Source organism: Bos javanicus, chromosome 19, assembly GCF_032452875.1.
Source record: "Bos javanicus breed banteng chromosome 19, ARS-OSU_banteng_1.0, whole genome shotgun sequence".
NCBI lineage: Eukaryota > Metazoa > Chordata > Mammalia > Artiodactyla > Bovidae > Bos > Bos javanicus.
The window spans coordinates 63,299,576-63,558,511 of NC_083886.1; the positions used below are offsets into that span (position 1 = coordinate 63,299,576).

The window sequence follows — 258,936 nt, forward strand, 5'->3', positions numbered from 1 at the left end:
GATCCCATGTGCCACAACTCAGAGCCGGTGCCACCAATTAAACAAGTATTTGTTGAAAAGGCTCAACAACATGAGTTTCTACAGTAGGGTTGTAAGTCAATTTTTCTCTTTAAAACAAAATTCCTTAATTGCTGTTACAATGTTTGTGAAACAATAGCAAACAATTTTAGAAGCAAAATAAACATCAGTTGTGCATTTAGCCAAAGTGGAACTAAGCAAGCAAGTGTATAAATGGAAGGAAGGTCTTGGGAGACCATTTCTTGGCGTTATGGCTGAAGTCTCCACTGGCTAAAGATAGATGCACCGACTTCAGGTTTCCAAGGGATACTTTTCAGACTATCACCGCCTTCTTGAGCTGAGTGTATATGCTTCCTATGGAACCCAAGATTGTGGTTTCAAAGATAACCTAGTTCCAGCAAGCTTTCCAATGCCAGTGAGGTCTTTCCTCACTGGCAAATGCTTACCTAACCTGAGGACTGGTGGTCCTGTGGTTAAGACTCCGGGCTTCCACCGTAGAGGCCAGGAGTGCAGGAACTAAGTCTGGTGAGGAGCTAAGATCCTGCATGCTTTGCCGCAAGGCCACACCGCGCCCCCTCCCCAAAACAACACAGAATAAAGCCTGAAGGTTGGTGTTGACCCGAAGTATTCATTGAAAATGTTAACCCCAAAACCAGAGAAGTGGCAATTTTCACTCTACTACTAAAGAGAGTTTTTCAAGTAAAAATATCTTCATCCCAAATATATCTTCACCCAGAATAGCATATTTAAATCCACAATGTTCAATAAGAGAAAGTTAAATTAGTAGCCAGGTTCTCCAGACAAATAGAAGCAATAGGAGAAAGAGAGAGAGAGAGGAATTTATTTGAAGAAATTGGCTCACACAGTTGTGGGTCCTGGCAAGTCCCAACCTGTAGGACATGCCAGCAGGCTAGCAACCAGGGAAAAGTTGGTGTTGGAGCCTTGACTCTGAAGACAGTCTGGAAGCTGAACTCCTTTCTCAGGAACCTCAGTGTTTCCTCTTAAGGCCTTCTACTGGCTGGGTAGGGCCACCCACACAATCAAGGATAATCTGACTTAAAGTTTGATCACATCTAAACAATACCTTCTCAAGGACATTCGGACTAGTATTTGAACAAAAACTGGGTACCAGGGCTTAGCCAAGTTGAATTGTAAAATTAATTGTCGTAGTTCAGTTTAGTTGAATGGCTCTGTCGTGTCCAACTCTTTGCGACCCCATGGACTACTGCATGCCAGGCCTCCCTGTGCATCACCAACTCCCAGAGCTTGCTCAAACTCATGTCCATCGAGTCAGTGATGGACTATCCAACCATCTCATCCTCTGTCATCTCCTTTTCCTCCTGCTCTCAAACTTTCCCAACATCAGGGTCTTTTCCAATGAGTCAGTTCTTTGCATCAGGTGGCCAAAGTATTGGAGTTTCATCTTTAGCATCAGTCCTTCCAATGAATATTCAGGACTGATTTCCTTTCAGTTCAGTTACTCAGTCATGTCCGACTCTTTGCGACCCCATGGACCGCAGCACGCCGGGCCTCCCTGTCCATCACCAACTCCCAGAGTTTACCCAAACTCATGTCCATTGAGTCAGTGATGCCATCCAACCATCTCATCCTCATCTCCTTCTGCCCTCAATCTTTCCCAGCATCAGGGTCTTTTCAAATGAGTCAGCACTTCGCATCAGGTGGCCTAAGTATTGGAGTTTCAGCTTCAACATCAATCCTTCCAATGAACACTCAGGACTGATCTCTTTAGGATGGACTGGTTGGATCTCCTTGCAGTCCAAGGGACTCTCAGGAGTCTTCTCCAACACCACAGTTCAAAAGCATCAGTTCTTCGGCGTTCAGCTTTCTTCACAGTTCAACTCTCATATCCATACATGACCACTGGAAAAACCATAGCTTTGACTAGACGGACCTTTGTTGGCAAAGTAATGTCTCTGCTTTTTAATATACTGTCTCAGTTGGTCATAGCTTTTCTTCCAAGGACCAAGCGTCTTTTAATTTCATCGCTACAATCACCATCTGCAGTGATTTTGGAGCCCCCCAAAATAAAGTCAGCCACTGTTTCCACTGTTTCCCCATCTATTTGCCATGAAGCGATGGGACCAGATGCCATGATTGCAGTTTTCTGAATGTTGAGCTTTAAGGCAAATTTTTGACTCTCCTGTTTCACTGTCATCAAGAGGCTTTTTCGTTCCTCTTCACTTTCTGCCATAAGGGTGGTGTCATCTGCATATCTGAGGTTATTGATATTTCTCCCAGCAATCTTGATTCCAGCTTCTTCCAGCCCAGCATTTCTCATGATATACTCTGCATATAAGTTAAATAAGCAGGGTGACAATATACAGCCTTGACGTACTCCTTTTCCTATTTGGAACCAGTCTGTTGTTCCATGTCCAGTTCTAACTATTGCTTCCTGACCTGCATACAGATTTCTCAAGAGGCAGGTCAGCGGTCTGGTATTCCCATCTCTTTCAGAATTTTCCACAGTTGATTGTGATCCACACAGTCAAAGGCTTTGGCATAGTCAATAAAGCAGAAATGGATGTTTTTCTGGAACTCTCTTGCTTTTTCGATGATCCAGCGGATGTTGGCAATTTGATCTCTGGTTCCTCTGCCTTTTCTAAAACCAGATTGAACATCTGGAAGTTCATGGTTCACATACTGCTGAAGCCTGGCTTGGAGAATTTTGAGTATTCCTTTACTAGCGTGTGAGATGAGTGCAATTGTGCAGTAGTTTGAGCATTCTTTGGCATTGCCTTTCTTTGGGATTGGAATGAAAACTGACCTTTTCCAGTCCTGTGGCCACTGCTGAGTTTTCCAAATTTGCTGGCATATTGAGTGCAGCACTTCCACAGCATCATCTCTTAGGATTTGAAATAGCTTCACTGGAATTCCATCACCTCCCCTAGCATTGTTCATAGTGATGCTTCCTAAGGCCCACTTGACTTCACATTCCAGGATGTCTGGCTCTAGGTGAGTGATCACACCATCGTGATTATCGTGATCATGAAGATCTTTTTTGTACAGTTCTTCTGTGTATTCTTGCCACCTCTTCTTAATATCTTTTGCTTCTGTTAGGTCCATACCATTTCTGTCCTTTGTCGAGCCCATCTTTGCATGAAATGTTCCCTTGGTATCTCTAATTTTCTTGAAGAGATCTCTAGTCTTCCCCATTCTGTTGTTTTCCTCTATTTCTTTTCATTGATTGCTGAGGAAGACTTTCTTATCTCTCCTTGCTATTCTTTGGAACTCTGCATTCAAATGGGTATATCTTTCCTTTTCTCCTTTGCTTTTGGCTTCTCTTCCTTTCACAGCTATTTGTAAGGCCTTCTCAGACAGCCATTTTGCTTTTTTGCATTTCTTTTTCTTGGGGATGGTCTTGATCCCTGTCTCCTGTACAATGTCACAAACCTCCGTCCATAGTTCATCAGGCATTCTATCAGATCTAGTCCCTTAAATCTATTTCTCACTTCCACTGTATAATCATAAGGGATTTGATTTGGGTCATACCTGAATGGTCTAGTGGTTTTCCCTACTTTCTTCAATTTAAGTCTGAATTTGGCAATAAGGAGTTCATGGTCTGAGCCACAGTCAGCTTCTGGTCTTGTTTTTGCTGTCTGTATAGAGCTTCTCTGTCTTTGGCTGCAAAGAATATAATCAATCTGATTTCAGTGTTGACCCTCTGGTGATGTCCATGTGTAGGGTCTTCTCTTGTGTTGTTGGAAGAGGGTGTTTGCTATGACCAGTGCATTCTCTTGGCAAATCTCTGTTAGCCTTTGCCCTGCTTCATTCTGTACTCTATGGCCAAATCTGCCTGTTACTCCAGGTGTTTCTTGACTTCCTACTTTTGCATTCCAGTCCCCTATAATGAAAAGGACATTTTTGGGTGTTAGTTCTAGGAAGTCTTGTAGGTCTTCATAGAACCATTCAACTTCAGCTTCTTCAGCATTACTGGTTGGGGCACAGACTTGGATTACTGTGATATTGAATGGCTTGCCTTGGAAACGAACAGAGATCATTCTGTTGTTTTGGGGGTTGCATCAAGTACTGCCCGAAAAATCCAGCATATTCCACCTATTTATTCCTTTTCCTTCTCTCAGCTGGTGGCAACCACTGACCATTTTACTGTCTCCATAATTTTGTCTTTTCCAAAACGTCACACCGTTGCGATCTAAAGGTATGTAGGCTTTTCAGACTGGCTTCTTTCGCTTCCTGCTGTGCCTTCCATAGCTTTCATGACTTGGTGGCTCATCTCGTTTTAGGACAAATAATGTTTCATTGTCCAGATATACCACAGTGTACTTATCCATTCATATGTTAAAGGGCATCTTAGTTACTTTCAGGTTTTATTATGAACAAAACACCATAGGCATACATATGCAGGTTTGTTTTTTGTTTTTTTTTTTTTGGCTGTGCCATGGCTTGTGGGATCTTACTTTCCTGACCAGAAATAAACCTGGGCCCACAGCAGTGAAAGCACCAAGCCTAACCACTGGACTGGCAGGGAATTCCCTGGCATGCACAGGATTTCACGTGGATTCGTTTTCAGCCCATTTGGATGAATACCAAGGAGTACACTGGCTGGTTCGTATGGTTAAGAGTGTGTACACTTTTGTAAGAAACCCCCAAACTGTCTTCCAAAGTGGCTGCACCAATTTTGCGTTCCCGTCAACGGTAGATGACAGCTCCCGTTGCTCCACACCCTCGCCAGCATCTGGAGTTGTCAGTGTTTCGGATTTTCGGCCTCCGGCCGGGCAGGTAGTGATATGTCATGCTTCTTTTCACTTGCAGTTCCCTAAGAGCCTATGAGATTCAGCATCTCTTGGCATGTTTATCTGTGTATCCTTGATGAGGTGACCGTTAAGATCTTTTGTCCATTTTTTAATTGGATTGTTTTGTTTTCCTGTTGGTAAGAGTTCTTTGTAAATTTTGAATAAAGTTCATATAATTTTTACATGTCACATTCACTTCTTTCAACAATTTTAAAATGTAAAATCATCTGTAGCTTGTAAGCTGTACAAGAACACATCAGGGACCAGAGTCAACCCATAGGTCATAGTTTGTCTGAGATGTTTGGGTTTTCCTCTAAGAACCACTCGGGAATCAGCCCACGGTCACATGCAGCGAACAGATGTGGTCTAGTGCATGCTTATCACTCTGCCTCTACTGAAGTGAGGGCAGGAGCAAGGTGTATGAGGGAGCTTGGAGCAAAGACGCTTGTTAGAGTTTGTTGCAGTGATCTAGGTGAGCGGTGGGGCTGGCTGAAACTAATTAAGTTTTGATGCAGCTGAGTAGAGCGGGGCTGTAAAATCCACTGTGCATGGTAACTGCAGCCATGAAATTGAAAGATGTTTGCTCCTTGGAAGAAAAGCTATGACAAAACTGCTGCTGCTGCTGCTGAGTCCCTTCAGTCGTGTCCGACTCCGTGCGACCCCACAGATGGCAGCCCACCAGGCCCCGCCGTCCCTGGGATTCTCCAGGCAAGAACGCTGGAGTGGGTTGCCATTTCCTCCTCCAGTGCATGAAAGTGAAAAGTGAAAGTGAAGGTGCGCAGTCGTGTCTGACTCTCAGCGACCCCATGGACTGCAGCCAAACCTAGACAGCATATTAAAAAGCAGGGACATCAGTTTGCTGACAAAGGTCTGTCTAATCAAAGCTAAGGCTTCTCCAGTAGTTATGTACAGATGTGAGAGTTGGACCATAAAGAAGGCTGAGCACCAAGGAATTGATGCTTTCAAATTGTGGTGCTGGAGAAGACTCTCAAGAGTCCCTTGGACTGCAAAGAGAATCAACCAGTCCATCCCAAAGGAGATTAGTCCTGAATATCCATTGGAAGGACTGATGCTGAAGCTGAAACTCCAATACTTTGGCCACCTGATGCAAAGAACTGACTCCTTGGAAAAGACCCTGATGCTGGGAAAGATTGAGGGCAGGCAGAGAAGGGGACAACAGAGGATGAGATGGTTGGATGGCATCACCGACTCGATGAATGTGAGTTTGAGCAAACTCTGGGAGACGGTGAAAGACGGGGGAGCTTGACGTACTACAGTCCATGGGTCGCAAAGAGCTGGGCATGACTTAGTGACTGAACAACAACAAAGAGCTGAGTATTTTCCAGAAACATTTAAGAAATAGGAGAGACAGAACCTCAGGCCTGACATGGAGAATCAGAGGAGGGGATACTCAGAGATGATCCCGAGATGTCTGCCTCAGCCAGCGAATCAATGCTGCTGCCCCTCCCTGAGTCAGAGGACTCGGGAGGAGCAGTGCAGTGGGGCGGGATGAGGGGCCGTGACTCATCCACGAAGGGCTGTCAGCTGTCTGCTGGTTGAAAGCTCAAGAGACAGCTAAAGGCTTTGAAATCATCAACTTATTAATTATAAAGCCATGGGCGGGAATGAAATCCCTCCTGGCTGTGGGCGTTGAGAGAGAAGCAAAGGGGAAGCAGGAAGGTGGCGTGAGGAAGACCGAGAATAAGAGGAGAAGAGAAGGGGACCAGGAGGGATGTAAGGGAGCAGGCAGAAAGCTGGGAGAGGGTGGAGGCCGCAGGAGCCGCGGGGAGCACGTGTCCAGAGATGGAAACAGAGGCTGCCGAGAAGTGGCGCGAGAAACGGAGAGTCGGGGCAGCTCACAGCACAGGCGGGGTCCTGGGAACCACATCGGCACTTCCGACCCAACGCCAAGAGGGGAGGGGCGCTCACAGCGCCTCCACATGGACTCTTTGCATGACCAGCCAGCAATAGATTGCTGTTGTTGTCAGTTGCCAAGTTAGGTGTGACTCTTTGTGACCCCATGGACTGCAGCACGCCAGGACTCCCTGTCCATCACCAACTCCCGGAGTTTACCCAAACTCATGTCCATTGAATCAGTGATGCCATCCAACCATCCCATTCTGTCCCACCCCCTTCTCCTCTGCCTTCAATCTTTGCCAGCGTCAGGGTCTTGTCCGATGAGTTGGCTCTTCGCATCACGTGGCCAAAGTGTTGGAGCTTCAGCTTCAGCATCCAGTGAATATTCAGGACTGATTTCCTTTAGAATGGACTGATTTGATCTCCTTGCAGTCCATGAAACTAGAGATTAGAAATGAAACAATCATGAGGTTATTGTGCTGATTAAAGTCGTGTGAAACTTGTCTCCCTCAAAAGCACAGGGAAAAGACACAGAATACGAAGGCTGCATTGTTTCTCTTAACTGCTTTTCTACACGTGTTCCGTGAAGCGAATCCCAGCCACTCCCACACTAGAGTTTTGGGTGTTGCCCCAAGTGGCACATTCTCGCTCAAACCTGGTTCTCAGCTCTTCCCAGAAGTTCTGTAAGTTACCCGATATATGTTCAATACATTCCTTTTGTACTCATGTCATCAAGGAATTGTTCCTTTGCTTACTAATAGAACTCTGACTGTTAGAAGTCCCTGATCTTGTCCTGGAAAATAACAATATTAAGATCTCCAGGCTCCTATTGGATAAGTGAAGAAATGATTTATTCATTAACATGCCATCTTCATGTCAACCAAAAAAGGAAGCTGGGACTTCCCTGGTAGTGCAGTGGTTAAGACTTCCAGTGCTGGGCTGCAGTTTCAATCCCTCATCAGGAAACTAAGATCCAGAATTTAAAATACATAAAAATAAAAAGTGATAAATAAATTTAAAAATAAAAAGCGTAATAAGAAAATTTTAATAAAATAATTATTAAAAATAAAATTAATGAATAAACAAATAAATTTTTAAGATAAAAATTTTTTTTAAATGAAGCCTGATCTCTCAATGGGAGGAGCCCCCCAAAATCCTGGACCATCTTTAATCTGCGCCATCAAGAAATAGGGAGCTGGTGAAGGGTTTCTTTTTTCTTTTTGGGACTCTGTGATTTCTTAAAAACATTTTTAATGTGGAAAAATACAGAAAAAGGCATTAGAAATCGTCCACCACCTAGAAACGATGCCATGACATCGTGAAGAATTCCCTTTCGATACCTTTGAAGCTCCACCTTCCCAGACTCTTCATATATTTCCTCACTTTTCCTCAGAAGGACTTTAAATAGGAAAGAGACATTATTAGATTTGCATGTCGAAACATTACTTCGTCCTCAGCGCGGGGAACAATCTGGCAGGCAGAGAAACCGGGCAGCTATTGCTGTAACGGCGGCAACAGCCCGCGAAGGCCCCGCTGCAGAAGGCAGTGGCGTTAGTGTTCCAGGAGCCTCTCCACACTTAGGTTTTTGGACAGTTCAGAGCTTCCAGGTGGCTCAGTGGTAAAGAATCCACCTACAATGCAGGAGAAGCAGGTTCAATCCCTGGGAAGATCCCCTGGAGGAGGAAATGGCAACGCACCGCACTTTTTACCTGGAGAATCCCACGGACAGAGGAGCCTGGTGGGCTACAGTCCGTGGGGTCACAAAGAGTCAGACACGACCTAGCAACTAAACGAGAATGGACAATTTGACTTTTAACAATCCTACATAAAATGCTTTGCAGATGCAACTAGCGCAAGCCCAGTCCAGAAGCAGGCTGGAGAAAGAGCCCCTTGAAAATGTATTTCTCACTCACACGACAAGTCTACCCCAGAAGGCCTGCAATTCCGTTCCGTCTTATCTTCACATCAGATCTCAGTTTTTAAATGTGGCCTCTGTCCAGAACATCATGGCAGAGGGAAGAAACTATCTCTTCAAGCTTCCGTGGAGGAGGGACCCAGAGCGGTTCCTCGTGCGTTTCGCTGGTCCAAGCACATCTTGGGTCAGGGAAGTTGGAAAGGGAGCCAAGCAGACTCAGGCCGGCCTGCATGCCCCTGCGATCTGGTCATGTCACCCCAGATCTCAGCCCTTCCGCTTCCTGCCCACACATCCTCAGGCCACGCGGAAGCCTTGCTGCCGTTCAAACAAGCCCACGTCAGGGCTGGCCGTCCACTGACCCCTCGCCCGTGCAGGTCACCTGACTGTCTTATTCCAGGTGCAGCCTTCCTCCTCCTTCTGTGCGAGCCCCGTCACAGTCCTACTCACTCCGTATTCTCGCTGTGTGACGTGCGCATTTTGCTGGTTTGTTTGATCTCTCTGGGGGTCTCTTTCTTATTGTTTGTCTCTGTCTCTCTCCCCCCACCCCCCACATACACACACACATACAGAGAGACAGAGATCAAAGCTTCACAAAGGCAAGGCTTTTGCTTTGATCCCTGCTGTGCCTCCCATACTTGGAGCAGCATCTGGTACATAAAAGTGCCCAAAATATCTTTGAACGAGTCCATAATGGATGGACGAATACTCGAAAGGGAATTAGCACAGGAGAAAGACATAAAGTGTTCACTAAATTATAACTATATACCTCTCACTACGCAGCAGTGTCTGTGGCTAAATAAATACTCCTTAATTCATTTGATTTGCCTTCATGTGAAAACTCCAGAATGTAAAAGTGAACCTCCAGATACAGTGTATTTACCAGCCTTCCAGAGGACAGGTAGTTTTCAGTTTAGTCACTCGGGCGTGTGGACTCTTATCGACCCCATGGACTGCAGCACGCCAGGCCTCCCTGTCCATCACCAACTCCCGGAGTTTACTCAAATCCATGTCCATCGAGTTGATGATGCCATCCAACCATCTCATCCTCTGTCGCCCTCTTCTCCTGCCCTCAATCTTTCCCAGCATCTGGGTCTTTTCCAATGAGTGGGCTCTTTGCATCAGGTGGTCACAGTATTGGAGTTTCAGCTTCAGCATCAGTCCTTCAATGACTAGTCAGGACTGATCTCCTTTAGGATGGACTAGTTGTATCTCCTTGTAGTTCAAGGGACTCTCAAGACTCTTCTCCAACACCACACTTCAAGCATCAGTTCTTCTGCGCTCAGCTTTCTTTATAGTCCAGCTCTCACATCCATACATGACTACTGGATAAACCATAGTTTTGACTAGATGGACCTTTGTTGACAAAGTCATGTCTCTGCTGTTTAATATGCTGTCTAGGTTGGTCACAGCTTTTCTTCCAAGGAGCAAGCGTCTTTTAATTTCATGGCTGCAATCACCATTTGCAGTGGTTTTTGAGCCCAGGTAGTCTTAGTCACCTATCTTTTTTTTTTTTAAACAGAACAATTTTGGGGGCTACACTGCACAGCTGGCTTGTGGGATCTTGCCCGGGATCAAACCTGTGCCCCCTGCAGTGGGAACACAGAGTCCTAAGCTCTGGACTGCCAGGGAAGTCCCCCAGATTTCTAACTCAAGCTTAATTCTGGAGCAAGGGCCACCCTGTATACTCACTTTCCTCGGTGAGCATACTTTATTCTTTGAATGTGAAGAGGGAAGGCGAGTACTTATTTAAAAGAAGAAGAAAAAGAGAAAAAGGAAGAGGAGAAAAGAGGGGAAGGGGAAAGGGGGGAGGAAGAGAGAGGAAGACAAAGAGGAAAAATCTCCTTGAAATCAGGAGCCCATGTCTCCCGACAGCATAACCCGTGATCTCCTTGCCGTCCCAGGGACTCAAAGCCCAGTGACTTTCACAGGACAGTTCCCTGGAAAGCTTTCAAGACTCCACAGTCACACAGACGTTTCTAAACCTCATGGGGTCTTCTCTGCCTGGTCCCAACATCAGCTGTGAAATGGATTGCAGAGGTGGCTGCTTGCTGAGAGGGTCTGTTCTGCCACGTTGACCCATCCACGGTTCGCTGAAGCACAGGACACATCGGACTTGATCACTGAGCCTCAGGAATGTTTCTTGAGAATCAGTGGAACCAACGTAATTTTTGTATCTGAAGTTCTTCAGACTTTGCAAACATAGGAAGATTTCCTCCCTTATTCCCCACAACCTCTCATCTCCAAGAGCTGTGGATGCAAAGTGAAGTCTCTGCTTCTGTGGTTCAGGCATTACCACCATTTTACGAACACGGAGAGGGGACTAGGGCACTTAGAAGGTCCTATTTCCAGAGTAAAAGATCAAAGAGGTCAAAGGAACAAGTGGTCGCTGAACGAGAAATATTTTTAGGAGGCTTAACTCACAAAAGTAACAGATGTCTTCTCCTTCCTACTCTGCCCTCCCTCTCCACAAAGCAGACCCACTGCTGTCTTAATATGACGTCATCCAAGGATAATGTAGTCACGATGAGGTCTACGATGATATCCTTGTACAGACAACCGAAGCTGGTCTGAGAGGTCAACGGGCACCCAACTTTTTGTGGAATGGAAGTCAGGCATGGTCCCCCACGCTCCTTCTCTGCTGAGCTTTCCTTTGACTCCAGACAAATAGTACCACATGCAGAAGCAACAGCTCTTCTCCATGACGATTTGGTGGGTGAAATAATCTGATTGGCAGAGAGGCAGCCCACCATCTACCCTAGAATTGAGCAAGCAAATCATAAAAGTTCAGGCTGTTCTTTGAGGCTTTGGAGAAACAGATTCACCCATGATGTCTTCGTGTATTCCAGGAATTTCTTACAAACTAGGCCACTAATTTATTAGTGCTTTGCTGAGTCACGATGGAGAACACTGTCCTTTTATTTTATTGAAGTATAGTCCATGGGGTCAGAAAGAGTCAGACACGACTGGGCGACTAACAGCTTCACTGTCATGGCTGATTTACAATGTGGTTTGGTTTCTGCTTACATCAGGGTGACTCGGTTACACTGCATGCATATTCCCTTCCACATTCTCTTCCGTTACGGCTGTCACGGGACACTGAGCGCGCTTCCTGTTTCATACGCCAGGACCTTGCTGCTCACCCGCCTCACACTGAACAGCTTGCATCCGCTCCTGCTGAACTCCAGTCTGTCCCTCCCGCTTCCGCTCACCCTCCTGGCACCACGAGTCTTCTGTGTCAGAGGACGCTGTTCTGATGATCAGCCTTTTCTTGCTGGGTTGCATGCTCAGTCCCTCAGTCGTGTTCAACTGTTTTGCGACCCTATGAATGCCCATCAGGCTCCTCTGTCCATGGAATTTCCCAGGCAAGAATACTGGAGTGGGTTCCCATTTCCTCCTCCAGGGGATCTTCCTGACCCAGGGATCAGACCAGTGTCTCCTGTGTCTCCGGCATTACAGGCAGATTCTTTACTGCTGAGCCACAGGGGAAGCAATGAGTTTTCCAAACTGATCCAAACTGAATATCCGTAATCTGATAAAGGACGACCATGAAAAACCCATAGCAGGCACATATTAAATGCTCAATAAATACCAACCATTGCTGTTTGCACGTGTAAATTTTCAGTTGTATCCAATCAAAACTGTTAGCGTCCTTCCTTAGGTCGTCATCTGGTGACTGACAACTCATCTTTCAAAATTCAACTCAAGAAACTCATTGAAGGCGTTGCTCCCCTGACAGCCTGTGTCTCCCCACTGGAGCGTGTGACCATCACCACACTGCCAGGACCCATGTTCTTGTCCGTCCCTAGCTCCCTCTACTCAATGAGAGACTCCTTAAAAGTAGAGCTTTTCTCCCACTTTGTACCTTGGCACCCACTTCTGATCTTGGGTCACATACAGACTGAAAGTGAGGGGATGGAAAAAGATTCTCCATGCAAATGGAAGTCAACAAAAATAAATCCAATTCGGCTTTTATAACTTTTAGAAGACATTTTAAATGTTTTGCTTATTTAAACAAATAGGAAAACTCAGGGGTTTTGACTTTTTAATTAATTTTTACTGAGTTTAGTTGGTTTACAATGATGGGTTAGTTTCTGCTGTACCGCAAAGTGAATCAGCTATCTGTATACATATATCTCCTCTTTTTTGGATTTCCTTCCCATTTAGGTCACCACAGAGCACTGAGTAGGGTTCCCTGTGCTATAGAGTAGGTTTTCATTAGTTACCTATTTTATACATAGTAATGAATATATGGGGGCCTCCCCCTTGGCAGAGCGGTGAAGAACCTGCCTGCCAGTGCAGGAGACGCAGAAGACCTGGGTTCATTCCCTGAGTCGGGAAGATCCCCTGGAGAAGGAAATGGAACCCACTCCAGTGGTCTTGCCTGGAGAGTCCTCGTGGACAGAGGAGGCTGGCTGGCTGCAGTCCATGGGGTCACAAAGAGTCAGCCACGACTGAGGGACTGGGCACAGTGAGCGTATGTCCGTTCCAATCTCCCAGTTCAGCCCAGCCCTTGTTCGTCCTGGGGTTTTGATTTGGAAAGCTGGTGCTCTTTGGTTTTCATCTGAGGAGCTGTTGGAGAGGACTCGAGGGGGATCTTCCGGAGAGGAAGCGCCGGACACCCTGCCGGGATGACTCTTTGTCACACGACCAGAGGTGCCCGTCTGCCAGCCTCCAGCCTTCTCACTATGCCTGACACCAGGCAGCTGCAGGGACCGGGCAGCCCCTTGGGCACCGCTGTCCGAGGCAGGCAGCCCTTGACCCTCCTGTGCACAGGCGCGCGCGCACACACGCACACACACACACGGCCAACACAGGATATAACTTTCTGTCAGCATCCTCTTCATTCATTAGCAAGCACACCTCATCTTTTTAAAAACAGTCACCAAAATGACAGCTGACTCCCTGCCTTTCCAAAAACTTAGCCCCAGGAAACAGCAGTTGATCCGACTTAATGCTCTACATTTGGCCGTTTTACAGGCTTGCCATTTTTCAGCTGAACTGAAGGTCCTGAATGATAGATAGCTATGTCTCATATAAAAAGAATACTATATGATCCATGTAACAGATTCTATTTTAATACTGTTTATTATGAAATCAATGATACATTATTACATTGCAGGAATGAGAAGCCAACCATGTACTGAACTGACTTAGACATATTAATAGATTCCTTCATGTATTAATATGAAAAAAAGAATACTGTAAAAATGTAGGGCTTCCCAGGTGGCTCAGTGGTAAAGAATCTGCCTGCTAATGCAGGAATCACAGGACACGCAGGTTTGATCCCTGGGTCAGGAAGATCCCCTGGAGGAGTAAATGGCAATCCACTCCAGTATTCTTGCCAGGATAATCCCATGGACAGAGGAGCCTGGTGGGCTACCGTCCATGGGGTCGCAAAGAGTCAGATGTAACTTAGCATCTAAACAACAGAATACCAATTAAATTTGGAAAATATCTTTGTTAAAGACAGGAAACTGACACAGATGATGAGTTCGTGGAAAACTTAACTTTATAAAATTAATAATTTTTTTATTTTTAAATGACTGATCCTATAAGTAGGTCATTCAGCAAATATTTCATGAGCCCCTACTATGTGCTCAAGCATCATTCCAGATACTGGGAGAAGACCATGCTCTCATGGACCTTACCTTCTGGATGGACGAGGTAGACAGCAGATAGGTAAACAGATAAACAGAGAAGATAATTTCAGGTTGCGATAACTGCTTTGAAGGAAATACACAGGCTAACATAAGAATCCCTGCTGGTAGAAGGCACCGGGCTATGTGTCTGTAGGAAATTACAGACCTGAGTCAAGAAGACCTTAAGATTTATACTATGTTCATGGATTGGGAGAACAGGAGAGGGGACGAACAGCCCACCATATGACAGTCCTTGCATGAAAGGGCACAGAGTCAGTGACGCCCGCTCTTCAGTCCAGTTCAGTTCAGTCACTCAGTCGTGTCCTACTCTTTGCGACCCCATGAATCGCAGCACGCCAGGCCTCCCTGTCCATCACCAACTCCCAGAGTCCACCCAAACTCATGTGCATCGAGTTGGTGATGCCATCCAGACATCTCATCCTCTGTTGTCCCCTTCTCCTCCTGACCTCAATCCCTCCCAGCATCAAGGTCTTTTCCAATGAGTCAGCTCTTTGCATGAGGTGGTCAAAGTATTGAAGTTTCAGCCTCAGCATCAGTCCTTCCAATGAACAAGTTGTTGGTGTGCACCAAATCTCTTTTTAAAAAGCACCTCTCCCACCTCTGCTGGGTGTTGCTGAAGCAGGATTCTTTCAAGAGCTCAGGAGAAAGTGATCCTGTCAGGAATGCCGCTGGGAGGGCATGTGGATTTGCCCTGAACGTCAGAAGCAGGCAGGGCATTCCAGAGAGCGAGGTCAGACCGCGGTCAATTGTAGATAGAGACTGACTTAAAGCACCAAGTGTGGGGAGAGATCCTGGGGAGAGAGCAAAAAAGAGAAGAACTGACAGCCTAGGAAACTGCCACTGTCCATACTTTAAGATACATTTTGTTGACTCAATGTCTTCAATAACCTCCGCAGCCAAACTTCCACAGGAAATTAAAGTCCCACCAAAGGATGCTTCCAACCTCAGAGGAATCGTGAAACACTAAATCACGCCCACTCCAGGTATGCAGCCATAAAAACTCACAGTTGTGTTTTTGGAGAACACACCAGCTTTTTATTCCCTGCATGTATTTGCAAGCAATAAGGAAAATAGGTGATCTTTGGGTAATTAATAGGCACCAAAATAAACCTGAGCACTTAGTTTCAGCTGATGAGCGTCGGGCAGTTCGAGTTTCCATTTATAACGGAGGCTCTCACTCATCAGCAATGTGTGACTTAGAGCTGCCACAGCCGGCTAAACACACAAGCCAGCTTCCCTTCCGATAGTGTAACTAAAATTAAAGGAACAGTCCAGACATCAAACCAGGACGTTGCATTCCAATTCTCCGGGACCTGGCCTGTTTTCCATCACAGGTTACCTGGTCTCATGGCTTCAGCTACTTCCTCTCCGCTGTTGATCCGGTTCTCCCTTGCTCTCTCCCTCCCTCCCCCAACCCTGTCTCTCTCTTTCTGTCTTTCTCTCTCAATCCCATAAATCTACTCCGTGCCCGGGACACGGGTATCAGTTGCCGCTGAGACGTTCCCTCTTTGATGTCACCCGCATCTTTGGTTCAAAGGAACCAGAGGCTCTGGTTCCCAGTGCAATGTCTCCTCCTGTATCAGCTGCGATTGGTACCACATTTCGTCCTAACACAGAAACCTGCAGAGCAGAGAGCCTAGGCTGAGCCAAAGCTGGGATCGCACAGCCAGGCTCATCTGAAGATCCTGTCCCAGCACATCTACAGGACCAGCGGTGCATCAGGAGAAGTTAGCTAGAGAATAAAAGACCAGAATGAAATGAACAGGCTAGAGATGGCAGCCCAGAATCTGCTCAGATACTGATCCCTCGACATGGCCCCGTGGATTCACCTCTGAGCTTGTGTATTGAAGCTGAACGAATTTCTATTATGACACAAAGCTTTGTAGCCCAGAGCATGGCCCAGAATAGACGTGAAGACCTTGAGAAGAAGAGACGTGAGAATACAGGAGATTGCATTCCCAAGGAAAGATGAACTGAAAAGGGGCCTTTTACAGAAACATCAAATGGAATACCAAGAATATCTGCAAGGCAAGAACAAACACACAGCTGAAATTTTCACAAATCAGAAGCATCTGAGATTGACAGAGACAGAAAGGAAGCGAGCCGCTCAGATGCACCAGCAGAGCTAGAATGGCCGTGGTCTCTGGTTGTGGAAAATCAGCTCAAGAGGAATTAGCCTGAGGCTGCCAGGGGAGCTAGGAACAGCCCCCCTAGAGCCCCCAGCCCCCTGCCCGCCCTTCAGGAGCAGGTTCACAAGCAGATTCATGGGGCTGCTCTGTCCTGTTCTCCCAACACCAGAACAATTCTGTGCCGAACGTCCCTGCAGACCAGCTGGGTAAAAGGATGTGATCAGTGAGGCCAGCCTCTTCCTGCTAACAGGACCTTACAGCAGCAGCTTATCTAAGTGCTGAGCATTTGGCGGGTGGAGGACTGTGTTTTATCAGGAGATCTTGGCCACACATTTCTGCAGCCGGCAGATCTGATCAGTGAGGGGAATGGAAACCCGTGGAAACTGCCACTTGATGAGTTACCAGCATCCACGTGGTCGTGCCAAAGCAGCCTGGGGGCCCAGACCGTTGTGACACCGAGAAGTAGAAGAATTATTCCCAGTTTGGGGTCAGGAGGATCTCTCATTCTGGGGTGGATCCAGACACATCCACTCAAACTGCAGTCTCATCCAGCGCTGGTCGCCAGAGGTTACTGACGTTTGCATGATGCGAGCTAAGTCACTCCAGTCGAGTCCGACTCTTTGTGACCCCACGGACCCCTCTGTAGCCTCTACTCCTCCACTGTAGCCCGCCAGGCTCCTCTGTCCATGGGGTTCTCCAGGCAAGAATACTGGAGTGGATAGCCATGCCCTCCTCCAGGGGATCTTCCCAAACCAGGGATTGGACCCAGGTCTCCCACATTGCAGGCTTATTCTTTGCCATCTGAGCCACTGGGAAGCCCTCTCCAATGGGTACATCAGACACTTCAATGGGATGCAATGTCTCAGCTTTAGATTGAGGAACTGTGCAATAGGAAGTACAATAGGAACCAGAGATCAAATTGCCTACATCTTTTGGATCATAAAAAGCAAGAGAATTCCAGGAAAATATCCACTTCTGTTCCATTGACTACACTAAAGCCTTTGACTGTGTGGATCACAACAAACTGTGGAAACTTCTTAAAGAGATGGGAATACCAGACCACCTTACCTACCTCCTGCAAAACCTGTATGCAGGTCAAGAAGCAACAGAACTGGACACTGAACAACCAACTGATTCAAAATTGGAAAGGAGTACGTCAAGGCTATATTGTCTCCATGCTTATTTAACTTATATGCAGAATATATCATGAGAAATGCTGGGCTAGAGGAAGCACAAGCTGGAATCAAAATTGCCGGGAGAAATACCAATAATCTCAGATGTGCAGATGATACCACCCTTAGGGCAGAAAGTGAAGAACCAAAGAGCCTCTTCATGACAGTGAAAGAGGAGAGTGAAAAAGTTGGCCTAAAACTCAGCAGGCAAAAAATGAAAATCATGGCATTCATGGCAAATAGATGGGGAAACAGTGGAAACAGTGAGACACTTTATTTTGGGGGGCTCCAAAATCACTGCAGATGGTGACTGCAGCCATGAAATTCAAAGACTCTTGCTTCTTGGAAGAAAAGCTATGACCAACCTAGACAGCATGTTGAAAAGCAGAGACATTACTTTGCCAACAAAGGTCCATCTAGTCAAAGCTACAGTTTTTCCAGTAGTCTTGGACCATAAAGAAGGCTTAGTGCTGAAGAATTGATGCTTTTGAACTGTGGTGTTGGAGAAGACTCTTCAGAGTCCCTTGGACTACAAGGAGATCCAACCAGTCAATCCTAAAAGAAATCAGTCCTGAATATTCATTGGAAGGACTGATGCTGAAGCTGAAACTCCAATACTTTGGCCACCTGATGTGAAGAACTGCTCACTAAAAAAGACCCTGATGCTGGGAAAGATTGAAGGCGAGAGGAGAAGGGGACGACAGAGGATGAGATGGTTGGATGGCATCACCGACTCAATGGACATGAGTTTGAGCAAGCTCTGGGAGATGGTGAAGGACAGGGAAGCCTGGCTTGCTGCAGTCTGTGAGGTCATGAAGAGTCGGACATGACTGAGCCACTGAACAACAACAACAACAACAATAGGAAATAATCATTTCATCCAGCTCTTCTTCAGCCTGAGCGCACACAACACTGAGGACTGACCCCAGTTCCAGGAAAGGATCACCAGCTTCACAAAGTCAGTGTCAGTTTCATAACCGACAAAACCAGTTACAAGGCTGTGTGTACACCAGACGGGGCGTCTGAGGAAGAGGCTGCGTGGGGAGGGGCTTTTGTAGGACTTGCGTGTGTGCCGAGTTATTCTAAGGCGGGGAGGGCAGCGGTAACTGGAATCAGGCAGAGTTGGAGGTGATCCTAAAGTGGGGTGGTCTAACCATCGGGTGTCCCAGGGATCTTTGTCCGGGGGCGGGAGGAACAGAGCGAGCCTGGGGAGCAAAGCTGGTGATAAGGAGGCATGGGTCAGTCCTGGGCCATCGTGCGGCTGTGCTGTGACCGCGAGTCTATGACTGTCAGGAACACCAGAGCCGTCTTATCAGGGCTGACTTTTATTTTCTCAAGCCCCACAAGAAGTTAGTGGGTGTTCTGTGGGGGAGAAAAAGGAGATCTGAATAAGCCTGTGACACACTGTTAAACAAACACAATACTGAGCTTCCAGGAGCTTTTTACACACTCAAGTCTCCCAAGACACCCCCCATCGGGGGTCAGCGCAGCCGCCTGATTCTGTTCAACCAGAAGCCGAAGCCGCCAGGGCTTCTCCCCTCCCCGCGCTCATCTCCACTCTGACCGCTCTTTCTCTCTACTCTGTGCCCACCGCTCTCCGCTCCCACCACCCGGCCTCCTCGCGTTTCACGAGCACTTCTGTTCCTTCTTCCCAGAGTGCTTTTCCCCGTGTGGCTGCAGAAAACCATCCCCTCCCCTCCTTCAGGCCTTCTGCAAATGGAACCTTCCTCCCCCAACTCTTCCAGATGCCCTGGTCATTGCTTAATTTTTCTCCTGAGCACTCATTACATCTAAGTTACTCCCCACTTTATTTTTTTCTTTATGGTCTTTCTGCCTATGCGGGCATGCGCTTTATTATTATTTTTTAATTTAATTTTTATTTTATATTGGAGTATACTTGATTTACAATGTTGTATTCGCTTCAGGTGTGCAGTAAAGTGATTCAGTTCTACAAGTACATGCATCTACTCTTTTCCATATTCTTTTCCCATATAGCTTATTACAGAATATTGAGTAGAGTTTCTTGTGCTATACAGTAGATCTTTGAAAGAGAAAGTCACTCAGTCGTGTCCAACTCTTTGTGACGCCATGGACTATACAGTCCGTGGAATTCTCCAGGCCAGAATACTGGAGTGGGTAGCCTTTCCCTTCTCCAGGGGATCTTCCCAACCCAGGGATCGAACCCAGGTCTCCCGCATTGCAGGCAGATTCTGTACCGACTGAGCTCTCAGGGAGGCCCACAGTAGGTCTTTGCCGATCATCTGGTTTTCATGTAGCAGTGTGTATCTGTTAATCTCAAACTCCTGTTTTATCCCTCCCCACTCCCTTTCTCCTTTGGTAACCATAGGTTTGTTTTCTATGTCTGTGAGTCAGCTTCTGCTTTGTGAATACGATCACTGTATCATTTTTAAGATTCCACATGTAAGTGATGTCCCACGATAGCTGTCTTTCTCTGCCTGACTTGCTCCACTTGGTATGATAACCTCTAGGTCCATCCATGTGCTGCAAATGGCATCATTCCATCCTTTTTTTGGCTGAGTAGTATTCCACTGTGTATATGTACCACATCTTTATCAATTCATCTGTTGATGGACATTTAGGTTGCTTCCATGTCTTGGAGAAGGAAATGGCAACCCACTCCAGTACTCTTGCCTGGAGAATCCCATGGACAGAGAAGCCTGGTGGGCTACAGTCCATGGGGTTGCAAAGAGTCGGACACGAGTGAGTGGCTTCACTTACTTACTTGCCATGTCTTGGCTATTATAAATAGTTCTGCAATGAACATTGGGGTACATGTATCTTTTCAAAGTATAGTTTTCTCCAAATATATGCCCAGAAGTGAGATTGCTGGGTCATATCGTAGTCTTATTTTTAGTTTTTTAAGGAACTTCCATACCGTTTCCATAGTGGCTGTACCAATTTACATTCCCTTCAACAGTGTAGGAGGGTTCCTTTTCCCTACACCCTCTCCAGCATTTATTGTTTGTGGACTTTTTAATGACGGTCATTCTGACCAGTGTGAGGTAATACTTTGTTGTAGTTTCAATTAGCTTTTCTCTAATATTAATAGTTAGCAACGTGGAGTGTCTTTTCACATTCCTGTTGGCCAAATTTCTTGGAGAAATGTCTATTTAGGTCTTCGGTCAGGGGTTTTTAAACACTCTGAACCGTGGGGCGTCCCCAGGGCTGGACCTGAGGCAGGTGAGTCATAGGCAGGCACGTGATGCAAATTTGTCAGGTGAGTGACTACACAAACCCCTCCCAACAGAGGGAGTAGGCAGTGAAGCCCACGTTTTCAATGCATACCCCATGAAGAGGTTTGGGGAGAACACAGGGAGCACCTCGGGGACTCTTCTTCCAAAGCTTTAGAATCGAGTCTCCAGATCTCACTCAAATCAGTCTTTTCTTCAAAATCCAGCCATCGGCCTGGAATGGAATATTTCGGGCCACTAGATGGCACCATTCACCAGGCATTGTTGGACTCTGAAACCCTAGCGTCCTAAGACTTCTGAAATCACCTTCTTGGAGAGGATGAATTCCAAGGAACAGTGACCACTCCCTAGGCCATCTCTCTAGACCAGGCAGAAACCCAGAGGCCCACTGCATCCCTTATCAACTAGCCACCCCTACCACGGAGCACAGATTAACCCTTTGATGGGGGCAAAAAATGTTTATAGTGCAATCGACCCCGGGTACCCCCAGGAATTGGTTCCAGGGACCTTCCCCATATCAAAATTGAATCCATTAAGGACTTCACTGGTGGCCCAGTAGGTAAGACTCCGTGCTTCCCCTGCTGAGGGCACAGATTCCATCCCTGGTTGGAGAACTAAGATCCCACATTCTGTGCAAGGCAGGGGAAAAAAAATGAAATCTCTTACATAAAACAGCATGGTATTTGCACACAACCTCGGCACACCCCCCACATACTTTAAACCATCTTTGCATCACTTGTAACACCTAACACAATGTAGTGTTAGCGTTAGACATGCTCAGTCATGTCTGATTCTTTGCAACCCCGTGGACCTAGCCTACTAGGCTCCTCCGTCCATGGGATTTTCCAGGTGAGAATACTGGAGTGGGTTGCCATTTCCGTCTCCAGGGGATCTTCCTGACCCAGGGATCGAACCTGCATCTCCTGTACTGCAGGTGAATTCTTTACCGTCTGCACCCCAAGGGAAGCTCGATACGGTGTAAGTGCTATGTAAATATTTACTGGCATGGCAGATTCCAAGTTTGCCTTTTAGAACTGGAATTCACTTATTTATTTACAGATTTTCGATCAAAGTATGGTTGAATTCATGAATGCGGAATCCACAGATCGGAGGGCCAGCTGTCCTTCGAGTGGTAACCCAGCGAAGGCAAGCAAAGCTGTGGATGAATGTGGAATCCACGGATACGGAGGGCCAGCTGTGCATCTAGTAGTAACCCAGCGAAGGTAAGCAAAGCTGTGGATGGATGCAGAATCCACAGATAAGGAGGGCCAGCTGTCTGTCAAGTAGTAACCCAGAGAAGGCAGGCAAAACTGTGGGCCTTTTAGAAAACCAGCAGGACCCCCCGCCTCCCCTGGCCTTCCGGGCACAGGCCTGCCTTTCTCTCTCTACCCTGCCTCTCTAGAGAATGGCTGAGAGGCCTGGATGCCAACTCTGGTTCTGGCCTCAGGTCATGACCGTGTGAGAGGGGCGGTGAAACATAGCGAACAAGTCTGACCGAGTGAATGTCTCCAGCACAACCTGCCCCCGGACCCTGAGAGGTTGATCCAGCATTTCTCCACTGGGTTTACACAGCTGCACGATGCGGGTAAACCCCTGGACAGGAAGGATGTCATGAGCATTTTCTGAGATGCTTCGAGCCAAGTTTTCTATAAAGCTTTGTTTCCATTTGCAGGTACCACCTCTATCTGTATGCTACCACTTAAGTCTGGGTGACTGGCTGATCTGATGAACCCAAGTCTGTAATCCCGGCTGGTCTTCAGAGTGAACAGAAACTCCGTGACTGAACCTCCCTGCATTGTCTTGAATGATAGACCATTAGCTCAAGTCTTGTCTGCAAACACAGGCCTAGAAAGCTACTGACTTCATGAATGTCAGTCGATCAGCAACTATTTATGGAGAACCTGTGATGTGCTTTGGTGTTTTAGGAAGATTGTTCTGGAAGCCAAAGTATGGCAGATCAGGGAGGGAGGTGAAGACAAAGATAACCCTTCTTCAGTGACGTATCGTTCATTGTTTCTTTCCCTCGAGAGGAAATACACACATCGAGGAACATTAGACAGGTTGTTAGATTTTGCCCCTTGCTGTCCCTCTACATGACCAATAAAACCATCTGGGGAACAAAGGCTCATCCCAGGGTCCGCTCACTCGCTGCAGCCATGCTCTCATGCACAGATGGGGCCCACACTGAGTAACAGAAAAATCCAGTTTTGCCCTGACCGGGGACTTCCTGATGGCCAAGCCCACGGGACCATCTCCTTTCCCAGAAGTCACCCTATATTCCAGCGCGTCCTCCGCTACTGAGAACTGTGGGACTGACTTCCTGAGTTCCTTCCACACTGTGAGCCATCACCCTGCTCTTTCCTCGCCCCCAAGGCTTACCTGCTCTCAGGGCTCCTCCTCTCCTCTTTAACCACAGACTATCACATGCACTTACCCATCGTGGGTCTATTCTTTCCCAGCTCTCGTTCAGAGTGTTGAAACACATCAACCAGAAGAGAAAAGGGATATCGCTTCCCGTGACATGATTTTATAAAAATAGAATGGATTTTATAAAAAGCAGCAGCAGCCAGGAGTGGTATTTACTCACCTAGTAATCACTCTAATTATAGACAGTTGGGTGTCACAGGCAACCATATTGGGTGTCCGGAGGGTTGCATCAGACAGGATGTCTCGTTTCCAGCTTCCTCTGTTAATGCCCTGCACACGCCCTGGTCAGCATCTTTCAATTACAACCTGATTGTTACACAAATAGGAAGTCTTCCCATTTGCTGGATTGTGGCCTGCAGTTTTATCTTACCGAGGATGTCAGACCTTCAGACCCTGGCTTGGTCCTCCCAATCTCCTGCTGATGTATGTTTCCCTAGACAGAATGGATGTTTTGTCTGGGAAAAGATGGACCATAGGAGTTCTAATTGGAGAAAAAAGAGAAAAGGTCAGACTCCTGTTCCCATTTCAGTAAACTGTCTGTTCTCTCCCCACCTCTCCTCCAATATTCCTTGGCTTCTGTTACTTGGCCTTGAAAACTCTGTTCCAAGAATATGGAAGGATTAACATGCCATAAGCGAGGACTTCCCTGATGGTCGCATGGTTAAGACGTGACCTTTCAATGCAAAGGATACAGGTTCTATCCCTGGTCAGGGAGCTAAGACCCCACACACCTCACGGCCAAAAAACCAAAACATAAAACAGAAACAATACTGTAACAAATTCAGTAAAGACTTTAAAAATGGTCCACGTCAAAAAATAATTCTTTAAAAAAAAAAAAAAAGATGCCGTAAGTCAGTATCTAAATCAGGAGTCTCCACTCACATAGAACCTACACAAGAAGTGGAGCTTGAAAAAAAAACAAAACCAAAACCAGCCTGACAGTAAATGAATTCAGTACCTCTGAATTTATTTATAAGCTTTCCCTTGGCTTTTTATCCAAATGGGTTTCTGGGATTTTTTTTTTTAATTGGAGGGTGGAACCTCTCAAAGTGGCACCTTCTGTCTCTCACAGAAGTCACAAACTGGCTGTCCACAGACCATATCCAGCCAGCTGATGCATTTAGTTTGGCTCACATAGTGTTTTTTAAAAAGAAGAATTCATTGTCAGCATTTAAAATTTTAACATAAAAATATAGCCATGAAATTAAAAGACACTTACTCCTTGGAAGGAAAGTTATAACCAACCTAGATAGCATATTCAAAAGCAGAGACATTCCTTTGTCAACAAAGGTCCATCTAGTCAAGGCTATGGTTTTTCCTGTGCTCATGTATGGATGTGAGAGTTGGACTGTGAAGAAGGCTGAGTGCCGAAGAATTGATGCTTTTGAACTGTGGTGCTGGAGAAGACTCTTGAGAGTCCCTTGGACTGCAAGGAGATCCAACCAGTCCATTCTGAAGGAGATCAGCCCTGGGATTTCTTTGGAAGGAATGATGCTAAAGCTGAAACTCCAGTACTTTGGCCACCTCATGCGAAGAGTTGACTCATTGGAGAAGACTTTGATGCTGGGAGGGACTGGGGGCAAGAGGAGAAGGGGACGACAGAGGATGAGATGGCTGGATGGCATCACTGACCCAATGGACGTGAGTCTGAGTGAACTCCGGGAGTTGGTGATGGACAGGGAGGTCTGGTGTGCGGCGATTCATGGGGTCGCAAAGAGTCAGACACGACTGAGCAACTGATCTGATCTGATAGGTTTCTATAAAACAAATATTTCTATATACCTTGACATAAGATACAGATTTCTGTAGTATCTTGGGAAAAGTAAACCCAGATGAGGCCGCCCTGGGAGGCTATGCCCACGTGGTAACTGGTGGTGACCCGGTAGGAAACAGACAAGGCAGACCATCCGCAGGAAAACGTGGAGCCGGGAAGGTGAGCAGTTTTCTTCTGTGTCCGCATCTCTAGATCGTAACCTTGATTCTGACGAGCATCCAGTCAACCTCCCCAGCATGTCTGAAACTGAATGCATCTTCCTAAACACCCGCCAGACGTCTGGTTTCTGAAGGCAGCAGAGTGGGCCCCCTGACCATGGCGGTGGTTGGTGGTTTAGTCACTCACTCGTGTCCGACTCCTGCAACTCCATGGACTGTAGCCCATCAGGCTCCTCTGCCTGTGGGATTCTCCAGGCAAGAATACTGGAGTGGGTTGCCACGGAATTGGCTTTAAATCTTCCCTCTTCTTCCCAACTACCCCCACCTCTCCATCAGCCATTGGGCCCTGAGGCTTAGGCTCTCAAAAGTCCCCTGGACAATGAGACAGCACCGAAAATGTGGCTGCTGTGAATTGAGAGATGCAGGAAGTGAGAAGGACACACAGGATTTTTTTAAAATATTGCTAGTTTATTTTTAATATTTATTAATTTATATATTTGTATTTTTCTAAGAATTTTGGACAAATTCTTAGAAAAGTACAACTTTACAAAACTGGACCAGGAAGAAATAGAAAATCTTAACAGACCCATCACAAGCACAGAAATTGAAACTGTAATCAGAAATCTTCCAGCAAACAAAAGCCCAGGTCCAGACGGCTTCACAGCAGAATTCTACCAAAAATTTAGATAAGAGCTAACACCTATACTTCTCAAACTCTTCCAGAAAATTGCAGAGGAAGGTAAACTTCCAAACTCATTCTATGAGGCCACCATCACCCTAATACCAAAACCTGACAAAGATCCCACAAAAAAAGAAAACTACAGGCCAATATCACTGATGAACATAGATGCAAAAATCCTCAACAAAATTCTAGCAATCAGAATCCAACAACACATTAAAAAGATCATACACCATGACCAAGTGGGCTTTATCCCAGGGATGCAAGGATTCTTCAATATCCACAAATCAATCAATGTAATACACCACATTAACAAATTGAAAAATAAAAACCATATGATTATCTCAATAGATGCAAAGAAAGCCTTTGACAAAATTCAACATCCATTTATGATAAAAACTCTCCAGAAAGCAGGAATAGAAGGAACATACCTCAACATAATAAAAGCTATATATGACAAACCCACAGCAAACATCCTCAATGGTGAAAAATTGAAAGCATTTCCCCTAAAGTTAGGAACAAGACAAGGGTGCCCACTTTTGCCACTACTATTCAACATAGTTTTGGAAGTTTTGGCCACAGCAATCAGAGCAGAAAAAGAAATAAAAGGAATACAAATTGGAAGAGAAGAAGTAAAACTCTCACTGTTTGCAGATGACATGATCCTCTACATAGAAAACCCTAAAGACTCCACCAGAAAATTACTAGAACTAATCAATGAATATAGTAAAGTTGCACGATATAAAATCAACACACAGAAATCCCTTGCATTCCTATACACTAATAATGAGAAAATAGAAAGAGAAATTAAGGAAACAATTCCATTCACCATTGCAATGAAAAGAATAAAATACTTAGGAATATATCTACCTAAAGAAACTAAAGACCTATATATAGAAAACTATAAAACACTGGTGAAAGAAATCAAAAAGGACACTAATAGATGGAGAAATATACCATGTTCATGGATTGGAAGAATCAATATAGTGAAAATGAGTATACTACCCAAAGCAATTTATAGATTCAATGCAATCCCTATCAAGCTACCAACAGTATTCTTCACAAAGCTAGAAAAAATAATTTCACAATTTGTATGGAAATACAAAAAACCTCAAATAGCCAAAGCAATCTTGAGAAAGAAGAATGGAACTGGAGGAATCAACCTGCATGACTTCAGGCTCTACTACAAAGCCACAGTCAGCAAGACAGTATGGTACTGGCACAAAGACAGAAATATCGATCGATGGAACAAAATAGAAAGCCCAGAGATAAATCCACGCACCTATGGACACCTTATCTTTGACAAAGGAGGCAAGAATATACAATGGATTAAAGACAATCTCTTTAACAAGTGGTGCTGGGAAAACTGGTCAACCACTTGTAAAAGAATGAAACTAGAACACTTTCTAACACCATACACAAAAATAAACTGAAAATGGATTAAAGATCTAAACACAAGACCAGAAACTATAAAACTCCTAGAGGAGAACATAGGCAAAACACTCTCTGACATACATCACAGCAGGATCCTCTATGACCCACCTCCCAGAATATTGGAAATAAAAGCAAAAATAAACAAATGGGACCTAATTAAACTTAAAAGCTTCCGCACAACAAAGGAAACTATAAGCAAGGTGAAAAGACAGCCTTCAGAATGAGAGAAAATAATAGCAAATGAAGCAACTGACAAACAACTAATCTCAAAAATATACAAGCAACTCCTACACCTCAATTCCAGAAAAATAAATGACCCAATCAAAAAATGGGCCAAAGAACTAAACAGACATTTCTCCAAAGAAGACATACAGATGGCTAACAAACACATGAAAAGATGCTCAACATCACTCATTATCAGAGAAATGCAAATCAAAACCACTATGAGGTACCACTTCACGCCAGTCAGAATGGCTGTGATCCAAAAGTCTACAAGCAATAAATGCTGGAGAGGGTGTGGAGAAAAGGGAACCCTCTTACACTATTGGTGGGAATGCAAACTAGTACAGCCACTATGGAGAACAGTGTGGAGATTCCTTAAAAAACTGGAAGTAGAACTGCTTTATGACCCAGCAATCCCACTGCTGGGCATACACACTGAGGAAACCAGAAGGGAAAGAGACACATGTACCCCAATGTTCATCACAGCACTGTTTATAATAGCCAGGACATGGAAGCAACCTAGATGTCCATCAGCAGATGAATGGATAAGAAAGCGGTGGTACATATACACAATGGACTATTACTCAGCCATTAAAAAGAATACATTTGAATCAGTTCTAATGAGGTTGATGAAACTGGAGCCTATTATACAGAGTGAAGTAAGCCAGAAAGAAAAACACCAATACAGTATACTAATGCATATACGTGGAATTTAGAAAGATGGTAACAATAACCCTGTATACGAGACAGCAAAAGAGACACAGATGTATAGAACAGTCTTTTGGACTCTGAGGGAGAGGGAGAGGGTGGGATGATTTGGGAGAATGGCATTGAAATATGTATAATAGCATATATGAAACGAGTCGCCAGTCCAGGTTCGATGCACGATACTGGATGCTCGGGGCTGGTGCACTGGAACAACCCAGAGGGATGGTATGGGGAGGGAGGAGGGAGGAGGGTTCAGGATGGGGAACACGTGTATACCTGTGGTGTATTCTTGTTGATATATGGCAAAACCAAGATCAAATAAAGTAAAAAAATAAAATAAAAATTAAAAAATCTGTTGAGACTTGAAAAAAAAATTTATATATTTGGCTGCGCTGGATCTTAGTTGGGATCTAGTTCCCGGACCAGGGAACAAACCTGGGCACCCTGCCCTGGGATCTCAGAGTCTTAGCCGCCAGACCACCTGGGAGGTCCCATAAACATGGGGTTTTAAATATTTGTGCTAAAAAACAATGACAATCTAAACTGACTGATCAATAATTTAACTGACTGATCAATAATTTTACATGGGTTACCTACTAAAATGATCTTTTTGACATACTGGGTTAAGTTTAATAACATTTAAAGGGTTAAATGTTATTAAAACTAACTTGCCCATTTTTCTTTAACCTTTTTAACAGGTGGGGTTTCAAAAAATTTAAATGCCATATGTCTCGAAAATTTTCAATTACATTTGGGGTTCACACCTGTGGCTCTCATTTCTTTCTGTTGGATAGCACTGCTTCAAAATAGCCCTTAGTGTGATGTGATGAGGGGCTAATTATATCTACAATGGCAGTCACATTACAATACATAAATGTATGAAATCAACACGTTGTAAACCTTAAAACACGTTGTAAACCTTAAATTTACACAATGTTTTATGTCAAATATATTACAGGAAAAGACACCTCTTGGGTCTGTCCTAACCTTGCCACCATCCTAGAGCCCACTTTCTCACCTCTTTCACTCCTAAAATTTCACCTCAGTCTAGGCTTTTCCCTCTTTCTAATCTATTTTGCACACCCTGGCCCAGTTTATCTGCCTAAAACACTGCTTTTATCATGAAACACTCGTGCTCAAAAACTAACACCAGCTCCCATCTCTACTCCATCAAGTCCAAATTCTTGGTAATAATAAGACTTTAAAAACCTACTGGGCACATTATGTGATTCTCCAACAACCTCACACCTAGTATGCCATATTTTTTGTTTTCTAAATAGAACAAAAAGGGCTGCAGCATTTGCCTGAGCTGGGAGGTGAGCCGGAAATCAGTTCTGAGCTGAGAGGTTACAAGGATGATTCAGTTAAACCAGTAGCTGCCTCCCATACAACAATTTACACACCACCTCACATTCAACTAAAGAGCAATCAACATCTGGCCATCTATGAGCTGAGCTATTTTTACATCAGCTGAGAGAAAGAATAATAGCACTGAAAGAAGAAACTATTATATTTGCATTTCAGAAAAACAAAACCAAAAGTCAACCAGAAAAGCTTAAGAGAAGAAGCCCACTTTGTTCACTGTTTCAAAAACTATATGTAGCTTTGTCATATAATAGAAAAATTGAACTATGCCAGTTTGAATGCTGTGGCAGGACAACAATAAAATACCATTTCATCTCAAAACTGGAAAAGCCTGAATTAAAAATTGATCAGTAATCATATAAAGCTAAAAACCAGCAGACCTGCTGATTCATAAGTTGTGTTGGTAATTCAATGGCAACATGTATTTAGGTTGGGAAGAGAGACCCTTTGTCAGGACTCACCTTCAATTACCTGAGTTTTTACTGTGCTGTCTACAAAACTCCATCCCTTTCATTAAAAACACTAAGCTACACACATTTTCTTTCGGGATTTTTTTCAGCTACAGTTCAGACCGGTTTTGCCAAATAGTGTCTAGCAGAGTCGTTTGGTGTACGGGTCTTGAAATCAGGCAACTCCACATTTTACTATTTACTGTGTTATTTCAGACAGAACTGTATAGCAGTTCTCTGCTTCTGTTACAGCCTCTCTAAACTGGGCATAATCATACTTTCTTCACAAACTTTTATAAGAATTCAACGAGATAAAGCTCATTGTTAACACAGCTCTGGACCTGCGCTAAGAGTTGTAACGGCGGGAAAAGGGATGAGACAGCCCCTTATCTGTCCGGCCTCAGCACCCTTGCTAGAAACAGTTTCCAAGCAGCTCGAAGACTCCAGAAGAAGGTGGGGCCTTAGCGTCCAACGCGCGCCCCTAAACTGTCAGTTTAATAGCCGGGCGTCGGGTGGAGTGAGGCCGGCGCGCCGGTCCGTCTGCTTCGCCGCAACCGCGACGCAGACGCCGGACTGGACTCAGCCCGCAGGCCGAGCCCAGCTACCGGGTCTCTCCCTTCCCGCGCTCCGCCCCGCCGCCCCCGCAATGAAAACACCACCACGTGGCCTGAAGCCGTTGCGTCACTCTCCTCCACCCAATGGCAAGCTGTGCCTAGGAGCTGGGGGCGGGTCGCCAGCAGGGTGGGTCCGCCCACCGCCGTCGCCCGTTGGCTAATTGTGAGCCGCGCTGTGGCCTCTCCACCAATGGAGGCCGGCGGTGGGACCCCGCCCTCTCGGTGGCTGTGTCAGCTGGACCCGACGGAGGGCCGGGGCGGGACCAGGAGGGGCGGGACGACGCCGGCCGGGGCGGGGCCTGGCTGGCCCGGGCGGGGATGAGGTGCCCCTGCCGGGGCGGGGCGAAGGTGGGGCCTGACGGGGCGGAGGCGGGGCCTGGCGGGCCCGGGGCGGGGCCTGGGTGGGCCCGGGCTGGGGTAGGGTGGCTCGGGTGGGCGGGGAAGGGGCGGGGCCTGTCAGGCCCGGGCGGGAATGAGGCGGCCCGGCCGGGGCCTGGCGGGGCGGGGCCTGGAGGGCTGGGGCGGGGCCGGGGCGGGACCGGGGCGGGGCGGGGCGGGGCGGGGCCGGGCGGGAGACCGGCCCGCGGGGCCGGCGCCAGCGGGCTGCTGAGGTGGCTGTCGCCCGCTCGGAGCCGCGGCTTCCCGGGTCGAGCCCCCGATGGAGGCCGAAGGCGCGGACGGCGCCTCGGGCGGGGCGGAGGCAGCGCTCAGCTGCTTCTCCTTCAACCAGGACTGCACGTAAGCCGGGCCGCCTGCCCCGCCGGGAGCTGGGGGAGAAAGTCTCGATCGAGGGTGTCCAAGTCGGCGACTTGGACAGCGGGCGCCGGCCTGCGCCCCGGGGGCCTGGGCTTGACGGCCGGCGTGGCCCGGGCCGGTGCGGGTCCTCGGGCCGCCCCTCCTCCGGCGCGGGGCTGAGCTCCCCCGTTCCCCTGCCGGCAGGGAGCCAGGAGGGGCCGGCCGGGAGAAGGGGGGACAGAGCCCAGGGAGGGGGCGGAAGGAGGCTGGGAAAGGTGGGGAACCGGGGAGTGACCAAAGCGAGGGTCTGGGCAGGAGGGGCGGTGGTCAAGACAAAGGAGAGGGGAGCGGACGGGGAAGTTGCAAGTTGACCCTGGGCGAAATAGCTAGGGCCCAGGAAGATGGGAGTTCAGGAAAAACTTTCCCATTTGTCCTTGAGCATCTCAACGTGGCATCTGGGCAGGGCCAACGACCAGGAGGCAACCTATCCCCGAAGCCAGTCCAGCCTGGTCCCAGCCCAGCCCAGCCTGGGCGCCTGCCTGCGGGCCGGATTGTCAGGAACCTTCCCATTGCCCCCAGTGTGTCTTCAGGAAGCCCACTTGGCCAGACAGAACTCCTCCTGGGAGTCCAGGAACCCTGTCCCCGGCCCAAGCTGTCCTCCGGGGGAACGTGACCTTCACTCTGTTGCTTCTTGAGTGGATTTTGAATGTCTCACCTTGATGTTCGCATTCGGACTTTGGCCAGTGAGCCAGGGGTTGCTGGACTGTGTTTGAAACATCTGGAGGAGTCAGTCCCTTAGAAGCAGAAGGCTGCTCCCTTTCCTCCTTTCGTGGGATTGTTAGACATCCCGGGGACCATATGGAATAACCTCTTTGGAATGTGCCACACAGCATCAGGCAGCGATGACCGGTCCCAGTCCCCCATTTCCTGCTGTACCAGTTTCTGTTGGGCTCCTTCGTGGAATTGCCTTCAGGCAGGTGTGCTGGCCGTCTGTGCCTGGACTGTGCTAATACTGAACATTCAGCGGTATCATTAAGGCCGTCATGTGCCATAAGCAGCCCTGGCCTTCCATGCCCTTTGGCTTCTCTTTAAAAACACCCCATGACAAACAATATGCCTTTGTTCAAAAAAAACTGTATGTGTAATCATGTAAGCTGGTGGCCAGACAATTTGGTTCCATGAGTGACTTTCAAGCTTTCCTTGACCACAGCCCACAATAAGAAATACAGGTTACAACATTACCCAATATCTATCTATCTATCTATATGCATACACACGGATATATTTATAATATACATTGTTTTTTAGTCGCTCAGTGGTGTCCCCTGACCCTTTTTGACCCCATGGACCCACCAGGCTCCTCTGTCCATGGGATTGCCCAGGCAAGAATACTGGAGTGGGTTGCCATTTCCTTCTCCAATATTATATACATAATATCAGTGAAAAGCAATTCACAGCTATTTACCCTTCCTATGTGCGCTACCTTCTGGAATCTGTATTTCTTTTCTTTTTTTTTCTTTTAAGCCACTTATGACTCACTGAATTGTTTTCTCATGGTTTGAGACCAACAGTTTACAAAAATGATGGTCTAGATACCATTCTGATGTTTTGTAAGAAACATTTTGCAAGAGAGGGTGGCTGTTGAAATGCCTGGGTGTTTGCCTTCCCAATTGAACTCAGCTTCAGGAGGAGAGCAGGCTAAGGAGGAGAGTTCTTTCGCTTCTTAGCAGGAAGTGTTCTCAATTCTGCTTTGCAGCACTCTTTATTAGATGTTTTTAAGGGTGTTAATTTTTACTCTAGGTGAGTCCCAGCTTTCTATAGCAGTTGTAGAAGCATGTTATTTTCAAAACCATAGGGTGCTCGGGAAGTTAATTTCCGTAGTCTCTACGGTCAGTTCTGTTTTCTTGGATGAAGGCTCTGCTGGACAGCTCTATCTCACCTATAAATAAAACTTTTTGTCACAGTCAGTTGCTTTGAGCCTTAGAGGGTATGACACTGGATTTTAAAATAAGTCACACCCTTACCGAATACGTTTAGGAGTGTAAGCTGTAAGTATAGGCTGAATTTGGGATCCAGTATGTCAAGATAAGGGAGTAATGACAATTAAGCTTTACTAGTCGGCTTCACTCATACTTCATGCTTGGCCCTGTGCTAGACAATTTGGGTATATTTTTTCTCATTTCATTTGTGATATGTATTTGTCCCAAATCCCATTTTCATGAGAGGTGATGACAAAAATTTTTTTTTCCCTGAAAAGGTCTTATGAATAAAATAAACTTTTAGTCTGAATTCCTTGAGTTAGAGTTTTCTGTGGCCGTTGATTAAGCATTTAAAATACAGTAGTGGGATTTGCCTGGTGGCCCAGAGGCTAAGACTCAGTGCTTGCGATGCAGAGGGCTCAGTTCGATCCCTGGTCAGGGAATTAGATCCCGCATGCTGCAACTAAAGATCTGCCAAGCCACCAAGACCTGGCGCAGCGAAATAAATTGGAAAAAAAAAAAAAAAACGAAAGCACAATAGTGATCACAGTGTCATTTCCCATATTTAAAATTCTTCTGGAGCAGAGCATATGTTTGAAAATGATTTTAAGTTGCCAGATCTTTTGATTACTATTTTAAGACTCTTAATTACAACTTTTCCCCCCTTACTTGAAAACCTTAGAAATCTTGGTTTGCAACTAAATGCACATATGAAAGGAAGTGAAGTGTAGTCACTGAGTCACGTCAGACTCTTTGCGACCCCGTGGACTGCAGCCTGCCAGGCTCCTCTGTCCATGGAACTCTCCAGGCAAGAATACTGAGGTGGGTTGCCATTACCTAAAAAATCTTTGTAGGAAGAAGCTTTAAAAACAGCACTGGCTACAGAGTAGGTATGTTTTGAAGGTTTAGGATGCTGCTGGCCAGTGTTTCCAGTTGCTGTTTGTGGTCATTAGTGCAGTGGTTTTAGAAGCCAAGCTCCAGTTCTGAGCCCACTGCTGCCTGAGGCAAACCTCTGACCTCCAGGTTAGCCCCTCAGCAGAAGGAGCCACCTTGCTTACTAACAGTTGAATGTCATCCCAGGGAAGAACAAATGTTTGGGAAGGAAAAAAAAAAAAACTTCCCATGAAAATCATATGACCTTCTCTTTTTCAGGCTAGTGAAACAAGAGCCTTGGGCATCCAGACTTGTAGCAGTAAGCAGCTTATTTTAGTCTGTGCCTCCCTGTGAAGAGTGAAGCTCACCTTTTCATATAGTTATTTTAAATGAGAGAGTTGGACTCATTTTCAGGTCCAGGTAGGACTGGCTCAGCACTAAAGAATCCACCTTCAATGCGGGAGACCTGGGTTTGATCCCTGGGTCGGGAAGATCCCTTGGGAAAGGGCATGGCAACCCACTCCAGTATTCTTGCCTGGAGAATCCCATGGACAGAGGGGCCTGGCGGGCTACAGTCCATGGGGTCATAAGGAATCGGAGACAACTTAGCAACTAAGTAAGTAAGTGAAAGTCACTCAGTCGTGTCCAACTCTTTGCGACCCCATGGGCTAGTTCATGGAATTCTCCAGAACACTGGAGTGGGCAGCCTTTCCCTTTCCCAGGGGATCTTCGCAACCGAGGGATCAAACCCAGGTCTCCTGCATCGCAGGCAGACTCTTTACCAGCTGAGCCACAAGGGAAGCTTAGCAACTAAGCACACGCACATATGCACACACCACACATACCCACACACACACGCACACACACACACACACGCACAAGGCTGTATGTTTCCCTGTCCCCCTGGGACCCCAGAGGGACGGCTGTGTCTGTCCGCAGGCAGATCCGTTGGATCCCGCACCGTGGTCACTCCCGGGGCATCCGTGTCTTCACAGGTCCCTCGCCATCGGAACCAAGGCCGGTTACAAGCTGTTCTCCCTGAGCTCCGTGGAACAGCTGGACCACGTCCACGGAAGCAGTAAGTGTGTGTGTGGCTCTCGGAGCATCATGTCCTCCTGCGGGACTCCCAGCCGGGCTCCTGAGCGCTCTGTTCCCCTCCAACCCCGTGAGCTGTCACACCTACAGAGTCAGCATTTTTTCAGGTTTAAACATAAATCACTGCTTCCACTTGCTTAGGGGAAAAAACCACCATAAAGGACTAGTGAGATTTGACTACAGCTTAGGTAACATTTTTCTTTTTACATTAAGAAAGGCTTTGAAACTGTATTCTTGACACTTTTCTGTATACTTATATGCATGGTCATCAGCTTTTACAATTGTCAAAGCAGAAAATGACTGAAGGGTTTTGTTTTTTTTTTTTTTTGCCCTTTCATTGGCACTGTGGAATATTGGTCACATTCATTCAGTCCTGGAAGTCACTTCTTGGTTTTAATAAAGCAATACTGCCCCAATCACAGAGTCCGTATCAAAAACATTGAGGTACTTCCAGCAAATATTAAAAACAAGTCCAGCTTAGAAACATGTGACTCTCTCATTGTCTCAGGGAAAGTCACCATTTTTGCCAGCATCATAGTGATGAAATCCATCACTCTGGATTTCCTGGAAAGGAAGCGGCTTGGCACATGACGTCTTGGGCTCCTAGTTTATTCGTAAGATGTTATCATCATTATTATAACTTGTGGAGAAGACCATGCTCTGTATCTGCCCTGCGCTGTCCCCGTGGGGCTTGATGGAGCCCAGGAGAGGCCTGTGTTCAGAGTGTTCCCAGGAAGACACAGAGGCCCCCATGGCGCTCAGACGGCTTCCTGTTAGTGGTTTGCCTCACTCCTGGGTGCAGGACTGCGCTGGTCACAACACAGACGTCCAGGTTATTTTCAACAGGAAAGCGACTCAGAGAGAGTCGGGGCACAGAAGGACGGGGAGTGGGTGCGCAGCTCACTGTGCTCCTGCCCTCGTTGTTAAGGTACCTGTAGCTCTTAGCAACGGGGACCTGAAGAATTCTGGAAGCAAAGATTTCCAACAGGGCTGTCACTCCTTGGAAACGGCGAGGAGAAAGAGTAGACTGAGGGAATTCCCTGGTGACTCAGTGGTTAGGACACCCAGCTCACAATGCAGGAGCTGCGAGTTCAATCCCTGGTCGGGGAACTAAGATCCCACAGGCCCCACGGCCAAAAAATAAATAAATACGCCAAATGTACCTTTTTTTTTTTTAAAAAAGAGGGACTTCCCTGATGGTCCAGTGGTTAAGAATCCACCTTCTAATGCAGAGGATTCGGGTCAGGGAACTAAGACTCCCACAAGCCCGGGCTAAGCCCACGCACTACAACTAAGACCTCCTGCAGCCAAATAAAACCCAAACTTAAAATGGTTTTTAAGAAAGAGAGAATAGACGGAGGTCTAAACCTCCCAGATGGGGCTTCCCTGGTGGCAATGGTAAAGAATCCACCTGCCAGTGCTGGAGACACAGGTTCAATTCCTGGGTCGGGAAGATCCTCTGGAGACGGGAATGGAAACCCACTCCAGGATTCTTGCCTGGAGGATCCCACGGACAGAGGAGCCTGGCGAGCTACAGTCCATGGGGTCGCAAAGAGTCAGACAGGACTGAGGGACTAACCAGCAACAACAAACCTCCCAGATATGTTCTACAGAGCGAGCAGGGCCCCTGACGGGTAGGGAAGGGGTGGAGAGGAGGAGGCTCCAGAGCTGCAGCCTCAGGGGGGCTGGGAGAGCCTGCTTTGTGCTCAGATTACAAGTGGACAACACTTGCCTGTCAACCACCTAAAGGGCGTGGGGACTCGGGAAATGGTTAGAGCTTCCCTGTGGGTGCAAGAGAAGGAAGTCATTGCAAGAGGGTGCCAAGGGAGGCGAGCCCCGTGGAGGCCAGCAGTGGGCAGGAGGGTGCCCAGGGCAGGGCGCTGACCTCTGCGCCCCCCACCCCCACCCCGCCTCCCCCCACCCCCGTCAGGGCCTGACATCTGTGTCCCCTGCCCCCCCCCAAACAGGGGGCTGACGTCTGCGCCCCCCGCCCTCCCCCAGCACCCCCACCCACCCCACCCTGGGGCAGGGCCTGACGTCTGCACCGCCCCTTTATGGACAGCGGGCTATAGTCTGCTTCCCCGGCCCTCCCCCCAACCGCTGCCCGCCCCCCGCCCCCCATCCCCCGTCAGGGCCTGACGTCTGCGCCCCTCCCGCCCTCCCCTCGCCCCCTCCATGGACAGGGGGCTGAGGTCTGCGCCCCTCCCGCCGCCCCCCGCCCTCCCCTCGCCCCTTCCATGGACAGGGGGCTGACGTCTGCGCCCCCGGCCCTCCCCCAGCACCCCCACCCCGGGGCAGGGTCTGTAGTCTGCACCGCCCCGCCTTCCGCCCCCTCATGGACAGCGTGCTGTCGTCTGCTTCCCCGGCGCCCCCGCCGCACCCCCCCGCGTCAGGGCCTGACGTCTGCGCCCCTCCCGCCCTCCCCTCGCCCCCTCCATGGACAGGGGGCTGAGGTCTTCGCGCCCCGCCCCGCAGATGACACCCCCGACGTGTACATCGTGGAGCGCCTCTTCTCCAGCAGCCTGGTGGTGGTGGTGAGCCACACGAAGCCGCGCCAGATGAACGTGTACCACTTCAAGAAGGGCACGGAGATCTGCAACTACAGCTACTCCGGCAACATCCTGGCCATCAGGCTGAACCGGCAGGTGGGTGGGGGCCCCGCGGGCGGGGTGGGCGTCCCTCGGGGTCGCTGGAACCGAGGAGGGGCTTGAGCGCCTCTCATGACCGCAGGCACCTGCTCTGCCGGGTTTAAGCCCCAGCTCCGGGCTGAGTCCGCTCCACGTGCTCCTCCCGGTGGCGGGACCTCCCCAGCCCGCCCGCCTGCTGCACTTTCTTGAATGTTGTCCACGCGCTGAGTGAACGCTGTCCCCCCGGGGAACAAGCTGGGCTCAGAAACCATCTCGTGAGCCCCTGCAGGGGCCTTAAACCAGAGGGACACCTGTCCACTTTGGGGCCTAAATGAGGGCAGTCCTTGCAGGCTGGCGGCCATCCCTCTCAGAGTACGTTCTTTCAGAGAAAGTGTGGCCGTTCCTGGTTAGTTGCTGAAGCCTTGCGGTGACCAAGGCCTTTCCTGAGGGCCAGGAATCAAGTCCAAGGCAGGAGGACTCCTTGAAGATGTTTCTGGCGGTGTTTTCTTTGTTAGGGGCTTCCCTGGTGGCTCAGACGGTAGAGAATTTGTCTGCAATCCAGGAGACCTGGGTTCAGTCCCTGAGTCAGGAAGATCCCCTGGAGGAGGGGATGGCAACCCACTCCAGTGTTTTTGCCTGGAGAATCCAATGGACAAAGGGGCCTGGTGGGCTGTAGTCCGCAGGGTCGCAAAGAGTCGGACATGAGTGAACCACCAACACTTCCACTTTCTCTGTTGGACGAAGCCTTAGTGCTGTCTCAAATGTGCAATGCACGTTCTTTTACAAATTACAAGTTTTTGTTAAATAAGCATTTGGGGTATGTTTCCCTCGAATTATTAGATTTTAAATCCTCTAAGGGGACTTCCCTGGTGATCCAGTGATTAAGACTCTACACTTCCAACGCCAGGGGCACGGGTTCAATACCCAGCAGGAATTGATCTGACATGCTGCAGGAAACGCGCCCCCAAAAAATAAAAATAAATAAGTAAATCCCATGCGGGATGGGGACAACGCCTGTCCCCATTCTGCTCACTGTCGTAAGACCTGGCAAAAAAGACAGTGCTCAGGAGGAAAACGCTCAGTGAATGTCTGTCTCCCAGCTGCCTAACAGACAGATAAACAGACAAACCAGTTCTTCTGGACTAGGCAGACCTGTCTGTTAGCTGAATATCATGTCTGACTCTTTGCGACCCCATGGACTGCAGCCCACCGGGCTCCTCTCTCCGAGGAATTTTCCAGGCAAGAGTACCACGGTGGGTTGCCATTTCCTCCTCCAGATCGTCCCCACCCAGGGACTGAACCCACGTCTCCCGGGTTTCCTATATTGGCAGGTGGATTCTTTCCCACTGAGCCACCGGGGAAGCCCATTAAACACGAAAACAAATAAATCAGTGTTTTTTGTATGATGAGGCAGACCTGTCTATTCACTTACATGGTCCCAGGACACTGGAGGCCATTGCCCTCACCGAAGACATTGTTTTCCCCTTTGTACCTCAACTATTAAGTGCTTAATTTTTTTTTTTTTCTTTTAACAAATGAGACAAAGTGCTGTCTCAGGTTTGTGAGAAGGAAGTGATGGTTTCTTTGGACTGACTATCCCCTGAAGTCCAGGGTGGCAGAAAATGGCCTGAGAAATAGAAGATGGGGGTTTTAAGTGAGGAGTAACAGGAGATTAAAAAGATAAACCCGGGTTCCTGGCAAGGGAGAGAAAGGCAGTTTGAGGGTTTGTTTTTATTTTTTTTTACTTGAAGGCTTTTAAGCACAATTCTTGGCTCCGGTGCTGTCTCTGATATCTACTGGTTGCACATTAAATTTCTTCGCAGAGCATTTTATCTTGGCATATGCTGATAGCCAGGGTATAAATCTTAAGACTGTTCAGGCAAATGTCCTGTCAAGATCAGAACCCTCAAATGGTATCCACGATGCTTATTTGTATACGGTCTCACTTGCTCACTCTCCAATATTTTCATCAGCAAATGGGGCTGTTAAACTTTGCTGCCAGCCTCTCCTTAATAAAACACTCATTAACTTCAGAGCTCCCCTCCCCCACCTCCTAAAGAACACCCTGGCGCCTAGAACTTCGCGCTGTCGTGGCCAAGCCAACCGGACCTCGGGCCGAGCAGGGCTCTCTTCCTTTAATGTTTCTGCTCCTAAGAGATGATCTGAAACAGGTCTGGAAAGTCTTCAGGGTTTGCTTTTCTTAAAAATGTCCAGATTTGGCAGAAACAGACTCACAGACTTAGAGAACGAACTTATGGTTGCCAGGGGGAAGATTGGGGGGGAAGGATAGTTAGGGAGTTTGGAATGGACCTCTAGACACGGCTCTACTTAAAACGGATAACAAACGTGGTCGTACTCTCGAGCACAGAGGCTTCTGCTCAGTGTCACGTGGCAGCCTGGACGGGAGGGGAGTTTGGGGGGGAACGGACACATGTGTGTGTGGCTGAGTCCCTTTGCTGTCCCTAATGCTTTCACAACAGTCTGTTAAACGACTATAAGTGAGTGTTAGTCGCTCAGTCACGGCCAACTCTCTGTGACCCCATGGACTGTAGCCCTCCAGGCTCCTCTGTCCACGGGATTCTCCAGGCAAGAACACTGGAGTGGGTTGCCATTCCCTCCTCCAGGGCATCTTCCCGACCCAGGGACCAAACCTGGGTCCTCTGCATTGCAGGCAGATTCTTTATCACTGAGCCACCAGTGAAGCCCACTGGTTACAAAATTAAAAAAAAAAATTTTTTTTAAGATTTTTTTAAAAAGGAAAGCATAAATAAAATTCCTCTTTAATCTGTGTATAGAGAAGAGTTTTTGTAACAAGAGCCAAAATCAATAAAAGACTGATAAATTTGAGAACAACGTTCAGGTTTGGGACGTCACTTTTGGCTTAGGGGGTCAGCCTCAGCCTGTTCCCTGCCAGGCCGGGGTCCCGCCCCGCCCCCCGGAGGATGTGAAAAAAAGGGGCTGCTCGGCTGTTTCATTGTGTCCTCAGGCAGTGCAGCTCCTTTCTGAAAAAAACGGGGAAAGTCCAAGATTTGTACAGGGAGTTAAGAGGAAAGAAAACCCCCATTTTCCTCTAAATCTGGGTAAAAAGGAAGAAAATTGTGTAATTGTGATTTTTCATTTTTAGTGGCTCTTGATCCCCTAACACTAACAGAGGAAAGCGTATTCTGTGGAATAAAGACAATAAACCCGACATATCTGGGTTTGTAAACATCCACACTTCTTTGACCATCTGTTCTGAGGGACCCTCATTGTCCAGATGGGGAGTGACTGGATGGATGCTTCTGAGAGCAGGCTCTACAAATCATTTCCTAACTATTTAGGATAAAAGGAGCTTTTCTTGTAGAACCTAGGAGAGTAGATGAGAGCCAAGGGTGGCAGGGACTGAGCTGAGCTGGAGGCCAGCCCCGGGTTCCACAGAGACGGCGCGGTTAATCCGGGTTCCACAGAGACGGCGCGGTTAATGAGTGAAAGTCGAGCTGGAGGCCAGCCCCGGGTTCCACAGAGACGGCGTGGTTAATGAGTGAAAGTCGCTCAGCCCTGTCTGACGCTCTAAGTGATGTCCAAGTCTTTTTTTGACCCCATGGACTGTAGCCCTCCAGGCTCCTCTGTCCATGGGATTTCCCAGGCAAGAATACTGGAGAGGGTTGCCATGCCCTCCTCCAGGAGATTTTCCCAACCCAGGGACTGAACCCCAGTCTCCTGCACTGGCAGGTGGATTCTTTACCATCAGAACCACCAGGGAAGCCCACTGGTTAGTAATGGAGCACAGAACACTCTAGTCAAGCCATAGTAAGTGCGGGAAAATGGCAAAGCGCTGGGTAAGTCAGGGAATGTCCGTTTTACAGAGGAACACTAAAACATGCCATCAAGTCGGAGACCCTGTGAGAATCTGCTTTTTCACCTCTGGGCATCCAGCACTGTGGTCGCAGAGCCTCAGATAAAACTGAGAGAGGTGTTTCAGTGTTATTTTCCTGCTTGGTTCAAGTGGCAGTCTCCTGAGAAGTTCTGAGTGGGGAAAGAAGAAGAGAACATCAGGCTTTCTCAGAAGGAGAGCCGGCTGCTTCTCAGAGTAATTTTAGGTCCTTCCTTCCCAAGCGTTGTTCCCGGGATGAACGGTTTGGACCGGGAGTGGTGGTCCTCACTCCCAGGGTCCGTGTTAAAAACCCCTGGACCAGCGTCTCCAGGCTTTGCCCCTGGGACGCTCAGTGCTCATCAGGGCCTAAGAAGCAATGGTCTGGAGGAAGCCGAGGCTGCAGGAGTGGGGAGCAGGGGCTGCTGGAGGCAGGAGCCCCCAGGCTGAAAGCCCCTTCCCAGATGGGAAACAATCCGCCTGCAGTGCAGGAGACACGAGTTCGATCCCTGGGTTGGGAAGATCCCCTGGAGGAGGGCATGGCAACCCACTCCAGTATTCTGGCCTGGAGAATCCCATGGACAGAGGAGCCTGGCGGGCCACAGTCCATGGGGTCGCAAAGAGTCTGACATGACTTAGTGACTGAACATGCAAAGTACAAGAAAAAAAGAAAGAAATCTCAATTTCTAAATGAAATTTCCCCAAATCCTGCACTTTGCGCTTCTGTCCAACGGATGGTGATGGAAAAGTGGGCACCCGTCCGTAAGGTAATCTTCAAACTGATGGCCACAATTCCTGCGCATTTAGGCTCAGAATCAAGTTAGGACCCACAGGATGGAGGGGTGAGTTCAGAGGGCCAGGTGTTTCTCCATCCCTAGTAACCGATGGTCCGTGTGATTTCAGAGGCTGCTGGTCTGCCTGGAGGAGTCCATTTACATTCACAACATCAAGGACATGAAGCTTCTGAAAACCATCCTGGATATTCCCGCAAACCCGACAGGTGAGCCCCCGCCTGAGACAAGGGCCCTGTGTCTCATGCCCCGGGACTTCTTGCCAGCTGTGTTTCTACCTCAGTTGAAAAGCCCTTCGTGGAGATATTATGGGCAGGGCTCCTCAAGGCTCATCAGGACACCAGCCTCCGGACGGTCAGAGCTCCCCTGCAAGGACAAGACCGTGCCTCACCCAGGAACCCCCAGCAAACCCTGTGAGGCGGCAGAAATCACCAATATAAGATCAGAGGCCAGGAGTCTCCTTTGTCTGTTCCCAGCCTCTTGTTGATTTTCTGCACGAAAACCTGTGAGGTGGAAACTGGGGCTCTGGATCTGATGAATTTCATGGGTTCAGGAAGGAGATGGGACCGCGTGGCCAACAGGCTCAGGCACACAGACTGAGTGTCTTTGCTTTGGGGCACTCGGGCACAGGACATTTTGCGTCCTGCCACCACTTCCCGCCCAGCACGCTGAGGCTGTGAATTTCCTTCCTTCTGTTCATCCATGTGGTGCCCGCCCCTCCTGTGTCAGAGGCGGCCAGCCGCTTCCTCCAAAGGGTCTGCCCCATGGAGTCCAAGCTAATTTCCTGGCAGCACAGCAGTCTACGCCCTGAGCGGCTGAGCGTGGAAATCTCCATAAAAATCCACCAGCCGCCGAATGTGGGGACACTGTTGGCTTCACAGGCTTTCAGGGAATATTTGGGGAGCAGCCTGCACCCCACGGCGGTGTGGGTAACCGGGTAGGGTGGCTGCTCCCCAGTGAGAGCTCTTTCGAAGACGGACCACAGGTGGGGTCCGAGCACAGAGCACCTGTGAGTCCAGACATGCCTTCTCGCCTTTCTCTTTTTAAAAACTGGAAAGCATATCCCATTAATCAACCCAGAGGCAGCTGCACTTTATAAACAACTGTTAACTTGCTTGAAGTTTGACGTATAATACTCTAAATACTGGGGCTTCCCTCGTGGCTCAGCGGTCAAGAATCCTTCTGCCGTTGCAGGAGACGTAGGTTCGAGCCCTGAGTCTGGAAGATCCCCTGGAGAAGGGAATGGCAACCCACTCCAGTATTCTTGCCTGGGAAATCCCATGGACAGAGGAGCCTGGCGGGCTACAGTCCACGGGGTCTCAAAGAGTTGGACATGACTTAGCAACTAAACAACAACAGCTGTAAATACCAAGTGAAGAATGACTTAGAATCACAGGACCTCCTTCTCATTGCAGCTGATGATGCCAGTGGTTCTTGAATGAAAAGCAGGCATTTCTTCTCCAGCTGCAGAAGGCTCACAGCCAGACCATTCTGGTGGAATTATAGCTGACCGTGATCTATGAAAATGTGTGTCAAGCCTAAAGTCCCAAAACCACATAAAAACCCAAATATGCAGAGTTCCAAAGAATAGCAAGAAGAGATAAGAAAGGCTTCTTCAGCGATCACTGCAAAGAAATAGAGAAAAACAACAGAATGGGAAAGACTAGGGATCTCTTCAAGAAAATCAGAGATACCAAAGGAACATTTCATGCAAAGATGGGCTCGATAAAGGACAGAAATGGTATAGACCTAACAGAAGCAGAAGATATTAAGAAGAGATGGCAAGAATACACAGAAGAACTGTACAAAAAAAGATCTTCACGACCCAGATAATCACGATGGTGTGATCACTCACCTAGAGCCAGACATCCTAGAATGTGAAGTCAAGTGGGCCTTAGAAAGCATCACTACGAACAAAGCTAGTGGAGGTGATGGAATTCTAGTTGAGCTATTCCAAATCCTGAAAGATGATGCTGTGAAAGTGCTGCACTCAATATGCCAGCAAATTTGGAAAACTCAGCAGTGGCCACAGGACTGGAAAAGGTCAGTTTTCATTCCAATCCCAAAGAAAGGCAATGCCAAAGAATGCTCAAACTACGCACAATTGCACTCATCTCACATGCTAGTAAAGTAATGCTCAAAATTCTCCAAGCCAGGCTTCAGCAATATGTGAACTGTGAACTTCCTGATGTTCAAGCTGGTTTTAGAAAAGGCAGAGGAACCAGAGATCAAACTGACAACATCTGCTGGATCATGGAAAAAGCAAGAGAGTTCCAGAAAAGCATCTATTTCTGCTTTCTTGACTATGCCAAAGCCTTTGACTGTGTGGATCACAATCAACTGTGGAAAATTCTTCAAGAGATGGGAATACCAGACCACCTGATCTGCCTCTTGAGAAATTTGTATGCAGGTCAGGAAGCAACAGTTAGAACTGGACATGGAACAACAGACTGGTTCCAAATAGGAAAAGGAGTACGTCAAGGCTGTATATTGTCACCCTGTTTATTTAACTTATATGCAGAGTACATCATGAGAAACGCTGGACTGGAAGAAACACAAGTTGGAATCAAGATTGCCGGGAGAAATATCAATAACCTCAGATATGCAGATGACACCACTCTTATGGCAGATAGTGAAGAAGAACTCAAAAGCCTCTTGATGAAAGTGAAAGTGGAGAGTGAAAAAGTTGGCTTAAAGCTCAACATTCAGAAAACGAAGATCATGGCATCCGGTCCCATCACTTCATGGGAAATAGATGGGGAAACAGTGTCAGACTTTATTTTTCTGGGCTCCAAAATCACTGCAGATGGTGACTGCAGCCATGAAATTAAGAGACACTTACTCCTTGGAAGGAAAGTTATGACCAACCTAGATAGCATATTCAAAAGCAGAGACATTCCTTTGCCAACAAAGGTCCGTCTAGTCAAGGCTATGGTTTTTCCTGTGGTCATGTATGGATGTGAGAGTTGGACTGTGAAGAAAGCTGAGCGCTGAAGAATTGATGCTTTTGAACTGTGGTGTTGGAGAAGACTCTTGAGAGTCCCTTGGACAGCAAGGAGATCCAACCAGTCCATTCTGAAGGAGATCAGCCCTGGGATTTCTTTGGAAGGAATGATGCTAAAGCTGAAACTCCAGTACTTTAGCCACGTCATGCGAAGAATTGACTCATTGGAGAAGACCCTGATGCTGGGAGGGATTGGGGGCAAGAGGAGAAGGGGATGGCAGAGGATGAGATGGCTGGATGGCATCACTGACCCAATGGACGTGAGTCTGAGTGAACTCCGGGAGTTGGTGATGGACAGGGAGGCCTGGCGTGCTGCAATTCATGGGGTCGCAAAGAGTCAGACATGACTGAGCGACTGATCTGATTTGATCTGATATATATATATATATATTTTTTTTAAGTCAAAAGAAAATATACTCAAATATTGAGCACGGTGAGAAGCCTCTGGGTTGTAGAATTAGGTGTACTTTCTCTTCCTTTATAATTTCTAGGCTCTACAAATTTTTTATACTATCCCTTTTCTCTTATAAAATAATATCAAAGAAAAGGCACATTTCCCTTCCTACCAAAGTTTCCAGGGGGTGCCTGTGACAGAACAGGAATCCCTAAACCTGTAGCAACATCCAGTTTCTGAGACCTAGACCACACACAAACAAAGCGGCTCGCATTCAGCATTTCCAGGGACCTTCCTGAAGTCTGCGGGGGTCAGCGTGCAGGCTGCTGGGCTAAGTTCAGGTGGGCTGGCCGAGGGGCAGGCCAGAGGCAGGTGAGTCGGTTCGTGGTCACCGAGGGCTACCTGCCCTCGCCACCATCCTTGGCCCCTCCTTGTCAGAATCCAGTGTCTGCTCCCTCTCCACGAGGTGTTACAGAAAGTTCCGTGTTAGCTGAAGAAGTTCAAGCTTCCTTCCTTTCTGGGAAGCTTACATTTTTATATAAAACTCTGAAGTTCACCTCACACCTATCAGAATGGCTCTTATCAAAAGACGAGATAACAGGTGTTGGCGAGGGTGTGGAGAAAAGGGAGCCCTCTTGCACTGTTGGTGGGAGTGTAAATTCGTGCAGCCATTGTGGAGAAGAGCATGCAGAGTCCTCTAAAAACTAGAACTAGAGCTACCTTATGACTAAGTAATCCCACGTCTGTTTATTTATCCAAGGAAAATGGAAACACTAACTCAAAAGGTATCTGCAGGCATATGTTCACAGCAGCATTATTTACAACAGCCAAGACATGGGGACACCTCAGCGTCCATTGGTGGATGAACAGATAAAGAGGTGTGGGGCATAGATGTAGTGGAATCTGCTGCTGCTACTGCTGCTAAGTCACTTCAGTCATGTCCGACTCTGTGTGACCCAATATACGGCAACCCACCAGGCTCCCCCGTCCCTGGGATTCTCCAGGCAAGAGTACTGGAGTGGGGTGCCATTGCCTTCTCCATAATGGAATCTAACCAGCCATGAAAAAAACGAGGTCTTGCCAGTGCAATGACATGGATGGAGCTTGAGGGCATCATGCTAAGTGAATTCAGTCAGGCAGAAGACTAATACCGTAAGATCTCACCTATTTGCAGCCTTTTCAAACAAAACAAACAAGCTCATAGACAGACTCGTAGACACAGACTCACAGGTACAGGTTGGTGTACAGAGGCTCGGGAAAGGAGGATGTGAAATCGGTGAACAGGGTCAAAAGATACTAACTTCCAGTTAAAAAATAAATAAATCATGGGGGGTGATCCCTTCGATGTGGAAATGATAGTTAATAATCCTGCACTACATGTTTGAAAGTTACTGAGAGAGTAGACCATCAAAGTTCTCATCACAGAAAACAAATGTTTGTAACTGTGTGTGGTGAAGGATGTTAACTGGACTTACCATGGTGATGATTTTGTAATATAAATATCAGATCATCGTGTGGGACTCCTGAAACATGTAATGTTCTATGTCGATTACACCTCAGTTAAAAAGAGAAACAGACTCTGAAGGGTCTGTCCAAGTCTTTCTGCTCAGAGGCCTCTCAGCCATCCCTGCCAGAGATGGGCCTCGATATTTTTAGTGGAGGAAGTAGGTTAATGAAAACTGGGATTCTTGGAACAGTAAAGCTAGAAGAAAGGCTGGATACCCACAGCTCCCTGACTCGTTCATCTCAGAGGTCGGAATCAACCCTGGGAAGGGCAGAGAGAACCCAGCCCAAGTTACACGGTGGACAGTGCACCAGGTCTCGAGCCCACATCTGCGCCTCTCTCAGCCAGATGCTCCTAGAGCAGCTTCCCAAGAGCTTCACATGTGCCTTCAAATGCCACATCATTCACCCATTTAAAGCAAACAGTTCAGTAGCTTTCACATGCAGAGAGTCGTAACCATCGCTGCAGTCAGCATTAGAACGTTTTCATCAGTCCCCTCCAGAATCCATTAGCTCATGGCCGTCACCCGCTTGTGCCCTGTCCTAGGCGCCCCTGACCATCTTTCTGTCTCCGTAGACTTATCTATTTCTGGACAGTCCGTGTAAGTGGAATTCAGTGCAGTCATTCAGCATCTGGTCTTTGTGAACAGGCCTCTTGCACTCAGCACGGAATCTTCCAGGCTCATCCACGTCATGTGTAATCAGGGCTTCGTTTCTTGTCTCTGATACCATTTACCGTAAGAAGATACCAGGCTCAATCTGTGGGTTCATCAGTCGATGGACACTTGGACTGCTTCCGCATTTTGACTGTGATGAATCACGCTGCTGTGAACGCTCGTGTGTAAGTTTCTATGAGGCTGCACATTTTAATTTCTCTTGAGTGGAAGTTGGGGGTTATATAATCATCCTCTGTTAAGCTTCTGAGGCGTTGCCAGGCTGTTTTCCAGAGCCCCACTCCGTGCTGCGTTACACTCCCAGCAGCTGTCCGAGGGCTCCAATTGCCTGTCTTTTTGATTAGAGATGTCCTAGTGGGTGTCAAGTGGCGTCTCGTCGTGGTTTTGATTAACACTGCTTTTTTCTTTTTCACCCACGTGCTCAGAACCCTTCGGCAGCTACCGGCTGCATTTGTAAGATCGTAACTCTTTGCTCTGGTTCATTGCTGAGGCCCCCGTTCAACCATAGCGTCTTCCCTGCTAAGGGCCCCTCTGGGAGGGCATCCACCAGACAGGCCACCGATCTCACTGTCTGCCCTCCCCATTTTCTTGAGGCCAGAACACCTTCTGCCTGCTTAGGCTAGCTGTTATGGAAAGTGCATTTTGATTGCAAATTCCCCACATAACATGGAGCATTGGGGTTCTCAGAGCAAAACTGGGAAGGTGTGGGTGGTCTCTTCTAAGGCCGGGGGGCCCTGACCAGGCAGGTAGGCTGCAGGGGGCCTCGGGAGAGGGCGCGGGGCTCAGTCTGTCCCTCCCGCGGCCGTGGGGCAGGTGACGAGGACACAGCACTGGCCAAGTCCCCGACAAAGCCCGAGCCGGGCAGGACCTTGGTTCCCGTTCTCGACGTTTGCTTTCTTTTTTTAAAAACCTCTGCTCTTCTGCCCAGATTAGGGTCAGGTCCATTTTAGCCTAATCTAAAGTTTCTCTTATGCTTTTATAAGAAACCCACTTAACAGGCTCACTTGTAACAAAGAATCAGCCAGCTTTTTTATTTAAAAAGATGTGTCTCTTGTCTGATCTCCAGGTTCCTGTTCTGGTGATGCTTTTGGTTCTGGGGATTCTCTGAATTCACTTCTGTCACAAACACCTGTGTTCATCGAAACCAATGTTGTGAAAATCCTTTACTTAAATGCCCTTAGGGTCCTCCCCAACTTGCCCTGCTCCAATCCCCTTGTAAACAAAAATGGCTTAGGTTTGATTCAGTGGTTTGATTGTGTCTTCATGCTTCCAAATATCGCTGAAGCGTCTTAAATCCAAAAGGTCCCCTTTCTTCACTTTGTCCGATGACTGACACACAGTTCACCGCCCTCTAGGGAATTTCCCCTGGGTGGGGGCCATTCCCCTCAGCAAGGCAGGACCTTTGCGCAGAAATAATTTCTAAACAGGTCTACCCCTCCACCACCCAGCCTCCCCCCTTCAACCGAAGTGAATTAATCACCCGCAGAAGGCCAAGGCAACCTGCCCCTTTGCTGCGGTTATTGTTGGCGCTGAGTTGCTGAGTCGAGTCCGACTTTGTGACCCCATGGACTGCAGCCCACCGCCCACCAGGCTCCTCTGTCCATGGGATTCTCCAGGGAAGAACACTGGAGTAGTTGCCATCGCCTCCAGGGGCTCTTCCCCACCCGGGGATTGGACCCGGGTCTCCTGCTCTGCAGGCGGGCTCTTCCTACTGGGAAATCCCTTCCCAGTAGGAACCTTTATTTCAGTGGGGAGCTTACGGCCCAGAGGCTGAGTTGGAAGCGAGGCAGATGTCATGTCTGGGCCCTGGGGCACAGTTCAGAGAAGAGCAGGGAAAGCATTCTGCCTTCCGATCCCTCAGCTGCGCCTGGACATGGTGGCTGTCCGGTCAGCAGGTCTCCCCTGGGAGCTCAGTTCTCGGGGCCCTAAGAGTCACTGCGCGTCCGGGTGTGCGGGCCGGCGCCTCCCTCGCCAGCAGGTGGCGCTGCGGCCCTGCAGCGTGCGGACAGCGCCCCGCGGTCCCTGCTCTCCGCCCGGCCCCGGCGGGGCCCGGGGAACCAGCCGTTCGGGGGCTGCTCTCCCCGGCCCGACCCTCCGCCCGGCTCCAGCGGACCCAGCCGCTCAGGGGCTGCTCCCCGCCCGGCCCCCCGCCCGGTCCCGCGGACCCAGCGGCTCACTGGGCTTCCTCCTCCAGGTCTGTGCGCGCTCTCCATCAACCATTCCAATTCCTACGTGGCCTACCCCGGGAGCCTGACCACAGGCGAGATTGTGCTCTACGATGGACACTCCCTGGTAAGTCCGCGCGGCCGCGTGGTCAGCTCCGGGTGAGGGGCGGGCTCGCAGCCGGGAGGTGAGGGGCGGGCAGGGCCGCGGCCCTGGGTGTGCACGGGACCATCACGCGCTCTGCGCCCGTCGCCATGCGTCCACGTCGCCACGAGGCAGTCAAATGGAGTGACGCGTGTCCTGTGGGCCGCGGTGCGCTCTGCGACGCCTGCGCCTGTGCTGCCCCTGCCCACCGAGCTCCCCGGAGCCGGGCCCCAGAGGTGCATCAGCCCACGGCTGGTCACCGTCTCCCCAAGGGCAGGAGAAGGGACAGAAACGCAGCGGCCTTGAAGCCGAACCTAGACCCGGACAGCCCGGCAAAGGGGGGAGGGCGTCTCGGAAGGAAGGGGGAAGGGCGGGAGGTGGACGGCACCCCGGCGCCCCGCCATCGACCCCGCCGGCCCTGTCGCCAACAGAAGCCCGTGTGCACCATTGCTGCCCACGAGGGCACGCTGGCCGCCATCGCCTTCAACTCCTCGGGCTCCAGGCTGGCCAGCGCCTCAGAGAAGGTGAGTGCTGCCCGCGGCCGTGTCCTTGGGGGCCCCCCTCTGCCAGGGGTGCGGAGGGCCCCAGGCGCCAAGGAGCTGCTGGGGGGGACCGTGGCACCAGCGCTCGGAACTCACTTTAGAGGGAGGCCCTCGACCCCGAGTGTGCCGCCTCATCTATCATCTCCGCAGACCCAGGGCCTCCGCGTGTAGGGCGTGAGCAGTTCTGCCCAGAGCCTCGCGGTCTGACCAAGAACCGGCGTGCCCGTCCTCACAGACAGATCGGGGTTCTGGGAAGCCAGAGCAGACGGATGGAGCAGCCAGCGCCTTGGGCTTGGGTGGGGAGGACAGGGAGACGGAGGCTGTTCAAGTCACCTTCCAAGAGCAGCTTACACGGCACGTGGACAGCCCTCCGTGTTTTCTCTCCGGGGTCAGATGGTCCAGACCAATCCAGGGAGCTCCCCTCCAAAGGGGCAGGTCTGCAGGAAGAAACGCCCACCTGCTCTCTCCTCCAGGGCACTGTCATCCGGGTATTCTCCGTTCCCGACGGGCAGAAGCTCTATGAGTTCCGGAGAGGGATGAAAAGGTCTGTGTTCACCGTGTGTGTCTGCGCGTGCTCAGTCGCTTCAGTCGTGTCCGACTCTACGGCCCCAAGGACTGTAGGCCACCAGGCTCCTCTGTCCATGGGATTTTCCAGGCAACAATACTGGAGTGGGTTGCCATGCCCTTCTCCAAGGGATCTTCCCGACCCAGGGATTGAACCCGAGTCTCTTGTGTCTCCTGCATTGGCAGGCGGGTTCTTTACCACTAGTGCCACCAGGGAAGCCCTAAAACCCAGTGTACGTGCCTGAAGTTTAAAATATGCCTCATTGTTAAACAATGCTGACCATCACGTGAGCCTTCAGCGAGTCAACCCTTTTATAGTTGTCACACCAAGGACCACTGATGACAGATCACCATGACAAATAGAATAATCACGAGAAAGCTTAAAATATGTTAAGCGGGACCGAAACGTGACCCAGAGACACAGAGGGAGCACATGCTGTGGGGAAGACCGCCCCAGAGGACAAGCTCCACGCAGGGCCCCACGAGCCCCCAGTTCGTAAAAATCGCAGTCTGCAGCCACCACGAGGTGAAGCCCAACGCAACGAGGCCTGCCTGCGCCCGGACTCTCCGGGATACGTTTATGTGTCTCTTTTCTTATGAAGCTGATTCCAAGCAGGAGGCCGCTCGCCTCGCTCGTTCCCGGGCTCACCCTCCCCCTGTGGCTGTGTCTGCAGGTACGTGACCATCAGCTCCCTGGCTTTCAGCATGGACTCGCAGTTCCTCTGCGCCTCCAGCAACACAGAGACCGTGCACATCTTCAAGCTGGAGCATCTCGCCAACAGGTATGACCGGAAACCCCCTGGAGACTAGAGCAGGGCCCACCTGCAGGCCGAGGATCGGGCTCCTCCCCTCAGGCCAGCAGCGGTGTAAAACCAGAGATGAAGTGCACAATCAGCGGGATGTGCTTGCGTGCGTGCATGCTAAGCCGCTTCAGTCGTGTCCGACTCTGTGTGACCCCGTGGACTGTAGCCCGCCAGGCTCCTCTGTCCATGGGACTCTCCAGGCCAGAATACTGGAGTGGGTTATCATGCTCTCCTCCAGGGCATCTTCCCGACCCAGGGATCGAACCCACACTAGTGCTACCTGGGCTTGAATCATCCCCAAACCATCCCCTCCCCCTTAGTCCGTGGAAGAACTGTCTACCATGAATCCAGGCCCTGGTGCCCAAAAGGCTGGGGACCGATGAACGAGAGGAGTGGGGTCCTGGTCTGACCAGCGCCCCCTGACTTCTCTGCTAAGGCCGCGAGCCTGTGTTACTCGCTGTCTCCACCAACATGGTGAGTGTGTCAGCGGCAGACTCAGGGCGACCCCTGGGGCTCAGGGGCTGCCCTCCTGAGCCCGCAGCCGCGCTCCCGTAAGCAGGAGGCCGCAGGCAGGTGAGCTGCTGTGACTGGACTCCCGTGTGCTCGTCTGCAGAACCTGATGCAACAACGATCGTGTGTGCGTGTGAAGTCTCTGGCAGGTTCCTTGTAGTGTAGCGCTGGGCTCAGAGGGAAACCAACTCAGCACTCAGCAGAGCGCTCTCGGTGGGCTCTCGGTGTCAATACGGCCATGCTCAGGCCAGCCTTGTGCCAGAGCCTTGAGCGTGGACCTGCTTCGCCCCTGCTGAGCTTTTAAAACTGAAGATCTGTGGCCGTTCTACCACCCGGGCCAACTTCCCACCCCCAGCGTCTGCTGGCTTTCTGTCTCTGGGTCACATTTCGGTTGTCCTGAGCATATTTCAAACTTTGGCGTGATTATTCCGTTTTCATGGTGAGCTGTCATCGGTGATCTTTGGTGTGAGGATTGCAAAAGGATGTACGACTCGTTGAGGGCTCAGGTGATGGTCAGCATCTTTTAGCAATAAGGCATGCTTTAAATGAAGGCATGGACGCTGTTTTTAGACATCTTGCCAGTGTACACTAACCAGGCTGCAAGATAGCGTGAGCATCACCATTACACACATGGGAAAAACAAAACAGCTGTGTGACACGCTGTGTTGCTGGGACTGGATCTGAGCTGGCAGCATCCCCACGGTCTGCCTGAGTGCTTCCTCTCCAGCACCACGCGCCTTCCTGGGCCTCCAGGGCTCCAGGCTGACCCTGGGCGGGGAGAGCCTGTGCTGGGCTGCAGCCCGGGGCGTGCGCTTCGGTGTCACAGACTTCATGGCGAGGAGCAGCACACGCTCGCGGCCCACCGTGCAGCAGTCAGGGCATCTAAAACAGTGTCTGTGTTTCTCTGGCCGTGTTGGGCTCAGTGGCAGCACAGGGACTCCTCTCTAGTTGCCTCAGGCCTCCCTGCCTCGTCCACCGGGGCGCTGACTCCCGCTGCTCGTCTGTCTTTGCATCCGACCTGTCTTCCCACCACTCCCCCACCCCGACTCTGAGTCAGACCTGCCTCAGGGCCCAGCCTGGGACTCCCCCAAAGCCTCCTGCCCACTGCAACCCCAGAGACCCCATTATGAGAGAGCACCTGCTGTGCGCCCGCCCCGCGGTGTGGCTGCTTCAGTTCTCCGAGCAGGCAACCCGAAGGCCCCGCCTCCCGGGGAGGAGCACCCCGGCCGTGCTCCCGGCGGCCCCCTGGCTGGGCGCCCCTGCGGACGCGCTCACGTCTTCTCTCCGCACGTCTGTGTTGCGTCCGCCTCAGATGCGGAGCCTGGGTGCAGCCGGGGCCTCTGTAGACCCCGGCCCCTCAGCACAGAGCCCCAGGGACCGCAGGCCTGTCCGTGAAGCCAGGACGCTGGGAGGACATGGGCCTGGGAGCGCCGGGCGCCTCTGGACGAGACCCCACGGCCAGGGGATGTCCAGGTGGTGATGGCCAGAAGCAAATCCCAGGGCCCTGAGCTGGGGCCGCTTCCCCCCGTCTGTCCGTGTCCCCACTGTCCGTCCCGCGTCCTGCCCCTGTCCTGCGTCCCCCCTTCTGTCCCGCATACCCCCGTCCACCCCGCATCCCGCTCCCGTCTGTCTCGCGTCCACCCCGTCCACCCCGCCCCCCGTCCCGCGCCCCCCCCGCCGCCGCCCGTCCGCCCCTCATCCCGCCCCCGTCTGTCCCGCGTCCACCCCGTCCGCCCTGCTCCCGTCTGTCCCGCGTTCCCCCATTTGTCCCGCGTTCCCCGTCCGCCCTTCATCCCGCCCCCGACTGTCCCGCGTCCCCCCGTCTGTCCCCCGTCTCCCCATCCGTCCCGTGTCCCCCTGTCCGTCCTGCAGCCTCAGCGGGTTGCCCCGGGTATGCATCTGTCCTGCCCGGCACGGCGGCAGGTGTGCGTCCTGTCCACTGCCGGCTCACGGCAGAGCCGTCCCGTCCCGCACCCTCCTGTCTGGCAGAGACCCCGGGATGGGGCACAGGTGGCGGCTGCAGAGGGCGCAGCAGGCCCCGTGGACTCCCCCACCTGTGAGCATCCTGGTGCCCACTCAGGTGGCTCCGGACCGTAAGGCTACACCGCGCAGGCCTCTCGCCCCGGGGTTCGCTGCCCACACAGTCTGGCCTCGAGGTCTGACTCTGAGATCGGCCTGTTCTTTTCTGGGTGAGCCCAGAACAGGCCTGGGCTTGTTACAGCGGCCAGGGACCGACTCCGTCTCCCTCTCCCCAGCGCCCTCCCAGCAGCCTAAAAATCAGAGCCATGATCAGTTCCCACCTCCTGAATGGAGAGAGGCCGCAGCACCCGGAGCCGCTCAGCTGCCATGCGAGGGCTCCTCCCCGGAACACACGAGCCCTTGGGGCACGGCTGGCAGGGCACGTCCCCAGCCACCGTGGGCAGGATGTCACAGCAGGGCACGGCCCCTTCCTGTGCGGAGGCCTGGGGGGGGGGGGGGGTGGCTCGGTCTCACCCTCGCTCACCTTGCTCCCCAGCCGACCCGAGGAGCCCTCAACCTGGACCGGCTACATGGGGAAGATGTTCCTGGCTGCATCCAGCTACCTCCCCACCCAGGTGTCCGACATGATGAACCAGGACAGGGCCTTCGCCACGGGGCGTCTGGGCTTCTCCGGCCACAGGAACATCTGCACCCTCGCCACGTATGTCCAGCCCCCCACCCCACCCCCTGCCCCCGCCAGGCAGAAACCCTCACTGATTTATTTCCCAAAGTGTGGGATGCCCCAAACATGCAAATGTATTTAAGGGAAAGCCTAGAGAAGGGAGCCAGGAAGGGCAAGTAAAGGCAGACCCGTGCCCCTCCACTCCACCCCACCACCTTGCCATCCAGCACCCCTCCCCCACCATCAGCCAGTCTCCGTCTGCTTGGTCTCTTCTCCTCGGGGGCAGCTGCAAGCTGGCACGGAAGTTTTAACCTCCTCATTCCAGTGATACTGTCTCGAAGAAGTTTCCCATTTTTATGGATTTATAAAGTTCCAAAGTCCAGGTGCAAACTCCTCTGGGGTGGACAGACGTCTCATCTAAGACCTTTAAGCGCGCCTGTTAAAGCTGAACGTTGGAAAGATTTTTGTAAAACTAGCCCGTCCATAACCTCAGATATGCAGATGACACCACTCTTATGGCAGAAAGTGAAGAACTAAAAAGCCTCTTGATGAAAGTGAAGGAGGAGAGTGAAAAAGTTGGCTTAAAGCTCAACATTCAGAAACTAAGATCATGGCATCTGGTCCCATCACTTCATGGGAAATAGATGGGGAAACAGTGGCTGAGTTTATTTTTTGGGGCTCCAAAATCACTACAGATGGTGATTGCAGCCATGAAATTAAGATGCTTACTCCTTGGAAGGAAAGTTATGACCAACCTAGATAGCATATTCAAAAGCAGAGTCATTCCTTTGCCAACAAAGGTCCATCTAGTCAAGGCTATGGTTTTTCCAGTGGTCATGTATGGATGTGAGAGTTGGACTGTGAAGAAAGCTGAGCGCTGAAGAATTGATGCTTTTGAACTGTGGTGTTGGAGAAGACTCTTGAGAGTCCCTTGAACTCCAAGGAGATCCAACCAGTCCATCCTAAAGGAGATCAGTCCTGGGTGTTCATTGGAAGGACTGATGCTAAAGCTGAAACTCAAATACTTTGGCCACCTCATGCGAAGAGTTGACTCATTGGAAAAGACCCTGATGCTGGGAGGGATTGGGGTCAGGAGGAGAAGGGGACGACAGAGGATGAGATGGCTGGATGGCATCACCAACTCAATGGACATGGGTTTGGGTAAACTCCGGGAGTTGGTGATGGACAGGGAATCCTGGCGTGCTGCGATTCATGGGGTGACAAAGAGTCGGACAGGACTGAGCGACTGAATTGAACTGAACTGAGCCCGTAAAGCTGGGGACCAGTTTCCCACCGTTTCCTTCGCTGTTAAAGATAGAGGCAGCATTCCACTCGGCCTGCTGTGCAGGGTTCAGGAGCGACCTTTTGTCTCATCCACACAGTTACATTCAAAGACAAGGAGCCATCGTCAAGGGAGATCAGTAGGACACACCGCAAGGAGATCCCCAGAAACCCAGGCTCCCGGCCACCGGGCCTCGGGCGTGTGGAGGGCGGGACCCGGCGCTGGGGAGGCGTAGGCGTGGGGCGGCGGGGGGGGGGGGAGGGGGCGAGGGGGGGCGGCGGGGGGGAGGGGGCGGGGGGGCGGCGGGGGGGAGGGGGCAGGAGGGGGCCGCGGAGGGCGGGGCTTGGCCCCTGGAAACGGGTCTGAGCCCACACACGCACGTGGGCACCGCAGCACGTGTCTTCTCGGCCCTCAGGATCCAGAAGCTGCCGCGGCTCCTGGTCGTCTCGTCCAGTGGGCACCTTTACGTCTACAACCTGGACCCTCAGGACGGAGGAGACTGTGTCCTAATCAAGACGCACAGGTGAAGAGGCCAGTTGTCAGAAAGCCGGGCTTTCAGGACTCGCTGTTGCGTCCCCTGAGCCCAGAGCAGAGGGGGCACGGGGTGCGCGAGGTGCGGGGGTGTGGTGCAGGGGGAGCCGCCGGGGTGTGGGGTGGCGGGGGCGGGGGGGCGCCAGGGTGCGGGGGTGGGGTGCAGGGCCCCTGGGTGCGGGGGTGGCGCTGGGGTGTGAGGTGCAGGTGTGTGCGGTGCGAGAGGATGCAAGGGTGCGGGTGCAGAGGGGGCGCCGGGGTGCTGGGGGGCGCTGGGGGCGGGGCCCCGGGGTGCGGGGAGCCCGGGGTGCGGGGGCAGGGTGCGGTGGGGGCCCGGAGTGCGGGGGCGGGGGCCCCCGCTGTGTGTCGGGCTCCCGTTGGCTCAGCAGCAGGCATGCCGGGCTATCCCTGCCGGCCCCTCCTTCCCCGGGGTCCCTGGGACGTGTTTGCCAAACTGAACGGAGACCTCTCCTGCCGTCTGCGGGCAGGACGCCCCTGGCCTGGGCCCCCTGGAGAGCCGGCCTGCGCATCCCCGCCTGGACCGCACAGGTGGGCGCAGGTTCCGGAACCAGGGATGGGACGTTCAGGACTGACCCGGCCGTCGGAGGGCGTGCTGGTCCGGGGAACCGACGCGGGGCTGCGCCTGAACCCGGGGCCAGGCCCGGCCTCCCCGGCTCTTCCTCGGGAGGTGTCCTGGGCGGGAGGTGATCACTCGTCTCTCCCTGCCCCCTCCATCGCTGCCGGTAGCTTGCTTGGCTCAGGAACCAGCGAAGAGAATAAAGAAAATGACCTCAGACCGCCCTTACCTCAGTCTTACGCCGCGACGGTAGCCAGGCCAAGCGCGTCCGCAGCCTCCACCGTGCCGGGTGAGCGGGCCCGGGGGGCCTGGGTGGTCACCGAGCCGGGTGAGCGGGCCCGGGGGGCCTGGGTGGTCACCGTGCCGGGTGGGCCCGCGGGTTACTGGGTGGTCACCGTGCCGGGTGGGTGGGCCCGCGACCTAGGCCTGAGATCAGCGCCCCCAGCGTTTCTCACACCGCACTGCCGTTCTGCAGGTTACTCCGAGGACGGCGGGGCGCTCCGCGGGGAGGTCATTCCCGAACACGAGTTTGCAACGGGACCGGTTTGTCTGGACGACGAGAACGAGTTCCCTCCTGTGAGCACCGGAGGCCCCTAGAGCTCGGTCCCTGTGCCTGGAAGGGCCCTCCCCTCCGCCCGGGCGGAGCCTCTTTCCCGTTGTCTGCTCCGCACCACCTAATCCTGCCCGGACACCCGGGAGGCCAGCGGGGTTTAGCGTGCGGTGGGCCTCCGCCCAGACTAGCCCACCCGCGTGTTAGGACGGCGCGTTCTCTCCCAGGCGGTCTCGCGGCCTCCCCCCGTTCAGAGACCGGGGCCTCAGTTCCGCTTCTTTAGCTGTGTTTTCACAGCTCACGGGGGAGGAACCTGCCCGTAAACTCCTTTTCCCGAGGTGCCTCATGTCCTAGCAGAACGTTGGCGCCCTCGAGCTACAGGTGATGCTCTGACAGGACGGGGCCCTCGGGCCCTCTTCTCTGACAGACAGACCCTGCAGAGCCACTTGTCAGCGGGGACCTCCCCCACCCCCGGCCCCTCTAGCCCAGCCCCCCACCCAGCCCCTGCTTCAGCCCTGCCGGCAGAGGCGGCCCCAGGCTGGGCTGGGCGCTGGGCAGGGCTCCTTCTCACGTCTTGGGGAGAGGAGAAGCTTGTCCCCCTGGCTCTGAGCCTTCAAGCTTCTGTTCCGGGCAGCAGAGAGCCCCTCTAGTGAGCTTTAGTTAGAGAGCAGCCGGGACGGTCAGCTTGGAATCATCTCGAGATGGAAGCAGTGTTTAGGCCGAAACGTGGGGGGCTCCCTGACCGTTCCTCCTGGAGGCAGAGAGAGGCAGCCGCTGGGGCACAGGTCTTGGGGACCAGTGTTTTCTCTCGGTGCTGATTTCATGCCAGGTGGATTCCATTTGCAAGAGGATGGAGGGGGAGTCTGGCTTCTCTCTTGCATAGATCTGTAGGACAGTCTAAGCAGAGGAAAGAAAGGGAGGGGGCCTCCCTGGTGGGCCAGTGGTTAAGACTCCACACTTCTCACACGGGTGCAGGTGTGATCTCTGTTCGAGGAATTAAGATCTCATATGCCACATGTTACGGCCAAAAAATACAAAACAAAAAGCTGCCACGGGCCCTTCGTGCAGGGGCTGAAAGGCCACATTCGTCATTTCCCAAAAGGCTCCACGGGGTGCTGCGTGAGACGGACATTTCTGGCTTTTTATAGCTCGTTGCACACAGTGCCAGCAAGTGAAGTTGGCATTTCAGGGGTAGAAAGCAGTCGTCGTTAAAAGTGTGCGCTTAAAAACATTTGTTGGCTCAATGCTTCCCAGTAGGGCAGTTGTTTTGCTTTGGGGGTTCTCTTGCCCCTCCTCACTACAGAGGGAGCTTTTCTGTCCCCCAAAACTTGGCATCTGGGTCCTGAAGTTGCATCCTTGGAACCCAGAGCAGGTCAGACGCAGTGGTTTATGGGACCTTCCTACACGTCATCAGATCCCACTTCAGCAGTTAGAGAAGTCTGGGGCTGCTGTAAAAGATGATTGGATTATGAGACTCTCAGCTGTAACCAGAGCAGACCTGGAAACCTCTTATATTTACAGAACTGTGTTACCTTGGATATTGGCATTCAGAGGTGATCTCTTGCCAAAGAAAACCTGTATCAAATTAAAGGTACCCCATGTTATTTGGTGTACCTGTTATTTGATACATCATTCTGAGTAAAAAACAAAAAAACTGGAGATGCTTAAGAATTAGCGACAGAATGGGATGCCTGTCTGCTTAGGCAATGCCAAGGGAGCCTGGGAGGAGCCAGTCGTCCCGTCTCCCGCATCAGCACCAGATGAGTGGAAGCTGCTTTAAATTGCATTGGGGCTTCTTATTTATATACGAGTGGGAGTGTCCGTCACCGAAAGAGGTTCCCTGGAATGCTCGTCAGGCCCTAGTGATTTTGAAGCAGCCCCCAAAATTGTGCAGAGACGGTGGGAGGACTCGTGGGGGCCATCGGACCCCAGGCCTGCCCTGAGGCTGCAGGAACAGCGATGGGTAATGAGCGGGCTTCTCCATCTCAGCCACGAGGGTCAGAGGCCTGGTACGTTCTCATGAGAGGGACTGTCTCATTCACGCCCTCCCTGGCTGCGATCATCTATCCGGAGAGTCTAGACACTTCTCTCTGTGCCTGTCCTGAAGTGCCAGGCCCGTTACAAACACTGGCCCAGAAGTCTCATCTCTACCCACATTCCCAAAGGTGCTCTGGGATCCTGATGCATCCTGGGGTCTTAGCAGCTCACAGACAGGAGTGGGGGTTTGCCTGGATAATCCCGAGGGGTCCCTGTGTAGTCACTGCTGATCTTCCTCTTCAAACACACTGACACTCGCCTGGGTAGCATCCCGCTTCCCTCCTTGGGATTTACTTTGCTCTGAGCACAGTGAGAGAAAAGAGGACTGATCGTTTCCGGTCCCTTGGAAAGATGCTGTTTTCGGAAAAGATGCTGTATTCGTGAAGGGAGCAGCTTTGGGTCAGTAACAGGTCGACCTTGGCAAGTCTGCATATTTTCTGATGTTCGTCTTACTCTTGGGAGGAGGAGTGAAGGAATTGGGACCAAAGGTGTTTACTGACTTTTTTACAGTGACTTAGCAGTCTGTGTTTACAAGTAAGATGAGCCTTTAAAGAAAATACACATATACATATCAATATGCATATATATTTTGGGCTTCCCTGGTGGCTCAGATGGTAAAAAAAAAAAAAAAATCGGCTTGCAGTGCAGACCTGGGTTGGAAAGATCCCCTGGGGGAGGAAATGGCAACCCACTCCAGTGTTCTTGTTTGGAGAATCCCATGGACAGAGGGGCCTGGTGGGCTGCAGTCTATGGGGTCGCAAAGAGAGACAACCGAACACGCAGACACTTGCACACACACACACATATACATATATATTACAAATAGTATTTTCTGCACCCAAAGAAGACAGGTGACCCCCGTGGCCACACTCGAGGGCCGGTCTGTGGACTGATGGATGGGGAACCTCCCCTGGCCCCGCGTGGACACTGACCCGCAGGCACGCCGCCCACCTGTCAGCACCCCCCAGAAAGGGTAAGGCCGCTCTGTTTTGATTTCGGCAGATCACTTCGTGCCGTGGAGATCAGCAGGACAAAGCCACGCCGTCCTGACGGGCAGCAGGACCGCCCCGGTCAGGAGGTTCTGGAGCAAACGAGGAAGGTGGACGAAAGGCAGGCGGTTGAGTGAGCAGCGGGGGCGGGGGACAGAAGCCCCGGGATGTGGATCTCAGCCTGCGGGCGCAGGGGCGACAGGCGCCGGGCCGGCCTGCACCCATGTCCTGCCCTCGAAAGGGTGTCCCAGCTGCAGCGTCCACCGGAACGAACCATACCCATCGACAACCCGAACTTTAATGAACAAGGGCATCCTTTTGAACATGTATGCTGTGTATAAAATGTACCTATAGGAACACCTCTCGGAACTGTATTCCTTGTATGTGACTCAGAGAGGCTGTTGTAGCCAGGCAAAAGGTGTTTGCAGTGACCAGAATAAATCATTTATGACCTTTCAGTCCCATGGCAATGCACTTTTGAGGCTTTAAAATTGTACTTCTTTGTGGTTTGAGGAAGCAGGAAGAATTCCTAAAATCCACAAAGGACAGACATTTGCCTGTGGAAGGGATGGAGGGAGGTGGGGAGGCTTCTGTGGCGCTTCCGCTCGGAGACAAGCGGGCCTGCGTCACGTCTGCGTCCACCTTGCCCCGGCGTCCCTGGGGGAGCCTCCCGGCCAAGCGTCTCCGGTCTGCACCCCGCCTCCTGGCCGCACTCAGCACGGTCACAAGCTCCCAGGTGGTCTGCGGGCGCAGGAAAGGCGGGCGGGGCTGCTGGAGACGCCGGAGGGACGGGCCTCCGTTCAAAGGACCGGCAAAACTGGGTACATTTAAAAAAAGAAAAAGGAACTAAAGCGTATTGTGCGCTGCTCGGGGTCACGTCCTGTTCCAGGCAGGCACCTTCACGTCTCGCCTGGTCCTCCTTCAGCGTCCGCCTGCGAGTCCAGTTACATAACCGCCCAAGTTCAGAGGCTGGTCTGACTCCTGACTCGCTGTCTTTGCTCACAGCGCGGGCGCGGCGCGCTCTCAAACGGGGACGCAGAGCGGTGACTGCAAAACAGCTCTGAGCCCTGTCTTCAAAGCACACGGGGCCGCGGCGGGGGCAGGCGCCCGCGGCGTCCTGGTACAGTGCGTCCCTCACGCGGCCCGGCAGCGGCAGGCGGGGCGGCGGGGGTCGCAGCAGGGGCGCACGGAAGGATCCTGGCTGTAATCCGCCCGCGAGACGCGGTCGCGGGCGATGTCGGCGAGGACGCCCGCGAGAGCCGCCGCGACCCTGGGCAGCACCGCCCGGTACTCCGCGCCGCCCCGGTCCAGTGGCGCGGCCTCCGCGAGGTCAGCTTCCAGGTCGAAGATGAGGGGGCGCTCGTGGTGCCGCTCGGGGCCGACGCTCCCGTCGCAGGCTCGGGCTCCGCCTGGGGAGGGGACGGCAGAGACCCCGTCAAGCCAGCGTCGGCCCGAGGTGTGCAGAGCACCCCGATGAATTCTGAGTGCTAACTGGAGTGAGCCCAGAACCGGCGTGCAGCGGAGAGACCGGTTCACCCACACAACAAGTCTGAAGGGCTCAGCAAGGAGGGGATGTGGAGCTCACACAGTGAATGCTACTAAGCTAGACAGGCCTGATAAACACTTCGTGTTCTCCACTGAAGTCCTTAAACGTTCATGCTAGGAGCGAAGACTATGTCCCAGGATGGAGACATTTCCCTAAGATTAAGGACAAAATTCAACAGAGCCCAGTTCTAACCAAGTATAAAAGCCAGCCTCCTCAAGTTTAAGGAGATTAGGTGGTAATTAACAGCCCGTGAGGGGGCTACCCTGGTGGCTCAGGGTAAAGAATCCCCTTTCCAATGCAGAAGACTCGGGTTTGATCCCTGGATGGGGAAGATTGTCTGGAGAAGGTAATGGCAGCCCAGTATTCTTGCTTGGAGAATCCCATGGACAGGAAATCCTGGTGGGCTAAGTCCACAGGGTCACAGAAGAGACTCACACATAACAATGAATATAAACAACAGCCTAGTTCACCGAAAAATCTAAAATCACGTCCTCAGCACAGGACACATATGTCTTTCTCCAGTCTAATGAAGCAGGTGTCAATTCATCTCAGCCCAAAGCAGGTTTAAGTCATTCGGATGCAGAGTTTCAAGGATGGGAAGTGAGAGAAGAAGGAATCAGAGCTCCCTCAGGCTGTGTCCTCTTTCATCCTGTTCACAGTTTTCACCCCATCGGTTGACATCTCCCTTCTCCCTTTGCTAACTCTCTCGGGAGCTGGGTGACTGTAGAGAAGAGCAGACCTCCCCTGGGGGTCATAATTCCTTTCTGACTGTGATCATTTCCAACAGTCTTATTATGTCGTATGATCTCGGCACTGTGGTGCCAAGGGCTTTCTGGCTGGGTTGCGACTTCTGAAATTAACTCAGCCTGGAGAAACCATACCTCTTCGATAGAGTAATGTAAGGGCTGTAATCTAGAGCTTCCCATCTGAAAGCATAACAAATATCTGAGTGGTTTGCATTTTAGGTCTCGGAGAGTACAACATTCCTGTGGCAGCTTTAATATTCCTCAAGTGATGAACTCAAAAGAACTGGTTTTGCTTTTATGACACATTTTCTTTGGGGTCACTTATTCATGCTCAAGGCAAATAATGTTTGTTCTTTATTATATAATTCTTTGGAAAGCTCTAACTCAAATAACTGAATCAAACTGGAATCCATATCAGATCCCAGATTCGAAAGGGCGTTTTTTTTTGCATGGGGTGGGGAGAGGTCTTGTTTTTCATTCATTACAAAAAGGTGTTAGAGTTCCTACCAGATCCAAGATTCTGTGCGAGGCACATCAAGAGGACAAAGATTAAAGAGCTTACAGAGTTGAGCTTGTGTTTAGACGCTCAGTCGTGTCCGACTCCTTGCGACCCCATGGACTGTAACCCACAAGGCTCACAGCAAGAATACTGGAGTGGATTGCCATTTCCTCCACCAGGGATGTTCCTGATCCAGGATCAAACCCATGATTCTTCGGTCTCCAGCATTGGCAGGCAGGCTCTTTACCACTAGCACCACTGGCCAGCTGAGTTTAGAGGGCTTAAAACTACTAGGAGAAATAAAAGATGTACTTAAATAACTGGCATATATGGTAAAATGTGGTAAATATCAGAGTTCTCCATATCCTACCAGCTGGGAAGATGAAAAGGCATTCTGACATCCAGGTGGCCTTAAAAGCTGAGAGGGATTTTAATCTGGAGGCCAAGGAGGGTCATTGCTCTTGGGGAACCAAGACCAGACAAGCACAGGACAGGCTTCCCTGGTGGTCCAGGGGATAAGAATCCGCCTGCCAATGCAGGGGACACAGGTCTGGTCCCTGGTCCGTGAGGCAAACAAGACCGTGTCCACAGTTACTGAAGCCCCTGTGCCCTAGAGCCCGCGCTCCGGAACAAGAGAAGCCGTCACGGTGAGAAGCCCGACACCGCGACGAACAGCAGCCCCTGCTTGCCGCAACTGCGAACGACCTCGTACGCAGAGAGGACCCAGCATGGCCACAGACAAACAAAACTGTTTTAAAAAGAAACGAAAATACAGGACGTCCCTGGTGGCCCAGGGGTTAAGACTCTTTGCTTCCACTAAAAGAGGCGTGGGTTTGATCCCCCGTTGGGGAACTAAGATCCCCATGCTCTGCAGCCAGAAAAAAAAAAAAAAATTCAGGGACCCAGGATGGAGGGAATTTGAATTCAGTTGGAAGCAAGAAGCCACTGGAAGGTTTAAGAACCATCCCTGATCTGATACCAGGTTTCTAAAATACGTTAACATTTAAGACACCCACAGGGTGAGCCAAGAAGTAGGAAACCTCAGTTTGCTAAACAGACCTTCTACAAACAACTACTTTCTGAAACAGTCTCTTGTCAGGCAAATTACACTTTAAAGTCTCTCCAAGCCTCCACTGAACATTCAGTCACACGGGCCCCACAAGTAGAACCACGGGGTGAAGCGATTTTTCGCGGGAGAAAGAGCAGCGTGGACGCGCTGGGCCAGCTCCGAGCTGGCCGGGGAGCTTGGGGAAGAGTGGAAAGACCTTGCTTGCGTATTTGTGTGTGTGGCGGGGCCCCTGGGACCGGATCTGGGGCGATGCCGTCAGAGATGCCGAGCGCGTCCCCGAAGGAGGGCCGCACCCTCGCTGTGAGGCCTGGGCGGGGTCCGCGGGGCGCCCCCCACTCACCGGTGACGTAGAAGGCTTTGTACTGCTCCAGGCGGACAGTCTGAAGCGCTCCGTCCTCTCCGGCAGCCCCGCTGTTGGGGTGGAACAGCACCTGGGGAGGGGGACAGGGCTTCCTGGTGAAGCGCCCGACACCCTCCCTGGACAGCAGGAGCGTGCTTGTCGTGGCCCCTGCTCCCCATCACCACCGAGCCCACCCCGCCCCAAACACGGCAGACACAGGCCTCCGGTCCACGGCCTACTCCTGGGAGCCTAAGCGGGCGGCGCTTCTCCGGGTCAGTTCATCCGAGTGGGTCACAGGTCTGGCTGGATCCCAAGCCCAGAACTAGCCAGGTCATCTGCAGGGTCTGGTGCAAAATGCGGATGAGAGAAACCTTGTCCCCAAATCAAGAATCTCAATGGTCAGCACAAGGGATTATGTTCATTACCCTGTGATAAACCATGATGGAGAAGAATATGAAAGTAATGTACACATATGTATAACTGGGTCGCTTTGCTATGCAGGAGAAATTAACACAGTGTTGTAACCAACTCTACTTCAGTATTTTTTTATGATTTCATTTTTATTTATTTGGTTGCCCCAGCTCTTAGCTGGGGCACGTGGGATCTAGTTCCCTGACCAGGGATCAAACCCGGGCCCCCCTGCACTGGGAGCAGAGTCTTAGCCACTCTTCCACCAGGGGAGTCCCCTAAAATAAAATTTTAAAAATAACTGTTTTATTTTACTTACTACCCCCGGCTCCCAGATTACAGTTTTCAAGGTGGCCAGGGCATGCCAGGGGCATGGGTTCAATACCTGGGGCGGGGTTGTGGGGTGGGGGGCTAAATTCCACAGGCCACAGGGTATGGTTCCCCCTACCCTGCCAAAGAAAAAAGAATCGCCCTCCAGAATGGAGAGACCCAGAATGGAGTTCAGGGTTCCCAAAGGCAAGGTCTGGTAGGAAATAAATGACCAGCATCCTTGGAAAGCTGGGGGCTTTGGGCTGGAAGTGTGAGACCGCCCTGCTATGAATCATGACCGATATATATCGCTGGAAAGGCGCTTATGTGATTCAAAGTTTCCATGGAGCTAAAAAAAAAATGAGAAACATCTGTTGGAGCGGTAAACAGCTGTCCCCCCGTTTCCCGGCCCTGAGCGGCTGCCAGCGAGGGTGGCTCCCCCCCAACACCTGCCGCTTCCGAGCTCTCGTGACAGTGCCCGCGATCCCGGCGGCGTGATGACAACAGGCCCCGTCCAAACAGGAAGAGGGTCATAACTCAGAACCCTCACCCTTTCCAGCCCAAGGAAGCCAAGCCTCTCACCGCAGGAGGCTGTGTTGTTTCCTTCTGGAGAGGACAGGAAGTGGGGGGTGGGTGTTTGGAAAGTGGAGCTTTCTATTGTCAGCGGAGCTGCAACGTTACTCAGACACCCAGGAGATGGGAGCCCTGGTCGGTGGGTTAGAATCCTTGACACCCTGTGACTCTCAATAACAGAAGCCCCGCAAGGGCGGACTGCCAAGGGCAGGATGTTTACTCGCGTTGCCAGGCGCCGCTTCCGAAATCCAGGAGGAAGCGGAATGGCTCACCCTCAGGCCCGTGGATGGGTTTGGAGAACTCTGTACGCGCCCTGCTCTCCCCTCTGAGCCGACCACGGCGTTCTTGTTTACATCAACAGAGGAAGGAGGCTGGCGAATTTACACACGAATCACAGCTGGAGACATTTCCTCCCCAGGGGACACGCAGTCCAAATTTCAAAGATAACTTTATCTTCTGCAAACACATGCATCTTCTTGGTGGCTTTTCTTACCTGTTGGGTTTATTCTATCCGATCACCGTTTTTCAAGTGGGAGGCATCGCCTTACTTTAAGCCCTGGGGGCCGGTGCCTAGGTGACATCCCCAGAAAGCCGGGAGGGCTCCCAGCCCTTCGGGTGCGGGTGCGCAGACCCCCATCTCCAAAAGTGGTCAGCCTTGTGCCAGCCGCTCTGGACAGCACCTCTGACCACTAGGGGCCTCTCTTCTCCTTAAGAGAGGTGATCAGCGGTCCAGAGGCTAAGGACTTAACTGCTTCTCCGACGTGTGGTCTCCAGGGATGGTTGGGCACTGTGTGACCACACAGCCCCAGGTTGGTCAGGGCAGAGCAGGTGCAGAGCCGCTACGGAAGCCTTCCATTGGCTGACAGTTCTCGGGCTTGGACATGTCAGCCTGGGGCAGGGATAAGATGTGACCAGCTGTGATGCTGCAACCTCCAGCTTCCAGCCAGGAGCCAGGCGAGCCCTGAGTGGGACCTGTGCGCCCCCCTGCCCGCCCCACCTCCCTGCTCCCCAACTCCCCGCTCCCCTTCCCTGCTGTGGCTGCCCTCGGTGCCTGGACACAGACCCCCCCAACCCCCGGACTGCAGGGTGCGCAGGAACGCACAGCATAGAGTCAGCAGCCATGGTTTTGAACATCACAGACAAGACGGCCCTGGCTGTCCGCGAGGTGGGCGGTGAGACCGCTCCGCCGGAAAACCCACAGCCCAGCATCTGCTCTCATCGCAGGGCCCAAGGGGCGGGGCCAGGGTGCACACAGCCCCACGTTGCTTCAGCTCACTAACTTGCCGTTGCCATTACCCGTTTGCAAAACAGAAGCACCCAACGGCTGAGGCGTTTCGCACAGTTTTGAGATGACAATCTAGGGGTTCCTTCGAGCTTCTTGAAACTGGAATGGTTTTCTAAACCAACCCATACCAGAACCTTGTAAGCCCAGAATATAGCTGAGGGTGAACACAATTGTGTTTATTAAAACATACATGTGTATACTGTGGGAGTGAATGAATATATTCTGCATGTTAAGGAATGTTCCAAACAGGTGGAAACGTTTAAATCTAACCTTTAAGGCTGTCATGTGCCACTGGATGTCCCAGAATGTCTGACGCAGTGCCTTGCACGTGATACTCAGTAAGTGATTACTGAATACGGAAAAATACACACGCGCATGTGTGTGTGTAAACACACATGTATATGTATGCACGTCTTTATAATCACTCCTATGTTTCCCTCCTGGTCTTCCATCAGCAACTTCGAGAGGATTTACAATCGTTTCTCTGGGGGCCGACTAGGAAAGACCAAGGTGGGGCTCATGGTGAGAACCCTCCTGCCACCCCAGGAAATAAAAGAGACTCAGGCTCGATCCCCTGGAGGAGGGCATGGCAGCCCACTCTACTGTTCTTGTCTGGAGAATCCCATGGACAGAGAAACCTGGCAGGCTACAGTCCACGGGAGAGCAAAGAGTCAGACACGACTGAAGTGACTTAGCACACACTCGGAAAAGCCCAAGGCCAAATCCAGGGAAGCAGCAAGCTATGCTGACCTCTCAGGTGTCTTTACTAACAGTGCAGGAGTCTAGTCCTTGGTGGGGCCGGGCCCACGGGAGACACACCCTAAAAGTTCCCACAGAGCTCCTGGTGAGCGGTAAGGCGTGGCTGTTTCCCTCGGGTCACGGGGTGCCGTCAGCCCCACTCCAGCTGGGTCCCCACCCATCACACGTCCCCACAAAACCCCAAACGGAGCTGTGGCTTTTATCGGGCCGTCCTGCCAGGTCCCTGGGGCCCAGGTCAGTCACCACGCAGCCCTGAAGAGGGGCCCCCGTGAGTTTGCGGAAAGAGGCAGCCTGAGAAAGCAGGTCTCCGCCGGCTGCAGACGGAAGTTCCGCGCCCAGGAGCCGGCTCCCACGGGCGCTGGGACCGTGTTGAGGAGCCAGCGTCAAAGTTTCCTGGTGACCTCAGTCACCCTCCTGGACACTCAGGAGCATCTCTCCGCTGATGCAGTGGACAACCCCCCAGGGCCACGTACCGCCAGCTCCCAGCCCAGGGGCAGAAGCCACCTTCCAGCGTAGCTGTCCTGGGTAGGGGCAGGGAGCAGGGTTGGGCCTGGCAGGGTCTGCAGCTCGGGAAGTGGGGGGCGGTGGCGAATATCAGACTGGCTGGGAGGAGCTGTTCTGCCCCAGGGGCCAGCCTGGGCCTCCAGGGAGGAGCCCAGGGCCCACTCTGACCAGTGCACCGGAGAGGGGCGGGGCACCTTCAGGAACTGCCCCAGGACACTCGACTCACTTCCCTGTGACTCTGGGGAGGCCAGAAATAGACGCTTTGATGTGCAGGTCCTAACTGGGAAGCCAGGCCCGGATCCCACCCGCCTCTTTCCCTCCTCCCACTTCCTCTTCCTTTTGGCAAAAGTAAAACAGAGAGAGAGACAGCCACCAAATGCTTCCGGGAACATCAGAGAGGGGCCTGGGGGCTGAAGGGCTGTGTGCGCTGAGCACTCCAGGAGCCGGGAGAGGTCAGGGGCCCCGACCCCCAGGACATCATCTATGCATCCGCTCACTCATTCATCCATCCAGTCATTCACTCAATTCTCATTTATTGCACGCTGGCTGGGTGCCAGACCCTGTGTTAAGGGCACTGAGAATTCCCTGATGAGATTCCTGCCCTCAGGGAGCTTTCGTTCTGGCGGGGTCAGTGGAGGGGGGAGGCAGGGAGCCCAGGATGCACAACGCAGACGCTGCTCACACATCCCATCCAGCTAAAACCTGTGCCTTCTGCCTACGTCATGTCAGAAAATTAAATGATGGTGAGAAAAAAAATCATTTGTTACAGGGAATATGTACCCACGGACACCTGCCCTAGGCCAAACTGCTACCTAGAAATCTGGGTGATGAGCTGGACTGACTCAGGAAGCAGAGCAGGGAGTGGGAAGAGGTTCCTGTCAAAGGAGTCCCCCTCCCTGGGGTCTGACACGCTGGACCTCCAGCGGCCACTGGCGGGCATCTTCTGAGGACAGGTCTGTCTGCACAGAAGCAGGCAGACCCCGCTGGGGGCGGCAGGCCAGCCTCCCGACGAGCCCGAGAGGACACGCACCTCCTCTACTTACCCTGTGTCCTGTCTGCGCCCAGCCGAACAGCACCTGCGAGACGTCCAGACCGTCAAAGCGTCGGCCTTGGGGCAGGGGGGCCCCTGCCAGGGCCAGCACGGTGGGGAAGATGTCCAGCACGCTGCGGGAAGACCAGGCAGAGTCAGCCCCAGTGTCCCCAGGCCCTCTGCCTGGTCATCCTGGGGCCAGACCCACCTGGACGGCCCCCAGTACGGGCCATCCTCTGCCCAGGGTTCAGTCCCTGGGTCAGGAAGATCCCCTGGAGGAGGAAGTGGCAACCCGCTCCAGTCTTCTTGCCTGGAGAGTCCCATGGACAGAGGAGCCTGGCGGCTACAGTCCATGGGGTCGTAAAGAGCCGGACACGACCGAGCGACTAAACAGCAAGTGCAGAGCAGGGAACTCTACTCCATACTCTTTAACTGCCCAGACGGGAAAAGCCTCTAAAGAGGGGCTCCATGTGACAGAGGACGAGGTGGCTGGATGGCATCACCGACTCAATGGGCATGAGTCTGAGTAAACTCCAGGAGTTGGTGATGGACAGGGAGGCCCAGTGTGCTGCAGTCCACGGGGTCGCAAAGAGTCGGACACGACTGAGCGGCGGAACTGAACTGAACTGAACTGATGTGCATGTATACCAGTCACTTTGCTGTACGGCAGAAACTGACACAACATTAGACTGCAATAAAAATTCATTTTTAAAAATAAATAAAAAGAGAACTAAGAGGCTCTACCTGTCACCACCGAGGCCACCACCGCCCGCCGAGCGGGAGCAGTGTGTGACCAGCATCTGCAGGGGACTATTCCCTTCATTTCCCTCCCGGGGTCTCCATGTTGCAGATAGCTCGCTTGTGTTTAGAACACGGTCATGGGTGACACATCCCATCCCCTTTCATTAAGCCCTTTTATTCCTTTTACAAACTAGTCCATGTTTGGGGGCCGGGGGGAGGTGCTCATTCGTGTAGGACTCTTTTCGACCCCATGGACTGTAGCCCGCCAGGCTCCTCTGTCCGTGGGATTTCGCAGGCAAGAATACTGGAGCAGGTCACCATTTCTTCCTCCAGAAGATCTTCCCGACTCAGGAATTGAACCCACGTCTCTTGCATCTCCTGCATCAGCAGGCGGCTTCTTTATCGCGTGGGCCACCTGGGAAGCCCTGGTCTGTGCTGAGGGCAGGAGAAAAGGTAACGCCCAGCGACGTGAAGGAGCACCACGCCCACAGCCCCTCCACCCGAAGGCGGCCACGACGGCGGGTGTGCCTAGTCTGAGTTTCTCTGAAGTCACATGCTACCATTTGCCTCCATACCGAGGCACATCTCCCTCCTGCATTCTGGTCAGAAAAAAAAAAGTTCCAGCAGGAGCAGTGCTGTGAATCTGAGGGCCAGGCCCACCAAGAGTCAGTGGGACTCGATGGAGACCCAAGGGCCTGGCCACATGAGGCTGGACGTCCCTGGGAGAGGATGGGCTCCTGCTTCCCCAGCCCAGGGTCTTGCGGGGAGCCTCACCCCCCAGGAAGGGGTCTCAGAAGGGACCTGGCAGGCCATCCTCCCAGCAAACATCCTCCCCTCCTCTGGCCCAGGGCTCCGCCCACAGCAGACCCTCCCCCTTGACTGGGAAGAGTCTCTGCTCTCCCTTTGGCTTCCAGAGTCCACGGGGCCAACGGCTTATCTCCCGAGATGCTCCTTCCAGGAGCTGGCACCCCACACACGTGCAGAGGCAGGAAGGGCAGCAAGCCCTCGTGGAGTACGGAGCAGTCCAGAAGCCAGTCCAGAGTAGGGGGTGGGGAGGGGGTGAGGGAGGGGATAGGGGAGGCTGCTTCCTAGAAGTGAGGACGTGACCTCGGGGCAGGTGTGATCTGCAGGCAGGCAGTGAGAAGTGGGGGGCTCTGGTGGGTCGGTTGGGGTGCACAGGCCTGACTCTGGGTCTAGAGCGAGGGAGGGGCCGGCAGAACCCCTCTGAACTGTGGAGAAGCGGGAACCAGCCCAGGGCATGGGGAGCATGCTCTTCAGCCTCTCTTAGTTGCCATCCGTCCCGCGTGGGGTTCACTCGCATTACCCCCAGGGGAATCTAGGTGCCCCCATTCCTGGCCCAGGTCCCGTGGGGGAGGCTGGAGAGGCTGCAGCTCCCCTAGCACCCCCAGGTCCCCCTGGGAGACCAGCAGCTCCATCAGCACCTTCCAGGGAGCAGAGCATGACCAGAGCGCCAGGAAAACCCAACACCAAAGCGCGCACGTCGATGACCAAGCAGAACGCAGCCCGGAGTGAGGTCGTCAGGACCACCCATTCCCCCGGAGCCCGCTGCCAGACACAGCAACAGGGACGGGGTCTTGAAAGGGGAGGCGTGGCTGGGCCTTGCGGGGGAGCGTGGAGCCTAGCCCATGGGACCCCCTGAAGGGCACTGCCTGCTGTGGATCCTTCTGGACCCACTGCCTGGAGACAGCTGTGGCCCCTGCACACAACAGCCTGCCTTTCCGATCTGGGGAAAGAGCCGCACCCCCCTCACCCGAGGGACTATCCACTCTCCTGGCAAAACAGACCCTTAGCTGTTTTTCACATGAGGTTATTTCACGTCCTTCCTGCCCCAATCGTCGCTGTGGACTTGGCCCAGGAGTCCCCACGAGAGTGGTCCTTGGTTCCGGACAGAGGAGACGTGGCTCCCAGCTCAGGTGCGAGCAGACCCACCCCTTTCTGCACACAACCCAGGGCATTGCACGAGAGCTCGGACTCAACCGGCATGAGCCTGTCCTCCCAGGGGCTCATGGAGCTGCCTCGGGACGTCCCGGTCGTCACAGCTGGGGCTGGGGCAGCCGTTGGCATCTAGAGACATCCTCAAACGCCTGGGACACCCTCCACCATAGAGAACAGTCCGGCCCCAAATGTCAACAGCACCAAGGTCGAGATACCCTGCTTCAGGGCTTTAGGGTCAGACCACAGGGCCCTTTCGGCGTGTGCTGCCAAGCCCTGCACTCCCGAAGGGACATCGGCTCTAAAACAGCAGGAGCTTTCAGTCTGCTGCTGCTGCTGCTGCTAAGTCGCATCAGTCGTGTCTGACTCTGTGCGATGCCACAGACTGCAGCCCACCAGGTCCTCTGTCCCTGGGATTCTCCAGGCAAAAATACTGGAGTGGGTTGCCATTTCCTTCTCCATTGGTCTGATGAGCCTGTTCCAACATCCGGTCCCTGGAGCCATGCCTGATCCATACTGGACACAACAATCCATCTTCATTGAAGAATTTTATGCTTTGGTTTTGGGTGCGGGGGATCCTAGCTCCCCGACCAGGGATTGAACCTGCGCCGCCTGCATTGGAAGGCAAAGGCTTAACCACTGGACCGCCAGGGAGGTCCCCAAGACAGGCTTCCTTGGGACACTCACCAGCGAGCCCCTGAGTCAGCTGTCACCTCTGAAGCCTGAACTAATGAGCACAGGGATGCCGCTCCATCGCGGCACGGTGACCGACGGTAGGCACAGACGCCATTCTCAACCGACAACAGCCTGCTTGGCTCCTGGTGACGTCACCCGCGGGGTGGCTGAGTTTCCTGTGCACGTCCAGCCCAGCCCGTGAAGCCCTGGCCTGACTGCAGCGAGTCAGGCCCAGGAAAAGCAGCCCGCCTGGCCCGCTTCCCGGCCGGCCTGACGTCACAAACTCCAGCCCGAGTTGCTTGTCACACCTGCTGGGCAACACCCTCCCCAATGGTACTGGGCTGACCACAGGCTCCTGGGGGCCCAGGGACAGGGCCTGGCCACCCGCTGCTCTGGCATCACGGCTGGTTACCCTTCCGACCCCTGGCTTCAAGCCCTGCCCCCCACCCCGCCCCCCGCCCCGCCCCGAAGGACACCAGTGAGATGTGCGCTCCTCCTCTGGGCTGCATTTTCTAGTCCAGAACCCAACTGGTTGACGGCGAAGGACCTCTGGAACTAGAAAATTAGTCTTTAACCAGAACAAAGCCTCTGAGCACGTAAGCAAGCACCTGGCACCCCTGCCCATGGGGCACACCATGAGGAGGACGCCCCCCTAGTTAGGAGTCAGGGCCGCGTGGCGTTGCGTTCAGGACGCTCACCACGGCCGAGCTCTGTGCCAGGACATGGCCTCTGGGTCAGCCTCGATAAGGAGATCGGCGTGATCTGACATGTGATCACGCTGACAGTTGTCCTACGAAGAAAGGGGCACTTCTTTTTGGAGCTTCTTAGGCAGAGGCAGGAAGAAGGTCCTGAGCCAAGGATTCAGCCTTTCCTCCCCAGCCAGGGGGACCCTCCTTCCCTCTCTCTCCCCTCCAGGGCACGTGAATGCCTAGACCCCTTTCTCAGGGCTATCCATCTGAGTGGATCCATCCCTCAGACACCTGCCCTACCCCCAAGGGGGAATCATCCCGGTTCAGTGATCTGTTCTCCCCCGTTCCCTACCACCAGCTGGCATGAGTACATGCTAAGTCATTTCAGTCACGTCCGACTATTTGCGACCCCATGGACCTTAGCCCGCCAGGCTCCTCTGTCCATGGGATTCTCTAGGCAAGAAGCCTGGAGTGGGTTGCCATTTCCTTCTCCAGAGGATCTTCCTGACCCAGGGATCGAACCCAGGTCTCCCGCGTTGCACGCAGATTCCCTCCCATCTGAGCCACCAGGGGAGCTTAGCCCAAGGAAAGTGGTGATGACGCTGCTGCAGACGCCACTGCCGCCAGTGCTGACGGCCATGCAGCCTGCCCGGCGCCCTCTTCCCAGAGACGGTCTCCCCAGAGGAGGGCCTGAAGAGCCCTCTGTGCTTTAAGGAGCTCACAGGCTGGCCTGCACGCAGCTCTGCGCAGCTGCAGTCTGAGTCTGGGAAGGCCCTGTGGACGCCTGACCAGGGTCGGCGAGGGGGAGGTCTCCAGCCACCCAAGCACACGCCTTCTTGCATCTCAAGGAACTGGGGGGGGGGGGGCGGTCATACCTCAGCAGAGCTGCACTGGTGACGTTGACGGGGACCCTGCCGGGCCAGTAAGCCAGGGCCGGGACGCGGTGCCCTCCTTCCCAGGTGGTCTGCTTGGCGGGACTTCCCCCTGCGAGACACGGAGGCAGTCGGTTCTCTGGGAAGAGCAGTCCTTCCTGACGGGGATGCTCTGAGAGCTCCCAATAGTTCCAGCAAAGGCCCGACTTCCCTTGGTAATCAGCCATTTTTATTCACCTAGTTAATCTCTTTCAATATGTGTGTATGTTCAGTCGCTTAGTTGTGTCTGACTCTTGCAACCCCATGAACTGTAGCCCGCCAAGCTACTTGGTGCACGGGATTCTCCAGGCGAGAACACCGGAGTGGGTGGCCATTTCCTTCTCCAGGGGACCTTCCCGACCCAGGGATCAAACCCACGTCTCCTGCGTTGGCAGGCAGATCCTTTACTCGCTGAGCCACCTGGGAAGTCCAATCTCCTTCAATACGTGCTTTTATTTTACTGGATAAAGGTGTAAATCGCTGCCTCTGTCCCTCGTTATGGAATCACGTCACCTAATTCCCTCATTCCACGTATGACCATCAGCTTGCCTGGCTTCTTTACTGCCTGGCTTCCTGAGCACCTGCACAGCACGACCCGGCAAACATCCCGTGCGCCTGAGACACAGTAAAGTCAAAGAAAGTGAAGTCACTCGGTCGTGTCCGACTCTTTTCGACCCCGTGGACTGTAGCCCACCAGGCTTCTCCGTCCATGCGATTCTCCAGGCAAGAGTACTGGAGTGGGTTACCATTTCCTTCTCCAGGGGATCTGCCCAACCCAGGGATTGAACCCAGGTCTCCCGCTTTGGAGGCAGACACTTTAACTTCTGAGCCACCAGGGAACACAGGTGAGACACAGTAGAAGCTCAACAAATACCTGTCAAACAAACGCGTGAAGGAATGTGTCTTCCTACAGGTCCTGTTGTTGCTACTAAGTCGCTTCAGTCATGTCCGACTCTGTGTGACCCCATAGACGGCAGCCCACCAGGTTCCCCCGTCCCTGGGATTCTCCAGGCAAGAACACTGGAGTGGGTTGCCATTTCCTTCTCCAACAGGTCATGTTGAGGATGGGAAATAAAATTATTTGACTAAAGGCAGAAACTCCCCCCAGCTATTTGATCTGTCTGATGCCAACAACTGACCTGGCATAGATTTTGTTGTATTTTTCCTTTGCCTCACTTTTCTCCCCCCTTTTGTCTGCCTTTATTTTTGAATGAATGAGCTGTTCCAATGTTGTGGAGACAGCATTCATAATAGCTCTGACCTCTTACCTCTTTCGGGGAGGTAAGAACAATCTATGTGTAATCTACGAATTTCCACGGGGTAATTAAAGGAATTCTTTTCGTAACTACCGAGTCAAAAGTGACCAGCAGTGTAACGGTGACCAGCGGGCTGGAAGGGATGAGGTTATGCCTTATGGAAACATCCTGAATACACGTCGCGTTGAATTAGCCATGACCATCCCCACCACTCCCACACACGCCCCGACTTCAGCCCAGCTGAGCCAGGAATTCCACACGGTTAGCGTGTCAGAGGCCTTCCAAGGCGAAGGCTGTGTGTGCCTCACACAGGCCGCGGTCATGCGACAGCCTTATGTTTGGCTGCCGTGAACAGGGGTGGGGGGAGAAGCCCAGGCTGCCCGCGCTCTGCAGCGGCCACCCCGCAGCGAAGGCAACCTTTGAAGTCCCGGGCCAGCTCCCAACACCGGAAGTGCCCAGCATTCTTGGAATTTTCTCATAACCAGCTCTGGAGTCCCCCCAAGTGTTGAAGTAAGAAACAAAACACGCACCAACTCACGTCCGTGTGGACGGTTCCTGTGTAGGGGTGTGGGGCTCTCAGAACCAAGTGGGCTGGGTGGGAAACTCTGTGGCCTGGCCTGGGGTGTCTCAAGCATCTGGCCGCCATCCAGAGTCCTGCTGTCCAGAGGGGCCCAGAGCCCCCTGCCATTATTCACGCACATGCAGCAGAGAATCCGGCACTGCTGGGGCATAAATCACACTCCCACGTGGCTGTGGAATGCATGACTTATGCCTCTGCTCTGGGCCAAGAGAGGGTGGGAGCATCGCACGCGCGCAAGCCCTGCACACATTCGCCCCCCCACCCATGAGGGGCGTTTCTAGGGACGCTTGGGAAATAGGTGGGTGAGAATATGGAGTCCATTTATTTGCAAGTCCATGGAACACAGTATCCCGATGAACTTGCTTAGCCTCTGAGGCCAGATGCTAAGGAAAAGTGAAGGCTTCAATTCCAAGAAACCAGTCAATGGTTCTGCAGGTCAACCAGAAGGCCCAAGATGGGGATTTGCACTCTGATGGGACTGTGGGCACCAGAGTCAGCACCAGAGTTGCATCTCTGCCTCCAAGGTATTTCCAGAAGGGTACCCAGGCCCCTGGGCCTCCCAGGTAGAACTAGTGGTAAAGAACACGTCTGCCAATGCAAGAGATGCAAGAGACATGGTTTCGGCCCCTGGGTCGGGAAGATCCCTGGGAGGAGGGCACGGCAACCCTCTCCAGTGTTCTTGCCTGGAGAATCCCATGGACAGAGGAGCCTGGCTACAGTCCATGGGGCAGCAAAGAGTCAGACACGACAGCACACACCACACACACACACACACACACACACACTGGCCTGTAATTAGTGAATCTGCTAATGGGCCCTCGATACTAGGGGTTCTGCTCATGTGTCATAATCTTCTGTATTCTTCTTTTTCAGATGATTAACTTCCCTCCTTCTTTTTCAGAGAAAAATATGTCGATGTGTTTGCCTTATTTCAGCAGAGAGTTGAAAGCTGGAGAGGTGAAGAGGGATTTGGCCAGTTCTAAAACGTGTACATGTCAACAGAGCGGACAGCCACCTGCAAAGATTAGGAGTCAGTACAAGAGAGGAGAAGGCTGGCTGGGAGGAGCCTCTTGGTGTGGACACTTGCCGGGGGGTGGCGGGCAAACCCCCATCTATGTTTTGAAGACTAGCCCGCTGATACCTGTCTGTGCCCCAGCTTCTGGCTTTACCAGAAAGACACACTGATATATTCCAGCCATGCCCACAAGCCTCGTCCTTGAAAGGAACTTATCTCAAGAGTCCAGAGCACAGGCAAGCAATTATAAATATACATGTGTACACACCCCATCTTCTTGCTCCGGATTCCAGTGTCCAGTGTCTGGTCAGCACTGCTGGCAGTGGGCCGACTTTGAAAGGTCCGACTAGCATTGTCGGTGGGTCCCCGGGGCTGATGCCTGGTAGCCAAGCCTCTGATGATCAGAAACACCTGCCAGTGTGTGCTGTGCTTTATCTGCACCAGCAAACACGGAAATCCACAGTAGCCGGCCCTGGTCCCCTGATACTCTTCAGCAACTCCTGCTCCTGCTAATGGGCCCTCATCCTGCGCTTAACACACTCATAGTGGTGCTAGTGGTAAAGAAGTCACTGCCAAGGCAGGAGACGCAAGAGACGCGGGTTCAGTCCCTCGGTTGGGAAGGTCCCCTGGAGGAGGGCCTGGCAACCCACTCCAGTGTTCTTGCCTGGAGAATCCCATGGACAGAGGAGCCTGGCGGGCTACAGTCCATGGGGTCGCAGACTTGCAGATGACGGAAGCGACTTGGGACATATACACTAGGAACAGTAATTCCTCCACTTAACTGAGCCTCCCCGAAGCACAGAGTTGAGGACTTCCCTGAACGGTCTCCCTTAACCCTCAGGGCAACTTTCTGAGCTGAGCACTGTGACTCTTCATTGTTCAGAGGCAGAAGTCGAAGCTCAGAGAGGTTAAATAATTTGCCCAAGGTCACACAGCAAGGAAACAGTCAAGTCGGGATTTGAGTCCAAGGCTGACTACACGGCCGGCACCCTCCGTCATTAAGAGCTCCTAGGACCTTCTAGGACTGTGGTTCCCATCCCTGTATGCAGACTCGAGTCACTAGGGGAGCTTTGGAGAAATACTCATGCAAAGGTCCATTTCCCAGAAATTGTGAGTTAATTGACCTGAGCTGGGGTCCAGACACCAGGAAAGCCCTGTAAAGCTCTCCTGGTGAGTTCACGTAGAGCGCGTCAGTTCCAGGGCAGTAAGAAAGGGGACACGATGCGTCTCGAAACTACCCAGCGTGTGTCTAATGACAGGTTTCATCTGGCCTTTGTGCCTTTGCGCCCCAGAGAACAAATGCGACCTTCTCCCCTCTCCGTTACAGTGAGTAAGAGCAACAGTTGAGTCCAGCCCATAAAGTAAAATGTGCAGTTTCTAATTTCAAAAGCTCTTCGTTCGTGGACAGCAACCTTCACACTTGGACCAGTCGCACTGGCAGAGCCAAAGCATCCATTGAATTTGGCTTTCTGCTGAGAAACCACGTCTGACAGCCATGAGAATGCATTTCGAGGCGCTTGTGGTTGGTTATGACTCTAATTAAGGCAGAACCTCTTACTTAAAGCAATAAATATTTAGCCTCAGCAACCAAAATATAAACAGAAGCATGATTCATGAGTGTGCTTACTTCTTCCTCCCTGGCTGTGCAAGGAGAGGCCGTTCTGAGATGCGTGGAGGAAGCCCCACCACGGTCTATGTTCAGACACACGGGCGCTTCCCAGAAAGGGTCCCTCCCAAACGCCACGGCCCCCTGAGTCAGAAGGGCGGGGCTGCTCACAGAGGCTGGCAAGCCTCTCAGCACATGGAGCTGCCAAAGGACCCCTGGAGATGCTGGTTTTGTAAGTCTCGGGTGGGGCTGTCATTCCAGGTCACTCTGACAGCAGTCTCTGGGACCAGAGGCTCAGAAAAAGCAGTAAGGTAAACAGGAGAAGGCCTTCTCGTCGTGAGACCTCAGGCAGCACGCGGGATCTGAGTTCTCCCACCAGGGATTGAACCCACGGCCCCTGCATCGCAAGTGCCAGGGACGTCCAGGCGGAAATCTTAACGTCCCTCTGTCTCCTCCTCCTCAGTTTTGAAGGGGGAAAGTGACTGTACTGGTCTCATGGGACGCTGGAAAGTTGACGTCAGACAATGTATATAAAGTTCTGAGCAAGGCCCTCGGGCACGGTGCCTGCCACAGGAGTGCCCAACAAATGCGGTCCCGAAAAAACCCAAACAAAACAAAGGCACAAAAAAATCCCCTACAGACAGGAATGGGCAGACGCCGCGCCTGGCAGCCCGTGCGCTGAACGCAGGCCTCTGACACTGTGCTTTGGCTCGAAGCAGACTTTGTTTTTAAACTGAATCTGAATGTCATTAGACAAGAGCCCTCTGTCCCACTGACCGAATCCCTAGTCCTGTCCACAACAGACAAAAACAAGCATGTGTTCATTTGAACTACCTGCTTGGCCCCTCAAGCCATTATACGAGTGTCTCGGGGCAGAAGAACGTGCCTGTTCTGAGGAGTCCACATTCTATAACCTTCTAAAGAAGCAGCCTTCGTTTCTAAATATAAATATGTGCCTTTGCCAAGGATGCCCAGAGCTCACACTCTAGTTTTCTAGAAACACATGGAAGCCAGGCCTCTAGTGAGGCCAAGGACTCCAGCTGGCCTGGGTGGCCGTGAGCGGGGTGGGGGTGCTCCGAGCCTGGTGGCCGGTGGCCGGAAAAGGGACATCACTTGACTCCCACTGGTCCCATCGAGGACCCTGCCCCCAGCAGGCCGGCTGCCAGCATTGTCCCCACCCCGCACTCCTCTGACCCCTGTCCGCCCCCCTACACCACCTCTGACCCCTGTCCGCCCCCCCGCACCCTCTCTGACCCCTGTCCGCCCCCCCTGCAACCCCTCTGTCCCCTGACTGCCCCCAACAACCTGTCTGACCCCTGTCGGCCCCCTCTAATCCCGTCTGCCCCGCTCTGACCCCATCCGCCCCCCCCGACCCCTGTCCAACCCCCTGCACCCCCTCTGACCCCTGTCTGCTCCCCCCACCCGTCTGCCCCCCCAACCCCTGTCCGCTCCCCCTCGCACCCCCACCCGGACAGACAGCTGGGCCGCAGAGCCGGCTTCCCAGTGGGAAAGGTTACGTAACTGCCGGGTAGCATCACCTTACACCAAGGTCTCCCAGAAGGCAAGGATGCCAAACTCAGCAGCATGTTTCCTCATCACCAGGGGAGGAAGGAACAGCTCTGCTCTTCACATAAAGCAGGGAAGATTCTCCAGACAGAGGAGCCGTCCGTTAGGGGACAAACAAGGTGCTTGTTCTGTCCCGAAGAGGAAATAGGTCTGGAGCGGGGAAGGGCCGCTGCTCCGACGCAGGGAGGGTGTGGGGGGACTCAGTGGCCGCCCGCAGCCCGGGCCCCTCCGCCTGGGGGAAGGCCAGGCCGCCCAGCGGTGCCCCTGCCCCCGGCCCAGGCTCTCACCCCCGCAGGGTGCCGGCCAAGCCCCGCGGAGCGTCCTCGCCCAGCACGGGACGAAACGCCGCTCCAGGAGACGCTGCCTCATCCCATCAGCTGAGCGCCGCCCGGGCCAGGAGAGGAAGGGAGGATGGGGAGGGGGCACCAGCGCGTGGCCGGCCGCCCCGGGCTGGCGGCGGGGGAACAGGGCGGTGCTCCGGGTACTGTCTGTCCCGCTCCGTTGTGAAAACATGGACTGTCTTCTCGGTTTCATCGACTCTCGGGCGAGGCCTGCTCCCAGCAGGACACACAGGCCCCCACTGACCAGGCACCTGCCTGAAGATCTGCCCAGCGGGACCCCGGCCACACCCCCTCCTCTGGGCCCTGCCTGGCCCCCCGGAGCCCCCCGCAGTGTCCCGGGCAGAGGGGAGGGAGAGAGCTGCCGCCAGGGTGGCGGGGAGCCGATGTGGAGGTCGAGGTCGGGGCAGAGCTCAGCCCACGGCCAGGGGCGCCGGCGTGACTCCCCAAGAAAAGCAGAGGCTCCCAGCCCCACCGCACACTCAAGCGCCGGGCAATGTACATATCCATACACACCACGTCTTCCCCATCCATTCACGGACGGGTGGACACTCCCTGGCGGCTCAGTGGTCAAGAACTCGCCAGCCAATGCAGGAGACGCGGGTTTGATTCCTGCGTGGGGAAGATCCCCTGCAGGAACACATGGCAATGCACTCCAGTGCTCTTGCCTGGAGAATCCCATGGACAGAGGGGCCTGGTGGGCTACAGCCCGTGGGGTCTCGAGGAGGCCACACGACTGAAGTGACTTAGCTCTCACGGTTGGTTCCAATGACGACTCGGAGTCCGTTCCCCACTGCACTGCACTCAAGTGTCTCTTCTCTTTGCATTTGTAAGTTCCTCCTCTCTCTTCCCTACAACGTATTTGCAAGCCTGGTTCACTAGTTTAAAGCTGCCTCCTAAGAGACAAGATGAGACAGGTCCTCAGATAGGAGGTCAGAGGTCACCTTCTTAGGGAACAGAAAGCTCCCCAGAGAGGGGCCCCCTCCTGAACAGTTGTGTCCCCTCAATCTTGGCCTCCATGCCTTCAGAATTTTCACCCTGGAGAGTAAAAGTGATCCCAGGCCCCTCTAACTGAGTACTGAGGACGGAACCTGGCCTGAGGGCAGGCGCAGAGAAGAGGAACTGCCACTCCCGGCTGGCACTGTATTTCCCTAGGTGATGGCTACAGATTAAAGAATCTGCCTGCAGCGTAGGAGGCCTGGGTTCAAACCCCGGGTCAGGAAGACCTGCTGGAGAAGGAAACAGCAACCCACTCCAGTATTCTTGCCTGGAGAATCCCATGGACAGAGGAGCCTGGCGGGCTGCAGTCCATGGGGTCGCAGAGTCGGACACGATGGAGCGACTAACCCACACACCATGGCTGCAGCTATCGGACCCATTTCCACCAGTCTGGGTGTGGCATCTCTTCCTGGTCCAGCTGTCCAGGAACCGGGACTCAATTACAGCACTCTTGAGCAGGCAGGGCCAACGTGACTCATGCATGAAGTCACCTGGTCACTGAACAGGTCTGGAGGAGGCAGCACCCAGTCCTCCTGACTCCCATCACACATGTCCAGACAGGAGGCATGGTCAGGGTTCAGCAGCCACTCACCTGTAAAGTTCTCAAGGGATCTGAGCCAGGGACGCCAGATTAAAGCCCTTCCTTCTCACCACTGGCCATGGGACACAGGGGTGTTCCAGCTTCTAGGTAGCTATAAACTTCCTGCCAGACTAATGTGAAAGGGGGTTTGTGTCCTCTGACCTGGAGACAGCTGGGGGCCACAGGTCAGGCCAGCCAGCCAATAGGATGACAGGGTGAACCCAGCCCCAGAGGATAATCTTGCCAAGCCCACCTCTGAACCCCTTGGACACAGGTGCTTTCTAAAATTTTATAGTTTTTAATTTTATAAAGTATATTCATTATAAATAATATATTAATATTAATAAATATTATATTTGGTATTATAAAATAATACCAATTCATTGGCCAAATGAAGGTAGGGAAAACTACACTTAAACCCTTCCTTGGCCTTCCCAGGTGGCTCGGTGGTAAAGAATCTGCCTGCCAATGCAGGAGACATGGGTTCGATCCCTGGTCCGGGAAGATCCCACAGGCCTTGGAGCAACGGAGCCCGTGCGCCCCAACTACCCAGCCTGTGCTCTGGAGCCCTCGTGACTTGGAGCCCAGGCTCTGCAACAAGAGAAGCCAGTTGTGAGACGGTCACGCACTGCAGCTAGAGAAAGCCTGCTCAGCAGCGGAGACCCAGCACAGACAAAAATAAGCAAACACATAAAACGATTTTTTAGAAACCCCTCCTCCACCACCCAGAGGTGACCACTGGCTCACTTTTGTTGCCCTGTCAAGGCTTTTCTGAGACCACGTATACTTAGTATGATACAATAAGATCATACTTGACATGTGGTTCTGTGACCTGCATTATTCACTAGAAACTGTTTTGTGTAACTGTTTCCAGGTGAGTCATAGGCACCATTGTCAGAGGTTCTGCATGTTTCCTTAGAGGCATGCACCACAATTTCTTGGAGCGCTCCTGTCTTGCTGGACACTTGGGTTACGTGTTTGTTTGTTGTTTTTAATCTACAGCAAAGAGCGTTCTTTTACACACATTGTTGCGCACTTGGCTAACTATTTCTTGAAAACAAATTCTTTAAGGAGGAATTAAAGCACCAGCAGTCATGCACGTTGTTTAAGCCTTTCATCCGTACTGTCGAACTATCCCCCGCAGGACTGCCTTTCAGAGGGTGAGGTCCTTTCAGAGGGTGAGGTCCCTCTGGGGAGACCATCCCGGAGCAGATGGGTGCTGAGCTGAGAGTGAAGGATGATAAATAAAGAGAAGCAATGAGTATCAGGATCCCCAACTTGGTAGCAGGCCTGGCTCTGTCCTCCCCGATTGTGTGACTCCAGGCAAGTTTCTTAGCCTCTCTGAGCCTCTTTCTTCAGCTGTAAATGGAGTTATTACTACCTGCCTCTCATGAAGGTTTAGAGACGATACATACGGAAGCCTGGCATAATTGTGCACTAACCATTTCTTGGTGAAGTAATGGTTGGATGGATGAAGGGATTACTAGAAACAAGGAAAGAAAAGAAAGCAAAAAAAAAAAGAAAGAAAGCAAGGATAAAGAGCAAGGTCGCCAGGACGAAGGCAAAGGCAGGCGTGTTTGCTGGACGGTCCTCAGCCTGGCCTCTGGGGGCAGGGCTGACACCCTGGAGGAAAGGAAGGGATGACCGAACGCACACCAACTGTCTCCACCCCAACTGTTTCTTTTCTGGGAGCTGGTGGCTGTGAGTAATCTATTCCTGTGTCACAAAGATGCCCCAAGGCTGGGAGAGAAATCGGTCCTCCCAGAGGCTGTGTCTCCCGTCCCCACCCCCAGCGGAGACCATACCTCGACGAGCCTGCCACGATCCGGTGAAGGGCCCCACACTCCCGGCCAGCTCACACTTCTGAGCCCACGGGCCATTGTCCCCTAGAAACCAAGAAAGGCAACACCGAGTCAATGGGCTGCAGGACACTGCCCACTGTGGCCCCACACCCCTGTCCTGGCACCGACTGGAGAAAAGGACTTGTGAAAACAAGTGTGACCGCCACCCTTGGGGGGCCACCCTTTGGGGGGAGGGTGTCTGCCTTCCACGGCCCGCAGAGATGTGGGCTGTCCCAGCCCGAGCTCGCCCCACGCTGGAGCTCTGGCCTCTGGCTATGGACTCAGCAGCCCCCTAACCAGCGTCTTCAACTCAGCAACTGTTTGCTGTTTCTGTTTTGGCCACACAGCCTGTGGGGTCTTAGTTCCCTGACCAGGGATCGAACCTGTGCCCCTACATTGGGAGTGTGCAGTCCTGACCACTGGGCCACCAGGGAAGTCCCCAGAAACTCCCTCCTGAGCACCTGTGATGACCCAGTGCCTCCCACACGTCACCTCCTGACCCTCCAACCTGCGGTGGAAGAGGCTTGACTGGTAGCTCGACCCTGCCACGGAGGACAGAGGGGCTCAGAGGGGCTAAGGGAACTTTCCCAACACAGAGGTTCAAACAACCCTCGCGCCAGACAGGGACCCCTGACCCACTGTTCCTGAGTGGGTCCTTGAAACAGCCCACCGTGCAGCTCTGATCAGCCAGGAGATGTGAGCTGTGCCCGGTGGTAACTTCTGGGCTGGGGAGGGCGGTGAAGCGGGGTTCCAAGGACTGCCCGGGGGGACACAGGCTCATGACGTCAAAGTCACTCGTTAACAATTAGGAGCAGTACCCAGGTGACGCTGACCAGCACCCAAGGGGCCACAGGGGAGCCGAGCTCTCCGTGCAAGCCTGTCCGTGGGTGTGGCCTCGGGGACCCACACACACAGGCCCGTGAACACCAGCGGGGCCCCACGCTCAGGGCAAGCCCTCTGCCGCGGCGCAGAGGGTCACTCGCTGAGACGCTGCTCCTCTGGGGGTGTGCACAGGGTTACCCATTAGACCCGAGGGAGGCTGGCTGTGGTTTTCTATTCACCTGTAAACCAGAGGAACGTGTTGTTTTTCCCCACGAGGTCAACTGTGTCCTTGATCCGGCCCACGAGGTGGTCCATCTCCCGCAGGCCCGCGCTGTACGGCCTTCGACCCCTGGGTCCTGCTGATGGCGGCGTCCCGGCCAGGGGAACATGCATGTGGGCCAGGCCCACGTACAGCAGGAAGGGTCTCCCGCTGGTGCTGAAACGAGAGAGCCGGACCATGAGCCCCCAGAAGGGCCCCGGGGCCCAGCGGAGACCCTGGAACCCCCGCGGCCCAGGAAGCGCACATCTGTCTACAGCCTACAAAGACAACGTGCAAGTGACCGGGTTAGCGGGTTAAAGTCTGCGAGTCACTGTCAGCATCCTAACCGCCCTTTAACACTTATTGCAAAACTGACTCACCCTCGTGAGAACGCCCAAGTTCCCTTTTTCAGGTCAAGTGTCAGGGGCTTAGGGCGACTGAGAGACAGACCTGAGGTTCGTAGGCGACCGCATCCGGGTTCAGACTCAGACCCGGCCGGGAGCTCAGACCCGGCTGGGAGCTCAGACCCGGCCCGGAGCTGCTCATGAGAACGCCCAACACACACATGCTTTCAGGCTTTATCTGCTCTGTCAGGGCATCCGGGCCACCGTGTCCATTCCTAGCCTCGGGGCTTTCTCGGGGGTGAACGGATGAGTCAAGGTGACCACAGGGAATTCCAAGGACACAGCCAGGAACATCCAGACCACGGTCCTGCTGGAGGCCTGGTGTCTGGCCGCCCCTCTGCTGATCCTGCAGGATTCTCGGGGTCTCTGCTTCCTGCCCACCCTCACGTGCATTCCTGGGGGGGGCAGGGTCAAGGGCAGCAGCAGGGACCCTCGGGGAGCCCCTCCCACAGCCCATGCCTGTGGAGGGATGGGCTTTCAGAGGATACGGCGAGGGGCGGGGAGGCCTCAGGCAGCTTGTCAGAGGGACAGAGGCCTGGGTGTTCTGTCACTGGTTGGACCATAAAGGAGGCTGAGCACCGAAGAATTGATGCTTTTGAACTGTGGTGTTGGAGAAGACTCCTGAGAGTCCCTTGGACTGCAAGGAGATCCAACCAGTCCGTTCTGAAGGAGATCAGTCCTGGGTATTCGTTGGAAGGACTGATGCTAAAGCTGAAACTCCAATATTTTGGCCATCTGATGCAAAGAACTGACTCACTGGAAAAGACCCTGACGCTGGGAAAGATTGAAGGTGGGAAGAGAAGGGGATGACAGAGGATGAGACAGTTGGATGGCATCACCGACGCGATGGACATGAGTTTCAGTAAACTCTGAGAGTTGGTGATGGACAGGGAGGCCTGGCGTGCCGCGGTTCATGGCATCGCGAAGACTCGGACACGACTGAACAACTGAACTGAACTGAACCTGGCACTTAACTTTCAAACGGGCCTGAGCTTTCCCGGCTCACCTCGGGTCATACCCCCCACCACGTCACGTTCTCTGAGTCCCATCAGGCGCAGCTCTGCCTCAAACCTGGAGACCCCCGCATCCCGACTCCTGGGGCCCCCAGTTGGGACTGGGTGGACTCAGCTCTCTCAAGAACAGACATGCTGGATGTGGACCTCCTCTCCCCACTTTAATCAACGGTTTCTTTCTCACGCTATGTATAAAACAGATGACTTCCCAGGTGGCCCTAGAGGTAAAGAACCCACCTGTCAATGCAGGAGACATAAGAGAAATGGGTTCGATCCCTGGGTTGGGAAGATCCCCTGGAGAAAGAAATAGCAACCTACTCCAGTATTCTTGCCTGGATAATTCCATGGACAGAGGAGCCTGGCAAGCTATAGTTCATGGGGTCGCAAAGAGTCGGACACAATTGAGTGATTAACAAGAGATAAATACTTTAAAAAAAAAAAAAAAGACAACTAACAAGAACCTGCTGTATAGCCCAGGGAACTCTACTTGACATTCTGCGGTGACCTACACGGGAAGGAAATCCCAAAAGGAGAGGATATATGTGTAGGTATAGCCGATTCACTTTGCTGTACAGAAGAAACGGATACAATATTGTAAAGCAATTATGCTCTGAAAAAAATAAATTAAAAAAAAATCAGCAACTTCCTTGCTACATTTCTATAGTTTCGCTGTCCAATGCCATAGCCACACCATGTGTGGCTATTTCGACTCATGAAAATGAAATAAAAGAACGCAGTGTCTCACATGCAAGGGATGAGCCTTGCAGACATTACGCTGTGTGAAATGAGCCACCGCCCAAGGACAAGCATGGCCAGGTTCCACTCACAGGAGGCACCCGGAGCGGTCAGCTTCAGACAGACAGGAAGCAGGATGGTGGCTGTCGGGGGCTGCGGGGAAGGGAAGACGGGGGGCTGGTGTGTAATGGGGACAGGGTTTCAGTTTGGGAAGACGAAAAGTTTCTAGAGGTGTACGGATGACCCTGGGCCGTTCACTTAACCTCGGTCGTCAGCTCAGTGGGGAGTGCCAAGCCTCCCCGGCACAGCTGTGACTATTCACTGCCCAGAGTAAGCACTGAATAAACGGGAGCCTTTAAGATCCCCCAGAGAAGGAAATGGCAGCCCACTCCAGTACTCTTGCCTGGAGAATCCCATGGACAGAGGAGCCTGGCGGGCTACAGTCCGTGGGGTCCCAAAGAGTTAGACGTGACATAGCTTCTGAACAACAAAGAATATCACTTCCATGTGGAATCTAAAGTATGACCCACAGGAGCTTATCTAAGAAACAGAGACGGGTCCACAGAGAACAGACATCAGACGTGCTGTGGCCAAGGCTGGTGGGGCTGGGGTGGAGGAGGGGGCCTGGGCTTTGGGGATTAGCAGATACAAATCATCATAACAAGAAGGTGCTACCGATTAGCTCTGACTGTAAGTTCCATATGATGATAGGGACCTGTAGTCCACATCATGTGATAAACTAGAATGGAAAAGAGTATAAAAAGGGATGTATAACGGGGTCACTTTGCTACACAGTAAAAATTAACACAACACTGTACATTAACGATGCTTTCATTTAAAAACAACAAGAAGAAAGAATCAGCCTTCAGCATTCCTGCTAGGTCAGGAATCTAAATTCAAGTAAAGACCCAAGGAAAAACGTTCAAAGTCCTGGGGTGAGGCCCTTGCTGAGCGCGGGCAGCAAGCCACAGTCCAGTGACCGCCCCCCCCCCAGTGGTTTTGACAAACAAGTCCAGGTGGGTTGGGGTCACAGAGGAGAAAGGAACGCAGATGGGGCCTCGTGTGTGCTGACTCTTCAGAAGCCACAGGCGACCTGGCAGGTCGAGTCCTACAGAGACCAGGTGCCTGAGGATTATCCTCCAAGTTAAAAGCCAACAGGATTCATGTGACTTCTCACTCAATAGTGAATTCATAAACTCACAAATGCTTCGCCTCTTTCCTGCCACAAAGAGTTTGTTTGCTGATGTGCTTGTGTTTCAACTGGTCAGTTAACTGGTTTGAACAGCACCGCGCCCTCTTCAGGGCATCCGTCAGCCCTCAGCCAGCGCCACTTCCCCGAACCCCCCCAGGAGCACCGAGGCCCCCCTGCAAGTGCAGCGGGGGACGAGCCCCACCAGCCATGGACTGGCCGCCCGCCCCAGGGCACCGTGAAACCAACCCAGCGCCCGGGTGGGAGAAGGGGCTTTTCCCTCTTCATACCAACTGTCTGAAAAATACAAAAACAAGCAGACCCGGGAAACAATGTTTCTCAGAAAGGCCTGAAAAACTCGGAAGACGCATCTCTAAAGCCTAAGGTGCTGCTCTCAAAATCTGGGTCCCAAGCAGCTGGTGTGATCAAGCGAAACAGACCCATTGAATACCGGCCCCCAAAGATATCCAGGGTCTAAGTCCTAGAACCTCTGTTACTTTGTACAACCAAGGGCACTTTGTAGATGCAATGAAGCTAAGGGCCTTGAGATCAGAGGCTTTTCTTGGACTGTCTTAGTAGACCCTAAGTGTGAAAGTGTTAGTCACTTCAGTCATGTCTGACTGTTTGCAACTCTATGGACTGTGGCCCGCCAGGCTCCTCTGTCCATGGGGATTCTCCAGGCAAGAGTACTGGAGTGGGCAGCCTTTCTCTTCTCCAGGGGATCTTGTCGAAGCGGAGATCAAACCCAGGTCTCTTCATTGCAGGCAGATTTTTTACTGTCTAAGCCACCAGAGAAGCCCAGTAGACCCTAAACATAATCACAAATGTCCTCCTAAGATGGAGGCAGCGGGGGGGTCCTTGACCACAGAAGAGGAGAGGGGAAGAAGACCATAGAAACAGAGACCAGAAGGAAGGGGCCAGGAATTCCCTGCTGGCCACACTTCCACTGCCCAGGGTCTGGGTTCCATCCCTAGTGGGGGAACTAAGATCCTCCAAGCCCCCTGGTGTGGCCAAAAAAAACAGACAGAACGATGCAACCAGAGCCAAGAAATGTCAACAGCTGCCAGAAGCTGGGAGACACGAGAAATGATTCTCGGGACTTCCTAGGTGGTCCAGGGGCTAACACTCCACCCTCCCAATGCAGGGGGCCCAGGTTCAATCCCTGGTCAGGGAGCTAGATCCCACGTTCTGCAGCTAAGCCCGGCACAGCCGAAAAAAATAAATGAATATTTTTTAATAAAAGAAAAAGAAACGATTTTCCCTGGAGACTTAAGAAGGAAACAGTCCTGCCGACACCTGGACTTGAGCCCCCATAAGACGCATTTCAGACGTCTGGTCTCCAGATCTATAGGAGAATAAACTGCTGTTGTTTCAGCCAATAAGTGGGGGGCAAGTTTGTGACAGCAGCGAACGTGCCCTGCCAACTAATGAGCCCAACAAACGCTCTGAATGCATAGAAGGCAGTAAATGGGCCCTGGCCTTGAGGGGTGACGCGCCACAGCGAGGACACGTGACACTGACGAGGGCGTGATCTGAGCGGGACCCTGGGAAGGGACCCGCACCTACGGCCCTGGTAACCCAGGCCTGGTCAGGTAACCCAGGAGACCCCAGGACAGGCTGTTTTCCAGCTTTATTTGTTGTTGTTCAGTCGCTCAGTTGTGTCCAACTCTTTGTGACCCCATGGACTGCAGCACGCCAGGCTTCCCCTGTCCTTCACCAACTCTTGGAGATTGCTCAAACTCATGTCCACTGAGTCAGTGATGCCATCCAACCGTCTCATCCTCTGTTGCCCTCTTCTCCTCCTGCCCTCAGTCTTTCTGACTGTCAGGGTCTTTTCCAAGGAGCATCTCTTCCAGGAGACACACGTGCATCTCTGTTGGGCAATGGGACTCTGCCACGGCTCTGAGCCCCCCTGGGCACAGGAGACACGGGGGTGGATGCAGGGCTCCTCACCTCGCCTGCTGGATGAACTGGGTAGCCTTCTCGGCGTACTTCTGTGCAAGGGCGCTCAAGTTCACGGGCTGCTCCACGATGTTGAGGTTTTCGTACAGAGGAAGGGCCAGGTCAGAGTAGCAGTCCCGCTCAAGGTTCCTGTGTGGAAACCACAGATGGTGGAACACTCATTCCCACGACCCGGGTAGTCATGGAGTTGGACAAAACGCCCTGATGCGGCGATGCCCATAAACACAAAACACCGAGCAGCCTGGCCCAGATGGTTTTTCCAGCCTCCCACTTCCTCAGAGTGTAAAACCGATATAATACCTCTGTCCACTCCCTTCAAGCAGAAGTGTGCACTTCTTGGGCAAGCCTGGTCGCTGTATGAGGCTCCCAACGACTTTTTGAGCTAGGATGTTATTATTCCTGTTTTGCTGGGAGAGAAACTGAGGTCTAAACAACCTGAGACACTCAAGCAGAGTCCCAAAGCCAATCAGCAGCCTCGGCTTTCCCATGGGCCCCGCCCTCCCAACTCAGAGAGGCCCAGGTGGACTCTCCAGCTCCCCGTCATGGCTCCACCGTGACCTGGGCCACCACGTTAGCGCCATTCCCTGGACAATCAGGAGAAACACGTGCCTCGGTCCATGGTCACACAGACCACAGATCAGCGCGCAGGGAGCTTAGAATGTAACAGTGTCTCAATAAATGGCCATTATTACACTAACTACTGCATTATTAATAAGCCACCTGAGACTCACTTGCCCCAAGCGGCTCAGACACCTGCAAACCTCGCAAATAACCGCAGAGCACGCTCTGAACAAGCAGAGCACCCGGCTTTATCACCTGGTTACGGTATATCGCCTTTTTCTGATAGGAAACGTATTGCATGCTCATTACAGAGTATTGGAAAAATATGAGAGAGGAAAAAAAAATGAAAACTTCTTAATGGCACAACCGGAGTGAATGAACCGTGGTTGCCATTCTGGCGTATTTCCTTTGGGGCTATTAGAGGTGTAAATACAGACGTAGTTCAGATCCGTGTTGATGATTTGTTTCCTGCTTTTTTCACTTACTATTCTATTGTGAGCACTTCCCCATTTCACTGAATACGTTCTGAAAGCATCCTGTTGAGTGCCTGCGTGGCATTCCAACGCTGGGACACCGGCTTGTTGCTGGCGGGGGTGGGGCGCGCCAGGAGCCCTGCGGAATTTTCCTCCGTCTCCCTCCTCATGTCCCCTGGTGGGACAGGTGCGTGGTCCAGGACAGGAGGAGGGAGGCCATCCTGTGAGACCTGGTAGCACCCCCTCCCCTCACTGAGCTCAACAGTCAGAGGAAACTGGAAAAACCCAACTAAAAAAGTGCTGACCCCTCGTCTCCACAGAAAGCGCTCTTGCCCGCCACGCACATAATGCATTTAAAATTTGCACTAAAGGTACGCGACCTTTCTTTGCTGCGGTTACCGGTCCTCCTTGGCCTCTCTCATCTCCTCCAGGTGGACCACACCCCCGGGTCCGGATGGACCACTTCCCCTTGCTCTGATGCCCAGAGCCAACACCTTGGCCAGAATTACCTGGATGGTCTATCGCCCCGGGGACACGCCGGGCAAGGGGGGTGGTTGTAGCCAGGCGTGTCAGTGCAGCCCATGTCGTGGCTGTACGGGACCCCAAAGTAGTAGTCAAAGCCTGGAACAGAAGCACCGATTAGACCGGGGGCCTGCATTCTTACACCCAGGACAGAAATTTAATTTTCCGTGATTTAATTCTGCAGTGTTATGAGTGTGTAATTAAAAGAGGATTTGATGAATATCCCTTGGTAAGTATGCAAGGAAAACACGTTGCTGGCTCCCGGCCGCAAGACTAGATTTGCAAAACATCTTGTGATTAGAGTTAACCCGAAAGGGAAGGAAGCGGGGAGAATTCCTGGACGCCTACCATGCCCAGTGCTGTCCTGGACACAGCAGGAAATATCTGGGGCAAATCTACTACCTCACAACACTTTGAGGGATAAAAGAAGACATTCTGCCCTCAAGAAACTTCCCATCTGAAGGGGAGATAAGAAATAGAGATTTAGCTTGAAGAGCTGGCTTCCCAGGAAGCCAGCAAGAGAGATCAGAGGAGGAAGGCACCCCAGGATGCTGGGGGTGGGGGGGCTGGGGTTGAGACGGGAAGCTCAAAATGCTTCTCAAAATAGCTGGCGTCTCAGCTGGATGCCGAGGGCTGGCAGGATTGGACCTGGGACGGGGGAGGACGTGAGGGTCAAAGTGAGACCTGAAAACCCTGTGTTGACTTTTTTCTGAGACCCCTCCACTCATCCCACCCCTTCCCTACCCAACCCCCCCAGTCCCTGCTTCAGCAAAGCCCTCAGACAATTTGACCTCGTACCACACGGGACCTCGCGGGGGCCAGTATTCCCCGACACGGGAGAACTGGGTCAAGGAAAATGCTGATGGCCTTGCGATGAGAGGGCCCCGAGGGGAGACAAGAGGGGGGCCAGGACAGGGGCCAGGCGAGAGGCATGTGAGAGGAGAGGCAGCCCCGGGTACCCCAGACCCCCCCAAGCAACCCTGTGAGCGAGGGTGTCCTGACTCAGGAGAGAGGCCGCCCAGGATGACTCTCTTCACACAGACACCTCTGTTTCCCAGGTAACCAGTCCCCCGGGGAATCCTTACCACGGAAGTTGGGGTGGTGAGAGCCATGGTGCCCAAGATGCCACTTCCCTGCAGGAAGACAAGAGAGAGAGGCTCTCAGAGGAGTCCCTGAGGGCCCACCCCACCGGGGCGCTGAGCACACGCTCAGGTGTCCATGCCCTGCCCTGAGGACATGCAGAGAGGCTGTACACGCTGTGCCAATGCCCAGCCTGGCTCTCGGGGGTGGAGAAGGGGTCCCCAGGGAGACAGAGAGTGAGCCAGGATGACTCAGGACTCACAGGAGATGCCCAGGGAAGGGGAAGACAGGTTACCAGGAGCCCAGAGGAGTGAGAAGGCTGAGCTTCTGCCCGCAGTGAGGGTGGAGAGCCCACGGCACCCCCCCATCACAGGCCGCTCTGCCCCCTGGCGCTGGGGACCTTGCCAGGAACCGGGGAGCAGGCGCACCACCCACGTGGCCCCAGAGCTGCTGCTCGCACCTGGTGTCATCGTCTCCCCCTCTGGCCAGCAGCAGCCGCCTGCAGGGGCTGAGCGAGGGGCCAGGGACTGCCCCCCGCGGCCCTGTGGCCGGCAGATTGCGAAACTCAGCCGCACTGCACGGCGGCTCCCCGCCCTGTGAGCGGGCTCACGGGGGACGCGTGGCAAGCCCGGGACGCGCTGCCCTGCCCGCCCTGCTCTGAGGAACCCAGGCGGTGAGGGGGCGAAGCGAAGGTGTGGTGCGGTGGCCGAAACGGCAGAGTGTGAAGCAGCATGAAGGGCGGAAATGAACAGGCAACCGCAGGAGTCTGGCCAGTACTTGCTCTCACGTGGCCTCCATGACACGCTTCCGACCCATCTTCTTTAGACGAATGCATGCAGCCCAAATAAAGACCTGCTCCATCTGCACAAAGTGTATGGGCGGGGGGGAGTGGGGGGGCGGGGGGGAAGGAGTGGGGGGGCGGGGGCTGGAGGAGGCCCTTCTTGCAACTGGTCTATACGTTTGGGGAAAAATATGCAATAAGAAATTAAGGGAAGTGAATTAAACATTAGATGGACTACTTAGATTCAGTATGATGTGGAAATATAAAAATATAGTACAATTTTAAAATTCTTTCTAAAATGATAATAAATATGTAAAATTACACCACCAGGAAATGTGAAATAATAGGAAAGGCAGAAAAGTAGGACCGAGTGGTAGGTATACACCTAGGGAAAAACCCATTAACACAGATCAAGGTTAGAAGCAAACGGGCTTCCCTGGTGGCCCAGTGGCTAAGACTCCAAGCTCCCAGTGCAGGGGGCTCCAGGTCGATCCCTGGTCAGGGAACTAAGACCTCATAGGCCACAGTTAAGAGTCTGCATGCCACAACTAAAGATCTTGCATGCTGCAACTAAGACCCAATACAGCCAAATACATTAAAAAAAAAAGAAAGTAAAAAGATTATAAGCAAGGAGAGAGTGGTGTCAGTGGACTCCATATTCCTTCAGCAGGCTTTTAATTTCCCCTGTAAGTGTGCTTCTGGTAAAGTCACAGTCTCAACAAAGAGATATGCTTTGGTATTTTGTCCCAGAAAAAAATAAAAGAAGGTATGGTGAGGGGTGAATAGTTGATCTGTGATCAGTTGCCTTCTTGGGGTTGAAAGGCTTGAAGAGGGAGGGGCAAGTGAGATCCAATCCAGCTTGAGAAGAACCCACCCACCCCCAACCCCCTCTTAGGGTCAGAGAGCCCAGGGACCAGAGCCCCTCCCCCGGCTGGGAGTCCCGCGGATGCAAGGACCGGCTCGCGAGGATGCTCAGCCCACACTGAGAGCCTCATCGGGAACTGTGCCTCCAGGCTTGGAGACAAGGGGCTGAAAGGAGAGCAGGTTGGGACCTTAACGGTCCCGCCTCCTGCGGACGGGGGCTCATCCTCACAGACAATGAAGACCCCCCACTCTAGTCTGATGGTCTGAAGCATATGTCAGGCTCCTTGACCCAGAGCGGGGGTCGAGCAGACACACAGAAACGCCTGCTTCCTGCAGGCCCCAACGACATCCCCACGGGACCCTCGTTGCCACATCACTGTGCGGAGGCGGGGAGGGCGGTGGGAATCCTGAGGGACCCGCTCTTGGAGAGTTAGGAGAAAAAGCACAGGCGTTAACAAAGGACATTTATTTTTCTGACTTCACTCTGTAAGACAGGCTCGAGGTTCCTATTTACAGAGAAGAAATGGAGACACCGAGGTGGAGAGCAGACTGGTGGACAGAGGAGGAGAAGGAGGCGAGGAACCACTGAGAAGCCAGAATGGACACATACCCGACTGCGTGTAACAGAGAGCCAGTGGGAAGCCACTGTGCAGCTCAGGAGCTCCCCTGGGTGCTGTGATGACCTCGAGGGGCGGGATGAGGGGGCGGGGAGGCTCAAGAGGGAAGGGGTATATGTGTAATTGTGACTGACTCGAGCCCATGTACAGTAGAGACCGCCACAGCATTGTAAAGCAATTGTCCTCCAATTAAAAAAAGCGCAGGTGGGCTGAGGATGCCCCTGGGATGCTGGGTCGTCCTGGCCGCTGCTGAGAGGGGCGGGAGGCGCCAGCTCTGTACCTGGTTTAGTTCACTGTTGGCTCAGCCGCTAACTCGTGTCCAACTCTTTGCAACCCCGTGGCCTATGGCCCACCAGGCTCCTCTGTGCATGCGATTCTCCAGGCAAAAACACTGGAACGGGTTCCCCTCTCCTCCTCCCGACCAGGGATCAACCTGCATCTCCTGGGTCTCCTGCACTGACGGGGGGGGTTTTACCACTGGCACCACACGGGAAGCCCCAGTCTACCGTTAGGTCTTTTCAGCTATTGATACTGAGAGCTGAACGCATTTCTAGCTTCCACGGCAAGAAACGAACACATGAGCAGACTCAAGCAGAAGAGAAGGCTCTGCAGACGTGCAGGAAGCAGCCCCCACAGTGAGCGCAGGGCACGGGGGTCCAGGAGGCGGAGGCCATATTACCAATCATCCCCGTGATGTAGCCAGCCCCCCGCAGCACTTCGGCCAAGGTGGTCTCGTTGAGTGGAAGGCCCCCCACGGACATGACTGCGAAGTTGTGAGTGACCCCGTTGCGGAGGCCCAGCCGGCCAGTGAGCAGGGCCGCCCGGGAGGGCGAGCAGGTGGAGGCCGCCGCGTGGAAATCCACAAACCTGGGGGAGAGGAGAGTGATGGGGGTGTCCAGACACAGAGAGCCACAGCAGTCACCTCCCACTCAGTTCCCAGGGCCCCGGTGCTGGGGAGGAGCGCCCAGATATCAGATGTGGGGCAGGTAAGAAAACGACAAACCTACAGAGCGTATTAAAAAGCAGAGACATCACTTTGCCAACAAAGGTCCATTTAGTCAAAGCTATGGTTTTTCCAGTGGTCATGTATGGATGTGAGAGTTGGACTATAAAGAAAGCTGAGCTCTGAAGAACTGATGCTTTCGAACTGTGGTGTTGGAGAAGACTCTTCAGAGTCCCTTGGACTGCAAGGAGATCCAACCAGTCCATCCTAAAGGAGATCAGTCCTGGGTATTCATTGGAAGGACTGATGCTGAAGCTGAAACTCCAATACTTTGGCCACCTGATGTAAAAAGCTGGCCCCTTGGAAAAGACCCTCATGCTGGGAAAGAGAGATGGTTGGATGGCATCACCAACTCAATGGACATGAATTTGAGCAAGCTCCAGGAGACAGCAGAGGACAAAGGAGCCTGGTGTGCTGCAGTCCATGGGGTCACAGAGAGTGGGACACGACTTAACAGTTGAACAACAACAAAGAAAATGAAGCCCACTGGTATTTTCCTGGTGGCCCAGTGGTTAAGCTTCCTTACTTCCATTGCAAGCAACATGGGTTCCATCCCTGGTTTGGGAACTAAGACTCTACAAGCCTTGCAACGTGACCTCCCCGAAAAAGGAAATGAAGCCCACAGAGATAACGCGATTAATCCAAGGTCACATAGCTAATTCAAATAGATTTAATCCAACATATTGAATGGACTACATATCCCCTTTATCTGTAGATTGTATATTTTGAATTCACCTACTCAAAGTACCTGTAACCGTAAAATCAACACTCATGGCTCTCACACGCCAAGCAAGTGTCCTCCTCGTCACAGGCAATTCAGTGCCATGGTTTTTGCAACTGTTTTCTTTATGTTGATGATTTTACTGCTTAAAACAATCCCAAGCGCGATACTCAAGGTCTGGCCAGCGTGTCTAAGCTTGAGAAGGCTGTGATGGGCCTTATGGAGAAAATACATGTGTCAGACAAGCTTCATTCAGCAATAAGTATGGTGCTGTTGACCTTCAGTTCAATGTCGATGAATCAAATATACATATATATATATATATTAAATAAGTCACCCAATCATATCTGACTCTTTGGAATCTCATGGACTATAGCCTCTATGAAGAAAGAGTCAGGCTCCTCTGTCCATGGAATTCTCCAGGCAAGAATACTGGAGTGGGTTGCCCTGCCCTTTATCAGGGGATCTTCCTGACCCAGGGATCAAACCCGGGTCTCCTGCACTGCAGGCAGATTCTTCACCATCTGAGTAACCATGGAAGCTGAGCCACCAAGGAAGCCCCCTGGTGGCTCAGATAGTAAAGAATCTGCCTGCAGTACCTGAGACCTGGGTTCGATCCCTGGGTTGGGAAGAACCCCTGAAGGAAGGCATGGTAACCCACTCCAGTATTCTTGCCTGGAGAATCCCATGGACAGAGAAGCCTGGTGGGCTACAGTCCATGGGGTCAAAAAGAGTCAGATACGACTGAGTGACTTTGACGCATATATTAAATGAGATGAAACACACGTAAAACCAAGTTCTGTACTGATCAGGTGATGAAAATGTTGTCTGCCATTTGAGAAATTAAGTACCCCGAGACTGCCTGGATGGACGGGCCGTCATAGCTGCTGCAGTCCACGACCCCAGCTGAGGTCATCGGTGTCTAAACACCACTCGTTTGAGCGAGGCCGCCTGGACCTCCCAGCCCAGCCGTCTGCCCGCTGAATCTCCCCAGGGTGGCCTCAGTCAACACAAGGCGAAAAAGAACTGCCCACTCAAGAGATGCTTGAGCGTCTGACCCCCGGCATCACGAGCCACGATCAGCTGGCTGTTGTGAGCCGCCGACTTGGGGACGGCCTGTGACTCAGCAGGTCAGCACCCGGGCAGAGATGGCGGGACAGCAGCCCTCCCCCTTGGGCCCCCAGCCTGGCACACGGTGGGCAGCGCCTGGTGCGTGCAGAGTGGCGATGTCCCCGCCCTCTCTGCTTTCGTGAACACGGTGAGTCTTGCTAGACAGACCAGGCCTCAGCCCCGGAAGGTGGGGGGATTCCCGGACACCACGTTTCATGGGGCACACAGCAAAGAAGGGACAGCAGCCCCGGGGGCACAGACGTGCCCGTGAGGCCCCAGCCACGCCGTCTGGAAGCACTGGCCTGGGCCTGCGGCCACGCTCTTCAAGCAGGCGAGCGATGCCTCCACCTGACGGAATGAGGGCAGGGGCTCCCACACCATGGGGTCTGTGTGCCGGGTATGGCGGCCCTGTGCCCCCGGGGGGCCTGGGGCCCCGGCTCTGCCTTCACACCCAGCCAGCACCTCCCTCCTGACCTTCCGTCCCTTGTGGTTGGAAGTTGCTTCCCTGCCCTCCCTTGATCGCTGGGGTCCCAGCGGTTCCCAGGCACCAGCTTCTCTCAGAGCATCGCCACCTGCCCGCGGGTCGTGGCTGGGCCGCCACCTGCTCGGGACGCCCGCGGCCGCCGGGAGGCGGGGAGGCGAGGAGGCGAGGAGGGGCATCCTCTGGATCTTCAGGGGGCGAGGCCCTGCCAGCTCCTTCACCCCAGCGTCCAGCCTCCTGAACCGCGAGACAAGGCATTTCCGGTGTTTTAGGCCACTCGGTTTGCGGGGCTTGGTTACCGCGGCTCCCGGCAACACACACGGCACACTACAGATCCTCGAAGTTCACCCAACAGGACGGGGTCCCGGGGCACCTCTCAGCCCCGCCTCTGCCTCCCCTCCACCGCAGGCAGCTCGCCGGCCGACACCTCCCTTGGCCGGAGCTCAGCCTGCACACCCGGACTCGCTTCCCACCCTCCTGGCTTCCGACCTAACCTTCAGAGCCTACCATGTCACAAAAGCCGGTGAGAGTCGCTCAGTCGTGTGCCACTCTCTGGGACCTCAAGGACACCCGGCTCCACCATCCATGGAATTCTCCAGGCAAGAACACTGGAGTGGGTTGCCACTCCCTTCTCCAGGGGATCTTCCTGACCCAGGGATCGAACCTGCATCTCCTGAGCTGGTGGGCAGGTTCTTCACACTGAGCCACCAGGGAAGCCCTTGCCACAGAGGCTCTTATTCCCCAGAAGGATGATCTTGACTTTGACTTCTGGGCTTGGGAAGCTGCCTCACGCCTAAATGCAGACCCTGGTCTGACGGCACCTAGGCACTTGCTAACGGGGGTTCCCTGGGGTCGTGGACACCTGCTCCCTGCCCCCACACCCACCCACCCAGACCTGGGCCCAGCAGAGCAGCACAGACCCCTCCCTAACGGTCGGACCCACGACCCATGACCCAAGCATGGCAATTCAGAACCCAAACCTGGAATCTTCTTCTCTTTTCCCTTTTTTTCCAAATTCTTTTTCTTAATATATTTTGTTCAGATATAGTATTCTCTTTATATATATTTTATTTACTTTGGGCACTGCTGGGTCTTTATTGCAGGACCAGCTTTTTCTCTAGCTGTGGTGGGAGGGCTTCTCATGGAGTGGCTTCTCTTGTGGAGCACAGACTCCCGACACCAGCTTCTCTCAGAGCATCGCCACCTGCCCACGGGTCTAGGGGGGCATGAGCTTCAGTAATTTTGCTCCCGGGCTGGAGAGCTCATGCTCAGTGGTTGGGGCACATGGGGTGAGTTGCTCCGCAGCATGTGGGATCTTCCTGGACCAGGGATCAAACCCGTGTCTCCTGAATTGGCAGGTGGATTCTTTACCACTGAGCCACCGGCGAAGCCCCCCAAACCTGGAATTTTCTGACTCAGAGAGAGAGGAATAGTTCTTTCTTCCCCCTGAGTCTCAAGCTACAGTGATCTAATCCCAGAAGGGCAAGGGGCTGACCACCCACTGTAACCCGGAGCCTGAAACATTGGCTTAAATGGCCCAGAAGGCCAAACCAAAGACGGGGCCTCTCCAGAGTCGGGTTCATGAGCCGCAGCGGCGCCCCTTCTGTGCTGGGGCTTCGGGAGTCCCGCTGTCACACGGCGATGACCCGGGAGAGGGCCCTGCAGAACAGCGTGTAACAGCAGAAGGTCGGTCACTGCCCCTAGGCTGCACGTGGTTCCGACTCGGAGGTGGGTGATTCCAGCAAGTGCTCCTCAAAACTGTGACATGTAAGCTGAGACTAGAGTGTAAATATCCAGCCTGTTCTCTACGTCTGAGTCTGTTGCTGTTTTTTCAGATAGGGCCGTTTGTGCCATATTTTAGGTTCCACGTGTGTGTGTGTGTGTGTGTGTGCGTGCGCGCGCTAAGTCGTGTCCGGCTCTTCAACCAGCGTTCGTCTCTCAGTCGCATTCGACTCTGTGCAACCCCATGGACCATAACCCACCAGGCTCCTCTGTCCATGGAATTTTCCAGGCAAGAATAGTGGAGTGGGTAGCCAGTTATTCCCTTCTCCAGGGGGTCTTCCCCACCCAGGAATCAAGCCCAGATCTCCTGCATTGCAGGAAGATTCTTTATCGTCTGAGCCACCAGGGAAGCCCAATTTTAAAAAATAAATAATCCACTGACTTGATGTATGTTTGTCTTATGATACGAGAAAGAGCCTCCATTGGGACTTCCCTGGTGGCCCAGTGGTTAAGACTCCAAGCTTCCAATGCAGGAGGCTCGCGTTCAGTCCCTGGTCAGGGAAGTAAGATCACACATGGCAAAGAAACCACAAAACACATAGCTACCATTTATCAAGTGGCTACTACCCTAATCATATTACATGCATCATTTCAAATCACCAGAATTCCATTTTACAGATAAGGAGGGTAAAGCAGAGAGCCTAAGTAACTTTCCCAAGACTATGCAGCTGGCATGAACACAGATGTGTCTTGCTCTGTCTAATCCCTGTTTCATATCAAAGACTGTGGACCCAGAACTCCCTGGTGGTCCTGATTGGATAAAATGAGGAACAAAGGCTTCTAAGACTCTGCACTCAGAGTGCAGGGGGTTCGATCCCCGGTCAGGGAACCAAGATCCCACAACACAACCAAGACCCAGCATAGTCAAATAAACACATAAATAAAAATAAACATTAAAAAGAAAAATAATAAACAGGGTTGGATGTGGGAGGGAGGCTCCAGAGGGAGGGCATATGCATAAACGATGGCTGATTCACGTTGACATTTGGCAGAAACCAACACAACATTGTAAAGCAATTATCCTCCAATTAAAAATGAATAAATTTTTTAAATTAAAAAAAAAAAAAAAGACTGGAGATCCCTACACCTGGGAAAGGACAGAGCTAGAATTTGCACCCAGGCCTGTCCACACCCCAAATTCCACATTCTTCCCACGTCCCTTTCCACCCAGAAGGAGCCCAGCAGCTGGGCTGGTCCACAGAAGGGACGGCCCTAAAATCACTCAGACACCAGGCACTGGTCTGGGACTCACGCCCGCTGCTACTCACCCTGCCAGCCCAACTCACAGTCACACCCCCTACGTGAGCGACCCCCGGATGCCCATTTCCCAGCCAATGTCCAAGGGCAGACAGAGGAACCAGTGTCAGCAGGATCGGTGTGTCTTCTCTCTGAACACGGGAAACCACAGTCCAGAGTTCCCTTGAGGGGTGTGGAGCTAAGGAGCACAGAGAGCTCATGTGGGCCACAGCAAGGGTCCTTGGTCACTAAACCTAGGCTACCCAGGCAGCTTAGTGGTAGAGAACCCGCCTGCCAATGCAGGAGACATGGGTTCAATCCCTGGGTCGGGAAGATCCCCTGGAGAAGGAAATGGCAACCCACTCCAGTATTCTTGCCTGGAGAATCCCCATGGACAGCCCTGGTGGGCTACAGTCCATGGAGCCACAGAGTACGACACAACTTAGCAACTAAACAGGAAACAGTTGGGAAACTTAGGGGACTCTTCCCCATTGTGAGCTGGCCTTTGCCAGGGCGTCTGGAATGCCCCAGGGCGGCAGTGACCACCATACTTCTTGCCAGGTGCTCGCACCAAATGTTTGTGTCCTCCAAAAACAGGCATGTGGAAGCCCTTCCCCCAGAATCATTGTATCTGGAGGCGGGGCCTTGTAGAGGTAATTCCCTTTAGGTGAGGTCATGAGGGGGCTTCCCTTGTGGCTCAGCTGGTAAAGAATCTGCCTGCGGTGAGGGAGACCCAGGTTCGATCCTGGGTTGGGAAGATCCCCTGGAGAAGGAAAAGGCAACCACTCCAGTATTCTTGCCTGGAGAATCCCATGGACAGGGAGACTGGTGGGCTACAGTCCACAGGGTTGCAAAGAGTTGGACGTGACTGAGCGACCAAGTGCACAAGATAAGGAAGAGTTGTTCCTCTGCTCTGAGTGAAGACACAGTCAGGAGGCGGCCGTCTGCCAGCCCGGAAGAGGGGCCTCCCCAGAGCCTGACCCGGCCGGCACCTGGGCCTTGGACTTCCCGGCTTCTGGAACCGTGGGAAATAAATGTCTGTTGTTTAAGCCGCCCATTCGGTTGCATTTGCTACAGCAGCCCCGACTGACTGATACACCCAGGCAGTGCCCAAAACACTTGTCCTGGGTGGATGCCACTCTGCCTGCCTGGTTTTACCTACCACCTGTGCTGAGAGTGGTCTCTCCTTGAATACGCTCATACCATCCTCTTGGAAACACTGCAGCACATTCCTCTGGAAGGATGTCGCTCTGTGGGACTTCCCTGGTGATCCAGGGGCCAAGGCTCTGAGCTTCCATGCAGGGTGCCGGGTTCCATCTCTGATCAGGAGACTAGACCCCACATTTCTTCATTCCCCACTCAGTCCTGTCTGACTCTCTGTGACCCCATGGACTGTAGCCCGCCAGGCTCTTCTGTCCATGGGATTCTCCAGGAAAGAACACTGGAGTGGGTTGCCATTTCCTCCTCCAGGGGATCTTCCTGACCCAGGGATCGAACCTGTGTCCCTGCATTGGCAGGTGGATTCTTTACCACAAGCGCCACCAGGGACGCTCCCACAAGGGTTCACTAGATCCCACGTGCCAGAACGAGAACATCTTGGCCGCATGCTGCAACTAAGACCCAGAGCAGCCAAATAAATAAGTAAGTGAATATTTATTTTTAAAAAAGGAACTCTGAGTTCCTCCCTGGATTGTAGGTTCTGTTAGGACGGGGCTTCGAGGGGTCACTCCAGCCCCAAGCAGACTGCCTTGGAGTGATGGTGCTGCCCCAGCAAAATGAACAAAACTTGAACAGAGAGACCCAGGTCATTTGATCGGAAAAAGCACCTTATCCATTTTCCACATAATCGCTTAAGCGGGTGCTTTTAGGGTTCAATTCCTTTCCCGCTGAGAGTTAAAGTTCATAGCTTAACTCTCAGCAACCTCATCTCCTTTATTTCCAAGTCTTTGGAAAGCCCTGGCCGCACCTCCCCCTGCACAAAAAAATACCTGCCGACACCCCACGCAGCCCGACGCACTGACCTCCAGGTCGCCTTCCCCCTCCCAGCCTCTGTCTCCGTTTGGCAGGGACTCATTAATAAGCAATAAAATGGTCTTGCTCTTTGGAAAGCTTCCTTTGTTTTTTTCCCAAATCTTTCTGGGCAGGCTTGGGCCAGTTCACCAACAGGGGTCCTAATTAAAGCCTGAATCGACATTGTAAAGTGAAGCCAGAAATACAGAGCCAGACGTTACAGCAGCCCATGAACAGGAAAATCAACGCAAATTAAGACACGGCCAGACAGAAACCAAAGCAACTCACCATTGCATCAATTACTCGTATTAGAATCGGGGAACGTGAGCACAGGAAACGCAGCCTTGAAATCCCCGGAGAGATATAACATCTCTAAGTGAACCGTGTCCAGCCTTCATTTATAAGGAATTTTAAATAGAGGACGAGCCCTGCTCTTTAAACTCTCTAAATGGCTGTGTGACTGGAATAAAAGCTCTCTGGGCTCCATTCATAATTTAAAGGTGTGGAGGTGGAAACGAGCTTTAACGACCATCTGCGTGCAGACTGGCCTCTGCGTGCAGAGGGACAGAGGTGGGCGGGGGACCTGGGAGAAGGCAGGAGCAGGACGTCCACGGACTCGGTCAGCTCAGCTGCCACGTTGCTGCTGTTTAGTGAGAAGGATGCTAAGTGGGACCACTGAGCAACCATAGGCAGGCCCTTTGAACTATAAGCAGAGACTTCCTTGGCGATCCGGAGATTGGGGCTTTGTGCTTCTATTTCAGGGGCACGGGTTCGATCCCTGGTTGGAGAACTAAGATCCCACAAGGCATGCAGTCCAAAAAAAAAACTAAAAGGAAATGTGGCAGCAAATAGCCCACTTGGTGTGTTCTGCTGACTCATCCACTCATCTACCCCTCCATCCATTCACCCCTCCATGCATCCATTATCCACCCCTCCATCCATCCACCCCTCCATCCATCCATCCATCCACCCCTCCATGCATCCATTATCCCCCCCTCCATCCATCCACCCCTCCACCCCTCCATGCATCCATTATCCACCCCTCCATCCATCCACCCCTCCATCCATCCATCCATCCACCCCTCCATGCATCCATTATCCCCCCCTCCATCCATCCACCCCTCCACCCCTCCATCCATCCACCCCTCCATGCATCCATTATCCACCCCTCCATCCATCCACCCCTCCACCCCTCCATCCATCCACCCCTCCATGCATCCATTATCCCCCCTCCATCCATCCACCCCTCCATCCATCCATCCATCCACCCCTCCATGCATCCATTATTCCCCCCTCCATCCATCCACCCCTCCACCCCTCCATGCATCCATTATCCCCCCCTCCATCCATCCACCCCTCCACCCCTCCATGCATCCATTATCCACCCCTCCATCCATCCACCCCTCCATCCATCCATCCATCCACCCCTCCATGCATCCATTATCCACCCCTCCATCCATCCACCCCTCCATCCATCCATCCATCCACCCCTCCATGCATCCATTATCCACCCCTCCATCCATCCACCCCTCCATCCATCCATCCATCCACCCCTCCATGCATCCATTATCCACCCCTCCATCCATCCACCCCTCCACCCCTCCATCCATCCACCCCTCCATGCATCCATTATCCACCCCTCCATCCATCCACCCCTCCACCCCTCCATCCATCCACCCCTCCATGCATCCATTATCCACCCCTCCATCCATCCACCCCTCCATCCATCCATCCATCCACCCCTCCATCCATCCACCCCTCCACCCCTCCATCCATCCACTCATCCATCCATTAACTCACCCATCCATCCATCACTCCTACTCTTATTCTTTTCCAAAAACATGTCCCTGGCAGCTGAGCTTGGTATGATCCTTGGCAAGTCTCCCATTTCCCTTCCACACTCACCCACCAGGTACTTGACAACAAGATGGGCCCACAACTTATGGCCTGAACGTGACCCATCTTGGCAGCTGTTCCATGTACGTTTGAGAAAGATGTATGTTTTGCAGTTGTTCAGTTCAGTCGCTCAGTCGTGTCTGACTCTTTGCGACCCCATTGACTGCAGCACGCCAGGCTTCCCTGTCCAGCATCAACTCCCGGAGTTTACCCAAACCCATGTCCATTGAGTCAGTGATGCCATCCAGCCATCTCATCCTCTGTTGTCCCCTTCTCCTCCTGCCCCCAATCACTCCCAGCATCAGGGTCTTTTCCAATGAGTCAGTTCTTCCCATCAGGTGGCCAAAGTATTGGAGTTTCAGTTTCAACATCAGTCCTTCCAATGAACATCCAGGACTGATCTTTTTTAGATGGACTGGTTGGATCTCCTTGCAGTCCAAGGGACTCTCAAGAGTCTTCTCCAACACCACAGTTCAAAAACATCAATTCTTCGGTGCTCAGCCTTCTTCATAGTCCAACTCTCACATCCATACATGACCACAGGAAAAACCATAGCCTTGACTAGATGGATCTTTGTTGGCAAAGTAGTGTCTCTGCTTTTGAATATGCTATCTAGGTTGATCATAATTTTCCTTCCAAGGAGTAAGCATCTTTTAATTTCATGGCTGCAGTCACCATCTGCAGTGATTTTGGAGCCCAGAAAAATAAAGTCTGACACTGTTTCCACTGTTTCCCCATCTATTTCCCATGAAGTGGTGGGACCGGATGCCATGATCTTCGTTTTCTGAATGTTGAGCTTTAAGCCAACTTTTTCACTTTCCACTTTCACTTTCATTAAGAGGCTCTTTAGTTCTTCACTTTCTACCATAAGGGTGGTGGCATCTGCATATCTGAGGTTATTGATATTTCTCCCGGCAATCTTGATTCCAGCTTGGGCTTCCTCCAGCAGAGCGTTTCTCATGATGTACTCTGGATATAAGTTAAATAAGCAGGGTGACAATATACAGCCTTGACATACTCCTTTTCCTATTTGGAACCAGTCTGTTGTTCCATGTCCAGTTCTAACTGTTGCTTCCTGACCTGCATACAGATTTCTCAAGAGGCAGGTCAGGTGGTCTGGTATTCCCATCTCTTTCAGAATTTTCCACAGTTTATTGTGATCCACACAGTCAAAGGCTTTGGCATAGTCAATAAAGCACAAATAGATGTTTTTCTGGAACTCTCTTGCTTTTTTGATGATCCAGCGGATGTTGGGAATTTGATCTCTGGTTCCTCTGCCTTTTCTAAAACCAGCTTGAACATCTGGGAGTTCACGGTTCACGTATTGCTGAAGCCTGGCTTGGAGAATTTTGAGCATTACTTTACTAGCATGTGAGATGAGTGCAACTGTGTGGCAGTTTGAGCATTCTTTGATTGCCTTTCTTTGGGATTGCAGTTGTCAGATAACAGCAAAACATACATTTCTACAGTTGATAGAAATAACTTCTGAAGCTTCAAAAATTAAAAAAAAAAAAAAAAAGATGGGCACACAAGCATCTCAGGGCTTCCTAGATGGGCACTTCTGCCAGCCGCCACCACCACAGGTTGAGCCATCCTGGAGGCACAGCCCCTGCCCTCCCAGCCACCAGTGTGTGCCACGCCGGTGAGCTGGAATGGTCCATCCCAAACATCGTGGGTTACTTCAGTTCTCAGAGCCCTCAAACATCTGAAGGGGGGCCCTGCAGCAGCTGCTCCATCCACAGGTCCTCCATCCAACCTTCACACTCACTATACAGCCGTCCTCAACCATGAGATTGCCAGCCAGACCAGCAGAGTGCGGGCTGCGCATCATCTGGATGGATCCTCAGCACCGAGGACAGTGGCTCTGGGGCCGGGGCAGGGGAGGGCCTGTTTGGATATTCGTAGAGAGAAGGGGCATCTTTCAATGCCGGATCTCCGCTCGTGCTTCTCCCGCCACCTCCAACTTCTTTTCTCCCCTTGCTAGCTAATTCCTACTCATCTTTACAGTCCTAACCAATAAGCTCCAGGGAGTCCCTCCCAGCTCCCCTCTGGAGAAGCGGCCTTTGTTTCCTGTGGTCCCACAGCTGTATCCTTCATGCGCTTCTCACCCTGGGCCTTATTGTTCGAAAGATGGGAAGCCCAGCGTGACCTTTCTCATTTGTGCCTGTGAGATGTATTCAGTTCAGTTCAGTCGCTCAGTCGTGTCCGACTCTTTGCGACCCCATGAATCGCAGCACGCCAGGCCTCCCTGTCCATCACTAACTCCCGGAGTTCACTCAGACTCATGTCCATCGAGTCAGTGATGCCATCCAACCACGTCATCCTCTGTCGTCCCCTTCTCCTCCTGCCCCCAATCCCTCCCAGCATCAGAGTCTTTTCCAATGAGTCAGGTCTTCACGTGAGGTGGCCAAAGTATTGGAGTTTCAGCTTTAGCATCATTCCTTCCAAAGAAATCCCAGGGCTGATCTCCTTCAGAATGGACTGGTTGGATCTCCTTGCAGTCCAAGGGACTCTCAAGAGTCTTCTCTAACACCACAGTTCAAAAGCATCGATTCTTAGGCACTCAGCCTTCTTCACAGTCCAACTCTCACATCCATACATGATCACAGGAAAAACCATAGCCTTGACTAGAAGGACCTTTGTTGGCAAAGTAATGTCTCTGCTTTTGAATAGCTATCTAAGTTGGTCATAACTTTCCTTCCAAAGAGTAAGCGTCTTTTAATTTCATGGCTGCAATCACCATCTGCAGTGATATGCTAATTCTGTTCCCCCAGAATGTCAAGCCGATTACATCCAACTCAGGTGATAAGAGCCTCAGGGGTGGGAGATGCTTCTGGAGTCCCTGTTCTTCCTTCTGCATCCTAAAGGCTACCTTTCCTGTCTTGATTTTCCACCAGACTGTAAAACTGTCTTAAGGGCAGAGCTGGCCGGAGCCTCCCAGTGTGACTCATGATGGGTCCTCAGTAGAGATTCATTGTTGAACGGCTACAGCTGGGAGACTTAAAAGCAGAACGGAATGGTAGCCACTGTGCTGGCTGGTGAACAGTTCAGTTCCTCTTCTCTGAGACTGGCTGTCACCAAGATCCGCGTGTTCCTGCATGTCCCCGCTGCTACACAAGGATAAAACCAGTCTTCACGTTGTCCCAGTGGCCAGGTAGGCATCACATGTTGTTTATGCCTGTTAGACGCACTGCCTCAAGGACAAAGAGGTAACCCCCTCATCCCGCAATGCTGAGGATTTACAAAGAGAAGACAGAATGGGACGTCCCAGGGCAAACAGCTCAGAGTTAAAGGTGAAGTGCACAGGAGGAGAGGATTTCTCCCTGAGGAGGGTCCTCCACCCAGAACCTGGATTACCGAGTTATAAGGTCAGGGGCAGAGTGGAGAAGGCTGGAAGGGGATGCCCTGGTAGGGGAGGGTCTTTCTCTGGCTGATATAAGTCTCCTTCACAAAGTTCTTCCTGCCCTCGCTCTCGGGCGTCTATCAGACCACTCTCCTGCAGTTTCCAGAACCTCTCCACGTCCTACAAAATCCCCAAAGCAGCAGAATGGCTGAGAAAGCCCTGAGAGGTGGCAGAGCATGTGCATTTTTGCAAAAAGTCATTTCTGGAAAGAGAAGTCACACCTGGCTTTGGACTGAACTTGAAACCGTGCACCTCAGACTGAGACTTGAACCCACTGGCCAGGACCCAGCTTGGGACTTGAACACACCTGGGCTCAGGATTAACGAAGTTCAGGTTCTTGATGTCTCATGGCAGGAAGAATTCAGTGAGAGACAAAGTGATAGGTAAGAAGTGGGTGTATTTAGAGAGAAACACACCCCACAGACAGAGTGAGGGCCCTGGAGAAGGTGAGTATGGCTCCAGGGGATGGGGGTTGTCGGTATTTATAGAGGTGGGTAATTTCACAGGCTAATCAGTAGGAGGAACGTGCCAGCTATTTTGGGGAAGGGGTGGGGATTTCCAGGAACTGGGCCACCACCCACTTGCTGACCTTTTGTGGTTAGCTTTGTAACTATCATGGCGCCTGTGGGCGTGTCATTCAGCTCACTTGCGTTACAGTGAGTATATACTGAGGCACAAGAGCTAGCGGAAGCCAACTGGTCTGCCATCTTGGGCCCATTTGGTTCTGATCAGCTGATGTCCTGTCCTCGGGCTGTGTCGGGCTGTGTCGTTCTTTGAAACATCGTGCCCTGCCCCCTTCTCTCCTGTTTCAAACTGACAGCTCAATTCATTCCTCACCAGGGCCGTTTTTAGAAACAGCCCCAAGCTCCTGGGGGCCTCTGACCTTGCAGGGGTGACCGCTGATCTCAGATTCTTAGTCACTGCCTAGAACTCTCAGAGCAGCAGGGACTTGCCTCAAAATTAAATTAAGGGCAGAGAAGGCACAAAACAGGGAAGAAGAGAACTCAACTGTGCATAGTTAATAGATTACAAGTTAACTTAAAGAAGCAAACATATTTAAGAGGTACTGTCACCTAAACCCCTAGCTCATTGCAGCATTATTTACAACCATCAGGACAGGGAAGCAACCCGAGTGTCCCCTGATAGACCAAAGAAGATGCGGTATGTGCACACAGAGGACTATTACACAGCCGCAAAAAAGCATGAACGCGTACCATCTGCAGCTACACGGATGGATATTATGCTTGGTGAAGTAAGTCAGACAGAAAAAGACCACTGCTGTGTGATTTCACTTATATGTGGATTGCAAAACAGAAAGCAAATGAACCGAGACAACAAAATAGAGAACAAACATGCTGTTGCCCGAGGGGAGAAGGAGTGAGGGAAGTAGGTGAGGAAGACTAACAGGGACATACTCCCAGTTTCAACACAAATGCGTCGTGGGAATGAAATGTACAGTGTGAATACAGTCACTGATCATGCCGTACCTCGCATGGCGACGGACGACCACGAAAATGATATTTGGCTATGGACAGAAACGGCTAATCACTGCCTGTGCACCAGGAAATAGCAGTCTTGTAGGTGAATTACGAAACCGAGCAGGGCCCTGTGGGGCCTCCCAGGCACGAAAGCCTTTCCACGTCCGCCATTTCTTGTTAGTAGAAAATAGTCAAATTGAAAAAGAAGTGAATGGGGGCCTCCCAGGTAGTCAAGAGGTTAGGACTCCAGGCTCGCACCGGAGGGGTTCCATCCTTGGCTGGGGAACTAAGAGTCCAAGCCTCAAAGTGAGGCCAAAAAGAAAACCAAACCAGAAAACAATGGTTGACGACTAAACCACATCTCTCAGCCGCCCCTTCCACCTGCGCAGCACACAAATCCTTTGCCAGCTTCAAACGGAGGAAAACTACTGAGATTCCAATCCCCACCCCCTTCAACAGCTGCCTTCCCTCTTCCTGGCAACGCCGGCCCAGGCCTTGAAGGACACTCTTGGCAAACTCCCCTCTCCCACCCAGCCCTTAACGAGAAGGCTCTCGACGGGAGGATGTTGATTCCGCCACTCACTAACTCTGTGCCAGTTATGTGACCTTGAGTCCCTCACCTGTGGAAGAAGTGCAGCCTCGGGTGGTGGCAAGAGCCGAACGGGGCAATGCCGGGGGCCTGGCAGCACTCGGGACGGGTTACTGACTGTTACGGCAGGTGCTGATCCGGCATGCACGGTCCACGGATTCCCTGGGGACTGCCCCGGGTCCGCTCTCCTCCACAGTTCTCTCTTGGACTTCTCAACACGCAGAGGAGCCAGTTCATATGGACAATTCAAACGTGTACTGTTTCTAACAACAAAAACCACAGCGAGCGTGTCTCCAGTTGTTGCTGCTGTTCAGTCGCTAAGTTCTGTCTGATTCCTTGCGACCCCATGAACTGTAGCCCACCAGGCTCCTCTGTCCATGGGACTTCCCAGGCAAGAATGCTCGAGTAGGTGGCCATTCCTTTCACCAGGGGATCTTCCCTATCCAGGGACTGAACCCATATATTTACATTGCGTGCTGTGGGCTTAGTCACTTAGCCATGTCTGACTCTTTGCAACCCCATGGACTGTAGCCCGCCAGGCTCCTCTGTCCATGGGGATTCTCCAGGCAAGAATACTGGGGTGGGTAGCCATGCCCTTCTCCAGGGGATCTTCCCAACCCAGGGATCGAACCCAGGTCTCCTGCATTGCAGGCGGAGTCTTTACCAGCTGAGCCACCATTTTATATATATATATCTTTTTTTGGTAAATTTTACTGACATGTAGTTGATTTACAACATTCTGTTAATTTCTGCTGTCAACAAAGCGACTCAGTTACACACACTCATTCTTTTCGTATTCTTTTCCACTGCGGTCTGTCACACAGGATATTGAAGGTGGCTCCGTGTGTCCACAGTCAGGTCCTATTGTTTATCCATTCTACATATCCTAGCTTACGTGCCCAAACTCCATTCCTTCCCTTCCTTTTAGGTACTCTTTTTCAGATTCTTCCCCATTATAGGTTATTACAAGATTCTGAACGCGATCCTCTGTGCTGCACGGCGGGTCCTTCTCATTTACCTGTTTTATGTGCAATGCTGTGTTTCTGCCAATCCCAAACTCCTAGTTCATCCCTCCTCACCTTTCCCCTTTGGCGACCCTAAATCTGTTTTCTACATCTGTGAATCTGTTTCTGTTCTGTAAACAAGCTCACGGTATCCGTTTTTTCAGATCCCACGGGTAAGTGATATCGCGTGGCATCTGTCTCTCTCTGCCTCACTTCACTGGTATGATCGTGTCTGAGTCCATCCCCGTTGCCCGGTGAGATGCCATCATCTCACCCTTTCATGTGTTCCTTTACTTCTGGCCATGCCCCTCGGCCTGTGGCATCTTGGTTCCATGACCGGGAATCAAACTCTAGCCCCGTCAGTGGGACTGAGGGGTCTTAACCACTGACCCTCCAGGGAGCCCTGATATTTCACCCTTTCTCATGGAAGCCACCTCGTCTGAAGTAACTGGTTGCCACAATCCTAGGAAACGAGCACACGAAAGAAAGGGAGATAACAGAAGAGAGAGTTTCTCAAGTCCCCCTTGGCCCCCGTTTGGCAATAAGTGTTCTTTCTGAGAGTCACGGTTCCCCACCAGCGGCGAGCAGGCAGGCAGGGAAAAGCCCGCAGTGAATCAGCCCTGGCCTCACAGGAAGCGCGCTTTCCTGTCAACAAAATGCAGAGTGAAAAGCTGTCGACACCCGTCCGAGGGCCCTGCCACAGGGCTGCGACACCAGGAGGAAGGGAGGAGAGCCCCCAGGTGCACGGGCCTTTGGTCCCCGAGAGGCCCTTTCCGCTGGGGCTGAGCACGCAGGTGGGGACGGCTCGCGAGCAGAGCCCAGGGCCTCACAAATCTCGGTTTAAACAAGGGGCCACATACTTCTCCACAAACCCACTCAACATGGAAAGCAGAAGTCCTTGAGCATTAGGCAACCCAGTTCCCGTTGAGGCTCTGGTCAATGCTAGGGATTAACTCTCTCCCCGAGGAGAAAAAGAAAAGAATCTGACATGAAAAATCTGGGGTGACATTCCAAAGCACCTGGAACTCCTGAAGCCCAATTATTGATGAACAAATATTTAGGAACTGTCTCCTAGGCGCCAGGCTCGGTGCAGCAGTACAAGAGTAGGAGGACAGACGAGGCCTTTCTCCTCCTGACGCCCAGAGCTAGAAGGGCGCTGTACAGTCTCCTGTGGCTGCTGCAACAGATGACCAAAGACCGGGGGGCCTGCAATTACAGAAACTGATTCAGTGTGGGAGGCAAGAAGCCTGAAATCGAGGTGGCGCAGGGTCGATTCCCTCTGCAGCTTCATCAGCAGAGCCCATCCCAGGCCTCCCCCCTGGTTTCTGATGGTTGCCTGGCAACCCTTGTGGGTGGATCACTCCATCCTCTGCCTCCATCTTCATTTCACCTTCTCTTCTGCATCCTTTCCTCTTCCTGTAAGGACAGCAGTGGTTGGGTTGAGGGCCACTCTAAATCAAGTAAGACATCACAGAGATCCTTAACTAATGACATCTGCAAAGACCCTATTTCCAAATTTGGTCACATTCTGAGGCTCTGGGCAGACGTGAATTTGGGGCTGGTGTTTTGAACCCAACACAGGTGGTCAGCTGGTTAGGCAGCTGCCATGAAGAGCAGCAGAGGTGATGACAGGACGCACCGCAGACAGCCAAGTGAGCATCCCGAGGGCCTCACCGGGAACCGGGAACCAGGTGGTGAGTGGAGACTGGTTAAACAGTAGAGGAAAGTAGAGGACCATAAAGTTGGACCATGCAGAAAGCTGAGCACTGAAGAACTGTGGGGCTGGAGAAGACTCTTGAGAGTCCCTTGGACTGCAAGGAGATCCAACCAGCCAATCCCAAAGGAGATCAACCCCTAATATTCATTGGAAGGACAGATGCTGAAACTGAAGCTCAGATACTCTGGCCGCCTGATGTGAAGAGCCAACTCACTGGAAAAGACTCTGGTGCGGGGAAAGACTGAAGGCAGGAGGAGAGGGGGACGACAGAGGATGAGATGGTTGGATGGCATCTGCGACTCAATGGACATGAGTTTGAGCAAACTCCAGGAGATAGTGAAGGACAGGGAAGCCTGGTGTGCTGCAGTTCATGGGGTCGCAGAGTCGGACATAACTTAGTGACTGAATAACAACAAACAAGTGGAAAGTGTATCAAAAACTAATCATTATCTATAAAATGGATAACCAACAAGGACCTACTGTACAGCACAGGGAATTCTGCTCAATACTCTGTAGTAACCTGTATGGGAAAAGAATCTGGAAAAGAATGGATATACGTGATTCCCCACCAGAGGAATTTAACCTTGACAGATGGGATCTGGCCAGTCAGAGCAACATCCACCCAATAAGGAAAACCCAAAGTCTGGAAGCCTGACACTTTTTCTCAGTCTCACTTTCAAAGAGAGGAAAGCTGCATTGGAGCAAAAAATTTATAAACAACTGGACTGGTTCAGATACACACCCCTCTTCCTCTCTGCCGCCTTCAGAGTTCAGTGCGCCATAAATGGGCCATAAATCCTGTCAGCTCACAGTTAAGTCCTTGACCTTTGTGTGCCCCACTGACTTTCCGCCACTCTCCAAAGGTCACCTTCTCCCTTAAACTTCCAGGCTGGGGTCCACACCCTCCCCACAGACTCCAGAAACTCCTGATGCAAGCTCCTGGACTAGATTGTAATCTGTACTTTCCTTTCAACCTGTCTCCACTAAGAGACCTTAAGGGCAAGGATCTTTATCTTGTTCACCTTTGTGTTTCCACTTCCTAATATACACACACACAAAGTTAGTGTTATCAGAATTCCCTGAGCCGTTAGGGCTCAGTGTTCTCGCTGCTAGGGACCTGAGTTTGATCTCTGGTCAGGGAACTAAGATCATAACAAGTTGAGGAGCACAGCCAAAAAAAAAAAAAAAAGTGTTATTGGATAGATGTATGCATAGATGGATGATGGATGGATGGATGGATGAAGAGATGGATGGATGGATGGATGAAGGGATGGATGGATGGACAGATGAAGGGATGGATGGATGGACAGATGAAGCGATAGATGGTTGGATAGATGAATGGATAGATGGATGGATGGATGGATAGATGGATAGATGGATGAAGGGATGGATAGATGAAAGGGATGGATGGATGAATGGATAGATGGACAGATGGATGGATGGATGAAAGGATGGATGGATAGATGAAGGGAAGGATGGATGGATAGATGAATAGATGGATGGATAGATGGATGAAGGGATGGATGGATGGACAGATGAAGCAATGGATGGATGGATAGATGAATGGATAGATAGATGGATGGATGAATTAAGGGGTAGATGAATGGATAGATGAATGGATGGGTGGATAGATGGATGGATGGATGAAGGGGTGGATAGATGAAAGAATAGATGGATGGATGAATGGATAGATGGATGGATGGATGGATGGATGGACAGATGAAGTGATGGATGGATGGATAGATTAATAGATAGATGGACAGATGGATGGATGAAGGGATGGATGGATAGATGAAGCAATGGATGGATGGATAGATGAATGGATGGATGGATGAAGGGATGGATAGATGAAAGGATGGATGGATGAAGGCGTGGATGGATGGATGGATGGATTTCTTCATGCTGCTGTACTGGCTGAAAAACCAATTCATCAATCAATTAATTAAATCAACATGGACCCAGCAATTGCTCTCTAAGTGCTTTTACACAGCCCCCTTCCCCCAGAGAGTCAGGGTAGGACATCCAAAGAGGCCCGGCCTGGCACCCCAGCACTCACCTCGTTCCTTCTGCAGCCATCCTGTCCAGGTTGGCAGTGTCCTTCGTGCCCGCCCAGTTGGCTCCCAGGTCACCCCATCCCATGTCATCCGCCAAAATGATCACGAAATTCGGTTTCTGGCCTCTTGTCTCCCCATTGAAGCTAAAATCCACAAGAGGATAAAGACATCCCAGGAAACTCAGCCCCACCAACCAGACCTTTAGGGAAAGCCAGGCCATGGTGATCGGGGAGGATTCCGAGCCTGTGGAGTGAGGCGGTGGGGGAGTTTGCCGGGAAGACACGGGGAGTGATGGGGATGCCTACAGGGATGTTGGGGGCTGCAGAAACGAGGCCCCCACCTGGAATCCTAATTCAAGAGTCAGGAGGCTCCAGCCCCGAACGAGGCCTTCTCCAGCCCAGCTCCGGGAGGCGGCGGGCAGCGTGTGGCCGTCAGACCGCTGTGTCAGCAGCTGCTCTCGGCCACTTGGAAAACGACCCCTCGGTTCAGGGTTGTGTGAGCCGGAGCACAGGCCGTGCAGCTGTTCGGGGCTCCAGCTGGCAAGTGTGGGACAAGTGCTCACATCTGTGAAACACCTGGACAGTCCAGAAGCCACAGTCCTCCCCAGTCGAGTTTCTGAGTTCCAGATGGTGGAAGGCTTCGTGTGTCTGTAAGGTTTCCTGAAAGAACAGAAATTGACAAGAAAACAGAGTTAAAACTGCCAGTGCAGCTGTGTTTTACTCAGTAGCTTAGGAAATAATCACTTTCCCATGCCAACACATGTTTTCCTTCTTATTCGAGTATTGAACGGGTTCATCAGTTTCTCCACCTGAGAATTAGTGATGCTAATAATATTTGCAATAGACTGATGATTACAGGGCTGGAATCAACATTAGGGATGATGTCTGAACCCGCTCACCATATAGGGGGGAATATTCTGGGGCCCCGTGTTCCAGATCGGGGGGCAAGAACCAGCACCCCACTCTGTGAAACACCAGTGCTCCCCGACTCCCACCCCATCGTGTTTCTCTGACTCACGAGAAACCAAGTGCAAACGTGTCAAACCCATCAAGGATTCTAGAAGAAGGGGTGAGACCCTTACTACCAAGACATGCTTCTCTCTAACAGTCGTGCTGTTAGAGTTTTGTGTGTTTGGGGTTTTTGTTGCTGTTTTGGTTTTTCGGCTGCACCGTAGTTCTCCTACCAGGGATGGAGCACCTGACCACGTCCAGCACCGAGTCCTGACCACGTGGAATTTACTGGCATTTATTTGGAATTCCCAAATAAAAGAGCAGTATGGTTTTTTTTTTTTTTTTGGTTGCGCTGTGCAGCATGCAGGATTGCAGCACCCAGACCAGGGAGACCCAGGCCCCTACAGCGGGCGCTCAGAGTCTGAACCACTGGCCCGCCAGGGAAGCCCCTCTGTACGAAGTTCTTGATAGAAAGTAACTGGAGGGAAAGGAAAGGAAAATAACTAAGCTAATGGTTGAATCTGGGTGGACAGTCCAGGGAGCTTACTGTAGGACTCTTTCCACTTTGCTGTACATTTGAAATGTTTCATAATGTTAGGAAAAAATGTCCAAAAAGCACTTAATGGAAATGTGTCCCTTTACATATTGACAATGTAATCTGTAAAAAGAAAATCTTAAATCAACCAGTGCTTCTCACATTTTGATGCACATACAAATCAACTGGAGAGTTTATTAAAATGCAGGTTCATTAGGTGAGGCTGGTACCTGGAAACTATATTTCTAATGTAGTCTTTGGATCACATTTTGAGTAGCAAGATAATTAAGGGGAAAAAAAAAAAAATCAAGGACTTCCCTGGTGGTCCAGTGGTTAAGAATCCAGCTGCCAATGCAGGGGACACGGGTTCGATCCCTGGTCGGCAAAGATCCCACATGACGTGGGGCACAACCGTGAGCCGTGCCCATGAGCCACAACCGCTGAGCCACGTGCTGAACTACGGAAGCCCGTGAGCCTACAGCCCCTGCTCCACAGCAAGAGAAGGAACTGCAGGAAGAAGCAGCACTCCGCAGCGAGAGAGCAGCCCCGCTCCCCACAGCTAGAGAAAGCCCACCCGCAGCAAAAGACCCAGCACAGTCACAACACACAAGAAACCAAAGAATTCAAGACAAAAAGGGAAGCATGTTAGTCGCTCAGTCGTGTCCCATTCTTTGCTACCCCACGAACTGTAGCCCACCAGGCTCCTCTGTCCATGGGATTCTCCAGGCAAGAATACTGGAGTGGGTTGCCATGCCCTCCTCCAGGGGATCTTCCCGACCCAGGTCTCCTGCACTGCAAGCGGATTCTTTACCATCTGAGCCACCAGGGAAGCCACTAACAAACAAACAAAAAATTAAGATTCTGGTCCTAAAAGAAAATAAACCTAACTGGAGGTGATTAGCATAACTAGAGATGATTCAGCTTCCGTGGAAAAACACAAAAGCAATGAATCAGGTTGAGTTTTGAAAGACAGAAATGGAAGGTTATGCTTTCAACTGCAGGCTGCAAATGGAAACACAGAATAAAACCATATTACCCCTAGTTCACCTAAAAGCCCTAAATTGACTAGGTTGGTAAGGACACATAGACTTGAAATTCTGGATCAGATTTTAAAAGTCTCTATGGAACACCCAAGCTATTAAAGGAGAACCAAATTATAATATATAAAGATGCTACTAGGGCTGGGACTTCCCAGGTGGCGCTGGCGGTAAAGAACCCGCCTGCCAGCGCAGGAGGCATAAGAGAGTGGGTTCCATCCCTGGGTCGGGAAGGTCCCCTGGAGGAGGGTGGGGCAACCCACGTCAGTGTTCTTGCCTGGAGAATCCCCATAGACAGAGGAGCCTGGCGGGCTACAGTCCATGGGGTCACAGACAGTCAGATACAACTGAAGCAACTCAGCACAGCACACACTAGGGCTGGGGTTTTGAGAGATGCCATCTGTATCCCTGCCTTTGAGGAAGGAATGAACAGCCCACAGATCCAGCCAGCCAACCCAACGGCCAACCGGCTGGATGGGAGTGGCTGGAGGTATGTAAGTTCTGGAAGATCCAGATAAACTCAGGAGAGGCAGATATGCACTTCATCAAAATAAAAGGAATTCCAAGTCAACAATCATGGTCATCTGGAGGGCAATGAATCAATTGTTCAGAAATGCAAATTCCTCCTTTTTCCAAAAGGAAAGTTAATATTTCAAACTCAATTAGATTCAACTGGTCTTTGTTGACCTTGAGGCCCCAAAGACTTCTCCCTTTCTAGAAGAAAAAGCCTCTGCACAGGGAGCGCCCTACAAACACTTGTTGACTTGTCTCACGGTACTGGCTTCGGACCATGAGCAACAGTCAGAGGAAGCTTTTCTTCTTAAAGTCACTTAGCTTGGAACCCTAGAGCGCTCCAGTTCTTCATCCATAATCCATTTCAGAATGACCCAACACGAAACCTCCCAGGGAGTGGGGGAAAACCACTGAAGAAGGAAGTTAAAATTAAGGTGGGAACAGAAGTAAACAGATTGTCTTTCTTAAGAATTCTATGATAAAACATTCCTCTGAGGTTTTTCAAAAAGGGTCATTAGTCCTTACAATTTTTATAGAATGGAAATAAGCTAATTTAGCCAGTACACCATCCTTCTCCTCCACACCCACGCCTCCAGGGAGACATTTAATACTTTCCCCCACTTATTGTTTTTAACTAAAGGGAAAAAGCAAGTCAGACTTTCAAAGAACGGACTCCAAGCCACGAACCTTGATTAAGATCCAGGCTGACATTATGGAAAACAGTATGGAGGCTCCTCAGAACATTAAAAATAGAACGACCAGACAATCCCACAATCCCACTTCTCAGGGTATATCCAGAGAAGATGAGATTAAGATCTTGAAGAAATACCTGCACACCCGCCTTTGAAGTGAACGTGGTGAAGTGAAGTCGCTCAGTCATGTTCGACTCTTTGCAACCCCATGGACTGTAGCCTACCAGGCTCCTCCCTCCATGGGATTCTCCAGGCAAGAGTACTGGAGTGGGTTGCCATTTCCTTCTCCAGGGGATCTTCCCGACCCAGGGATCGAACCTGGGTCTCCCACATTGCAGGCAGACACTTTAACCTCTGAGCCACCAGGGAAGCCCACACCCACCTTTACTACAGCATTATTCACAACAGCCCGAGTATCCAGTAACGGGTGAACAGGTAGAGAAAATGTGCCGTCTGTATCACACACACACACATAATGGAATGAGTGGACCTTAAGAAGGAAATTCTTCTGCATTTATAGCAACCTGGACGAACCTGGAGGATATTCTGCGAAATGAAAAGAGCCAGGCACAGAAAGACAAGTATCTCCTGATCTCACATAGTGATCTCACTTCTATGGGGAATCTAACAAAGCAGAACACACAGAGCAGAGGGGGTGGTGGCTGCCAGGGGCCGGGGGCGGGGGAAGGGAGCTTGTCAAAGTACAAACCTTCAGTTATATGCAATCAACCACTTCTGAGCGTCTAATGTGCAGCACACCGAGCAGAGTTCACGAAACTGCACCGCAAACTTCAGATTCACTAACAGCAGACCTTCAGTGTCTCTACCACCAAAACAGTTTTAAAGGTGACCGTCTGAGATGACGGATGTGTTGATTAGCTTGACTACGGTCGTCATTTTATAATGTATGTATATATCAAAACAATACAGACAACAAATACAGTTCATGACGATGGACACGGACTTGGACAAACTCCGGGAGGTGGTGAGGGACGGAGAAGCCTGGTGTGCTGCAGTCCACGGGGTAGCAGAGCATCGGACATGACTCGGTGACTGAACAACAGGCAAGTAATACGGTTTTCATTTGCCAGTTGTACCTCAGTAAAGCTGGGTTGTTCGTGCTTTTTTAAATATCCAAGCTGAGGGACCTCTCTGGTGGCCCAGTGCTTGGGACTCTGTGCTTCCAATGCAGGGAGCACGGGTTCCACCCTGGTCGGTGAGCGCGAAGACCCTACAGGCTGCATGTGTGTTGGTCGCTCAGTCGTGTCTGACTCTCTGTGACCCCATGAACTGTAGCCCACCAGGCTCCTCCGTCCATGGGATTCTCCAGGCAAGGACACTGGAGTGGGTTGCCATGCCCTTCTCCTGACCCAGGGCTGGAACCCAGGTCTCCTGCATTGCCATCAGATTCTTCACCATCTGAGCCACCAGGGAAGCCCCACAATGTGCATGGCAAGGCCGAAAAATAATAATAAGACGTAAAAATGTAAAAATAAATACTCAGGCTGAGACTTTGAGCTCAGAGTCTTAGCTGAGGTCACCTTCCCCAGTTTTCCTTATATATCACATTTCCCAGCTCAGAAGGGGGTGTGGTCACAGGCAAGGAACACTCCTGGGGGCTCAGGAAGACAGGGGGCGAGACTTCCCTGGGGGCCCAGCAGTTAAGACTTGACGCTTTCAACACAGGCGGCCCGAGTTCAGTCCCTGGTCAAAGAGCAAAGATCCCACGTGCTGCTCGGTGTGGCCAAAAAAAGGCAAAAAAAGAAAGGGGGTCTCTGGCAAATAAAGCCTTCACCCCTCCTTCCACTGAGTTGGAAGTTACCCGACCACCCTACTCAACAAACCGCTCCAAGGAAGGCCCATCTGTTCCATCCAAGCAGAACTCCCTGATGGTCCAGTGGTTTAGAGTCTGCCCTCCCAACACAGAGGTACAGGTAAGATCCCTGGTCAGGGAACTAAGATCCCGAAAGCCTCACGGCAGGGCCAAAAAAAAAAAAAAAGGCCATCTGGGATAGATCTTGCTAGGGAGAGCAAGAACCCTGCCTGTGTCCTCAGGCTGCAGGAGAGGGAACTCTAGCTGCTGATCCGTTTTGCGAGGGCCTGTGCTCTTCTCCGCGAGCCCCGGGGAAGCAGGGCACTGGACCTGCTAAGGCCTGGTGCTCTTTGGTTCCGGGCGGGCTGATGGGGAAAGGTGCTCATGACAAGGGAACGATGCAGTCTGTGGCCGGGAGCGCTGAGAGCCGGCGGAGGAGGCCACCTGAAGACGAGCTTTCAGTCCACACACCGGCGGGAGGCCCGTCACCTGAGCCTGGCTCCCCGAGGGGCCCCGGCCAAGCGGCCACGAGAGGGCCTCGCAAACAGCTGAAACAACAAGACAGCCGGCGGCCCTATCTGGCAGAGGGCTCTGTTGGTTTTCCAAAGACAAAGCTTCGGATGAGCTGAGGCCAAGAAAGACAAAGGCCCGGGGGGTGTGATCTCTGGTTGCAGAGCTCTGTGGTTTCGTCCGGCAGGTCGGAACGCGGGCGGAGGGGGCGCAGGCTGCAGCTGCGAGTCACGCGGGAGCTCCCGGGGCACCAGCTGCCCACGTGTGTCCAAAATGATCCGACATCACCCATCGGGGGACGTGGAACGAGGGACAGTCTCGATCCGGGAGCTGTGCTTCAGCAGTGAATGAAACATGGAACCCACTGCCCGCCTGGCACCCCCGTGCTGTGGGCGGGGGAGAGGGTGGGAAGATCCCAGGGGGCGAGTCAGGGCGAGAACGAACCCGGAGGGGACCAGGAGCGGGCAGGCAAGCGGCTGTGGGTTACGGAAGGTCAAGGGCGGCCCCACTGAGGAGAGGACCCTTCCAGCGGCCCCGGGAGAGTAGCGCTCAAGACTCGCGGTTCTGGAAGGTTCTGCCAGAGAGAGCATAAGGCGGGGGCGGGTGAGCCCCACGCAAACAGCAGGACGAGAAGGGCGAGGGTGAGACGGCCTCTCCTGCGCCAGCGTGGGGTCGGAACAGGGTCCCCCGGGCTGCCTGGCTGGGGACGCGGTGCGGCGGGGGAAGACGGGCTGAGGAGCCGCGTGCCAGCCCGGGTGAGTCCAGGTGGGACCGGCCGCCAGGTGAGGCTGCCAGGGGCCCAGGGTGCAGCACTAGCGGCGGGGGCGTGCCCGCCCAGGCACCCGCCCGCAAGCCCTGGCAAAAGCACTGCCCTCAGTTTTGCCTCGCCCTCCGCCAAGCCCAGAGCCGGGAAGATGCAGCTGACTTGGCGGCCGGCGTCAAATGGTTCCTTCCCGCTGAGCATGATGAACCTCCTCAGGGCTCCTCCTTGGTCCTGAGACCCCAACGCGGTCACTCCGGGGCCGGCCCACGACTCCCTAGGAGTGTCTGTGGTGGGCAGGGGCGGGGGGCTGCCCTGGTGCTCCAGTGGGACTCGGTTGGATCCCTGATGGGGAACGCTGCAAGCAGAGACCCAGTGCAGCCAAAATTAAGAGGAAAAAAAAAAAAAAGGAGTGTTTGAGGGGGCGGGGCTGCGGTCTCAGTTCAACAGAGGATGCAAAGGAAAAGCTTCGTTTTCTGTTCTGTATTTTTCTTGTTTTACTGAGATATCACTGACAACGCACCCCTGTGGAAGTCTAAGGTGGGCAGCGTAAGGACTGGACAAACGTGTTCTGTGAAATGATGACCACAATATCTCTTATAGATACAAGTAAGAAAAGAGAGAAGAAAAACAAATGGTTTTTTCCTTGTAATGAGAACTTTGAGAGTCTTCTCTCCTAACAACTTGCAAATATTCCACAGGGCAGGGTTCCCTACAGTCATGTGTCATCCGCCTCATCCCCACGACTCATTCATCTTCTAACCAGAACAAAGGAAATCTTTGAATTCAGTTCAGTTCAGTTCAGTCACTCAGTCGTGTCCAACTCTTTGCAACCCCATGAATCGCAGCACGCCAGGCCTCCCTGTCCATCCAAACTGGGAGAGTAATTCCACTTAGAAGATTGAAAAAAAAAACTAAGGGACTTTCCAGTGGTAAGACTCCACGCTCCCAAAGCACAGGGCACAGGTTCAATCCCTAGTTGGGGAATTAAGATCTCAAATGCCACAACTAAGATTGAAGATCCCCAGCCCCAGTGCAGCCAAATAAATAAGTAGAAGTATTTTTTTTAATTTAAGCTTGAAGATGTCCAGCCAGACCCTGTGGCTGGGAACATCAGCTTCTGTGGCCCCAGCAATGCCAGGGGGCAGATGACACCCTGCCTGGCGTTCGGCTGGAACCACCTGCTGGGATCGGCCCAGCAGGAGACCACGCGGCAGGAGCCAGTCTGGGAGAGCAGAGGTGACCTGAGGTCACACCTCTGAACACTTGGCAGGCCGCAGAAATTATAGCTGGGTCCTTGAACACAGGTCAGAAAAACAGAGAGTAGATAGACCTCTGAACAACATCCTTTCCCTAAAACTCTGTCCTCCACTGGGAAGAAAAACCATGAGGGGTGGGATCCAATGAAAAGGACTTTCATCAGGAGGGAGGGGACATAAATACACGGAGGGCTGATTCATGCTGATGCACGGCAGAGACCAGCAAAATACTGTAAAGCTATCAGCCCCTAATTAAAAATAAACTTTAAAAAAATATTTTGTTAAAAAAAGAGAAGCAAAGGGCTTACAGTCAATTACCTGAAATCCACTCCCTTGAGGCCTCTTTGCCAAATGTTTAAGGACTTTTTACAAAGCAGTGTTTATCTATTACTTATCAAACTTTTCGTAATGGAACTTGTCAAACATACAAAAGTTGAGAAACTCACACGTACCCGCCCAACATCTAAACTCAACAGCCATCAGCACAAGGGCGCCCCGCTTCATCCGTCTCCTCTCCCAGGCCCCCTCCCTCATTCTCCACTTACACTGCAGTATTCGCAAACAAATCTCAGATATCATGTAATCTCATCGACAATCATTTCTCTATGCTTCTCTAAATTATAAGAACTGTTTTTACATATACTTACAGTTCTCAGTGAAGCCCCCTTTAAACGTAATGCAGTGATTTGTGTTCACCATCGAAAACCCAGGGAACGCTGCAATGTCCTCAGTCTCACCATTGGTTCTGGGTTTTCCTACAGTTTGTTCTGGACTCCCCCAGTGGCTCAGCGGTAAAGAATCCGCCTGCGATGCAGGAGCCACAGGACCCTTTGGTTCGAGCCCTGGGTCGGGAAGATCTCCTGGAGAAGGAAATAGCAACCCACTCCAGTGTTCTTGCCTGGAGAATTCCATGGACAGAGGAGCCTGGTGGGCTGCAGTCCATGGGGTCACACAGAGTCAACACTAAAGTGACTTGGCATGAACAGTTTGTTCTAATCGTGATCCAACAGAGTCCGTTCTGCACTGTGCTGCACTCACGTGTCCCTTCTCATTTATATGCTCCTCCTCTCTCTTCCCTACAATGGATTTGTAATAAATTTGGTTGGTTGTCCTGTAAAATTTCTCAACTTTTGGATCTGGCTGATTTCACCTCCATGGTGTCACTTAAAATGTTTCCTGGAACTCTGTTCTGTTAATCTGTAGATCTACAAGTGAGACTAGATTCAGGTGAGTTTTCAACTTATTTTCTTATTCTATTTCTTGTTAATATTTTATTAATTTATTGGCTGCACCATGGGCCCTGTGGGATCTTAGTTCCCTGACCAGGGTTAGAACCTGAATCCCCGAGTTTGGAAGTGCAGAGTCTCAACCAAGGGACCACCAGGGAATCCCTCAGGTGAGGTTTATTTTTTGGCAGGAGGGAGGCACAGGCCGACCTTATACTTCTATGTTTCCCCCAGTAAGACATCAAGGGAGTATGTATCAGAATTTCATTTTTTTCCTGTGTGATTTTTGCATGAGAAGAGGGAAAACTTTCTCTTAAATGCTACTAGAAAAGACCCTGATGCTGGGAAAGACTGAAGTCAGGAGGAGAAGGGGACGACAGAGGATGAGATGGTTGGATGGCATCACCGACTCGATGGACACAAGTTTGGGCAAGCTCTGGGAGTTGGTGATGGACAGGGAGGCCTGGCGTGCTGCGGTTCATGGGGTCACAAAGAGTCGGACACGACCGAGCGACTGAACAACCACCACCACGACTGTCTATTTTTGTAGATTTATTTTCTCCCCGAATCTGCTGCACCTCTGCAATGAAACACGTGAGGTTTCATTATGGACTGAATGTTTGTGTCCTTTCAAAGTTCTTCTATTGGTGGGACTTCCCTGGGAGTCCAGGGGCTAAGGTTCTGAGCCCGCCATGTAGGAGGCCCGGGTTCAATCCCTGGTTGGGGAACTAGATCCCACCTGCTGCCAATAAAATTAAAAAAAAAAAAAAAGATCCCATGTTTCGCAACTAAGACCTTATGCAGTCAGGTAGATAAATTCACGTCTTGGCGCCTTTCCCCTTGTTAGGACAAACTTGCAGAGTTGCCTTTGGGAGACAAGGCAGGTTAGATGAGGTCACAGGGCACAGCCCTCCTGATGGGATTCATGCTCTTGCAGGAAGAGTCAGGAGAGAACTTGCTCTCGCTCTCACAGATGGAGACACAGCAAGAAGGTGTGATGGCCAGAACCCTCCACAAGAGCCAAGTCAGCCAGCACCTCGCTCTTAGACCCCCAGCCTCCAGAAGTGAGAGAGACAGGCTCTGTTTTCTCAGTCACCCGGTCCACGGGGTTCACTGTGGCAGCCCCCGCCCACCCAGAGACTCCAGCTGTTTTATCTGAGAAGCTCTGAGGCTGAAGCCGGGGCAGAAGGAAGGATAAGCCCAAAACTTAGGGGAAAAAATAAACGCTCAGTTCAGGGACTTCCCTGGCGGCCCAGGGGTAAGAACCCCACCTTCACTGCCATCTGTTGCTGTTCATTCCCTCATTCCTGCCTGACTCTCTGAGGCCCCGTGGACTGCAGCACGCCAGCTCCTCTGCCCTGCACCATCTCCTGGAGCTCACTGCCACGGGCCGGGGTTTCATCCCTGATTGGGCAACTGAGATCGCAAACTGCGTGGTCCTGCCGCTCGTCCCCGCCCCACCCCCTGCAAAAAAAAAGTTCATTTCAGTGAAGTAGTTACTTGGCAAATCTGCCTTTTGTAGAACTGACTCTGGGGATGTGTTGACATTGACTGACTTTGCAGAACATGTGTCCAGGCTCCAGAAGAGTCATTCCTTTGCCGTGTGACTTTGGATAAGTTGCTGAATCTCTCTGGACCCCAGTTTCCCCACTTGCCTGAAAAACAGGACCACAGAAAAGTCCCTGCACCCCAAACCCAACGGTGAGCATGAAACAGCCTGACACAAGGGCTGCTCAGAGACGTGGGCCGTAATTCTGCCCTCCCCAACTGTCTTGAGGATAAAGAGATAACAGATATGAGAACATTCTGAAAAAAGCACCGTGCAAATCCGAGGCGTTACCTCAACAACTGTTAAGCAAACCAATTGTGAGTACAGATGGTGAAATCCAGAATGCCTGCAGCTGCCGGCCGAGTCCTTGTCCTGACTCCGCTGCTGGATTCCGAACCCAGAAAAGGTAAAGGACACAGGGAAAGCAGTCGCGCTGATTGGCATTTTCAAAGCTCTGAACCGTAGTTCTGGTCACACAGTCCTACGGCTGTCAGGTCTATTCTGGGAAACCCTAGAGGGTCCCTCTGCCCCCGGCAGCCTCTGGCGACAGCCAGCGTGGCCTCAGGAGCAGGCGGCCGACCAACGCATGCGGCTCTGGACAGCAGAGCAGCGCGAAGTGAAGTCAAGACGCAGAGGGCATGTGAGGGGAACTGACTCTCTGCTGATGCCGATGGAAAGTGGGAATTACATAATGCCATTTGCAGCAACACGGATGCACCTAGAGAGCATCACAGTGAGTGAAGTCAGACAGGGAAGGACAAATGTCACATGATATCATTTATATAAGGGATAATAAAAAAAAAAGGAACACATGGGGCTTCCCGGGTGGTTCCGTGGTCAGGAATCTGCCTGCCAGTGCAGGGGACCCGGGTTTGATCCCCGGTCCGGGAAGATCCCCCGTGCTGTGCAGGAGCTGAGCCTAGGAGCCAGGTCGACCCAAGCCCCCGTGCCCGAGTGCCTGAGCTCCGCACCGAGAGCCTGCTGCTAGCTGCAACAGAGAGAAACCGGCGCAGCAGTGAGGCCCCGACATGGCCAAACCGAGTGGACTTCATCAAGGGAACAAACGAACTCGACTGTGAAACCGAAGCAGAACAAAACCAGCCCACGGTTACCAGGGGTGAGGAGATGGGACTGACATGTACATACTGCTGCACATAAGACGGGCGTCCCTGGTGGCTCAGCTGGTAAAGAATCCGCCTGCAATGCAGGAGACACCGGTTTGATCCCTGGGTCGGGAAGATCTGCTGGAGAACGGATAAGCCGCCCACTCCAGTATTCTGGCCTGGAGAATTCCATGCACTGTGTAGTCCATGGGGTCGCAGAGTCGGACACAACTGAGCGACTTTCACGTATAAAATAGATCATCTACAAGGACCTACTGTAGAGCACAGGAAATGCAGTGCTCTGTAATGACCTATGTGGGAAGAGAATCTAAAAGAGAGCAGATACATGTCCGTGTATAACGACCCGATTCACTGTGCTGTATGCCTGAAACTAACACAACACTGTGAATCAACTATACTCCCATAAAAAATTTTTTTAAGTGGGAAAAGGAGTACCTCAAGGCTGTATACTGTCATCCTGCTTATTTAACTTATATGCAGAGTACGTCATGAGAAACACTGGGCTGGAGGAAACACAAGCTGGAATCAAGATTGCCGGGAGAAATATCAATAACCTCAGATATGCAGATGCCACCACCCTTATGACAGAAAGTGAAGAGGAACTAAAGAGCCTCTTGATGAAAGTGAAAGTGGAGAGTGAAAAAGTTGGCTTAAAGCTCAACATTCAGAAAACGAAGATCATGGTATCCGGTCCCATCACTTCATGGGAAATAGATGGGGAAACAGTGGCTGAGTTTATTTTTTTGGGCTCCAAAATCACTACATATGGTGATTGCAGCCATGAAATTAAGATGCTTACTCCTTGGAAGGAAAGTTATGACCAACCTAGATAGCATATTCAAAAGCAGAGACATTACTTTGCCAACAAAGGTCCGTCTAGTTAAGGCTATGGTTTTTCTAATGGTCATGTATGGATGTGAGAGTTGGACTGTGAAGAAAGCTGAGCACCGAAGAATTGATGCTTTTGAACTGTGGTGTTGGAGAAGCGTCTTGAGAGTCCCTTGGACTGCAAGGAGATCCAACCAGTCCATCTAAAGGAGATCAGCCCTGGGTGTTCATTGGAAGGACTGATGCTGAAGCTGAAACTCCAATACTTTGGGCACCTCATGCGAAGAGCTGGCTCATTGGAAAAGACCCTGATGCTGGGAAAGATTGAGGGCAGAGGAGAAGGGGACAACAGAGGATGAGATGGTTGGATGGCATCACCGACTCGATGGACATGGGTGTGAGTGGACTCTGGGAGTTGGTGATGGACAGGGAGGCCTGGCGTGCTGCGGTTCATGGGGTCGCAAAGAGTCAGACACGACTGAGCGACTGAACTGAACATTTTAATATCAGAAACATCCAGAAGGACTAGCTGTCACCGACGCAGAGCCAGGCGCTCCCGAAGGAGGGCCTGGCTCTAAGATGTGAACCACACGAGGGCACTGCCCAGGCCGGTCCCCCAGCCCAGCATGGATTCAATCTGTGTTTGCCAGAGTGCCTCTGTCTAAACTGAGCTCCGACCAAGCCCCCTGAAAGCTCAGCTCCACCTCAGCACTTCCCTAAACCCAGCCGACCTTCCCCGGCCTGCAGACTCTCACTTGCACGAGCGCCCTTGCTGCAGCGCCGCCTAAGGTGATGACCACATGTGTCCTCCCTGCTGAACTAACGAGTAAACACTTTGAGAGGGCGGGCCACATCCTCTGAGCTGTGGTTTTGTGGCCTGGGAACCTACTGTGTTTGCCAGTGCGCGTGGGTGATGGGCAGAGGCTGCGCTGAAGGAGGAGCAGTGGGTTCCCTGCTCCCGCCCCGCCCCGGACCCCGACCCAGCATCGAACTGAACTTCGGACGGCACCCCTGCTGGCTCACTGCCCAGAGTCCCCCTGCCAATGCAGGAGACGGAGGTTTGATCCCTGGGTCAGGACAATCCCCTGGAGAAGGAAATGGAAACCCACCCCAGTGTTCTTGCCTGGAGAGTCCCAGGGACAGAGCAGCCTGGTGGGCTACAGTCCATGGGGTGGCAAAGAGTCGGACATACAGAAGTGACTGAGCAGGCACGCATGCCAGTCATCTGGAAATGCGTGGATGCGCTGCTCCGACAGGGTTAAAACAGCAGTTTAACACTGCATTGCTCCTGGGAGCAGCAAGACAGACTGCGTGTTTAGACGAGACGGGGAAAGCCAGCATCTCCTTTTAGGCAAGAACAGAGCAGAGGAGCAGGTTTTCATTCCCCAGACTTGAGAACTTCAACGGTTATCCAAAAGAAGCCTGAGTTGATGGGGTGGTCCTGCACCCAGACCTTCCAACAATTCCAGGGAGATTGCATGACTCGCCACTGAGTCACAGAGTCTAATGTGGCAAGCATTTGATCCTGAAAGTGATGTGATTGAAACCACTTTGTTCAGAGAATTTTGGTTTTTGTTTTGTTCTGTTTTTAGGACTTCTGCAACAGGTTAGAGATCATGTATAGAGGCCTCCCCAGGCCACAGTTCGCTCCCTCTCTTTCTTTATAAGCGGTGAGAAGAGGACAGAACTGCAGGACCAGTGAATGATGGAGACAAAAAAAAAAAAAAGAACAAACATCGTATTGACAACCAAGTTAAAACTCAGCATGGACCCGCACCCAGGGATACATCAACACCACCCAGCGTGGCAACCAAGCCTGAGACAACTCAGACCCCAGAGGCCCAGTGCCCGGCGGGGAGGCGACCGCCTGTCCACTCTCCGCCCCCCCGCACCTGCCTCTCATCCTCTTCTCTCTCCCTCCCCACCTCAGCCCTGAAGTCCTTGCAGGGTCTCTGCCACCTGTTCCAGGCTCCCCAAGCTCCAGCCTCCTCAGCCCCCAGCCAGGAGAGCCTCTCAAGCACAGCGCTGGACCGCCCGCCATCACACGCCGAGTCAGTTACCCTAGCAACACGGCACTGAGTTCCTCACGCAGCTACCCGCTGTGGCAGGTACCATCATTATTAGTACTATCCGTATTATTATTCCCAAGCTTCCCTGGTGGCTCAGACGGTAAAGAATCCACCTGCAACGCAAGAGACCCAGGTTCAGTCCCTGGGTCAGGAAGATCCCCTGGAGAAAGAAATGGCAACCCACTCCAGTCTTCTTGCCCAGGAAATCCCATGGACAGAAGAGCTTGGTGGGCTGCACAGTCCATGGGGTCACAGAGTCAGACACGACTGGAGCCAACTGAGCATGCATGCCCACATCATTCCCTGTCCATGGATAAGCAGAGTGAGGTACAGAGGGGTCAGGTCATCCACCCAAGGGGACACCGCTGTGGGGGCACACCCAGGATTCCAAGCCAGGCCCTGGAGTCCACGTCCACACGCATGGCAACACTTATAGCAGGGGTCCCCAACCTCTGCGATCTGGTGCCTGATGATCTGAGATGGAGCCGCTGTAATAGTAACAGAAATAAAGTGCACAATAAATTTAATCACCCGAATCATCCCCAAAGCATCCCTCCTCCCCGGGTCCGTGGAAAAACTGTCTTCCATGAAGCTGGTCCCAGGTGCCAGAGAGGCGGAGACCCCTGGGTCGAACCTCCCAGGTCCACAGCCCCCTGCTGTGCTTCTCACAGTCCACTCCAGGGACGCGGCGTTGTCTTCTCTGGGGAGAGCTCATCCGTGAGGGCGGGAAATCCCATCTTTCTCGTCCTTGTATTAATGTGCTCCTTATTCATTGGCCTGAAGATGTTTCTGATGGAGCACCCTCTGAAAGAATGTGGAAGGGGATTTCCCCGGCGGTCCAGTGGTGAGGACTCAGCGCTTTCACTGCTGGGGGCCTGGGTTCCATCCTTGGTCAGGAAACGAAGATCCCACAAAGGGTGTGGTGTGGCCCAAAAACACAAAACAAATTCAAAAAATGTTGGGGGGTAAACAATAAACCCCTTCTGCGTTAACTCAAGCTGCCCTAGCAAAATAGCACAGACTGCGTGCGCGCGTGCAAGCTCAGTGGTGTCCAACTCCTTGTGACCGCGTGCACTGTCGCCCACCAGCCTCCTGGGTCCATGGGATTCTCCGGGCAAGAATACTGGAGTGGCTTGCCGTTTACTCTTCCAGGGGGTCTTCCCGACTGGACCCATGTCTCCTGCAGTGGAAGGCGGGATCCTTACCCATGAGCGTACACGAGAAACCTGTCTCCTCACGGCCCCGGGAGTGGGAGGGCTGCGGTCAGGGTGCTCCCAGCCCCGGAAGGGCCGTCCTCCCGGCTCGTCTCCTCGCCACAGCTCCCCGTGGCCTTTTCTTGGTGTGCGCTCTGACTTGTCTAACCCTCTTTTTTTGGCCATTCCCCTCAGCGTGTGGGATCTTAGTTCTCAGACAACGGATTAAACCCGTATCTCCTGCATTGGAAGCATGGAGTTTTAATCACTGGACCACCAGGGAAGTCCCTCTCTCTTCCTATAAAGCCACTAATTCCATCATATGGGCCCCACCGTATGATCTAATCTAATGCCAATTCCTCTCAAAGGCTCCATTTCCAGGCACTATCGCCTGGGGTGGGGACCAGAGGGCGGGCCTGAAAGGGGAAGAGCACAGACATTCAGCCCCTAAAACCCTCATAGTTCTAAGGCACCTTCAATGCTTCATCACAGCTCTAAATAGGCACAAAAGATCTCATTTCAACTGTATTTAATAGTATTATCTGAACTATTAAACACTCTTGTCATGTATCCGGTATCACAGAAACACCAGAGCAATGTGAAAACCACCGTTTCACGTTTTTATCTACCTATTTATTTACGGCCATGCCACGTGGCTTGTGGGATCTTATTTCCCTGACCAGGGATTGAACCCGGCCCCAGCAGTGAAAGCGCCCAGTCCTAACCACTGGACCGCCAGGGAATTCCCACCATTATTCACTTAAAAATCACTTGGTTCTCATCAGGTTGGAAATTTTCTTTCATTTCACTCTCGTTTTTTTCAAAACTGCATTTCCATTTTATCGCAATACACTTGACCTTTATGTTTGAAAGTAGTTAACTACCTTGTCCTGCTTTGTGCTGCTTGTGCCAAGTCCCCTTCAGTCGTGTCCAACTCTTGGCGACCCCAGGGACTGCAGGCTCCCAGGCTCCTCTGTCCATAGGACTCTTCAGGCAAGAATACTGGCCTGGGTTTGCCATCCCCTTCTCCGGGGGATCTTCCCGACCCAGGACTCGAACCCTCATCTCTTAGGTCTCCTGCATTGACAGGCGAGTTCTTCACCAGGGAAGCCAGACTTTGTATATAAATTGAAATTTGTTTAATGCTTTGCTCCAAGTGTAAAAAAAAAAAAAAACAAATCCCTTCTAGATTAAGCCACTGTCATTATTACTGTAAGTCATTTATAATCAAGCAACATATATTATAAATTTTAACAGGTTATCATTAAGCACAAGATAACATTCTTGGAAATACGTCTTTAACAAGATGCACTTGGCGGGTGGGCCATACTGACTTGCAGAGAGGAGTCTTCCCTGACGGAACATTTTGATCTTCCCCCAAGAGGTGTTTACAGCTGGGGCAGTGCACCCTGGTGAGACCTTGGCTCTGGTTTAAGTGAGAGAAGGCCCACTGCACAGGAATAAAGAAACACGGCACTGCGCCACAGTGGGCTCTCACACAAATCAACTTAGAAAAGAGCTGATGTTCGGAAAAGCAATCCCCCCAAATCTGCACCTAGGAACATGTTTTCCCCTTGGCAAATCTTCAGATTTTTCACAAAACATGCATTTCTGTTTGAAGGTCACTCAGTTCAGTTGCTCAGTTGTGTCCAACTCTTTTCGACCCCATGGACTGCAGCACGCCAGGTTTCCCTGTCCATCACCAACTCCCGAAGCTTACTCAAACTCATGTCTGAGTCGGTGATGCCACCCAAGCATCTCATCCTCTGTTGTCCCCTTCTCCTCCTGCCTTCAATCTTTCCCTCCAGTGAGTCAGTTCTTTGCATCAGGTGGCCAAAGTATTTGAGCTTCAGCTTTAGCATCAGTCCTTCCAATGAATATTCAGGACTGATTTCCTTTAGGATGGACTGGTTGGATCTCCTTGCAGTCCAAGGGACTCTCGAGTCTTCTCCAGCACCACAATGCAAAAGCATCAATTCTTTGGTGCTCAGCTTTCTTTATCTTTCAACTCTCACATCCATATATAACTACTGGAAAGACCATAGCTTTGACTATATGGACCTTTGTCAACAAAGTAATGTCTCTGCTTGTTAATATGCTGTCTAGGTTGGTCACTTGAAGGTCGCTGCCTTCCTTCAAACCATCAGATGGGTCTGGGTTGGGGGACTCCTATAAACCTCAAGATAAACCCAGTACCTCCACCTGAAAATTTAAGATTTCTAGAGGTTAAAATCAGTTACATTCTCTGCTGCCTGCAGAAGCAGATACTAAAAGTTTTAAAGGAAGAATTTGTGTCCGTCAAGGGATTTCCCAGGTGGTCCAGTGGTTAAGAACCTGCCTTGCAACACAAGGGACATGGGTTCAACCCCTGGTTGGGGAGCTGAGATCCCGCGTGCAGCCAGGCAGCTAAGCCCACAGGCCACAACCAGAGAGAAGTCCACGCACTGCAACTAAGACCCAACACAACCAAATAAGTAAGAAATAAGTGTTTTTTAAAATAAAATTTTAAAAGTCTAAAAAAAAGACAATTGCGTCCATGGAACACACGTGGTTGGATCATGGGTGCCTGAGGCAGAGACAGGAACGGGGAGACAGGGCGGCAGGCGGGTCACCAGGCTCTCCCCACAAGCCCCTCCAGAGTCCCCTCTTCAGTGGCTGCTCTGAAGACCCAGCCCTTAAGGCAGGCCTGTGCCTCCCTGAGCTCCAGACAAGATTCCTTTCAGTCTACTTACCCCAAGTTGAGGTTCTCACGGGCTGGTAAATGCAGAGAGCTTATTTGCAAGCCAGGGTCATATCTACCTAGCAACCCAACGTGAAGACTAGAAGGACTCGGCCTTTGGCTGGGACCAGGCAGGCCAAGTGCGCACAAAGGAATCTGTTCTCGTGCAAATGAGCCAAAGCCAGAGGGTAGAAAAGAGCCCTGTGGACCGCTCTCTGGAGCCAGCCCGCTTCCAGAGGTGCTGCGGGACGGGCTAAGAGCCTCTAGATAGCCTCGGCCCCAGCAAGTGAAGCCCAGGGCTCTGCTGCGGCCGGGTGGCGACAGACACAACAGGAGGGGCGAAGGGGGCGCTGAACTCGGAATTTAATTTCCTGATTTTTCTGGTTCTGTACTCCAGATTCCAAAGGTCCTTTTGTTCAGGTCTAGCACTAAAGAGGGTTAGTTTTGTTTGGGGGGCAGTTGGTGGGGTAATTGATTTGCATGGTAATGCAGTGCTTTCCCGGAGAAGAGGGAAAAAATGTCCACCCTTGGTCTCACTAGGATCCAGGGAACAAGGTGAAACCAGCCGCTAACCAGGGTGGGCAAAGGTCACAGGTTTGTGGCTGGCAATACCGGATAGAGGCTGGGTTCCCAGACACCCCGCTGCTATCCAAACACAGGTGGCAAATGTCATACCTGATGGGCTTTCGTTGCAAGAAAGCCAGCGTATCTGCACCTGGGCAGAATCCCTCTTGTGCTCTGTGCCTCAACCTTTCTCATCTGTAAAATGGGGATACGTGTCAACTGTAGAAGGCTGCTGACGGGCTTCCCGGGGGGCGCTAGTGGTAAAGTATTAGATTGCCCATGCAGGAGACTCAACAGACTCTGGTTCCATCCCTGGGTCGGGAAGATCCCCTGGAGGAGGGCACAACAAACCACTCCAATAGTCAGAGCCTGGCGGGCTGCAGTCCATAGTGTCACAAAGAGCCCAACACGACTGAGCACACAGACAGATGGGCATAAAATCAGACCACGCAAATGGCACCTAATACAGGGAACAAAGCAAAAGTGAAACAAAAAATGACTAATTGGTGGCGGTCTTCTGTCACTAAGTCGTGTCCAACTCCTTGTGACCTCACGGACTCCAGCACGCCAGGCTCCTCTGTCCTTCACCATCTCCCAGAGTTTGCTCAAATTCGCGTCCAATGAGGCGGCAACGCTATCCAACCACCTCACCCTCTATCATCCTCTTCTCCTTTCGCCACTAACAGATACAATTAATATCAATAAAATATTATTATTATTATACTTATGCTCCTCCAAAAGCTAGTCATTTCATTTGGTCCAAGACTCAGATGTGATTTCCCCAAAGGTTCATTCGCCCCCAGGACTTTCTGCACTGTTTATCTAATTTTTAAAACCAGGAAGCTGAAGGACCGAGATCTTCTGTGACTTGCCAGCAGTCCACTCAGCTACATTAATGGACTGCTTGCTCCCTTAGGCTCCTAAGCAGGTCTCAGTACAGTGTGTGCTGTGTCATGTTGAATGTGGCATTTCCACACTCCGACAGGGCTGTGCCCTGACGCACTGTAACATCCTAAGTTTCAAGGATTATGTTTCCAGGCACTCCTGATTCAGCACTAAGTGCTTGCATGCTGGTGGTTAAAATCAGAGTCTAAATATCATTACACTGAAGTCTGAGAAGAACAACTCGAAAAGATCCCCAGGCGGTTGGACCCAATAAGGCGGTTGGACCTGATAAGTCAGAAGTAGTAGTGATGAGAAGCGGTTACAGCGACTGAGGGCTTACCATAAGGCAGTCTCTGGGATCCGTACTTTACCGACATCACCAATCACGCCCTCCGGTTCTGGGAATACCACCACTGCCTCTACTCCATAGACTTAGAAATTGACGCTCCAGGAATCAGGCTGCCTCTGCAAGGCTGCAAAGCGCACCCGCGGTCCCCAGCGCACTGTCCGAGTCCCAAGGGAGCCCTGCGTCCTCATAGCCCGCCCCTGACCCGCGGGACCCGGACCCGAACCACCAGAGAAGACAGGCAGTGACTGCAGAGATGGGTATTGGGACTCGGACCGCCGACTCCGCCCAGCGGCGACCCTCCGTACACGCACCGCCAAATTCGGGTCTCCCGAGTTGCAGACATAAGGAGCACGTTCTCCGAACCCAGACAAGGGAGCGGCCGGCGGGTGCGGGGAAGGAGGCCTCTGCTTCCCAGCAGGTCTCCACGAGGCCCCGCGGACGCGAGGTGGACGCCAGGCGGGCCAGCCTGGGGCCCCGCGGCTCCGAAACACACTGCTTTGTCCCGGCCACTCGTAACTGAGCTCGTAACTGACGTTTCCCGAGCATCGTGTGCTGAATGCACTGTGACCCTGGGGTCGGGGCCCCCGGACGGGGGCGCGCACCCCCTCCACGTCCCCGCGGAGCCCCCCGGGAGTTAGGCGGCCGCGCACCTGCGAGGACGCCGCCTCCCGCTCGGAGGGGAGGACGCGCGCGCCCCGGGCCGGGGATGCTGACTCAGCCCGGCCGCTCGCTCACATCCCCGGAGCGCCACGCGATGCTGTCGCCGCTGCAGCAAAGGGGGTGAAGCGAGGCTCCCGTGCAGCCGGGCCGCGAGCTCCCCGGGGCCCCTGAGGCCCCCGTCGCCCCCGCCAAGAGGAACCGCGGGGATGCGCGAGTTGACGAAACCTGGGGAAGTGGGCGCGGGAGGAAGAACTCGGGGTCCCCGGCGCCGCGCGCGCGGCTCACACCCAAACTGGAAGGAACCTGTTCTGCCCGCGGCGGGCGCGGAGCCGCGAGCCTGAGCCCTGCGGACGCGGGCAGGGCCGCGCAGGGGGCGCGCCGGGGACCTGCGGGCAGGGAGGTGGCCCGCGGAATCCGCGCGCCCGGCCGGAGGTCCCGGCTTTCTGCGCGGCCAGCGCCCGGGTCCGGCCAGGCTTGGCGCGCAGGGATGCGCGGGGCTAGGAGGGGCGGGGGGCGGCGTGTCCAGGACGCCGGCGGCCGGGGCGGGGGCGGCCCTGCGGGACCCCGCGGCTGATCGGAACGGCCAGGCCGTTACCTTCCGTGACCCCCGGCCCCGGCTCCGGGCGGGCGCGCGCCCGACACGGCCTCGTCCACGTGGGCCGGCGCGCGCACGCCAGGCCGGCCCCCTCCTTGGCGGCGCTCCGCGCTCGCAGCACATGGTCGGCGGCGCGCCCCCGAGGCCGGCGGAGACCGGCTGCAGCCGGTATAGGATAAGCGATAGGCAGCGGCGCGGGGCCGGGGCGCGGGCGGCCGCACGCACGGCTCGGCTCGGGCTCGGGCGCGGGCGGCGGGGCGGGGGGCGGGGGGCGCGGCCCGGGGGCCCGAGGCGCGGGGGCGGGCGGGGGGCCGGGCGCCCGGGGCTCGCCCGCCGGAACCAACTTGCCATAGGCTGGGGCCCACGCCTCAGGGGTTAATCCTTTCTCGTGTTCCCGAACTGCTTATAAGGAGGGGGTGGCCCGGCCTCCGCCTTAATTGAGAGCCTTTGGGGTTTATTCTCCTCCGTCCTAACTTGGTGAGTTGGTTTTTATCATTTTACGTGTTTAAAAGTTTGATGGTGGGCTGTGGGTGGTTTTGTGAAAACCTGTGTTCGGAGCTTTCGGGGGGCTAGTGTGGTGGGGGGGGGCGTTGGAAGGAGGGGGAGGAAACCACCGAGAAGCCGAGCGTTTTGGACACCGTGCTCCCGGAATCCTCTCTGACAGTTGGTAACGCTGGGGGCCCCGGGATGGCGCGCTGTCGCCGGTGTAGGCAGCCGAGAGTTGCCTGTCGGCGGCCCCGGAACAGGGGGTCCGGAAGACACCTAAAGGCAGGTCTGGCCTTTGGGTGCCCCCTCCCCGGTTCCGGCGAGGGTCTCCGGGCTGTCGGCAGCGGGGGGCGCCGCGCTGAGCCCGCCGCACGCATTTTCCGCATGAAGTTGTCCGCGCGTCATGGGAGCGAAATGTCAGAGGTACTGTCCCCAGGCTGGCGCGCGCGCAGGGCGGCCCCGGAGGCAGCTCCGGGGAAAGACGGGGTCCCGGCCTCCCCCCACCCGCCGCACGCGCCGGGGCGGCCAACCGGGAGGCAGGCTTGGGCCCCGACAGCCGCTCGCCTGCCCTGACCGGCAGGGCTGTCTGCGGACGGCTGGTCGCGCTCAACTTCCAAGGTCCCCGGGGCTGCCCACCACGGGGAAGCGCCCGGGGAGCGGAGCGGAGCGGAGCCGTGGCCAGGGAGGATGGTCTAGCGGAGGAAATGGGTTACTTCCTTCTGGTTTTCTTTGCTGCCTTCTTTTTTAAACTAGAGCCCCACGCTCCCCTAGCAGACAGGTGATAGAAGCGTGTTAGGTGGCACGGTAACTTGTCAGCAAACGCAAGGGCGGGGGGAGTGCGTCAGTCTCAGAAAAAGACTTCCCCGGAGCCCAATGGGGCAGAACGAGCGGTGAAGACTGGTCCACCTGGGAGCTGGGTTTGTATGCACAGTTTAGACACCCCTGGGCAGCTCTTTCTGCACGGAGACGGTTTCTGCCCTGGGAATGGGATTTCTCTGTAATCTCATCATTTTGCAAATCATAGTAAGTGGATTAGGTGCAGGGTCTTGTTGGCAAAAAATAGTCCTAAGTGCTGTGCAGAGATCTGTAAGGGAGGGTTCTTCCCGGGTCCAAGCTCCAGTCTCAGCATCTGGTGGTGGGGAGGGGAACAGTTACCCTGCCTGGTGGATATAGAAATATTTCCTCTCATAATTAAGGGGAGCCCGTCCAAGATAGAGTTCCAGTATGTAAATAAACAATGCAGCCAAGTGGAAACGCTCTCCTCTCTTCATGAGAACCGCTAACCCTGAGTTTTCCTTCTGTGGTTTCCCAAAAAGGACTTTCCTTGCTGGAACTCCTGAGGAGGACATTTAAATTAGGGGCTCGCTGTCCGCGTCACTGTCTTATAAAAGGGGTGAACCAGTTTAGCCAATGATTCAGAGCGGTCGGGGTGGCTGTCCAGGTTAGGCTTGGGATTTTTTTTTTTTTTTTAATAGATTATGGAGGTGAACTTCACCTTAAGACAGACGAGTTCTGACTGCTAGGGCCGGAAACAACTTGTCGAAAACTGCTCTCCAGGCTACGCCTTTAAGAAGGTTGGAGGGAGGCAGTGGCCAGGGAGGCGGGAGGCTGCGCTCACACCAGCAGCACCTCTGCCCGCCAGAGCCTTCATTTTGGACTTCGCTCTGCTCTGACCCTGGACGAGCACCCTGATGGTCCATCCCAGTCCAATATTTTGCATTCTTTATGCCTCCAGGGCAAAGCTTTTCTCAGGAAATCAAATCTCAGAGAGATTCCCAGCTCTAGCAGCTTTCCAAGCCTTGGCAGAACAGTCATTTATTTAAGATTAGATGACCAAATACTCATAGGAAATCACTCCAAATGGCCCAGCGCGTTTTGTTAATCCTTTTCCTTTGGACGAACGTTAGGGTGAGGGTGGGATGGCTGCCAGGAACCCCAGTTTGGAGTCTGAGCATCTTACCCTCCAGAGTAGCCGCACCTCACCCCTCCTTTTAGAGGGTGAAACTTAAGAGATGAAGTCATTTCCCCAGTTAATGGTAAATACAAAGTCAACAAATGCACACGAGCCTCACAAAGGCAGACCTGTGGGCCTTGGGTCAAAGGGCTTAGAAGCGAATTGAGAAAGATGAAAGGGTCACGTAGGGTCAGTCGGGGTCAGAGGCCATCAAGAGTGGAGGTTCTAGGGCAGGACGAGAGCGAAGATCATCCCCGTCTAGTTTAAGGACCCTGTTCACCTCTTGAGACTGAAGATCAAGGAGCAGAGTGATTCTCCCCAGGCCACGGAGTCACGTGACTGTATCCCCACACAGTCAAAGAGTATCCCTTCCCATCAGAGAAATGCATGTACCCGTAAAAGCAAACAGATATCTCCATGTTCTGGAATTCTTAGAGCCTTTTAAGCCGCAGGCCTTGGTTTCTGGCTTTGTTTGTAGAGGCTGACCCGTTCGTTAAGCCGGCCGGCCTGCTGAGTGCATAGCAGCAGAGTCCAGGGAAGGTTTATTCTGCCAGCAGGGCTTTGGGGGGCTAGAGCCATGCGCTGCTTCAGGAGCACCCCAGGACACATACCGCGTTCAGTGAACTTCTATCCAGCACATGCTATGTGTCGAGCACACTGCCCAGGGCTGGGGCTGGGGACAGCAGCCGCTGTGTGCAGGGCGGCCCCACTGTGTGTTACAGCGTCCGGGCTGCTCTGTTACCATTCTGTGTCACGCTCTCCAGCGCTCGCTACACCAGAGCACAGGGTGCGCTAGCGCGATACAGGAGTAACACTGGGGGCTCTGGGTCCTGGAGGGTCATCTTCCCTTTTGGGTGATCCAGTAATAATGACCTCCCCAACCCTAAGAATGCAGGTGACAGTTACAGTTGCATCTGGCTTCAGGGGAGGAGCCTGGATATAAAGCAAAGTTTGGGAAGAAAAAACACAGAGGCATCGAACACCCAGGAGGGCTCAGAGAGGAAACAGGAGGGAAGCAGTGGCCGCCATCCTGTAGCCTGCCGGCCCGGTGCAGACCTCGCCGGCGTCGCCACCTGTCCACCCGCGCCCGCGGGCATCACCTGGCGCTCATGCCTCCCTCCCAGCTCCCCGGGCACCCTGGGCCACCAGGTTCAACCCGATGACTCAGGTGATTGGGCACTAAAGATCAGCTGCCAGAGCTGGGTGGAGCTCTAAGGGGTCCCAGGGCCAACCTCCTCATTTGACTAGTGAAGTGGTCAGGCCCACAGAGGCGCAGCAGCTTTCTCCAGGCCACACAGCAAGGGGGTGAGAGAGAGAGACAGGCCAGTGAGCAGGACTGAGCTCCGGCCTCACCCAGGGCCTGCTGAGAGGAGGCGGCCTCAGCTTTGCGCAGAGACTGCAGGCCGCTCCTGCTCCTCTAGTGAATGCAGTAGCCGCTCAGTCATGTCCGGCTCTTTGCTCCCCCCTGGACTGCAGCCCGCCAGGCCCCTCTGTGCATCGGATTCTCCAGGCGAGAATACTGGAGTGGTTGCCATGCTCTCCACCCAGGGTTTGAACCCAGGTTTCCCTCACTGCAGGCGGTTTCTCTACCAGCTGAGCCTCCAGGGAAGCCGTGCTCTGCTAAGTACCACCCAGCCAAAGATCATGCCTCCGTCCTGCAGCAGGCTAGAGATTCCTTTTGTCCCCCTGGGGCCTTTATCAATGTCAGCCCAATGTGTTTTTGTTCAGGTTGGCCTGAGCCCGCTATTAAAATGCTCGGATTTCCAGGGCCCCCTTCTGGGTCAGATCGTGCCCATGTGGCCTTGGACTTAGCCGCCACTGCTGGCCGGAAATGTGCTGAGTTCCGGAAGGACACGGCTGAATGGTTTTAAGATGTGATGGGATTTCAGCCTTAAGGGTTTTTATCATTATCATCAACACACGCTGACGCCGTGGAGGTGGAGGCCACCTCTGTGCTGTCGCCACCCCGCGCCCCCGGCTGTAGGCCCAGGCGCCTGGCAGGTACGTCCTGTGTGCGAGGTACCCGAGGGGTCTGTAGGGACCCAGGCCCCAGCTTGTTTTCCATGAGCTTATAACTTAACTGAGCAAATAAGACAAGTGCATACAAGTAGACAGCCCCCTGTTTTTCAAGGATGCTTGTCCCAGGAAGAGACCCCTGAGGTTGAGCGGATCAGAGGAAGCCTCATGGAGGAGGAGGACGCAATGGAGCCACACCTGTGGGCGCCAGCCATACGGAGGGGGCCTCCAGCCTGGGGAGGGGGCACGGCCACAGGCAAGGGGGCTGGAGGCACTGAGGCCTGGAGGGGTCCAGGGTGGCCTGGCTAGTGGAGTCCTAGAACAGGCGGGTAAGGCTGCAGAGGTCCGCGGACAGCAGGTCAGGCTGGGTGTCCAGCTAGGAAGGACATGGAACGTCAAGCTGGTCCCGTGGATTCTGTCCTTCAGAAAGAGGAAAGCGCTGAAAAAGTCCGAGCAGAAAAATGTCATGACGGTGCAGCATTTCAGCAAGATTAATCATACCAGACACGTGGAGCCAGTTAAGACACCAGTGAAGGAGTCTTGGGCTTCCGAGGTGGAGCTCAAAGGAATGGCCGAGTCGGGGAACAAGAAGGGAGGGTGACCTGGGCTGTGGGCCCCCGACACTCCCTTCTTCCCTCCCAGGGGTGACCACGGTGCCAAAGCCAACACTGGCGCGGGTCGGGTTGGCCAAGAAACTTGGTCACGTTTCCCTTACCAGCCTACAGAGAGACCCGAACGAACTTTCTGGTCAGCCCAATACAGTTTCTTTTTCCTTCTCAGTCGTAAGCCCACTACTCTTGGCGCGCCTCTGCCCCAGCCGCCTCATCCTGGGGGTGGCCTCAGAAAGTCTAAGGACGGAGGAGGCCTGGGACGCCTCCGCTGCTGGAGGGCTCCGGGTTGCCTGTGGTAGCGGCTGCCTTCCACGCTGGGAACGTGACAGGCCCGCTGGTCTGTGACCGTCGGCCTCCACCCCGAGCCGCTGAGTTCTCTGCGTCCCATCTTCCCCCTCCACTCTCAGGCATGACACGCGGACTCATCAGAACAGAGGCCTTTGCTGCAGGGAGCATAAGCTTCTTAAAGCATCGTGTGCCCTATTTTATGCAACCAAATAGCTAACAGTAAGAGGGTAAAAACGCGTATATAGTCCTTTCAAAGTAGGGTTTGACGTGCTATCAGTAGGCTGAACAAGATGAAATGAGGTCAGATTTGTTGCTTTGTAAGATTCTTAGAGCAAATTCTGAATACTGGACCCTGTATCAGAAACTGACAAGTTACTAGCCGGTGGAAGTTTGTCCTGTTACTTGTCCTTCGCCCTCCGTTAGCAGTAAAACCTGCCTTAGCACATGCGCACTGCAGCTCAGGGCTAGGTTACCCGTACGCTCTGAACGTCCACTGGGATATAGCCGCATAGTTGCAGAGGATCCTTAAACTCAAGGTGTCGTCATTCAGCCCCTTAAGTCGTGTCAGAATCTCTGCAATCCCATGGACTGCAGCACACCAGGCTTCCCTGTCCTTCACGGTCTCCTGGAGTTTGCGGAAATTCACATCAATTGCATCAGTGATGCCATCCAAGCATCTCATCCTCTGTCATCCCCCTCTCCTCCTGCCCTCAGTCTTTCCCAGCATCAGGGTCTTTTCCAGTGAGTCAGATCTTCGTATCAGGTGGTCAAAGTATCTGAGCTTCAGCATCAGTCCTTGTGGTGAATATTCAGGGTTGATTTCCTTTCGAATTGACTGGTGGGTTGCCATTAAGAGCTCAGAGACCACAGACTCATTGACTCTTGTCAACGAGTTTAGTTGGGCTAAAAACACACATGACTTGGAAAGTGTGTGCAACTGCAGAGGTTTGAAAAAGCCCACGTTTATGGGCATCGGTCCGCTGCAGAACTGCAGGGACTTAAGCGTCCCTGCCTCCAGGATTGACTGGACTGTGTCCCCTTAGTGATGGTACTGTCTGTCCTGATGTTTGTTGCGAGTTGAATGGAGCACAGTGAAGCCGGGGGTAGCTGGCTTACGTGCCTGAGCTGCCCAGACCCCAGTGAAGTCGGGGGTAGCTGGCTTACGTGCCCGAGCTGCCCAGACCCCTGACTTGGTGGCCCCTGACTTGGACCTTATATCCCAGAGTGCTGGTCCTGTGTGGAGGAAGTGCAGCCCTCAGACACCACGGGGTGACGCGCTGTGAGGGGCTCAGTCGTGCTGAGCCGGCTCCCAGCAGACAAGTGCCCACGTTTTCATCTGCCCCATTCCGGTCCTGCAGGTGCGTCCGCACGTGACCCCAGACCCGGATCGGGTGGGAAGCAGGCGGCTCTGAAGGACCCGCTGCCCCAGGCAGACGCAAGGTGTCTCCCGCACTTGGCCCTGGAGGGTGGCCTGTGTGCCTCTTCCTGGGCTTCCTTTCTGATCCACATGTCTTCTGGTCAGTTCAGTGACCAGTTATGGTCACCTAACTTGTCTTCAGGTTCACAGTCAGCATGGATGCCTTTCTTCATCCTCCAAAGTGCCTCTAAATATCCTGCCCACGTTCTTTATGTTTGTTTGGTTAGGTTTTGCCATTAACTGCCATAGCTTGGAAACCTGACTTCCCCAAGCGCTCCATATACAACACAACGATAGTTCGTTAGGTGTTAGCTAGCTAGATAGAAGGATGGATGGATAGGTAGATGAGAGAGACAGATGATGATAGATAACAGATGACAGATATGTAGATAAATGGACAGATATAAATAGATGGGTAGATACTATTACTATTCAAAGACGTTATCCTAACTGCACATGATTTAAATGTTCATTGACCTAAGAACTGTAGTAAGTAGCTCTTATCCGTGATGTCCAGTATTAGAATCATCTACCCTCAGGCCACTGCTGGTCTAATTTTGTTTTAATTTTTTCTTTCAGATTAAGAATGTCCCATAAGAAATCACAGCTTTGTTGCAGAGCCAATGTTTACACTCAAGTGCCTGACGGTGGGTGGGGCTGGGTGGTCGCGGTTTCTTTTTTCTTCGTTGAAGTCTTCACCTACGGCATCATCAAGTCGTTCGGCGTCTTCTTCAATGACTTAATGGACAGTTTCAATGAGTCCAACAGCAGGATCTCGTGGATCATCTCCATTTGTGTGTTCGTCTTAACATTCACAGGTTAGTACATCTTTCAGCTTCAACGCCAGATAAGCATGTGTGTCTTGGCAGTTTGCCTAATGAGGTAAGAGAGGCTGAGGAAGATCGTCTGTTTGCCAGACCTGACTGCCGTCAGTTCAGAGCACACGTGTTAAAGGCTTCCCGTGCATGCTCTTAGGATCCCGCAGAGTACCCTGAGGACAGCGGTAAACTCCGGCTCACGGGGAAGCTAGTCATTTCCTAGAGAAGAAATGTCACAAAGTCTTCGGCATCCCGGGCCCTGGTCTCGTAAAAACGTGCTTAGGAAACAGGTGGAAACGGCAGGTGTGGCTACAGGCAGAAGAGAGATGGAATGCATGAAAGGAGAGCATGAAAAAGTATACATGTTGTCCAGAGGGGACGTTGTGAATTCCAAACACCTCCTTCCCTAAAGGAGTTCCCGTCTGGACTCCCAAATCCAGCAGCATCAGTTACAATACACTGTAGTGTAATTCTTAGCACACTCACTTTCACTAGCAACACGACACAGCGGTGAGGTCTCATGATGCTTCATCCATCTGTCGGGGCTACAGCAGGCTTTCCTGAGCAAGCAGGGCCGTTGAACTTACCCCCGACAGTTAACGGAGCTGCATTCAGCTTCCCTAACTTTAGGTTCGCATCCTGCCATGGAGCCGTTACCTCTAAAGTTTTCTGAACTGTCATTCACTCTATCTGACTCTCTGTGACCCCATGGACAACCCGCCAGGCTCCTCTGTCCATGGGATTCTCCAGGCAAGAATACTGGAGCAGGTTGCCATTCCCTTCTCCAGGGGATCTTCCCAACCCAGGGATCCAACCCAGGTCCCCTGCACTGCAGGCGGACTCTCTGCCATCTGAGCCCCGGGGAAGCCCAGGCTTGCCTGAGTATACTCAGGTTTCTGCCCTGCAGTGCCTGAAAGAGGCAGCTCCACTGTTCTCTGCTGAAGTCAGACTTTATCCCCTTGGTCCTGATTCTGTCTCCTACATGTTTCATGGACGCACTCCTAGTTCCGGTGTGAAGATTAAGATACTTTCTTAGTTGGCAGCCTGTTTACTTTCTTGGAAAGATAACTTACATGATCTAGAACCAAAATTTTACATTTGGTAACCGAAGTAAGAAAATTGCAGAGTTGAACTTTCAGTCCTTTTCTAACCAAAGATAATATAGTCAACAGAAATACCCAGCTAATACTATTGTAACACAGACAACTGTTCTTTCTTTAACTTTAATTAATTCACTAACTTATTTGCTCGGCTGTGCTGGGTCTTAGTTGCAGCATGTGGGTTCCAGTTCCCTGACCAGGGATCGAACCTGGGCCCCCCCGAGTTGGGAGTGCAGTTTCTTAGCCTCTGAACTGCCGGGGAAGTCCCAGAAGATAATTATTCTAAATGCTGTTATGTTGTTGCTATTGTTCAGTCACTAAGTCATATCCAACTCTTTGCAACCCCATGGACTGCAGCATGCTGGGCTCCTCTGTCCTTCACCATCTCCCGGAGCTTGCTCAAACTCATATCCATTGAGTTGATGATTCCATCCAACCATCTCATCCTTTGTCGTCCCCTTCTCCTCCTGCCTTCAATCTTTCCCAGCATCGGGGTCTTTTCCGATGAGTCGGCTCTTCAGGTGGCCAAAATATTGAAGCTTCAGTTTCAGTCCTTCCAATGAATATTCAGGGTTGATTTCCTTTAGGATTGACTGCTTTGATCTTCTCATTGTCCAAGGGACTCTTCAAAAGTCTTCTCCAGAACCGTAATTGGAAAGCTGAAAGCATGAGTTCCTTAGCGCTCAGCCTTCTTTATGGTCCAGCTCTCACGTTTGTACGTGACTCCTGGAAAAACCAGAGCTTTGAGCAGATGGACTTACACAGAATGCTTTCATCCTGGTCACTAATGCCTGAGTCTGCACACTGCCTAAAAATGGCCCTGGTGATTTCATTCTTCACTGTATTAACGTATGAGCTGATGCTCTACCAGCATTGAGAGAGATGTACGGCCCAACCTCAACACCATCGAGTCCTTTTTTGGTGGTTTTGCTCTTTCTGTCCAGCACGTGCCACATCGTTCTTCCCCCTCCAAGTCTGGAGGGTCCCCTTATCTCCTCGTACTCCGGGGGGGCGGGTAGCAGTGGTAGCCTAAGTAACACATAACTAGGACACTTACTCGCCAGACTTTAATGTCCTGGGGCACAGAGCGCATAGAAGCTCTGCCAACCATAATGCATCAGCCACTTTGAATCATCTGTCCCATGGCTCGCCTGCTTCTGCTTTGCATAACACAACCCACCATACTTTCATACCATTTGCAAAAAAGTCAAGTGGAATTTGACCCTAAATGGAGTCTTGTTCAAAAGAATCCAAAGCAATGAGCATAGAAACAGAAAAAGTAACTCAGAGTCATTGGAAATCCCGTGTTTATTACAGAAGAACATGAATGTAATGCATCTCCAGTTTCACAGGGGCTCCTGGTGGGCCAGAGGCTGTCATCTAAGAAGACGGATGTAAGTTTTAGACTGTGACTCTGGCTTTCTCTTGGAGGAGCCCCCAAAAGAGATTTTAGAGGATGGGATCTTAAGACAGACTTACGGCACGAGAACAGACTTGCGGTTGCCAAGGCGGGAAGGAGGCCGTGTGGGGTCAGCTGGTGCAAACCAGCGTGTGCGGGACCGATGAAGACCCAGGGCCTCCTGTACAGCACAGAGACCTGTATTCAGGGGCTCGTGATAAACCTTAGTGGGGTGAACTCCCTGTGGTCCAGTGTTAGGACTCCGTCTTCCCTGCCGAGGGCCCGGGTTCAATCCCTGATCAGGGAACTAAGATCCCACCAGCTGTAGTGCAGCCAAAAACAACAGTGGAGAGAAAATTTTAAAGCATTTATGTAACTGAATCACTTTGTTGCAAGTCAACTACACTTCGGTAACAAGGTAAAAAGACAGACTCCCAGGGAGGCTGAGGCTGAGGCTGACGCCCTGGGGGCTGAGACCCGCCCGCTCTCCTCTGCAGCCCCGCTCTCCACGGTCCTGAGCAGCCGGTTCGGACACCGCCTGGTGGTGATGCTGGGCGGCCTGCTGGTCAGCGCGGGCATGGTGACGGCTGCCTTCTCGCAGAAGGTCTACCACATGTACATCGCCATCGGCATCGTCTCTGGTGAGCGTCTCTCCCGGGCTCGTACGTTCTCCGGAGACTCGGTGTCGAGAATGAGCCGTGGGGAAGGAGGGACCCGGACCCATCGCGCATCTCTCCCTCCCGTTCACTTTTCTCTTTAAAATAAGGGCTGGCCCACATCTGTGCCTCTGAACTGGGCCAGATGCCTCCTCTTCTCAACACCCAGGACTTTGTGTCTGATGTTTTAATATTTACCGATGAGAAAGAGAACTTCTCTTTCACAAGAGTTTGCAGGCACAAGACGTCCTTTTCACAAAATAAGGTTTGAATGTCTTTAACCAGCGCTTCCCAAGTCTGGTTGTGAGAAGTCTGAGCTGTAGGGGAGGGGCCGGCGCTGGACCGAGGGGTCTGAGGAAACTTTTCTCCTTTCAAAGGAGTCTGTACATAAGTCACAGATTTTATATATATATATAACTGTATATATATCATAACTATATATATAAAACTCTATATATAACGTTCTCTATATAACTCTCTATAACTATGTATATATAAAACTCTGTATATGTGTAATTCTGTATATAACTATATACATAACTAAATACACACATACATATGTATATATATTTGGAAAACTTTTTCCCTTTCAGAGGAGTCCACACATTACTCACAGATTATATATAATTATCCCTATACACACACACACACACACACACACACACACGGGCTTCCCCAGTGGCTCAGTGGTAAACAATCTGCCTGCAGTGCAGGAGACGCCAGACACACAGGTTTGATCCCTGGGTCCGGAAGATCCCCTGGAGAAGGAAATGGCAACCTGCTCCAGTATTCTTGCCTGGGAAATCCCACGGACAGAGGCGCCTGGCAGGCTGCAGTTCAAGGGGTCAAAAAGAGTTGGACTGAGTGACTGAACACACACACACACATAATTCTCTCTATATAACTAAAGACATGCATGTATACGCAGAAATTTTTTCCCTTTCAATGGAGTCCGTACATTACTCAGATTATATATAACTATACTATATATGTGTGTACATAGTGAAGATTTGCAGACTTTTTCCCATATATTTCTGCACATACAAAAACTCATTTATTTCCAAATAGAAGTCTTATGTAAAAACTATATTTGATAAGGGTTCTGTGCACTGTGAATTATATAAATCTGGGGAAAAAACTGCAGAAAAGTAGGAAAAAAAATTCCACGAAACAGATTTTTATGTTCCCTTTTTTTTTTTTTCCTACAACAAGCTTCCCAAAACAGCTCTTACAGTTTTTCCAGACCTCTGATGAAACCTGCTTTGCTCCAGAATGAATTTCTGGGCTCCCTGAATGTAATTGTTTCTAAAATAAGCGCCCGAACCCCAGCTCTCTGAACACACCCTTCGGGCGTCAGCCGGCGCGTGGTTCTCACTGTCTCGCTGGTGTCCGTCACAGGCCTGGGGTTCTGCTTCAGCTTTCTGCCGACGGTCACCATCCTGTCACAGTACTTCGACAGGAGACGCTCCGTGGTCACGGCGGTCGCTTCTACGGGAGAATGCTTCGCCATGTTTGCTTTTGCACCAGGTAAGCGGATGACCAGAGCGTGGGTGTTCATGTGAGCTGGCCCTTCTTGCTCTAGATGGTGCAGAAGGACAGGCTAAGTGTCTTCTCTCAGAAGGACAGGCTAAGTGTCTTCTCCAGTCCGGCAGCTTTTCAGGATCTATCCTCCTTTACCCCCATTGTAGGAGTTCAAACATTTTAATACTCATCCAAGTTCACATAAATAGGAAGTGGGGTGTGTGTGTGCACGCGTGTGTGTGCTCGGTCGCCCTGTTGTGTCCAACTCCTTGCAACCCCATAGAAAGGTACACAGCATATATTCAGCGAGGAAGCTTGAACCATCCATTCCTAAATAGATCCGGGGACTGCTTATACTATTCTATTTCTCTCATTGGTCAAAAGAGCCATATTCTGTACAGATTTAAATTGTGCTGGTAAAGTCAGGCTCATGAGCTATGTGGATGATCTCACGGGGAGACTTTCATCCCTGGCTTATTTCCCTGTCTAGACTGTGCACTCGTGACTCTCACTAACCAATGGAGAGAAGTCACCTTGGGGAGCTGGACTCAGCTCTCACCTGCCTTCTTCAGTGAGTGTGTCAGTGAACGGCAGTGGAGTTCAAAGGAGATGCGGCGTTTCAGGGTGACGCGTCATGTCTGAAGCTTCCCAAATAGTTCAGAAGAATCAATGTATGCTTGGCTATAAATATGCAGACAGAAAACTGTTCACTGTTGAATTTCGGTGATGGCAGGCATATGGGTGTCAGTCTTTGCACTTTTCTGTTGGTTTGAAATGTTTCATGAGGGACAGTCAGTGGCCTGCGAACCCCCTGAAGGTGGAAACTTCATCTGGGTCCGGCTTTACTCCCTAGCTCATCCCTGGCACCTGGCCGGTAGGCACCAAGGAAGGTGAGAGGGAGAAAAGGAGACCAGTTGTTGCCAGAAGAGGGTCAAACGCACTTGGAAATACCCAAGCCCGAAAGAGTTCACAATTCTGAGTTTTCCATTTTAACGGGGAAATAGAGGCAGGAGCAGAGAAGTGCTGAAGAAGTAAATGGAGCCCCGGGCCCAGAAGACGGAGCTGTCTCACTAAGCCCATCTTTTACTAACCAGGTTACCGCATCTCTTAAACCTGACTGTCAGCTCTCACAGAGTGAGACTCGAGTGAAACGAAGTTCTCAGGAACGTCATTTCACCTTCCTGGGATGATGACAAAGATACTTGGAATCTTGTTGGGCCTGTTTATTCTCGCGTCACTGGGGAGCTTGAAGCCTCCTTTGGCCCGACCCCGCCTCCCCATGCCAGGGTCCCGCCCTGGCCTCCAGGACGCCTCTAGGCTGGCAGGAAGGTAGTTAGGGCATCCCACAGGCTAGAAAGCGGAGGACAGCATCAACACAGCTACTGACAAGCCTATACCGCGGTCACGCAGTAACTGTGTTAATTCCAGGATAATCCTGTGAGCTTTCGGATTCTTAGTTGGTCCTCTCCCTCGTCTGCTACTGTTGAGAGCCAGAGGAGTGGCTGGAGAAGGATCCAGCTCAAAGGGCAGAAGTTCAGTTTGGAAAAGGCCAGAGAGTCAGTATTTCAGGCTTCCCGGACACAAGTCCTTGTCAGATCCGCTCACCTCTGCAGTGACGGCACAGGAGCAGCTCAGACGCCGCTGAAGAATGCTCCCAGCTGTGTTCCAGTCGAGGTCAATGACCCACACTGGGCTGGGGCTGGGGCTGGCCGGCAGGTCGCTGTCCGTGCACCCTGATGCGGGTCACAAGCTTCGTTCACTTCTTGTGCCTCTGCTTAGAGGAAGGCACCCCCGAAGCTCCCTGCAAGCCTGGGCTGAAAGTGTTTGTTCCATCTTGTCCTGATACATCTTTCTCCTCCTCAAGTCCTAAAGGCCCCCAGGGATAATGCATGTCAGGTCAGCTTTTTTTGCTGTGCTGGGTCTTCACGGCCCCACTGGCTTTTCTTCAGTTGTGTCGAGTGAGGGCTGCTCCCTGCAGTGGCTTCTGGTTGCCGAGCGCGGGCCCCGAGGCGCTCAGCCTCAATGAGTTGCAGCTCGTGGGCTCAGCAGTCGTGTTGCACGGCCTTCAGTCATTCCTGGGCGTGTGGGATCGTCCTGGAGCAGGGCTCTAGCCCGGGCCCCCTGCACTGGAATCTTTGCCCCGAACCACCGCAGGAGTCCCAGCTGAGGCACCACTGTTCCGTCGGGCCCCCAGCACGGCTGTCTTTGCTCTGCTCTCCCCCCGCCGCGTCCCTCTGACCCTGGGTTTTCTTTCTGCTTCGCCCCTGCCCTCCGCAGCCATCACAGCCCTGAAGGAGACAGTGGGCTGGAGGTACAGCATGCTGTTCGTGGGGCTCCTGCAACTCAACCTCGTGGTCTGTGGCGCACTGCTCAGACCCATCGTCATCGTCGGCGCGCCAGGGACCCCCAAGACCCCCGCCCCCGAGCACCGGAAGGAAGCGCAGTACATGCTGGAGAACGAGAAAACCCGCACCTCCATCGACTCCATCGACTCAGGAGTAGAGCTAACTACCTCACCGAAGAACGTGCCTGGCCACCCGGCCGTGGTGGAGCCCGCAGCCGAGCTGCAGGCCCGGGGCCAGCCCGGCGCCCCGCTGCTGGACTTCTCCGTGCTGACGGAGAGGAGCTTCATCTGCTACACGCTCTTTGGGCTCTTCGTGACGCTGGGCTTCTTCGCCCCGTCCCTGTACATCATCCCGCTGGGGCTCAGCCTTGGCCTGGACCGCGACCGCGCGGCCCTGCTGCTGTGCGCCATGGCCGTGGCCGAGGTGTTTGGCCGCATCGGGGCGGGGCTGGTCCTCAACCGGGAGCCCATCCGCAAGGTCTACATCGAGCTCATCTGTGTCATCCTGCTGACTCTGTCCCTGTTCACCTTCACCTTCGCTGCGGGCTTCTGGGGCCTCATGGCCTGCAGCGTCTTCTCGGGGGCCATGATCGGGACCGTGGCGGGCACCCACATCCCGCTGCTCGCCGAGGACGACGTCGTGGGCATCCAGAAGATGTCGTCGGCGGCCGGGGTCTATGTCTTCTTCCAGAGCATCTCGGGGCTGGCCGGACCCCCCCTCGCAGGTAAGCTGCATACAGAAAGGAGTACCCTTGTGGGCTAAGCTTCCCCTTTCTTTTCCATGGTGGTTTAACCCCGGGGCTCTGACCGCAGCCCCCGTGCCCTGCAGCAGGACCTCGTGTCAGTGCGCGTCTGCACCTGCTGACTCCTGGGCTGTGCCGCCCCCGGCCCCTCCTCCTCCCTACCACGGGTCCGTCTGAGTCTGCTCCGGTTTCACAGGTGCTTGCCCCTGTGTCACAGCTGAGAGTCCACATTCAAGGGTACCGTCCTGTTACGAATCGTGCCAGCTTCCTACTCAAGTCGAATGAAAAGCAGCATCTATTGATCTTGATACTTGCAGAGCATTTTAGAGGTGTCAGGATGATCAGTATCTGAGCCACTGCTCTTGACTTCCTGTGAGGACGTGAACCCCGGGGTGTGTCAGCCCCCAGCCCGAGGCGGGATCGGCGCCCGGGTCAGGAGGGACTGGGGTCTGCAGCCCGAGCCGCCTGGGCGTTTGCTACCGGGTTGCCTTGTGAGATGCTCGGCGGGGGACACAGGGATTTTTGACCTCATCACACTCTGACTTTTTGGAAGACAGGACTGAGGGGCTTCTGTAAGCCAGCGTCCCTTCGGGGGATGGCTTTTAGGGAACTGAACCCAGGGCAGCACTCTGCGGAGACCCCGCTGGTCACTTGGGAACATTTCCTTCAGGAAGGATGTGTATGTTTCATGTCTTGTGTGCTAAGTCTCTCTCGTGTCTGACTCTTCGCAACCCCATGGACTGTAGCCCGCCAGGCTCCTCTTTGTCCATGGGATTCTCCAGGCAAGAATACTGGAGTGGGTTGTCATTTCCTCCTCCAGGGGATCTTCCCAACCCAGGGATCGAACCCCAGGTCTCTGACGTCTCCTGCATTGGCAGGCGGGTTCTTTACCACTAGCGCCACCTGGGAAGCCCCGTTTTATACCTTGGACCGGAAATAAGTCCTTGGGGTTACCGTGATTACACATCTTACCCAGTGACCTGAGGTGGACCAGGGTGAAGTTCACAGAGCTCCTTCCTCTCAGGAGAGGATGTCAGCTTTCTTTCCAAGGAGATGAGCATCTCCCTGACCCCATGTTTTACATTCTTGACCAGGACAGACCTGCCCACAGAGAACATAGCAAGTGACAGAAGTCTCTCACGTGCTGGATGGGGGTGTCTGTCTCCTCTCCCATCTAGAAAACACTCCTACCTTCCAAGCTCTTTTTCCCTTAAAACAGTCAGACAGAACCAGGAAGGCAGAGAGCCCGCGAGGTGGCCGAGTTTGGGGGAGCCTGGGGCGGGGCGGGGGTCTGCGTGGCTAACATCTGCTGCCCCCGCAGGTCTGCTGGTGGACCAGAGCAGGATCTACAGCAGAGCCTTCTACTCCTGTGCGGCCGGGATGCTGGTGGCCGCTGTGTGCCTCGCCCTTGTGAGACCCTGCAAGCAGGGACTGTGCTGCCGGCCCCGAGCCCGGGAGGGCAAGGCCGGGGGTCCCCGAGGGAAAAAAGTGTTGCAGGACATCCCCGAAGACTTTCTGGAGATGGACCTGGGGAAGACTGAGCACAGAGCTCCTGCAAGAACGGAGCCCGTCTGACACCCGCGTCCGTCACTGCGGCACCCCGGGGCCGGGGAGGGCGTGGGGCGGGGGGCCCGGGCGGCAGAGCAGCGGACCACCCGCCCGCCTTCCGACTGCACTTCAAAGGGAATGTATGTGAGAACCACTACCAACATCCGTCTTGTTTTCTTCTTATAAGTTTTCTTTTTTGCTTGTTTTTTATGCCAAAACAAAAGCAGTGGAGCGCCTTTCTGTGCATCAGCCTGGCTGGGTTCAGCAGCAACACAAAGACACGCAGGAGGACTCTGGGCCACATTCCGGTTTTAAAATAGGGACATGAATTGGCAAAGTGGTTTGAAGAGCTCTCACGTTTGATAAGCCGCTATCGTAGAAAATGACATCTGGCCCAGGCCACTGAAATGAAATCAGCCACTCAAAAAAAACACAACTTACATCATTGAAAAAATTCCTCATTTTCAGAACTATGAACAAATTGTTTAGAAACCTTTGAAAAATTCTGAGGTTTCCATTAACACATTAGGGCCTCTGAATTTTCCAGATACTCCATGGAAACAAAGTACAATTTAAGACCAAACCTTTGGCCAGTAAATGGAGATTCTTAAAAATATACGTTAACTTGAACTTCAGAAATGTGAAGATGACCACTTCTTTGTGCGGCCAGTCATTTACCAGTATTTCAATACAGACCACACAGCATGGCATTCAGAAATGAATTTCCTATTGCTTTTTAATTATTCAGAAATATGTGATTGTAGTGTCTTTAATTTAAACCACTATTTATTATTAAGTTATTCTAGAATGAATAAAGTAATCAAAAGAAAGTCTGAGACATAAGCAGAATTTTTACCTCCCTTCTGCAATCCTTGACATGCCTCTTAACTTGTAAAGTTACTCTCTAAAAGGCCAAGTTGTAAGGATTCTTCAGTTTAATGGCAATGTGTGTGGTTGAAAGGGGGCAGGGGGATGAACAGCAAATCGCCTTAGCTTTTTTAAATGATTTATCGCCTAAGAATACTTGAGGATCTTCTTTGATCAGAATTATATCTCACTGAATTGTTGAAGCATTTGATTTTTTTTTACTATCTCACTGTTGAAGCATTTCTGTATCTCACAAGGGGTAGCAGACATTTAATTCGCCGTCATGAGTTACGTCCTAGAAACCTTGATTGCTCTGCGTCGCAGGGTCACCGGGCAAGCCGGTCACTGTTCCTTTTGGCATCACACGACACGGATAGTATTTTTTTTTCTGTAAAGGGCAGGTTATGAGGGGAACAGGTGGGCTACGGACTCACGTGTCCGGATCTCATCTGCAGGTGACGGTCAGAGCCGCTGCTCCATCTCTACTCATTTTACTGTTAATTTTTGACAACTCAGGGGGAAAAACTACAACAAGCCTAGTTTGGTTCCAGGTACACACAAGCTCGAGCGTTTCTCTGCACTGACACGAAAGTGGCATAGCTGAGCGCCTGCTGCATTTTGTGCAGCACTGGGTCAGCCAGAGAAACAGGGCAGTCTGCAGACGCTGCGGAGGGCGGGGAGGGGCAACCACCGAGTGTCCGTCAGAGGCAGGCACAGCTGGGACAGGGCAGGCGGGGCGCATGTCACTGCCCAGAGGGACTCGCAGCTTGTGGCACGTTTGCAGGCTCCATGACTTCAGCACTTTACTACGTTTTTACTATGAATGTTCGACACAATTTAATATTTATAACTGGTTTCAGAGCGATCTGCTCAAGACGTCCATTCTGTTAAATGCATGGGAAAAAAAAAATGTATGCCAATTTCAGTATGTCAGTAATCGAGGTTTTTAAATGTTTGGAAGAAAATGAGAACAGGATTGCTGATTTGTTCTGTATTCTGTGACATTCTGGTACTTCTAGATTTGCAATAAATGTATGGCTTTTTTATTTAGAGGGAGTGGTTTGTTTTCCACTGGCGTCTCAGCGTGCATCGTTGCGTCCAGCAAAGGTTTTAAAAGCTCAGGGAGGATCCGTTTAAAATAACATTTTCCGAAGCTTTTCTACAAAATCTTTTAACTGTACTAGAGACACGGTAACAGTTCTAAGATGTGTTGGTTGAATGGGATTATTTCGTAAACGAACGACGAATGAATGAAGTGATCCAGTGACCACATAATGAGAGCTAAGCCCATCGAAAGCAACAGGTGAAAACAGGACTTCCCTGGGGGTCCAGTGGCTACGACTCCGAGCTCCCAGTGCAGGGGCCCAGGCTGGATCCCTGGTCAGGGAACTCGATCCCACAGGCTGCAACGGAGAATTGGAATGTTGGAACTAAAGATTCTGCATGCCCCAACTAAGAACCAGTGCAACCAGATAAATGTTTTAAAAGAAGTAGTAACTGTAAATAGATTAGACTAACCATATATAGTGACAGCCCAGGCCTAAGAACCAGCCTAGTCTGTCAGGAAACAGCATGACCTCTGCACGTAGCGGTCCATGGAAACCGTTTCTGTTAAATTCCAGGCAGGAACTACTGAAGGCTTTGCGGGCCCCACAGGCTCAGTCACAGCTGTTCAGCTCTGCCTCTGCAGGGCCAGAGGAGCAACAGACACAATGTGAATGAATGAGCACGGCCGCCTCACGTGGACCCCAGTGTTCATCACAGCACTGTTTACAATAACTAGGGCGTGGAAGCAACCCAGATGGGCAGACAATAAGGAAGTCATGGTACATGTACACAGTGGAATATTACTCGGCTATAAAAAAGGAACGCATCTGAGTCAGTTCTAATGAGGTAGATGAATCTGGAGCCTGTTACACAGTGAAGTCAGAGAAACGCCAATACAGTATATTAACGCAAATACATGGAATTTAGAAAATCAGTAACAATGATCCTATATGCAAAGCAGCAAAATAGACATAGATGTAAGGAACAGACTTTTGGACTCTGGGGGAGAAGGCGAGAGTGGGACGATGTGAGAGAATGGCAACTGAAACATGTTTATTACCATATGTAAAACAGATACCAGTGCAAGTTCGACGCATGAAGCAGGGCGCTCAAAGCCCGTGCTCTGGGACAACCCAAAGGGAAGGGTGGGGACGGAGGTGGGAGGGGTCAGGAGGCGGGGACATGCGCACCCATGGCAGGTCCGTGTCCATGTGTGGCGAAACACCACGATATTAGTAAGTAATCATCCTCCAATTAAACAAATTCTTAAAGGCGTTTAAATTCATGGATACTGAAATTTGAATTCCATAAACTTTCCACACACTATGAAATACTGTTTTGGTTGTTTTTTTTTTTTTGATGACATAAAAATACAAAAACCATGCTTAGTTCGAAGGCTGTCAAGAAAAATCGGCAGTGGGTTGTATGTGGCCTGTGGGCCGCTCCACAGCATCTGTGACACTATCACGGAGGTACCACCAGCGGCAGGCTGTATACTGACAGTCCTGATGGGGAAATGCGGAAACAGTGACAGATTTTACCTTATTGGACACCAAAAATCACTGCATTTTGTGACTGCAGCCAGGAAGTTAAAAGATGCTTGCTCCCTGGAAGAAAAGCTGTGACGAACCTAGACAGCGTATTAAATAGTAGAAACATCACTTTGCCAGCAAAGGTCTGTATAGTCACGCTATGATTTTTCCAGCAGTCAATATATGGATGTGAGAGTTGGACCATAAAAAGGGCTGAGCACCAAAGAATTGATGCTTTTGAATTGTGTTGGCGAAGACTCTTGAGAGTCCCTTGGACTGCAAGGAGATCCAACCAGTCCATCCTAAAGGAAATCAACCTTGAATATTCATTGGAAGGACTGATGCTGAAGCGAAAGCTGCAATACTTTGGCCACCTGATGTGAAAAGATGACTCATTCGAAAAGACCCTGATGTGGGAAAGACTGAAGGCCGGAGGAGAAGGGGACGACAGAGGATGAGGTGGTTGGATGGCATGGACATGAGTTTGAGCAAACTCCAGGAGACGGTGAAGGACAGGAAGGCCTGGTGCACTGCAGTCCCTGGGGTCACAGAGTCGGACACGACACAGTGACCGAACAACAACAGTCCTGACCAATGGGGAAAGGTCCTCGTGGCCAAAGTGACCCTCAGGCCACAGGCGCCAGAGACAGGAGAGACCAAACAGCCGCCAGCCCGCCATCAAGCTTCATTTCCTGTGATTAGGGCGGGCTGGCTTCCACCTTGCTGACTAGATAATTTCACTACAAATATAGAGTATTTCCTTCCCCCAAATAAAATTAATCCAGTTGTAAAAATGAGTTAAGATCATGTGCTCTTTTAAGACAAATGCATCTCTGAATCAGTGTTTCCAGGCTTTTAAACAAGGTTATCAATTATGTAAATGTAGCATTTATGCTTTTTAAAAAACCACCAGGGAATTCCCAGCTTTGTGCATGTATCTCCCCTTCCTTTAGCTTAATACCTGTTGATAAAACAGAAAATGGATTCTAACTCAAAGTTCTCATGGTCCAGCCATCCATTCAGGCCACCTAGAGATATTTATTACACCTAGACTTCTGTACTCCTCAAATATTCTAAATCAGAAATGATCATAAATCCTTATTTTTAAAAGCTCCCAGATATGTTCAGTTCAGGCTCTAAGTCATGTCAGAAGTCGTGTCAGATACGGGGGCTCATGAGCATACCTAGTTTAGAAGTCGTTGCCCTTAAAATTCTAAATGGTTACGAGCATTAATTAAAACCACCATATAAAGACAATTCCAACATGGTACATGCTGATGCTCAGTCATGTCCGACTCTTTGCGACCCCATGGATTGTAGCCCACCAGGCTCCTCTGTCCATGGGATTCTCCAGGCAAAAATACTGGGGTGGGTTGCACTTCCTTCTCCAGGGGATCTTCCCGACCTACAGACCAAACATGCGATAAGGTCTCTCCCATGAGTATACATCCGTTGGGAAAAAAGAACCTGTCCCGGTTTGCAGATGTATCTTTAATACGAGTCCAGTCCAACAGGTGGACGGCAGACTGCTGCATAAATAAGGAAACTAGCGCCCTCTGGTGTTCAGCACCTGTCATGACTGCCTGATGGTGCAAAACAAGAAGTGTCAAGGTCAGGAACTTAAAAAATTTCAGTTTTCATGTAAGAAAAAGTCTCACAGCCAAATCACAGTGACCACAGTGACTGCGGATCTCCTATAGGGGAAACGGAATAGGAAAACTGATACTCCAGAACACTATCTATAAAGGCTTTTAAGATAGGTACACAGGCATGCATGGCTGAGTCCCTTCTCTGTCCACCTGAAACCATCACAGCATTGTTCATTGGCTGCTCCAGTATAAAATAAAAAGCTTGAAATAAAATACAGCTCACCTGAGATTACTGGGAAAAATACAAATTGTGGCCATGAATTTACATTATTAATATTTATCTACCTTTGCAGCAACTCAAGACGACGACAGACACACGAACGAGACTAGCAACTTACCCACTAGAATCTGACCCAGATGTTACTCTCTATGTGCGGACTCCCTTTTTAAAAAAAATAATAATAATCGTTTATTTTTATTTCTTGACCATGGTGCAGCCACGGGGGATCTTAGTTCCCTGACCCAGGATGGAACCCTGGCCCCTGCCCTGGAAGCATGGAGTCTTAACCCCTGGACTGCCAGGGAAGTCCGGGGACTCCCTCTCCAGCGTTGACCTCCAGACCGTGCCGCAGCCAGCTTAACCTGCCCTCAGCAAAGCCCCTGGTCCTCCTCCCCAGACCTGCTCCTTCCTTCACAGATCCTATTGACTCTGCTTTCTAACTATATCCATAGCCAGACTGTCTCTGCCACGTCCGCCAGCAGCCCACAGTCAGTGTGATCCGAGCTGAAGGACTGGTCACCTCCTAGCTGGTGTGCCCACCTCCACCCCTGACCGCCCTGGCCTCCCTTTTCCATAGAGAGGCCTTGCAACAATCCTTTGAAAGCACAAGGCATACCTGATCCCATTCACAACCCACAAATCCTTAATGTGGGCTCCCCATGCCCTGCCTGGGGCTACAATTTTCTGCCTGGGTTCTGCCACGCTGGCTGCACTGGCTTTGTTCTTGCTCCTTGAAATCTCAGGCCTCAGTGAGTGTGGCTCCCTTTGCCTGGTCCACTCGTCCCTTACATGTGTGCACGACCCGACCCTTCCATCTGTCCCCCCGCCCCTGCCCAGATGTCATCCCCCCGGGAGGCACACCTGAGCACTAAAGACACAGCGCTTGTTTCTACCCCTCGGATCCACATCAGGACTCGTCTACTCGTTCTTTATCGTTAAGGGAGGTGTGATCTTTTAAACTGGAGGACAGCTACACATACACCCCCTCCCTCCCGAGCCTCTCCCACCCCACCCCCAATCAAGGTGAAAGTGAAAGTCACTCAGTCGTGGCCAACTCTTTGCAACCCCATGGACTATCCAGTCCATGGAATTCTGCAGGCCAGAATACTGGAGTGGGTAGCCTCTCCGTCCTCCAGGGGATCTTCCCGACCCAGAAATCGAACTGAGGTCTCCTCATTGCAGGTGGATTCTTTACCAACTGAGCTATCAGGGAAGCCCAATCAAGGTAGCACTTTTTATTCACTGATATATTCCCAAGGCTTTGAGTAGGGTCTGGCACATAGTAGGTGATGCTCAAAACATACAGCTGAATGGATGAATTAGTGGGTTTCTCGGTTTTCATTGACTTTTTCAAAGATGAGCCTCAAAGGGCTCCCGGTAAGGCCCTACTATGGGCAGGTCCACTCTGAGGAAGAAAATATAAGTCCACTGGAGACTAAACAGTGAAAGAAAGCACCACGAGGGCACCATCAGTCTTCTGTATATGCTGGTTCCAAGCTGAGGAGCCAACTAACCAACCAAACGGCAAAAATATTTGGGGGAAGAAAGAAACACTCTAGAAAGTTCCAAAAAGCAAAACTTGAATTTCCCACACACCTGGCAACTACTTACATAGCATTTACGCTGTATTTACAACTATTTATATTGTATTAGGTATTATACGTAATCTAAGGGTGACTAAGGTATCCGTGCGCATAGGAAATACACAAATACTACACCATTTTACACAAGGGATGTGAGCATCCATGGATTTTGGTATTGTGGGGCGGGGCAGGAGGTTGGTTCTGGAACCAGTCATCCTGCAGAGAGACGGATGCTTGGAGGGCTGTGAATGTGAACATACGCTGGTGCGGAGTTTACTCTGTGCATGCATGCTGCTGCTACTGCTGCTAAGTCGCTTCAGTCGTGTCCGACTCTGTGCGACCCCATAGACGGCAGCCCACCCGGCCCCCCGGCCCTGGGATCCTCCAGGCACACGCATTTGCCAAGTCACCGCAGCTGTGTCTGACTGCAATCCCATGGACTGTAGCCTGCTGGACTTAAGCCATTCTCCTGGGGCTTCCCAGGTGGCGCTAGTGGTAAAGAACCCGCCTGCCAATGCAGAAGACATAAGAGACATGGGTTCCATCCCTGGGTCAAGAAGATCCCCTAGAAAAGGGCATGGCAACCCACTCCAGTATTCTCGCCCGGAGAATCAATCCCGTGGACAAAGGAGCCTGGTGGGCGACAGTCCAGGGACTCGCAAAGCGTCAGACACAACTGAAATGATGTGACACGGCGCAAGCTATTTTCCAGGAGGCCTTTTCTTTCATGACGTCTCTCTATCGCTTTTTTTTTTTTTTTTGCCACACCAGGCAGGATCCTAGTTTCTAGACCAGGGACTGAACCCGGGCCCTCCACAGTGAAAGGCTGGAGTCCTAACCACTGGACAGCCAGGGAATTCCCTCAAGGATGCTTCCTTTCCCGTGTGGTTCAACTGGGAGCAAGTAATTTTCTATGTATTGAGTCTCTCTCATTTTGGTGTTAAAGCAAAGCACTGGGATTTCTCTGACTTTGAGCAGCCCCAGATGGTCCCACTTGAAAAGAGGTTGAAAGAAAGTTTAATCTTACAACCTCTTCTATAAACAATCTGAAAAAAAACCAGTTGAGTCTCCGGCTTGTGGTGCTGTCCTTCTTATGAGGTCATGCAGCATAGTGAAGACAAAGCAGAGCTTGGAAGTGAGGGAGTTCTGGGGTCATCTCGGCTGTTGGTATAACTACACACAAGTTCACACAAGCCTGAGCTTGTTTCCACATTATCAACACTTTGCAACTTCACTTTCCAAAAGTGAAAAGGATGCAGGAGGCCCTTGGCAATGGAAAGAGAGAGTTTAAAAAACCCATCTGTTCCAGGGAATCACAGCAGGTCCCCAAAGCACATTCACGGGGACTCCAGAAGCCTTCACAGGGCCCCCCAGCTTTCAGCCTATGTGAACACTGCACACACTGAAGACCCCGCAACCGTTTCCTTCCCAAAGCCTCACTCTCCTGTTAACTCAGCTTCAAAGGGACACCTTCCCACGCAGACCGGAAACCGGTCGTAGCTGAGCACAGCACTGTCCAACACAGCAGCCAGGAGCCATCGGGCCTGCCCAGCGCTGGACATGCGGCTACTGGGAACCCAGACGCACCGTCCCAGCAAAATACACACGGCATTTGAAGCCTTAGTCTGAGAATATGATGTAAAGTGACGTAAGTCAGACGGAGAAAGACAAGCACTGTGGGACATCACATCCGTCTGGGACCGAAGAGAGCAGAGCTGCTAAACTCAGGGAGTAGAACGGTGGTTATCAGGGCTGGGCGCGGGCAGCAGGAGCGACGCGGTTCAAGGTCCAAAGCCGCAGGTAGGAGAGAATCTGCCCCAAAGAGCAGCGCACGGCACCGCGATGACAGACAACATCGTGCGTAGAACATCAAACCTGCACGAGACCCGCCTCAGTTCTCCCCCTCCCCCCAACACACACGGAACGTAAACTCCCTCAGGGAGCTCGCGCGGGTCACCTGTTGGTAACGCGGGATGAACTGAGGACCGGAGCCACGCCGTCGCGTGAATGTCACCCGCCTGCGTCCGCGCGCGCTCACGGGCTCCAGGAACGGCGCAGGGGCCGGGGCCGCTCCGAGCACCCACGGGCACCGAAGAGCGGGGGGCTGACGCACAGAGGCCTGGCCTCGGCCGGCCGAGCCCGCGCGGACGCACTGGCGGCTGCGCGCCGTCCCGCCGGGTCGGGTCCGGTCCCGCCGCGGCGACGGGCCGGGCGCCCTGGGCGGAAGCTGCCGGGCGCTTCCTGCGCGGGGCGGGGAGGCGAGGGCCGCGCGGGGCGGCGCGGGACCGGGGTGCGGGAGCGCGCGCTCGCGGCGCGGGCATCTCGGGGGCGCGGCCGGGGTCGGGACGGCGCTCGGCCTCCGCGCGGAGTCCCCGCGGCCTGAACTTGAACCCCGCCCCTTCCGTGACCCGAGGGACCCTGCCAAGTCCCTGGCGCCGCCGGGAACGCTTCGGACTGTTTTCTAGAATGGTGTCCACACGGTGCAAAGTTACTCTTTTTTTCCTCTCAGATATCTTGTTGGCTCAGCGTTTGCAGAGCAAAAACTGCATAGGTTTTTGTCATTGAGAATCATTTTTAAAAACTACATTTATCCCTAGTGTTTTAACTTTAACTGCAAGAAACAAATATATTGTTTAACTTAACCCTAAGTGTCCCAAAAGTAAATGCAATGCATTACACACAACACCCAGGTGACGACCGCAGAGTAGACGCCAGAACTGCAGCTTGCGAGGGAGGGAGCGGACCTGTAACAGACCTTGTTGCTGGTCTCACGGTGCAATCAGTGCAGACAGACACGTCCTCACGAACAACTGAAGCCCCGCCCCCTTACACATTTAGTCGAATCCGAGTCCTTTTAGGTTTGCGGCTAAAGCTGACCTACTGGACTAACACTGCTCACCCTGCAGGGCAGTGAAAGGAAACTGAAGGGAATGGAGAAGACCTAAAGCATTAACTCCGGAAGAAGTTAATCCTCCATCAGAGTCCATGCTGCCTGGATCCCCTTTGCACTGTTTCTTAGAAGACCTGGTCTCTGCCCTCCGATTAGTTTTAATGACAAACCACCATTTTCTAAATGACTATAGGTTCACCGAGCGGGAGACTGGAGGCGAAGCCATTGATTTGGTTCTAAAATGTGCTTTAAATCGTGCTGCATAAGTAACAATGCTAGGATTCAGGCGTGAAGGGGAGAACATACGAATTACCTTTAGTTTCACCCTCCAGCTTAAACGAGAAGTGGGAACTCCACCTGCCAGCATGCAGGTCACGCGATCTGCTCTAGCTTCTAGATTTCCTGGATCCAGCACTCCGTCTGGTCTCAAGTTTTTAACCTGCTCCCCACGTGGACGTCCAGCCCATGTTCCCAGCCTGATGTGGGCATTTCTGGCAGATGCACAGGTAACTGGGCCCACGCTGCCCCTCACTCACGTAAACATTAACACAAAGGAGTGGGAGATGACTGCAGGAATAAACCCAACTCCTGCTCTAGGCTGTAAGAAACAGTGCCACACACACAACCGCAAGCACCATTATGTAAAAGGGGAGAGCAAATCTGAGTCCACGTCGGAACGGTTTCCTTTCCTTCAACCTCTGTGCTCTGCTGCTGTTGCTGCTAAGAATGCTGGGGACCTCTCAGCAGTCCAGTGGTTGAGACCACACTTCCCTGCAGAGGGCGCAGGCTCCAGCCCTGGTGAGGGAGCTCAGATCCCACATGCCCCCAAGTGCGGGCCTGTGGCCCGAAATACACAGCAGAGCCGGTTTTCAAGGCTCTGACCTTTAAAGGTGTAACACTTTTCTATTCATATACAGAGGAAAAGCTGCAGAACAGAAAGTAACATCTGTTGTGTTGGAGGTTTGTAAGAAGGTGGTGACGTGACTTAAGTGGACAGCTACCAGAGCAAAGGATTCAGACACCAAGAAGTTGCAACAACCACCCACACCCCCTTCCCTTTTAGTACAAAAGCAGCCTGATTTCTAACTCTGCCGGGAACGCGTCCACCACCTTTTAGTCTGGCTGGCATTCTGAAGTCACTATTCCTTGCCCCCAAAACTCATCTCTCAATTTGCTAGCCTGTCGTGCTAGCAAGCAGTATGAGCTCGGACTGGCTAACAATTGTGACACGTTATCTGCAAGATATCTGCACCCCCGGCAAAGGACTCCGTCTGTGAAAGCTGTGAACACCAGCGTCCCCACAAGCACCAACAGCGGGGCAGGACGGGCACCGGTAATGCTGCCTGGCAATACTCCTGGGAGGAGCTCCCATGTCGAGCTGCTAAAAACTGAAGTGAGCTGTTGCTTCTTTCAGGGATCAGCTAACCATCAGCAAAGGAAAAAAATAGGCATAGCGGGCCCAAGGCTGGACGAGATTGCAGAAAAGCAGAAGGAATGTGAATGGAGGGTGATGTGGCCGGGTCAGCAGACAGGGACACCTCTTTCTAAAAACTGAGCCAGAAATCAACCCCCAGAAATGATGTTCCTTGGAAATCCTTTCTTAGGTCAGAGATGGCTATTTTCATAGGATCTGTTTACTGACTAATTTCTGCTGGTCCTAGCCTCTCATGAGACATAAACATATTTGAAGAATGGAAATGATGTGCTTGCTCCCGCAGACCAGACTAAGAGAGAAGAGAGTTTTGAGTTTTATTCTAAATGAGCCATAGTTCAAAGTTCAGGTGCTGTTAAAAAAAAAAAAAAAACCTCCACTCCACTGCCCAGAAACAACACAGAATCCGTTTATTCCAATGAAGTACTCCAGCCAAACAAAAGCATGATGTGCACGTGTTTATTTGAATTACTCCTACTGAAGGTCCTTATTTCTGGAGAACAGCCAGGCATCTTGTGACCCACTCCTTCCACTCTTTAAAGGCTTCCACAGGTTTTGGCAAAGTCACCAGCTCCTCACGACTGGGTTTTGGAGTAACTCTAGGAGTGTCAGTGGACTCGGCATCAATCCACCTGACCAGTGCCTACAAAATCAGAGAAGAGACGCATCTTTGAACAAATCACAGCAGAACAGACTCAGGCACGAGAAAAACCGGATCTCCCAAATCATGTGATCTGCATGGGTGACTGATGCCACCCACGGAGATGTTCCACCCGATAAGAGTTGGTCGTGGAGGAGAGACCACGCTCATCAAAGAGTGTGCACCAGAGCCATGCCCGCTGTGAGCACACGGGACAGTCACAGGACGCACGGGACAGGAGACGAGAAGGATGACACGGGTGTTTGAAGGTGGGAGGACGATTTTCTTCTTTTCTCAGCTTGCCAAGGGTTCCACGAGGCACTGCGGTGTGCATGGGGACGTGTACACACCTGAAGTTAAGTGTGCACACTGGGCTGGCAGGCACGCACACGTGCACACACACGTGCAGACAGGGACTGCGTCCCCTGTGTGGGTGGCCATACCCACGCAGGGATGCCGCACACGCTGACGTGTTTGTGGGCACCTGTGGTCATAGGGACACTCCTGCCTCCTCAATACCACCCGTCCCTCCTAACGAGTGTCACACCGCGGCCCCACATTTGGACAGATAAACCACCTCCACATAGTCTAGTTTTTAAACATGAACTTTGCTCTTCGGCGTTTTACTCTGTTCTGCAAAGGCAAGCGCTCTGGCCCTAAACAGCAAATGCAGAAACCTCTTCACCAGGTCTCATTGGGGTCCAAGCGTAAGGCAAGTCAAAGCTGTTAAGATTTTCTTTGCATTTTTTTTTAAACCACAGCATCCTGCTTACCTCTGCTCTAACTTCCTCTGATAAATCACCTCCAGAGAAGGGCCTAATAGCAAATGGTCACTTGCTCCTTAAGTAACCACTTCCCCACTTACTTTGTACCGGTCTCTGAGCCGGAAGCCGACGGCACTCTGCAGCTTGCGTAAGCAGATGGGGCAGAGGTCCAGCGGGCGCCGGTCGGCTTCCTCCAGGTGGTTGGAGCCTTGCATCAGGCAGGCGAGCCACTGGCAGTGCCGGAGGCCAAAGATGTGTCCGATCTCGTGGGTCAGAGTCTGCAAGACAGCCACACGGAGGCGCCTGAGTCAGCAGCAGCAAGGCGAGCTCCTCCAGAAGCAGATCCACAGGAGCCCGCTCCGCGCCGCTCATCGCGGGGGCCTGCTCGCTGGCCCCTCACCTGCCCATGTCTCCCACCCTCCTCTGTGTGCTCCACTGCTTCCCCGGCAGGTTCTCCACCTCCCCGCCGCGGACACCACAGATCACACCTTGGCGGGGCCGGGGGTCAGGGGGTGGTCCTATGCGCTAGCCTCCCCGCCTCTACCCCCTGGATGCTAGCAGCAGCCCCTCCCCGACGGTGACCACCAGAAGTCTGCAGACTTGTCCAACATGCCCTGGGTGGCACACTCGCCCTGGTGGAGACCACTGTTCTAGACGGGGGACCCGCTGAAACTCAGCTCTGCAGCCCTTCCCCCAGATGCCAGGGCAGCAGGGGAGGGGAGGGGCTCCATCTGCATGATGACAAGCGGTCAAAGCAGGGAAGGCACAGCTGAGCCCCACCCCACACCCGCACAGTCAAGACTCTGCTCCAGCTTCCCAGCCAGCCTCTGCACCCTCGGTTCCCCGGGCCATGCCGGGTAGTGGTGCTTACGGAGTCAGAGAGACACCTGTGTGAGGGGACCCTCACGGCTAAAAGCCATGCCGCTTACGGGCCAGCTCTACTTAGAAACCATCGTTCCATCAGGTGGTGTTCTCGACCCCAACTCACAGCCCTGGTGAATGCGGAGAAGCCGGTGTCTCCAGCCATGAAGCAGACAGACACAAGGAGACAGGATTTCCAGAGCAGGGCGGGGCAGGTGTCAGGACAGGCAGCGTGACCATCGGCTGCAGGAGGTGAGCCTGAGCCCCAGGGAGGGAAGTCTCGGGGAAGGAGCCAGCAGAGGCCCGAGGGACGCCTGTTCTCCAGGAAGGGAAACCAGGGTGCGGGGTCCTGCAGGCTTGGGGGACTGGCGATGGGGCAGCCTGACTCGATGACCATGAACTCGGGAATCAAGCTAACAGTAAGGAGGTGGGCACAGCCAAGGCTGTGTGTTACAGGAAAAAGCAGGCCAGATGCTGTGCACGTCAGTGTGCGAGTATCCCCATTTACATTGTTTTTATTGATAATTTCAGTCAAGCGATATCCACTAAAAGTGTATAAACACCACCAAGTCACTGATATAGTGACCTTCAGGACTGGGGGTATATAATGTCAAAGGACTCCGATCTCTTACAAGCCACTGCTGACACATCACGTGAGCCACCCACCTTACACGAGCGGAGCAGCAGCACACTGGTGGCCTCAGGAAGGTAATAGTCATCGAACACCGAGTAGTCACTCGAAGACTTCCTCTCCAGCTTCTTCAGCTTGCCTTTGTAGTGTGAGCTGTAGAAGTCCGTGCCGTACCTGGCAAAGCTGAATATTCCCACACCTGGGGGAAGACGACAAGCCAGCACATGGTGAGATGAAGGTTCCCTCCTCTGGGGGAACTACCAGTTAAGGGCCTGCTTGGGCACCTGGCCAGGGCATGCCCACAGCCCCCTGGGCTCAGGGAGGTCTGCCCAACAAGGGGACTTCTGCCCCAGGTTCCTGAGAGCCTTCTGCTGTCCAACCTGCTCTGCTCTGTACAACTCAGAGGTCTTGAGGTCCAATTCTTCAGAAAAAGAAAGTTCCACAGAGTTTGTTTTCTTTTTCCCCATAAAATATTTTCTCAGGAATTCCTTGGCAGTCCAGTGGTTTAGACTCTGCACTTTCACTGCTAAGCACCAGGGTTCAATCCCTGCTTGAGGAACTAAGATCCTGCAAGCCTCGTGGGGCAGCCAAAAAAAAAAAATTTTTTCTTAAATCACCCCAATCAAGTATTCCAAAAGGAGCAGCAGGGTTCAGGACCACGGGCGCTCTCGCTCTCTCTGGAAAACTGCAGGAAACGGGTCTCCGGGCAGGCACACCCCTAAGGCGCCTGTCCTTCCCTCTTCCCTCTGCCCGCTGCTGCCCCCCAGTACCTTGAAGACCACACTTGGACCCCACTTTCAGACTGAAGAACCTCCCCCGTCCTCCCATCTGTAAACAGCACGGCTCTCTCTATGGCTGGCACCAGTGACCAGAACAAACACGCCTGTAACTGACTTCCTGCGACACTTCAGCTAGTTTCGGCCATCTCCGTACTCGGAGAACAGACACACACAGCTCACTCTACAGGGGCTGACTGCTTTACAGTCCAGCTGGTCTACATGGTCTCTTTCATGCAGGCTTCTCTTTCAGTTGCTAGTTTGAAAGTAATACAGAACTTTTTTGTTAAGGAAATAAATTCATAGTAAGTTTGTCAAACCTAAATTTGATCCAAAAAGAATGCGCCTCACCGCACCTCCATATTTGAAATATAGAGAAAAGGGCGTTCTAGAAGTTAAAAAAAAACTAAACCTACTCACTCCCAAGTGACGTCCTTTGACCAAACAAAAGTTGGCACATTTCACTACAATACCTTTGAAAGTATAAGTTGCTCAGTCCTGTCCGACTCTTTGTGACCCCATGGACAGTCCATGGAATTCTCTAGGCCAGAATACTGGAGTGGGTAGCCGCTCCCTCTCCAGGGGATCTTCCCAACCTAGGGATCGAACCCAGGTCTCCTGCATTGCAGGCAGATTCTTAACCAACTGAGCCACCAGGGAAGCCCATAATACCTTGAGCAAGAAAATTTTTTTTCTAGTAATCCTACAAATACATTATTTCCTTTAGTAATTAAATATCTCAATTTTAAAACACCGATCTTTATAAACCTGCCGAGAACAAAGTCACCTGCAGTAAGGAGACCCCCTCACCGCAGGGCTCAGCAACCCTGCTCCCTCATTACATCTTCTCTCACGTCATGCAAAATTTAAGAAACTTATTGGGGAACAAAAAAGCAGCAGAAACACTTGGGGAGAATGCTTCCTGACCTCCTCAAACGCATAAGATAAATTGGTTAACAATATCTAGATAAAAATTGTTTAAAAATGTTTAATGATTCTGTTTCTCTCAGGTTAATAATAAAGGATTTGTCTCACACAACTTTTTGGTTCACTCTTTTTTTTCTGATAGAAGGCTCGTACAAAAAACATCAGCAGGACAGCACTGACCCAGGCCTCTCAGAGAGCACTAGGGGGTCACAGCGGGGGGGCAGGCAGATGTGGGTGGGCACTCGCTCGTGCTCAGCTGCTCAGCCGTGTCCAGCTCTTTGCAGCCCCGCAGACTGCAGCCTGCCAGGCTCCTCTGTCCATGGGATTGTTCAGGCAAGAAAGCTGGAGTGGGTAGCCATTTCTTCCTCCAGGGGATCTTCCCGACCCAGGGATCTAACCTGCATCTCTTGTGTGTCCTGCACTGGCAGGCGGATTCTTCACCGCTAGTGTCACCTGGGAAGCCCCGTGCCTTAATGGGTGTAGGGCTGAGGGACTATAAAGACTACAAATGGAGAACGAGAATGAAGGAAGGGCAGAAAAAGAGGCCCCACAGCATCCTGGGCCCCAGATCCGACAAATGGGGAAGAGGGGGATCTGACAGGGAGAAGCCCTTGGTAGCGAGAGCTCCCTACCCTGCCACCCTGGGGCTCACACACTCCAGACTGACAGTCCGTCTGTGAACCCTGAGCTTGCACAGCCCAGCCCCTGCTATCTGTTCCTGCCCCCAGAACGACAGTGGGCAACCATGCCCCTCAGCTCAGTGGACTTCTCCCCTTCGAACCTGTCTTAGATCCTGAGGGATGTAGGCAGAAAAACAAGAGCAGAAATGGAAGGGTGGGAGAAGTGGAGAGAAGGCAAAAAAAAAAAGAAAAAAAACCCAAATAGGCAAATATATGACTTCCTTATAGAGCCTTTTCCTCCCCAGTGTTAAAAGGCAGGGTTCCCTGTGAGTCACAGTTAAGCTTATTTCAAGTCAAAGACTGAAACTGACCATAAATAACAAAATGTCTGTTCTGAGACACAGGATGTGAAGCGCACACTTATAAATCAGTGCACAGCGACCTCATCTAATGACAACTACGGAAAGAGCTGAAAAACAATTAGCGCCATTTCTGCTTCCATTAATAACAGTTCAAATATCCTTATTTGATTCACCTTGTCACTGAACTATCTCCATTTGCCATCTGTTGCACTGAATGTCTACATATGTGCCAGCCATAACTACACACTTTCTATGGATCAGCAATTTTATGTAAATGATCTCAAAACAGCACAGTCAAACAGGTATTATTAGCTCCAAGGTGGTGCTGGCAGTGAACAGCCAAGCTGGGGGGAGAGGAACGGACCCAGATCATCAGGGCCTATCCAGAGCATCCTTTCCACCACGGCAGGATGCTGCACCAGAAATACTACAAGGCCTTCACATCTAAACTGTAATTGGAAGGAGAAAAAACTGTAATTGGTTGGAATTTTTTGTCTCTTTCAAAATCTTCACAAAGAGTCTCAAGCTGAGCAAGTTTCTACCAACAATGTCAAAAAGGAATACCCTCTGTCAAAGAAGCCTGTCCAAAGACAAAATTCCAGGAGTCTCTTGGGTAAAGATCGATCATCGTTACTCCCACAACACAAAAGGCATCTTCGGGTTTCTTCTTTTTTAAGAACGTCAGGATCTGCCCTATTAAAAAAAAAATTATGTTTAAGATATATTTGTGTGTGTGTGTGTGTACATATACCTACATACTTTACTCAATTCAAGCTGTAAGGCTGCCCCGTTCACCTGCATGAATCTGAAGGTTCAGTGTGCTATCGTTGATTCTAAAGGAACATCTGGTTGCAGAGACAGGAATCGGCTCTAGAAGTTTGACTGTCAACCCGTAGAAGAAAGCTTCACAGTAGCCCTTGAGCCATTTCAAATATTCTTCACTGATACTTCTGGTGTTTCCCAGCAATCCTATGACAGATACAGAAGAAAATTTAAAGAGAGATTTTGAGATGATCAGAACAGTCTTTACCTCAGTCTACAGTTAGAAATGTGGAATTAGGAACAAACAAACTCTAGATTTTCAATACACAGTTACCGTTCACTAAGGTGAACACAGATTAGAAAGAAAACCTGACTCCCTGGTGGCTCAATGGTAAGGAACCTGCCTGCCAACGCAGGAGACACAGGCTGGATCCCTGGTCTGGGAAGATCCCCCAGGCCTGGGAGCAACTAAGCCCAGGTGCCACAACCACTGAGCCTGTGCTCGATAGCTCGGGAGCAGAGACTACTGAGCCCATGTGTTGCAACTACCAAGGCTCGCACGCCCTAGGCCTGCGTTCTCCAACAGGGCACCACAATGAGAAACCCATGCACTGCAACTACAAAGCAGGCCCTGCTTGCCCCAGCTAGAGAAGTCAAATGTGCAGCTACGAAGAACCAGCACAGTCAATAAATAAAATTTTTTGAACAAAACAAAACCTTCTCTTTCAAGGCAGTTTGGTTACCAAACTTCCACTGTGGGAACGAATGTCAAAAATGATTATAAAAACTGCCCACTTGAATGAGACGGACAAAGCAAACTGTCCACGGCAACAGCACCATCACAAAACCAAACCAAACCCAGCATACTGGCAAGACGCACCAATGCACTGTATGTAAATAGTCTGCTTCCCCGGAGAAGGGCTCTTTCTGTGAAGATTACTGAAAAACTGTTCAAAGTCTTGCGGAGCCTCAGGATGGGAGATTATCCAGTCCGATGGAGAATGCAAAGTAATGGGTCCAAAGAGATCGCTGCGGGGCCGGAAGGCCTCGTTCAGCAGGCGCTGCTCCCCGGGGTCCAACTGCTCATACTGCTTCACAAGCTCTGGGTTCTTTGAGATGAGGGCCGTCTTCAGGGTGTGTTCAGAGTGCCCTACCGTTTGCATCTGCCAGAAGGACACACGTGGTCACACAGACCATGCATATCCAAACTGGGGTCTTTACAGACATCACTTATTTCTCCTAGAATGAAATGACTGATTGCTAATGCCTGGGCGTCATCACCAGATGACTGCCCGCTTCCACCATTTCTAATCAGTTTCTTAGGGGGACTTCCCTGGTGGTCCAGTGGTTAAGAATCTGACCTGCAACGCAGGAGATGCAGGTTCCATACAGAGTCAAGCCTAAGATCCCACATGCCTCGCAGCAACTAAGCCTGTGAGCCACAACTAGAGAGTCTATGAGGCCCAGTGAAAGACCTCACAGGTCGCAAGGAAGATATTGTGGGATGTAACTAGAACCCAACGGCAGCCAAATTAAAAAAAAAAAACAAGTCAATTTCTTGGGGAGAGTATCTGAAAGAGTGTAGAGACAATCATGAGATTCATTCCTCCACCTCTTAGGGAACCTGCTCCCACTATAAACGTTCGTGGTCACCCTAAGACACGACCCAATTCCCTATTTCCTCGCCCTTTGGGTAATAATGATATTAGGAGCTGACACATGAGAGCCACATGAAACACATCCTCTCCCACGTGACTCAAAGACGTTCCCGACCAAAGGGAAGTGCAACTCATGTTAAGTCCTGCGTCTCTGTAACTTGGCTGCAGGCTGATAACGGGTTTCCGCCACTGAGGTGGTGTCACCCTGGGGAAGCCGTCAGGGGACCGACCAGGAGCCAGACTCACGCTGACAGATCTCTTCCGCTCACACGGCGTCCCCGCCTAGAGAGGTCATCCCTCCGCGTGACCGGCTCACAGCTGCTCCCCGAGCGGTCTGGGTGAGGGAAGGAGAGAAACGGGACGTCAGTGTGCGGAGCCCGCCGCGCTGCCTAACCGGGTTTTCTGCAGTTTAACGATGGGGGTGCGGGGGGGGATTTTTAGCGAATGGGTGTCCCCGTTGAGGGCTGAACTCCGGGGTCCAGGGCCACCTCCAGAACGAAGCTCTCTCTTGGCTGGGCTCGCCTGGGAGCTGAGACGGGTCCTCACCGCTGCTGTGGGGCCCAGTCCCGTCCGGTCGGCCCACCTTCACCCGCGGGGCGGCTCCCGCCGCGGCCCCGCCTTAGCGGGCCGGCCCGTCTGCGCCTGCGCGGGAGCCACTACCCTGAGGGGAAAACGGCGGCATCAGGGGTCAGAGGCCGCCTCCGGATGCCCGGCCGGGCCCGGCTCCCCCGAGACGCCCCCGCGTCCGCCGCGGCGGCGGCTCCTCTCACACCCTCCCCCGCCCCTCGAACGCGACTGTCCCCGGCCTCCACCAGCAGGCGGCCCGGCCCCCCGTACCCTCCCGTCATCCTCACCACGCAAGGCGTCAACGCCTCCCGACCCCGGCGGCGGCCCAAAGCGCGTGCGCTTCGCGCCCTGCGCCGTGCCCCGCCCCTTCGCGCACTGCCACGCCCCCGCGCTCCCCGCTCCGCCACGCCACGCCGTAGCACGCACGCTCCGTCGCCCCGCCCCTTTGCGCCCCCGCCACGCCCACACGCTCCCCGCCACGCCCACACGCTCCCCGCACGCAATGCCGTACACGCACGCTCCGTTGCCCCGCCCCTCCGCGCCCGCCACGCCCAGCGCGAGGCCGTCCCGCAGGCAAGGAGCCCGAGTACTAGTGGCCGCTGCTGCCCCTACGCCGTCGAGCGAAGCGCGGTCGCGAGGGGGCGACCAGGCGCCGAGATCCGCCCCACGCTCCCCTTTCTGCGCTGCCGTCCGGGGGCGCCGCTGTCCGGCCACGCCTGCGCCGCGGGGTCAGCTGTTTGTGCGCGTGCCGGGTTGGCTGTGGGTGCGAGCGGCGCCCCAGGCGAGACGAGTCCCCGGCGCGGGAGCGAGTCCGCGGGTGGACGCGCGGCCTGGGCGTGGAGGCGGCGTCCAGGGCACGCGACCCGGGCCGGGCTTCTCTTCCCCGGGACGCGCCCCTTGGTGGGACTTGAGCCCCGCAGCCTCAGAGTGCAGGACGGAAGGGGCAGCTCCGATCCCGAGGGCTTGGGCAGGCTGAAAAGGCGCGGGGTCAAAGTGCAGGCTCCCCGGCCCAGCCCAGTGTTGCCCATTCGCACGGCCCTTCCCCTTCGACGTGGGGGTCTCCTGTCGGCCTCCTCCTCCCTCCTCTCTGACCGGCTCCCTTCACTCTCCCTCCAGTTCGTGCGCTCGCAGCCCCTCTGTCCTGGCAGCTACCTGAAGCCCGGGGAACACCTAACCCTTTATAACCGTTTCCCCATACCTTTTTTCATACCTGTCCTAAAGGGGCGCCCGACTCCCGGCACCTAACCCCAGATATCCCTGCTGCCCCTTTTCCCTCCCCACCTTGCCTGGTGGCTCAGCTTCCCTGGTACAGAATCCGCCTGCGATGCAGGAGACCCCGGTTCGATTCCTGGATCCTGGGTCGGGAAGATCTGCTGGAGAAGGGCTAGGCTACCCACTCCAGTATTCTTGGGCTTCCCTTAGGGCTCAGCTGGTAAAGAATCCACGCAATGTGGGAGACCTGGGTATGATCCCTGGGTTGGAAAGATCCCCTGGAGAAGGGAAAGGCTACCCACTCCAGTATTCTGGCCTGGAGAATTCCATGGACTAACCCATGGGGTCTCGAAGAGTGGGACATGACTGAGTGACTTTCACTTCACTTTCACCTCCTCCCCCGCCCCAGCATTCACTCAAAAATGCCTCTACATTCAGGTTTTCATTCCAAGCCCCTGTCCTGCCACTGCCAAGTAACCTCTTGGAAGAGGTTCTCCTGATTAGAAATGAGTCTGTGTGCCAGTCATCCTTGTTCAAAAAGAAAATTTGTAACAAAATTAGAAGGATAAAGAAATGCAGTGGCATTGCCCCCAGCAGGGTTTTGGAATAAAAGTTCAGTTCAGTCCAGTCGCTCAGTCATGTCCGACTCTTTGCGACCTCATGAATTGCAGAATGCCAGGTCTTCCTGTTCATCACCAACTCCTGGAGTTCACTCACACTCACGTCCATCAAGTCGGTGATGCCATCCAGCCATCTCATCCTCTGTCGTTCCCTTGTCCTCCTGCCCCCAATCCCTCCCAGCATCAGAATCTTTTCCAGTGAGTCAACTCTTCGCATGAGGTGGCCAAAGTACTGGAGTTTCAGCTTTAGCATCATTCCTTCCAATGAACACCCAGGACTGATCTTTAGAATGGACTGGTTGGATCTCCTTGCAGTCCAAGGGACTCTCAAGAGTCTTCTCCAACACCACAGTTCAAAACCATCAATTCTTCGGCGCTCAGCTTTCTTCACAGTCCAACTCTCACATCCATACATGACCACAGGAAAAACCATAGCCTTGACTAGACGGACCTTTGTTGGCAAAGTAATGTCTCTGCTTTTTAATATGCTGTCTAGGTTGGTCATAACTTTCCTTCCAAGGAGTAAACATCTTTTAATTTCATGGCTGCAGTCACCATCTGCAGTGCTTTTGGAGCCCCCCAAAATAAAGTCTGACACTGTTTCCACTGTTTCCCCATCTATTTCCCATGAAGTGATGGGACCAGATGCCATGATCTTCATTTTCTGAATGTTGAGCTTTCAGCCAACTTTTCACTCTCTTTCACTTTCATCAAGAGGCTTTTGAGTTCCTCCTCACTTTCTGCCATAAGGGTGATGTCATCTGTATATTTTGATATTTCTCCCAGCCATCTTGATTCCAGCTTGTGCTTCCTCCAGCCCAGCGTTTCTCATGAGGTACTCTGCATATAAGTTAAATAAGCAGGGTGACAGTATACAGCCTTGACGCACTCCTTTTCCTATTTGGAACCAGTCTGTTATTCCATGTCCAGTCCTAACTGTTGCTTCCTGACCTGCATATAGGTTTCTCAAGAGGCAGGTCAGGTAGTTTGGTATTCCCATCTCTTTCAGAATTTTCCACATAGAGGTATATATTTGGAAATCCTGCAGATCTGAAATGTTTTTATTTTACCCTCATACCTGACTGAGGTATTTCCCTGGATTGGTGTGCAATTTTAGGCTGAAATCAGTTTCTCTCAGAACTGTAATAACTCTTCAATTTCTTTTTGATTCCAGTAATGTCACTTTGACTCCTCATCCTTGGTATGTTATTAATAATACCTGCTTTTTTGAGGAACGTCTTACGGTTTTCTCTTTATCCTTGGCGTGCTGAAGAACTCAAGTTTTTAAGTTTTTAAAGATGTGTCCTAGTCTGAGAGGTTTGCCCCGTCTTCATTTTGTGGCTCACTCATTGGGCCCTTCAGTCTTCTTTTTTAAAAAATACCTTGTGTATCTTTTTTCTTGGCGGGGGGCGGGGGGGCGGGGGGTGTGCTGCGCTGCCTGTGGGCTGCTGCATGCAGGCTTTCCTGTGAAGTGAATGGCTGCTCTCCAGTATTCCTACCTGGAGAAGCCCATGGACAGAGGAGCCTGGTGGGCTACAGTCCCTGGGATCACACAGAGTCAGACACCACTAAGGTTTTCTCTAGTTGCCGCAAGTGGGGGCTACTCTCTAGTTTTGAGGGCGCAGGCTACTCATGGCAATGGCTTCTCTGTCGCAAGGCACAGGCTCTAGGCGTGAGGGCTCTGTAGTTGGGGTACAGCAGCTTAGTTGCCCCATGGCGTGTGGGATTTTCCCTGACCAGGGATGGAACCCATGTCCCCTGCAGTGGCAGGTAGATTCCTAACCACTGGACCAGCAGGGAGGTCTGGGCCCTTCAACCTTTAGATGCTTATCCTTCCATCCTGAGATGTTCTTGTATTATTTCTTTATAATTTTCTTCCCTCCAGTTTTTTTCCCCGCCCTGGATATGGGGATTTCAGGATGGATCCCTTAATTTTCTTTTCTTTCCTATTTTCCCATCTATCTTTCTGTACAATTTTCTGAAGTTCTCATCAACTGTCCTTTCTTTTGAATATTTATTTTCAGACATTCTACTCTTCAAGAGCCCAAAGCCTTTTCTTGTTCTTATTGTTTATTTTGCACCTTCTCTCACTTCAGGGGTAAAAGGTCGCCTCTTATCTCTCTACAGATATTAACTACACTACTTTTGAAGTTTTGTTCTGCTGTTTCCTGTACTCGGGTCTTTTGCTTTCATGTTCGAATGTTCCACAAACAGCTTGTGATCCTTGGCTGTGTGTTAACATGTTATCGTAAGGCACAAAAAGCTGGTTGAAGGTTCTGTGTGCATAAAAGTGGCTTATTCACTGAGGTTTCACGGATGTGAACTGGCAGAGAACCAGCTGATTCACTGAGGGGAGATCCCCCAGTGTCTGAACCCGTGACAACCGTGTTTTTCCCAAGGAAGGGTCATTTCCTAACCGACTGCCAGCGTCAGTCATTTACGAGAGGCCCATCAACGTAAAGGTTCTGAATCCTTAACCCCAAGTTTTCACTCCTCTGCCTTACTGCCCACGATGGCTCTCACAACCAGCTCATTTTAACACGAGAACACAGTGAGGGGTTTAGAGAGTCTCAGTCATTCAGCTGCTAGTAAGCATTCCCTGCTCAGTTTGCTTTTCTTCCAGGTCTCCTCTGATTATCAATCACTGAGGAAATGGAAGTCGGGTCAGGAGGTGGGGAAAGGTGGGTAGTTTGAGGTTGCAGAGTCCCTCAGCAGGAAAGCAGCCCAGAGCAGATAAGGCAGATCAGGGAGGGTGCTGTGATCCAGGGGTCTAGGGCACTGGGACCTGGATGCCTCAATGGAGGTGGTGGTCTTCAGTCGCTCAGTCGTGTCCGACTCTTTGTGACCCCATGGACTGCAGCACACCAGGCTCCTCTGTCCATCACCACCTCCCGGAACTTGCTCAAACTCATGTCCATTGAGTCAATGATGCCATCCAACCGTCTCATCCTCTGTCGTCCCCTTCTCCTGCCCTCAATCTTTCCCAGCATCAGTCTTTTCTAATCAGTCGCTCTTCACATCCGGTGGCCAAAGTACTGAAGTTTCAGCTTCAGCATCAGTCCTTCCAATGAATATTCAGGGTTGATTTCCTTTAGGACTGACTGGTTGGATCTCCTTGCAGTCCAAGGGACTCTCAAGAGTCTTCTCCAACACCACAGTTCAAAAGCATCAATTCTTCCACCCTCAGCCTAATTATGGTCCAGCTGTCACATCTCTACCTGATTACTGGAAGGGAAGACAGAAAAGAAAGTTAACTTGTGTTTCCAGTGTGCTCAGAGCCAGGGCTCCACGGGGAGGGAGGAGCTGACTTCTTTTCTCCCTCTTGCAATTCAGACAACCTGTGCTCCAAGACCCAGAGCGCAGGTTCAGTAGGGGTTGGACCATGTGTGCAGTTAAGCTGAGAACCCAGGCACGCTGGGAAGGACAGTTGCTAGGGAAACACATCCTGTGTCCCAAACACCCAGCTTAGAAGTCACTTTCTGGACCCATCCGAGGCTCAGTTTGCCTGCAGTGGACCAGCTCAGGCGGTGCCAAGGCAGCAAAGCCATTAGCAGAAATGAAAAGCAAGACATCTTTGAGTCCATTAGTTTAAAAGGGGATTTTTCTAGCTTTCATTATTTATGATTTGTGACTTCAGTTACTGTTTCCCGGAACAAACAAACTGTTACAGTTCTGATTCAACTGACTGGAGCAAACTGATGCTTATCATGAGCCCGCTGCACACTGCAGAGAAGCCCGCCACCCTGGCCTTGGGTGCCACGGCCTCTTTCTGCAGCTCTTTGATGTCTTGTCAGGCAAGTTATTTTCTGAGCCTCAGACTGTTTCCCAAAGCTGCCACAATCTGCATGTGTGTGTGTGCGCCTGCACATGTATACAGACACACGTGTGTGTGTCTCTGTCTTGCAAATGAACAAACCCAGTGAAATGAGGAACAGCAGACTGTGGCTTTGACTTTAAGAATGTCACTCCTGAAACGCAGGGGTCAGGTCCCCAGGATCGCCTGTGGGTGGCATCTAGGACCCCTTGGGTGGGAGCTGGGGACGTGAGTGAGGAGGCGTGACCTGGGGCCCCTGGAGGGCATCATGAACCGCGCCCCCACCTCGCCCGCCCCCCCCCCCACCTCCTGAAATCACTGGCACCCTCTCTGCGCTGGAGCTGCATCTGAAAGTCACGGTTTTCTCTCACGTTCCCCTTTTTCAGTCTCCAGGAAGGCGGGCGGGCGGCTGGGGAGCCGGGGGTGGGTGTGGATGAGACGCAAATGAAAGAGGAAGTGTCTCAGCACAGACGAAACAGCCAGCAACCCACTAGACCAGTGACCTCGGTGGAAACGCCGAAGACACCGCTGTGTCCTCGGACGTCCTGGGGGCGGGGGCGGCCGCCCAGAAGCCGCCAGCTTCTCTCTGGCCAGGTCATCACGGTCGCCTTCCCTGAGGGGGAGAAACACGGGCCGCGGGGCGGGGGCGCGGTTCAGCCGCACCTGAGCAGGCGGAGCCTCTCTGCCCGGGTGTGGTCTTCACGGTTCTCGCAGGAGCTGGAATGCAGTCCGCTCCTGCCGAGGGGATACCAGCCTGTGTTCATGGAGGCGCCATCTCGGGGGGCCACCCTGGACCTCAAGCCCTGCTCGGTCTCCACGCCACACAGCACCCTCACCCCCTGAAACCCGGGGCAGCTGGGTTAACTTAGGGACAGGGAGGACGGATGTGGAGACACTGTTGGAGGGCAGAGGGTGGCTGAAGCAAACAGGAAAGAGCAAATCGTCAGGGTGGCACCTGAGTGGTTAGAAAACACTCATTGCTTGTTGGGCATAAAAACGCACTTCTCCTGGAGTCCGAGTAACAGTAGACACCAGTGAGACATGCTTCTGATAGAAACGTGGAAGGGACGGCAAAGTAGGCAAAGGGACAGAATCGGTCCTGACCCCGCCCGGAAATAACCTGGGAACACTGGCTGAACATGCAGACTTTTTCATGCTGTGCATTTTCAAAGAGAACTTGTACAGACAGACTTGTCAATCCATGTCTTTCTTTTTCCAGAGAGAATTCTCTGCCTCCAAGGATGTTCTTCACAGCATCATTTATCATTTGAAAACCCTGAAAAATAAGCCTTCATCATTACTGTTTCAGCCAAGTAAAGCAAGTTATAATCTCACAGGAGAATATGTAGGCTTTAAAAAGATTGATCTCACGCTATCCACATGGAAAGATGTTGCCAAGATCCGGCCAAATTTTTTTTAAGTTTTCAAAACCATATATATCACTTGAGTTTTTTTCATATAAAAACATAGGTGTATACATGTGTAAAAGTATTTGCCAGAATGTTAATAATGACTCTCCAGAAGGAAGGCTGTCTGTGCTATCTATTTTAATATATTTTTGTACCGTTTACATTTTTTTTTTTTTGCAAGGTGCATTTCCTAGTTTTATATTTTAAGCTATTCATTTTCAGAAATATTTTATGTAAATCCATACTTTTAATATCAGATATATCCATTATAAAGTAAGTGAAAATGAGAGATACAAAACCTGTAGGTAATACACAATAGCATTTTGATGTTCGACATGTCTATATACAGATTGGCATGTTTTATGCATATAATCTATGAGAACAAAAATAAGTACATTACTAGTGTTAAGTATGAAATTTACTTATCCATTTTACACGTGTGTATAAAAACAAATTTAAAACCTTGTTATTGTATGTGGCTTTTTAAAACATCATGAGACTATAATATTTTAGTCAGAAATGATATTTCCATGGTGGGGGGTGATGTTTTGGGCTGAGTCCTGGAGGAGCAGGCCTGGGCCTTGCAGGCAGTCTGGGTCAAGGGGACAAAACGTCCCCAAAGCACAAGGTTACAACAAAGCAGGTTCGTTTGTCGGCCTATCGTCCCGCATCTGACACCACGGAGCTGCCTCTGCCTCTGCCTCTGAAGTTCCCTCCTGGCTTTTCTGGGTCACCTTCTCTCTAGGCTGCACTGGCTCCGGTCAGCCCTGCAGGCACTGGGGCCGTGGAGAATGAGGTCAGGACCGCGACCTTGGCTGTGTCCGGCAGGAACTCTGAACTGACCATGAGGATGCAACCGACCTCGTTCATAGTACCGTGGAGGCCCAGACCACAGGAGAGAGAACCTGGAGTCCGTATCAGGAAACTTGGCTTCGGGTGAGACACTCCCCGCCACCCTACCGCGCATCTCAGGGGAGATGCTCTGCATCCCTGAAAATGGGGCCATAAGAACCTCTGCTCCAGAGGGCTGCTGAGGAGGTGAAGGAGGACTCGGAAAGGGACTTCCCTGGCGGCTCAATGGTAAAGAATCTGCTGGCCAATGCAGGAGACCCAGGTTTGATCCCTGGTCTGGGAACACCCCACAAGCCCCTGCCCCCTAGAGCCTGCGTTCAGTAACAGGAGAAGCCACAGCAGTGAGAAGCCCACACGCCCCAGCTGGAGAGGAGCCCCCACTTGCCACAACTAGAGAAAGCCCACACAGCAACCGAGGCCCGGCACGGTCAAAGATAAGGAAATAAATAAAATGATGCTGCTGTCCTGCACTCAATCGTGTCTGAGACTCTTTGCGACCCCATAGACTGTAGCCTGCCAGGCTCCTCTGTCTGTGGAGTTTTCCAGGCGAGAACACTGGAGCAAATTGCCATTTCCTACTCAGGGGATCTTCTCCACCCAGGGAACGAACCTCTGTCTCTTGCGTCTCCTGCATTGGCAGGAGGATTCTTTACCACTGCACCACCTGGGGAGCCATATATATATGTATAAATATATTTTAAAAGACTTGGAGAAAGCCCCTTTCAATCAACTGTATAGAATCTAAAGAAGTGGACTCCAGCAAGAGCAGTCCCACAAAACCCCAAAGCCCAAAGCCCTGACATTTCAACAGGTCAGTTTTTGCTAAAAAACCCACGCTCACGACAAGCCCTTGTGATGCGGCCTCGTGGGCGGATGCATGGGTCACAGATTCTAATTGTGGAAACTGTCTGACACACAGCCTGTTGACGTGAGTCACTGGGTGTTAAGGCTCAAGGCCAAGGTCCCTCGTGAGAAGACAGCGGTGACCTGAAATCCTTTTCATCCGGGAGGGTGAGTGTACAGTCCCGACAGTAATGGGCTTTGGAAACTGCAGGTGGTGAACGTAGCCCTCCGGCGTCTCCCCGCTCTGACTCCCCTGAACTTGCCTCTCTGGCGTTTGCTCCTGCCTGGAGTCTCCACTCTTAAATACACAGCTCTGTTGATTCAGGATCGGGCCTGGTCACCTGAGTCAGTCATCACAAACGGCAACTCACATGACTTCCGTCCACTTGTAAGACACACACAGGACAAAAGTCGACTTCATGGGGAGGACTCCGTAAAGGGGCCGCGAAGGGAACAGCCTTCCATGGTCGGGCCTGGGGGGAGACGGCGTGATGGCGTTCCTTCCTTTCAAGGGCAAATATTTCTGCCTCCTGAATATTTGGATTTCCTCTCTGGAGTCTTCCTGAGTTTGTTTTCTGAATTGTCAAGGTGTTGGATCACATAGAAGGCTTTTCTCTTCCGGATTCTGTGGCCGGGCCATTAGGAGAACAGACAGAGAAGGACAACCCCAAGATCCGGCTGGATTTTCTTTTAAAGTTTCAAAATGGTGTGTGTGCGCATGTGTGTGTGTGTGTGTGTAACTTGAGCCTATTTATATAAAAGGGTTTCCCAGGTGGCTCAGTGGTAAAGAATCCACTTGCCAATACACAAGATGCCGGTTCGATCCCTGAGTTGGGAAGATCCCTTGGAGAAGGAAATAGCAACCCACTCCAGTATTCTTGCCTGGAGAATCCTATGGACAGAGGGACTGTAGCCTGGTGGGCTACAGACCATGGGGTCGCAAAGAGTCAGACAAGAGTGACTAAACAACAAACTTATATAAAAACAGGGGTGTACATGTGTTTTAAAAGACTTTTGGCACAAAAAAGGCAGAGTCACAGATCTAAACAAACTAGGGGTGACGGGTGGGGTCGGGAGGAGCAAGGTAACAGGGAGCATGGGGTGCAACCTACTGGGTGTGAGACAGGCTCCAGGGATGTGTTGTACAACAGAGGAATCCAGCCAGTTATTTTGTGATATTGTAAATGGAAAGGGCTTTAAAAATCAGTATTACAATTTTTAAATTGTTTTAAAAAGATGTTGGCGGAAATGTTAATAGTCAGTTTCCATAGGAAGAATCCACAGGCTTGAGTCCTAGCCACACCCCTTATGAGGATTATGAAAGCTCTCTGTTTCCTTGTCTCTGAGGCTGAGGCTTCTCTGGTAGCTCAGACGGTAAAGCGTCTGCCTGCAATGCGGGAGACCTGGGTTCGATCCCCAGGTTGGGAAGATCCCCTGGAGAAGGAAATGGCAATCCACTCCAGCACCTTTGCCTGGAAAATTCCATGGATGGAAGAGCCTGGTGGGCTGCAGTCCATGGGATCGCAGAGTCACATATGACTGAGCAGCTTTACTGAGGCTGGAGGGAGACCTCGAGCGCGGGTTACACAGCACAGAGGGAGCGCGCCTTCAGTGCTGCTGACTGGACCTTGAGGACGCGGGTGCTGCCATTGGCTGCTCCACTGAGCTGACGAGGCACGTGGAGGATGGATCAGGGTCAAGTTCACAGAGAGGACGGGGAGGAAGAAACCCAAGGGTCACTTAGTGCCACCCTCGGAGGGTAGCGCCCGGTTCAGCACATTCGCTCCCCGGAGGCACGAATCACAACACTTCTGCTCAGAAAAGAAGAAAGCCAGGGGGATCTGTCAGGTGACCTCCATGACCCCTGCCCCCCAGAGACGCGAGGGATGGGAGCTGCTCCTGACCTCCAAGTGGATTTTCTTGGACAAACTTGGAGTGACCGAAGCTTGTCACTTTGACTCTGCACTTCCCATCACTGACCAATCCCCTTTCTGACCAGCATGTTCCTAAGATGTGTTACAAGAGAAGGTTTGAAGTGTTTATGTCAATGTGCTCTTTTTACAGTCTCCAGTTACAGCCAGGTCTTGCTGGAGGACCCACGCTGACTCCCTACGGTGACCTTGACTTTGCTCTAATCTGCATCTTAGTGTCATACTTTAACTCTCCAGGCAGGGCTGCCAGATACAAGACAGGGTTCTTAGTTACGTTTACATTTCAGGTCAACAGTGAATGATTTCTCACGTGTATGTCCCAAATATTATATGGAACATACTTAGAGCAAAACAGTATCTGTTGTTGATCTGAAATTCTAATAAACTGGGCATCCTCTTTTCTTTGCTGTATCTGGCAACTCTGTGTCCATGAGAAATCTTATTTCACCCCTTCCAAGGACTAACCAGGCCTGACCCTGCGTAGCTGCCAAGATCAAGGAGATTGGGCATATTCAGGGCGATATGACTGTAGGCAATCCCACTCCTGGGCATGTCTTTGAAGAAAACCATAATTCAAAAAGACACATGCACCCCGATGTTCATAGCAACACTACTTACAATAGCCAAAATGTGGAAACAACCAAAACGTCGATTGACAGATGAGTGGATAAAGAAGTTGTGGTCTCTATCTACAATGGAATTTTACTCAGTCATAAAAAGAATGAAATACTGCCATTTGCAGCCACATGGATGGACCTAGAGTTGGCCATACTAATGGAAGCAAGTCAGACAGACAAACAAATATCATATATTATCACTTGTGTGTGGAATCTAAAAAGATTTATTTACAAAACAGAAACAGATTCACAGACTTGGAAAACAAGCTCGTGGCTGCCCAGGGGGAAATGTGGGGAAGAGGGGTAAATTGGGGTGTGGGGTTAGCACAGACATACCACTGTATGTAAAACAGATAATCAATAAGGATCTACTCAATAGCGCAGGGAACTCTGCTCAATAGTCTGCAATAACCTGTACGGAAGAAGAGTCTGAAGAAGAGTGGATCTATGTGTGTGTAAAATGGAATCACTTGGCTGTCCACCTGAAATCAACACAACCTGGTAAATCAACGATACCCCCCAGCAGGAAATAAAAATTTAAAACATTAAAACACAAAAATTGTATTTCCCTATTTCCAAATTCTTGGAGTGGGTGGTGCCCTTGGGAATGCTTTTGTAACACAGACGCAGTTCTGGGAAGGTAAGCACGGTCACTCTTTATGCACAAGAACACATATCCACACAGAGAACATCTCCCTCTGCGCGGCGCGGCGCTGGGTGGCTCCGGGAGAGAAGAGGCTGGGCGCTCACAGTCTCCATCTCCAGGGGGCTTGCAGTGTAGACTATACTGTGTGACTACAGTGTCTGACTCTGTGAGACCCCGTGGACTGTAGCCTGCCAGGCTCCTCTGTCCATGGGATTCTCCAGGCAAGAATACTGGAGTGGGTTGCTCTTTCCTTCTCCAGAGGATCTTCCCCACCCAGGGATCCAACCCACATCTCCTGCGCTGGAAGGTGAGTGAGTCACCCGGGAAGCCCTACAGTACATCTATCCACCCAAGCCAGAGCAGAGCACAGAGCCCTGAGGAGGTCTGCAAGCCTCCCGCGACCAGAGCGGTGGGGATGGCACTGGCCCGGTGGGGCCGGATGAAGAAGGACTCCTTGCCGGGGCGACCTCTGGCTGCCCCGCAGTGTCACGAGGTGGAAGGAGTGACCTGAACGCATGCAAACTCAGGGGAAAGAGTGACGTGTCCTCGGTGGCTTCCTCTGGGCAGAAGAGAGATGACCTGAAGAGGCAAAGAAGGGGAAGTGAGTCTGGAAAAAGGGGTGAGATCAAGAAATGCACAAATGGAAAACAGGCCTAGGGAAGAACCCAGAGTCACCCCACCGTCTGTGTGCATGCTTATCAAACATGGAACTGTTCCCAAATGTTCACTCGAGAGGTGGCGGGGACCAGCTCGACCTCCGAGCAGATGGTTCATCCCACTGAGAGTAGTTCTGTTGGCACACAGTTGGTGCCCCTGATGAACTCACTCCTGGGGTCCAGTGAACGCTGTGAGAGAAAATCAGGTCTGGTCCAGCTACGTCTGGGCGAAGGTGGCTGTGGAAGACCACACAGGTATCACTCGCTTGACAGGTTAGATGCATCCAGAGAAACCGGCCAGGGAATGAATTTTTGAAAAGAAAATGTTTCCCGATTTTTCTTTTTGGCAGATTTAATTTTTTATTGGAGTATAATTGCTTTACAATGGTGTTGGTTTCTGCTGCACAACATGAAGCCGTTAAAAGTATACCTGTACCTGTCCCTCTTGGACCTGTCTCTGCCCCCCATTCCAGCCCTCTGGGTCATCACAGAGCCCGGAGCTGAGCTCCCTGTGCCATACAGCAGCTTCCACTAGCTATCTGTTCTGCACACAGTCGTGTATATGTGTTGAGGCTTCCCTGTCAGTTCATCCCGTCTTCCCCTTCCCCCCCATGGCCACAAGTCCATTCTCTCCGTCTGCATCTCTATTCTTGCCCTATTTCCTAATTTTTCAATTAAAAAAAAAAAAGAGAGTCCTGGGCTCTCAAACCTAATTCGCTCATTTCTTATCAGACTAAAAACCCAGATTAGACTCAGTTTTCTCATCTGTAAAATGAGAGTGTGGCCTGTGTCTCTACATTCCCCTCCAACTGACCCAAAGGAAAGTTCTCGGTGAGGGAGGAGTTGGGGGGTAACAGGCCCGCTTGGAGGGCCCAGGGCACCTGCGGTTCCCTTCATCCCTTCTGGATAAGGCGGCTGGAGGGGAAGCTGGTCTGGGAGCCAGGAGCCCACAGGAAGGGTGCTGAGGGGGGCCCAGCCCTCCACCCACTGAAGAATCGACCACCTGGAAAGGCAAGGCGTGCAGAGCGCCTGACAGTGGCCAGCACAGCTCTGCAGTGGACCGTGCCTTCTGTACCCAAGCCCTTCCCTCCACTTGACTCCCTCTGCTTCAAGCAACAGGAAGGGACGGGGGAGGGGGGGTACCCTGTACCAGCTCTCAGCCGACGCCTTAAGGAAGCTCGGTGGATCCTGCTTTTGCCCTCTTGGGAGACCAGAGCCACCACAAACGTGTGCCCTGAATCCTGATGGAGAGGCCACAGGGCAAAGGATGCCCTGGACCCCGTGGAGAGCTGAGCACCCAGCCAGACGTTTGCCCCATGCCAGGCCATCGGCCACCACCCTGCCTCTGACTTCTGAGTCACCTGATCCGGGGGCAGGGACAGCACCTCGGCTGTCCCCTGAGACAGAGACCAGGCACCTCGTGGTCTTGTTTAAATTCCCGACCCAGATCTGTGAGCAAATAGCATCGCCGCTATTTTCAGCACTGACGCTTCAGATCCAACGACAGGTCATGAACCCCATGCTCTCGGGAAAGGTACACCGCCCTCCCCACAAAATATGCCAGGAATCTGTGCCGTCCAGCTGGTCAAGTTTCTCAGGGTCAGAAGAAAGGAGAACGGAGTTTAAACCACTTAACGGAGCATATCCTGTTGGGAACCAAGCAGGCGTTCCCTGTGTCCCGGGTTCCTGGGCTCCGGGCTGGGGGGTGACAGGCCCCCAGGGGAGCTTCTCAGAGCACCCTAGGCTGAGGGACCCGCCCTGACCTCGTTCAACTACAGCTGTGCCTCCCCAGACACAGTGACTCGGGGGCTGTGTTCACTGGAGGCGGGGGGTGGGGAGGGGGCGTGGGGGAGGAGGTCACTGAGTCTCTGCCACCTTCCATGAGGCAGCAAGAGCTAAAGGAGACGGGGCGGTGGGCGGCGGCATGGAGGCGGGAAGTCACCCCCTTGGGCAGCAAAGGCAGCTCCTGGGGCCCCTTCAGTGCCCCCAGGACAGTGAGCAGGAGGGAGAATGGCCGGAGGGACCCCGCCAAGAAGAGGCGTAAATTCAGGGCACGCGCGGGGGCCTCTGCAGGCAGAGCTCACTCCGCGGGGTTGGGAGGGGCAGGGTTCTCTGCATCCGGGGAGGCCCCTGAAGGTGCACAAACAGGAGGGCAGGCCTCCTGGCCGTGGAGGTGCCGTCCCTTGGGCAGGAGGGCAGGTTGAGAAAGGACCCGGCGGGGTTGAGGCCACGGAGGGACCAGACGTTGACCCACTGCAGCTCACACCAGAGGCAGGCTCGGAGCACTTTGTTGAAGAGGAGTTCACTTCCGGGTCAAGGGGAGGAGTTCACTTCCGGGTCAAGGGGAGGCACTGACGCTGTTTCCACAGGGGTGAGTGGAGGGACACCGGTGAATAGGTGGTGAAACGGCTGCTGAGGGGACCGACCAAAGGGGACATGAGGGACCAGGCCCTGAGCAGGCGGTGGTGGGGCCAGAGCGAAAGGATGGGGGACTGTGTTCAGGAAGAACCTGGCCAGGAGGGGCGGTGGTAGGAGGGGTGTCCGGGCCCACAGGCTCTGGTCCAGCCTGTGCATCCCAGCGCCAGGTGACACGGGCCAGCAGCCACCTCTCTGCAGGGCTCAGCTGTGTCTGAATCGAAGGGGAGAGGTTCCTTCTGCTCGGGGACCTGGTGGCTCTGAGGCCTGGTGACTCATGTGGAGAGCGATAGGGTGGTGTCAGGAAGGTAGAAGCCAGGAGGATCAAAGACAGCCCTGGGGAGGCTCACGGAGAAAATGATGCAGCTGTCAACAGAAACCAGAAGTCAGAGAGGAGGACGGGGCTGCCCTGGGTGGGAAAGCTGACGTGTTCGCCGTTAGGGAACTTTGAAGGGGATGAGGATGTGTCTCCAAGTGGGCAGTGGAAGTAGAAGATCACGGTCAACGAGAACATCCTCGGTGCTTCCCCCCGCCCCACAGACATGAGTTCAGTCAGTCCCTCTATCATGTCAGACTCTTTAAGACCCCAGGGACTGCACAGACTCCCAAAGCTTCAGCATCAGGGTCTTTTCCAGTCAGTCAGTTCTTCGCATCAGGTGGCCAAAGCATTGAAGTTTCAGCTTCAGCATCAGTCCTTCCAATGAATATTCAGGACGGATTTCCTTTAGGATGGACTGGTTGGGTGTCCTTGCTGTCCAAGGGACTCTCAAGAGTCTTCTCCAACACCACAGTTCAAAAGCATCAATTCTTCCACTCTCAGCTTTCTTTGTAGTCCAACTCTCACATCCATACATGACTACTGGAAAAACCATAGCTTTGACTACACAGACTTTGTCAGCCAAGAAATATCTCTGTTTTTTAATATGCTGTCTAGGTTGGTCATACCTTTTCTTCCAAGCAGCAAGCATTCTTTTAATTTTATGGCTGCAGTCACCATCTGCAGTGATTTTCGAGCCCAAGAGAATAAAGAGATACCCAAGTCCTAATCCTTCAAACTTGCCAGTGTAGGAGGGGTGGGTTCAATCCGTGGTACAGGAAGATCCTCCAGAGAAGGAAATGGCAGCCCACTCCAGTATCCTTGCCTGGAGAATCCCACAGACAGAGGAGCCCGGCGGGCTACAGTCCAGGGGGTCACAAAGAGTCGGACACGACTGAGCGACTGAGCACAGGGCGGGCTTCCAGGTCCTGGTAATGGGAGTGGCGCCTTCTTTCAGTGCCCAAGTCATGAAGCCACTACGTAGAACAACTGCACTCAGAGCACATTCGTCCCATCTTGGGACCTTGAGCGTCTGTCTCCTGGGACCTGCTCTGTCCCAGGGGAGCAAACAGGGACCCTAAGAGGGAGTGGTTTGTTCACTGCCTTAAAGCTGGTCCCCAGTGTTAGAGTGGATTCAAGATGTTCCAATCCAGCACCTCAGGTCTATTTTAGAAACAACTGAGCAGCTTAAAAATGAAAAGAGATACTGGCTTGGTTATGAGACCCTTGCCATCCAAGGCAGTCCCAAGACCAGGCTCCAGAGCTAGGATCTGAAGTCAGATGCACTCTCTGGACACATGCATCCTGCACACGTGAGGTGTGATGCTCACCCCCACCGGGAGGTACAAGGCAAGCAGGACAGGGCACTTTGCAGACCACGGTTTGGGTGGGGGCGGGGAGGGAGACACTTGCCAAAACAGGTCCCTCCATTGGCTGACTGGTGGCCCACCAGGGTGCCCTCCCATGAGGCGAGCTGTCGGATTCAGCAGGGCAGCTCACCGGAGCGAGCTGGAGAAGGCAGAGAAGATTGATGAGAGACAGACCTGTCTCATTGCAGAGCTGCCTTGCATCCTTAAGGCAGCCTAGCAACTCTCATTCCTCCTGGCGGATCTGAGGGCCCCTCCCAGCCCCACGCCCTGTGTAGAACACCAGACACAAAGCCGAGGCACACTTACACAGGTAACAGTGTCTGCCCCAATTGTTGTTTTGCATCTTTGCATCGAGATGTCGACATCTTTAATTCTTTTTTGAGGTGATATTCTTTTTTCAATTTTATTTTATTGACATACAGCTGATTGACAATGTTGTGTTAATTTCTGCTGTCCAGCAAAGTGATGCAGTTACACACATACACACATTCTTTTTCATATTCTTTTCCATTCTGGTTTATCGCAGGACATTACTGTGGTTCCCTGTGCTGTACAGGAGGACCTTGCTCTTTGCCCATCCTGTGTACAATAGTCTGCATCTACTAACGCTCACCGCCCCCTCCATCCGTCTCCAGGCCCTCCCCCTTGGAGGTGATGTTCTTAAACGCCTTCCTGAACTAATTTTGCTGCCTGTCACCCCTGCGAATGAGTCCACCTGGGCAAGTCAGATTTGCAAGAGGGCCCTCTCTACCGAGACAGGTCCCGAGAGGGCCCCTCACAGAACCAGTTTCAGACGGAGACCTCCTCGGGTTCCTCTTTTTCACACTCTAAGAGCCAGAATGAGATGGGGCAACCTGGGACCCCATTTTTTTCTGTATCAATGTTCCTGAATGAAAAATGCTCGAAAAATGAATGTTAAACCCTTCGCCCATGGAGGAAAGTTCAGTATCTGCCTGAACACAATGCTAACTTGGAAAAAAAAACACCTATTTTGTGCTTTTCTGTAGTAAAATCAGACGAGAGCTGAGCTCTGTTGGTTGTTGGTCATGGACATGACCCGGGTTTACACCTGTGAGCTCGGCGGGCCACAGGGGCTGGGGTGTGTGTCCTGTTAGCACCATTTCATCTAAAGTCTCTTCACTTGAGCCCCTGTCTAGGCACAGCCCCTGTCTAGGCACAGCCCCTAACTGTTACCAAAGACTGTCTTCAAAGACCTGGAACAATGGTGAACATGTACGCGACTCTGCTCCCCACCATCTGGGGAAGAAAAGGTAGGCCTCTTTTTCCTAATATAATTGAGAGCAAGTCGATATTGTTTCTTTGGGTCTGTAGTTCAGCCTTGGCACTGATCCTGTGTTACCAAGAGTTCTATTTGGATGCCTAAAATCAAAACAGATTGGTTTCATACCATTTTATTTGTCAGTCTACCTCAATAAAGCTGGAGGATCATTTGTTTTCATGACTAAATGTTAAAATACAAAAAAAGAAAAGGTTGGATTCTTAGACTGTGCTTAGGGATCCCATTCTTAGGAGGGTGACCGTGGCCAATGACGCTCTCCCTTCCCCGCCTCCTCCCTCCCCCCAGAATCCACGATGGGGTCGTGAAATCACTATGGCCTTGGGTGACAAAGGTGGGATTACAGACTGAGAATTTCACACGTTGCTTTCTGATTTCTCTGGGGGGAACCTGTTGAGGTGAAAAACAAAGGAAACAGAAAGGAGGCCACAAGGTACAGGGAAGACAAAGAAATTCAAGTGAGTGAAAAGAATAACATTAAAAAGATGAAATAAAAAAGAAAAAAGATAACAATTGTAATATTACTTTTGGTTGGCCAAAAGGTTCGTTTGCGTTCTTCCAATATATCTTGCAAAAAACCCAAACATTTTGGCTGACCCAATAGCTCCCTTCAGTTTCTACCTCTGGCCCCGGGGCCGTTTCTGCCTTGACGGTGTACAAACCAACGTGCTGTACAATGTCCGCGGTGAGGCACCCAGCGCCCAGAAAGGCAAGGCATCTGCCTAAAGTCACGCGGCAGAGGAGCCTGGGTTTGAATCCATGTTCTTCTTAAAGCTTCAAAGCCCATGTTCTTGTTGATCAACGGCAGAAGCACCCTGTCCTCAGCCCTTAGAGAATCTTATAAAACAGAGGAAAGAAGCAGCAGCGGAGTCCCCAGAAAATCATTCAGTCGAAACTCGGGTGGAAAGCATTTAGCGCGCCTGTCCTGTGCTGGCCTTGGCCGTGTGCGCCTCTCGTGTTATTGAACAGAGAGACCATTAAAGAAACAATGCGCACAGAGCCTGGTGGGGAAAAGTGCAGCCCCCTTGGGGACACAGGGTAACCTGGCCACGTGAGGATCGGACCGGGGCTGAAAGCGTCTTGATGTCAGGGGGTCGGCGGAACTCCACCCCAAACGCCTCCAGCTCGGCTTTGAGGTGGTTTTTACACTTACAACACTACCCACACAAGACTACGATTTATTTTTTTGCTAACTTCTGCTATGAACAATTTACAAACGTACACAGCATTTAAAAGAATAGCACAACGAGGGGCTTCCTTGGTGTCTCAGTGGTAAAGAACCCACCTGCCAGTGCGGGAGACATGGGTTTGAACCCTGGTCCGGGAAGATCCCACAGGCCAAGGGGCAATAAGCCTGTGCACTAGAGCCCGTGCCTGCAAACCACCGGAGCCCACTCGGCCAGGAGCCCAGGCTCCACAGCGAGAAGCGCCACGATGAGAAGCCTGCGCACCGCAGCTCGAGAGGAGCCCCTTCAGCAACAAAGACTCAGCACAGCCAAAAATTGATGAATAAATAAAATTATGAAAAAATCTTTATTGACTATGCCAAAGCCTTTGACTGTGTGGATCACAATCAACTGTGGAAAATTCTTCAAGAGATGGGAATACCAGACCACCTGACCTGACTCTTGAGAAATTTGTATGCAGGTCAGGAAGCAACAGTTAGAACTGGACATAGAACAATAGACTGGTTCCGAATAAGAAAAGGAGTTCATCAAGGCTGTATATTGTCACCCTGTTTATTTAACGTCTATGCAGAGTACATCATGAGAAACACTGGACTGGAAGAAACACAAGCTGGAATCAAAATTGCCGGGAGAAATATCAATAACCTGAGATATGCAGATGATACCACCCTTATGGCAGAAAGTGAAGAGGAACTCAAAAGCCTCTTGATGAAAGTGAAAGTGGAGAGTGAAAACGTTGGCTTAAAGCTCAACATTCAGAAAACTAAGATCATGGCATCTGGTCCCATCACTTCATGGGAAATAGATGGGGAAACAGTGGAAACAGTGTCAGACTTTATTTTTCTGGGCTCCAAAATCACTGCAGGTGGTGACTGCAGCCATGAAATTAAAAGACGCTTACTCCTTGGAAGGAAAGTTATGACCAACCTAGATAGCATATTCAAAAGCAGAGACATTACTTTGCCAACAAAGGTCCGTCTAGTCAAGGCTATGGTTTTCCCTGTGGTCATGTATGGATGTGAGAGTTGGACTGTGAAGAAGGCTGAGTGCCGAAGAATTGATGCTTTTGAACTGCGGTGTTGGAGAAGACTCCTGAGAGTCCCTTGGACTGCAAGGAGATCCAACCAGTCCATTCTGAAGGAGATCAGCCCTGGGATTTCTTTGGAAGGAATGATGCTAAAGCTGAAACTCCAGTACTTTGGCCACGTCATGCGAAGAGTTGACTCATTGGAAAAGACTCTGATGCTGGGAGGGATTGGGGGCAGGAGGAGAAGGGGACGACAGAGGATGAGATGGCTGGATGGCATCACTGACTCGATGGACGTGAGTCTCGGTGAACTCCGGGAGTTGGTGATGAACAGGGAGGCCTGGTGTGCTGCAATTCATGGGGTCGCAAAGAGTCGGACACGACTGAGCGACTGATCTGATCTGATCTGATCTGATGAAAAAAACTTAAAAAAATAAAGAATAGCATAAAGGGAAGCCCCTCGTTGTGCTATTCTTTTAAATGCTGTGTATTTTTTGACCTGTTGTCTTATTTTATTCAAATACCAGGCTCCTCACACATGGTCCAAGAACATCTGAATAAGAAAGCAAACATTATCACATGTTACATATTGGTCTTCAAACATCACAACCAATGATGCCACACTTGGCTATGATCTCACCACCATGAAACCACATCCACAGCTCAGTGGTCACCAAACCACCCAGCAGAGCTGCCTTAACTGGGAGCTGATTGAAGCTAGCGGCTTGAACATTATTCAGTTCAGTCGCTCAGTCGTGTCTGGCTCTTTGCGACCCCATGAACTGTAGCATGCCAGGCCTCCCTCCATCACCAACTCCCGGAGCTTACTCAAACTCTGGTCCATTGAGTCAGTGATGCCATCCAACCATCTCATTCTCTGTCGTCCCCTTCTCCTCCTGCCCTCAATCTTTCCCAGGATGAGGGTCTTCTCTAGTGAGTCAGTTCTTCGCGTCAGGTGGCCAAAGTATTGGAGTTTCAGCTTCAGCATTAGTCCTTCCAATGAATATTCAGGGTGGATTTCCTTTAGGATGGACTGGTTGGGTCTCCTTGCTGTCCAAGGGACTCTCAGGAGTCTTCTCCAACACCGCAGTTCAAAAGCATCAATTCTTCGGCTCTCAGCTTTCTTTTAGTCCAACTCTCACATCCATACATGACTACTGGAAAAACCATAGCCTTGACTAGACGGACCTTTGTTGGCAAAGTAATGTCTCTGCTTTTTAGTATGCTGTCCAGGTTGGTCATAACTTTTCTTCCAAGGAACAAGCGTCTTTTAATTTCATGGCTGCAGTCACCCTCTGCAGTAATTTTGGAGCCCCAAAAGATAAAGTCTGTCACTGTTTCTCTTGAGCAGTATGGATCATCTTTTTCAGCATTTTGTCCCCAAATGCAGCCGACTGAGGCTTTGAGTAAGTTGCTGCAGACTTAACCAGCGCTGGGGCCTTCTCTGCAAAGTTACGGATGAACTGGGCCATGGTTCTTGGATAGAAAGTTCATTGCCCCACCTGAAAGCTTCCGATTTTGCCCTTTGTTCTGTGTCTCCCTCTGTCTCTGGGAGAGAGGTCTTGCTGCTCCGTTCTCACCCCCACAGCCCGCCCCCTCCTCCCGGGTGAGCCCAGGCCTCAGGGCCTGTGTGCCTGCTGTACCCTCTGCCTAGAATGTCTTCGTCCTGCTTGTCTCTGTAGAAAAGTTAGAAAGTGTGGAGGAGACAAGGTGTCTTGTGATTACCATCCCTCCAAAAAAAACATTTTGGTGTCTATTTTCAGTCTTTGTGTGTGTGACTGAATGGTCAGATTCTTTCCTGCAAAAACAGTCTTACCGTGTATATAATTAACGTACTATAAAATTCACAGATTTAAAGACACAATTCAACAGTTTTTAGTCAATTCACAGGCAACCGTATCTATGATCTAGACCTGATTTTTTTCTCTGTGCCATGCGTTAATCTATTTTATTACTTTTTAATCTGTTTTTTAAATGATGTATAGTTGAACTAAGACTTAAAATTTTTTTTTTGGCCATGTGGGATCTTAGTTCCCTGACCAGGGATTGCGCCCTGGGTGCATAGCAGTGAAAGAGTAGAGTCCTAACCACTGGACTGATAGGAAACCCTAATTTGAGAACAAGACCATCAGACCCCAAAGAGACTGACACCCCATCTCCCATCCCCACAGCCCCAGGCCACCACTAACATGTGTTCTGTATCTATAGATTTGCCTGTTTGGGATATTTCATATTTATGAAATCATATAATGTGATTATAAAGATACATCCAGCTTCTTAACATCGTGTTTTCAAGGTTCATCAATGTTGTAATGCATGTCAATACTTGATTCATTTTACTGAATAATATTCTATTGTATGGGTATTTCCCATTTTATCCACATGTCAGTGGTTGGACGTTCGGGTTCTCATTTTTTCTCTAATATAAACAAAGCTGCTCTGACTGTTCATGTACACATTTTTGTATGGATGTGTTCACACTTCTCTGGGGTAAATACCTAGGGAGGGAATTGCTGGGTGATATGATAACTCTGTCTTCCCAGGTGGCTTACTGGTAAAGAATCCACCCGCCAATGCAGGATATGCAAGAAATATATGAGTTCAATCCCTCAGTAGGGAAGATCCCTACAAGAGGATATGGCAACACACTTCACTTTTCTTGCCTGGGAAATCCCATGGAAGAGGACCCTGGCAGGCCACAGTCCATAGGGTCGCAGAGTTGGACACGACTGAGCAACTATGATGACTCTGTGTTTAACATTTTGAGGCCCTGACTGTATTCTAAAGGCAAACAATCTCACCAGCAGTGAATGAAGGTTCTGATTCCCCTCCATCTCACCAACACTTGTTAAGGTCCTTTTTTAAAAATTCTAGCCATCCTAGTAAGTGTGAAGTGCTTCTCATTTGTGGTTTTGATTTGCATTTCCCTGGCGGTTAAGTGATTTTGAGCATCTTTTCATGTGCTTATTGAGAGCTCAAATTCTTATTTGGGCATTGCTACAAAGATCTTGGTTACTGTGCCAAAGACAAGTATCAGGTCGCCAGTGAATAAAAACCTAAGTTTGGTAACTAAGCACTCTTCTGAGCTCTCCTCTCAGTTTAGAGCTGGTTTCTGTAAACAACCATGAGGACCTCCTTGGACACAAACCTGTGCTGCTGGACACATGAAGCCCACCACCACAAGCCCCCAGATCAATAGAAGAGCGATGAAACTATGCTGGACACATGAAACTGACCACCACAAGCCCCCAAATCAATAGAAGAGCGATGAAACGATGCTGAGATTTAATTTTACGACGTTGGGATAAAATGTATACGCATAGTTATAAATATATGTATACCTATGGCTGATTCATGTTGACATTGGCAGAAAACAACAAAATTCAGTAAAGCAATTACCCTTCAATTATAAGTAAATTTAAAAAGTCATTATTTTTCATTGTTAAATGGGTGAAAAATTATTTACTATCAGATCTAGAGGTAGCGTACGGAAAGTGAGAATGTTTTTCACAATACCAGCGATACATGGAATGCAGGGTCAGTTCTAAAGAGTTCTGCTCAACGGTACCACAAAGAATCTGAGGTTGAGCGCTCAGGAAACCTGAAAGACCATAGAAATGGTGGATTTATGAGAACATAGGATGGTTTCAGAAGCAAATGCCCGGACTCAGAAGTCATCTGATTTGCAGAAAGTTGAACACAAAGCAGGCATGTGAACACAAATTTAATCATCGTTGTTGCTATTTTTTAAATAATTGTATTACTTATTTAAGTTGTTTCGTCTGCTCTGGGCCTCACTGCTGCACACGGGCTCTCGGAGCTGCTCTCTGGGTGTGTGCACAGGCCTCTCACGGCGGCGGCCTCTCCGTGTGCAGCGCAGGCCCCAGGCGGCCGGGCTTCAGGAGCCGCGGCATGTAGGCTCGACAGCTGTGCTTCCCGGGCTCCAGAGTGCCGGGTCAGTCACTGTGGTGCACGGGCTTAGCTGCTCCGAGACATATGGGATCTTCCCGGACCAGAGAGAGAGCCCGAGTTCCCCGCATTCGCAGGAGGGTTCCTAACCACTGGCCACTAGGGAAGTCCTATAGTTGCTACTGTAAGAACAGTTCGCCCCACTAGCTTTGGCAAGAAGTCAAAGTAGAAAGATACAGGCAGGCACAGAGTGAAATATACGGCTATTTAATTATCACTGGGACTTAAGCTAATGACATGTTATGAATCATATATACAGAAAATGGACTAGACAGAAATACTAAATTTATTTTTAGTGGTTGCGTAGAGTAGTAAAATTGGGGTGATGTTTTTTAAACCAAAAGTTTTTGGTCTTCTATGGAGAATATAATATTCACTGGAAGGACTGATGTTGAAGCTCCAGTACTTTGGCCACCTGATGTGAAAAGCCAAATTACTGGAAAAGACCCTGATCCTGGGAAAGTTTGAGGGCAGGAGGAGAAGGGGGCGACAGAGGATGAGATGGTTGGATGGCATCACTGACTCGATGGACAAGAGTTTGAGCAAACTCCAGGAGATAATGAAGGACAAGAGAGCCTACAGGGCTGCAGTCCATGGGACTGCAAAGAGCTGGACACGACTTAGTGACTGAACAACAATAAACAAAGTTTTACAAAGAGGTGTTAAACAGAAGATTCTCAGGAGCTCCTGCATTCTTATCACAGGCTTCCCTGGTGGCTCAGTGGTAAACAATCTGCCTGCAATGCTGGAGACCTGGGTTCAATCCCTGGGTCGGGAAGATCCCCTGGAGGAGGAAATGGCAATCCACTCCAGTATTCTCGCCTGGGAAATCCCATGGACAGAGGAGCCTGGTGGGCTACAGTCCGTGGGGTTACAAAGAGTCAGATATGACTGAAAGGACTTAGCATGCATGCAAAACTATTAAAAATATTCTTTTCCACTATGGTTTAACATAGGATATTGAATATACTTTCCTATGCTATACACTAGGACCTTGTAGACTATCCATTGTGTTGATAAATACAGAAGCTTACATCTGCTAACCCTAATATCCCGTTCCAGCACTTCCCCAGGCCCCCCAGCCCCTCCCCCTTGGCCACCACAAGTCTGGTCTCTATGTCTGTGAGTCTGTTCGTTTCCTAGGTGGGGTCATCTGTGTAATATTCTAGATTCCACATATAAGTGATATCGTGATACTTGTCTTTGACTTAGTTCACTTATTATGATAATCTCTAGCTCCACCCATGTTGCTGCAAATGGCATCATTTCGTTCTCTTTTATGGCGGAGTAATACTCCACTGTGTCTACGTGCCAGACTTCTTATCCTTTCCTCTGTCGATGCATCTTTTGGTTGTTTCCGTGTCCTGGCGATGGTAAGTAGTGCTGTTATGAATATTGGGATACATGTATCTTTTTGAATCATAGTTTTCTCCAGATATAGGCCCAGGAGCAGGCTGGCTGAATCATTTTCAGTTTTATGAGGAACCCCCGTCCTGCCTTCCACAGTGGCTGCACGAACTTCAGTTCCTGCTAGAGGACTTGTTATTGCAGGTTGAACTGAGATAATGACCAGAAAATGAATGAATCTGACTTTCATATATCTGAAAGCTCCAGTGAGTTTTTGAGGACATCAGAACCTAACTTTCAACACCTCAGAAAGACAACACACTGGAACCTCTATGGCTTATTACAAGGACATTCTCCACGAGGAAAGAGGGCAGGAAAAAACACCAGCACGCCGGTGGCAGGGGCGGGGAGGGGTAAATTTTCCAAAAATCTGTTGGGTTACCCTTAGAGTCTTCAGAGACATGTAGTTATGATTTTCCCCATAAAATCCTTTTTTTTTTCTTTCAGGAAAACTTGAAGACCTTATCATAGGAATTTTGTATTATAGACTATAATCCTGTATTACACTATGAACTATTTTTGTTGCAGGTTGTAATATTCTGGAAGGCTTTCAAGAATCTGAAAGTAGTAAAGAACATGGGAGCCCTGGAGCTCCAGCTCCTTGTTTCCCCAATAATCAGTCTAACCAGGCCACTCTGAGTTGGTGGCTGTGTACCCGCAGGCCGCTTGTCCCCAAGGGCGGGCTGAGCTCTCTTCACCCCTCAGGCTGGCTCCCCTCAGTCTCCGTCCCAACGGGACAGCGAGTCTTCTAAGGGGACCCCGTGTTGTGCCTCTTGGGGAGTCAGACACGTCAGACGGGCGCACAGCGAAAGCATGCATGTACTAACGTTGGGTTCTCTCAGTGTGGACGTCAGCGGCTCCACAGGAACTGCCCTGAGAGACAGCTGCAGCCTGGGGTGGAAGCCATCCTGCCGTCTCCCTCTCTCGCAGCCTCAAGGGTGGGTGAGATTTGTTGTTGTTCAGTCGCTAAGTCATGTCCAACTCTTTGTGACACCATGGACTGCAGCACGCCAGGCTCCTCTGTCTTTCACTGACTGTGTCCCAGACATTGCTCAAATTCTTGTCCATTGAGTCGGTGATGCCGTCCAACCACCTCATCCTCTGTTGTCCCCCTTTTCTTCCTGCCCTCAATCTTCCCCAGCATCAGGGGCTTTTCTAGTGAGTCAGTTCTTTGCATCAGGTGGCCAAAGTATTGGAGCTTCAGCTTCAGCAGCAGTCCTTCCAATGAATATTCAGGGTGGATTTCCTTTAGGATGGACTGGTTGGCTCTCCTTGCAGCCCAAGGGACTCTCAAGAGTCTTCTCCAGCATCACAGTTCCAGAGCATAAATTCGACCTAGGGGTGGAACCCACGTCTCCTGCAAGGCCTGGCGAATTCTTAACCGCTGAGCCACTAGGGAAGCCCTTAGCAGGATTTTGCCCGTGGCAGAGAGAACCAGAGGAGAGGTGTTGCGGTAAAGGACGCGTGGTTCAGCTGGAGTGAAGGAAGCAGGAGGGGCAGGCTGGCTTGAGGGGGAGGTTGATGCCTTGAATGTTGGGCGGAGGTTTGAACAAAGTTTTGTTTCCCGTGCTTTAGAGAGGGCTGTGCCTGGGGCTTCCCTGGTGGCTCAGAGGTAGAGAACTTGCCTGCCCAAGCAGGAGACACGGGCTTGATCTCTGAGCTGGGAAGATCCCGTCCGTCATGGAGGCACTAAGCCAGTGCACCACCACAGGCTTCTCTTTGAGCCTGCGCTCCAGAGCCAGAGAGTGGTCCTCACTCACAACTAGAGAGAAGCCTGCGCAGCAGCAAAGACCCAGCACAGCCAAGAATAAAATGTGGATAAATGAAGAAAGGGGCGCTGTCTAGGGCACCTGTGTCACACTGAGGGTTATTAGTGCCGTAAAGCCGGGCAGCCACCCTGGGTTTGGAATGTCCCCTTTTTCAAAAATATACACATTTGCCTGTGCCAGGTCTTAGTTGTGGTGTGCAGGGTCTTCATGGTGGCACGTGGGCTCTAGTTACCCGAGCAGACGGAACCCGCGCCCCCCGCGTTGGCAGTGAGGCATCGTCCCTGCTGGAGCACCCGAGAAGACCCTCACCCTCTGACACTGACTCATAGGCTTGTCCCCCAGAACTACAACCCGCTACAGAAGCGCAGGGACGGCCTGGACACCACGCGCTTTCCTGCCTGCGGAGCCTGGTGGCTGCGATGGTCTCTTTCTCAAGATCAAGTTTCAGTGGACTCATTCTGGCGTTAAATGAAACCGGCGAGTGAATTCTCGCAAAGCTGACAAGAACTGGGCTTTTCCACGGAGAACAGAAAAGAGAGCACGCACACTGCTCTTCTCCCGAGGTCGACAGTGTTGGCATCTTAGGAGTTTGCTCTCTCCCTTCTCCCACGTTTGACGGGAGGGAAGTCCAGCCCAAATCTAAAGTGGCCGTGAAGTCAGCTGACAAAAGAACGATCGACTCTTAGAGAGGCTTCTCTGCTTGTCTTCATGTAACTTCATGGGGAGAAGACCAAGCAACACAGCGCATGGTCGCTCATCCTGGCGGGAACTCCCTCCTGCCTCCTTGGGGCCTCTGCCCCGCGGTGCCCTCGGACGGAGCCCCGCGGGAGCCTCGTCGTCCTGGTGGGCGTGAAGACAAGGACGCTCGGGAGGTCGTGGCAGTGTTTGTGTCCCTCCTTGCTCCAGCTGCAGTTCTGTCTGCCAGGGGCCCCACTTGCTCCCGAGGGAAAGTTACATAGTATGGCTTTTAAAACAGTGCCCGAGTCTTTTTGTTTTTTGCAGGGCTTGCCAAATTTCCTGTCACCCAAACAAACTTCTGGTTTAACCTATGAACTGCGAGTTTCCTGCATTCTCAAGGGACAGAAGTCTCTTTTCTCTTTCAAAAACCCACATTCTGGGCAATGGAGCGGGCCAGTTTGCCAGGGCAACGTGACTGCCAATCAGCTATGTCAACGGTGCCCAGCACTTTCCTGGACAACAGGTTTTTAGCCGTCCGTTGACAAATGAACATTCTCTTGTTCCAACAACAGAATAAGAAAGTTGTGGGATTTTTTTTTTTTTTAAAAGACCTCTTGGTTTGCTGTGGGCAATTCAAATGCACAAGTGAGTTTAGTTTCGATTTTAAAAGATCTTAAGTCTCATAAAGAAAGCCTGTTTGCTGTCTACAGATTGGTAGGTATTTGTAGATTTGGAAGTACCTCCAGATTTTTCTCAACTTTTCTTGCGGTTAACAGGGAAATCTCACAGTAAATGTTGAGTTCTTGGGCACAATTTTTATTTTGCCAGAAACACCTGGAACCAACCAGCCCTGGATTACAGCCATCACCATGAACGCTTGTTCACACCTGATTTGGAATCCCTATGGTAGGAAAAGCCCCTTCACTCTGCTCCGGGGAAGAAAAATCCCGCAGCGGCAGTTAAGGAAAGGTGTACACAGATGGAGAGTCATCGAACGACTTCTAATGGAGCTGAAGTTGCAAAGGGAAAGGACGACTGACGTCACTGAACGAGTGCTACTTCACGTGAGGTCCCGGACACAGAGCCCCGTCCAGTCACGAGGAGGACAGCAGGCTGCTCCCGACAGGGACTGCCAACCAAACAGCGGCCAGCACCCCTCCTCAAACCGCCGAGGCCACCAGATGAGGGGGGTCTGCAAGGCTGTGACGGCCCAGAGGAACCCAGACAGACAGGGCACGTCATCCTAAGATGGTGTCCTGGCTGGAAGGACTTGGAATAGAAAGGGGCAGCAGGGAAAAACCAAGATGGGAACGAAGAACAGGTTTAGTTAAGAAGAAAGTGTCGACACTGGTTCATTAATTTTAACACATGCACTAGGATGGGACATGAGCGTAATGTGAGAGATGGACAGTTCAAGGGCAGTTCAAGGGCAGTTCAAGATGCTACCTGGGGAAACTATCTCCCAGTGTGGAGTTTTAGGAAACTGCTATTTTTGCAATTTTTCGGTAAATCATAAAGTTCCTTGAAGCAATAAAAGGAGTGGTATCATGTTAGTTTGCTCTTAAAACGCCATTTCAGCTACAGAAGACGCAACCGTGTTAGACTGGCAGGTGGACAAAGCGTGAACCCAGACACGGGCGCTCGACCTCAGTGATTTCAGGAGCAGCAGAGAGAAAAGGTGGCGTTTCCCGCTTCTGGCTGCTGCATCAAAACGGGTGTTTGGGAACTTCCTTGAAGTCCACATCCCTTCTTCAGTGAGGAAACATTTATAGACTAACTTAAGTCAAAGTATCGTCAGAGATCTGCCGAAAGAGAGATTTCTGAGGTTCCAGCCACTGGGACTTTAAGTCTCTGCTTTGCTCTTGACATTAATCAAAGAGTTAGTTTAAATAACATCATAGTATGGGACAGTTTATAAATGTTTATTAAACGTCAGTAATTTTTACAAAGCAAATATTAATAGCAAGAGGCAAAAAATTTTGCAAAATATGTACAAAAGTAAAAAGCCTTGATGACCAGCAATTCATTTTATCAAATCAAATCATTCTTTCCACTTTCAGACCTCCTGTAGAAATAATTTATTGCCAATCCTAAAGCACTGACAGAAAAAAAAAATGTACAACAATTACCAGATAATGTGCTCAGTTCTCAGAGTTATAAAAAGATAGATGTTAAAAAATCTGAAGCCGCAAATACTTTGATACAGAGCTAATACAAATCATGTTGTTAGGTACAGTATCTACCAGGTTGTTACAAAATAAGACTTTTTGATAAGGCTTCTGTGGTAAATGAGTTCCACCACGCTGGAGTAGCAGAGAAAGCCATTTCAACATTTTGCAATTCTACTTTCAAGTTAGAGGTAAAGAAAGAGTAAACAGTATAGTCCACTGCATCGTTACAGGTCCTTTCCAGGAACCAACCCCTAAACAGGCATGACTGAGGAGGAACACACCACTTAACTGTGGCAAGAAGCACTACAAACAGGATTTCCAGAGACAAGCCCAGACCAGAGGCTGAGCAAGGCGCATCCTTCTATCAGGAGATTCATGGCCTGACAGCGCACTGCCTCCTGGGGCCCTGCTTCCATCCATCTGGAAACGTTCATCACTATCAAAGGTGATGCCATTTTGGAAAGGTCACAAAATCTCTGACCAACCCAGAAATCATTGCCCTACCACCAACATTTTTTGTTGCATGTAAGCCCTGCCATTGGAAACCAGATGCTTAGACCTAGACGCTGCGAGGATGAGTTCTTTATATGCTAACTATACATTCAAGTACAGACCTAAGAATACCAGTGGTGTACTGCAAGCCATGTTAACAATCACTATCTGCTAAGGCTAGTAGCAAGTTGATGGCATCTGAAAAATCCACGAAGTTCAACTTGTTTACAAGTGTCCAGGTTTAGACTTGACTTTACTCTCTACTGGGCTTCCCTGGTAGCTCAGACAGTAAAGCATTTACCTACAATGTGGGGAGGCCCGGGTTCGATCCCTGGGTCGGGAAGATCCCCTGGAGAAGGAAATGGCACCCCACTCCAGTCCTCTTGCCTGGAAAATCCCATGGACTGAGGAGCCTGGTGGGCTACAGTCCATGGGGTCGCAAAGAGTCGGACACGACTGAGCGACTTCATTTCACTTCACTTTTTACTCTCTATAAATTTATGAAGCCCTAACCTCGTACCATAAAATAATGGGAATGTTTACTGTTTATCTGGAACGTGGAGACACACTCACACACTCCCTCCCTTCCTCGTGTTTACTACACTGAAAAGCCAATCTGGATCCTATCACGAGAACGAAGGAAGGCAAAAAGCAGCACTTTTCGTCGAGCAGCACAGACCTATGGACACATCACCTGTGAGTAATGTAACTCTGCATGTTGAAATGATGTGAAAGATAAAGTCAGATTTTCAACTGGAAAAAAAAAAAAAAAGACATATGCAGAATCTGTGCTCTTGATCCCTCAATTAAAACTTTCTTTCATTAAAAGAAATGAAAAGGTAACAGAGTGGCTTTCTCTAGGTTTATTAGGGAGATTATTACAAATGTGTGACTGAGATTTACAGGCATGATTTCATGGGTTCAAACAGGAAATGGAGAGTTAACACTGATACGCAGCCTTCTCAATACACACAGAAGTAACACTTCTACAGACTGCAATGGAGAAAATCTTGTTTCAGATGGCTTGGTTTGGGGCTTTGCCGCAATGTGTCATTATATAATGAAAGCACCAATTTGAGGGTTTCTCACACAGTGATTTGAATTTCAGAACATTGCAGAACATGACTTGGTAACTTTATTCTTCATATAAATAAGGCATAACCGGATGTATGTACTAATGCTGAAAATAACATCCTACCAAAAGCATAAATCCAAGTATTTGGGCAGATGCTGGAAGATGTACTCATTTCTGCTTACAAACAATTATGGAACCCATGATTTCTGTATACGTAAATCAACACTTCTAATCACTCCTGGGGTTGGGGGAATCCGACTTCTTCCTGCTTTATACCAACCACTGAACAAGGACTCCCCTCGGCAACCTCACCAAAGCCTAACCAGGACCTTCGCCGTGTTGACAGACACGCGGTGCGGCTTCCGTGACGCCTTCTTTGGTTGCTCTTGTGCCCCAGCTATCAAGTGCCCATTCTAGACAACACAACTAAAGATTCCCGTTTAATACAGCACTTGGCAGCAAGCAATGATGTGGGTTGTTAAAAATAATATTTAAGTGGTAGAGGCATGCCTTTAAATTATTTGGATCTTCAGAAAAATATCTGACAACGCTTCCCTATTTAAGAAAAAAAAAAGGCAAAAATTTGAGGTGTTCTTTGCTTTATAAGGCAACTCTGTATACTGTAAGGTTCTTCAAGGTCAATGAAGACACTTGTGTGACATTTCTTAAGAATTAAACAAGAAGACATTCAGACCCAAGAACAGAATGTAATGGAGAATTAGGCACATTTTACTCCAAATTGTAACCATGAAGACTTAGAAAATTAAATACACTGAAGAATTTTAAATTCAAATTACATTTTTAGAGACTGGGGTAGGGGAACAGGCACGGGGAAAACTACGAGCACCCTTGCAGTTCTGTCCCTAATTTCCACCTCCCCTTCACACAGTGGTATTTTAAAAGGATCTGGTTTTCATGATATAGGTATAGGACTCTTTCACATGGTTTAAATATACAGTATATAAAACACGTGAACTAAAGCCTTCAGATTGAACCGGCAAGTCTGTATGAGTAATTTACTACCTCAAAATATACTCGAGGTTTTACTTTAAACGAAAGTTGACTCTGAGACTTCACACACATCAGGAAAGGAATCTCAAATGCTCAGAATAGTATCCCATCTCTTTGGTGCTTCAACATTTGACTGTGGTGGTCAAAATGGGGACTTCTGCTTTGTCGGGCAGTGTGTGTGGCTCATATCAGAGATTTGAACGAGGACCTGATTGAGACCATCCCTCCTCACTGCACACGCCGGGAACTGACTTTAGCCCTCACTGGAGTGAGTGAACCACCACTCCTGCTAAACCGATGCACAGACCTCCACCAACGTCTCTGTGTAGCGTGCACGCGCTATGCCCTGAAATGGTTCACTCTGCGGGTTAAACAACACATTTGTGTTTGGTGAGAAGCACTGGACACAGAACTCTAAGACACGCGCGAGCCCTCCTCCACGGACGCCTGTCACAGGGCGGGGCTCACGTCAGCAGCAGAGGATCACCAGGACACGGACACACGGGCAGCTGTGGGGGGAACGATGGAGGAGCTTCAAGTGCGAGCAAAGTCAGGTGCCTGTCAAACCCTGGTCAGGACCTGGCAGAGTCCTATCCTAAGCCGACCACAACACAGACCCAGAGCCTGACCGGGGCAAGCTGGGGGATCCAGAATTCCGACCAGTCGTTCAAGGACTGCTTGCCTATAAAATACCTGAGAACAGTCAGCTGTACAGTGAAGGGGCAGGTATCACAGTCAATCACAATTTTCAGGAAAGGGAGGAAAACCATCAGACTCTCTAAACTGTCACCTTGTACACTGTTCCTCTACCCGACTGCCACACCACACGTAACCTACAGGGCGGGCCTCTCAATGCCGAAAACCAGCCATTCTGAGGCGCTCACAGAGGATGCATCTGTTAATGGCAAAGCTTCTTGGGGGGTGCGCCTTAATTTGGGGCATGGTGGGGGAGGTCACATGTAACCATCTTTCAGCAGGAACTGGAACACGACTCCTCATTCTTGGGAGAATCCTTGGAAATGCACCTCAGGAGAGCTGGAATCCCACGAACAACAGTGCTGCCAACACGTACAGCCTCTTAGAGACACACCGAGAAGGAACGAGAACCTCAAACAATGGCTTTCCAGATAGTCTGACAGAAAAACGTTGCCCTTGGCAAGCTCTGAAAAACCCAAAAACCCCCATAAATGCTGCCATCTGGAGCCGACAGGAACAGGCAGGAGCGTGAAAGAACCACGTCCATGATGGTGCGACAGGGATTCCCACTGTGGGCCCTACTGCGTCTGAGACGGGGTCTCAAAGTCTTGAGAGTAAAACAAAACATCCTTGGGAAGGGCTGTGTTTATTGAGAAAGTTCTGTTACGAGGTTGCACATTCTAGCTGCTACTATGGCCAGGGTTTCCTGCATGGCACCTGGATGACATATCTAAGTATGGGAAAGGCAGCCTGCACTCCACTCTTTTGGCTTCTGATCAAAACCCTGGGAACGGCCCGCGCCTGTGCACACGGAACCACACGGGAGCGTCCACCAGCGCCAGATGAGACACTGTACGTGAACTAAGACACTTGCCGAGCACTGCCTTCAGGAGCCACAGAAACTCAGAACAGCTGCTGGGGACACGAGCAATCAGAAGAACGTGAAGGCCAAAGCCGGGGAAGTCTACGGACGGCCACCCCTCAGAGCAAACTTCCCCCGACGGCCCTCCTTCCCCAACAGTCCACCGAGGCTGGCCACAGGCGCGGCTACCGCGTGCGGCGACCGAGGTGCCCCGCGCGGTCCAGGGCCTGCGCGCACTCCGCCCCGCCCTGCGGCGCTCAGGGCACCTGCCACGCTTGGCACCACAGGAGCACTGTTTGAGAAGTGGAAGGGTCAAAGCCAGAAGGACAGCGCATCTGAGGCCTGGCGGGAGGAGGGCCCATCCAGGGAGGCCGGAGCTGAGCCCGTGGGCGTCGGTCATGGGCGGCCCTCCGCCAGGGGCTGGAGTCGCAGGAGGAGGACTGAGATTTCCAAGGAGTTAAACCCAGAATCAAGACTGTTCTAATTCCTGCTGTAAACTTCTATTTTAAAAATAAAACAAACAGAACACAGGAAGGCGGGAGGCGGCAGGCCCTGTGGGCGTCACTGGAGCATCAGCTGCTTGAGGTTGTCGTGCAGGATGGTGTCCTTGACGTCGCGGAACACCAGGCGGATGTTCTCCGTGTTGATGGCGGTGGTGAAGTGGTGGTATAGGGGCTTCTGCTGCTGGTCCCGGCGCTTGCTGCGGAAGCACTCCACCAGGAATTTCTGGACGTCTCTTAAGCAGTGGGGGTCCCCTTCAAACTCTAAGAAATAGTCTTTGATGCTCACAATTTGCACTTTCTCCTCAAGCAAATCTGTCTTGTTCAAGAACAGAATTATGGAGACATTGCTGAAAACCCGGTTATTGACGATGGTTTCAAAAATGTTCAGCGACTCGGTCAGGCGGTTGGTCAGGCGGTCCTCCATGAGCACCTGGTCGAACTCGCTGGAGGAGACGAGGAACAGTATGGACGTCACGCTGTCGAAGCACTCGAACCAGCGCTTCCGCTCAGACCGCTGGCCGCCCACGTCGACCATCTTGAAAGGCACGTTCTTGATTTCAAAGTCGTACTCGTGGATGCCCTTGGTGGGCCTCCTGGCGAGCAGGATGTCTTGCTGGGACGGAATGTACTCCTGGAAAAGAGGAAATACTGCAGTGATTCAGGAATAATGAGAAAGTAGAGTGTGCCATTAACTGGTCTGCACAGGAATCTGAGCAAACTCCGGGAGACGGTGGGGGGCAGGGGAGCCCGGCGGGCTGCAGGGCATTTGCTGAGTGTCGAAGAGGCGCCGGGCCCTGTTGCTAAGCAGCAAGAACTCAGCTCTTCAGAGCCAAGTCACATGGTCCCTGCCTTCAGGGAAAGAGGGGGAAAGACCAGCCAACCTCACAGGAATCAACAACTGTAACACAAGCAGTGGAGTCTTAAAACAGGAGGGACCATGAGTGGTGTGCTCAAGGAAGCCTACACGGAAAGGCGAGCTCAGAAGAACAGGTCAGCTGGAAAACATGAAATAACTCTTAAAAACTGCGTCTATCCACCAAAGCTGCTCTCCACTTGGCTGGTACTTAACTTTTCTTTAAGGCTGACTACAATCTAACCTGATGGAAGGGTGACAGTGAGGTAGGTCTTCACACACAGTCTCACTGATGTGGATGGAGTGGACAAAACAGACAAACACAGGGGCCTACACAGAGACCGCCCCGAGGACACCTGCGTCTGGGGAGACACATCCTGAGTGCAGGGGGACAAGTGCCACCAAGCAACAGACAAGGGGAAATGCAAAGCGCGTCCAGCAAGAGCACAAGGAGGTCCTTCTCCACAAGGCCTGGCACAGGGGCTGCTTCCTGCTCACAGCAGGGCTCATTCTGCTCTCCTTCTGTTTTATGTTCAGGGTTAAACAGGGAGGGTCAGGACTGGCACAGCGCCAGGGCAGCGGCCCTCAGGGGCCTTCCCAGCAGCCTGATGCCTCCTCCAGGGAGGCCTCTGCCTGAGCCCCGTGTGGAGAGCGGCCAGCGCCAGCCTCTGCTGCTTGGGGTCACGGGGGATGCACCGCCGGACAGTCCAGCCGGCAGCTCCCGTGGTGAGGGTGACTCTGCCCGCGTCACAGCCTCCAGAATCCAGCCTCCTATCCTCCAACCCTGCAAATGGGGGTCCTGAACTGGAAAACACTGTTTGTCGGAAAGTTCTGAACTCAGCGAGCGCTCTGTTCAGCCTCCGCTTACAGAAAAGCAGAGACCGCGCGTGGACATGCTCATGTGCTGTCTTCTTTCAAGCATGAACTTCTTTCTGCAAAGAGCTGTACTTTAACGAAACAGTGGGCAGGGCATTCCTCGTGGAAATGGCAGCGGTCAGGAGAGGAGAGAGAGGGAAAAATGAAGCGGGAACAATCCGAATACAGCCATGAGGAAAAAGGAAATGGCTCAGTACATAATTTCTCCACATTTCTTCACCCTGGCTACTGCTTTCTAACGACAATAAACGTAAACACTGCCTGAAAACTTACTGGTTCTCCGAGTTTATCCAAGTTATCCAGGAAATACTTTACAGATTCACCCTGAAAACAAGAAGAAGATAAATCGTTATTAGCGCTGAGGCATGGAAGACTTTGCTGCACAGTTTATGTTAGACTGTCTGGTTGTGCACTTAACCCAAACATGCTCTGCTTAGTCACCGCCTTCAGACGGAGCAGCCGACCCCGCTAAAAACGTGTAAAACATCCGCCTCCGCCGGAGCCTGGGAGCCTCTCAGTCTCTGCACGAGCGTCCCCCTCGACCACCCCCTCAAAGAGGGTTCCATGCAGGCATTTCCACACAGCTGCAAGTCCACAGGGAAGACGTGATGAAAAGGTGCAGACTGCTTTCGAGATAAACATACAACCACAGTCCCGGTGGGATGGCTTCTGTCTGTATCCTCCTATCTCAAAGTTGGTCGTCTTCTGAGACAGGAGCAAAGCATGGATGAGGCAGGGACCGCTGAGGGGACAGGCGAGCCCAAACAGACGCCCCCGAGCCCCAATGCCTACACTCTCGGGGCCCACACTGCGCCTAGATTTCAGGCAGTTTCGGAGACCTCAAGCGTATGGGAACACCTTCCTCAAGGAAATCCTTGAACAGCAGACAGACAGGTGAGCGGGAAGCACCCACGCAGAGAAGGCTGTGGGCTCACCCCGCTGGATCTCTGCACCCCAGCACTCATCTGCTGGAAGCTGCTCCCCAGGTCTGGCTCCAGAAGGCAGTGCCTCCCTGATGCAGAAGAGTCACCGTAAGGTCTTCTCTGTAGGGAGTTTCTACAATCAGGTGACTTCTGGGGTCACACTCTGAGTCATGAGGCCTTAAAGCTGCAGATCCCAAAATTTTAGTCTCTGGATTCCCTTTATACACTTAAGATTCTTCAGGACCAAAAAAATAAAAAAATAAATAAATAAAAAAGATTCTTCAGGACCCCAAAGAGACTTTGTTTAAGTGGATTACAGCTATAATACCATGTTAGAAAGTAAAAGGAGGCAGCTTAACAAATATTTTACTCATTAATTCATTTAAAAATACCAATAATAAACTCATTCACGCGAACTTAGTAAAGACAGTGAGACACTCAACTGCTTCTACACCCGCCCTGTCACCAAAGAGGACTTCAGCTGGAGCCAGTTAAGCAGGTCCGGCCTCCTACAGAATGCCCACTGGAAACGGAGTATCTTAATAGCCTCTGCAATTGTAGATATTTTTGTTTCTACACCAGGATTTGACAAATGACAGCTTACTAAAAGTCTACTTCGTACTCTGAATGGGTCTTTTACTCCCCAACAATTTTGTAGCATCAAGCCCTGGAATATAGTGGGCAATCAAGTGTACAAGACATAATATGGAGAAAATCATATTCATTGTCATCATGACCATCTCATAAGAAGCCTTATGACTCGGGAAGTCGACAAGCTCACAGTGGCAAGCAGACGCAAGCTTTCCTAAATTCTGATTTTTAGCTGAAAGCTCAAGTTTTATCAATGGCAACAAATTTATTTTCCTCAAATTGGTGGGCTAATAATTTCATTCATTTTCTTAAAAAAAAAAAAAAAAAAAAAAGCCCATCAAATGCCCAAGTGTGAGTAAGCTGGTTGTCTGTTTCAAGGAAAAATGGTGTTCCATGAAAAATACAGTGAATTCGAACACAACACTGCCAGTCACCAAGGCACTTCCCAGAGACTGGTCTGTGCAGGAGCCTGCTGCGTCCAGAGCTCTTCCCATGGAGATCCAAAACAGTCTTTACTGCTCGATCAAGCACAGTCTTAGGGGAGCCTGGTGCGTGCTTTCCTTGGGGCTTCCCTGGAGGCTCAGACAGGAAAGCATCTGCCTGCAATGCGGGAGACCTGGGTTCGATCCCTGGGTCGGGAGGATCCCCTGGAGAAGGAAATGGCAACTCACTCCAGTGTTCTTGCCTGGAGAATTCTGTGGACAGAGGAGCCTGGCAGGCTATAGTCCAGGGGGTCGCAGAGAGAGTCGGACACGACTGAGCGACTTCACTGGTTCACTGGTGCGTGTTTCCAGCTGAGGACGCTGAGTAGCGTGTCTGGGGCTCACCTTGCACGGAGGCTCCAGCATCGGCAGCCATGCCGCTCTGGGCTGTTGGCGAGCGTCTGCCCGGCGATGGGAGAGGATGTCCCAGGGACACCACAAAGAGTGCAGAACATGAAGCCTCCTTTTAAAGGCTTTCTGGGATCCCTGTGGCCCAGGGACCACACCTGGAGAACTGCAATGCGGGAGACCCAGGTTCAATCCTGAGTCGGGAAGATCCCTTGGAGCAGAAAATGGCTACCCACTCCGGTATTCTTGTCTGGAGAATCCCATGACAGAGGAGCCTGGTGGGCTACAGTCAAAGAAAGTCGGGCATGACTAACACTTAACTGCTAAACTGAGGTAGACGATTACAAAGCGAAGGACCACAAGCTCCCCGTGAGCTTGGCCCAGCACTCCCCCGGCATCAGAGCCGACCTAGCTGCCGCGAGGGACTCTGCAGCCTCGACTTCTCCTACTGGGCGAAACTACTGAAGTGTTTTGCTGCAAAACACGACGGAGATTACACAGCACACAGTGTCTATCTGTAACCCAGAAAACTCTAATGCCATTCATAAACGCGGACTCGGGGCTTCATGGTAAGAATAGCTCTGCAGTACACAGGTTTTGGTTTTCGTTATTTAAAATATGGACAAGGTAATTTGGCAGTTCTGAGTGACGATATTCTCTTCTCAAAACAGGAAAATCATCCCCATTTGGTCTCCTCTTGGTATTATTATACAAATACAAAGAAATATTTTAAATTTCACTGAAGCTTCCTGATTTAACTGCATTCCCTGGGGGGGGGGGTGGTTTCAGAATGTGCCTTTGTTTATTAGGAATTCATAACCTCACCAAAATCACATGATGATACTATACAAACACGCATGTGCTCCGTTAACAAGTTTCAACTTCTACTGCAGAAAGTTTCATCAGTATCAGCTACAAAGTCCTTTGTGCGCTTGACACTGTACAAAATCTAAGTAAAAATGTTTTAATTCATTTTCACACATTTCAGTGTGTGGATTATTGCTAATATTTTAAGTCGTAAATAAGGTGCCCTTTGCCTTCTCCCCTAACATTTGGCCAGTATCTATTCAAGGACAAGAAATGATTTAAAATATTATTCCTATGGAAAACATGTTTTGGTTTAAAATAACTCAGTCAAAAAAGCGATGTTAACCTATCTTTTATATCACAGGTGGTATGACTGAGCCTCCATTAGTTAGGAGACTGAAAGTAGGAATGATAACCTGAATAACCTCAGTGATCTTTCACTGCACGTGGTGTGGTGATAATGGAGGCCGCCGACTGCTAAGGGGTGAAGCTTCCCCCGAAACCTGCCCTGAGACAATACAGGTTAAACACACATATGCGGTGTGAACACACGTGCTGTAGAAGGGTGAACACTCTTCTGAATTTGGTAACTCGGGAAATTCCTTACAGGAGCTTTAAAGACCTCCACTGGGGGAACGACAGAGAGAAATCTGTATTTTCACAACGTCAAAAAAAAAAAAAAAAGATAAAAGATAAAAAAGGACCTCGATGGTGGTCCAATGGCTGAGACTCCGAGCTCCCTCTGCAGGGACTCCGGTTCAATCCCTGGTCAGGGAACTAGATCCCTCATGCTGCAACCGAAGTTCAAATGCTACAACTAAGATCCGGAACAGCTAAATAAACAAATATTTCTTAAAATATATATAAAATGTGTGTTGCTTGCAACTCAACCACGAAGGACACATAAATGAACAGCGGCACCCCTGTTCTCAGGAACGTGTCTGAGCTGAGGGCCCCGAGTGCAAGTGCAACCCCGACACCTCGCTCAGCACGGCCGGCGGGCCCTCGACTCCCCCAGGGTCGGGGATGAACTGTGGCGAGCCGGGGCCAGCCTCCCGCAGGCCTTTGCCCTAACCACTTCAGAGGTGATCGCAAGTTCTCTCCTGTCTAACGTTAACTTTGATTCGAGGCCTCTCCTCAACGCTGAGCCATCTGGCAAGCCCCTGAACTTCTCTGAGCCTCAATCTAACGGTAAATGAGGAAGGCCCCTGGTTCGACGGATAATCACCAGAGGGGGGCCCAGCAACAACTTCAGTTTGTGCAGCTGATCGACAGTGATGGTCTCCTTTCCTTTACTACACGCCTGTGAGCCCCGAGGCGGGCGCTTCTGCTGTGGCTCACCATTCACGCCGTGCTGCTCAGTCCCCCAGCTAACACAGAAGTAACTTCAGGTCCTGGGCAAGCAACACCATGGGCTCAGGACTCACTCTTTTTGGTCATGACTCAAGGCGCCATTGTAACTCTCCTCAGTATGTGTTATATTACTGAAGAGAATTCTTAATAAACTTCCAGAGGAAAGCCATTTCACACTTACGACTTTTTAAATTTAAGATGTTTGAGGTCACCCCGTAACTCTTTTCTCTTAAGTCCGGAGGTAAGTTCCCAGGCTGCCGTGGCCGGCCTGCCCACTTCTCGCCCTGCGCGCGTCCGGGCTCGGCCCCCACGGGGCAGGGCGGCCGGGCCGCAGCCTCCTCACACGGCGGCTCCGGGCTGACGAAGCCGGGCCTGACGACGTCCCCCAAGAGGCAGATGGACTGACAGGTGAGAGCAGCTGGCTCCGCATGCCTCTGACCTGGATTCTAGTTCTATCAACCACACTTCGTGCCAGCTTTACAGAGCCAAGCCTGCGTGAGGAGCGGTCTCAGCTTCGCCCCAGACAGCGGGCACGTGTCAGAAAGACCGCCTTCGCGGGCAGAGACCAAGTGGGCGAGGGCCCAGCGCGCACCGCGGGCGGACTGCGCTGAGCACCGCGGTGCCAGACCGAGCTCTCGGAACAGAAGGCCACAGCACGCAAGAGCGAGGCGGGAGGGTGAGCGTTTTATGCGCAACAGCTCCTCATAGGACTTCTTCACAAGAGGCAGAAATGGAAAGGGGGCTGCAGCTGAGGGCTGACGAGCCTCCGGTAGCTGGGGCTTGCGAGCCAATTGAGGACTGCCCGCACCGCTCAGCGGTCGTTTCCTCAAGGGGGCAGCGCCAAGCGCGAACCGACTGACGACGGGGCCTGAGCGAGCCGTCTGCGCTGAGGAGCTGCAGGCGAGGGCGCAGCGCGGCATGACAGCCGGTGGCAAAGGGTGTGGCGCAGAAAAGGCCACTGCAGACTGTGCAAACGGTCACACCACAGATTCTTCGGGAAGATTCCCCTGGAGAAAGGAATGGAACTCCAGTGTTGTCCGGAGAATCCCAAGGACAGAGGAGCCCAGAGGGCTGCAGTCCATGGGGTCACAACAGTCAGAGACGACTGAGCAACTAAACCCCCCCGACTCTTCACCAGCACGGACTCTGCAGGAAACACCTGATGTCTACACTGTCTTACAAAACCAGCGTTGTTAACGAAAGATTTAATCCGCTCTCACGAATGGGACTGTCACCATGCCCACGAGCTGGGTCAGCAAGAAAAGCTGAGTGTGCTGACCTGCCTGCCCTATTACACCAGTCCCATGTCTCAGCAGACGTAAATTTTCACTGAGATTTTTGAACTAATGGATGAAACCAAATTTTTCTGCAACAAGAACCCACCTTCAACCACTAAAGCAGAACACTGAACGGCTTTTCAAAATCAACTTTGGGGAAGACTTGACTACACTTTCCAGTAAGTTCAATCCAAACCTAAAGGCAAAATACATTATGTAGGGGCTTCCCAGGGGGCTCAGAGGTAAAGAATCCACCCACCAATGCAGGAGATGCGGGTTCAGTCCCTGGGTGGGGAAGATCCCTTGGAGAAGAAAATGGCAACCCACTCCAGTACTCTTGCCTGGAAAATCCCATGGACAGAGGAGCCTGGCAGGCTACAGTCCATGGGGTCGTAAAGAGTCAGACATGACTGAGCATGCACATGCACGCAAAAATCACTGACAATCAGCATTCCTGGAATTACAAGCAATGTCCAACCACTTAAAACACGTTCTCTGCTGTCAAGTTAAAACAGTGGGCCTCCATTTCATGCAAACATGCAGCAGGTATTTCTAAAATAAAACACAGTTCTAGCAACATCTTTCAGACCAAAATGCAAGTGTTTAAAAAAAAAAATTGCATCCATACTTCAAAATCCACTCAGCTATGGTGACGGCAAAGCTGCAATGTAAAGGCCCAGAGGCAAACACGGAGAGGACCCAACAGAACTCTCCCAGGTCTCTCCTGTTAGGACCACCGTCCGTGAGAGGCAGACTCTCCCCAGGGTGGGATGCGCCGCCTCGCTCCAGATCAGCATGAACGGTGCACATCCGCCCCTGATTCTGGTGACAGCGGAGGCCTCCCGTGAGCAACTCGCTGTCCCCTTCCAGAAGAATCTAACGCTCATCAGTAAACCTGCACTAAGAAACACAGTGTGCAACTTACTATTATGATTTATTCAATAAAAAGGCTGTGGAAGTTTGAATTCTCTCATTAACACAAATACCTACAAAATGCCCTTGATTTTGTCCTTTGGCATGTGAAGGCTAAAATATCATACCATTGAGCCTGTGACAGGAATTTTTGAAGAGGGTGCTCCTTAAAAACAGAGATTCCCTAGGCCTAGCACAGTTCCACCAAATCAAAATTTTAACAAGTCCCACAAGAAGTGATTCTGAAGAGCCAATCCCAGCATCAGTTCAGGTCTGGACATACTGAATCTTTTACTCAAAATTGGATTTCATATTATCTTTTTAAAAAAAATTATTTTTATTTATTTATTTGGCTATGCTGGATCTTAAACGCAGCCTCTGGGATCTAATTCCCCGACCAGGGATCAAACACAGGCCCCTGCACTGGGAGCGCAGTTTTAACTACTGGACCACCAGGAAGTCCCTCATATTAATTTTATCTTTTGATATTGATTATACCAAACCACGGAGAAGGCAATGGCAACCCACTCCAGTACTCTTGCCTGGAAAATCCCATGGACGGAGGAGCCTGGTGGGCTGCAGTCCATGCGGTTGCTAGGAGTCAGACACGACTGAGCGACTTCACTTTCACTTTTCACTTTCATGCATTGGAGAAGGAAATGGCAACCCACTCCAGTGTTCTTGCCTGGAGAATCCCAGGGACGGGGGAGCCTGGTGGGCTGCCGTCTATGGGGTCGCACAGAGTCGGACACGACTGAAGTGACTTAGCAGCAGCAGCAGACCAAACCAGCTAGGGTTTTTAAAAAGCTTTGTAAAAACACGAAGAATATTAAGAATCTGTATTAGAAACTTATTTAGCTTTATCTTATGACCAAAGTAGATTTCAAGTAACATTTACTTGAGTTGAACTAGGTTTCACAAGAAAAGCATCGGGCCTTCCTTTGACGTATCTGAACTGTGACCTGAAGAGCAGAATTAAGCCTGCGAGTAGAGTTTTCTCTTTTTGAAGACTGGCGTGGTGACTCAGAGGCGCTTTACTTCCTGTGTTACTGCAGCTCCGGCCGCTTTCCTCTCCGTACCCCCAGAGCCTGTTTTCAAATGTCCCACATAGCCCACAGCCTTCAAAGGTGAGCTCCCAGAGCCTCCCGTGGTTAGAAGTCAGTGAAACTGATGCTACAGCTGTAACCGAGTAAGCAGCTAAAAAAGCACAGACAAGAACAACTATCAGAACTGCTATGTATATGTATAGGGCAGCAGGGCCCTAAGGAACCGAAAACCTCAATTTGTTATAAAACTAATTTGCTTCTGCAACAGACACCTGAACTTTGCATGACAGGTAAATAAACCAATGCAAACTGTTTAAGAGCAATCTATCTTTTTACCGGGTGAACAGGTAAAAACTACACTTTAGAAAGAAAAGAGCTGATAAAATTCAATCAAATGTGAACTGTAAGTACTGCAGCGGATTTTAGCTTGTTACTAAAATGCTTAATCTTGTAAAATGCCTAGAACTTAACTGCAGGCTGATTAGGTATCTCTCATAAATGGCAGAAAATTCACTGTGAATAAAAGTCAATTAGAAAAACATACTGCTACTGCTGCTGCTAAGTCGCTTCAGTCGTGTCCGACTCTGTGTTACCCCAGAGACGGAAGCCCACCAGGCTCCCCCGTCCTTGGGATTCTCCAGGCAAGAGTACTGGAGTGGGTTGCCATTTCCTTCTCCAATGAATGAAAGTGAAAAGTGAAAGGGAAGTTGCTCAGTCGTGTCCAACTCTTAGCGACCCCGTGGACTACAGCCTACCAGGCTCCTCCGTCCATGGGATTTTCCAGGCAAGAGGACTGGAGTGGGGTGCCACTGCCTTCTCCCTAAGTGCTTCTTAACTGAAGCACCCCATTTCTATGTGTGGAAGCCCTTCTAGTTACGAGACTGCTGTTGCTGTTTAGTCACCGAGTCGTGTGTGACTCTTTGCAACCCCATGGGCTGTAGACCTCCAGGCTCCTCTGTTCATGCAACTTCCCAGGGAAGAATAGTGCAGTGGGTTGCCATTTCCTTCTTCAGGGGATCTTCCTGACCCAGGGATCAAACCTTTGTCTCCTGCTTGGGGAGGTGGATTGTTTACCACTGAGTCACCAGCAAAGCCTAATAATAGGTTAATAGTTTTTTAAGAATAAATATGGTAGTACAAGAAATACTAAAATTCAAAGAAAATCTGTATCATCAGGATAATTAAGCAGTGACAGCTTTCCTCTGAGATCTAAACAAACACGTGATTCTGAAAACAATGATATCACTCGAGCTGACATCCAGCTTTTCTTTACGCAGAGGAGCTGCCGCTAGGCAAGCACCGTGACCAGCGCACTCGTCCTGAAGAGCAGTGAACTACAAAACAGAGGTCTGTGTCCCAAACAGCCAAGTCCAGCGGCGCAGCGGCTCTCACAGCTCCATGCACGTTAAGCCCTTCCACCCACAAGTCTGGAGTATTTCAAAGACGAAACAGAATCAAGAGGTAAGAGAGAAAATGACAAACCTCTTGACTCCTTACACTGACCACAGCTGTGAGCTGGCCTGCCAGGTGGCGGTGCCTCGACTGTCATCGGACGTTTTTTTGTACACCTGTAATGTGCCTTTACTTTCCACCCGTCTTACAATCCTCAAACTAAGCCAGGTGGACACGTTTCCCGAATACTCATTTAGGTAGGCTTCACCATATCTTTGTTTAAAGAACATCTATTCAATAGGAAACTTATTAACTTGCCTTTAAAAGTGACCTAGAAGGTTGTTTTTTAAATCAGTAATTCATATTTGTATACACTGGTAATTTCAGCCCTGCAAATATCCTGGTGAAGCCACATCTAAATAGACTTTAGAGGAGACTTTAAACCGTCTATGAAGAGACGCTGTGTAATATAAGCCTTTCCATCTGGCATTTACTTATATGTAAGGTTTACGGCAAGAATCAATTGCCAAATATAAACAAGGAACAAAATGGAAATGTTTGAGGTTAAACCTGGTTCGTGAATCGAGACTTCTCATTCCACTCTAAGGATGCGGCTGGTAATAAAGCAGGAGGCAATACTTCTTGCTGGATGGGCCCCAGGTCTGTCTCCCCCGTAGTTTTTACTTCAAAGAAAGATGCGGTGATGAGGCTGGTGAACTCCCCGCGCCGGTGGGCGCGGTACGCTCCTATGCCCGGCTCCCGCCCCGCCGAAGCTCACTTCTTTCCTTCACCTGCCCTTCCAGATGCGCTCCTTCTGCCTGGTCTCCACAAAGGACCCATTTTACTGCTCCTTATCTTCAAGATGACTGACTCTTTTTTTTTTTTTTTAATGACTTTATTCATTTTTTTCTGGAGAAAACATCGCCGGGCACTGCAGTGACGCACAGCACGGGTTTAGTAAGGGCGGGCGGCTGCCTCACCTTCACCGCCAAAGCATCCTTCAGATTGCCACCACTCACGCCTGGCGCATGGTTCACAGGGAGAAAGACCGTGTTTATTCACATTCAAAGAAACATAAGGACGCTTCCCTTGCTCAGTGGATAGGTCTAAATTAAGTGGAGTCCAGCTGAATGCGCTTGCAAATATCTCATTAGCATCTTCTATGTGCACCACTCAAAACTCAAAAGAGCCAAAATTAGTCACATTAAAAAGCACCCAAACATTTTTTGAAAGCATTTTTTTCAAATTAAATACCTCTCCAGACTAAGTTAGGTTATAACAGCCTAAGCAGAATTTTGGAAAGAATACCTCTAAACAGCTTTAAGACTTCTCTTGCATATAAGCTAGAAAAACAAAGTAGTGCACAATACTAGTAACAAGACTTTGGGAAGAAGTTGCACTTTATTTTATAAACACTTTCTTGCCACTGCTCACAAATACAATCTTTTAATATCAGGTTTTCTAATTAGACTTATCACCCAAATGACTTAAAGCTAATGATCTTAGTCTTCTAACAGTATTGCTGTAGTCCCACCAAATTCCAATTTACATATAACACAAAATGTAAATGCAGTTTAATAATTCTACTATAGATGTTACCAAAAAATGAAGGACTTTATTAAAATGCTTCATCCTGGAGAGACAGAAAAAGAGAGTATGGCTGTATGTTTAATAAATACTTATAAATGCACATGTCTTACACTTAAATGGTGTTCAATTTTGTTATCTTAAAGTATCAACTGGGGCTTACCTGGTGGCTCAGAGGGTAAAGTGTCTGCCTGCAATGCAGGAGACCTGGGTTCGATCCCTGGGTCGGGAAGATCCCCTGGAGAAGGGAATGGCACCCACTCCAATGTTCCTGCCTGGAGAATCCCATGGACGGAGGAGCCTGGCGGGTAATGCCCAAAGGACTGCAAAGAGTCACACACGACTGAGCAACTTCACTTCTAAAGTATCAATTATTTTCAAAAGCCTATAAAAGAATTATAGCCCCTTCTTTAAAATGCAGGCTTCAGAGTGGCAGACAGTATTTCGTTATAAAACCTTCCTCCCTGAAAAATCAAACGCACATTTTCAGTGTGTGGCAGGAGGCAGTCCTGAGAGGTGGGCGAGCTCGGACGTCGTGTGCCACCCTCTCACCAGAGCAGCGTCATGACAGGACGACCCGTCACCACCACCACTCTTCACAAGACACTCCCATGTGGGTGCTGGAAGGAGCTGGCCCTGCACGTCAGAAATCCACATCCACTTTCTAGAGGAACACCGTACTGGGCCTCTGAGAAAATCACCTCCTTCCAGCAAACGCTAACGGTACAACATTAAATGACGAGAATATGAAATTCTGTACAGAAACTATAGGAGAGTCTAACTCAACAGGCAACACTGTATCCAGAGACTGGAAGGAAACAGCAACGAACCAACACAGACAGAGACTCAGCGGCTGACCGGACGGTGCCTACGGTGGGCACAGACGTGCTTTAAAGTCTAAATTGGAAAAAAAAAAAAAGCTATTTTGGATTCTGGAGCCTATTACAAGTAATTCCCTCAGAAAATAAAATAAAAACAAAAACCAACCACCTTATTTTCAGATAATGACAAGACTAAGACGCTTAAGAGTTCTGAACCCTGAAAAAGTCCTCAAAATTAAATACTTTTTGGAAAAGGACCAATCATATACAACCCCAATAGCATACAAAGGACTGTTGTGAGTTCAGAAAGAAACGTCCTTGACTGCTGAAAAAAACAAAACAAAAAGAATATGCAGTTTTCCAACATAAGACATAACTTCCCAAATCAAGTTTCAATCCCCCGCCATCTGAACGGAGGAGCCCACAGGCGGGCGTGCTGTGGCCCCGGGGCCTCTGCACCGGTGGGTGGCGCTGCCCCTTGCAATCCGCAGGCCCAACACACGCAACAGTCAACACTAACTAACCAAGTCTTTCTACGCCTAGGAGCGCACGGCAGGTGAGAGAAAAACCCGGGTCACTCCACTCCCGGTTTGCTGTTCAATCCAGTGCCCCACACTCGGGGCAGCAGACAAGCCGGCCTGAGCAGTAGGGAGCCACCCCCAGCTCCAGTCAGGCAGGCCAGGTGCGGGCGCAGGCAGCCGGCCTGCCTCACACCCTGTTGGGTGTGGCCACAGCTCCCAGCGCCCACAGTCACCGCTCGGTTAGCTGTGCTCTTAAGGGAGGCAGGGGGCACCGCAGTCAGGATCCCACCACGACCCCGCTCACCCAAACTAGCCGTGACCTTACCCTCAAAGGGCCTGCGCGCCTGGGTCCTTCCAGCCGGCAAACGCGCCGATTCCGCACACTCGTGGCAGGGAGGCTACAGATCAGTGCTCGATGCCGTTCACTGGATGGCCAGCAGCACTGCGGGGGGTCTGGCTGCCCCTCACTGGACCCCGAGCTCTGTGATGGCGGGCCAGCAGCTGGTTCCCGGTCCCCAGGGCCTGCCCATCCCAGGACACGGCGTGGCAGCTGTTCCACACACGCCTGGTGAGGAAGGGGAGCTGACAGGCACCACACTCCACCGCTGGATCGTGAGCCATGCTCACAGGTAAGCAGTGCCAGCCTCCGGGACAGCGCACAGGCTTCAGACGCACGTTGGCTGGCTGCTCCTTCCCCCGGTGCCCACCCCCCAGGCCCGGCACACATGGTCCTCCTCCTGCCTGTCGGGCTCAATTTTCCATCCCTGGGGTCTCAACCTCACCCTCACCTCTTCTGACCAGCCTCCTGCTCTCTCGTCGCTTTCCTTTTCCGCCACAGCATTTATCACATGTGTGGCTATTTACTTCTTTGCTTTTTAATGTGGGTTCTTCCGAATAGCATCTAAGATTGATGCAAACAAAGATTACTTTCATTCGGTTCACTAGCAAGTACTCAGCCTGCTAAAAAGTGCCTGACTGGTTGGTGGGTGGCCAGGACTATGTCCTTGAACAGCTGCTGAAAGCTGGCAGCTGACACGGTTTAAGGTTTAACTCATCTCCTGAAAAGTGCTACATAAGCCTTCTCATCCTCTCACACTTGCTCTCCAGTTCTCACATGTGAAAAGAATTCAGATTATCATGATGAAAAACGGATACTCTAAAAGTAATGCCTAAACAGTCACATTTGCAGAGAGTATAAAACAGTTACACATAAAAATATCAAATGGCTATGTTCATGTATATTCCTATACAAAGAATGAAGTTCCACAGGATGAAATTTTTTTTTTTTTAATAAAGCTCCTTTTTCAAAAGAAAGCTATCTTACATTAAGGTCAAATGTGCAAAATAAAAGAGGTGGGGGCCTTGGCTTCTTACTAGATTGTAACACGAATCTTAAAATTGATTGCAATATTTGATCATAACAATTTAAAAGTTAAGAAAAACATTAAGTGTAATGCTCCTTACGCTAGCGTAGGGTTGAAACGTATATAATGTATACGACAACAGTTCAGTGTCCCCATCGCTTTTGAAGCTGCAGCTAACAAAGACAGTTTTACTGCAGATGTGACAAACAAGTTAGTATCATCTGAAAACGGCACACCATTTGCAATGCAGAATTTTAACTCTACAAGCCCAATCACATTCCTTTTATGAAAATATTTCAATGAGAATATATAGTATTTGCAGCTTTGTAAATATAAAGCATCCAACTATTAAGGTTTAAAAAAATGAACAGAAAATGAACTGAGAGGCCACCTCACCCCTGAGGAGCTCCGTGCCCGCCTGGTGCGGCGTGCGCCTCCTCTCACCTGTGGGGTCCGCCGGCCGGGCACTGCTCGTGAGCCGCTCCCCAGACACTGGAGAAGCTGGCACCACCGCGCATGGCCAGCGCTGCCCCGAGGTTCCCTTTACTTAACGTCAGTAAATGCGAACCATTGCACTTCACGGCAACCCACTCCAGTGTTCTTGCCTGGAGAATCCCAGGGACAGGGGAGCCCAGTGGGCTGCCATCTCTGGGGTCGCACAGAGTCAGACATGACTGAAGTGACTTAGCAGCAGCAGCAGCAGTTCACGGCAAGAAGCCTCAACGCACACCACAGGACACCAGAGTGCAGACTCGCTACACGGTTTCTACTGAGGCGGTTCATCCCACGTAACAGGAAAATAATCTTGAAAAGATCACTTGGGGATAAAAAGTGGTAACCAGGATACTGAAAGGGAAAGTGAAAGCCTCTCAGCCTGCGACAGTACTCACTGCCCAGCACCTCTTGCTGAATTTTCTAGAAAAGAGAAGACACACACCCCAGGAAGAGGCTGACGCCGCTGCCCGGGTGGAAGAACCTGCGACACCAGGCCATCTGGGGGGGGCAGGGCTGACAACGTGAGAGTTCTGTTTGCAAATCTGGAGTTTATTTTGCTCCATTACTCTATTAATATTTCTAGTTGGTATCTTTTTTAACAAAATGGTCAGGAGTTCTAAAATCTCTCAGAAAGTGACATGAAACCTTAAAGAAAAAAAAATAAAGATTCTGTGTTTTATGAATATAACGAACTTTTCTAGGTTGGAAAACCCCAAACACCCTCCTTAACGTGAATGCTGACAACATCTCTGCCAGGGATGGCAGAAAGGGAAAGCGGGTCCATGTGCACACTGGGGGTGGGGGCGGTGCTGGAGAAGCGCAGGGCGGGCAGCTCACACTCTGGCCAGTTCAGACCACACACCTGAACCGTTCAAGGAGCACATTCTCCAAACAAACAATTCCGGCTATACATCTCATGCAATGCAGGAGACCCAGGTTCGATCCCTGGGTTGGGAAGATGCCCTGGAGAAGGGAACGGCAACCCACTCCAGTATCCTTGCCTGGGAATCCATGGCTACAGTCCATGGGGGGTGGAAACAGTCAGACACGGCTGAAGCGACCAAGCACACGTGTGTGCAAATGCCAAGAGCCACATCGCGAGTTCTCGATCTGAAAATCAAGTGCAGTGACGCTGCAAAGGAAACAAGAAGCAACATGGCAATGAAAGCCTCACACCCTCCATGGTGCTGCCTCCGCCAGAGACCACGGGGTCTGATGAGAATGAAGCACTCTTCTGCACTGGTTAGAACGCAGGGTTTTCACACTGGAAATCAAGCTCTGAGAGTCAAACCGAAGCTGACAGTGCTTCATACTGTAGAAAACGACTCACAGTCTGTGGATGTGGCAGGGCTGTTAACAGCTAAGATGGTAACGTGATCAGCAGGTGTCGGGCACTGGGCCACAGGCTTTATTTACGTGGGTGATCTGAGCTCATGGAATCCCTGCAACTCATAACAGTCTCAGAATCGTACCTACTTCACAGTGGAAGGAAGAGGAAGTCAGAGAGGCTGGGGGCCTTGCGGGGCTCACGCAGGAGGCGGAGCCGGGACACCAGCTTGTGTGGCCTTCAGGTCCACTGCGCCCCGTGGCACAGCAGGAAGCCACACCACACTGTGAAGTACCCGTAGAGACGCTTTACTATGCAAAACAAGTCAGTCAAGTCAGACCCGCTACTTTCTAATCTGTTTGGTAGATACAAAGTAAAGTTCCACACACCAAAACCAAGTGTATAAGTCTTAGGACTTAGACCAAAACCAAAACAAACGTGACAAGAGTAGTTCTACTGAAGGATTCCGAGCCGTGGATGGAAAAGTTAACCCACTGCACTGATTTCAAAATCTTTTTTATTCATTTTGCCAAAAGAAGAGAAATTAAATTGGAAAGATTAAGAAAAACAACTACCATCACTGAAAGGGACTGGCAAATCTAGCCAAGGCCACTAAAGTCCAGTTTCAAAACAAAACTATTTCCTTGATCCGTATCAGCTCATTCTAATAATGTGGATGTAACAAAACCTCTTCAAAAAAGGCATCTTGTTTAAAAAAAAAATGTTCACAACACAGACTGAAGAATTGTATCACACGGCTAGGAAAAGACCATGAAACAAAAAATCACTATTAATTTCCAGAAATAGGTACTTTATAATTGGAAGAAAAATTTGCAACAAACTGTAATCTGAATCTGGAATGCTCATAAGCAGAATGCAGTCTGTGGCAACTACATGAGAAACGTGGCAAAGGGGTTCACAACATAACAGAAAAAAAGCGCCCCAACATCCGCCAGCCCCAGGAACAGCTCCGAGCAACTGTGCAAGACACATGCTAAGTTCCAAATGTCCCTTTCCTAGAAAAATGTATGCCTACCTCTCAGATAACTGGCTGTCACTAGACTTCTACTCTTCAGTGCAGTCGCTCAGTCGTGTCTCAGTCGACTCTTTGCGACCCCGTGAATCGCAGCTCGCCAGGCCTCCCCATCCATCACCAACTCCCAGAGTTCACCCAAACTCATGTCCATCGAGTCAGTGATGCCATCCAGCCATCTCATTCTCTGTTGTTCCCTTCTCCTCCTGCCCCCAATCCCTCCCAGTATCACAGACTTTTCCAATGAGTCAACTCTTCGCATGAGGTGGCCAAAATACTGGAGTTTCAGCTTCAGCATCAGTCCTTCCAATGAACACCCAGGACTGATCTCCTTTAGGATAGACTGGTTGGATCTCCTTGCAGTCCACTCAAGAGTCTTCTCCAACACCACAGTTCAAAATCATCAATTCTTCGGTGCTCAGCTTTCTTCACAGTCCAACTCTCACATCCATATATGACCACTGGAAAAACCACAGCCTTGACTAGATGGACCTTTGCTGGCAAAGTAATGGCTCTGCTTTTGAATACGCTATCTAGGTTGGTCATAACTTTCCTTCCAAGGAGTAAGCGTCTTTTAATTTCATGGCTGCAATCACCATCTGCAGTGATTTTGGAGCCCCCAAAAATAAAGTCTGACACTGCTTCCACTGTTTCCCCATCTATTTCCCATGAAGTGATGGGACCACATGCCATGATCTTAGTTTTCTGAATGTTGAGCTCTAAGCCAACTTTTTCACTCTCCTCTTTCACTTTCATCAAGAGGCTTTTGAGTTCCTCTTCACTTTCTGCCATAAGGGTGGTGTCATTTGCGTATCTGAGGTTATTGATATTTCTCCCAGCAATCTTGATTCCAGCTTGTGCTTCTTCCAGCCCAGCGTTTCTCATGATGTATTCTGCGTAGAAGTTAAATAAGCAGGGTGACAATATACAGCCTTGATGTACTCTTTTTCCTATTTGGAACCAGTCTATTGTTCCATGTCCAGTTCTAACAATTGCTTCCTGACCCGCATATAGGTTTCTCCAGAGGCAGGTCAGGTGGTCTGGTATTCCCATCTCTTTCAGAATTTTCCACAGTTTATTGTGATCCACACAGTCAAAGGCTTTGGCATAGTCAATAAAGCAGAAATAGATCTTTTTCTGAAACTCTTCCTTTTTCCATGATCCAGTGGATGTCGGCAATTTGATCTCTGGTTCCTCTGCCTTTTCTAAAACCAGCTTGAATATCTGGGAGTTCACGGTTCACGTATTGCTGAAGCCTGGCTTGGAGAATTTTGAGCATTACTTTACTAGCATGTGAGATGAGTGCAATTGTGCGTAGTTTGAGCATTCTTTGGCATTGCCTTTCTTTGGGATTGGAATGAAAACTGACCTTTTCCAGTCCTGTGGCCACTGTTGAGTTTTCCAAAATTTGCTGGCATATTGAGGGCAGCACTTTCACAGCATCATCTTTCAGGATTTGGAATAGGTCAACTGGAATAGCCCTACTCTTCAGGGTACATTAAAACCATGTTCACTGATGAAATGTCAGGTGAGGATCACCAAAGCTAGCTTTCAAGGCGGAGAACGTTCCAGCAGCCTTTACCATGATGCTCGCTAGATGGGATAAACTGTGCATCTCTAAGTTAGTAAGTTTACCAGTACATCTGGGATTACCGCCACCACCATCAAACATAAGGTAATAAAGGAGCAGAGGAGTGGCACAGAGTGTTAGGAGAGCTCAGAACATAAAAGCAGCCCTGTGCCTATGAGCGCAGTGCCACCCATCTCTAAGAGAACATGTGCTCAAAGCAAGGCGCCAGGACGCCCCTGGGGAGTGCTGACCGAGGGCAGGGCGCTGGGAGGCCGGGCCGAGAGCAGAGAGCACCCGAGGCCTGGGTGGCCCCTGGACAGGAGGCGCAGACTGAGCTCCAGGCCCACCCTGTCACCATGACCACCCCTGGGATCGGAAGGCACAACCGCGCTGCTGCCTCCGAGTCTGTTCATCTGTGAGACCAGGACCAGAGCCCACACTGCATGTGTTCTTTCACTTAAGGATTCAGTGACAAGGCACGTGATAGAAATAATTAATGTACTTTGAAAAGCACAAGGCAATTTTTGCAAAACATAAGGAATTAAAACGTCATGTAATTAATCAGCAGCACTTGAGTTTTCCAGAGAGACCAGTGCCTGCCATGGGCCAACAGGGCCAGACGGGGCCCGGCGGTCGGGCCGCCTCTCTGTCAAAGGTGAAGCAGGACCACGCGGCGCACGGGGTCCCGGGGCCGCTTCGCTTTGCTTACAGGCGGCTCCCAGCCCTTCTCCCGAGTGAGGCTGCACTCCAGTCAGGAAGAGTGGTAGTCCTGGGGCCGCTTTCTTTGCTTACAGGCGCGCCCCCAGCCCTTCTCCCGAGTGAGGCTGCACTCCAGTCAGGAAGAGTGGTAGCAGGCACCACACACAGCAGCACAGGACACTACCGTCGCTCTTCAGCACCAGAGCTCACACCCCCACAGAAAGTCAAGGTTCTGCCTAAAGTAACATGACCTAAAGACGAGCACGTCACCTTCATGTGACATCAGGAGACACACCCAGGATGCGTGTGCGCGTCTTACACGTAGTGTGACTCTGAGACCCCGTGGACTGCAGCCCGCCAGGCTCCTCTGCCCACGGAATTCTTCAGACAGGAAGGATTCTCCAGGGGGATCTTCCCAATCCAGGGACCGAACGGGGGTCTCCTGCATGGTGGGCAGATTCTTTACCAGCTGAGCCACCAGGGATCCCTATGTCTGTCACACACACACAGTCTCACTAAGTCACACTAACACTATAAGCATGTGCCACACCAGCCTCTCTGTTTTCAAGGTAAACAGCAGACAGGTCTGGGTTTCCAAAGCTTAGATAAAATGTAACCATTCTGACACCTGTTTAAGTTCACCAAAAAAATAAACACAAATTCTACAGAGACCTAAATTTAAAAAATCTCTACAAATTCTAATGTTACATACAATCCTTGTAATACAGACTGAAATAGTTCACCCTAAGCCTACCATATTTTTAGCAACTTGAAGTCAGAGTCTTTCATTGAATTCATTTCATAAAGAAACTGGACCAGTTCACAACTGAAACTAGTGTGTCTCCCTTTCAAGCAAGCCCTCCTCAGGGCTCCGGAGCAAACGAAGGCCTCTCTCCCCTCAGCACCTGGAACCCACCTGCAGCGCCAACGAGAAGCCACCGTCCCAGCCTGAAGGAAGTGCCTACTTTACCGAGCTCTCCGCGCCTCACAGGCCCCCGCCTGAGGCTAAACAGTTACTGTCACCCAGACTGCAGGAAGCTCAGTCCTAAGAAAGACGAGCTCATCAGCCTGGAGAGGTGAAGCCGTCCTCAAGCACCAGCTGCACCCCTGGAGCGAGAGAAAACCACGTCAAACTCAAGGCACCACACGACACAGGAGGCAGTTTCAGTTGCGGGAGTTGCAAAGGCAAGACCGGCCATCACAGGAAGCTGCATTAATGCTGACGACGGCAAAGTGTGTGCAGAGATCCAGGAGTGCGCCCCACAGGGTCACACACTCTCTTGTCCTGTGTAAGGAGGTCTGTACATTTTGCTTAGGCTCCTGAATAAGCAACTGTATATTACACACTCCAATGACTCCTGGCCATGCTGTTAGTTCTCACACGTATCTCCAACCTCTGACTCCCATCTCTGGAGCCATCTCAGCAAATTCCCTAGCTACGGTCACCTTGTTTTTCTAGAGAGGGTATCTCTCCAGCGCAGTGGCAGGCTATGGCAAAGGCATGCCCCAGGCAGAGGGTTACAGACATTTAACTGAGACGCTAAGAGACCCCCACTCAGGACGCACTGTCGTCAGTGTGCAAGTTCAGAGGAAGGAGAAAAAGACAATGTAAGTCGTAGCGACGTGAACCTTCAGAGTTTCTTTTCCACAGTAAGGCATTTATTTAGCTCACTCACAATGATACAAACCAGAAAAGGAAATGTTTGCCTTTGGAAACTAGAGAAAGAAAACATTCATGTTTGCACCCAAAGTTATTACTAACAAACAAACAGCCTGCTAAAAACTAAAAACCTACGCTATGATATCACTACGCTACCCTTGGCCCAAAAACTGATTCAAGGGCAGTCATTCCTCTTTAGCAAAAAAGTGGTCAAGAGCTTAGAAATTGCCCCCATTTTTTTGCATTTAAATTTGCATTAATAAGCTTAATAATCAAGCGGTAGTTGAAAACAAAAAGGCTTATTTTCATTATTTTAGCTGCTAAATCCTCTCATTTCCCCTGATGTTTACTTTTCCTATGCAAGATTCAAGAAACTACACGGTTAAACACAACAAAAAAGAAAAATTGATTCCATGATACAAGAACTTCCCATCTCCCGGAAAATAACCAACTAGCACACACAGACCCCACGGACAGAGAAGCCTGGCAAGCGCAGTGCACGGGGTCGCAGAGGTGACACAACTGACGACTAACACGACGGCACAGAGACACCCGTGCTTCCCAGAAAAGGAGAGCATCGTAATTCAGATCACCTAACAAAACAAGGAAACAAGTAAGTGTCAGACCCTGTGGCGGTGAGAGCGCGAGCCCAAACAGAAGGCAGCCCAGTGGAGACCCTACCCCAGAGGGAGGGCGGCCCAGGCGGGTCACCGGCAGGCAGGCCAGGCCGCCTCGGGTCCAGTGGGAGGACCAGGTGAGGCTGCTCACAGGGGTGCTCGACGCCAGACAAGCCACCCCTCACCCTCGCGTGGGCCTGCCACAGACACTGCACTGACCAGGCGCCCTCCCAGGCTCCCCAGGTGAGGAGGGGGTCATTGCGGAAACCGCTCTGTTCTTTGGGTTCCAGCTGAACCCGTGGAGAGGGCCCAGGCCTGCAGGGAGTTGCGTCCACCCTGTTCTGTGAAGGGGAGCCCGGATGAACGGTACGGGTGTGAAGGAGCCGGGCAGCGGGCCTGCTGAGGGCGGCCGTGGGCAGAAGCCCTCAGTGTGCAGGGTCTGAGCAGGTGCAGCCGTGGGGCACCGGCATCACCGGCTCGTGGGGCGAGCCCCTCAGCGTCCAGGCTCACGGAAGAAGTGGCTCTGTGTTTCGGAAGCAGTGGAGCTGAGCAGAGCTTCCCGGCAAACCCGGCCAGGTCTGGACAAGGTTACTGAGGTCCAGGGAGGAGACACCAGCCAGTGGGGAGGAGGGGCAGAGTGGAGGAGGCAAGAGACCTCCAGAAAAAACAGGACTTGGGCTTTTTGTGTGCAGACGAGAGAAGGAACGGAGAGGACTCGGGGGGAATTTTAAGGAAGCAAGGTGACTTCCCAGTGTCAGCCACGTGACAGGCACCACGGAGCATCCCAAAGTATGGGAGCCATTAATTCTACGCAATGACTCAGTACCGAGCAGCTGTTCCAGGCACCATTAACAATGCAGGGCAGGCAGGAAGGACCCCTGTCCCGAGGAGCTTAAAACCAGACCGCTCCCTGTTCCTTGTTCCTTGCGCCTCTCCTTCTTATCGTGAACTTGCCTCTTCTTGTCCCGGAGGCTGTCTCTGCTCTGAAAGCATCAGCTGGCTCAAGCCAACAATCTGCAGGTCCTCAGCCTGAGCGGTTTAACAGTCTGTTCTTAATGGCAAATAAATTCTCAGGAATATCTTCTCAACAGTGATGACCACAAGAGTGTAAGACGGGAACGTTCAAAAGCAAGAAGTGTCAGGGAGGGCCATCTTCACCTAAATGGACTTTCGGAGCTTACCCACAGAGGCCTGTGCAGGACACCAGGCTGGTCACTCCCTGAACCAACATGCGGTGTGCTATTACACACGGACATTTCTTCCCTGACCTGCAAGGTGAACAAGCTCCTGACACAGTGCATAGTAAAATGTGCGGCTTGTTGAGAAAACGAATTTAGAAGAAAGGAGAATAATCCGCACTTAACAACAGCAGGAAAGGTAAAAGAAGTTGAAGAGGGGTGTGTGAAAGACAAAAATTAACCCCAAGTCTGAGCACTGAATGGAGGCTACTTGTCAAGTCAAATTCATAATTTTCAACACATAATGCTTCCAGCTACTCAGCTTTAACAAGGATGTAGGACCACCTCTGCCGCTTATTAATGCATTAAGTTAACAAGCAAAATACACACAACAAAGAGAACTGAACCAGACGGCGCACCGTCAAGCACTGCATGACTCACACGAAGGCCACCGCTCAGACAGAGGGGAGACTCAGGCCTCAGCTGTATCAGAAGCCGGCACGAAGACTTCTCGAGAACTTCTGGTAGCCAAGGCTGCCGCTGAGTACAAACTGTAATAGCAAGGACTGCTGGCTGCGTGTCACTCTGCAGCCACACCCAGATATGTGAACTGGCTTAACACCGTGACACCACCAAACAAGTTTCTAAGCAGTTTTACTTTTAACTGTCACTTTATTTTGATCACGTTACAGTAAAACTTACTTTACATCTGAACTCCCTCCAAACTGCATACAGGAGAGATGGCTATCATTCCTGGGATCTTTCTGGTCTTTGGCAAATAAAACGCCAGATACAATCAACACATTCACAATCAGATTTTTTTTATCAAGTGCTTTGTAATTTATTTCGATTATTATTTTTTTATCTTTAACCTAGATCAGAACCTTATTTTCCACCCTTTCTTCAATGCTGTGTAATAGCTACAAACTTTTAGTCTTGTGTAAGACAAAGTAGAAATAACAAATGCAAAATAAATTCTAAGTGTTTCCCATGGAAAAGAAAAGTACAAAAAACATCATATTATTTTAAGGAGGAACATTTTGTAAAATGTGCTTAGAAGCTTTTAAAAAGCATAGCATGCAAATATACAAAAAGTGCAATGACTGTTAAACATTAAGGATTTTAACCTATACTGATGAATTGCGAAATAAATACCTCTAAAGGCTAAAGAGCACACTTGAACAATTAAGTTACTGAATTCTTAATTCAAAAATAAAAGGCCAGTTTTTAGAAAGATCAATATTGCTGCTATAACTGAGATGAAATTACTTTTAAAAGGAGAAAAAAATGGATGAAAGTGCCTGAGAAGCTCATTATGATCTTACCCTCGAAAAAGAAAAATGACCAACTAATTACTCAATATAACAGCTTCATCAAACCCACTGGGGGTTTGCCTTATTTTTACCTTGGTTAGTTTATAAAGCTCATCTAGAAAACTATCCACATTTCTGAGGCTAAAATTGTGGATACATACATCATACTGTGGAAGGCAGAGAAAAAGGTGTGTTACAATCAGATGTTAATAAATGCCGTTAAAATCACAACATAAAAAACAAATCTCTTACCAGCTGAAACTCTCGACGCCGGTCGTAGGCATTCTGTATGCCACTGTCTGCCCATAATGCTCTTATAGCAGGAAGGTACTGTAAGAAAACTTGCGTTTCCACGATTCCCTGGGCGGTCAGGGGCGTCCGGGTATCAAATGCCATCAGCTTGTCTCCATTGAGCTGGTTTGAGTTATCCCCCCAAGGAATGTGGAGTTTCTCTCGGGCATCTACCAGCACCCTCATACCTTTGTTTAAAAAAAAAAAAAGTGTGATGGGAGTCATTAAATATTCTCAGAGATTCGATTCTCATATTCTTTCCTTAAACTTCTTGAGTACTCTAGGCCCAGCACCTCCAAAAAATGGAGACCAACATCAAAACAAACAGAAGTAACTTCTCAGAGTGTAAAAAGAAAAATTAAAACTCCCAGTTGTTCAGTCATAAGATTAGAACCTTGAAAAGCAAACACAATTAACACAAGTGCTTCTTTTGTAGGGTTTTAACATGTTCTAATTAATAATTCCGGGGCAGAAGGGAGTCACAAGACAACCAAAACCAGCAAAGGAAGAAGAAACTCCACTGCATAACCTGATGTCCAGGCTCTGAAGATCTGCAAACAAGGCTCTGAGTCTCTCAGAGAGACTTTTATGAGACGCCAAGAAGAGACTCAGCGCCCCGTGTTCTCCCGGTCCCTGAGCACCCTGCCCAGCCCAACCCACGGCCTCCAGGACCTCAGAGCTCAGACACTTCTCCCCTCCCAAGCTTCCAATCCGGGTGAGGCTCAGGGTGGCGTGAGACTTCCCTAAAAGGAGGAAGACCAACTGCAAAAAAGCGGTGGAAGCAGAGATTTCAACTCACAGAGATTATTTCAAACCCATTATTTCTAACACCTCACTGTTACCTTTAGTCCCTGCTAACAGTCACGTGACTATTAGGTCATTTGTTTAGATAACTGAAAAACCGTTTGGCTGTCAATTTTCTGATCACGTCAACTCAGAAAATGCAGATGGCTAGTGACTTCATCTTATCAACGCTCGAAGTAGGTCACACTTAGGAGCCAGTGTACAAGAGGAACCAGGTGTTAAACAAAGAGCCAAGTATCTACCTAGCTATCAGTCAACAGCTGGTCTACTCATTAACAGAACCCCTTACAATCAGCTGCATCAGATACAAAGGTACCTTTGGTTAAGGGCTGACTGCAGAGTCTTGGGCCTTGAGAGAGACCTTAGATTAATTTTGTACTCAACATGAAGAAAGGATAAATTTAACCTCTTTTTACCGCTTACTGCAGAAACCCTAGGGCTGGCTGTGGTCTGTGAGCTCCTGCTGTCCTGCCCCTCCCTCGTCGTTACCCCTACAAAGCCCCCCTTCTCCATTCCCCGCACCCCAAGCAGTTTTCCTACACTCAATCCTGGGAGGGAAAAAAAAAAGTGACTCGAAAGAGTAACTTAAGTACTTCCTCAACAAAATCCCCCCTTAAAAAAAATGCTGCTTGGAAAGGCTTGACATCTATTACCAACCCCTAGATAAACTGCTACCCAGATGCCAGAGAGCACCCTCAGGCACCTGAAGAACCAGGCTCTGTATCTCAATTCTGCCAAAATGCCTTTTATAAAGTAGAAAACAGCTGGACACTAAAAGGAGTGCTAATTATAGCTCAAATGGCAAAAGTAACCCCCCCCCCCCGATTTGTCTGAAAGCCCAGAACTAAAATTCCTGTGCGTTTTTCACTTGAGAACAAAGATCAACTCGAGTTTTAAAAACACCCACAAGAGCAGCAGAACCGATGCCCCAAGCCGACACTGATTCACTGACTCAGCCTGCACGGTCTCCGGCCCTAGACCCGCTGTACCCACACACAACTCCGTTTCAGCAGCAGACTCTCCCCCACCGCAGTCAGAAGCAGAAGGAGGGTGCAAGGTGCTCGGTGATGACAGGCACACATCCTGCCCGACCGTGACACTGGAGCGAAAAACCACTGATGCTAAAACTTTTTTAGACCGACGGCATGGTGCGCTTTCCTGACGGCAGCACAGCAAACGGGACACCCTCGAGTTTCACATCCTTGCCCCCAAAGGGCCAGGAGCCTGTCACCCTTCGCCCTTGACCAGAGTCTCGGGCACAGGGTTCCGGAGCTCCGCGGCCCCGGAGCTGGGAGTAGCCCCGACCCCATGTGACTGGGCCACCAGCCACCCGGGGCGCGAGGCTGGGCGAGCAGAGCACGGGCGCGGGGTGGCCTGGTGCGTCCGGGGAAGAGGCCAGCCTGCACCCCGGGGCGCTTCCCTCCGGCGGGGGCCGAGGCCAGCGGCGGGGTGGCGGGCCCGGGGCCGCCCCCCGCCATCCTCTCCCCCGGCCGCGCCCCCTTCCCGCGCGCCCGGCCGGGGGCTCCGGAGAGGAGGGCGGTGCCCGGCGCCGCCGCCCCGGCCCCTGGCCCCGGCGCCTCCCGACCCCAGATCCCCCGGCCCTCCGACCTCCCCGGCCCCGGGCCCCCCGCTCCCCCGGCACCCCACCTTTGATCACGTTGCTGTAGATGGTGGGGCGGAACTCCTCGCGCGCGCGCTGGTCGAAATCCTGCCCGTGGATGATGCGCATCTGCTTGAGGAAGGTGGACTTGCCGCTCTCGCCCGCGCCCAGCAGCAGGATCTTCACCAGGCGCTTCACGTAGGTCTTCTCCCGCGACAGACACTTGTCGATCTCCTTGGACTTGCGCTGCTGCTCGGCCTCGCCGCTCGTCAGCACGCAGCCCGGGAAGCACACGGACAGCACGGACCGCGACGGCAGGAAGTCCGCCATCTTGCCGCCTCGGCGGGGCCCTACGGCTCCTCCGCCCGCTCGGCGCGCGGCTCCAGCTCCGGCTCGGCGGCTCGAGGGCGGGGGGCGCCGCGGCGGCCCGGGCGCGCCGGCGGAGGGCGGGAGCCGGCGGTCTGACTCGCAGGGCGGGCCGGGCAGGGCGGGCCGGGCACGCCGCTGAGGGAGGGCGGGAGGGCGGGCCCGGCGGGGCGGCGGCCCCGGGGCGTGCGCGCGCACGCCGCCTCGCGGGGACGCGCGCGCACGCCGCGCCCGGAGACTCGCGTTCTCTCGCGAGCCCGCGAGCTCCGCCGGGCGCGCGCGGGGCGGGGCGGGGCGCGCGGGTGGGGCCCGGCGGTCACGTGGCCCGCTCCGCGGCTGCGCCTCCTGCTTCCCTGGAAGAAGCCGACCCCACCTCTGGGCCGCGCGGCTACTTTCGGGGGTCCAGGGGCTCAAAGAGCGGCCCCAGGCTCTGCTCTTTGGGCTCCCAGCGGCTCCCGCCGCTCCCACTCCCCACCCCCACTCCCCGCCGCCGGCCGCCGAAGCCTTTGGCTCCAAAGTTGTTCAAACAGAGAGCGGGCGTTTGCGGTTTCGATGCATTTTCTTCCAGTGGGTCCCTTGACACCCCGCCCTCCCGAGCCCGGAATGGGAACCGGCGTGACCCACCCCCCAGCCCCACCCTAGACCCTGCCAAGATGCTGCTTGGGGAGGAGGGGCCGGGGAGGCACCGAGACGGGCTGTGGATGCCTCCCGGACGCGGTCCGCACGCAGGCTGAAGCCGACGTCTGCACGTGTGAGGTCACTCCGAAAATCCCCCCCGCACCGGACACGGACGCGGCTGTTCCCCAGAGGAAGCAGATAAGCAGACAGACCGAGGACGGGAGCCGGCGGAGGTTAGGTTTCCTGCCGGATTGCAGAGGATGTGACCGGCCAAGACTCGGGCCGGGACACCGCAGGGCTGCGGGGCCACACGTGACACCTGGGCCGGCAGAGGGACGCTCACAAGGACCCCGGAAGCCAACTTCTCTCTGAGCGCTCTAGTTTCAGGTGGAAAAAGCCCTCTGGGCTGGTCTGTATGGCAGTGCAGCTCCTCCCAAGAGCCTTGCCTGGGGCTTCCGGGGCTCAGAAGCTTGTGTGTGTCAGGCAAAGAGGTCAGTGCCCCGAGAGGCTCAAAAACACGTCTAAACAAAAAAATAAGTGCTAATCAGTTTGCTGGCCGGATTGGGTTAATGGCTGAGGAGCCCCATGACTCAGTAAATTGGCTGCAGTAAGCAATACCTGTGGTAGGATTATCTCCTGTTGTCCTGGCCAAGCCCATCGTGTGGACAAGCTGCCCTATACACCGTAGGGTAGGTTCACCTCCGGTATCACTAGGCGGTGCCTCTAGGCAAAATAGATAGTAAAAGTCCACCCAGGTTGGAAGAGCTTTTTGCAGCTTCAGCTACTGTTTGGGAAGCTTGGTTCTCCACCCTTGAAAGGACAGACCTCTGCCTAGGACAGGGTATATAGCGCTGGCCCCCAAGCAGCATGTCTGCTTGGACTCCACATGCTAATCTGAATGCCACAAAGACAGGAAGAGGGAAGCCTATCAATTAGATAGCTGGCATCTTTTTCTTCCTTTTCCGGGAGTGCTCACAACATAACTGAAGCACCAAGGATCCCTCTTCAGGCAGGAAGGCTTTCCCGCCCTGCCAGTTCATGCTGTGACATGTAGACCAGCAGAGGAAGGTGTCCAGAGCCCTGCGTGTAACCTTGCGTTGAACAAGGTTGACTCATATCAAACCCCGCTGCTGGCCTCAGTGCTTCAGAAAAAAGACCTCTTTGGGCCCTGCCTGGGGTCGGGCTGCAGTTGTCTAGTAGCTTCTGTCTGGTTGTCAAGCCACCTTGAAAGTGTGAGCGTTAAAATGAGCTAGTGGTATAGTAGATAAGAGTCCTGCTGATGCAGGGGCCACAGGGTTCGGTTCCTGGTCCGGGGTCTGGAAGAGCCCACGTGCTGCAGAGCAACTGAGCCCCGTGTGCTACAACTAGTGGGCACACGGGCTCCTAGCGCCTGTGCTCTGCAGTGAGAAGCCGCCGCAGTGAGAAAGGCAGGGTAGAGAAAAGCCCGTGCACCGCAATGAAGACCCAAGGGCAATTAAAATTAAATAAATAAATGAATTATTTTTTAAAATGAGCTGGAGGGACTTCTCTGGCAGTCTGTTGGTCAAGACTTCACCTCCCACTGCAGTGCACGCAGGTTCAATCCCTGGTCGGGGAGCTAGGATCCCACATGCCTCTTGGCCAAAAAACCAAAGCATGAATCAGAAACATTATTGTAACAAAGACTTTAAAAGAAATGGTACACATTTAAAAAAAAAATCTAAAAAAAAAAAAAAAGGAGCTAGAGGTTTGATGGTTCCTCAGAAAGTTATACTTAGGATTGCCATATGACCCAGCAATTTCATTCCTAGGTATATACCTGCAAAGAATTGAAAACAGGTGTTCAAAGGAAAAACTGTACTCCTGTGTTCATGGCAGCACTATTCAGAATAGCCCAAAGGGGTGAACAACTCATATCCATCGATGGATGGATGGATGAACAGTGTGGTATATCTGTGCAGTTCAATTATTCAGGCATTCAAAGGAATGAAGTGCTGACACGTGCTACAACGTGGATAAGCCCTGCAAATGTTATGCTGTGTGGAAAAGCTGGTCATAAAAGTCCACACGGTGTAAGGCTCCGTTTATAAGAAATGTCCAGAATAGACAAATCCATAGAAACAGCAGATTAGTACTTGCCAGCAGTAGGCAGAAAGAACAGGGAGTGATGGCTTCATGAGTATAGGCTTTCCTTTTGGGGTGATGAAGATGTTTAAGAATTAGATAGCGGTGATAGTTCATTCACAGAATTTTCGAATATATGTATATTATATACATCCTACATGCATAGGGCGTGCTCAGTCATGTCTGACTCTTTGCCCATGGACTGTAGCCCACCAGGCTCCTCTGTCCATGGGGTTCTCCAGGCAAGAATGCTGGAGTGGGTTGCCATTTCCTTTTCCAGGAGTTCTTCCCCATCCCAGGGTAGAAACCACGTCTCTTGCACTGCAGGCGGATTCTTCACCCACTGAGCCATCAGGGAAGCCCCTTGGAATTTACTAAATGGCCCAAATCATACACTTTAAAATGGTCAAGTGATGAATTTAATGTTATGTAAATTTCACCACAATAAAATGAGGTAGGGAAAACAGTAGCTTCCATAAAACAAAACTCACCGGAGTCATTTACCATTGAAGGCCCACAGTATACAATGTTCAGTGAATGAACTGTGATTATGAGTTTTTTTTTCTTTTTTGGCCATGCAGCTTGTGGGAGTCTTAGTTCTCTGAGCAGGGATTGAACTCAGGCCTTTGGCAGTGAAAGAGCTGAGTCCTAACCACTGGATAGCCAGGGAATTCTCTGGTTATGTTTAAAGTAACTCGAACAATTAAAATTATTTGCACCAGAAGCAAATCTGCTCTAACTATTGTTTCAAGTCACATTATAATGATATTAGTGAATATTATAATTTTCAGACAAATTGTTTCATAACTGAAAATAGAATCTAAAGTTTTTAGGGGAATATAGAGTCTGTTGGTTGGAATTGGATCTGCTGGCTACTGTATTTCCGATAGACACAGATGTGAATCCATCGGAAGCATCTGTATTAGCTGGTTAATCCAAGTGCAGATGAGGGTTCAGATACCCCGAGGAGGAGCTGTGATAAAAAGATTGCACGGGTAAGCGGTTAATTAGTTGTCGTGTGGCTCTCTTCTTACTGGAAACTCAAAGTCCAGTGGCAAACAGTCTTGCTAGATAAATAATCACGGTGTGACTGAAAGCGTAGAAACACATTTCCACACGACTTTTCTGCTCTCTGTGGTCACTGTATGAAGGATCAGGCCCTGTCTAGCAATACTGTCCATTCCTGTAATCTCCTATCTGTTCTTTTTTTTTTCCCTCCTTGGCCGCTCCACGGCTTGTGGGGTCTTAGTTCCCCGGCCTGGGGTGGGACCCATGCTCCCTGTGGTGGAAGCGCCGAGTCCTAACCGCTGAACCTCCAGGGCAGTCCACTTATTTGTAACTTTCTGTTGGAACTGAAAGAAAGACAGGTTTCCTATCTTAGAGTCACAGTTTTCTAAAAAGTGTGGTCTTCCCTCGTGGCTCAGTTAGTAAAGAATCTGCCTGCAATTCTGGAGACCCCAGTTTGATCCCTGGGTCCAGAAGATCCCCTGGAGAAGAAAATGACAACCCAGTCCAGTGTTCTTGCCTGGGAAATCCCGTGGACAGAGGAGCCTGGCGGGCTACAATCCATGGGGTTGGAAAGAGTCAGACACGACTGAGCAGCTAACACTTTTTAAAATAGTGGCACTGCTTAGCTCGTTTGCCAGACTCTGACAAATAACTCTGGGCTGTTTACAAAAATCAGTGTTCTTCACAGAGGACAAAAATGTGTCACCCTCAGACATGTTCGAAAGAATGTGCCAGAGGCACTTGGAACGATTCCAAAAAAGGAGTTTAAAAAAAAAGATTTTGGAACGATGGGAAACATAATTTAAATAAGTGCTTGGCCTGCCAAGGTGACTACTCACTCTTCAGGATGGGACAACACCCATTTAGATGTGTTTATTTAAAAATCAGTCACATTACTGGATGGGGAAACAGTGGGTTAATTTTCTAATAAAGATGGCAACACACCCAAGGTTTTCTCTCCTTGACTCTTGAGTCTCATCACCAGTGTTATTATAATAGGTGTATTCTGCTGCTTTCTTTCAGATAAAACAGGCGTGGGTTTTTCGTGTCTTCCTTTCTGTGCGAGGAAAGGAAGGGAATTCCCTAGTCTTCCCAGAATACAGATCTTCTGAGCTGTGTGTGTGTGCTGTTTTAAACGCCCCAAAGCACTTTGACCTACTTTATGTCATTCTCTGTTCACAATAGGCTGACGGAGCACCCAGTGTTAAGCTCACTCCCTGAGCAGGAGGAAGCCGGGTGGAGAGAGGCCTGAGGACTCGCAGCCTCCCTCCGACTGTCCGGGGGCAGAGGCAGAACCAGAACCACCTCCTTTTGACTCTAAATCCTGGGCTCTTTCTGAGTCACCAGGAAGAGGTAGTTCCCTGGTGCCCAGGTGTACGAAGATCGCATTTAAGGAACAAGTAGCTAAGTTTGTTTATTTGTTGGTTGGTTACTCGGTCTGTTTTTCCAGCCCCTTTTGGGCTACATGCCACCTCAAAGTTCACAGCTCTCAGGCTGATCCTGGCTCAGTCAGATGTTCTGCACCGGAGCTCAGACTCTGGTTTGTAAAATGTTCTGGGTGACTGAGGTAGAAACAAGAAAGGAGGAGGCCGGCTTTACAGCCATATTTACGCGGCGGCTGAAACCCCAGATGGTCCCTTCATGTGAGTCTGGTATGAAAAGGCAACTTTCTTTGTTACGAAACACAACGGTGCCCTTACCAGGATAAACCTCTCATGTGGAAAGTTTTGTATGAAACCTGGCATGTGGAATTGCCTTCGTGGTGGATCTTGTTGCTGGTGTTATTGAAGGAAAACATGACTTTAATTACTGGCTGTGTTTTTCTCAGCCTCCGAGGAAGATTCGTGAGCTGCTGTTGGGCAGTCGTGACCTCTCGGCTTCTCTGGAGTCAGAAGCCTGCCTCTCAAAGACACACACCCGTCCTCGGAGAAACCCTCATACCTCGCTTGCTCAGTGCGCCGGGCGCGTTTGTGGGCAGTCTATTAATGTGACCCTAAATGCGAGGCTTTGCTTGGAAATCTGAGATTCTTTCTGGGAAGCTCAGAACATCTTGCTCACCATGCCTCCTCTTCCCTTACACTTCTGAAGGTGAGGTCGGCTTTTTATGTTGTGCTGCCTGTGAATGGCTTGCGCCTTGCCAATACCAGTAAAGGTTCTCTAATGCAGGTTCATGCAAAGATGGGCCCGATAAATGACAGAAATGGTATGGACCTAACAGAAGTAGAAGATATTAAGAAGAGGTGGCAAGAATACACAGAAGAACTGTACAAAAAAGATCTTCACGATCAAGATAATCACGATGGTGTGATCACTGACCTAGAGCCAGACATCCTGGAATGTGAAGTCAAGTGGGCCTTAGAAAGCATCACTACGAACAAAGCTAGTGGAGGTGATGGAATTCCAGTTGAGCTATTTCAAATCCTGAAAGATGATGCTGTGAAAGTGCTGCACTCAATATGCCAGCAAATTTGGAAAACTCAGCAGTGGCCACAGGACTGGAAAAGGTCAGTTTTCATTCCAATCCCAAAGAAAGGCAATGCCAAAGAATGCTCAAATGACCGCACAGTTGCACTCATCTCACACGCTAGTAAAGTAATGCTCAAAATTCCCCAAGCCAGGCTTCAGCAATATGTGAACCGTGAACTCCCAGATGTTCAAGCTGGTTTTAGAAAAGGCAGAGGAACCAGAGATCAAATTACCAACATCCACTGGATCATGGGAAAAGGAAGAGAGTTTCAGAAAAAGATCTATTTCTGCTTTATTGACTATGCCAAAGCCTTTGACTGTGTGGATCACAATAAACTGTGGAAAATTCTTCAAGAGATGGGAATACCAGACCACCTGACCTGCCTCTTGAGAAACCTATATGCGGGTCAGGAAGCAACAGTTAAAACTGGACATGGAACAATAGACTGGTTCCAAATAGGAAAAGGAGTATGTCAAGGCTGTATACTATCACCCTGCTTATTTAACTTATATGCCGAGTACTTCATGAGAAACGCTGGGCTGGGAGAAGCACAAGCTGGAATCAAGATTGCCGGGAGAAATATCAATAACCTCAGATATGCAGATGACACCACCCTTATGGCAGAAAGTGAAGAGGAACTAAAAAGCCTCTTGATGAAAGTGAAAGAGGAGAGTGAAAAAGTTGGCTTAGAGCTCAACATTCAGAAAACTAAGATCATGGCATCTGGTCCCATCACTTCATGGGAAATAGATGGGGAAACAGTGGAAGCAGTGTCAGACTTTATTTTTGGGGGCTCCAAAATCACTGCAGATGGTGATTGCAGCCATGAAATTAAAAGACGCTTACTCCTTGGAAGGAAAGTTATGACCAACCTAGATAGCATATTCAAAAGCAGAGCCATTACTTTGCCAGCAAAGGTCTGTCTAGTCAAGCCTATGGTTTTTCCAGTGGTCATGTATGGATGTGAGAGTTGGACTGTGAAGAAAGCTGAGCACTGAAGAATTGATGCTTTTGAACTGTGGTGTTGGAGAAGACTCTTGAGAGTCCCTTGGACTTCAAGGAGATCCAACCAGTCCATCCTAAAGGAGATCAGTCCTGGGTGTTCATTGGAAGGATGGATGCTAAAGCTGAAACTCCAATACTTTGGCCACCTCATGTGAAGAGTTGACTCATTGGAAAAGACTCTGATGCTGGGAGGGATTGGGGGCAGGAGGAGAAGGGGACAACAGAGGATGAGATGGTTGGATGGCATCACTGACTCGATGGACATGAGTTTGGGTGAACTCTGGGAGTTGGTGATGAACAGGGAGGCCTGGTGTGCTGCGGTTCATGGGGTCGCAAAGAGTCGAACACGACTGAGCTACTGAACTGAACTGAACGTAGGTTCTGTTTCTCTGGAGAAGTTGACATGTGCGGGGTCTCAGCTGAGTCCTGTGTCTGCACACCCTCTGCTCCCAATCCAGTTTTCTTTCCCTCAGAACATAGACTGGCAGGCCCGGGCCTGCTGCTTCCATAAACCGTGCTCCTGACTCGGTGGCAGCCAGGTGTAGCATGGCACGCCAAAACTGGCCTTGGCCTCTGTACCCACCTGGGCGCTGACCGTCATGTGGTTAGGGCTCACCCAGGGGTGCCGAGAAGCGGTCCCAGGGGCCTTTGTCAGGCCATGGCAGCCTGGCTCCCCAGGGGCGAATAATGCCATCAACGGTCCGTCTCCAAACTCCTGTGTCAGCCACTAAGGGAAAGAACAGGCTGGCTCCCGGCAGGACTCAGGGAAAGACACCAGCTGCTGAGTCAGAGTCACAGAGGCAGAGGTCTGGCAGCTGAGCCACGAAGGCCTTCCTTGTCTCTCGCTGTGGTTACTGCCTTTCTCCTGGCCCTGGGAGGGTTGGCCGGGCCCCCACCGCACACGAGAGGATGAGGAGGGGTTAGTAAGAGCAGGAGGAAGCGCTTCCCTGTGTGCCAGCAGCTGTGCACTCGTTTGCCCTTTCTGGTACACAGCTGGTGATGGGAAAAGTCCTTTAAGCAATGAGTTGAGGTCACCTGCTTCTCTGGTTTAGCCGTGTGAGCCAGATCAAATTGTCTGCTGGTCATTTCCTTTCCCAGAGAAGGAAAGGAGCAAGGGTGCGGGACCCTGGGGAGAACTCACTGAACATAGTGTGCCTCACTTTTCCTGTCTGTAAAATGGGAGTTTGATGATGATGGTGGTGGTGATTTTTACCTTTTGGCCATCGAACAACGTGAGATCTTGGTTCCCCGACAGGAGCTGGAACCTGTGCTCCCTGCAGTGGAAGCTCGGAGCCCTAAGCACTGGACAGCCTGGGAAGTCGCCCGGGATAAAAGCGTTTTCTTAGGGAGACACTGCTCCTGGTGAATTTCATGCCATCCCAGTCCAGTGCTGGCCATTTTTCGCATTTGGCCCCTGATGGTAGAGAACACCCAGGGTTCTCCCTGCTGTATTTCCCAGGCCCTCGCCCTCTATCTCACTCCTTTCCTTCCAGGACCTCCACCCCTACTCTCATCTCCCACCCCACCTCCCCACCCTGTCTCATTATTTCCTTCCCCTCGTCCCTCCCTCACCCCCCAGGCTGATCAAAGTTCCCAGCCTCTGAGGTCCCCAGGCATTCTCCCGCCCCCCACACCCCGCAGATCATGGTTCACAGCAGGCGATAACTTCCCCCCCCTCCCCCACTGCCCCGGAATAAGGGTCCGAGGCCAGGACCACAGCCAGCTCACTGGTGCCCTCGACATCCAGCATGGCACATGGTGCGTGCTCGTGTGCTGAGCTCAGCTACGCGTGACTCTCTGCAAACCCTAACTGTACCCGCCAGGCTCCTCTGTCCATGGGGGTTCTCCACTCAAGAATACTGGAGGGGGTTGCCATTTCCTTCTCCAGGGTTTATTCCCAACCCAGGGATCAGACCTTCGTCTCTTGCATTGGCAGGCGGATTCCGCACCACTGAGCCCACTGGGAATCCCATGTCATATGGTAAAGACTCACTGAATGTGTGTTATTTAAATGAGTAGTCACCATCTGCCTGCTCCCAGCCGTCTCCCTGCATTTCTGACGGCTGCCAGCTGGATCTGCAGCCCTGCAGGACTGGAGGGGCGTGTGTGCAGTGACCAGAGACTCTTGTGGCTCTGCCCCACCACTCAGAACCAGGGTCCAGACGCTGCAGGACACTCCGCTAACTTGGAACGGCCAGACACCACTCATGAGGGGCTCTCAGGTGACCTGAGCTAGCCGGAGGGTGTGCCTGCCACGGGGCGACTGGGACGCGCCATCACTCGCTGCTATCCATCAAGTGGCCGCCCCCATGGGGCAGGCAGGACGCTCCTGATGCCCGCGGGCCGAGAGGAACCAGAACTTGAGCTGCCACCCCTCTCAGCCGCTGCCCACCCCTGTCAGGCTCGGGCTGGGGTCTCCGAGAGCGGCAGGGAGAGCTGGGCACGAGTGGGGTCCAATCCGAGCTGCTGCCCCACACGTCTACCGTGTTGTTCTTGTTGTTCAGTCACTCAGTCGTGTCCAGCTCTCTGCGACCCCATGGGCTGCAGCACACCAGGCTCCCCTGTCCTTCACCATCTCCCAGAGTTTGCTCAAACTCATGTCCACTGAGTGGGTAATGCCGTCCAATCATCTCATCCTCTGTCGCCCCCTTCTCCTCCTGCCCTCAATCTTTCCCAGCATCTACCATGTGAATCCTGAAAAAAAAAAAATACACACACACACACAAACCCCCTCAGCTTCATTTCTTTTTCTTTAAAAATTATTTATTTATTGGCTGCCCTGGGTCTTGGTCACGGCGTGTGGACCCTGGTTCACTGACCAGGGATGGAACCAGGCCCCTGCGTTGGGAGCGAGGAGTCTTAGCCAGTGGACACCAGAGCTTCGTTTCTGTCATCTGAAAAGTGGAGCTAATTCTGCCGACACGTCACTGGGCTGCTGAGAGGGTTCAGTTTGGTGGTAACTAAGCACCTGGCAGAGTGCCTGCCTGGCCCCACATAGGTGGCACATAATGTAGCATCTGCCGCTGTGCATCGGGGGACTGAAAGTGGTTAGTGATTTTGTTACATAAATATGAAGGTTAAAAAAATACAAACCGTGTTGTTGTTGTTTAGTTGCTAAGTCCTGTCTGACTCTTTTGCGACCCCACGGACTGTAGCCCGCCAGGCTGGCTCTTTAGTGAGGGCAAGGACAGAGGCAGAGGTGCTGGGACGCGTGGGGGCTGCCCGTCTGGGAGACTGGGTCGACCCTGAAGGGCTTAAGGAGCCAGGGTGCTTCTGTGTCAGAAAGCGCCTCTCCTGAGGAAGGGCTGAACGCAGGCCCAGGAGACATGTGTGTGCGCACATGCGCGTGTGTGTGTTTTAAAACAAACGTGTAATTTATGACATCTACTCCACCCTCTGAATCACACAGTGACCCTAGACTTTGCCCAGAGTCTCTGAGATTGTGAAGGACACTCCTTAATTCTAGCGAACTCCTGGAGGTGCTAGGTCCAGGCTGGAGACATCAGAAGTTGGAGGGAAAGTCGAGTCTCTGATGGCTCCCTGGCTGGCTTTTCAATCCCCTTCATACCTTCCCGGGGAAGGGCACAGCTTCTAACAGGACTTCGGGCTTTGCTGGGCTGGAGGGGGCAGACTCTGCGGGAAGGGAGAGCTGCCGCACCCACAGCGGGCCTCCCCCTTGCCCCAGCTCCGCTAATCCTCCAGCCGCCTGAGTCACTGTGACCCGTCTCCTTCTGCAGACTGTCCAGGTCAAAAGCCAGCCCGTGGTGGCTGCTGTACAGGGAGGGACCAACCTATGGCCTGTGGTACCAGCCCAGCACTGCCTGGCCTGGACGTGTGGGGAGCGTCTGTGTGGGCCGGGCACTGTGCCTTGTGTTGTGGACTCAGAAAGGAGGGCCATTGCAGGGAGGGCGAAGTGGATGAGGCCAACTGGTCAACCAGCCATCACAGCGCTGTCAGGAACAGGGACAGCTGATGTGTTCGAGCAAGTCCACCAGCCTGGGAACTCAGGTGGGGTCTTGGAAATCAGGTGGATGGTGTTTGAGTTATTTTGAAAGAAAAGAAGGGGAAGGTGGGGAAGGGAAGGTGAGCATTCTGGGCTGGGGAATAACATTCGGGGAAAGATCAGGAGGCCCGGAACGACAGCGGAATAACGAGATGATGCTGCTGGAAGTTTGTTGTCCGGGAGCTCTCGCTCTGTGTTGGGTGAGCCCTGTTCCCATTTCCTGGATGGGTAGACTGAAACTCTGAGCCGTCAGGGGCGCTCATCAAGGTCGCACTCAAGGGGTGATGCTGATTGAAATCTGGAAATGCCTGACTCCGGCCATCCCACCCAGCAGCGCGGGGCACCCTGGGGGCTGCAACTCATTCGACTTCACATGGGGGGCACATGGGGACCCCACACTGATTCACAAGCATTTTTTCCTTGTAATTGTCTTGATGAGTAGACCTCGCTGGAGGAGCTGAGCAGGTAGCCCCGCGCAGGGCACAAAGGTGACCCTAAGTGATGGTCGAGCCCTGCCCGGTGTGGCGGGTCCGTCGTCAGGGCCGCATATGCAGCGTGGCCTCACCCCGGGCACGTCAAGCACCTCTGGACTCATGGGCACTTCCCCCGGGTGCTGGCTGGGCAGCAGATGTGGGTTTCTTTCTAGGCTGGGCTGCCCGAGGATGCGGTCAGTGTAAGCTGCAGGCCCGGCTGGAGCCCGGTGGAAACAGACTATCTCCTAACCCAACGTTTCCTTTTCGGAGGCCCCTTCCAGCTGGGGCGCTTGATTCCAACTTCCTTATCAATTCGAGCTTCCTACCCTGATATAAGGAAGCTATTAGAGTCCACTTCCTGGTGTTGCCTTGACCTCCCCTGGCCTCTCTTGCACTGGCATGGAGTTGTCTCATCAAGTAACCAAGAGAGACAAGGGCCCTGCATAGCCTGTGCCTGGGTGTGACCTGTAGCCCCTCGTGTTCCCCGATGCTCCACGCTTCAGTCCTGCCCATCCGGGCCCTTCTCTCCCACTGTGGCCCGGGGGACGTGGGGAGCACCTTCCATCTACCTGGCAGACGCTGGCTCCGAGACGCTCTGAGAGCCAGGTCACTGGAAAGCTCAACTGCTCATCTCAACGTCCGCTCCTTCCCAGTCCTGCCTGGGGGCCTGGGGGTCCAGGAGAGGGGAGCTTGGGGGAAAAGACGGGGTGTGTCTCCTGACAAACTGGATCCTGGTGACCTGGGGCTGCTGCAGGGAGCCTGGCCTGAGCCAGGTCCTGCATGTCCTTTAGGGGCCCTCCAATGGGGACCTGCTCAGCCATCACTTTACAAGTGCGCCTTCCCGACTTCCCTGGGGCAGGAGGTCGGCAAGGACGAGGATGGACTATATACCCCAAGGCGGGGAGGGCTGGCCGGAGCTCAGGGCTGTCAGCGTTAACCTGCCGGCCTCTGGAAGCAGGGTGCCAGGAGGCACGGAGAGAGGTGCTTTGTGTCTGTTCCAGGGGCTTCTGGAAAGACAGAAGGGGAAGGGAAGCCCAGACGGCTTCTCTCCTGGGAGCCGTGAGGCACCCTTGGGAACACAAGAACCCAGCAGAGCCCCGGAGCCTCTGCCTGCAGGTCTGGCGAGGCCTCCCCAGCTGTCTGAGCCCCCAGGGCTCTGGGCACACAGCACCAGCACTGGGTGACCCGCAGCAACAGAAATGCACTCCCGCCGCCCAGGGGCCACAAGCCCGAACTCCTGGGGTGGCCAGCTAGAGACCAGGAGCCTCCTTTGCTTGTCCAGTGTCTGCGGTGGCCACACTCCTGGAGGCGCCGTGCCTGCACACACACCGCTCCGCTCCCACGGCCATTTCTTTCTCTGGGTCTTCACGTCATCTTCCTTGTGTCCAGATTTCCCCTTCTTGTAAAGACACCAGTCATACTGGAATAGCGTCTACCTGACCTCGTTTTAATTCGATTTTGTCTCTCAAGTCACATTTTCACGTATAAGGGGTGTCAGGACTTGGGTCCATCTTTTGGGGGGACACAACTGGACTCTGGCCCTGGCCTCACCAGGCTACTCTTGGCAAGGCCCTTAGCGAAGGGAGGAGACAGAGACAGAGTCAGAGACAGACAGGGTGGAGCAGGGCCAAGGTGGACATGGTGGGAAGCAGGCTGGAGCCCACACAGGGAGGCGGAGGCCTCTAGCCGGACAGCTTTACCCTCTGGCAGGAGCCAGTGAGGATGCACCAGGGCAGGGATGCGGGTTAAAGGTTAAGGGTGCCATGCTTCCTACAGAGAATCAGAGGGGTGAGGTCTGCTCAGGGGTGTGGAAGAGCCGCAGGACCCGCCAAGGTCACGGGGTGATGAGTAGCTTCAGGACCCAGATGAGACGGTGACCTGCAGTCGTGCTGACGAGATGCCACAGCCGGTTTTCCTCCCGGGTCTCTTATTCTCTCCCACGGGGCACCTCCGCTGGCCCAGGGGGACTGGAGGGCCAGGCTGAGCACCGGGGGCCCAGGAGGCCCTGGAGAAGTGGGCTTGCCGGCTGACCTGGAGTCCAGCGAACCGGGCGGGAAGCGCGGCCCCTGGGGGCCGAGGACCCAAGGGGAATGGCAGGGCCGGGCGTTAGGGGGCGGGGTGGGGGGGGGAGAGCTGGGGGGCGTTAGGGGGCGGGGTGGGGGGGGAGAGCTGGGGGGCGTTAGGGGGCGGGGTGGGGGGGGAGAGCTGGGGGGCGTTAGGGGGCGGGGTGGGGGGGAGAGCTGGGGGGCGTTAGGGGGCAGCGGGGGAGGGGGGGAGAGCTGGCGGGGGGCGTCAGGGGGGCGGGGGAGAGCCGGGGTGGGGGGGGCGATAGGGGGGTGGGGGGGAGAGCCAGGGGGAGGCGTCAGGAGGCGCGGGGGCGGGGGAGAGCGGAGGGGCGAAGCCGGCTCGCAGGCCCGAGCCGGACTCCAGACTCCGAAGGGCGCGCGTTGCTGGGTGAGGACAGGGTCCCGTGCGGCTGGGGGTGGGCGGCTGACGCGGGGGCAGCAGGGTCCCCGGGGGCTGTGAAGCTGGGAAGGGGGGCACAGCACTGCGGGCTCTGAAGTCACTCACTTCAGACGAGAGCCTGCCCGCGGGGGAGACACCTGGCAGTAGGAGGAAGCGGAGCGGCGGGGGTGGGGGAGCCCCAGGGGAGCGGGGCTTCCAGCCTGGGCGGGGTGCGCAGTGGGAGGCCCTGCGGGGGCTGCTGCTTGGAGTTCTTGGGCAGAGGGCAGTTCGTTTAGAAAGGGGGTCCCATGGGGGTGGAGAGTGTGCGATGCAGGGGCCGGAAGGGGGTGCCAGGAAGTTGTGTCGGCCCCGCGCTCCCCCAGGGACGCTCACAGTGCAGTGGGGACCCGGGCCCCTGGGATCTGTGTCACACGCGGGCGCGGGCCAGCCCAGAGGAGGAAGGAAGCGCTCGGGTGAGGGGGGCGCTTCGGGGCCGCCACGGTCAGACCCGGGCCGGGGGAGGCCAGAGCCGACCGGAGGTCCAACATGAACCAAAGCCGCTCCCTGCGCTGACCGAGGAGGGCGGTTCGGGAGGGTGAGGGGGCAGCACTGGCTGGAAAATGAGCTCAGGTCCCCGTGGCCTTGGGGTGTCAGGCGGGGGGCGCCGTCCTCTCCCGGGAGGCAGTAGGGAGCCACAGAAGGTCTTTGCAGGAGGTATGCGGGCAGTCCCTGCGGAAGATAAATTCTCTGAGTTTGTATTAAAAACAAAATGCTTGGTGTCTGCAGGGCAGCCTTGGCTTTGGTCCCAGAAAAGCTGGCTACCCAAGGAGCGAGGAGGCAGGAGGATAGGACTGCTGCCCCCAAGGTCAAGGTGCTGCTCACGTTACTGGGGAGAGAGGGGGGCGGGGAGAGGGCAGGGGTGCGGGGCAGAGAGGAGGGAGGGGAGGGCGGGGGTGGGGGAGGGGGAGGACCGAAGTTCCCCGTCTAAATAAAGAAAGTGAAACTGGCGGTGGCCGTGAAATGGGCCCTCGCAGGTGTCTTCACTTCCTGCCGTCGGTCAGCTTCCTGAGCCCTCCAGAGGGGCTCTTCCCAGGAAGACCAGAGCCGGAAGGAAGCAGGGCAGGAACCTTGGAAAGTCCCTGACTAGGGAGCATCCCAGTTAAAAGGACATGGAGACAGTGCTTTTCTCTCATAAGGGCGAGGCTGGAGACCTGAGCCTAGTCTGAGGGTCCAGCGGGCCTGCGGAAGCCGGAAGGAGACGGGATCTCCCGGCTGGCCCAGGGCAGGGCTTCTCAGGGCGGGCAGCGCTGGAGAGATGCTGGCTGTGGGAAGCCCCGGCTGGGGGGAAAGGGCTTGCCCGTGGGATGAGTCACCTCCGCCCCAGGACGGAGGGAGCAGAGGGCAGAGTCGGGGTGGGAGGTCGGGGTGGGAGCGGCCTTCAGCTCCCCGCGCCTCCTGTCTTTATTCCACAAGCGCTTCACTCGGGAGTCGCCGAGCCCCGCGGCGGTTCCTCTGGACTTCGGACCTGGCCTGCTGGGTTGGAATCTCTTCTCCACCCCTTCCTAGTTCTGGGCCAGGCCTCCTGCGGTGTCCAGATTCTCTCTTGAACACGGAGCGGGTGGGGAGGGCATCCATGTGACCTGAAGACTAACTCTTTAAAACACACTTGGGACTTCCCTGGCGGTCCAGTGGTTAAGACTTTGCCCTCCAACAAAGAGGGTGTGGGTTTGATCCCTGTTGGGGGAGCTGGGATCCCACAGGCCTCAAGGCCAAACAAACCAAACTTAAAACAAAAGTAATATTGTAACACACTCAATAAAGACTTTAAAATAGTCCACATTAAAAAAAAAAAAAACCTTTAAAAAAGGGCCTTCCCTGTATTAAATCCAGGAGCTCCAGTCCACCCCTTTCCCTCCTCCATCCCACTTCAAACTCACTCAAACTTCTTTTCCTAGATTACATGCGAAGTTCAAAAATTCGCTTCTATTTCTATATTTTCAGTAGTGAGCATATATTTACAGGGGAACAAGGAGACTTGTAAAATCAAAGACGTCAATTTTCTCAGAGTCCACTGGCCTCCTGATTAAGGAAGGCAGAGTGTGATGTCTTCTGGGGAACAGGGGACGGGACAACGGGGTCCTGTTTGCCTTGGATCGTTTCTAGCAGCTGTTTCTGGGAAGTGTGTGCCCCGGACCCACTGCAGGAGCGTTTCTCCTTAGAAGATGGGGGGGAATCATTCCTTATCATAGAGGGGCATCCTGGAGGCGACTAGGAGGTCCCGCTTGGCTCAGATCATTCTACGTGGAATTCCTGAAGCCACATTCCCATGTTCCTACCCGCTTCCTCCATCCCCGACTCACTCACTCACCCACCTCACCTGGAAGCCATGGAGGTGCAGCTCAGGTTGAGAAATAGGATGTGCTGTTACTTCTGAACTGAGCTGATCCCTTTCGATAGACAGGCGTGATCTAATCAATTGCCTCGCAAGGAAAGCAAATTTTCATCAAACTCCAATGTATTTTCACCACACTGTTCTCCTTCTCTCATGCATCTTGGACTAAAATAAAACAATGTAGGTTCAACAAACATTTGGATGAATATAGTCACTTATCCTGAAGACCATTTCGACTGCACAGTTTTTCCTTTCTCCCCCCACCTTGTCCAATTCATCAAGCCAACTCCCATTCGCTACTCAAATACAATTTATTTCTATCCCAAGTCATTCCAAAAAGGACTTGTTGTGGCTGACCAAAAGACCAAAACCCAGAGAATGAAATCTCTGGGAGAAAAAAACACGAAAAATTGAACATTCATTCCAGTTCCTGCAAAAGAGCCTGATGCCAGATTTGTTCTGCTGCTCAGGGTGGGAAATGTCTGGGCGCACATCTCTTTTTGATCAAGAAAAAGGATACGTTGTGATTTCTGTCTTCAGGGAACTAAACTTGGAAGGAGATTTCTTTTGTGGTGTTTGTTAGAGAGACAGAATAGACGCTGTCTTGACAGTAGTTTGGGGTCAAGTCAGATTTTTTTCGAAAAGAAATTCACGTGCTTTGTTCCTGTAATGACTTTTGGTACCCACTGGAAACCCTCATACTGTAGATTTGCCCAGAGATGCTGATTCAATGTGGGCATTTGAAAGCACACTGGTGGAAGCTCAGACTGGCAAGAATTTTTGGAGGCAAATGTTATTTCGTAATGTATTGGCCATTATTTTATTTGGCATCTTTGAAAACATAAGCATTATGTCGTCAGTGTTGTCAGCTAGGTCATTATGATTTTTAATAGGATGCCATTGGGTGAATCCTGTGACATACAAGTGGGGACTAAGGAGGAGCTGGGACTGTGGTCATTTGGACATGAGTCCACTTAATCTTTGGGGCTTCCTTGGTGGCTCAGAGGTTAAAGTGTCTGCCTCCAATGCGGAAGACCCGGGTTCGATCCCTGGGTTGGGAAGATCCCCTGGAGAAGGAAATGGTAACGCACTCCAGTATTCTTGCCTGGAGAATCCCATGGACGAAGAAGCCTGGTAGGCTACAGTCTACGGGGTCACAAAGAGTCGGACACGACTGAGCAACTTCACTTTCACTTTCCACTTAATCTAGTATTCATCCAAACTCTTGATTCATTTATACCATGCCTCTTTTCGGGCTTCCCTGGTGGCTCAGACGGTAAACAATCCTCCTGCAATGCAGGAGACCTGGGTTTGATCTCTGGGTTGGGAAGATCTCCTGGAAAAAGGAAAGGCTACCCACCCCAGTATTCTGGCCTGGAGAATTCCATGGACAGAGGATCCTGGCAGGCTACAGTTCATGGGGTCAGCTGCAAAGAGTTGGACAGGACTGAGCGACTTTCATTTTCACTTTATGCCTCTTTTCACAGTTGGATCAGTGAGGCATACAGGAGATGCTTAATATAAAACGTGTGTGTGTGCTTAGTCGTTCAGTTGTGTCCAACTCTTTTTGACCCCCTGGACTGGACTGTAGCCTTCCAGGCTCCTCTGTCCATGGGGATTCTCCAGGCAAGAATACTGGAGTGAGTTGCCGTGCCCTCCTCTAAGGGATCTTCCCAAACCAGCGATCCAATCCAGCTCTCTCGCATTGCAGGTGGATTTTTCACCATCTGAGCCACCAGGGAAGCCTCAACATAAAATGGTAAGCTATAAATTAGAAATCCAGGCAAGGAAGGCGTTCCCTGGGGGTCTAGTGGTTAGCACACAGTCTCACCCCAACCTGTTGAGTCAGAATCTGCATTTTTACAAGATCCCTGGGGGACTGCTATGTGCATTAAAGTTTGAGAAGGTTGAAGAGCGGACTCTGGGGAGTGCTGAACAACTCTGACCGGGGACTGGGATTCCCTGAGGTGATGAGTCTTGCCTGATGTCTCCAGTGGGTCAGCCGTAGGTTTGCAATCAGCATCTAAGTGTCCTGAGTCCTAATTACGTTCCTTCTTCCCACCCTGCCTCGTCCCCTTCATCTGGGAAATGAGGACGCTTGATGAGATCCTTGTTAGGGTAGTAAACTGTGGGGTGATGAGGGTGGCCATTCAATTTATCATCCGAGCAAGGTCGCCTTAGAGAGTGCCAGAGGACCGTGAGCGTCTTCAGGCTGACAGGCCACTCACAGTGACTCAGCTGGCCACTCTACGCACCTACGGTTCTCTCCTGGTCGACAGAGCCCTCTCACAGATGTTCAGCAATTTAAACAGCAGAAATATCCAGTGACCAGATGATCTTAACATTCTATCTTTTTAATAAAATCTGATTCTCAAGGAAACTACACACACACACAATCTCCTAATAGACAAGTCACCATCTAACCTAATTGAGAAAACAGAAAGCCTAAGGTAACAAACAAAAGAGTGGGGAAACAGGTTTGCCAATTATGAGATTCTGAAACCGTTCTGCTCTCCCCATCCCCGTGAGTCTGGGAGCCTGGCTGAAGCGGGGCTTTCCCGCCATCTGTTATGCTCTGTGGCCGCCGCCTGGCCGGGCTGACGTCACATCTGCTGGCTTTCGGCCAAGTCATCTCCCGATGAGTCAACCAGCCCTATTCCAGCACTTCAGCCTGGAGCTGAGATGTCAGAGCAGCTTGGCAGAACTCCGCTCTTCCGCTGGGATGGGAACCCGATTATCTAAAGCCCAGTTTGTTGACTGCGCCTCTGACGGCAGCTGCCCACGTCCCCTCTCTGCCACAGCGTCACCCGCCGCCCTCAGCTGCCCAGTTCTAGGCAAGTCCCCATTTTTCACGGAACCATGTTGCTGGAGCTGGGAGGGCTCACCCTGTCGGAGACTGGGAGCTCCAGTCTCCCCTTTACAGATGAAGAAATTGAGGATGAGGGGAGGGAAGTGGCTGTCAGATGAGACTGCTTTTATTCATTTTGTGCTCTTTCTATTATACTATCTTTAATGACACTAAGTAACAGTCACAACTGGCATCTGTTGGTTTGCGTGCTGTCTGTCACGTAGGCAGTCACTGTGCCATTCCCATTTCACAGGGGGGTTAAGTAACTTTCCCAGACTCACACAGTTCATTGGTTGTAAGTAGCAGTGTGGAGATGTGACCCCACATAATCTGACTTCAGATGCTATTCTCTCACCTCCACTGACTGCTCCAAGAGTCCTCACGTTATTCTGGAAAGATACAGGACTCAGACGATGGGTGTAATGGAGCCACTAGAGACGGTGGTTTTCAACAGTCCCCCAAAACACGAGAAACTGTGGTTTATCTGACATTCACCACTTGTCAGTCACGGTTCTAAGTGTTTTTAAAACATTTTAAAATTTTATATGGGAGTATAGTTGATTTACAGTATTGTGTTAGTTTCAGGTATACAGCAAAGTGATTCAGTTATACATATATATGTCCATTCTTTTTCAGATTATTTCCCATTTGGGTTATTATAGATTATTGAGTATAGCCTCTGTTTGTGACCCCAGGAACTGTAGCCAGCCAGGCTCTTCTGTCAAGGAGTTTTCCAGGCGAGAATACTGGAGTGGGTTGCCCTTTCCTGCTCCAGAAGATCTTCCTGACCCAGGCATCGAACTTGCATCTCTCGTATCTCCTGCATTGGCAGGCAGATTATTTGCTCTTGCGCCACCTGGGAAGCCCTCATTAATACTCTCTGCTGTATACAGTAGGTTCTTGTTGATCATCTATTTTATTTATATGTAGTAGTGTGACCTAGGATAACCACGATGGTGTGGTCACTCACCTAGAGCCAGACATCCTGGAGTGTGAAGTCAGGTGGGCCTTAGGAAGCATTACTACAAACAAAGCTAGTGGGGGGATAGAATTCCAGCTGAGCTATTTCAAATCCTAAAAGATGATATTCTTAAAGT

At 51.6% G+C, this 258,936-nt stretch overlaps 5 protein-coding genes across 19 annotated transcripts; 2 read left to right on the forward strand and 3 right to left on the reverse strand.

Moving 5' to 3' along the window:
• Positions 1-31,139: 31,139 nt before the first annotated feature.
• On the forward strand, positions 31,140-61,881 carry WIPI1 (WD repeat domain, phosphoinositide interacting 1). Of its 3 annotated transcripts, none has more exons than XM_061393036.1 (13): positions 31,140-31,303; positions 35,148-35,230; positions 37,723-37,892; positions 42,628-42,724; positions 50,285-50,382; positions 50,829-50,921; positions 51,413-51,483; positions 52,178-52,285; positions 55,332-55,496; positions 57,155-57,262; positions 58,018-58,136; positions 58,323-58,423; positions 61,437-61,881. In XM_061393036.1, exons 1-13 carry the CDS (start codon positions 31,224-31,226, stop codon positions 61,482-61,484), a joined length of 1,341 nt encoding a protein of 446 aa, XP_061249020.1. In that variant the 5' UTR covers positions 31,140-31,223; the 3' UTR covers positions 61,485-61,881. The 3 variants fall into 3 exon arrangements, with proteins under 3 accessions (XP_061249020.1, XP_061249022.1, XP_061249021.1); XM_061393038.1 differs by lacking the exon at positions 31,140-31,303 and adding an exon at positions 34,482-34,572 and having other exon boundaries at positions 37,692-37,892; XM_061393037.1 differs by lacking the exon at positions 31,140-31,303 and adding an exon at positions 34,618-34,768 and having other exon boundaries at positions 37,692-37,892.
• Positions 61,004-164,957, reverse strand: ARSG (arylsulfatase G). 8 transcript variants are annotated; one of them, XM_061393027.1, is made up of 12 exons: positions 164,594-164,957; positions 117,010-117,666; positions 97,203-97,390; positions 94,267-94,314; positions 93,169-93,280; positions 91,617-91,754; positions 86,303-86,499; positions 85,206-85,286; positions 75,425-75,533; positions 70,505-70,625; positions 65,624-65,714; positions 61,004-62,832 (listed from the first exon to the last, which is right to left on the reverse strand). In XM_061393027.1, the coding sequence occupies exons 2-12, from the start codon at positions 117,225-117,227 to the stop codon at positions 62,558-62,560; spliced, it is 1,578 nt and encodes a 525-aa protein (XP_061249011.1). In that variant the 5' UTR covers positions 117,228-117,666; positions 164,594-164,957; the 3' UTR covers positions 61,004-62,557. The 8 variants fall into 8 exon arrangements, with proteins under 8 accessions (XP_061249011.1, XP_061249012.1, XP_061249008.1 ...); XM_061393028.1 differs by lacking the exon at positions 164,594-164,957 and adding an exon at positions 125,724-126,126; XM_061393024.1 differs by lacking the exon at positions 164,594-164,957 and adding an exon at positions 76,010-76,075 and having other exon boundaries at positions 117,010-117,333.
• On the forward strand, positions 126,216-157,655 carry SLC16A6 (solute carrier family 16 member 6). Of its 4 annotated transcripts, none has more exons than XM_061393034.1 (6): positions 126,216-126,303; positions 146,189-146,427; positions 149,424-149,567; positions 150,981-151,109; positions 153,381-154,172; positions 155,512-157,655. In XM_061393034.1, exons 2-6 carry the CDS (start codon positions 146,196-146,198, stop codon positions 155,763-155,765), a joined length of 1,551 nt encoding a protein of 516 aa, XP_061249018.1. In that variant the 5' UTR covers positions 126,216-126,303; positions 146,189-146,195; the 3' UTR covers positions 155,766-157,655. The 4 variants fall into 4 exon arrangements, with proteins under 4 accessions (XP_061249018.1, XP_061249016.1, XP_061249017.1 ...); XM_061393032.1 differs by lacking the exon at positions 126,216-126,303 and adding an exon at positions 139,119-139,314; XM_061393033.1 differs by lacking the exon at positions 126,216-126,303 and adding an exon at positions 139,429-143,278.
• A 2,446-nt stretch (positions 164,958-167,403) lies between the features above and the next one.
• On the reverse strand, positions 167,404-175,785 carry AMZ2 (archaelysin family metallopeptidase 2). Of its 2 annotated transcripts, XM_061393041.1 has the most exons (8): positions 175,506-175,785; positions 175,206-175,293; positions 174,182-174,464; positions 173,335-173,508; positions 173,104-173,232; positions 169,890-170,053; positions 168,464-168,640; positions 167,404-167,601 (listed from the first exon to the last, which is right to left on the reverse strand). In XM_061393041.1, exons 3-8 carry the CDS (start codon positions 174,462-174,464, stop codon positions 167,446-167,448), a joined length of 1,083 nt encoding a protein of 360 aa, XP_061249025.1. In that variant the 5' UTR covers positions 175,206-175,293; positions 175,506-175,785; the 3' UTR covers positions 167,404-167,445. The 2 variants fall into 2 exon arrangements, with proteins under 2 accessions (XP_061249025.1, XP_061249026.1); XM_061393042.1 differs by lacking the exon at positions 175,506-175,785 and having other exon boundaries at positions 175,190-175,280.
• A 29,682-nt stretch (positions 175,786-205,467) lies between these two features.
• GNA13 (G protein subunit alpha 13) lies at positions 205,468-238,609 on the reverse strand. Of its 2 annotated transcripts, none has more exons than XM_061393039.1 (4): positions 238,159-238,609; positions 235,669-235,895; positions 212,374-212,424; positions 205,468-211,002 (listed from the first exon to the last, which is right to left on the reverse strand). In XM_061393039.1, the coding sequence occupies exons 1-4, from the start codon at positions 238,439-238,441 to the stop codon at positions 210,430-210,432; spliced, it is 1,134 nt and encodes a 377-aa protein (XP_061249023.1). In that variant the 5' UTR covers positions 238,442-238,609; the 3' UTR covers positions 205,468-210,429. The 2 variants fall into 2 exon arrangements, with proteins under 2 accessions (XP_061249023.1, XP_061249024.1); XM_061393040.1 differs by lacking the exon at positions 238,159-238,609 and adding an exon at positions 236,237-236,977.
• Between the last annotated feature and the right edge of the window lie 20,327 nt (positions 238,610-258,936).

Excerpts from the sequence above, each read along its gene's own strand:
- ARSG (XM_061393023.1), bottom strand. The coding sequence starts at position 117,227 with ATGGCCTGGCTTTCCCTAAAGGTCTGGTTGGTGGGGCTGAGTTTCCTG. Across the intron at positions 94,315-97,202 it reads CTACATCACGGGGATGATTG|GGAAGTGGCATCTTGGGCAC; the intron begins GTAATATGGCCT and ends GTCTTCCTGCAG. Across the intron at positions 85,287-86,302 it reads CACGTTCCTCTGGTTTACAG|GGGACAATGGCCCGTGGGCT; the intron begins GTGAATAGAAAA and ends CTTGGTTTCTAG.
- WIPI1 (XM_061393036.1), top strand. The coding sequence starts at position 31,224 with ATGGAGGCCGAAGGCGCGGACGGCGCCTCGGGCGGGGCGGAGGCAGCG. Across the intron at positions 31,304-35,147 it reads TCCTTCAACCAGGACTGCAC|GTCCCTCGCCATCGGAACCA; the intron begins GTAAGCCGGGCC and ends GTGTCTTCACAG. Across the intron at positions 58,424-61,436 it reads ACGAGAACGAGTTCCCTCCT|ATCACTTCGTGCCGTGGAGA; the intron begins GTGAGCACCGGA and ends TGATTTCGGCAG.
- GNA13 (XM_061393039.1), bottom strand. The coding sequence starts at position 238,441 with ATGGCGGACTTCCTGCCGTCGCGGTCCGTGCTGTCCGTGTGCTTCCCG. Across the intron at positions 212,425-235,668 it reads GGCGTCGAGAGTTTCAGCTG|GGTGAATCTGTAAAGTATTT; the intron begins GTAAGAGATTTG and ends TCTTGTTTTCAG. Across the intron at positions 211,003-212,373 it reads TGGATAAACTCGGAGAACCA|GAGTACATTCCGTCCCAGCA; the intron begins GTAAGTTTTCAG and ends CCTCTTTTCCAG.
- AMZ2 (XM_061393041.1), bottom strand. The coding sequence starts at position 174,464 with ATGCAAACGGTAGGGCACTCTGAACACACCCTGAAGACGGCCCTCATC. Across the intron at positions 173,509-174,181 it reads TATTTACATACAGTGCATTG|GATTGCTGGGAAACACCAGA; the intron begins GTGCGTCTTGCC and ends TATCTGTCATAG. Across the intron at positions 168,641-169,889 it reads TGCTGCTCCGCTCGTGTAAG|ACTCTGACCCACGAGATCGG; the intron begins GTGGGTGGCTCA and ends GCTGTCTTGCAG.
- SLC16A6 (XM_061393034.1), top strand. The coding sequence starts at position 146,196 with ATGTCCCATAAGAAATCACAGCTTTGTTGCAGAGCCAATGTTTACACT. Across the intron at positions 149,568-150,980 it reads CGCCATCGGCATCGTCTCTG|GCCTGGGGTTCTGCTTCAGC; the intron begins GTGAGCGTCTCT and ends TGTCCGTCACAG. Across the intron at positions 154,173-155,511 it reads GGCCGGACCCCCCCTCGCAG|GTCTGCTGGTGGACCAGAGC; the intron begins GTAAGCTGCATA and ends CTGCCCCCGCAG.